Genomic DNA, 240,416 nt, shown 5'->3' with positions numbered 1-240,416 from the left:
ATTATGTATGGTGACAGTAACATACTAACTAGCTTACAGAATGAGTCAATAGGGAAGGTATATATCCAAACCTTATCAAAATGAGTCAATATATAGTGGGGTTGCCATCCAAATATTCCACACACCACTCAACCCTATCTTTGCCTCCCAGCTGAAAGAAGATCATGACTTCAATATTATCCTACTCACCCCCTACCAACTTTATCCAAAAGAGTACATCTGGCAGAATGTGTGACACTGTGCTTCATCACTCTCAAAAGCTTATTTTTATCCACAAGTCTAGCTAGATATACATTTCAAACCCTACTCGGATGAGAAATTGCAACCCAGTCCTTGTCTTCTTGACCTATATAAGCCCAGTCTTTAATTGCCATGACTTCAGCCTCCAAACTCTCATATCTAATCATTTGTTATATTAGAGCTAGCACTTGATCAAGCTTCTAACGGTTGTGATGGATAGGGTGATGAAGTTGGCATCCCAGCGGGCGGTGGTGATCTTTAGCACCAGCTCATGCTGCATGTGCCATACTACAAAGAGGCTCTTCTGTGAGCTTGGGGTGAATCCTACGGTGGTTGAGCTTGATGAGGATCCGAGAGGGTGGGAGATGGAGAAGGCACTGGCTAAGCTTCTCGGCCGCAGCCCGGCGGTGCCAGCGGTATTCGTCGGCGGCAAGCTGCTTGGGTCTACCGACAAGATCATGTCACTCCACCTCTGTGGCAATCTTGTGCCTCTGCTTCGAAATGCTGGCGCTCTTTGGCTTTAGAAGACTTGAATCTCGCCTCTGATGACATGTTAGAAATGATTACTTTCTATGTACCATGAATTAGAATCAGATGTAGTAAAGCAGGCCCTTTTTTTTTTAAAAAAAAAAGATCTTTGTTGTGAATGATATAGTGAGTGACCTTTTTGACATGGTAAGTTGCACCCATAAAATTTTGACTTCTTTTTCCTTAAATTTATTATTAAAAGTGAGATAAATAAAACATTCATCTATTTATATTAATTTTGCAACATAAAAAGACATTCAAGTATCTAATAATAACTATTAATTCAATTGGACAACTTACAAACATGCCCTCGCCTAGATCTGCTCTCCGGCACAAAAGTTCAAAATTAGACCGAGCCCGATATGAGACCAACTCGGTCGGGATATGGCTTAGGTCCAAACCCAAAGCCCAGAACCGAACTTAAAATCTGGAACGAAATCAAACTAGCAATCCGATAAATTAATAGTATAGGCTAGGGTGGCCCATACATTTCTTGGTTCCCAATTTTCAAAATAGGGTTTTTTTTTTCTACCATCACACTAATATTTTCCTTCGGAAGAAGATGATATTTTCTTTTCTTTTTCTCTTTAAAGCCATAGATGATAGAAGCCATGGTGGCCATCAGTAGGCAAAATCCTCTACTTAATATACGTGATAGCCTTTTATTTTTTTGTTCTTACTATCCACTATTACCACCAAGAACTATTCAATATATTATAGTACTCGGTATCTATTTTCTTTCAAGTAAAGCTCTAATTAAATCCAGCCTTTAAACTAAAATTCGACCCGATCTGGACTGTGGGAAGTTGGATGGCAGCAGCTTGTTTTATAAAACTGGAATAATATCTGGGCTTAAAAAAGAAATAGTAGTAACATTTCAGCATACAAATTCAAAGAATTTCAATAGAGCTTTACTTGCTGGATCCTTTATAGCAAGGAACTTTCGACATAAATTTTCCCCCTCCCCCTGCATCTCATAACATTGCAGAGATATATCTTCTCCAGATCATTGCCCATCTCATAGATTGGCATTCTCTCTGATTGTGCTTTAAGATAATAGAATGGAGATGGTAGTTTGTATACTTATTTATACGTAGTTGAGTAGACAGCAGAGTAATTGAGTTGTGAACCAAAGAGTACACCCGCATGCGTATCAGCACCTCCCTCGGCTTCGTGAACACCTGAGGCGCCGCCCGGCCGGTTCGTTCGGACGTCCAATAAGCTCGCCATCTTCTCCAGAACCGCCGTTCAACCCGTCGCAGTGCCTCATCATATGCTTCATGTCGTAGATGTTCTGCGCTCCGAGGAAGAAGTCGACGTGGTTCATTCATGAAACCTCCCACGTCGTCGGGGAAAGTACTGTTATTATCTGCAGGAGAGAAGAAGAAGAAGTTAGTCTCTCCTCCAGCCTTAGTTGACCTCTCTCCCTATTTGGTTCGTCTTCTCCGAGACTCGCGACATCTTGACTCGGTGTCTTGTACACACTCCAAGATCCTCAAATCGGGCTCCTCAGCTACTGTTTCCGTAGGCAACCACTTGATCACAGCCTATGTGCGATGCCAAACCATCGTAAACGCACGCAAGATGTTTGACGAAATGCCCGAAACAAATGTAGTCTCATGGACATCCCTGATGGCAGGCTATGTCGATGCTGGCCAACCAGAAAAGGCCATCCTGCTCTTTGGCGCAATGGGTCGTTTTGGAGTCGAGGCGAACTCTTACACATTTGCGACGGCTGTCAATGCTTGCTCGCACCTTGCCGACCTCAAGTTGGGCCGGAGAATCCATGCCAAGATAGAGCTTTTTGGCCTACGGCCGGACGTCGTGGTCTCTACTGCACTCATCGATATGTATGGCAAATCTGGCGCACTTACAGACGCGCGGAAGTTATTTGATGGTATGGTTGATAGGAACGTCGTGTCGTGGGGTTCGATGATCTCGGCCTACGCGCAAAATGCTTGCGGCAATGAGGCTCTCTCTCTTTTCGGAGAGTTTCTTCATAGGAGATCTTTGCCAGGCTTAAGTCCTAACCACTTCATGTTCTCGAGCATCGTGAATGCCTGCGCGATTGTCGGAAGGCTGGGAATGGGGAGATCGACTCATTGTGCCGTTATCAGGTATGGACATGATCGGAACGATGTGATCGCCGGTGCATTGATTGATATGTACTCTAAGTGCGGCTACATTGCTTATTCAAGAAAGGTGTTCGACCAGATCGAGCACCGTTCTCTCATTCCTTACACTTCCATGATTGCAGCGGCGGCGAAGTACGGTCTTGCAAGGCACTCCTTCGACCTGCTCGAACAGATGGTCGATGAAGGAGTGAGGCCCAATAGTGTGACCCTACTCGCCATCCTCCATGCTTGTAGCCACTCGGGCCTTGTAGACACCGGCCTTTGGCACCTTAAGTCCATGAGGACCAACCATGGAATTGAGCCATGTGTGAAGCACTACACCTGTGCGGTGGACATGCTCGGCCGTGCAGGTCGTCTCGACGAAGCATATGAGCTGTCTAAGGAAGTCCGAGCAGAAGGTGACGATGCCTTGATGTTATGGAGCGCATTGCTCTCCTCTAGTAGGACGCATGGGCGCCTCGACATAGCGGTTGAGGCTGGAAACAGAATTGCTGAGTACGATCGGGACGTGGCAGGGACCTATGTAGCAATGTCGAACACCTACGTTTCAGCCGGCCAATGGGATGGTGCGGCAAGTGTGTGGTCTGAGATGAGGCGGCGGGGAATTCGGAAGGAGCCCGGGTGCAGTTGGGTGGAGATAAAGGATATGGCCTATGTGTTCTATGCCGGGGAGGTCTCATCGGCCGGCAGGAGGGCAGGGGAGGTGATGGAGTTATTGGAGGAATTGGAAGAGAGAATGAGGGAGAGAGGTTATGTGAGTAGGGGAGGTCACTGGGTGTTTGATGGTGTGGGAGAAGGGGAAGAGGAGGGGAAAGGAGTGATGGTTGGAGTACATAGTGAGAAGCTGGCTCTGGGATTTGGGCTGATAAGCATTCCCAAAGGGGTGACCATCAGGGTGATGAAAAACTTGAGGATGTGCAAAGATTGCCATGAGGCATTCAAGCTGATCAGTGACATTGTAGGGAGGGAGATTGTGGTGAGGGACATGAACAGGTTTCATCACTTCAGGGTTGGCTCTTGCACTTGTGGGGATTATTGGTGATTCTGGCATATAATACCTTGCAGAGGACCATTTCGTACAAGAGATTGGTTAGCCTAGCCTACTGTCCAAGATTGCAGAAGAATGGCAGGTAAAAGTCAACTTTTGAAGTATGTTTATATGTTTTAGAAATTGAAGTGGATGAGTTTGTGGTTAAGATCTCAGAGGATAGATGTAACAATCACATAGATGCATTTAATTTGGACAATAAGATTATGGGAGTTATGCAAATTGCCGACCTGTTCAAATTGACCCAATTGCAATTTGGTTCCTCCCTTCTTCTACAAAAAGTGGGTTGTTTCTTCTCCCTGGTTCATTTGTGTCCAGGATAAAATTATGTTGTCAAGAGGACCAAATTAGAAAATGTTGAAATAAGCTACCTCATTATTTCTCTTCTTTGTGGTGATAACTGCCTACATGCCAATATCTTAAATTTTATCCTGATAGATACAAGAAGAGTCAGAAAAATCATATCAAATATAATTCTCTGCCAATTAGATCTTCAATCCTTCTCTTTATTGCTGTCAGAATCGAAATCAATTGTGTATTTAGCAAAATAATCTTACAGCATGAGATCTTTTTCCCTTTATTGTGTTTCACTACCTAATGTGTTCAGACAGAGACAAGGAGGAATACAGCGAAAGGAACAAATCAAACCAACTCTTTAACTAACTTCTTTTGCCATTGCATGTGTAATGTGGCTGAAAAGATTAACCCAAGAAATGCCTGCTTCTCTTAATATGCCATTTGCATCTCGAAAGACTTATTAGTTGCCACAGAGAATCAACTCAGAATTACCATCATATGTTACATTGGATGCTCACCTACATGCTTGCTATCTACATAAATAATTTTTACTGTATATAAGGTCTGGAATTCAACTCAAAAACTTCATTAAGAATCTTATATTTTGCACAAGAGAGTTAGCTTGCTCCACAATCTCAGTGGAAGTCAATCCAACTGAGACATTGAATAACAGCAGAACACAGGTGATCACCATGAAACCAATGAAGAAACTTGCAAGCTCTCTCCTGCATATTGCTTTCGATTTAAACAGAAAGACAAGTTTCCAGAGAGCTGTCAGAGTACAATCCTACCACCAGGGAAGCAACTGGCATCATAATGGGATAAAAATATAGTACTGAAGAAGAGATTTTAGTAAGCTCCAATTTTTTTTATTTAAAAAAAGGTCCTTGTTATTAATAAAACCAAGCAATTCTTATTAATGAGAAGGACCTTTTCAAATAAAAAAGAGAAAGAAAAAACTTTCCTATCTGCAAAGTTCAAAGTTTCATTGGGATGATAATGTCTGAAGCTGTGTATATAAGACATGTACTTGTCGGTGATGAATGGAACAAGGAATTTGCCCTTTCTGGTGTCTCCTCATTAAGTAGACACTAGAATGACCAGCAATACTCCTGTTGCGGAAAATCTCAAATGCCTCTTTGAGTCCCTACATTGTGTATGGCCAGACAAATAATTTAAATAACGAATAATAAGAATTCTTAATGCTAATGAGATAATCCTTGGATTATTAAAAGAGCTCATGTTATATGAGTGATCTCGAATTCGAATCTCAACGGCATCAATTTAACTAGAATTACAACTGTCAAAGAAGTTTGTCGACTCGTGAGCTCAACTCAAATTCTAAATAAGTTGAGTTGAGCGAGAGTTGTTCGCTCGAGCTCTGACTTATTATTATTATTATTATTATAAGTTTTATCTAGCAAGTTAGTTTGTTTTTTGCAACTCAGATTTGAATCCAAACATACTCCAATCAATTTTGCTATTTTTTCTAGAATTAAGCTTTAATCTGCAGTCCATATCAGAAAATTAGTAGTATTTTTATGCCCTGTAAGCATCGTTCCCTCTAATACATCAAATCAGCTTAAATGATTTAGACTAATAGCATCAGATTAACTTAAGTAAATTAATTTATAAGTTATTAGCTAATTTGGCTCAAGCTTTCAAGCTGAGCTCAAGCCTCGTCGAGTTGGAGACGAGTAGAGCCAGCTTTTCTAGTTTACACTCTAACACCGTTAGGTTTTCATGTATTACACTTTTCACCGTTAGTAATACACTCATCTTCTCTTTCATTTCTATAAAAATAAGTTCATCTTCTCATACGTTATATTGAGAAACTGTAAATAAAATATTTATCCCCTATTATTCATACCACTTAAATATTATTAATAATATATATTAAAAGACTAATATATCCCTTCCAGCTTCTACAAATGCCCCCTTTTTGGATAAAGATGCTCTTTTTTTTCACTCTTTATGTTAAAATTAGATTTAAAAAGAATCCGAGAAGATTAATTTAGAGTTTGATATTTTTATCCATCTATTAAATTAATTAAAATTGTTTCTATTAAAATTTCGAATACAATATTAATGGTGATGTATTTAAATAATTTAGGGGTGTATCTATTTATTTTTCTTTCACAAGGAGTGAAAGTGATATAGCGATAGTTAAGGGGTTCTATATGTAATTAATTCTGGTATTTCAGTATACGTGGATCCAAAATCCAATTCACAAGTTCAAATATTTGAACCATATTTATTGATGACATCCGGATTAAAGCTGCCACGAATCCATGTTATCTGTCTAAAACTCGGATAGATAGACTTGGGTGGAACAACGGAGCTCTCCATGGCGGCGGCGGCGGCGGCCAGAACCTTCCTCATCGTCCAACCGAAGCTTCTGGGACCTTCCAGAACCTTCTCCTCCGCCCTCTATCGGCACCAGCAGCGGAGGAATCTGCCCCTTCTGCTCTGCCGTAGCTCTTCCATTTCCTCTAGCTCCACCCTCGAATCCGAGAAGAAGACAGCAAACGTAGTTGAAATCCTACAGGAGCGAGGCCTAATTGAATCCATCACAAGCGAGAATCTCAGGTCTGCGTGCTCTGATCCTCGCGTTTCCCCTCTTAAAGTCTACTGTGGCTTCGACCCTACGGCCGAGAGCTTGCACTTGGGTAACCTTCTCGGTATCATTGTCCTCTCTTGGTTCCAGCGATGCGGGCACAAGCCCGTCGCTTTGATCGGCGGCGCCACCGGTCGAATCGGGGACCCCTCGGGCAAGAGCATGGAGCGGCCGGAACTCGACATCGAAAGCATCGAGAAGAACAGCGCTGGAATCAAGAATTTGATATCCAAGATCCTTTGGAGGAATGCAGTATGTGGGAAGGAGGGAAATTTGGATAGGAGCAGTGTAAAAGATGGCATTTTGGAGGTAGGCTTTCAGAAAGATGGGATGTTGGGCTCTGGTTTGGAAGGTGGTACTGATTCTTTTACTATTTTGAACAATTATGATTGGTGGAAAGACATTACCTTGTTGGATTTCCTTAGGGAAGTAGGGAGGTTTGCGAGAGTAGGTGTGATGATGGCAAAGGAGAGTGTTAAGAAGAGGTTGGCGTCGGAGGAAGGGATGAGTTATACTGAGTTTACCTATCAACTGTTGCAGGGTTATGATTTCCTCTATCTTTTTAAGAACATGGGTGTGAATGTTCAGATAGGTGGGAGTGATCAGTGGGGCAATATAACGGCAGGGACAGAGCTGATTCGGAAGATACTGCAGGTTGAGGGAGCCTATGGCTTGACATTTCCCCTTTTGCTCAAGAGTGATGGGACCAAGTTTGGGAAATCCGAGGGGGGAGCAATATGGTTGTCGCCGGTGATGCTATCGCCTTATAAATTTTATCAGTACTTCTTCTCCGTGCCAGATGTTGATGTTGTAAGGTTTTTGAAGATCTTAACATTCTTGAGTATGGAGGAGATTCAAGAGTTGGAGGAGGGGATGAAGAGGCCTGGCTACATTCCGAATACAGTTCAGCGGAAGCTTGCAGAAGAAGTGACCCGCTTTGTTCATGGTGAGGAAGGATTGAGCGAAGCTTTAAAGGCAACAGAAGCTTTAAGGCCTGGTGCAGAGACACAGTTAGATTCAAATGTATTTGAGGCAATAGCTGAGGACGTACCATCATGTACTTTGGCATATGGTCAGGTGTTAAACTCTTCATTGGTCGATCTTTCGGTTTCTATTGGTTTGCTAAGTAGTAAGTCAGCTGCAAGGCGTCTGATGAAGCAAGGTGGACTTTATATGAATAACAAAAGGGTTGACGTGGAGGATAGAATGGTTGAAGAAGGTGATATAGTTGAGGGGAAAGTACTGTTGTTATCTGCAGGAAAGAAGAACAAGATGGTCATCAGGATATCTGATTCTTCTTGATTAAATTTCAATGCTATTTTGGTTGACACCCTCGTCATATATTTAATGGTATTTATGAGGCAACATAAACTGCTTTCAAGTTGAGAAATTTAGGTACTGTACTTCATCTCTTGGGCAATTATTCACACATATATGCGTCACTTTTGGACTGAAAGTGTATCATTCTTTCTCCTATTTGTGATTTCTTTTTCTAGTAAAAGATCTTTTTCTAAAAAATCCATGCTATTTGTTGTATTTTGCAGTAATAAGCTTTTTTTCTTATCTAGTATCAGTTGTGTTGTAATTATATGTTTAGGCAGTAATCCCTTTGTCTTTTTTATAATTTTTTGTAGTCCTCTGAATGTGCTGCTCACTCAGCCAGGTATACCAATTTGTCTTATGATTTTAATTGTTATTGGTTATCTTATGGTCTGTTGTAATATCTTGCAAACATCCTTCAAGTCATATGTGCAATGCATTGTCTCTGGTCTACAAATTATGAAGATTATCAATTATTTGTTTGTCGCATGGTTTGAAGTTTTGGTTTTTTGGGTATTGCCTCCTTCAGCGAACGAAAGGTTTGTGCCGAAATGGATTGTTTTCAGCCAAGGGTGGCCAGAAAATGGGGAAGGACAACGGATGTACCAAGTAGTTTGAGAGAGGAAAATTGGGTGATATATAGAGAATAGAAAGAAAAAATTCCTAGGTTCAAAAGAAGATACAGGTCGAAAAAAAAAGAGAGGTGAGAGAATCTCAGTACTGTACGGAGCTAGAGAAGGGTGCCCACTCTTATTTCAGTGTGAGAAGCTGCAGTCAGTTCTTTCTTGAGACAACAGCAACCTCAATAGGATGAACTTTTCCAATCAACATTCCAATCTGGAGTTTTCTAAATTGACTCATAATCCTCGAAGGAGAAGTGTGCAATGCTGGGGAAATAAATGGGTCCAAAACTAGGTACATAGTTATAGTTGACTTGTAATCCTCAGAAGTAAGTTATGGACGAAGCAAATGGTGGTAGGAGGTAAAGCAGTAAATTCAGTTTCTGAAGGCTGTCTGATCAAAACTCTGTGGTACAGCACACTGATCGTGGGATATGATGCAATAAAGAATAAATAATGTGTGCTGGGATGGCATTTGAATTAGAGAACCCTTTAGTCCTTTATCAGTGTGTCAGTGTGTCAGCTGTGAAGATATATTTAAGAAGGCAGAAGTTCTGGTAAGCATGATCGTGCTATGTTTGATGGGGAGAAGCAAACAATGAGGACATGGGAAGAAGTCAATCCCCCAATATTGCGTAGGTTATATGATCCCAAATCTTGCAGAAATAAGTGTTGCTATTGAGATAACATATCAAATGCTCTTTTTAGAGAAGTTGGCATCTAATATAGGCATAGTTAGGGACTTAAGGTAACTAACTGATAACAATATTCAAACTTCTTTTGTTACCTCTACCCTAAGGGATCTTTGTTAGTTTTCTTAAGAGAAGGTTTCTGTAAGGACTAAAGAGGAACAAAGTGAAGAGAGCATTGCAGAGACCAGAACTTTTCACAACTCAACTTACAACTGCTGGTACGAATCCTGTTACTGAGATCCTACAGAAAATATAACAATCACCCTGCAGTGGCTTTAAGCTTTTAACATTACCATCTTAAGGTCTGATTATTACTCCTGAAGCAGATAGGCAGATGATTCATGAACTGCACCAGTATCCTCTAGCAAGCAAGGCAGAAAGGCCTTTGAAATGTCAAATTATGGGAGCCATGTGGACAGGAGATCAGAAGGCATGTTAATATTACTGCAAAGCTTGCACCATTTTTCCATTCCAGTCAAGTTTGTAGGGATGACAAACTGGCTAATATATTCTGAAAAATTGCAAAAGTTCCGATGGAATTTTACAACCTTGCTGATTCATTTATTGCACAATTTGACAATAAATCAATATTGCAGGGCATGTGCTCCTTTTCTTGGTGTGGATCTATTTGATATATACCATGGTAGTGCAGGATTGACTTGGAATTCATATGAAAAAGGATAACCGAAATCAAAGTTGACATACATCCATGACAATAAGTAATTTAATAGCTGCAGGGTATGTGGCACCATCACCATCTTTGAAGAAAACTTTGCATGTGTCAGACATGATTGTCCTCTATCTGTGGTAAATGAGATTCCCCTAAAACAGTGAGAAGGAAGATTTATTCGCAGATTTGCTTACAGATGTTAAAGAAGTATTACAATCTAGTTGGCAGGCATTGTGTGCTAATATGAAAAGTGCACTGTAAGGTTGTGTATTTGACTAGTTGAATCCACTGCTAGATCTTTGTCCTTCTATTATCACCAAAGACAAGTGGATGAACATTGGTAGACAGAAATATAGCAGATTTCCTTACTAGATCTAAAATATTTATCCGACAAAGATGTCCTCCAGACAATTGACTAATTTGCATCTTCCACACTCCCAACAGCATTTTAAATGTTCGGAAGAGAATTTAAGATGTTGATGTATTTATCCTTTCAGCACTCGAGGTTGGATAGTGTGTGTTGTCTAAAATTATTGTTAGTGAAAGACCTAAACAAAAATTCACAAGACTTGTATATTAGTTTGCAAGTGGTTGACTTTGTAAGGATATAGTGTGGCTTGTTTGAAATTTTCAACTTCAGAAGAATATATACCACAATTTGACTGGTGAAAAAAGGTAAAGTACATGGGTCTTATGTAATGTCAGAGTTGTGCAATCTTACTTTGAGGAGTGAAGACTTTGATAGATGCATCATCTTTTTGAATTCTATGCTTCCACAGGTGTATTCAATTTCAGACACACTGATGCTACCAATTTTCTGCCATTCATCTGTAGAACACTAGAATAGTGAGTAGTTCATTATATCAGCCATATTCGCTTTGAGATTATTACTTATCAGTCTTAATAATAGCTTACTCCTCCCACAATATAGCTGATTGAGCATGATGATAGGCTGGATGGAGAGCTGTACATTTCTGTATTCTGCTTTCTCACAGAATTCTTGGTCAAGTGGTAGAAGAATAACACTATAATATGAATCAAGCATTTTTGCTGGGAAAAGCTGCAATGCGAGGAATTTTCGGCTCCCCTCTTAATTAAAACAGAAGAGGGAGAGGGAGGTGTTTTCAGTTGCACATGCTCTGTTTTCTTTTCAGTTGTGTATGAAGATGTCTCACACACTGGCGAAAGGCTTTTACTGAAGAGATTTTGTAAGGAATTTGTGAAGAGGTTTTTAAGGTCTGTCTTTCTGGATTCATTGTTTCATTAGCATTGGACCTACTGAAGTTTCATCATTTTTTTTCCCATAATTGAGGGTACTTCAACACAAATGTTTCACATATTTACAGTTCTTATGCTGATCTTTTCAGTGGTTGGGCGAGATGATTCTGGCAGAACTGTCAATTAAGCTTAAAAATTGTGAAAATGTGCAACATTGACATTTTTCAAGAGTTCCAAATGCATATTTTCATTTGAAAAGTTTATTTTGTTGTATGATCTTGTTTCACACAGTCGTCCGAGATCTCTGAGTAGAATGAGAAGCTCTGCTGGATTAGTTGCTTAATTGCTACTTTTTGGCTTTAGAATGACTTCATTTTACCATTTCCTCCATCAAATTGATTCCAGGCAAAATAAAGGGAAATTTTCAAAGAAAAATCCTATACGTTATGGACCTTTTGCAGTTCGAAACCTACTAAATCGTGTTTTCTCAAAAATAAATAAATAAATAAATAATCCTATCTTTTATAATGAAAAGGTTATCATCACAGTACCCTAATTTTACCATATGAAGATTAAGTGATCATACTTCTAAAAATTATCAGAATAGTAAGGAAGAATCGATACAAAATGTACATGATCGTGAAGGTAAAAAAAACTATTTGATCTCATTACAAGCATTGACGAGCGTAATTTAGAAATTTTAAAAGTGTTATTTTGAATAATACCTTTTAGAACCAAAATAAACGGATAAGATAAGGGTTTCTTTTGCAAATTTCCACACAAAAAAAAAAAAGAATAAAAGAGAAATAAATAAGCGTGCGCATCCAGGGAATCGAACCCTGGTCAGTACCGTGGGAGGGTACTATGATACCACTACACCAGATGCGCTGTGTTGAAATAGTTATTTACATATTTCATTTAAATAATCATAAAAAGGTTAAAATATATTATATTATTTCTAAAGATATTAAATATCTAAAATGCCCCTCACCTCATTTGAACTTAAAAGACTGGTTCCATTTTTATTTTCACATCAACGATAGGAAATTAGTATTAAGGCTATCTTGCATAGAACGGAAGTCCAGATATTTGTGAAGCATTAAAACTAAAATGTAGAGGTTGAATGATAAATACCTACACAGTATAGTTTTAATGATAATAAAGGCATAGAAGATGAATGAGGTCTAATACTTGAGTTCAGCAAATTTTTCTCAAAAAAATGACAGTAAGGAAAAAATAAATAGAAAAAGGGGAGAGGAATACTATGCATATCCCATAAAGGTTTGAGAAATACTATGTTGTATCAAATGCTAACTTAATGACTTCTGGAAGGGCTCTTCCATCAATCATTGAACAGAAAAGAATGGGAAAATGATGAAAGAAAAATGGCAAGATTGCCAGTCTTTATAGTGCCTTTAAATTTACAGTTGGAAGGGCCCTTAAGCTTGATCTTATCCACAAGAAAGCAAGGGCTTTTATTTTGCTTCTTATTTACACAATTAGAACATGGGAGCAAAGTTAAATGAGGAACTGTTAACAGAAAGATCATTTCTCCTCTGGCAGCTTTTCTAGCAATTCCGGAATCACCTCAAACAGATCGGCAACGAGTCCATAATCCGCAACCTGCAAGCAGCGATATCACTAGTTTCAGGTATAGAAAAAGATAATTTACTCCAAAAAAAAAAGCTCCATAGTAGTTATATATTATGTGATTAGCAAAAAAGAAAGAAAAAAATGATGCAGCAAATGAGCAAGTTAGTATACATTTTCCATTACCCCAGAAAAGAGGATTCATAAAGATATAGTAGTGGTGCAAGCCACTGTCTGATACTACTGCACCTACAGATAAGATTAGCAAAACCAAAAGCAGTGCTATGTCATGCTTGGGTGTGCCACGTGCAAAGGTAGCTCAAGAGATGCCATCTAAAAGTTATAACTGTGATTGACCAAGCAACTTGGTGACAATTTTGACTACTAGTTACATGATTATTTCACTAGGGCCCCTGACTAAAATCATAAATATTCATAAAAGGCGGAGAGTCCTGCTGCCATTAAGATATTAATGGGAAAGCAATTAAAAGATCAGCAATCGATAGATGAGAGCAGAAATAGCATAATCCACCTAAATGTAATCAGGTTCTCCGTTACTAAGTTTCTTCTTTTCTTGGTGCAAACTCAAGTATACATAGAAAATTAGTGATAAACATATCTCAGTAATTTCTGATGATGCCAGACAGTGGCCAAAGCCTAGTCAGACAGAAATTATTCAGATCACAAGTTCTCTCATCACCTGAAATATGGGTGCATCTCCATCTTTGTTTACGGCAACGATGACCTTGGAATCTCTCATTCCTGCCAAGTGCTGTATGGCACCTGAAACCCCAAAAGCCATATATAATTCTGGAGCAACAATCTTTCCAGTTTGACCAACCTGACAGGAAATTCCTTTGTTATACAACGGGAGAAAAAACTAGCATCACTGTAAAAAGGGAAATGCTGAAATTAATGATTTCGAGATGGTAGAAAACTAGATATTACTCTATATTAGATAGATGAAGAGTGAATGTTAATGGCATCTGAGCAAGTTTGTTCCGCTTTAGTAGCTGTGCCCCTAGATTATACTACTATCTTTATGAACCTTAGGTCCTCCTACTGCAATAATTGATTGATGATATTGCATTAATAGGATAGTACTATAAATCTGATAATGGGGAGATGACATACTACTTTTGAAGGTTAGGAATGCATTACAAATCTAACTGTACAGATAGATAATGCTGGCACATGCCGTTAGATTCATAAAGGGAAGAAGAATTTATCTATAACAAGTGGTACAATAGGTTTAATAGAACTAGACTGCTATCCAGGTCAGACAAGTATACTACACTTGTTCTGCTTGGTTACAGTAGGTAAAAACTCCACATGGATGTTGACAGTGATTGAAAGAAAAGAGCTGCATAATCATACTGTATTTTCATTTCAGATGAGAAATCAATAAAGTTTTGAAAAAAAAAAATAGAATGGTATTATTCAGATTAAAATTATCCAACAAAAATCATACCTAAATAGATAATTACCAGGAATAGACAGATTTAACCAAGAAAATGCTAGCAGAGTTCACAGCACAAATGCCACACCAACATTAACACAATTGCTAAGTCCAATCTAGTCCATAACAAGATCACATAGAAAACTGAAGTCCTCTTTGAAATGATAATTCTCTGTTGTTGATTGGCAAATAAGGACCCATCATGAATGGCACAAGGAATGAATTTACAAAGGCATGGTTACTCATTTGTTTATGAAGAAAACAACACAAGTTGAAAACATGTGATCTCCTTCATGTTCCATTTTCTTCCCTCCATGTCTTCATAAGAAAAGAAAAACTTTGCCCTAAATTTGCGACCCACTCAACAAACCCTAATTATAATTCTTTTTTTCTATCAAGGGCATAGGATCATTAACCTGAACTATCTAATTTAAGAGGATCAATTTCTCATCTTTCTACTTGAAATCACTAAAACACTAATAATGATCAACAACGAGAAAAAGCTAAAAGGATCAACCTGAGAGACTTTGAAAAACAAGAGATAAGAGATCATTACAAACATGACACATCCATAGGAATGCTGGATATACAAATCAGGGTCTCCAAGTAACTACTAGTGCCTTGGTCAATTTCTGGTCTAAAGACTAAGACATTTCATTCCAAAAGAAGTAGGCTACTTTGAGCTCTCCTCACAAGATAATGCCAAATAAAAAGGTCTTTAATTTGGGAGCACTGCATGTACACCTTTTGATATAATGTATCAACACTTCTAAATGGCAAAACATTGGAAAATAGCAATTTTAATCGAACCATAATAACATAATTAATTTAACCAACATAATCCAAGTGATACCTGGAGGTCATTTGGCACAAATCCTGCATCAACAGCAGCCCGAGTCGCCCCAACTACAAAAATGAAAAGTAGCAGTCTGTAAATATAGAACAACATGAATAACACTAGGCACCAACATGAGTTATACATGAAATAATATGAGCCCCAAGAATAAAGTTTCAGCTAAACCATAATTCAATAAACATTTGTGAATACTTATAACACAGCTCAAAAAAGTGTAATGAACAAGATTTGATGAATATTTTTTGCCACTAAGGAAAACGCCATCCCTTTTTGCTTAGAAAGGATATAAACAAGTAACCTATTTAATCCGCCAAGGCAGATGGTTTTTCAATTTTAGGTGCCCTTTCATTTACGGAAAATGATGAATTCAGGTAAACCACAGTTTACGATAAACAGAGAGTTGTGGCCCTTTTGCAGTTAGAAACTTGAAGAACACATAACATGCCCAGAACCGTAGGTAGAGAGTCAAAATCAGAAAGAAAAGAATTTACCAAGTTCAATGACAATTTATTCAGAGAAGACATGAACGCATAAAAGAGACAACATAATATCCAGCACTCATTAGTACACTGCATCTTGCAAGTATTTGAGATCCTATCAGTGTGAAAAGCTGACTGTCTGATTTGCAGTCTAAGTTGGTTTTGATCTGGTGTCAGATGCACCATGCATCTATGGGGTGCCACTGGTAACATGAAATATTTACAAGGAAAAGGAAAGACACATCTGATTAAACTTTGCCAAAAGTAAGATCTAGCTTCCATCAAATTCAAAGACCAGAGAAAGCTGCCATAACTAAGAAAATAAAATCCAAATAAAGACATCAAATAACTTGTACTAACAAAATGCTTCGAACTAACTTATCCCTTAAATATCAAACTGATTGACACCCTCAATTCACATGTTATCTGATATGCGATATTTAATAATTGATTAATTACAAATAAAGTTACTTTTTTCTCAAGGCATGCATTTGTAATTTGTAAATTGTTAACATGACTTGGAAGTGATACCTGCTGCACCAAGTTTCTCGGCTAGCCTCTCCAACATTTTGAAGTTCTCTGTGCTTTTCAATGCTCGGCCCCCTGTGACTACGACACGTGCATTTCCTAGATCTGGCCGCTCTGTATCTTGAGATGCTAGCGTTAAATACCTCGATTTCCCCAAGGTTTCTGCATAATATATAATCAGAAAAATCAAACTGTATAAGTTTGAAATTTTTGAATTTTGTTACCCAACAATGTAATGACATAACACAGTAAGAGTTTAAAGACAACTTAAGAGGAAGAACTGATGCATAAATCAAGCCTTTGGCATGGTCAGCCAATTCTAGGCATGAGCATCTTACATTTCAAAATGCTTAAACCTCAAAGTAGAGGTATTAACATCAACTAGAATGTAGAATATGCTTCAGCAAATTAGTACCGATACTAAAAAATTAGAACCACATAAATGCGACATTATTGACAATAGGATGAATTTCCCATGTAGAGAGCAAAGTTTCTTTTAGGCTAGCAATTTATATTTATATTTTGTCATTTAAAAAAAAAAAGAATTCTTTGAATTTTAAAATAATTTTTATAATTTATGTAGTAAAAAATCTCTCCTGCTCACTCTCTCTACCAATTCCACACGCCACTCCCACTCCCACCCACTCCCGCTACCGTTTACTCTCTCTTCCACTCTATCTCTTCCCCCTCTCTCACTGTCAGTCGAAGGAGCTCCTACTTAGTCGTTCCCTCTCTCTTTCTTACTTTCGCTCTCACTCACCCACTATTCTTCCTTTCGTTCTCTATATTGCTGCAAAATAGAGAGAAAGAAAAGAAAACAAGAGAGCAAAGGGGAGTGAGAGAGAGGTGGGAATGTATGTTGGAGGAGATAGAGATAATGTCGGAGTGGATCACCAGAGAGAGAAATGGAAAATCCCTAAAAGAATCACAAATAAAGAAAAAGGAGGGAATCACAAGTGCAGTGTTAGGGGAGGAGCTCGTTGGACTTCTATTTTGAAAGATCGGCATCAGAGAACTTCGTCAGAGGAGGAGCTCGTTGAGAGATGAGATGCATCTCGTACTACTCTCTCTCTCTCTCTCTCTCTCTCTCTCTCTTAGTTTGTTTCGACCGAAACTCACTCGATTTGGATCGAGTATTGATCAATCTAGCCGATACCCCACTGAAACAATTTAATAAATTGGTTTCAGGATGGGATCGGGATCAATCAGAACTAGGAACTTTAATCACTATTTTTAAAGACGTCCTTCATGGCGGGGTGGCGAGCCAACCACCCCACCATGCGCTTAGGCGGCCTACAAATGGCGAGTAGGCTGCCATTCCTCCTTTCCTTCTTCTTCTTCTTCTTCATTTTGGCCTTAGGAACCCACTTCTCATTTTCTCTCTCTCTACCTTGGAAACCCACCACTTTTTATTTCAAAGCATTGTGGGTTCCTAATATAGAGAGGAGTTTCTTTCTATTTTAGGAACCCATTTCTCCTTTTCACTCTCTCTGCTTTAAGAATCCACCATTTATCTTTTCAAAGCATTATGGGTTCCCTATGTGGAGTGGAGAAATAATGAGATAAGTTGTCATACTCCATTATATATATATACACACACACACACATATATATATACATATAGTTAATTTGTAACTTTGTTATTATGGTTGTAATTACAATTAAAATTTTTATATATGTTCTATTAATATATATCATATATAATTTTTTTTATTTTTTATATATTAAAAATGTTAAACTGCTTTGACGCCCGCATTTTATCTAGGTGCTAGGCAGTGGAGTGACTGTCCACCACCCGCAATCGCCATTCAATACCCTGACCTTGATATAAATGCAAGTTCATTAGATTTAATGTAGATAAACAATACATAGAAAATTTGAATGTAGTGAACTCAAGAATATCCTCATGAGTCAAGGAGACACCATTTGCTCACAATCTCCTCAGAACTAGGTGCTAAACTGGGCAAGAGACCTAATAACAATCTTCTCACTCATTTTTTTTTTCCCATCATGGAGATAAGATTATCGGCAATATATAGTCATATTCTAGCTAGAATGCCGTTCACCCCCTTAAAGAAAACTAAAGGGCATCTGAATGCCCAAGGATTCTACAATTGCAGGATTTGGTAAAGAAAGATGGTACGTAGCCATAGCTTTAGTAAACAAGCCATCACACCAAGTAAGCCCTTGTAAAGAAAACTGATGTTGTAATGATGTTATTAGTAAGTTTTTCTAAAATCACTGACAAAAAAGAAAAGAATCAAAGTCACACCAATATTCTTCAGCATGATCAAAATTAGCAAATAAATTGAAAATGCAAGAAGGAATTTTAGTAATAGACATACTAATACTACTGCAATAACCCATGTTAATCTCTTAAAGAAAATACAGTGAAAAGGCAAAAGTATTAAACAAACCTTCACTGAAGAAAGAGAGATCAACCTGGGTGATAGGTGCAGATCTTGGTTCTGCATCAGTCAAGTTGATATGATAGGGGAAAGATGTCGATCTAACAGTCATGATACAAGGATCCTGACCAGTATATCGTACAGTACAAAGTGCATTTCCAGCATATATTGGTCTGAAAATTTCAAATAGACATGTTACTATGTTACATAATAATAAAAAATTCATCAATAACATCTATGATACATGACGAGAGTACAAGAAGGAATGCAAATGACAGCAATACAGAACTTCCAAGAAAATACCAAAAAAATTTAAATATTAAAGGGCCACTGAGAAAAATCTATGATGACCAAAATAATTCACAAAATGGAAAAGGAAGAATATTCAGATGCGCAAGCTCGAATTCTATGAAAGAATATCTGAACATAGTGCCTAACAAGCTGGACCACCATTTACATGCTAAATCACAACATCAAGTACAAAGATGAGCAGTACTGAACCTCACAAATACCCGTGGCTCAGCAATACTGATGACATCAGTAATAGGAGAAACATCAAGAAGAGCTGCAGCACGTGGAATCACATTCTTCCCAAATGAAGTTGAAGCAGATACTATATGAGAATAACCACCTTTCCGCTGAATGGAATGAACAAGTTCAGCCCAAGATTCAGCTAAAGGATGTTCCAATATATCTAAATCAGCAACAAGAACCTGTAGTAGAATCAGCCGATAATAAGTAGGCAATCCGTTAATCTAGAGAACAAAACCATGTTGCAACACTATTTAGAGACCTTTTACTTGTGTACCTCTGGTAACTGAAAGGATGTCATTTCTAATACAGTAAAGCAGGTAAATGATCTAAAGGATATAGGTCAGATCAGCTTAAATAGTATCTTTGTTAGGCCAGGCAGTGTAGCCTCGCTTATACGTCCTTGGTCAATGTGTATGATGAGAAGAGTGCAACTATGGTTGGTTGTGTCCAACAAAAATATCTTACAACGATTACAAATATATATAAGCTGAAGATGGGAGATGGAACAACAGAGAAAACAACTGATATTTATTGAGCCATAGAAGACAACTATAATGGTATGAGCATGCCATCCAAATGATTAGCTCTCGGCTTCTCATTGCCAAAAATTTGAAGATAATCCAGTGCCCAAAATATACAAAAATATTAGTTAGAGTACAAATTTGTTAAAACTTGGAAATAAGATTTAAAACGTTTGCAAATATTGATTGCATCTCAGGATTCTCAAAACCTCACCTTGATTGTCCATAAAACATATAGGTATAAGCATAAAGGCATGTGGAAGATGTCAAGGACCTAGTGCAGTCCCATTTTAGCTGAAGTCGAAGTGGATAATAAAGTAGAAGAAGGAATTACGTTGGACGTTTCCAAAGAGTTAAAAAGATATGTTCACCAAACAACAAAACACGTCAATTTAGTAGAGCATTAACTAATAGTAGCTTAATTACAATTGAACAAAATGGGAAATAGTGCTCCATAAAGAAATCTAATGGATCCAATGTGTTTAGTTTTTGTATGCTAATATGTTTGTTGTACAGTATTTGTGTGTTTGGACTCGGATCTGATCGAGTAGCATTGATAATTCAAATTCAATTATACCAGCAAAAAAACAAAAGACGGGTCAACCAAATTGAACATCTACATTGGTCACAATAATAGGAACATCCTAACAAGCAAAGACTGATACATATGAAAGATTACTTCTCTTTTTTCTTATAAGAAAAGTAAGAAATGATCTCAGTTAGATTAATATATGTTAAAAATCGGCAGAGAGAGAGAGAGAGAGAGAGAGAGAGAGAGAGAGAGAGAGAGAGAGAGAGAGAGAGAGAGAGAGAGAGAGAGAGAGAGGATAAATAACTTTTTTCCAGGATAATAGGCAACACGTTCCAGCTCAAAGCCAGATGTCTTTAGAGCCTTCTTGAAAATTCTGGCAATCCTGTTCTTCCAGATTTTTCACCAAGTCAGTGATATTAACATGTCCCAACTCTTTCTAAGTTTCTGTTTAAAATACGTATTTCTACAATCTGTCCAAAACTCTTTGACAGATGAAGGCCACTGATGTAAATGAAGGTCCGAGATAATATTAAGAATTAGTTTCTGAAATAAGTGCATGGGACAAATAAGTGATCAATGGTGTCTTCCTCTTCTAAACATAATAAACATATTGTAATTCATATTTCATACTACTCCTTTCGTCATAATATTCTTCCTGTGTAATTTATGAGAAGTTGTCAGCCATGAAACGATCCTGACATTCATGGGAGTAACGTTCTCCATATATTTCTTGCGCAAGGTGAAAAGAGACCACCAGATTTATTGCAGTAGCTTATTATTGCAAACAATGGGGAGAAGAGGAAGAGACTATCCAAAGGAAAAGCATTTGAATTTTGGACCAAATAAATATACTATAAGATACAAATCCACAAACCAACTCAAGAAGCTCAAATACCTTTTAAAACAATGCAGGTCTTGCCAAAAGCTTAGTAAGAAAAAAACATGGTCAAAAGTTCCCGCCGTAATCAATATGAAGCCCTTCTAGTTCATGGTTCTACCATAAATCCTTCCTCTTTAAGCTGAAAACTGATATAATTTTGCTCCAAACTCATTATTAAGAACCTACATTTCATAATTTCTTTGTTTTTCAGCTTATTTCATAGTTGGCATCAAAGGTATGAATCTATTGAAAAGGTTATCTTTCTCTGATTAAATTTCACAATAAATCCTCAATCCTCATTATCAACTTTCAAGTGCATGTTACTTATAGATTTATAAACAAAGAGGCCCCTGAATGCCTCAGTCTTAACACTCTGAACTCCACCGCTGATCCTTTGAGTATTAAATGCTCAACTACTGGTAAATTAGGCTGAATAACATATCGTGGAAGGGCACCATGGTGAAGGAACCGAAAAAATTATTTGCAACATATAGTCTTATATTATTCACCTTGGACAAAGGTTAGAAGCTACTAGTAAACCTTCTAATTCTTGGGTTACCCCAAAACATAGAAAATAATTTGGATAAACCAAGAGAATATAACTTAATAGTAAATATTTATCTTAAGAATGACTATAGATGAGGAATCAAATCAACAACATGATGTAAATAAGGAATAGTAAAATAGTTGGTACCTCAGAGATCAATGGATGACTCGATGCAGCATGTGAGGCAGCTTTTTGAAGGGTTGATCCTGATCCTCCCAACAGAACAGATACTGAATTTTCTTTTGTAATAGCCTCTGCGGCTGCTAATGCACTCAAAGATGATGGCTTCACAAATCCACCTTCATGTTCCGCTATGACCAATGTGCTTATCTAAATATATACATAATTAAACACAGCAAAATGTGGTTTCAGCTTAGTATTAGAAGAAAAAAAGAACTACTTGATAAGGGAATTGTGATAATAGACAAGGAACCAAGATACAACACAAGACATGAAGGGAGAAAAAAAAACATAGAATGACATCATAAAGTTTACTTATCATTAGAAAGGTAGGAAATTTCCACCCAAAACCTGCAAGCCCATGTAACCCCACGGAAGAAAATGCAGATAGTAGGGAGATTCTAATGTATATAAGCCGCCTTATCAATTTGCCATAGTAGATCCTACTATAATCGGGTCAGATGTGGCCTTCTCACCATCTATACATAAAAGTCACCTTGTAGCTCCCCTACGTAATTCATAATTGAAAAATCTGAAGAGAGAAAGTTATCAGAAAAAAAAAAGGCAAAAGAGAATATAAGCCGTCCTTAGTTGTCGAGTTATCTAGCGCAACCCTTCTGCTCCACCAAAGTTTAGGACTAGAAATTGGAAAATATGCATATATAACATTAACCATGCAGAGATGGACTTAGGAACTGTACTATGAATAATAAATAAATATATAAAATGAATGAAATAGCAAATGAACATCTCCAGAAAGTAACCTTCAGACAAAGAGTCAAAATTACAAGACGAAACACATGGATAAGTTCCAATATTATCCTTATTGCAAACCCCCTCATTCTGACATCTAAAACGCTCCTTTGCAGGTATATTCGCTACAACCCACCTCCGTGAATAAAGGTATCCTTCAAGCAGTTCTAAGTTGCAAACATGTCAACAAAAAAAAAAAAAAAATCGTTCAAGTTTTGCACTTCCTATACGAGAACAGAATCTAACAATCAAGCTTCAAAATTTAATATCCGATCCCGCACGAAATCGGAGATAATGCAAAACTCCTCAATGCGATCACCAACGAACACAAACAACTCGTATGCATCAAAAGCAACCCCGAATCTCGAATGATTTGGGAAGAAAACAGCATGAATCACTTACGAATCTGTTGACGGATCGGTGCGCAAAGGAAGAGATCGAGCGGTTTCGAAGAGCTCTCAGGGTCGCGACCACCGCCATCTCTCTTTGCCGTGTAGTGGCTTCTTGGTGTTGTTGGGTTCGTTCCTTCGCTATATATTATAATTTATAAGCGAACCTCCTCTGTTTATTTTAGGGATAAATACCAACTAATTAAATATAAGGATAATTCTACTTCTTACGTATATATATTTTTTAAAATATTTAAACTAAAAAAATATCCACGTGTACCTCTTAAATAAATAAATAAATAATTACTATACAAACTTATTACATCAGAAAAATTAATTAGTTCGGAGACTTCCTATGCTGTAAAAGAAAATTAGAAAATATATGTGGAAAATAATATTAGCTCAGAGGTCTGGAAAAGTATTTTCTAAATTACATTTTTGTTCAAAATATTTTCAAACAGCAATTTATATAAAATAATAATATTGTTTTCAACTTATTGGGATACCGATAAATTCACCGAGAGTCGGTCGTTGTTTCTTAGCCTTGTTCGCTTGAGTTTAGGAATTCTTAAATTGGTTCAGTAAATAAATTTTTATTTTATGTTTTTAATATCTAATTAAGTTTATTTTTAAAAAAATTAAGACTAACTAATCAAGTTCGGAACTTAGTCTCAAACTAAATAAGATTATAATTTTAGAAATAATTTAAATAGTACAAAAGTGTTGAATACTCGAAAGGCAACTATTCGAATGCCTTGTTGAACATGAACCGTGTTGTGCTCTCTTTCAAATGCAGACTCAAACTTTATAAGAAGTTTGTTACGTATGTATCATACTAACAGTTCTCAAATATCCAATATGGTATATAAGTAACAATATCACTTTTCTTTATTTTCCATTGCCATGAGACCTACTTTAGAGCCAATTTTCATTCACTTCTCTTCATAGATTTAACTAAGTAAATATATGACAATAAAGTACTCTTTGAGCTAAATTAATTCCACCATTAAACCATCATTAATAATGTGTGGGCCTCACTTAAAATTTAGCTCAAAGTTAATAAAAAAAATTCATGTCAAATACATAAAATTACCAATAATTTTGTAATTATTATCCCCTAATTTGATCAAAAACTCGTAAATTTAAAGAAAAAATAACACCAAGAGGTAAGGACACCTTAAATCTATTTAAATATTTTAAAATAATTTTTTTTTGTTAGCCTATCATTTACTTTTCCATCTAAAATTGACATGTGAATAGCACGCATATAATTTATACTTATTTTGAAGTACCCTCACCTCCCTCCCTCAACCTATGTACAAAATCCTGGTCAGTAGGATTCCAATTCGCAAAACCAGGATTTTTAATTTTATTTTTTTGTTAGGTTTTTAATTGTTGGTAATTATGTATAAAATATTCTAAGTGTATTTTTTACATGTATATGAGCTTTACACAAGTCTAGAAAATCTCTGGCTTGAAGAATTGCAAAATTATTGGAGCAAAATTGATGAGATCAAGTCATACCAACGAAGTTTAAAAATCTTGGACTTTTATAAATACGGATAAAACTTGGATTTGGCTCTATCTTGAAGATCATATATAAGGATTGTGATGCCCTATCTCTAGGGTGGTTGAAGAAGCATTATTGAAGGAGACTTCTTGAGGCTACATCGGTTCTTCAACGAACAAGGTTCTACTCATCTACAAGAATTTAATCTTTCGTCTTAAGGGTTATCTAAACGAAAGATCAATCTTGAGGGCTACTGAGGTTGGACTTCAATTATGAAAAGCAGTGAATCGTGGGTTCTAGCGAGGAAAACTGAGAGGAATAAAGTTGTTTGGATCGACGGGTTGTTTTGTAAGTCAGTCTTGTAACTGCTACTATCATAGTGATTGGTTTTAATCCGAGTTTGGATCCGTGGTTTTTTCCCATTTTGGGTTTTTCCACGTTAAAATCTTGGCATTCATCTCTACTTTCGTTTTTAATATTTCTTCCGACTTTTACTTAAGCGAGCGAACGATATCATTGCCTAAAGGTTAGATACATACGTGTGTCTAGGAGTTTTTTCATTTTTTGTTGTAGTTTATTCAATCAACTGTTTCATAATAGTTTTCATTTACATTTGGATCATTTAGATAGAAAAACTAACCATTTCATATCCAGGTGATATAAATCAGACATATGGGAATGTACTTTGATATTTTAGGTCTAACTAACCACAAGGTGTCAAATAAAATTTGCCCATATACATTTATCGACATTGTTTGTAGATTCTCAAAATTGGTCCATATAATTTTATTTATATATCAGTGGACTGTGGACATGAAGAAGAAAATATAAAACAGAAGTCTTTCTAAATAGACGAATTCCTGATAGCAATATACATGAGGTTTTTGACAACTATACCTTCAAAGAGAAATGGAGAATTTAAGATATATTAACTTTCAGGTAGGGAGAAAAAAAAGACACTCTACTTGAGTCCTTTAAAATATTTTCAGGTAATTGGGTAATTATTCCACTTGTAATTAAAGAAAACAAGATCAGAAGGTCCCTATTTCTTTTAAGCAGCTGCTTTGGTGGTAATGATAGCTTCCACACAAGTTAACAGTAAAAATTAGAACTGCTTAGTTTCTGTGTCACCATTGTATTAGATTTGTTTATACTTATGTAATTGTTAAATTATATTTTAAAACATAATTTATATTTATGTAATGTGTCTAGGTTTTATATATGAATATATGCATAAAGTATAAAATATTTTAAAAAAAATATTAAAATAAAAAAATTAATTTTGAAGTTAAAATATTTGAGCCGATTTTAGTATCATTATTGAAGTGCTTAAACGATGTTGTCACGATGATTGAAAGAGTATAAAAATTACCTAAAAGCACATGAACAGCTACTATACACTCAATTGATTAGTCTATGGTTTGAATATGACGTTTAAACGCACTCGTTTTAGATTTTAGTTTGGATCCGTAATTTTTATTCGATTTAATATTTTTCTATATAAATTTTTTTATATTTACGATTGTCTTTTTCACATTTTGTTTTCTATATTTTATTATAAACAGTATGTGATAAATCACTAACTCCTAGGGCATTTCTTACACTTTTCAATAGTTATTATAATATATTTAAGTATTCATGTAAGTATTAATTTTTTCAAGATGAAAAGAAGACATCTTGATTTAAGCAGTCAATAAACAAAGTATACAAATGAATGACCATTAACTCTATTATTGATCTCACGTTGGTTAGACAAGTTGGATTGAAAGATGTAGAAGAAACAACTCAACCCTCACAAACTACTAAGCCCCCAGGACTGATACTATTCCACCTTTGCAGTTGGAATGAAGCCATGAGATTCAAAACTTAATGCGCCGAAGAATAGGGCTTGAACTCACCAACAAGATCTCATTTGTGCAACACCCTTTAAAGCTGATGCATAGATTCCATTTATACTAGGCCACTGATTTTTCTTTTTTCAGTTTTCTTCCTTCGTGCAGTCCAATCCATGACAGACAGACATCCAAATAATGAAGACTAGAATCAAGAGAATTGAAAGAACTACCAGCTTGATTTTCATGTTCTGCAACCACATCTTTTTACGCACCTTTGTCCCCTGTTTCTTAAAATCTTGAGCCTAAACAGATGAAATAAAATCATTAGTTGACCATAAGATATTACAAATGGAAAGTAATTTATTTCATAGATTAAAAAAACACCTGACTACGTAAATCAGAAGCCTTATCTTCAAGATTACTCAGCTTCTCCCCACGGTCAACAGCCTAAAAGGCAAGACATATTTGCAGAAATCAATAAAATGTAAAGAAGAAGTGCAACAAGATGATATCGAAGTAGTTATGCAAAGTAGAATTTCCATGATAGTAAAACTTACATGTTATGTAAATCATATATTTGGAGTATATATTCATAACTACACCCTTATACTAAATGGTTGTTGATATGCACATACTATTTAAGAAAGGGATGGAAACTTGCCTTAATTACCTTCAAAATTATTTTGGCATTATATATATGTGTACACATGTATCAATAGAAACAAATTTGAAGTCGCAGATACTTTACAAAAAAACGATATATGACTCATCACATTAATCTATCAAAATGTTACAGAATTTATAGCTGCTATTTATATATTGCCAGATTCGTGTATGAATAAATGATCTTAGGGACAGCAACTTCATGCATCTTATCTTTGCCACAAATAAAGAGAGTCGTCAATCTGAAGTTCATTACGAGTTTGAGTCAGTACATTCATGGATCTGAGCTCAAGGGAGAACTGAATGCGTCAACCATGAGTCCCTTCAAAAAATTCCAAATGGTTCACAGAAAACAAAAGGAAACAAATGAAACCGTTGTTCAATTGATATAACAATCTCAAACAACAAAGTTTTGAGACCAAGCAACAAGTACTAAAAGTGACTCCATTTCTCACATGTAGCATCAGACCTTTAGTGACTTAGACTCCCATCCATTCTCAAATTGGTTGATTTTTTGTTATCACCATTCACCATTGTGCTCAGTATTTCCGACTTTAATCTTCCATTCAGTGCCTACAGACACATAATATCACCCTACTATTCTAATGAGCTCTCTGGATATAGCTCTTTGATTCAAAAACACTAAGCAACTAACAACCTAATAACACTCCTCAGGGTTCACATGAAAAGACACATTCAACCACCAGCTGATACCAACCTAGCTTTACCTGACTCTCATTAACTTGAAACAGTCCAGCAATTGACAACAGTTCAATACAAACTAATGATCAATATAACATGATATATTTCTGGAGTTCGCAACATCTAACATTAAGAATTGGATCATATTGTGTGAAAAAATAAAATCAGTAATAAGCTAAAGTTTGACGTCTAACCAACATGTGCAGCTATATGGCTTTCGTCGTTCCACCTTCATCTTACAAGACTCAAATCTAGAGAACAGAAATGATTGCAGTAATAGTCCTATTGTGGACCTCAAAATATTCATGAGGACATAGAATTTAAAAGAAGAAATTCTAATATAAGAGCAACAGTAGATATATAATTTCTAAATTGTCTTTTTCAAATCACCACCTGCATTAAACACTTCAAGTTGAAGTGTTTAGAAATTCACAACATTCCTAGTTATGGTTACAAAACCACCTCTGGTTAGTTACGATCAAGCTCAGTCAGTTCACAGGGAAGATTCACACCATATATCACCTCCTTACATATTAAGTTATTAACCAATATAGTGTCAAGTACTCTTCCCTTAAGCTTACTCCTTCCCCCAAATAAGGCTAATTCTGCTTTACCTTTTAAATCATGTCAATTTAAACTGGAGTTTACCAAGCTTTTTCAATAACCGAATGGATGGAAGAGGATAGGTGGTTTTTGCAACTACAGCTTAAAAGTGAGGATAAGTCAAGTGATAGATTGGCAAAACACCCAATTTTTAAATGCCAACTTGAGGAGAGTCCTTAGACCAAAAAAAGAACTATAGCAACACTGATGTTAAAAAATACATGTGATCATGTCAAATATTTGATGCAAAAGAAGATTTACTCTTGCAAATGCATGTGTAACCTCTTAAAATTGAAGAAATGTGAAATATATCTGTGACTACCTTCTCTATGTTGTCTAACATTATGCTTTTAACTTCTGAAACTTGCGCCTTCACTTTCAAAAGCTTCTCTATCTCATCTGCATGTTCAATAATATATTGCATATGCTCCTTTATGACTGGACTGCATCGGAAAATACAATATAAGCATAGAAACATAATTATAGGAGAAAGAAAAGAACAATTTCATTAATAAAGTAAACTATCATGACTTTTATACCCGAATTCTTTATTAAGACTTTTAGCAATTGCAGTATCAGCCTTTCCACCACCATATCTCTTTCTAAAGTCCGCCTTTAGCCGCTCTAGAAAGGCTAGGGAGACATGTTTTTGGGCAGATTCCTTTGCAACAACACAATATGCTGCAAAAGATCAAAGAAGAAGAGCTTCGTCAAGTATCAGACTGGCAACTGCAAATTATTACCAGGTCCCTACAATTCTAAAGATCAAGCAAGAGTACTAAGACCAAGTTTTTCAATAAATGCAGTAGAATTAGTGGCCTATCAACTATCTTATCTAAGGTGAATTAGAATACAAGTTTGTTATTCCGTAGCCAAAAAATAGCTACAGAAGTTCAAGAGGAAACTCCAAGAACCATCTTTGTTCTTTGCCCAAATAGCATTCACGGACAACACATATTGACACGTTAATCAGATGTAAATCTATCCACGTATAAATCCTACACTGGAATAAATGGAATTATAAAACTTACAAAACAAAAACACAGTATAGTATAGCAGGACACAGTGCATGATTTAGTGTCGCATGACTTCTAATTTTTAGGAGTACATCTTAAGCAAACAATTATTGTTAATTCCTAAATAATTGGCAGGTCTAACACTAACTATAGAAATTTGCAATTATCTACTCTTCTATGGTTGCCCCTAATGGCAAATCTATTCTTGAATACTCTTCTATCTCTACAATTTTACTCCTCTAAGAAAACTAGGCTACTTGATGAATAGTGTACACCTAGAGTTTCACCAAACCAACACGGTTCTATATGAATATACATAAGATTTTTGTATATATATATATGCATAAAAAAGTTTAGTTTTACAAATAGTTTACACTATGCCTTGCAGATCTCTTAAGTTACTTCATATCATTCTGATGCTTGGTTGAAGAACCAAGGTCAGAGAACCACTAATCGATGTCAATTACTCATCATCTATGTCAATTTGCTCATCCGTAACAACTACATCAATCCACCTCCTAACAATAAAAAGATATAGCCTTTGCATCTAAAGAAAGGAGATCTCAATCCACATTCACACACGGAAAACTAGTTTTAAGATCGATTCGCACCATATCCGTCGTGGACGAGGAAGTTGAAGGTGTGGTGATCGCACGCGTAGGTAAAGCGGTTGTTGGAGGACGGAAGCTTCTGGAGGCATCGCTCGGCGATCGCCGGGAAGTTTCCGGTGAACTCCGTGTACTCCGCGAGAACCATCGTCCCCCGAGCCACGAAGGCGTAGATGAACCATCCGCCCTCCTCCTCCTTCTCCTCCTTCCCCTCTCCTCCTCCGTTCATCTCTCCTCTCTCTCTTCTTGATTTGATTCAGATCTTTAGGTTAGAAGGAAGAATCGATCTCCTCTTCCCCCACTTCCCTCGCTTCGCTTGTTCTAGAATCAGATCTCTTCCTTCCTTCCTGAGAGAAGAAGAGTGGGGGTGTGGAAGAGAGAGTGGGAAAAGTATCGGAGATATGCTGCTACCGCAGCACAATATCGTACCCGGTGAATGTGTTTGCTTTCTTTACTGGGAAATTTGTAGATAACACCCTACATGTGTCTATTATTATACAATTTAATAGTTCAATATACGTCCAATAGTAACCTACAACGAGTCAGCACTAAATCTATTTATAAATTTTATTTCTATTATATTACTTTCTATGTTTTTGTCTTATTTTATATGATCGACTCTTTTAGATGTTTTGGAAAAAAAATGTAAATACTTTATAAAAATTGATTATTTCGTGTGGTTTTTATTTTAACAATAAGTCATTGGACTAATTCTACTAATTATATTATAATAATAGATTAATAGTGTGATATAAACTATTAATCTATTATTTAACAGCATAAGATTTTGGGTAAACAGATTATCCAATAAAATTAAATTTCAAGAACAGTAAAGGAGCTAGAATATAAAAATATTAACTATAATAATAATAAAATTAGGGCATTTGTACTTGAAAATATGGATGGCCGTGCCGACCGACTGGGAGCATGCCGGTCAGTACTTACTGTGTTGGTGGCATACCAGTACATGGCACGAGGAGTCTCGCATGGCACCCGTCCTAATAGTTTCGCCGCTCGCTGTCGATCTTGTCGTCGAGCTGTTTGTTGCCGATCACTGTCACTCAAGCTCACACCTGACGCGAGCTCGGGCGACGACAAAGGTGAGCGGCGATTGGCGACAGCAACGGTAAAGATGAGTATCTCTTTTTTTCTTTGATTCTCTTACAACAATCGGCAAGTGCCACGGCACGGTCTGTGTGTGTGACACGGCCATCGTTTTTTGAAAACTCTTTTTAAGTTTCAGCACTCGCATTATAGAAATACACACATCTTTTACATATACACTTAGTTTCCAAAAGTTTAATCTCAGCATTATCAAAACTTTAAGTTTTTTTTTCTTTACAAAAATAGGCCCAAATAAAATATAGGGACCAATTATGAAAAATCACAAATTTGGTGGAGTGATTTAGAATATTATCTACCAGACAATAAGTAGTTTCGTGGTACATTGCGGGGTATCCGATGGCCGAAGCTTAAACACTTTTTTGACTTGGAGTTTATAACTTTCGCCGACAAAGGTCTCCACGGGTACTAAGTGACTCCGGATTTCACTGCGGGCAAGCAACAGCAAACACTCTAACTGCGGCCTCCTGCATGGCACGTGTACTTTCATTAGCTTTCCACAATTTCTGTAGTAGATAAGTTATCAAAGAAAGTACAGTGGAATTTGCATATATAAGATCATGTCTTTTAACAAAATTATAGTTTATATTTCATATTTTTATTATTTATAAATCGACTCCTAAAATTTAATAAATATATGTTAAAAATATTCTATTATTAGATGAGTTGATTAAACTTAACTAAACCTCTCAGTTAAGTTAATTATACTAAAAAATTATAAAAATATTCTTAACTAAGTCATACTAAAAATATTTTAATTATTTTAGAAATAAAAATATTTAAAAATAAAATATCTATGTTTAACAAGTATTCTCACAGTATTAGTTTAAATTTAACTTACGATACTTTCTGTATATATTCACTAAATTATAAAACTCGATTTATAAATAGTAAAAATATAGATATAAACCGCAATTATATTAAAAAATCATAGTGATATATATAAATTTCTCAAAAAATAAAAAAATTTGTCACACCAGATATTAAACTACTCTAAAAATTTAATAATTGTTATGATTTATAACTCTATTTCTTCTGAGCAAATAGTACTAATGGTTGGAAAATAAGTGTTTGATCTGTGAGGTAAAATCCATATTCCACAAAAGTAAGTTTTATTATTTGGTAAATGGAAAGTTAACATTTTTTTTTGTTGATTGGGTGAGAAGCCCAAGATTAAAGGACTGGTTGATTGCTTTGATATTAAGATTATTATATATCTTGGAATCATTATATGTTATTATGAGTTAGTAGTGGGCAAGGACAATAATGGTGGAGTAGGTGGTGTTAGTCAACCAAGCTAGTGTTTTATTAATAATAAAAATAATATTAAAGGGAAAAAAGTATGCAAGACCCAGTGTGGGATATCCACTCTTCTTTGTTTGATTGATGGAGAGCTTGGTTTAAGCCTTTGTGTTTTGTTTTGTAGCTCACAGGAGAAAAGTCAAAAAAATTATCAAAAATATATTCTATTTTTACTGTCATTTTAACCATTATATTTTTATTTAAAATGTCTTTAAAAATATTCTACTATTAATTTTCTTAATAAAAAGTTATCGCATAGATGAGTTAAAATAACTACAGATGCAAAATAACCTTAATACTATTGAATAAGTTCATTTTAGATTAAGGTAAATATAAATTCAGTATTATATTTTAAAGTCAAATCAGCAGTGCTTTAGGCTTTTTTTTAATATTTAAAGTAAATATTATCTATTTTGTTACTTGTCCGTCGAGTAAATTTTGTTTAAAATATTTTTGAGACGTTAAAAGCAGATGTAGATTGCTCATTTACAACACTAATCTTCTTCCCAATTGATTGAAGAATGGCTCAATACCTCTTTGGCATCTTGTTTGATGGAGAAATTTGAGATGCATAGTTGATCAGAATAACAACCAGATGCATACTTATAAAGTAATCAATAGGTATGTTAATCCATCAATGAGACATTTTTTAATTCTAATCTGAACTGAAATATAAAGTCTTTTTTTTTATATCATTATAGGATTAGATGAGTCCAGTGATAGTCATTATCTTAGACCAACTTCAAGATATGAAGTATGATAGTCTTGACATCCATTGATAGGAAATTTATGATCTCCATAAACTTAAAAACTAATTTTTATATTACACTTTATATTTGTAGAAGCAAGTAAAAGAAAGTATCAAAACTGGACATTAACTTTTCGACTGCTCTAAAAATTTAAGCTATTCAATAAAGGTAGCGAAAAGAACCAAATGCGATTACTTTCATGCAATATTATTCTTACAGCTGTGTAGCTATGACCTACACAAATGATTTGGAAAAAGCAAGCTTACCTAATTGAGAGAGATTGCAATTATGCCACCAACTCTTAGATTAAAGCATGGTGTTAATTAACTTTCATTTCCTTTCTTAATTTTGAGGTTGGTCTTGAGAAAATGCAAACTTTGTAGAATAAAAGTTACATTCGATTGATATCTAGATATTTGATGCTAATAAAATGGCAGCTAGAAGTTGGAAATCATACATTCATGTCAAAGATAATCATAAATGTACTTGCCTTTTGTAATTTCTACTGGAAAATAGAGCCAAAATAATAATGTAAGGTGCCATGTGTTGTGTTCTTAATCCAAGAAAATGAAACAAAGACATGTCACATATTACAACAAAAAAATAATTACACCTAGGTTCTATAAATTGTTCCTCATTTTGACATTAATCACTCTTTCTTTTTCATGACATATTAATATGCCTTTAACTATAGAAAATCTTTGAATTCCAGTTACAGCCTAAGTCCAGCTTGAGCCCAACCCGTTATGTTTGTCTAATCCTATGATTTTTTAGCCTCACATTAGATATTTAATTTATTAGATATCACAATATAAGTATGTTCCTATAAAAATTAACTAAATATTTTCATAGAAAGCCCATTATAATATAATTAATTTCTTCTATAATCGGCCCATTACATCTAGTCCGAGCCTAATATCTCGTAAGTGGTACGAGCTATAAAATTCTAGTGTGACCCTAGGCTGATCACCTTTAAATGTTAGGCTCTCTAAAAAACAATTTAATCTTATTTTAGAGGAATATTTTTTTTAAAAAAGAGTTGATAGTAAGATGGTCATTTAATTTTCTTCTACTAATATCATCAGGGGCTAAGAGGTTTTATTCATAGTTTAGGGTATCCATGGGCGAAAAAAAAATGAGGAGGTGCATGTGAAAGTAGACTCTAAAAGAGTTTTAGTGTAATGATCCCTAAGAAATAATACATTCATACTCCTTTGTGACCATAGTTAAGGTTTAAGAGATTTCTTCTATGGACAAGCACTTGAATAACTACCTAATTGGTTCACCAGCCCAAAGTTCTATTCAGGGAACAAGACTAACTGCAATTGTGATTGAAGTGATTTACTATTACTATTACCCACTCCTATTTTTCTCCTTGATTTTGAATATTTATGTATACAAATTAAAAGGAATATGCATATAGTCTATTCTTGATCATCTTTATTTCATTTCACTTCACTATACAAGAGTATATGATAAGCTTATGCATTTTATTCCCTTGACTAGTCGCCAGGCTTATCAAAATTGACCCATAATATTCGAGTTTGACTGCTTTAGATCTGCACAAAAAAAAATAATGCATCCAATCAAGTGAGAGTTACAAATTTATTTACACTACTAATTTTGTTTTGGTCCATATAAATATCATGTAAGATAATATATATACACATCTACTTAAGATCACTATCTGAGTTAGCAATTTTTAATAATAAAGTTTTTTATCCAAATGGTTGATCAATTCCTATTGTGTTTCTTTAATTTACTAAGAATACCAAAGATTGATCATCGAGTTTGCGATTTTTATTGAATAAAATTGCTATACCTACAAAACGGTTCTACCGGTATCCACCTGAGCTAGAAGTCATCTACACAGGTAAATAAATTCGTAACTATTATCTAGATACAATATTTGGTACGAGACCTACATCAATCGACAACTCGATAAGGTCCCTTTTTTCGAGAAATATTTAGATTTTCCAAGATGCCCTTGCCAAATTTCTTAGGATGTGCTCTTATCAAGAACACCTCTTATTTCCTCTCCTATAGTTTTGTGAACATATACCCACACACCACCAATAACTCCCAACAATAAAGGTGAGGGAGCAAAAAGATTCTTAATTTGCAACTATGATTGGAGGGCATAAAGTGTAAGCAGCTCATCACAAAAATACTTCTATGCCATGCCATTGAGAAGTCTATAAAGTCCAGCTTGGTGATGGAGAAATGGATGCTAATTGACAAGGAATCAAAGAGCACTAGCACAAGCATCCAACTGAAGCTTAGGCCCACAACAGTGATGGGTGTTATCCTTCCACTGCTCTTATCCTGCACTGCAGACATATACATGATGGCCATCCAACCATGCATGCATGCATGCATGGCAAGCATCAACACATGGTAGGTCTAATGGATGCATCCACTTTCCTCTCCATCAATACATCATGATCTTATCCTATAAATAGCCCCTCCCTTCTCCATTGCTTCTGATCTCAATTGCAACCACTTGTTATCTTTGAAGTAGTGAATCAGGTGAACTTTCTTGGAGTAAATTATGAGACCACCACATAATCTACCAGGAGAAGGCTCATGGGCTCATGAGATGAAACAAGCTATTGGAGATAAGCTGAGGAAGGCATACAGTGCAGCTAAGGTTTCGCCGGCGGGGAGCGGGAGCGCGAGCGCTCCTCCCCGGAAAGAACAAGCGATGTCGAACTCCGGTGAGGCTTGTCGGCTTTCGAGCTTTGAAGATCCTATAAGAAGAGTTATGTTCTTGGGGCCATGGAGTCACACATAGATAGATCTGGAAATATTAAGCAGACAACCAGTTTGGTTGTAAAGAGTAAACTTGGTTGTATCACTCGCATAGAGTAGGATGGTAGCATCCACAAGTATGAGAAGATAGAGAGATGGATCCAGATCTTGTGTGCATAACTTTGGACCATGAGAACAGCTTGATCAAACCAAATCTTTCTTCTTCTTCTTCTTCTTCTTCTTCTTCTTGTATGTATCAGAATTAGAAGATAGAAATATAGATGGTTAAAACCAAGTCCAGATATCTTTTTACAGCTTCTTTATCTTTCAATACCTTCAAAGTTTTCAGGTAATAATTTCTTTGAATTCTTTTTTTTTTCTATCACCAAGATGTTTGCCACATCCAGTAGCAAAGTTACATCAAACTTAAACTAGATAATTGTAAAGAAGAAGCATCATAAAAACATAAACTAGATAATTGTTATAACTAGGAAAGGAATCTACTGAGGGCCTGAGGCTAATGGTACAAAGAAAAGGTGAGGAGATTCCTCTTTTGCAAAAGAGAGACAAGAGGAAAAGTATATCTTTTGGAATTGATTCTATATATCTTAGTTGGTTTGAGTTGGAAGGAAGAAAAAAGGGAGAAGTTCTTAGGGACTCCTAAATGCCAACCATTTGTTTGTTTATTTGTTTGTTCTCTTCCAAAGCATATATATATATGTGATCAGATTAATCAGTGAGCTAATGATGCAATTGGTTAATTAACTCTAGATTCGCATGACAAAAACTAAGGCTGCAAGGGAAAGATCTAATCTAATCCTGTTCATATGTTGCAACTATTTATAGTTTAACACCATAATTCGACCCTCTAATCATGTGCATCAAATGAGGAGTCATTGAGTTTGTCCAAGCTAGCCTAACTGTGATGAGTTATATCAGACTAAGATTGGATGAACTCAGCGTTTAACTAATCTTATGAAAACATAAGCATTAATCTCAACTTGGTACAGTTGAATCAATCTTAATGGGGAGTAAATAACCATGCCAATACTCTGTCATCTTGAATTAATCTAATCTGCAATCCTAAGCACCTCTTCTATGATCCACTCTCCTCTGCACAGTCGATCTCTGAACCTGAGAGACAGGCCTAAATGTTGTTCCAAAGGCCATTCAGAGAGGCCTTTGGCCGTAGCTCATCTCAAGAGGAAGTGATCTGCAGTGTTTCTTGACCAAACTCATTAGTATCTTATTTAGTGTTTTATCTAAAATAATTATATCCGTCAGCGTTTTTATATGAAATTCTTTAAATAAACCGTCGGTAAGTTTATCAATTTACATATATAAACTACGAATAATATTAGTATTTTATTCTACGAACTTATCGATATAAACACTGAATTTATTAGTATTTTACTTTTAGAACTTAAAAAATAGGGCTAGTTTTGTATAATCTGTAGATATTCTTCAACCAAACTGCTATTAGTTCTTGCAAGAACTTATTAGATAGCAGATTTGACGACTGCTCAACTCTTGGTTAAAAAAGAGACCTTGATGGGATAAATCAAGAATGACTGTGCAACCATAGTCATGAAAATTCACTGAATGTTTTTTGACAAACTAGTGCTGCACTATGGGTTTTAACCAAACTAACAAACTTATTCTAAAACTACTACTACTTTTGGCAGCTTACCAGCTTAGTGCCCAAGTAAAAAATAGTTGTCTGTTGTCTGTCACAACAATTTTTATGCTACCTTTCCTTTTCTTACACTTGAACTTTTTATTCTTATAAATATAACTGATTGTCTCCAAGAGCAATTTATTTATATATATATATATATATATAAATCGTGATTTAAGACAACGATTTATATTGTATATAAGCCGTTATCAATTTACTTTAGATAACAAATTATTATATGATATATAAAGATGATAGAAAGTGTAGTAGTTTTGCAGTAAGTTTGAATAGGATAGAAGCTTTTAATAAGATGATACAAAGCATATGGTGAAGATGTTTGTGAGGATTAAATGCAAGGTGTTTCAACAAGCTGCTCGTTAGAATGGTAAAAGGTATAACATATGAAAAGAGGGCGTATACGATGATCCCTATCTCCAAGTCCAAGCCAAAAAAAATGCCCACTTGTTGAGATTATTGCTCACCACCAACCCCTTTATAATTCCCTTCCATCCCTCCTCTCCGTATTAAATCCCCCACATTACATAGCACCTCTCTCTCTCTCTCTTTCTCTCTACTTGGTTTGGTGGGCGGCCACAAGGTAGTATGTATAGAGAGAGGGAGAGCCACAAATAAGCGCACAAGAAAGCTATTTATTTTTTCTCCCCTTTCTCTCCGCTGCGGAATAAAACCAAACACCTTGTCCGCAAAGATCCGAACCCACCACATGGCCAAACTCCCATTCTTCCTCCTCTTCCTACCTTTTCTCGCCGCAGTCGCTGCCGCCTCCGTGGCCGGCGACCACCTCCACCTTAGCTGGGTCCCACAGTCGTCTTGCGGTGGTACGGCAGCCGAGTGCCTCGCCGGCGAGGAGGAGTTCGGTCTCAGCTCGGAGGTGAGCCGCCGCATCCTCGCCACCTCCGGTTACATCAGCTACGGCGCTCTCCGCCGCGGTAGTGTTCCTTGTTCTCGACGCGGCGCCTCGTACTACAACTGCCGCCCTGGTGCCCAGGCTAATCCTTACTCCCGTGGTTGCTCCGCCATTACCCGATGCCGTGGCTGATGAATTCGTCTTGCTGGTATGTTTCCTTTCGTCTTGATTTGTTCGCTAGACGAAGAAAAAAAATCGGTCCTTTTCTCGTTTAGAGGTAGAAAGATTAATTGGGTATGTCACTTGTTGTCGTCGTTGTTGTCCCGGTCGTCGTGGTGATGTTCACTTACATTATAATAAAGAATTAATGCTGCCATTGTTGTTGCTATTGTTGATGATGATGTTGTTGTTGTATTGGGATTGTAAATTGAGGACTAATCAAGCTTGTTATGTAAAAAAAAACAACAAAAGGGGTCTAATTTTTATGTCCTTTTCTGTTGGAATTGTGACTTCGTATGTGTGAATTTGTTTCAAAAAGTTCCTTCTTTTCCTGGCATTATGAACCTTCTCTAGGAATGCTGTTTGATCGGTCGGATTGGATCCTTCTATTTTGGTTTGGATTCTTTGGGAAAAATTGACATTTATGGGTGTCGGCAGGGAGAATTATTGGAATTTAAGGTGTCTAATGAGCACAATTAGTTGTTCTTCATCATTAAAACGTAAGAAGAGGAAGACTTGAGTAGTTGGAAAAGGGAGGAGAGGGGGAGAGTAACATAGGAAAGAGGAAAGAAAGAAAAAGGGAAGCAAGGAAGGAATTGGGTGTCTTTGTGCAAAACCATTGGAGGCTTGGGGGGGCATCTCAATCCCACTTTGTGTACATTAGAGTCGAAGTAAGTAACCTTTATCTAATGGCTTTGGTCTTGTGGGGTTGAAATTTAATTTGAAAGTTAATCATTGCAACATGAGATGGGTTATAGGTGCTAAAGTTCTCTTTTTTATTTTCTTTTTCTTAACTAATACTAAAGCATCTTGTGCCATCTTATAGCACCAATGCTTTTCTACTGGATACTGGAGTAAGGCATTGGTGGTGACATGGGAGGTAAAATTGAGAGAGTGTATGCTTATGTTTGTGTTTCAAATTGGTAAATGTTAAAAGTTTGAAGTGGGTACTTTCCTACATAAAGATTGACTAGGTATCTCTCTCTTCCTCTTACCTAGGCCATTGGTGGCCACACAAATGTTGTCAGATGGTCCTGTATCTTGATGGTATCTAGTAGAAAAATCTCTTCTGCAGTTAGGAAGAATTTAATGAATGGTTGGGAAGACTGTGAGGGCTATAGATTTTACACCATACCTAAAGTTAGGACTGATGAAATATGTGGCATTTGATCACTTCTAATCATGTTAGCATTCCTTCCCATTTAAATTACTCAGATGAGTAGCTCTTCTAAGTTGCAATTTCTGCTCATAAAATTTAGTAGCAATTCTAAAGGAAGTGTTGTGATATGAAGATAGTTTTATATGCAAGGATTCACCTTTGCCAATGAAATATAAATTGTTGGGTTTTTTTTTTTTTAAATTTTCAAAATTGGAACAGGAAGAAGATTTCACTTTTCTTGACTGAGAATATTCTTTCAATATTTTATATCAGATGTAGTTTTGTATATATGCTTGAGATAAAAGTGGATTTTAAATGAATTATATTCCTTCAAACTTTATTTTTTTCTTTTCTTTTTTCAGGTTAGAATAAGTGTTTATTTTTTAAAAGATTATAAACTTATTTGTGTTTCAAATTTTGGTGAGTAATCTCTTCACGCGGTAACCAACTGTGGCCAGCTGGTTGTTGATAAGGATATTATTGTCTTTTTGGTATCCAACTTGTAACGTTTTGGATGCTTGTGATCAAACTTAAAAACGTATAAAAGATTACTCTTTGATTCTAAAGAATGCCAACATGGTATGGAGGCAAATATAAGTACTTAGGGTGAACTATATTTTACCCCGTGGTTAGATCTAAATCTAAATTCACTTCACTCCTCTATAGTTTTATCGGTGTTATTTTACTCTTTTATGATAGGTTCAAACTAAATATATTACATTTTTAAATTTAAAGATATTTATTATATAAAAAATTATATATGATTAAGTAAAATTTTCAATATATTTAAAATAATATAAATTAAATTTTAAATGATAAATATATTGAATATATTTATATTTTTATTATATCTTATCATCTGAAATTTGATTGGTATTATTTTAGATGCATTAAATAGTTTATTCAATTATCAATAACTTTGTCTCTAATAAATATCGTCAAATTTAATCTACAAATAAATCAAATATGATGAAAAAAATAGCAGTTTTAGTTTGAATATAACTATAAAATAAGTAAAATGATGCCGAAATATAATTTCCCCTAGTATTTTTTTTAATTAATTAATCTTAACAAAGACGTTATTTTTTCATATTTTTTTTTCTTTTTTTTTCTCACTATTTTGGGTATAATGAGAAATTTGAGTGTCTTATCGTATACATAAACAGCTATAATATGCAAAGTTAACGTATGAGTACAAATAATATATGGATTCTTCCCCTACGTTCTCAAAATAATAATAATAAATAAATAAATAAATAAATAAAAAGACTGTTCCTATGAACCTTAGATAAATTGTGTAGATCCCTATCCTCTCAAGACCTCACAATTACTGGAGTTTTTCTCATCAAAGGGGATTGATAAATTGCTCCTAATCATATGAGCAAAATCTGAAGCATTGACAACAACCATCTCCAAAGGCCAAAGCCAAAACCAACTTCAAAAGAGCATCATCGCAATTAAATTTAGAAGTCAAGACAATGATTGCAGTGTAATTAAATCAAAGACAACAATAAAATTACTTCTGGGAAAAAGAAAATTAAAGTCAAATTACTTCCATCACTCAAACTGCATCAAACCAAAACCTTTCGAACTGGTGACATAAAAATGATAAAGATTGAGACGCAGATTCAAGTCGTTTCTATGTAACGTCTCGCATAGCTCAAGTCGCTCCTAAAAGGCAGTAGATAATGAAGAACACTCCTATTAATAATCCATTTGAAGAGGATAAAACAACTAGCAATAAAAACTTTCCCCAGTCAATTTAATTCTAATAAAAGAGGCAACAAGATGAGAGTTTCCAAATGATCCACATTTTGTTCCATTAAGCACTTTAACAATCACAAAGCAACTATGAGAGATGGATGCTGTTTGAAAGAGAAGAGAGTAAAATATTAGTCAAAAGGTATCACACCTCGAACTGATTCAAGTTAAATGATCAATTACAGGCCACTGTAATCAGTATCCAGATGTGCTACTAGCATACAAGGCGTTAGCCGCCATGGAAGTGAGAAAAGATAGCATCCACATAATATATGAATCAATTTTTAACAACAGTAATGCTGCCCTGATGCCGACTCATATGCAGTTATGCATAGCTCTCTTCAGATCAAATGATGACCAAAAATAACTGCAACAACTGCAGGAACCTTAATCTGTAATCAGAACAGCATGTGAACAAAGACATGACTGATGACAGATTGTCGACCTTAAGAGCCTCGAGTAGCTTTTACTCTCATGATCTAATTAACAAGAAAAAGACCCACCAGATCGAATGCTATTGAATATCGACATAACAATTGGAAGGATACCCACTAGTGCAATCTGAAGTTGTTCAGAAGTGCTTGTCCTAACAGTGATTTGTCCACTCTGTTTATTATTCAATCCAATATGAACTGCCATCTTTGCACTCCTCCCAACAGAGAGCTGAGACTGCAAATTTGCCCCAAAAGCCAAGTCACTACGCCACCTCATTAAAGATAATCCCAGTGTCGAAAGGACTTCACCAATTGGATAATTCTTCTCATGAAGGCGCGCCTCCAAGTTGGCTCCAAATGCAGTATCACGCTGTGCTCGGACAGCACCAGTACTTGCAACCAGTGCCACCCTCTTCCCAACGGAAAGCTGGTCTTCAATCTTCATTCCAGTAGCCACAGTGTCCCCTAAGAAGGTCACAGAAATACCACCAGTGGTTTTATTCTTCTTGAAGTTCTTGAATTTGGTCTCACCTCGAAATACGTAAGCTAGCTGCTGCCCAATGGGTTGTACATCAAAACCAGCAAGTGTGGAGCCATTTTCCCCATGCTTGGCTGAGATTGATGAATCCAAGTGGATGCTGAATTCCTTCTTGTCCTTAGTGACTTGAACTGATACCACAGCAGGAAACCTGCCAGCGACAGCAAGGCTTTCTTCAAGGCTAACGCCGTCGTATCCACAATCATGATCCCATCCATATCTATCCATAACAGGCCGAGCCAGAAGTTGTGAGGTTGGCTCCAGAAACCGATATCGATATGTGGGACAATCACAGTCAAATGAAGGAGGCAATACCATATCTGGCAATGGAACTGGAACAGCTGAAGGAGCATTCTCTTGATCAAAATCTTCAGGCAGCTCACTGGATGTAAAACCATCCTGGTTACCTTTCCCTCTCTTCTTGATTTCCTTTAATCTTCGAAGCTCCTCCTTCCATTGTTTCTTCTGAAGAAGCTTGACACGGTAATCATACTCATCAAAGTAGGCTCTCCTTTGCTCCTTAGAAAGCTTGGCAATATGAGTTTTCTTCAGTGGTTTAAACGGTGGAAGCTGATCATACTCATCTTCTTCATCCTCTTGATCAGCATCTAAGTCATCCAGATCAATATCAGAGTCTCCATTTGCACCATCTTGTTCAGTGGAAAGCTTCGGGTGTGCTTTAGACTGCAAGAGAGAAGATAACAAGGAAGGAAGCGGTGGAGAACGGAAACGAAATCCATAGGGCTTTCCAGGAGAAGGATCTTGAAGTTTTATAAGGGAATCAGCTTCAGATAGCATCTTTGAAGAGTAGCACAACAACAGCATCTGAGGTCGCCAATTTACGCCATTGGGCAGCACCCTTTCCCCCTCCGCGTTCATCCTACATGAGGAATGATTCTCAACAAGACCCACAGGATTCATCAGACGCATATCCCCAGCTGCTTGTCGAAGCGCCTGCTGAACAAGATGAGACCTTTTAGCTACAAACATATCATAACTTAGTTGAGAACCACTGGGCCCATAAGGAGGAGGAGCAGCAGCATGTGTGAGAGCAATGATGGTCTTGAACCATATCGATGAGCCCAAAGTACTAGTAATGGATCTTAATAGAGGCAAATCATTAAAATCTCGAGTATGGGTATCCATGCGGTCCACATACAAAACAATATCTGGAGGACATCTCTTGGTATACTTCTTTACAGATAACAGTATCTTCCTATTCAATGCTTGGTCCATTCCAGAGGATTTAAGGCCTGGAGTATCGATAATGCGAATCTTAACACCATCTACAGTCCCAACAATCTCTCTCACAGAAGCAGTTGCTGGTCCGAAAGCATTGGTTTGAGATTTTTCTTCACCAAAGATAGAATTTATTGTTGCACTCTTGCCTACTCCAGTCGCTCCAAGAACTAATATGTTACAGCTAAAGTCCAAATCCTCTTTTCCCCTTCCCTCAAGCTCCACAGCCTTCTTTCTGGCCTCCGCAAGGCTGAAGGCATGATTGGTTTGCCTCCCACGTCGAATACCTTCAGCAAGGCTTAGCCGGTGAAGTACTTGCATGGCAACTGTGTCTTCAGGAGAACGGCCCAACCTGTGAATAAGCCGCAGGAACTTGACCCTTATCTGCTCAACCTTCTCATGTAACTTCTTCTCCTCATCGTTCACTTCAATTTCAGGTTCAGATGGGGCAAAATAATTTGGCCGGGCTGGGATGGGAGGAGTTGGCCTTAACTGTGGAGCTGAGCCCAAACCAGCACTGTCAACGGAAAAGATCCTTGAACTATCTTCAGAAGTCACAATGACACTCCCATCAGGTGAAGAACCAGTTACTGCCTTCAGAAGTGCAGCCAAGGCAGCAGAATCGAACACTTCCTTAGCGTCACCCTCCTCATAGTCATCCACCTCTTCATCTGAATCAGAAACAATCTGACCATCTACATTTTGTGAGCACTCTCTTGAGCTATCCATACCTGAATGAATGCTTGTGCTGGGAGAGCCTTCCTCCGACTCCTCCATGTGCTGCTCCACTGGTATAGAGCTTTCTCCATTCAGCTCAATGTCTCCATCAACAGCAGCTACAAAAGCACCATCACCAACATTTTCTACTTTGTCGTCCGAAAGAGAACCGGTCTCCTGGCATTCAGCAGTTTTCTCATAATCACATCTATCATTAGACAAATCTGACCTCCCCACAAGCTCCACTTCTGCTTCACTTAGGTTAGGCGAGGACACAACCTCAAGGACTGAAACCATATCACCACCATCTGCGATGATGTCAGGCTTGGACTCACCAAATCTTTCAGCAGAATAAATTCTTGTTATATCACCACTAGTTTCCCGATTCCGACTATTCACAGAATCAAGTTCAAGTCCATAACTTTCCTTGAAATTCTCAGACTTCCCAGAGCCATTAATAGCTCCTAGACTAGTCTCAGTACCAAGCTTCTCCGCAGCACCCACATCCTTAACAGAATACATAGAAAGAGTAGAAGATCTTCCATCAATACCAGAAACAGAGGCACTTACAGATTCAAGATTCGAGTTTGAGTCTACTCTATCATCAGCATAAGGGGCAGCACCTTCTTCCAATTCACCAACCAAGTTCTCATCTTGATCATCAGAGTTTCTTTCTTTCATGTCTCCTTCTGCGGATCCAACATTGAAACTCAAAGAATCAGCAGCCTCAGAAGGGAGATCGGTGATCAAATTCTCCAAATCAAAACCCAAAGCCTCATCTTCCAACTTCTCTTCCAGATTCTTGCCATCGGCCATATCATCTTTTGAGCTCTCCATCCCAATTCCACTATCCACAGCCACCAAAACCCGTGTTCCTAATGATGGGTCATCTCCCTCACCACCCAAAGAATTATCGGCTCCAGCAGCAACAGCAATAGCCTCACCGTTGATCAAATCCTCCTCTTCCACTCCCAAATTCTCATCCTTTGAGCTCTCCACCCCAATTCCACCATCCACATCTGCCAAAACCTGAGTGCGTAATGATGGGTCATCTCCCTCACCACCCAAAGAATCATCGACTCCATCAGCAACAGCAATAGCCTCATCCTTGATCAAATCCTCCTCTTCCACACCCAAATTATCGTCTTTTGAGCTCTCCGCCCCAATTCCACCATCCACAGCCGCCGAAACCTGAGTTCTTAATGATGGGTCATCTTCCTCACCACCCAAAGAATAATTGGCTCCAGCAGCAACAGCAATAGCCTCATCCTTTATCAAATCCTCCTCTTCCACACGCAAATTCTCGTCTTTCGAGCTCTGACCAAAATCACCTTTGGAGCTATCCACCGCACCTTCACGCTCCACAGACCCTGAAAGCCGATTTCCCAATGATGGGTCGTTTCCCTCACCTTCAAAACCCTCGCCTTTATCCGCCAAGATCGAAACTTGATCCCGCAAAGCAACTCTGGCCACCCCAGAGAAGCCATCTCCATCATCCAAATCCTCCTCCTCTTCCTCCTCGTCGAGTCCGGTGATCTGGGCTTTCGGCCTCGCGCCCATTTCCCCGTCCGACGCGGACGCGGACTCGTAGCTCTCGCCCTCGCTCCTGTCGGAAAAGAGAAGCGAGTCGTCCTCGTCCTGGGAGGACAGCGGGGCGCGTATGACGAATGAGGCCGAGGAGGCCATGGGCATCGATAAATGCACCGCCTTTATACTCCGGGGCAAAGCCACATGGCAAACAGTGGCGAGAGGTGGACCAAGATGGGATCTTTTTGGTTGCCTCTCCTTGCTGTTATCTTCTTCTATTAGATTCCCACTACTACCAGTGAGAACGAAGACCTCCAAGGACCTACCATGAATGACGAGAGACAAAGATAAGGGATGTGAGAAAGAGAGCGAAGATAAGGTAAGATAATAAAAGATGGAGCGTGATTAGGGTTTCTGCTATAAGTTGAGCAAGAGTCAAAGCGACCCAAAGACACCACCTTGAAATTGTATAAATAAATTAATATATATAATGGAAGGCAACAACCTTTGTGTGTGTAGTTGGAACTCGGAACTTTTTATAGAAACTAAATACTATTATATGACGGCAGTTGTGTATATAAAATCTATGCTTCGTGTGTTCAAGTATAAGATCACTTCAGAGATGACCAATGAGATGGATTTTCAGCATGGCAGAGTAAACGAGCGAGGGAAATTTACCTTTCACACCCTTTATTTTTTAATAAGTAATTTATAAGTTACACCACCTATGGGTGAAAACGGGTAGGAGTGCCCGACCCGCTATCTGATCCGACTCGGATCGGATTCGGATAAAAAATTGCTATTCGATTTCGGATACAGATAAAATTTTTGAAAAAAATTCGGATACGGATTCGGATATGGGTCGGATATATTTTTCGGATTCGAATACGGATATCGGATATCCGTTTACCCACATATTTTTTAAAATGATTTACAGTTTTTAGTTTGCTTATTTAAATAGTAAATATTAATATTATTACCAATAATACGTTATATATTATTTATAGAGATTAATTTCTCTAATTTTTATATATTTGACATACAAAAAAATTATTTGTTGTAAAACTCTTAATAATTTTGTGTTAATTATATTTAAATAAAATATTATAATTATTTTAAATTCAATCAATATCCATTTAAAATCCGATCCTTTATCCGAAAATTATCCGTATCCGTTTAGTTAGGATATGATTTTAAATTTTGCTATCCGTCCAATATCAGTATCCGAATTAAAAATACGGATCCGGATATAGATTGAGCACTATCCGATCTATATCGGATCCATTTTCACCCCTAGTTACACCCTATGTCTTTAGCATTTCCTAGGCTAAGTTTGGCTTTTATTCTCATGCACACCGTATTACATGAATATTTATTATTAGATTCCAATTTACTGTAAATTTTGGCTTTTTTACTAATAGTATTAAGATCATTTAATAAATAAGCCCAATTTTTGATAGACAAATATAATATAAATTAATCACCATATTAAGTTAATTATCTAACCAAATTAAACTTTCATAACATCTTGGTAGACAAACAAAAGCACAAATTTCTAACAAAGTATGATCAAATCAAAACTCCAAAAATACTTAGATCTCATCTCAATACTGTATCCCATAAGATTCAATATATTTCAAAACTACTGCTATCTAATCTAAAAAATTATATTAGGAGTGACATAAGAGCAATTTAGTAAATATAAATGTTTAAATATTTGATTTATTTTTATAATTTTATCATGGAATAAAGTTCTACTGGATTCTGGGTTACATGTGGAGTAGCTGTTGCTATGATCTATGTATACATTAAAAAAAAATTAAGTAGCCTTATTTAAGTCAACCTGTCCACAGTTAAGTAATAATATACTTGATAATTGTGTGGCTTTCCTTGTGAACTTTGCAGAGCTCAGTAGCTTATTTAATCTGCCACACTATTTGGAATCTTTTAAATGGTCCTTTTTTTTTAATTATCTTTTCCCCTTCTTTCATGAGTTTAAATAAGAGGATAGGAATCAAGTTGCACTAAAAACAACTCTATTTAACTAGTTATTTCTTATTGTGGATCATGCAATGAGGTCACTGAGCTAATTATTAACTCAACAAAACACTGGCCTGAATAACTGTACTACTTATTTCTCAAAACATGTCGCAAATAAGTCTAAATTATACACATATAGAATCAGGAGAACCGGCCCCAAAATTAACCAATTAATAATATAAAATATTGGTTAGATCATAAAAAATTTATATAGTAGTGTTTATCGATTTTAATTTAACTTCTTATAGTTTAAGGTTAAATATTTTACTCCCATGTATTCTTCGTTGGTTTGTAATTATTAGCCTTACTAAAAATATGAGAAAAAAACTTAATTACCTAAAAAGTTAGTATAATTTGAGGATGATACGAATAGTTTGATTATTTAGCAACTTACGGAAAATGTTAGCGTCAATAAACGTTGACCCACACTGACTCTAACATTTGCACCACTGAATTTGGATAAAAAATCTAATTATTTTAGGTTGATGTAGACCGTACATAGAGATAAATTAAAATCAAATCAAACCACAAGAAAATAAATTTTAATTCTTATTTATTTATTAGGGTTCTTGTTCTCACTCTCTCTTGTACCCTTATCTTTCTATAAACGAGAGATAGTGAAGGGGCCACCTATGTTCAATCAATCCCCATCAATGAAGCAAATTTAAGATCTTCTCTAAGAGTGCTTCAATGTCCAACTCTATAACCAAAGTCCAATTCGGGTTCATTTTGAGCTTAATTTTGCCCAATCCAAAGTCTACTGGATTATCTCAAATCAAGCCTCGTCCAAACCCAACACGCTCGGAACCCATAGCATTCGACCCATCTTTTTTTTTTTTTTTTTGATAAAGATCTAAAGATCTATTCATTCAGACGATGAAAGGTTACAATAGAAGTCACAAGGTGGGTTCAACCACACCTTGCTAATCCGATTTGCTAGGGCAAACCTAGCTAAACTATGGGCCACAAAGTTTTTTTTTTTTCTACTTGTATAGCATATTTAAATTGATGGGAACTCCTTCGTTCATCCGAGACATTCATTAATTAGCGGAGCCAATTCCTAGAGGATCAACTGATCTCCTTGTTTGTTGAGCAGGTTAACAGCACTTGGCTATCACTGAACACCCAGACGTTGCATGCAGACGCCTTAAGGTGGGCTTCTTCAATTAGTAGACGCATAGTTAACATCTCATCATGCAAATCGTTGTAGCAGTTACTAAGGAGAGAAGTTTTGCCCAAGTATATATCTACCGAAAACTCTAAAATAATCAGGCCTGCATTCAGCCCATCTATTAGAGCTCATATATAATGGCCCGTCCAATGAAACTTAGCTCGTCCATAAGTAATTTGCCCACCTATATTAGATTTAAATTTCTTAAATTCTCATTTCAATTCATTAAACTCCTCGGAACATTCCTTAATTAAAACACTCAATATGAAAAGCATGCAATAGTTTTAAAAAAACTAAATCCAAAAGTACCTAATATGTAAAGCATGCAACAATAAAAAAAGTTCAAATTTTGACTAAAAAAATGATTATATGAGAGGCATATTATGAAATTTTGGCTCCCTATATTTTAACCTAACTGTCCATTTGCAATCTATCATTCCTAATAATATGGCATAGGTTGAACATACTAGTCACTTATGATAAGTAATGTTATAACTCTTCAGTGTGACAATTTTTTGTTAGATATAATATATAATTGAGTTAGGTTATAAACGAATTTACTCGTCTAACATGATTAATTAGTAAACTTATCATATCCTTATTTATTACTCAACACATTAAAATTTATATGATCTAATAATTTGAGTATAATTGAATTATTTGTTCACTACTTAATTTAATCCATTTATAATCTTACTAACTCATCTAAACCTAAATAACTCGATCAACCTGTTTAAATTTAATTTATTAAACCTGTCTATTAAACAGGTTATAAGGGTGACGAATAATTGCTTCAAATCAAATATCGTCGATATTTGTTTTAAATCGTCGCGCTATTGAATTGGTCTTTCAAACTAACCGTACGATTGAACCATTAATCGAATTAAATTAAAATACTAAGATATCAAATAATTTTTCTTTAAAATTAGAGTCCAACCCATACTTTCTTGAATTGCGATGGAGATTGTTCTTAATACTTAACCCAAAGCTTCTCGCGTACACGTTGACTTTGAAATCATCCGACTCGGATCGGACACGAACCGAATGCCACCCTAGAACACCCTCTGGGTTTATCCATGGATTACAAACCCCTCTCTCGCTCTCTCCATCCATGGCTAATAAAAGAGCGGAAGCGGAAGAGTCCCTCACCCCACTTCACGATCTATCTCCTTCAATGCCATGGTGAAGCCATCATGGTCTCCTTATCTTCCAATCTCCGTCCCCTCTTCTCCCTCTCTCCCCTCTCTTCTCCCCCCTTCCGACGAACAACACAAAGAGGAAGAGGAAGTGTCCTCCATGCCTCGGCCTTTCCCTTCCTCAAACCCCGAACCAAGCGCCGCAACCACCTGCGCACCAAGCTCCCCAATACCCAGATAGCCAATCCCCCGAACCCATCTTCTCTCCCCCAAGAGACCCATCTCCCCTCTCCCCCAACCCACCTCGAGGAGTCCTCCGTTACCCGAGTCCTGGTCCTCGAGGAGGTGGAAGCAGTCGGAGAAGCGTTGAAAGAGGGAGATGGAGTCGACCCATTTCCCGTTGCCTCCGAGAGATTGTTCCCCGGTCCGGTGCTCGACCTCGCGTTGCGCTTTGCCGCACTTCTCGCGGTGCAAACCGTAGTCGCCGTTTGGTTCCTCGGCCGGAGGAGCGAGATTTTAGAGGAGGGAACGGTGGAGAAAAGAGTCGAGAAGAAGGAGGCGGAGGTGGAGGTGGAGGAGAAAGAGGTGCTGGAGTTGGAGAAGATGGTGGGGACGATCAGAGCAATGGCGAAGGAGGTCAGGGAGAAGGAAAGGGATGATCTTGCTGCTAATAAGTATGGAGCTAAGCAAGCAGTAGGTCAGGGGATAGGGAGGCCGAGGAAGAATGTTAGACAAGTAGTTTTGGATGGGAGTGCTTCTTCTTCTAATAGTAATTCTAAAAGTGTGGATAGACAGAAGAGTGGAAATGATTCAATTTCCAAGAAAAAAATTAGAGTATTTAGCTCCAATGCAAAGACTAGAAATGTTGCAAAGGGGTTTGGTAAGTCAAAGCCTAATGGTGATGCTGCAAATGGTATGAAAATTGTGCTTCCTTTTTATCAATATTCTGGCTCTGCTCTGTTGATTCAATTGATTGCAGGTTTCTTTGACTTTGTAGTGTTTGACCAATAGTGCATTATTTTGCATAGGTAGTCTATTTTATGGTATTTAATTGAGAGCTTTCTTTGGTATTAACTCATTGTTTTTAAAATTTCTCTATGGTTTAGTCTCATGATTCTATTTCATGGTTTTAAGCTGATTTATGGTTATTGTATGTTTTGTAGTTTCAATAAGAAGACAAGTGTTTGTCCAACTTCTAGTCACTGAAGTTAGTTTAGGAATACCACTTACAAAGTCACTTGATGTCACAACAAATCCATTATATAGTAAAGAATATTGTTCTTATATGGATATATGGTTATACTAGTATCTACATTCTACTACTAACGAGAGAGAAAATCTCGACTCTGCAAATGTGAAAGCTGGGGGACTGTAAGAATTTCTAGAACCACCAAAAGGTTGGAGTAGTAGTATACCTTCTCTGTACAGCATGTTGTCTTAAGTGATTTAATACTCTTCCATACTAACAACCTATAGTATCTAAAATGAGAGATCATAAATCTTTGAAAGTCTGAAACTGGAAGAAGAAAGAGTACGAGGGATGAAGCACAGAAATCCAGTTCAAATCGCCTAACTGATGTCTAGAAATGGCAAGAATTAGTTGTGAGGAGATTTATACTCTCTTTTCAAAACTCTCTTATGCATCAGGGTTATACTGGAGTTGATATTTCATTCAGTTCACTCGCTGATGAGTTATGTTTTCTCTTTTGTACACTATGATGTGTAACTGTATATAAAATATCTATATCTTTTCTCTTAATCTCAACTTTTTGCATAATATATGTGTAATAACTAACAAGCATCCCTGCTTTTGGCTGTATATTTCTATGTTTGAAGAAATGCCACCGTTGGATGCTTGATTTCCTTATATTGCAATATGATTTGTGCTGCTAGTTATATATTTTCTTTTCCTACTGTCTACCAAGTTTATTATATTTTGTTACAGTATTTTTCCTCCCAATTGTGCCTGTGCTTGATCAGTTGATTTACTATCTAGATAAACTGCATGATACTAGGAAAGTTGTCATTAATGATACAGTTGATTATCATATAAGATATTTATTTATTCATTTTAGGTGGTTATCAACAGATCAGTTATCAAAGTCCTGTTGAACGAAATAAGAAAAGAGAACCAAGACCTCCTCACGCTGAGATGACCAGAGAGATTGCCGATTTGGAGTATTTTACAGCTTCACCAAGTCAACAAGAAATTGGAGAAAATAAAAGTGATCACAGTGCTTCTGTCAGTACTGAAGGGAAAGTTCATAGCCATGTGGATGCTATTGATGGAAGGTCGCCGCCTTGTGAAAATCATTCCAACCATTTCATAAGAGAAGGTAATATTGACTACACGCCAAGAGAAGGTTCACCAGAAGCAAAACAAATTAGACAAAATACAAATGGAAATCGAGTAGACAACAATATCATGACTGGATATAAGCCATGGTGGTTGAAACTTCCATATGTGCTGGTAAGTAATTTTCATTTCATAAGATGTGCATTCTATCTCTTTAGGTTAGCTTATTATACAAAGTTTGTCTCTTCATTGATAATGTCTACTTAATAAATGCTTCCTCACTGAATTCTTGTATCTGATACTTTGTTTGTTTGTATGTTCCTTAATTTTCTGGATATTCATCTTCGGATGTGATAAATGACAGGGTATTTTTATACATCGAGGTATGGATCGTACTGGCCGGAGAGGACTATATTCCTTAAACATGAATTCATCTCCAGAAGATGAGGATTCATCATCCTATACTATTACCTTCCAAGATCGTGGTGATGCAACAAACTTCTGTTATTTACTTGAGTCATATTTTGAGGAATTGGGGGATGTCAGTGCTGATATTGTCCCTTTGACAATTCAAGTAAGATTAATTTTTTATTGTTGTGCGTCACATTTTCATCTCCGAGCAAATATCTTTCTATCTTATGATCTTATCGAAGCAGCCATCAGTGGAGCAAAGCATTAGAGATCTTGGCCATATGAAATTTAAATTAAAAAAAGGAACATTTAGTAGTATAACCCTTTTTTAATTGCAACCTTTCTGCATCACGTAGTGAGTCATCAAGTATTTGATGCTAGGCTATTGTCACCCTTTCTGTTTACTTTCTTTGTCAGGTTCTTTAGTTTCTTGTAGAATCGGTTATGGCAAACGAGAAGTTTCTAGTGGGTTGCCATGCAAAAGTTTCTTTTCCATTTGGATTTTTTATTTGTTGCTATAGATGTGGATGATGTGCATTTTGCAGGAACTCAAGAAGGCTGTGGAGTCAAGTGAATTTAAGGTAATCGTTGTACCAAAAGGAAAGCTACACCTATATGCCGGACAGCCTCTGGCAGAAGCTGAGACTGCATTGCTTTCTTTGTTACATTCAATTTAAAACAAAAGATATGCTGAAAATGACCAGAGGGAAGAAACACCTAGAAGGTTGTTCTATATTTCTGTCAACATAGAGAGTAGTTTTGCACCCTTTATTTCATCTATTGTGATTTATTGCATCCCTTATAGTGTTAAATTTTCCAATTCCTTTTAGGTGCATAAGTTTTTGAAATTATAATCTCATTAACTTGCACAAGGATTTTCTTTTTTATGAGTTTCTCTTTATTCTTCGAGGGTGTTCTTACAGAAGTCCAGTGCCTCTGTTAGATATTGGATACTTGTGCTAATTAAGAAGGTTCACAAATGTCGAAATCATTGTTCTAGTTAAGTGCCCTTATATTTCAGATACATAACAAACAAAAACCTGAATTATGTTTTCATTGAGGCAGAACTAAAGCAATTTGGCTGAAATGGAGGTGTATATAGTGTGCCCTTTTATGATTTTATGTCTCTTAGGCTGAACAGAAAATTTTAAAGGACTGCTATAAGACTAATAATACTTTATGGACTGAAATATCAGATCTAGAGAACAATAACTAAAACAACTGTCTCATGAAGATGAGGCTGCTAAGGCATATCAGTGGGGTTAGTAGGAATTATGTAATAATAGAATGATTATATTAAACATTAGCTGCAGTAGAAATACTATGTCTATCAACTAAGATAATTTAGATATATCCAAAAGAGACCATGTCATGCAATAGTTGGAGGAGCGATATCAGTTAAGTTGAACACTAAGACAGCATGATAACAATTTATCTGATATAGATCCTTATATAAAGGAAGGGGAATGGTAAAGAAGCATCCGTATAGCTAATAACAAGTTGTTGGGACTAATTGCTTGGTCATTACCATCATATGCAGTTATGCACATCATTTCGCAAATTATTTCTCACTGTACCATTATTGACTTTGAGGACATTCGTAGTCTGGTTTGAAACAAGAAACAGTTCATCTTTGACATGTTTTTTATTCACTTCTTGATGCCAACTTGTAAAAGGCTTTCCATGTCTATTATGTCCAGTTCACTATGGAATGATGTAATTTTTTTTGTTCTTACATATGCATATATGCTAAAAGTTTTTTTAGTTTTTTTGTAGAGCTTTCTGATCTCCAAGAAAGAATCGGGTATCATTAAATTAAATCAAATATAATATTAGAGGTTGATGTCATAATAATACAAATCTGAAAATGTGCATCTCCTCTTTTTCCAGAGATTATGGTGTACAATGATGCTTTACACTTTCTTTTTTCTTCCTCTAGATGCCCTACATTAATTATCCTGTTGAGAGAGATGAAAATGTTCATCCAAACAAGCTGACGATTGGCATTTTAATTCATCTCGTAGTCATCATCTAAATGTTCACTCTTGGTTCCTAGTAATGTCAAGTTTCATCTATGTTGATGCATCCTGAGGAAGAAGCATGGACCAAAAGATGAAATAGCAATGACTGGGAGATACTAAATAATAGCTTACTAAAAGTTTATGTCCTATTGCCTGCCAACTGGAAAGTTAGTTTCTTCTCATTCAACACTGAAACACATAGGATGCCTACCGTAAACTTGGTTCCTAAGGAATGTGATCCAATGAATGGAAGATACTAACTAATAGCTTACTGAAATTTTTATGTCCTAGTGCCAGAAAGTTAGCTTCACCTTATTTTGTGGAACATTGTTTCTGATGAACTAAGTTTAGGGTAAGTGTCCTATGTTTTTCAAGTTCCTAGAATGACTCTTTGGACATGATGATCTTTGATAAGTTCACAAAGTTGAGCTGAGTATTATTGAAGGGCCTAAACTACTTCAGAATGATTACTGTACTGATTGCAGGACCTTTTCTTCCATGTGTAATTAGCTTAAAGCTTCTGTGCTCACCAACAGTTGTCAGAAAAATTAATTGCAAGTAATAATTGACCTCTTTATTTCTCTAACCATGCCTTACTTTAAATTTCTGTACTTGATAAGCTAATTGAAGGAAAGTGAATCAAATATCTGATCAAGGCAATTCTTGATGAAGTCCTAAGATGTATGAGTGAGTATACTACCAAAAAATGTGAGATTTTATTGAATTGACCTACATCTCCTAGAGAAAAAGTTATCTTCATAACCTGTCTTGACTTTCTCTCGAGGTTTCCTTGATGGTACCTATTTATTTATTATCACTGTAGCTGAAATTGATCTACCTATACTTTGATTTCAATCAAGATCTATGCTGTCTAAGTGAATAATACACCTTGAAAATTATCTTATCTACCAGATAAATACTAGAGAGTATTTACTTTTTCTAAATTGGGGCAATAGAAAGAAAGAAAGTATGCAATATCTTTCATAATTATCTTTAAGAATGAATACTGGAAGAACTAACTCACATGCATCCCTGTCCATAGGTTCTACATGAACCAGACACAGGAACAGCTAGTAAATTGTATTCTTACGTTGTACACTTAAATGATTTTTAGTATTTCAGTAAACTTAAGGATCTTGAAAGATGTGTGTGCCTGCTCTCACAAGGTATCCTTATAATAGATTTTTTGGAGAAATCAATGGTGGGAGAGTTTGCTTGTTGATGAGTTTGACTTATTTGTAGTATGATAATCATATATGTTCGATTACTTGTTTCAAGGAGCTGATTTTCATATTTCCCACCTTTCATGCACTGGAATGATACATAATAACGTTTAAAGTTGCGTTATTATACATTTGTTAGAAGAAAGGTTGGTATTAGTTGATTGCTAATATACAACTGCTGATTGACAGGTACAGATCACGGACTTTGTGAGTTGAAGCAACAGATGGCTGCATTATTTGTTGTCCTTGCTGAAGAAGTACTAATTCTTATTTCCTAAATGTTCATTGCCATTAAATCTTGAATTCAGTGGAGCGAAAGGCAGAAGAGTTTGAGGTGTCCATCTGTTCCACCGTCTGAGCCATGAGAAGATTTGCTCTACTTGACAGATGTCTGACCAGAGTCCACAATACTGAAGAGGAAAGCGAGTCTTTTAGAATAAAATGAACTGTTTAATTTCTAAAAGTTTTGCTATTAAATGGAAGATTGCCGTCGGAGATTGCATTAACAGCGGAAACTGCCTCAACGAGCTCAAATTAGCAGGTCCATGAAGTTGGCTAAAGCTTCTCATAGATACATATAAGACATGCAAATTTATAAGCAATTCGAAAACCGATATTGCAGCTGGTATCAGGTTCTTTACTAATTGATTTTGATCAGTAGAAGGAATCGTGAAATTTTTCTCTGTACACAAATTTATGAACATTTTTAATTATACCATGTTTCTTACTAAATTTTATACTTGCACGAATTGTTGTTTGCCCTAAACCTCACATTTAGCGTGCCAAAATGTCTGATGTGAAACTTTTTTCTTTTTTTGGTTGTGAACAAAATGAGCAATTACAAAGTGGATCAACTGAAATGATAGGCATATTCCAGTAACTCCTGGCAAAATTTTTCATCAGAAAGGAAGTATCAGAAAAGTCAACTAACTATGCAAGGCAAAAATCATCAAAGGTATTTGGATAAAATGTTAAGTTTGTTTGGATGCACCATTGTAGTAGTTCTATGTAATCTGATCAGAAAACTTGGGCAATTGCAATCACCACATAAAGTAAAATGAAGGATTAGTTTCAAAATTTTCCCAACCTCGGCAAAATAGCAACAATGAGATTTGTTAATATAAGCAAGAACAAGTGCTTGAAGCAAATTGGGAACTAATCACATTTGTAGGAGAATCAACAATATGATATTTGTCATTAGCTAATAGAATTCAATCACTAGACTATAGAGCCTAGTGTCGATATATCTTCTTAGTGTGCAAGTGTAGAATCTTTACTTCCCCTCCTATGAGCAAGTAGGCAATAATAAAAATAATAGCTTGGATTGTCTAGCTTTTGCTCCTTAGTAATGAGATTTTTCTTATTTAATCTGAGTTTCTTCAAGCTAATAAGCGTGATACCTGCAACCAAAACATACAGCCGCGGTCAATAAATTCAAATAAAAGTGCCTTCAAATTTACTAATTTGACAACTCTTCATAATTATCACGCAAATTGATTCCCAGAAAGAACCCTAAATTAATCTTGACTAATGAAAGTGTATCAGCGAAAGAATATTCATTAGATTTTTTCGAAAATATCCTTAATCTCTCTCTCTCTCTCTCTCAAAATAACATAAGATGGGAGTATTTTTTTTAGAAAATCAAGTTTGGTTTTGACAGAATATTTCAATTTAAATTAACATGAGAGAATACTTGTTTGAGTCAATAAATCGTTTAAATTTGAAATGGTCACAGCATTTGGCGTCATACTTGGGATGACCAAAAGTCTTAAGCCAATCATACAAACTTTGTATTGATATGGAAAGAACTTAATTTATTATCCTACACATGTCATGGGGGGTCCCATGCTTGCCTAAATTATCCACAACCATTCAACCAAGCATCTATTCCTTATCCTCAAAAACAAAATGTGAAGCCTCTTCCAACTTGTACTTCACAAATTCCTTTTCGGCTGGAGTCCATGTCATTTGCCATCCTCTCTTTCACACATTGAGATCAACAAGGTCTTCTAGGGTCCACTACAATTCCAACTACCTACTCTACTAGCTAATAATTTTGATTGCCATTCCTTCACTCATTAGTTTGCAAGTGCTCCACTGCTCAATCTAGCAATCCCAAGTTGTAGAGTTTTTTTTTTTTTAATTTTTAATTTTTAATTTTTTTTTGAGAGAGAAAGTGTATAGACCGGTTAAACTTAGCCATCTGTTATAGTTTGAGGAATGGAGAAAGGGGATAGGGCTTCAGCTTTTAAAATAAGTCTTACATTTAGCTAAGACTAACCAACAAAAAAATGTAGTATCAAATACAATACTAATTACAAACACTCAAGCATAGAAAAAAAAAGATGACAACAGCCGTGGAAACCAAAGTTATAGGAAAAATTATGTATTTGAATATTAATATTTTATAAATTTTAAGCTAAATTTAAGCACGACCACACATTATTAATGATGGATTGATGGTGGTATTAAAAGTGCTCAAAAAATACTTTAATGTTATACATTCACTTATTCAAATTCATAAAGTGAAATAAATAAAAATTAGCTTTTAAGTGGCTATATATAACAAAAAATAAAGAGAAGTAAGTTTAGTATGTTATTTAAAAAGTATTTGTATAATATACAAATGTCAAACTATTCATGAGCTTTGGGTCTTAAAATGAGTACCTATTTTATAGATAAATAAATCTATGTAAATCAACTCATGCACATGCACGCATCAAACTTGGCTCGGTTCATGTGGAAGTCAAATCCAAAATTTATTTTTTACTTGATGTGTCTCTTCAAATGAAATAGTTAATCTTATTTAACCAGTTGTAATATGTGTATCTTTTTTATGCATCATTTCGTGACAAGATGCCTTTCATTCTAATTGAATTGGTTTATTCCATTCATAAGTTTTTCTCAAGTCTTCTACTTCTACATTTGAGAGAGAGTAACACACCATTTTAGAGGTGAGAGATGATAGCATTGTCTAAGGTGAAGGTTGTGAAATCTAAAATTGAGATAAATAGTTGAATTGCCGGAGCAAGATGTTGACTATTGCGACATAATTTGAGAGCCCTCATCGAGTGGGGATCAAGCACGAAGAGGCCAATGTCGATATCAAAGTGGACGACGAGCGACAAAAAGGAGGTTGAAGAGGGTGGCCTCAAAGGTTGGAAATGGAGGAAGTATGTACCTATAGAGAATATTAGAGATAAGAGGAAATGGGTGATAGAAAGCAGCAAAAAAAGAGATAAATGTATGATGATGGGAGAGAAGAAGAGAAGAGGAAAGAAAAAAAAAATTGGGGTAAGAGAAAAGAAAAGATAAAAAGGAGAGAAAGGGAAAGGCGAAAGGGGGAAGATGAGAAAAATCATTAGTATAGTTGATAATCTCAAGTAGAGTTATAACCCACTCGAGAGCGTGACGTGGAGATTAGTTGCGTAATAACATACCATTGAAAATGAAGAGATCTAAAAATAAAACAAAAGCAGAAAAAGGCATATGGCTTACCAAACCTTCCACCAGATCAAGTCTTACGCTTAAGAGGAAACAACAATATCACTACGTAAGGAACATGAATAATAATACACCCAATATGGAGAATGCATGAGTATGTATATAACTGATCATCATAATAGTAAAATGAATTATGCGTGTATTCAGTTAGCAAAGACTGTCCTGACTCCGACTAACCCTATCCACCCTATTCTTGTAGTGTGCAGCCTATCGACCACCAATCATACTCAACGAAAATAAATATTCCCAAGAGAAGGTAGATTTTAGTAATAGAATCGTCTAGTGAAGTCAATAGCATAATCTACGTAATCATATCCTTTGCTTTTCAACTTAAATGCCCTGAAGGGTTTAATTCTCATTAATCGACAATAATTTGTCCATTTTTCGGCGAAACAGTTGCATTATTTGAGATCTACACACTAAGACTTTAGACGTGGACACTACTATATAATAATATACATCCCTTGCTCCTAACCCTAGTTGGGATGATGTCTGGTACTATCAAGACGTAGAGATCACTACTTTTATAGCAATGCACGTCTAGTGGCATGATATTATACTACACGGGTAAACAAAATAAAATAGCGTGTGCTATTATGTCTAAGCATATTAATGTATAAAGATCAAATTAACAATAATTATGCTATGCAGCATGTTAAAACAAGTTTGCATCATTATGACATTCAAGCTATCATGTCATAGATAACTATTTAGATTCTAACACATCACATCAAACGATAGCAAAGATCGACGGTCTACTTTCCTAGATTATTACAATTTCTTAATGAAAGTGATTCTACTTTAATCGTGGCCTTATTTGAGGCGAGTGTTGGTCTTAGGGGGCTTTATAGCAAAATTACTAGTTCAACGCAGTCTTAACGAAAAAAAATAGTGAAAGAGAGAATAAATAAAAATGAGGAAAAGATAAGGGGAGAGAAATTCTCACAAAAATAGCAACCAACAAATAAACGTAGGGTTGGCAGGCTGGGCCATACCCAGCTCGCCTCGGGCGCACACTTGGGCTAGTACTAATCAGCCTAACTTGGTGTGCTCAGGCTGGAATTGACCAGCCCAACCCCGAGCATGCTTAGGCTAGCACCAACTTACCTGACCGGGCAGTCCCATTAGCTAGGGTATTACACTAGTAGGAAGGGGCTCCCTACCCCCGTTTGACACTACACCATAAGAGGAAGCCTATCGATGTCGAGACGCCACACGCTCGAAGCCATATAATATGAAACAAATTAGTGAGGGAGAGGAACTCATTGACGTCAACATGCATAACGTAAATTGGATGGTAAGGGAGGTGCGAAAAGGAGTGAAATGGGAGGAGTGAATTAAGAGAGAGCGGGAGGGGGTGAGAGAAAAAAAATAGAAAGAGGGAAAAGGGAGGGGAAGGGGGAAGGGGGAAGGGGGTAAGCTAAGCTTGCCCCTTCTTTATCTTGACTTGAAAAAAATCCCTTTGTCATGCCAGTGTGGGGAGGGGAGAGTGGCATGTACCCTATTCACTTTAACAAGCCATGTTATAAGAATCGAGTTAATAATCTTTTTTTTATTTCTTCTTGTTAAAAAAAATAGTGTAAGTTAAGTATGTCATAATTAACCGATAGCTGCCACCTAATAAATAGTAGTATATGAATTTTCAAATTTTTGCCAAAATATAACAACTTTTTATATTGGAAATGGTCTTTAATTCATTCAGAGTTAAATATTTGTTAATAAATTTAATATCTTACTTTGTTGTTAAAGCAAATAAAGGTAAGCTTTATTATGATAATATTAAGGAGATGAAAATCTCCAAATTTTGATAATATTAAGCTCCACGTACATAAATTATATTCAATAACGAGATCTTCTAGAGCAAAAGGTAAGTTTTATTATGACCATTTTTAAAATAATTGGACCCATTAGATTTAGAAACCTCCTAGTCAAGCAATTTTCAAAGTAGTCTATTCATTTTATGTTATGATTTGAACATGAGTGTTGAGTTGGCTAGTTTGAGTGTCATATAGTCTAGATAAATAATTTTATTTATTATTTTTAATTTTAAATTAAATGAGATAATTCACGAAGCCTAATATAAGAAATTGAATTCGACGAATCTATTATTATAAATATGAGTGATTATATGTTAATTATTATAAGTGAAATGAATATCAATTTAAGTTAATTTTATTATCTTATTTATATTTTTAATTATAATCATTTATTTTTTTATGAATTGATTTAATCTACATACTTTATCATTCCTCTAAACTCTAGTCACAATCTACTACCCTCAAGAGCTACATAGAAATATTTTTTCATACGAATTCCTATTAATGTTATTTTAGATACGTTTAGAAAGCTCATCAAAATTTAGAAATTTAGTACTAACTATATTTTTGCTCAAAGATTTTCAAATTAGAACGGACGGCCCAGATATCGAAAGTTGGAGATGATGATCAAAACGGGTGACGGATGCTGTCTGCATCGTTGATCCTTTGAGGTTGGTATTTGGATCCATAATTCCATCAAAACCTTACTATATTTTTGACACAGAGGTATATAATTTCACATAATCAGTGATAAATACAAGAAAAGCCAGGACACCAACTATTGGGTGACTTTTTTCTCTGTCCCGTTCTCTCTCGGCGCTCTGGAGAAAAATATCGGAGCCGAATCGAAGAAACCAAGGAGGAAGACATGGTAGAGACGAGGCGGAGCTCCGCATCCTCTAAGAGGCCCCTCTCATCTCCTTCTCCATCGCCATCTCCGTCCTCGAAGCGCCCCAAGGTGCGATCTTTCTTCCCTTCTCCCTTTCTCTTGATTTCGGCATCTTGCTATCGATTCGATTCTTGGGTTTTGCTCTCTCTTTTCTTGCTGAGATCTGACGGAATCCTTCAGGCTGAAGCGGCGCCGTTGTCCTCTCCTAAGGAGCATGTCGCTAACGAGAAGGAGGAGGTGAGGCAGTCGTCGGAGGACCCCCAGATCGCCGAGACGAGTGGAAAGTACGGGGATGAGGCTTCGAGACGGGAAGAGAGCAGGGAGGAGGATGCTGCGGGGCAAGCGGAATTCGTAAACCAAGGTGAGTTTTTTGGGTTAATTTTTGCCTTCTTGGCCCCTTTCTTTAATTGGATTTCTTCATTATTTATTATTAATTTTTTGTAGATCAATCGGCCAAGGCGGAAGCAGAGCAAGTGGAACTGCCACCGTTGGATCTCCTGAGGAAACGAGTTGAAAAGGAGCAGCCAAAGGTTCCTTGGGCCAAGCTTCTGTCGCAGACCTCAAAGGTAGGGAGATCTGTTCCTTATCTTTGTGATTCTAGAGAAATTGGGGATTTACTCACTCTGTTATCAGACCAAATTGCAACTAATGATGCTTACAGCGCCGCATGCCCCTCTTGCATTAGTTTGCTATTGTTCTGGAAGCTGCCTGACTGTTTTTAGAGCATGTCATGCTTGATAGTATCTTATATATATATAATCATTTAATAAATTCTTGCCTTGTACCTGTTCTCCATAGCTGGGCCATATATTGGAACGGATTTGAAAGCTGATGCCAATGCTATTATGATGAAGATAAATTAGTAGACACCTATCCTCTTGTTTCCGTCATTAGACCTTGGGCATGTATATGTAGATTGATGGTATGATTATGTTAGAGTGATACTGTAGTTGTTAAGCACTCTTTGAACATGATACGATGTAATGTTAGAAGAGCTGTTAGCTAGAGTTGTTTGACAAAGTGAGAAATGTAGAAAGGAAGGTTGTCAGTTGGAATTACATATCAAAGTACATGGCGTATTGTTTAATTTATTAGTAGCCAATTGGAGAATTATCTTCATCAAAGTTGATGATCCTACATCCAAACATCGTATATTATAACCATATGATAACATGAGTAAACAAGTAAATATTTCCAACATATATGATTAGTTGAAGACCACCGACAAAATATGAATCACCAAAAACTTATAAAGATAGACACATCAACAATACAACTTTTAGTTATCATATGCATATGCAGCATTTAGGTTATCCGTACATGGGCACATATACATATGCAGCCCATATGCAATCCAATTGTATATAAAGAAACATAGTGCTCATGCGGGAGGTTTACCCACTGCTAATGCCTATGCAATTGCTTTGTAAAAATGCTCAAACAATCAAAAGAAGCACCAACATTGAGCTTTACCCACTGCAGGGTTGGTGGTTCCATTTTATCCTAGACTATCAATGGAAACCATTGAATGTTAAGTTGGTCTAAACATAAGCAACTAGTGGGGTAAATTTCATTTCGAGGACCACATGGTTGAATAATGGACACAACAAAGAAAGATTGTCAAGTTAAAGTTCCTCCGGATTTCGCAAAAAAATGTTGGCAATATAGGGAGTCTACAAAGGATGCCGGAATTAATAATATCTTGTCATTCCTGCATTCTTCAGTCTAAATGATCTTTGAAGGAGTCTTGGTTCCTTCACTATGTCATACACTTACCCCAATATTGTTTAATATATAGTTATTGGAGTCCAAATCATGCTGAACCAGTTGAAGGAAATGGCAGGTTGGTATAATCTCATAATACTCTTGAGGGTCAGCCTTCAAAACACATACACTGATATACACATCTTGGAGGAAATTGACTAACAAATTCTACCATAATTAGGTATACCTAAAGCCTGTAACTTTAGTTAAGTTCTGTTTCTCAGTAGCAGGAGCAAGCAGGTACCATCTCGAGAGTCTGCATTGAGTTGGGACCCTAATAATTCTTGTTCATTAAGGTCCATTACTGTTGTGTTCGCTAGTTAAATAACATGAAAGGACTGTCAAGTTCATAATTCAGACTCTTCATATTTCATGGCTCCAGAACATTTACATATTCAAACAAGAATTGAAACATTTCAGAAACTTATCTCCTATGAATAAAGAGGCCAGCATATCAAATGCTTTTCAGTAATATCATGTTGTCTGGTGGGATGGTGACCAGCTATCAAAATCTCTGCTTCTCTAGAATTTTGTTGTATGCATGTTTATGTTATAACAAACTTGATGGTTGACAGGGTCACTAATTTAGTAACCAATGATGTAGATTTACCATGCGGTGCAACTTAGTAACATTTGGAAAATGGCTGTTTGCTAAGCAGATATTTATGGTTAATACTTAATACTATATGCGACATTGATTATGGTATACTTCTGTGGGTACTTGAGCGGTTAACTGGTTACTGTGGTAAAATTCTGCTCTAATACAGAGGAGCCTTGCTGTATTTTGTATCTGATAATTATATACATCTAGCAGGATGGATGATTTTCATCTTTTTGAGGTATAATTTATTGCATTTTGTCCTTAGCTGAATATTTTTGCTTGTCTCTTAGTATTGTCTGACTATACCTGTATTTTGCAGAACCCTCATCTTGTTATTACTGGTTCTCAATTCACTGTTGGCCAAAACAGAAACTGCAATCTAAGATTGAAGGACATACCTGCTAGCAAAACTCTTTGTAAGCTGAGGCACATTGAGGTACATCCTTTATTATTTTGTTTGTCTACTCTTGTGTATAAGATATCAGTTGATTAAATCTAAATTGAAGATACCATGTGGTGTCACTTGGCATACATAATGTGCCAATCGTACTTAAAAATTCTTATTTCAGCGTGGAGGTGCATCAGTTGCCTTGCTTGAAATAGTGGGTAAAAAAGGACTTGTCCAAGTAAATGGAAAGATCATTGATAGAAGTTCGAAAGTTATCCTTAAAGGAGGGGATGAGGTTGTTTTCAGCTCATCTGGAAAGCATGCCTATGTATCCTTTTGATGCCTTTCCTTCTTTTCTTCTTGTTTATTCTTTCTTTCCCTGTGTCTTCCTTTTCTGTACATGTAGCTGCGAGATGTCTATACTTCACTATAACTGTTATTGCATAGTCCTTTAATGCCAAGTATTTGGCATCAGAAATTGGTTATAATCATTTTATTCATCAGAAAAAAGTTCCTTGACCTGTTGGTAGATCTTTCAGCAACTTGCAAATGACAAAGTATCTAAACCAGCACCCTCTTCGCTTGGCATTCTAGAATCACCAATTGCCTCTGATAAGGAAATTCATTTGGAAACCAGATCAGGTGACCCTTCTGCTGTTGCTGGAGCATCAATATTGGCATCTTTATCTACTCATCTAAAAGACATTACAGATCCTCCCCCTGCATCAAGTGGAGGGGATGCTGAAGGGGTGGGACATCTTGTGCCGCCTTCTACTTGTGATAAATCAGAAGGCCATAATGCAGACCATGATAAGACTTGTGAAACTAGGAAAGATAATAATAATACTGTGGATAGTGGAAACACTGAAATTCCTCCTACTGATATGACTGCTACCATTTTACCTGCTGATATTGGCGCCAATGATACTAGTCAGAACAATGGTATTGGATCTGATGGCCATCTTGATGCAGAAAGCGGAAAGATGTATTGTAGAAATTATCATAGAAGGCAGCTTCTCAGTATGGTCGCAGGATCAGCTCCTCCTGGATTTGATTTGAGCAGTCATTTTTTTAAAGCATTCGAAGATCAGATGGATCTACTCAAAGATTTCAATTCTCCTGCAGCTTTACCTACAACCAGGTGCCAACTCTATAAGGATGGATTGAAACAAGGGATTCTTGGTTCAAGTGATATCCAAGTTTCTTTTGAAAATTTTCCTTACTATCTAAGGTGAGATATTTGTTCATCTACATCGTATTTTATTAGCCTACTTTCTGCATGCTTTCTCTCTCTCCTTTCTTTTCATCTATAGTTTGCTTTTCTGACTCTCCTTTTCTTCCTGGCTGTGATGAAGTGCAATCTGAGATCCCTCTTCCATAGATATTAAATAAATTGCTGCTATTTCACCATTTTTGCAGAACTAAAATCGTATTGGTAATGACCCATTAACCAGTGCAAAGCAGATGCTATCATGCCTTCCTAAATTTGTCTTTAGTGTCTATAGATGCATACCCTTCTTCAATGCAGGATATGTAAATCTTGGAATAGCAATATAGGACATATATTTTGCAGAGCCTCAATTGAGTATCTAGCCTCTAAAATCTAACCAAGATGGTGAATCGATGTTTCCGAGGGTGGTTGGTTTCTCTACTAGTAAGAATCCCTTATTCACAAGGTTCTTTAGACTTCTGAAGATTGACATGATTTTTGGTTCTTATGGAAAGCAATAATTTCTTTTGCTGTATGTTGGATAGTTGGATGCTACTTACTTACATGCTTATTACTAGGCACTAGTCCTAAATTTTGAGTTCGATTTTACAATTCTTATTTGAGTAAATATGTTGGATATTCGCTTGTATATATCAACAATAGGAGAAGAAAAATATTGGATAGGGGGGGAAAGAAAGCTGACCTATCAGAGAACCATCACAACTTGTGAACATGGTTTACATTATTTCAGCTGTTAATTTGGTTGTGGTGATGAGAAGTAACTTGTGAACATTGGTTTGCATGTTCCTTTTGAATATATTATTAGGTGTAGGATTCTAATACCTACAAGCTTTAACTCAAAGTTCTTGTAACCAACTAATGCTAATGTTGTGATTTAAACTTTTCTTGAAATGATGATATTGGAATTATGTATAGTTGTTTTACAGTGCCAAGTTGGAAAATTGCCTACATGCATGCTGCAATTAAGAACTAACATATTTCTACCTCAGAAGAGTATCAATAACTAGTGTCTATTAGGATTTAGAATCTTTTTGACAAGAAGAACTTCATAAAGGTTTGTTAGTTCTGTTGGATGTTTCATTGACCCTTTTTTTTTTCTTTTTAAATCTTTAGCTGCTTTCCTTTTCTTGAGAAATGGCTTAGATCAGATCGACAATGTTAGTAGTATCAGAAAATAGCTGTTTCATATGAAATGCATTGTTGTTCCGGACCTGCCTTATATTAGAGGAAGTTCAAACTGTTAACACTTTGAAGTACTTTAGCTTCACACAAGAAATGTCGATGCTTAAGTTAGGCCCTTTGGAAAGGACTCGAGGGGTAGGTGAATAAGTTAATGAAGCCCCTGAGAAGCATGTTGCATGTGTTTTGGTGGGTATCTAGTTGAATTGGGTGTATCACAAGCCTTTTATGCTCTTGTTGATCCAAATATTTGATACTAAAGTCATGAACAGTAAGTGTTGCAGTAGCATTGAGATCAGTTAGAACTTATATATATCATACTGGTGGTGGTGGATATTCATATAACTAATGTTGGCTACTGTTTTAACTTCTGTAAAGTTTAAGCTAATAGCAGTGTCATCACGTTCATGTAATGTTGATGGCACAAGAAATGGTAATTAGTTAACATGTCATTGAAGTGAGGTTATTCTACGACTGTCAATTTGCAATAAGCCAATAACCATAGAGGCATAGACTACTGATTGAAACTACAAGATCCATCTAGCTTGACATGGTCGTGTGTGTTCTAACTTTCCAAAGATAATGAAATGTTGCAATTCTACTGTCAATAGATTGATGACGGTCTTGAGGAAGGTTGATACTATAAGGATATCCTCATATTGGAGAATATCGGGGATCATGGAAAAAACCTTAAGTCCCTAACACTCAGACGGATCAAATTCTTCTCTTGTAGAGAAACTTATCTTGAATGTTATTTGTCCTTTCCCCTTTGCTTCTCTTGTGACAATCTTGATTCTTCCTCTTATGTAGAGAGCTCTATGTTTATTGTGTTAAAAGTTATTCTATAAAATTGCTATCCATTTGTTTCCAGTACCTTACTGGATTAATGTAGCTGCTGGATGTCATTTAGGCATGATCCAGTTGCCTATCTTCCAAGCATAGATAGTCTCATGATTGTACAAACTACTGAGGCTGCATTATCATTTTATTTTTGAAATATTTTTGTATTTTGCGGGCTACTCCAAAATCACTTTATTTTGAAGCAGAATGATCAAGGAAGATAAAATCACAAAGGGCCTATTTGGGTAGACTCAAATCCGTTGATATCCCGTTGGAATTTCAGAATCCTATGGGAAGTGGGGATGGAAGGCAGTCTCTTAAAATGGTGTTTGACAAGCATTTTAGAGGGAGTCTTTGTAGAAAAGGCTTCTTCCTTGGGGTTAGAAATCCACTATGACCTACTCTTCCCCCCGTATCCTCCAGTTCAGGCCCTTTCATCTGCCATGTTTGAAATGCTAATGCCTCTTTCCCTTTCATTCCTGACTCCTCTCTCTCTCTCTCTCTCTCTCTCCCCCCCCCCCCCTTTTGGATGGGGTTCCTATTGTCTTTCTCACCCTTGATAGTTTCTTATTAGTATCACCATGTAGTATCCAAACAACAAAATAGAGCCATTTGTAATGAAAACATCACTTTGGAATCCTACATTTGAAAAAAATGTGGTTTCTATTTGCTGAAATTCCTTTAATATGTGTTCCCACATAGGTACTTAACATGAAAACGAAGGTCTGACCTGTCCATCCTGGTGCTATGAGATTGAATCATAGAATCGCCTATTTAAGAAGGAACTACATAGATCTTACTTTTCAAGAACCCATTAACATAAGGTTTTATGCACTTAGATACTCTTTAGTGTCAGTTGAAATACTTTGGGTTTTTCTGTACAAGATTATGTGTCGGGTTAATTACACTCTGACTCCCTCAATTATATACCATTTTCACTTACACTCAATCTTTTTCCCTCTAAATTTGACCTCCTAAACTATTCAAAATAGTTAAACCCCTCAACAGCTTTAACTAAGATTGGGGAATGACTTTTTATAACTCTAAACATCCACTCCTTTGGCGAATTTGTTTATCTCATGGTGCTTAAAGATGGGTTCATATCAAAGGCTTTGTGGGGGCATTGAGGGGTTGTTGAACAATGATATTGGTGGTGGTGGTGATAATTGTGGTGGTAATGGTATTTATGTAGGAGGCCCTTGAAAGTGTTAGTAGTGGGTGGTGGTGTAGTGGTGGTAGTGAGGTTTATATTTAGAGTTTGGACTTGGGAGAAGAGGAGGGCGTAAGTTGAAGAAGAGGGCATTTTGGTATAATGGAGTCATATGCTAAACTTGTGATAAATTCTGTTAGAAACCCTAACAGTAGACTAGTGAAAGGACTTTTAAAGGTGTCAAGTTGGAGAGGAACTCAAGATTGAAAAAGTCAAACTGACCCCCAGGAATCTTACTTTTCCTTCTCAAGATAAGTTGTTCTTTGACTTTTGGACACTGGTGCATTTAGTAGCTAGCAAGGTGTTGTAAAAGTTTGTAGCCTACTTTCTATAGGTGTTTTGTTCTTTGGATACTGAGATGCATTTCGTAGCTAGCAAGGTGTTATAAAAGTTCATAGACTATTTTATGTATATGTGTATGTATACATGTATTACTTATATACGGGCTTTCTAGTGCATGAGGCTCCTGCCTATGCGGGGTTGTGGGATGGGAATGTTTTCATGTATGATTTATTCATTGTCAGTTGAGGTCTTTTTTTTTCTCTATATTTTCATTTTTTAACAACCCTTCATGTGGTTTATTTATGCTGAGCTTTTCTTTCCAAACGCAGTGAAATTACAAGGGATGTACTTCTTGCATGTGCTTATATTCACTTGGAATGCAAGGACTTCGTAAAGTACACCACAGATATTTCATCTATACACCAGAGAATTCTATTATCTGGCCCTTCAGGTATGTTATTGCTTAATATGCTTATGTGGAGGTTATCTGATCTTCTTGTTTCATACCTGCACTAACAATGTTTCTGCAAACCATTATCTAGGGTCTGAAATATATCAAGAGACTTTGGTAAAGGCCCTTGCTAAACATTTTGGTGCTAGACTACTCGTAGTAGATTCTCTTTTGCTACCTGGTGTAAGTTATCTTGCTGTTTCCATATACTGGACATATCAATTACTCCTCAATGACACCTGAACAAATTAGGTGTAGTAAGTGATACCACCTATAGTTGAGGGGTATTAATGTAATTATACCTAAAATCTAAGTTGACATTATTGCAATCAATCATAGATGAATTAAAAGAAATCATTCAGGTGCCTTTTCCGAAGGATTTGGAACCCCAAAAGGAATGCGGGAGGACCGATAAACCAGGCATCATATCCAAGCATCGCTCTGCATTGGCTGATGCTATATCGAGGAGACCAGCTTCAAGCGTGGAGGCTGACATTATAGGGGCATCTACATCAAATTCTCAATCTTTGCCAAAGCAAGAGTCCTCCACTGCGTCATCAAAGAATTATACATTTAAAGAAGGTATGTTTCTCTTTAATGTTTTATTTAAAGGAAAATTATTATGCTTATCTTGTAGGCTGTTTGCTGACTGAAGATTATGTTAAACAGGTGATAGGGTAAAATATATAGGTGCAGTTCCTCAATCAGGCTTTCCTCTTCAAGCACCCCAGAGGTATCTCTCTGGCTACAATCACTGAATATATTTAACTACCTATTGTTTCTGATATTTTCTTATCCCACTTTTCTGTTTGTTGATCATTATAGAGTTAGAACATTTCAACTACATGAAACTTGAAACTAGCCTTGTGAGGTGGGAACCACCACTTGTTACATATAATAAGGTGGTGACTACTAGATATTGAAAATTGAGTTTGGAGAATGTAACTTCAAAAACTATCATGACTTGTTGAGTCCTTAAATAGCACTTTGTAGTCGCAATTTCTGGCTCATTTTTGCAGCAAGAAATGTATCTCAGAATGTCCTAATGTTTCTTGCATTTTGATGAACTTCTTTCATCAGTTGTACCACTTTTTGCAAGGTGTACAGCGACTGTATTGCTAATCTCATTTTAACTTACCTCTCTATTAAATACCCTGAAGCATTTGAGTGTTTGAAAGAGTTATGTTGTCTTCAGGACAAACCAAGGCATCGTTCTCTTTTTCTTGTAACTTCACTTGCTGCAGTATACTATTTCTGATCCACCTCAGCAGCCATATATATATATATATATGTTATATTTTCTGTATGGAAGAAGATCTTTTGCCTAATTTCTTATTGATGTGTGTGGAACTTAGATTAAGTAATATATTCTAGATTGAATGAAGCAATCACAACCTTCTCAGTTAGCTCTGTTGATTTCTATAGTACGGAGCTCAACAATGGGCATTTTGTCTTCTTAGATGACATGCCCTTGTCTTTCGGTTTATAACTTTATGCATATTTGTAGGAAATGCTACCTTTTGAACTCGAAAAGTGGTATTGCCAAAATTTGGTTTGTAAATATGTTTATTTCATTGGAACAGGTTGCACAAGAATTTTTTTATGCAACTAGAAACTTGTGAAAATGATAACCATGTCTTTCTGAATGCACCTACTTACTGCATATGCACTATCTGTTCCCTCAGCGAACTGCTTAAATGTAGCCTCTTTTTAAATCATTGATTTGAGTAATTATCAAATGCAATAAATTGAGTAGAAATAGTAATAATGCTATATTGAACCTTGAGTCCTTGGCAACACTATAATCGTACTATATCTAATTATCTATTGGATAAGCTTTTCCTAAGAATTATAATTAAAGATACTAGTATTACCAGAAAACATTTGTCCTAGTAGAGAGGTCCATCTTAATATTGTATATCTTACTCGCTATATGTGACCCCCCAGACACATAACAAACTCTTTGATGCTGAAATTTTAATCAAGAAGGATCTGAGTCTTGACAATTCTAACTCTATTTTGTAAATTATAATTAAGCACTGTAAAACAGGACCTTTTATCGAGTAATGTGCTTCTACAGATGTGTTATTTTTTTCTTCAATAAAATCACTATCTATTCATATAGTGCTAGCACCTTTTATGATTGCTTCTTATGTTGATAATATGAACTTTTATTTTCCTTTCATTGTAATTGGATTGTTCATCTTTTTCATGAATCAATTGCTTAAATGATTTCCAAATCCAACAACCATGTTTGTGTCTTTGCAACCAAGGATCGTCATATTGTAATATAAGGGCATGCCATCTATGGACAATATGCCAAGTTTCATGTGCCTAGTTGATTGCATATTAGTGAGCTGCACCAACCTCTTTACCTTTCCCTCTCCCATTTCGATCCACCCTTCATGCTTCTTTGTTTGCATTCTTCCCCAACCTTTCTTTTGACCAAGACTTTTATAAAATACTTGATATCATGAAAGTAATTTGTAGTTTACTACTCTTCACTGAAGTTGCGAATTCTAATTTTTGAGTGCATCCTTCTTTATTTTTCTCTTCCTTGAATTGCTAGACAACAACCTTGAAGTTGGTGAGTTCCTTTTTCTTTCTTCTCCCTCTTCCCATATTTTCTCCCTCATTCTATCCCCTAACATGTACTAAACTATGCAGTAAGCTAGCCATCTTTGGCCCAAACTCCACATGGCTTGGCCCATGAGCATCCCAACTTCAATCTTCTCGTACAAAATTCCAAACCTCAGTTCTTGAGCTTCATTTTCCACTCAAGTTTCTCTCTCCTTGTTCAAGGTCCTTGCATTCCTCATGAAAAGCCAATCCTTGATGAGGGAAGATGAAAAGGAGAATTTGAGAAAGAGAAGAGAGATGGAAAGAAAGAGGGAGAGAGATGTTGTACCTAAGCGTCCTATGTCTAGTACAACCATGGAAGGGGGAAAGGGAGAGAGAAGGGGCAATGGTGGGAATACGAGGAAATGGAATATGTGGGCTTTCTAGGGTAGCCACCAAAGGTTTCCCTCCAAAATAAAATTGTGTTTTTTTATATAAAATTTGAAAAATGAGTCAAATAGACTTTGTGCACCTGACTTTATTTAAAAGAAGGGACACAAGACTAGCATGAGGTGTATTTGGATCTTGGTTAAAATTGAACTAGATATCATTTGTACACTCCAAATTAATTTTTATAGTGTAGAAAGAAAAGAAAAAAACCGTGTCCACTGATATGGCATGACACAAGGCTGTGTTAGCTTGGCACACACCTGTCCTACCAGCACGGCTTAACACACTCTGGCACGAGTCTATGCCCCGTGTTGAGTGCCGATACTCTATCAGCATGAGGCGTGCCAACCAACACAGCATCCTTGAGCTCTACATATACAAAGACAGAGAAATCTAGAAGCCTCCATGTCTAGGTGTAGTATAGTGACTTCAAGAATCCTCACATCAAGAACATCTAGTTTGCTTGGTTCATGTGACACAATGGCTCAAACATTTTGCACTTGTTATGCCACCGAAGATCCATTGAGCTTTTCTTTATTTTGGGTGATATCGTTAGAGAATTAGTAATGTACGTGGTGATTCACAAATCTGGTGGTGCAAGGGACTAGAAAAGTCTTAAGTTCTGAATAAATATGTTTGTAAGCTAGTGGATTGAATTACTCTGAATTTTTTTTGTCCATTTCATGACTGGTAGTAGTCTCATCATATGTGCAACACAAGAAGCTAGAAAGCAATTTCAAATTATCAAAAATTACAGCAAGTTAATTTTTAAAATATGCAACCATGACAGATGATTTCCTTCGAGAGTGAGAGTCAGAAGATGATTTATCTACAGTACATATTGCACTATGTAACTCTTGGAGTAGATGATGATCAATTGCCTGAAGGTGTAACTTGACCTTCCAAAGTTGTCTTAATGAGCTATCTTTTGTATGGATCCAAAACACATTCACATTCTCTTAAGGCCCAGAAAATTTGACCTTTCTAAGCATAGGCAAGATTATGGAAAAGAAGGCATTGGGGAGTAAAAACTAAAATGTATTTGCTCATTTATTGAACTATGGTTAAAAGAAACTATGAGGCTCATGTCTTTGTTCTAATGAGGTTCTGAACTTCTGATGGCCCTTGCTAAATAATCAACCAGTAGTATAGTTAATCAACTATGATCTCTTCGTCAAAACATTGTTCGTTCTCATGCTTTTTGGTTTTCTATTGTACTTCTGATGGCCCTTGCTAAATAGCAGCTAAGATCAACTTCTGAAGTGATCTCAGTTGGTTCTCTCTAAATCTATCAACTTCCAAATTGACTGTTATAATATATGACACAAATGATGTTTGCCAATGTGTGGCACATCTGTTAATAATGAATGTCCAAAAGCTGCATCTTTGGAAGATATGATGCTCAGTTTTAAGCATGTTGCTATCGTCAGATTTGCTGATAAGCTAGTTTTATCTTTCTGCATTTGCAAGCAAATTTCTAATAACTTTTGTGGAATAATAGCTTCTGCTTCTGCCAGGTTTTCTAATTGTTTCAACAATGTGCAGGGGTCCTAATTATGGTTATCGAGGGAAAGTGGTACTTGCATTTGAAGATAATGGTTCCTCTAAAGTTGGAGTCAGATTTGATAAACAAATCCCTGATGGAAATGATCTTGGGGGCCTATGCGAGGAAGATCACGGTTTCTTTTGCACTGGTAGTTCACAATGCACATCTTATTTTGTTGCCTTTCAAAATCTTTTTTCTTAATTTTGTGAGTTTCTGTTGATCATTTATGTACTTCACCTTTTCTCCTGTCAGCTGATTTACTTCGTCCAGACCCCTCTGGAAGTGAAGAAGTTGAAAGGCTGGCTGTCAGCGAACTTCTAGAGGTGCGTCTGTTAATGTTGTGATGTGCAACAATCTATATGTTTGCCTAATCATATGCATCTTTTTTTCCAGGTTGTCTCAGAAGAAAGTAAAAATGGTCCTTTAATTATATTACTTAAGGACATAGAGAAATCTGTGACTGGAAGCACAGATTCCTATGTAGCATTGAAGAGTAAACTTGAATTAGTACCCCCAGGTGTTCTTATAGTAGGTTCGCACACCCAAATTGACAGCCGCAAGGAGAAGGTAACATTTTAGAATTAGTCCTTTTTATCTATCTTGATTTAATTTTTTTTTTTTGGTAGTTTTTCCCACATTTCATGCTTAGTAAAATCTGTAGAAATCAGCAGTACAGGAGGATCCTTGTAGTTGACCTCTTAATATTATCACATTTCTTACTATCATTTTATTGGTAATTTTTCCCCATTTCTTACTACCATTTTATTGGTTACATCTTGCAGTCACATCCAGGAGGCCTTCTTTTTACGAAATTTACAAGCAGCCAGGCACTGCTGGACTTTGCTTTCCCGGTAATATTGCTTAAACCACTGCAGAATCCAGCATGCATACTGATTGTCTTGATTTTGATTTTATTCCTGATGGTTTACGGCTTACTGATTGTTTGGCCTATGCATTTCATTTGGTAGTGTCATCTCCACATTATGCGTAAGGCAGAATTTGTTTATGTAGTAATATAGCTTGTTTACATGTTCTACTACAATTAATGATAGAACATCTTTTGTTTGAGTTTCTTTGTTTTCTCGAGATATTTTTGTTTTGTTTTTGATTAATCGTATAAGGAGTCAGGAGATATTGATATCTGTAACCTTTAGGTACTGTAAAACAATTTCAGCTTACGTACTGTAGCAGCTAGATGCTTTGTGTTATCCTGCTTCTTCCGTGTATTGGTTAGTTTTCTGTTGGGTACAAAAATGTGAGAACTTTATGGTTTGTATTGTCAACCATTATGTCAAATATAATTTGCCTTCTAAAAGGATAGGTCTGAAGTAGAGTTTCAGATTATTTTTTCAGCAGAAAATGAGATTATCTTTTAAAACATTGCAATTGATCTAGAACTCCTTGAGTTGAGGAGTTCTGAATTTTGGAGTATTAGGAGATAAGTTTTGTTAGGAAAATTTTAATTTTGGTTCTTTTTAAGTTTTAAGTAATTTTTTTTTCTAGAGGAGCTCCAAACCAATTTAATTCTTCATTTGAGTGAGAAAGAATTAGACTAGTAATACTTGTTATTTTGTGTTATCTACTTGTCTCCTGAGTGAAAAAGAATTAGACTAGTAATACTTGTTATTTGGTGTTATCTAGTTGTCTCCTAAAAGGCCTGAGGAGAAATCAACTTTTTTGTGGGAGATTCTAATTTTAATACCTTTAGTGTCACTTCTCTTCTTTCCCTCTTCTTTCCTCCCATGCATTCTTATTTATCTATTGTGCTAATATGGACAAAATACTGAGGCAGAAAAAGAGATCTGGAGATACATTATCTTTTCTATGTCTGCATGGATTTGTACTCATCTTTCGTCATATCAGCATGGTTGTAATTTTTGACCTACATCGGAGTTTGTCTTAAATGTTCCATCCACCAACTCAAGGTGATTTTCTGGAGCCTATACCATTTTCTCATGGTTGGCTTCCCATTGTTGGGTTGCCCTTTTCACTTTCTTGTTTCATTGTTACTAGTTTTCAGAGGGAGGAAAGTGATCTTTACTGAACTCATAAAGACTACGATCATGTGCCAAGATTTGGGGGGATGAATATATAAGAAGATTACATAAACAAAAAAGAAAGAACTTGAGGAGAAAAGCATGGTGAACATTTGTTGCATAATGTGAAGTTGATTTTTGATATGATCTATGAGGGCCAATAGAACTCTCATAAGAAATTAGGAGAACTCAAATTTTGTAGAAGCGATGTATTTACCAAGAACGACAAGCATATGAAAATGATGTAATCTTTATTAGGCATGACTGGTGGTGTAGTTAAAAATGAACCTTGAATGTGCATGATAAGTCTAGATCGTCTCTTGTTTGCATGCTTTGGTTTATTAACATAAGATAATACTTGTATCTATAGATCATATGCAGCTAAACACTTCCAATAAATGGAGAGAATTGTGAATTAGTGTAATTCTTTATCTACTACTTAGAATCATTTGTGGCCTTTGTTAAAGCTATTCTAGACATGAAAACAATAAAATTCCATCTGGTCCATGGGTAAGGTCTTCCTTAGTTGCTGCAGCCAAAGAAGGCCATGCCAAAGCTATGTGTGGTGCTGAAACCTAGTTGACACAGGGTGCCATTGTGTGCTAGTGGCATGCCTCTAATATATCTTTTTAGGCTCGTTATACATAATTCTAGTTTGAATATATATATTAGAGCTCTATATTAGAGTCTTTTATCCTTAGGTAATGTTGTAAATGACCTATTTTATTAAAGATATATTAGTAGTTAAGTAGAAATATGATTCAACACATAATATGATTGAATACTTTAATTAATTAATAAATTAAAACCAAAATCTAGATGAACATAGTTAATCCAACATGTTCCTATATTAGTTTTGATCCAATTTGAATGAATTTGATATATTAATTTATATTTTTTAGAATTTCAAAAAAAAAATGGTGGAAATTTAATTATGCTAAAATTTTAGCTAAAAATTATAAATTTTGTGATCAGATCAATTTATACGGAGTTAATTTGATATGTTTATATACTAATTTTGACTCAATTTAAATGAATTTGACATATTAAATGTTTTGTTTTTATATCAAAAAATTCTTTTGATTCCTATATTGAAATAGTTTTTTTTATATAGATTTACACAAAAATGCTAAATCTACATAAAATGACTCACAAATAATAAATCTAATAAAATTAAGTTAGATCTATCATTTATACACTAAAAATTAGTTTTTAAAATACAAAATAAAAAAATAAAAATAAAAAACCCTATGTTGATTGTAGAGAAGATTGGTCCTGACCTGCCCAAATCCAGTCTGAACTCGCCCGGGGTAATCCTGGCCTGAGCTCGATTTTGGCATGGCTCGAGCCGAGCTTGAGATGGTAGTGGGCGGTATAGGCTAAGCCTTTGCCCACCCGGCCTTACCTGAAAGCCTGACCCACTACTCCTATCTATGGCCAACCCATAATGCATACTTATTCCTATAGTTAATTTAGTCCCACATCGTATATTTAGTAAATTATATATCAGTATATAAGTATGTTCATATAAAAGTTTAACTAAAATGTCATCATATGGACCCATTAAATTTGACCCAATGGGAAATAATATTTTTTATATTTAACCCATTATGTTGGACCCATTATGCTCAATTTAAGTTTAATATCTAATAGGCTAGTAGGTGGTAACGAATTAAAATATTCTAACTCGGCCTGAACCCGACCCAATCCAATCCAACCCGAGTGATTGGTGGGTTGGGCCGTGAACAAATATGTAAGCCTGGCTCGGCCCGCTTGATAATCACCTTTAGTTGATCGGCACGTGTCGATAGAAGGCTGTGCTGGGTCGGCATGCACTCGTATCGACCGACATAGTTGTGTGCCGGTACCGAGTGATGATACTCTATTGGCACAAGTCTCAGTCAGCACGGGGTGGGTCGACCGACATGGCTGTCCTTAGATTTACCTTGTTGACATGATAACAAGTTCTAGTGCATGAGATTCGACCTCTATGGGTTTTGGTGAGTAAGCGGTATGTAAACAATACACTTGTCAACAGAGATGATGCTTTTGTAACTTGAATATGCACCAACTATTGAGCATGGGCTAGTCATTTTTATACTCACACAAAGTGGCATCCTAAACATGACAACTCATTCAGTAATGCTAGTCTCATTCACTTTAGGATTAAGAACACTTCTATAATAGGTTTCTTATTTGTTATTCTCAAAATAAGGTCTTTATTTAGAAAAAAACTAATTTTATGCATTATCATTCAATATATATGCAATGCTTTAGAGGTCGCTAGTTGTGTAAGGCTTAATTGCTATCTGTGCAATGCTTGAGAAGTTGTTGCTACATGGCTAGTAGGATTGATCGATCCGAATCTGGATCAACCAACCCCGATCCCGATCCATCTGGCAGGATTGGCTTGGATCGTTCGATCCTAATTGACTAGGATTGGGTCTGGATCGGCTTGAATTGTTCAATCCCAATCCGGATCGGGATCAGTGGGTTTGGGTAAAGTAGTGCATGCATGAGCTAGGTTAATACTTAATAGAGTTCTAAAAGCATGGAAGATGGTGAGCATGAGCTAGTTGATTAGTTCAAATGTAATAAATAATCTCTTGTGCTGACTCAAGGATAACATAAATTAATAGTTATTCTCAAGGTTCCTAGTATCAGGATCGAGATCGATATCGGCGGTCTGAAAAAATAATACATATTGGCCGTTCATATCAGATCAGACTATTTTTTAATTATGTAAAATTCTAAATATTATTTAAAAATGTAGAATTTTTTAAAAAAATTTACAAAAAATGACAAGTTGTAATAAGATTTGTTTATGGTTTTTGGATATTTGGCTACCTTTGTTTATGTGAAAAAACAGTCTCTTTGGATTATTGATCATTAGAATTGGTTTTCATCTGGGCTTGAGCCATCTTCACCCTTCTTGGCGTCCAATTTGAATTCTTGTCTATGGTCGAGGTTAATTCTCTATCGTTTCTTTCTCCTCCCTCTAACAATCAGCCACACCTGAAAGTTCTCTTCTCCCACCTCATTTAGTTTTAAGCACTAATTCATCCACCATATCCATAATCATTTTTCATAATCCTGACCACATATTCCACGTCCATCCCGCTATCTCATAATCTTCAATTATTATTTCATACGTAATTTTCGATCTATTCATCCGATTGACGAGATTTTAGTGATGTTAGATTTCTAACCCCGAGAGGAACAACACATTTGAATTTTAGATTGATCCAACAGTTGGATCGAACCTAGTTACCTTCGCAAGTTCCATACTGAATTATGTTCAAATTATTAAATTGGATAGAAAATCATCTTCACCGAAAGCGACCATAACAACAAGGAAAAAAAAAAAAAAACTCACATGTGAGACATAAAAACTTAAAAAATATATTAACTTAATCAGAATTCAAAACAAAGCTAGGATGTTTTAGATATATAATGTTTCATCTGGTTTGTAGGTCTATGTATGCCATAAAGATGAACGAAGCTTTGTATAGTTGTATATTAAAGTCATATCTTTATTTAGTATCTAGGCTGTGTTTCTTGGCAGTGAATTTTGGAGAGTTGCTAGATTGCTCCCTTGTTGGGAACATCTTCTTTAGCTGCTCCATTGAGCCGGCATTGATGGCAGTTTAATGCACTTGAATGCCCTTTTGTTAACCATATTATAACCTTCTAATATCAAATTAATTGATGCCCATGGATGTAACTGATGACATCAAATGAAATTTGACCTTAGTTTTCTTCATGTTTCCCCTAACTCGTACATCTAACAATTTATGGAAATTATCTCTTGCTTTCCTCTTTCATCACTAATTACTGAGATAACAACTCCATACTACCTGAGAGATAGAAATTTCCTTTCCTGTTTGCTTATTTTTTATAATAAATTTATCTTCTGAAATGCTAGGATAACTTCAGTAGGCTGAATGAGAGAAGCAAAGAAATCCCCAAGGCAATGAAGCAGCTCACTAGACTTTTTCCTAATAAAATTTCCATTCAGATTCCACAGGTGCAATATTGGTTTTTCTTTTGTTTTTTTTTTTGGTTTGTTGTGACAGTTATGCTTGTACTTCTACAAAGCAGATTGTGATATCCTTGAATCTTTGGCAGGATGAGGCCCAACTTTTAGATTGGAAGCAACAATTAGATCGTGATGTTGAAACCCTTAAAGCCAAGTCCAATATTGTTAGCATTCGCTCTGTAAGTTTCAAATGATTTCTTGTTTGTACACTATAGATGCTTATCCTTACCATCAATTAGAATTGTACTCTGTTTATTCTGCTACTTCCCTGTGTCTCTTAGCTCTGTTTAGTTCTTCACGAGCTATTTCCTATTGTATTCTGTCCTCTTTAAGTTAGTGAATAATGTTACTTTCTTTGCTTAACTTGAAATATTTGTTTGTTTGCAAGTATTATTTTATCAACTTCTTTCATTTTTTTTCATCTGGAATAATCACGTAATGGATGACGTTGCTATTATTTATCAGCACTCCTAGATCTGTAGATTGTTGTTCAAATTAGAAAGATTGAATCAAATCAACTATTATTATTTGGATTTCCCGTGGGTGCTTTGAGACTACATAGTTATCTGATATAGTGCATAATCCCTATCTATTGACATACCTTGTCCTATCAAGGTGCCTGCCACAATAAATTTCTTTTGTTCATGGGAACTTTTAGCCTATTCTCACCTGCATATCTTTTATTCATTGAGCGAGAGCCCTTCGAACTACAAGATCAATAAAAGTTGCAAAATAAGCTAGATTGTTGAATTCTCCTTGGGCTGTAAGTATACAGTCTCAGGTTGACATGAGATGAAATGCAGACTAACTGTGATGAATGACTTCTATCACACATAGCCACATACCTTAAGTGATCTGGTCCTTTCTATGCTTAGTCACCTTTATGTTTTTCTTTTTGGTTGTCCTTTACTTTTCCCTCCAAAATCAATTTAAATTGAATTCACCATGTTAAGACCTTTCCTATGTTTGTGCTCTTTCCACCTTTTTCTTCCTAATTTAATATCACATAACTTTCTTTCATCACATTTATTTCCTTTGGATATTTCATCTTGTACAGTTTCTGAATCGCAATGCACTGGACTGTAATGATCTTGAACTGATATCCGTAAAGGACCAAACCTTGACAAACGAAAGTGAGTAAATTGTCATACTTGTTACTTTTACCGTGTATTAGGTAGCTAACTTGACCACCTTTTCACTTTTGATTTAATAGATGTGGACAGGATTGTTGGTTTTGCTCTTAGTCATCACCTGAAGGACAACAAAATTGAAGAATCTATGAAGGATGGTAAACTTGTACTTTCCAATGAAAGGTAATTATGTTTTTGACAGGCTCTATGCTATGTTCTAAGTTCTAACATTTTCTCTACTAGTTCTTTTGATAATTTAAGACCAATGGACATATACCCTTAACATGTGAAAGTAATCATCATGCATGACAGCATCAAGCATGGGCTTCATATGCTACAAAGCATGCAAAGTGATACAAAGAGCTCGAAAAAATCACTCAAGGTACTTATCCAAGAACTGTTTAAAACTCCGATAGTTATATACTAGACAAATTTGGGGCAATTATGCAAATGCATGACACACACCCACCCACCCACACACATACATATATATATATATATATATATATATATATATATATATATATGTACACATAAACATGCAGGTTGGCGGGCATGGGCACCCCTTGCATGTTTAAAAATACTTCAGCAGTGTTGTCAGCTTTTACATTTCAAAGTTCTGACTTGTGTACAATGGTTTTGTTTCAGTTTTAATTGGTTCTCCTAGTTATATTTCTATTTTTCGCCTTGATTATTTTCAGGATGTGGTCACCGAGAATGAATTTGAGAAACGACTTCTGGCTGATGTTATTCCTCCTAATGATATTGGGGTTACATTTGATGATATTGGAGCATTAGAAAATGTAAAGGAGACGTTGAAGGAACTGGTGATGCTTCCTCTGCAAAGACCTGAATTGTTCTGCAAAGGACAGTTGACAAAGGTACGCTTTTGACATCGACTTCTGGCATGTGCCTAATAATATGAGATTCTCCTCTTGGATGGATTTTGCTTTGAAATTTATTTTCTTGTTTAATGCCTTTGTACTTCTTTTGTTTGTTAGCAATTTCTTTAGAAGGCAAGAGAAGCTGAATGATTCATACATATTTCTAACTCTATTAATGCTGGCTCTTTTATCTTCAAAGACTTCCATTGTGTAGGAAATCTTTTCCAATGAGTGTTGTTTGACATCAAAACCTACAGTTTTTGCATTATTAAGGAAGTTGTGGGGTTATTTACCTAGGTTTGTGATAATAAGCTTACATTAGTTTTCTAAGCAAACAAGGCTTATCTTAACAATTTGTTTTCTGTAGTAAGATGGTTGGATCCTCACAGTTTTTTGTTACATAGCATAACATTCTCCATTCCATAGGTATTCCATCATCATTTTCAAAATATTGCCTCACTGATGGATCAAAGATGAAATCTTTATCCAGAATTTTCAAATTACAATCTAGTAGGCAATCACTAGTAGTCAAAAGATGTTTTTGATATTTGGAATATGGCCACAAAACATTGTGGACATATTTGCGCAATGGTTAGTGTTTGTGCAATGGTGGGCTTTCTTTTTGGGCCAAGCTCAACATTTTTATAATGCTAGTTGTTTATAGTGGAGAGTATTTGATCTACTCAATGATATGCAGGTGCCATGCACCTCAGCACGATGGAAATTGTAGATGTTATTTAAAAATTGAAACTTCATTTCATTAGGCTAACTAACAAATAAATCATGTTGAGACAAGCTATCGAAAATTAGAAATCCTGCAGAATCTCTATCATCAATTTATATCATTTTTTAATAGGAAAAGGAATTTGTGATGTTGCAGAAGATAATCTTATTCATTGATATTCCTTAATCTTTTGATCTCATCCCACCTATGTTGATTAGAGTTTGTCAGTCTGATATTGTTCCCTTTGACAAAAGAAATACAGTTCGGTCTGTCTGTATGAAGAATTTGGATAGTTTCTTGGTAGCTCGATTCTTAAATATTTTATCAACTTTGAGGTTGCGCTGATGCTGGAATGCCAGTTTTTGGACATTATTGAAGCATAATCTGTTTTATTCCTTTTTGAAACTTTAACTGTATCAGCTTTTCCTTTTACTTTGACAGCCCTGCAAGGGAATACTGCTCTTTGGTCCTCCTGGTACAGGAAAAACCATGCTTGCTAAAGCCGTTGCAACAGAAGCAGGGGCCAATTTTATCAACATATCAATGTCAAGCATCAGCTCAAAGGTAATTCTTGATGCAGGAACAATTTTAATTGATATTTGATACATGTTTTTTTCCTACTAAATCTAATGCAGAGTTCATTTACATTAGTGGTTTGGTGAAGGAGAGAAGTATGTCAAAGCAGTTTTCTCATTAGCAAGCAAAATTGCTCCTAGCGTGATTTTTGTCGATGAGGTTTGTGAGGAAACTGTTAGCGCCCTCCCTCTCCATGTCTTTCTTAATAACTGAAATTTTAGTAACTTGACCTTCATATTGTGTTGATTCTCTTAGTTGACTTGCTTTTCTTTATGCAGGTTGATAGTATGCTTGGAAGGAGAGAAAATCCAGGAGAGCATGAAGCCATGCGCAAGATGAAGAATGAATTTATGGTGAACTGGGATGGGCTGCGTACCAAAGATAATGAACGTGTATTGGTGCTGGCTGCCACAAACCGGCCTTTTGACCTTGATGAGGCAGTAATAAGGAGGCTTCCTCGGAGGTAAATGAAAGAATTCTGGAGTTATTCACAAGTATAATTTGCATACTCGTCACTGATGATAGATTGTTATTTTATTTGCTGAAATATTTCTTGCAGATTAATGGTAAACTTGCCAGATGCGTCAAACAGAGAAAAGATTATCAGAGTAATTTTAGCCAAAGAAGACTTGGCACCGGATGTTGATTTGGAAGTGATTGCCAATATGACTGCTGGATACTCAGGAAGCGACTTGAAGGTTGACTTGGAAATCAGGTTTTCCTATTTGATTTTTTTTTGTTGTAATTATGTAATCTGCATTTATATTTTCTTTTTCCATTTTCAGAATCTCTGTGTTACTGCAGCACATTGTCCCATTAGAGAAGTTCTGGAGAAGGAAAAGAAGGTTAGTACTGTACAACTACACTTATTTCTAAAAGTCGGTTTGCAATTGGAAATATTTTCTGCATTTTCTATTTCTTGCATTCTTGTCAATGATTGTAATTGTGTATTCTAGTATGACTAATTTAGCTATTCTTGCTTGCAACTTCAGTTTCATGATACAAGGCTGTATTATTCCAGTCTGTTCTTTTTCTTTAGTTGTCATATAAAGCATTCATCTTAATGTTTGGAATAGTGTCCCCTTCAGTATATGCCTTCTCTTCTGTTTAAATGTCATGATGTTGCTTGTTATGACTGTTAACGTTACCAATACTGTTTCCTCCACAGGAGAAAAGTTTGGCAGTAGCAGAAGGTAGACCTTTACCTGCATTGCATGGAAGTGACGATATTCGTCCTTTAAATATGGAAGACTTTAAATATTCACATGAACAGGTGAATTACTTCATTTTACCTTATTTGCTATTCCATTAACTTTCTAAGAATAGGAGAGAGAGAGAGAGAGCAGTTGAAATTTGTGCTGCCTAGGTTTCACCATGTGTAGGATTATGTGGAAGAAGGATTCCACTGGTCATATTTGGTTCTGGACAGGCTTGGAATTCGATATCCAAAACCCTTCAACATAAGTGTTTTATATTAAGGTGTTCTGGATTCTGGACCAATTAAGGACCAAAGTCAATCCTTGAAAATTTTTCTACTTCCTCCCTACCCTATCTAATATGAATTGAGAACCCCATGCCACATCGTTCACCTTTTCGCTCCCTCTCTCTCTCTTGCCCTTTCTTCCTCCCTCTCTTGTTCCCTATCTCTCCTCCCCCTTCGATACCTCACTGCCAACCTCATCCATCAGGAACACTAGTTTTTGGCCTCTCTCCCCTGATGGCATGATGCTAGTGCAAGGCGGCATGGCTCTGGCAACCTTGGGCATGACCCCATGCTGAGAATCATAGAAACTTACTTATGCCCACTGACATTTTAATCTTACCTTTTCTTTTATTGATATTTGCAAATTAACTTCTTTTTGGTATATTTGCAAAAACAACTTGGTACGGAATATCTCATTTGATAATGTTATTTTGATGAAAAATGCTCTTCTTCTTCTCCACTTGTCCTATATATGCAAGATGCACTTGAAGGGCATTGTAGTCAAAACAGTAAGACAGAATAATTTTGTGAATGAACTAAAGGCTGTTTATTTGCAAACTTGCCTTCAATCAGAGTCTATTTACAAATTTATCAAATAGGGGAGATTCTATGTAATGCAGTACAATTATTATTGACCTATAAAAGTGTCAAGCTAAGTACACTGGGCTTTTTAAAAATGTTACCAACCTTTTGATGTTTTTCCAGAAGAAACTTATTGCTGGATAGGAACACTGAAAATCTCTTCCTGCAGATTGTAGTTTTTGTTCATATTTGTCTGTTCAAGCAGATCTAATAAAATAATAATGGGTGCTCATGTAGGTATGTGCTAGTGTGTCATCGGAATCTGCAAACATGAGTGAGCTTCTCCAATGGAATGAGCTCTACGGTGAAGGTGGATCAAGGAAGAAGAAAGCACTTAGCTATTTCATGTAGGAGTCACCAAATGTACAGTCTACTATCCTTGCAAACATTCACAACCTCGGCAAAGTTCGTGGTTCTTTTTCTTGTCGAGCTCCCCGTGTAATTAATTTCCATATCAAGTCATTTATCGGTCGTTAAGTTATATCATAATTAAGTAATATTTGGTGTATCTCTCGTAGTGGTATAACCGTAGCCCTTTTTGTTCCTATTCTATCACTTCAGCAATAGAGGCCTCTCTATCTGTACATGCAATAGAATTTGCCGAATGGAATAAAATTTGCAACTCCAAATAATTTATTTACTTGCTTGATTTATTTATTGTCCTGGTTGTAAATATAGTTGAATAATATAAAGCAGCTATTCCTTTTCGCGTATCCTCATCCTCAGTCATGTTATCTAGTTAATTTGATAATCTGCATCTCTCAATTCTGCCATTTCCTTAGCAAAGGTCAATTTTCTTCTATTGCATACTTTGCATGGATTAAATACCCCCCCCCCCCCCCTCCAAAAAAAAAAAAAAAATTTGACTGCAGCAAATGTCTTTACTACTTGTACTTATTTTTGCTTATTGAAGCAGACAATGAAATATATAAATGATGTCAAACGAGCCCCAAAGCATGGTCAGATAAGTTTCCTGTCTCTTGGCTGATTTTTTCAGCATTGAAGGGAAACTGTTCTGATTTTTGCTCATTTCTTTTCAGTGTAATCCTAGTTTTTACTTGCTGTATTGGTTACTTGTATGTGACTATTCGATTTTTGTAGTCCATTACCCTTCTAATGGACCTGAAATTGACCTGGCCACAACTATGGATTGCAGTTCTCTTGTAATAGCTTGCTCATGTTTCTCAATGGTTTGGGCCATTTGTACTAAATAGCTTTTTAAGTTTTTGTGATAGTAAGATTGAACTCTTTAGCTATTTTTAAGTTTTTGTAATAATAAGATTGAGCTTGTAAAATTGAGTGCTCTCATTCTTTATAATAGATGCACAGATTTTATTATTATTATTATTATAAAGTGCACATAATTTATACAAGTGATTAGCATAAGAGTTTAATCTTACTTTTCTAAAAATTTAAGGGTGTTTATATGCAAATTCCAGTGGTTTAGGTTGCTAATCTAAGAGCTTCTTGAATATTTCAAAATTACCAGTTTAATGGAATTATTGCAGAACATCATTTCAAGTATCTACTTGCAAATAATTTGTTGTGCTCTTTTTCAGGTATTATTGTTATACTCTTTTCATGTATGATTGCTATACTCTGTTCATGAATATTTCTTGTATTTATTTTATCAACTATGTGTATGGAATTCTTGACTAAAACTGACCCTCTTGCATGGAGGATGAGGAGTTTTTGACTCCTAACTGACCTTTCAGTATTGTTCTTGATGACTGTTTTGGAAACGTCAATTGTCACCTAGTATTTAAAAAAAGAAAATCTAAGTTCTAGAGCATCAAAGAATTCATGAGAAACACTAATTGTTTATTTTATATTTATTACATTAATTAGATAAACAAGAGAAATAGTTTATTATATTTTAATCGAGTAAATTAGAAAAGAAAATATTAGATTCAGATTAAGATAAGATAAATACCCATTTTTGTACCCGTCAACATTATACAATTGGAATAAAAAAATAATGGAAAGACCTGGGAGTTGTTTGCAGCTGACATGTGAAAATGTGAATTAAGTTCTAAGGAGGCCTCCTTAGAGCTCTAAGGAAGCCTTGGGGTTTGATCACCATTTTCCGATACAAGTTTACTAATTTTTTAAATTTTATATCATAATAAATGTTGTTATATTGATATTAACTCCTTTTTATTATTAGTAGCAAGTGGCGCCCAGGCTTGACCTCAATCCTATTGTTTCGGGGAACAAAGAGAATTTATTCGGAGCAATGTCTCGGGCGTACTTAAAATTGGTTGAATCAAGAGTGCAGAGAGCTTTTTGGTGAAAAATAAAATATTGTTTGGGATTTTTATTTTTCTATTCGTTGTCGAATTGAATTTTTTCTATGTCTGTGGACTACGGCACCCCGCCCATCTGGAAACGAACGGGGTTGCACGATGATTTCGACCAGGGTTTAGGGTTTCGCCCTCCCTCTCTCGACTTCGTGAAAGAATCACCAATTTTTTTTCTACATAAATTCGCAAATTTGGACTCCAATTCCAGACCATCCCTCGTATTCCTGGGATTTCCCCACCTCCGCTGTTTCCGATTTCTAGTGCTTGATTGACTCCTTATGGCAATGGTGGCAAAGATCCGATACTTGTCCTCCGGCTCGAAAGCTCTAGCTTGCGTGTCTACTATCGGGCGCACGAGGTGGATTCCTTGTCCTCGGTTCCTTTGTCGCTCTACATGGGAGAGGAATCGCGTGATCGATCAAAAAGATGCGACCTTTGCGCAAATATGTAGGAATTTCTCCTCGGAAAGGCCTCCGGATCCGGTCGGAGACAATCATAGCGAGAGGATAGCAAAGGACGGCTTAAAAGCTAGTGTTGATGAAGTTTGCCGCATTATAGATTGCGGCGGCCCTTGGGGGCCAGAGATGGAAAGAGCTCTTTCTTTGCTCCAGCAAAAGCCCAGCTCGGAGATCGTTGTCGGCGTCTTGAGGCGACTTAAAGATCTGATTTTGGCTGTGAATTACTTCCGATGGGTAGAAAATATCAGAGGCGAGCCGCATACTCCTGAAGCATACAATTCTCTCCTTATGTTGATTGCTAGCTGTAGAAAGTATGAGATTTTGGAGAAGCTCTTGGAGGAGATGAGCCTCCTTGGACATGGGTTGTCGCCCAATGTGTGCATTGAATTAGTGGGAAGTTTTATCAAGTCTAGGAGATTGAAGGAAGCTGCTGATGTGATACAGATGATGCGGAAGTTTAAGTTCCGCCCGGCCTTCTCAGCATACACGACTTTGATCGGTGCCCTTGCGGATGCACATGAACCCGACTTAGCTCTAACCATGTTTCATCAGATGCAGGAGATTGGTTACGAAGTTAACGTTCATCTGTTCACGACACTGGTGCGGGTGTTTGCGAGAGAGGGAAGACTTGACGCGGCTCTCTCTTTGTTGGATGAGATGAAGAGCAACTCGTTCAATGCAGACATCGTGTTGTATAACGTCTGTATCGATTGTTTCGGCAAGGTGGGTAAGGTGGATATGGCCTGGAAGTTCTTTCACGAGTTAAAAGCTCAAGGCTTGAGGCCAGACGATGTGTCCTACACTAGCATGATTTGGGTTCTCTGCAGAGCAGAGAAATTGAGGGAAGCGGAGGAGCTGTTTAAGCAGATGGAGCAAGATAGGAGTGTTCCTTGTGCGTATGCTTATAATACGATGATTCTGGGGTATGGTTCTGCAGGACGATTTGGTGATGCTTACCAGCTACTGGAGAGGCTAAGAGAGAAGGGATGCATTCCATGTGTTGTTGCATATAATTCCATTCTCACTTGCCTTGGGAAGAAAGGGAGAGTGGATGAGGCTCTTAATGTGTTTGAGGATATGAAAAAGGATGCTGAGCCAAACCTCTCGACTTATAACATCATAATTGATATGCTTTGTATCACAGGGAGACTTGAGGAAGCTTACAAGATGCAAGATGACATGGAGAAAGCTGGCTTGTTTCCCAATCTGTTGACTGTTAACATTATGGTTGATAGGCTATGTAAGGCGAAGAAGCTTGATGAAGCCTACAAAATATTTGAAGGCATAAGTCAGAAAGGCTGCACACCGGATGCGGTGACATATTGTTCTCTTATTGATGGATTGGGCAAGAAGGGCAAGGTTGATGAGGCTTATAGTCTGTTCGAGAGGATGTTGGATGCAGGGCACAAATCTAATGCTGTTGTGTATACATCTCTGATCAGAAGCTTCTTCCTGCATGGAAGAAAAGAAGATGGACACAAAATCTTCAAAGAGATGAATCGTCGAGGGTGCGCCCCTGATCTCACACTTCTCAACACATACATGGATTGTGTTTTCAAGGCAGGTGAAATTGAGAAGGGCCGTGCCCTGTTTGAGGATATCAAATCTCGTGGGCTTTCCCCTGATATTCGAAGCTATTCCATACTGATCCATGGTCTGACAAAAGCTGGCCATGCTAGAGAAACCTACAAATTGTTTTACTCCATGAAAGAACAAGGTCTTGTACTTGATACCCGTGCTTACAACACTGTTATTGATGGGTTCTGCAAGTCAGGTAAGGTGGACAAAGCATATCAGCTTCTTGAGGAGATGAATACGAAGGGCCTGCCACCTACTGTCTCTACATATGGAACTGTCATTGATGGACTTGCAAAGATTGACAGGCTAGATGAGGCTTATATGCTATTTGAAGAAGCAAAATCAAAAGGAGTGGAAATAAATGTCGTTTTGTACAGCAGTCTTATCGATGGGTTTGGCAAGGTAGGCAGAATAGATGAAGCATATTTAGTTATGGAAGAGATGATGCAGAAGGGTTTAACTCCTAATGTATACACATGGAATAGCCTGATTGATGCTCTGATAAAAGCAGAAGAGATTAATGAAGCCCTTGTCTGTTTTCAATCGATGAAAGAAATGAAATGTGCTCCCAACACCTATACTTACAGCATCCTTATAAATGGTCTTTGTCGAGTGCAGAAATATAACAAAGCTTTTGTATTCTGGCAAGAAATGCAGAAACAGGGTTTGATTCCCAGTGTGGTCACATACACAACCATGATCCAAGGGCTTGCAAAGGTTGGGAATATAGCAGAGGCTAGCAGCCTTTTTGAGAAGTTCAAGGCAAGTGGTGGTTCCCCTGATGCGGTTAGCTTTAATGCTCTTATAGAAGGCATGAGCAATGCCAACAGAGCAATCGATGCATATAGGTTATTTGAGGAAACACGGCTAAGGGGGTGCAGAATCAATGCCAAAACTTGTATTATTCTTCTAGATGCTTTGCATAAAGCTGAATGTCTCGAGCAAGCTGCAATTGTTGGTGCTGTCCTGAGGGAGATGGCAAAGTCCCAACATGCTTCTAGATCTTTGTAGAATATAGAGAGTGGATCGTCTTTGTATATTTACATCGGGAGCTTTATCATTCATGGTCGATCTTGAGTTGATTTCAAGAGCTGTGCTTCCCCATTTGTTTTCCCTTTCAGACAATCTGACAGCCATGACAAGATTCAATGCTATTGTGAATGATTGTCAATGGCAGTTCGTCAGAAGGATGCGGCTCTTCTGTCATGAAAAGGGTACTTCACTGGATCAGTACATTATTGAATGTCTCCGAGCATTATATACCATAAAGTTCATTTCTTTGCTGCTAGCTTCAGTGGAGTTCCTGATTAATGATTGCATAACAAAGATGAACTACTGTTCAATGTTTTTTCTTTGTTATGAGAGAAGTGGAAACTTAACGGTGTCCCAGTTAAACTGAATGACCATTCAAGGTTTTATCGCAGAATCACATTTCTAAGATCAGAGTCTACAATTATTCCATTTAGGTATATGTCTATCTCTTCTTTTAGTTGAATAAACAACATAGTCCAAATAATTTTTCAAATGATTATTTAACTATGCTGGTTATCCAATGATTCCTGCAAATAACTTACTCATGGCAAGTTCTTTATCAAATAGTTGTTCCTAATTAAGATGTACAAGCAGTTTTACAGTTGATTATATATTATCGTCATTCTTTTCTGTGTTTCTGCATGTTATAGACAATGCCTAATTACTATATGCGGCATTTCGACTTTTAAGCATATGGTTTGCAAATATTATCATACACAGATTATCTGGATGAATTCCTCTATTCCTGTAATGAAGCATGTTGGTAACTTTTTTAGGAAATAGAAGTCCAGGCATCAGATGTTTGCATCTTATTTACCACTACCTCACAGTGACTATAAAGTCTGTAACTGGAAGACATCCATATAGCAGATAAAAGGCACCAGAAATTGAGCTAATAAGGTCAACTGTTTACAAAACAAATTCAGTGAATAAACCTTCTGGTTTTGCTTCTGGGAATCAAAATATGTTAGCAAATATACATGCATAAACAGGTTTCCAAACAAATATATAATTGTTCTATCTATTTTTTGCTTTGAAATTGATGAATATTAAGCACTATTGGCTTGACAGGATGAGGTGCTCTGTGAAGTTGATGCCAACCTACAGAACTAGATGATTGCTGAGAGGAAAAGAGGACATGCATCATCGTCAAAAACACAAGGCCTGTATTATGATTCATTTCCATCTCCGTCTTCACTCTCTTTTGTCTTTTTTTCTATGTGAATTGCACACATAGTTGTAATAGTAGCAGAACTGCAGGTTCGAGGAAAGATGTCATAGTTACATTTGTGCAGCTGGTGTCCAGATACATGCGCCCACCGCAACTAGGTTTGCCTGATGTTGGTGATGATGCAATCCAGCAGGGCCTCACCTAGTCTGTGTCCTCCCGCCTGAACTTAGCTCATGATGTTGCATACCGGCATGATTCTCATCAAGTTGATATATTGCATACATGCTTAATTCTCATAGATAGTCTGCATATTGCACACCGGCATGACAGTCTTTGATCAACTAATATCTTCAGTATACCTTTTCAGGAGTGTCACATCTTGAAATTTCTCATTCATTTGTTTTAGTACTCTAGTATTCAAGTTTTGGTGCTAGTTTTCTGTTATAATTCTGTGACATTTTCTCTCTTATGCTATTTGTCCTTGTCTCTGTCACATATTGTAGCAAATGCTTAAAACCCTCGATGAATGCAAGTTGAATGGCCCTTATCCAGTCAAAGCAATCTGAATGAAGCCTCAATTAAGGTACGGTTGTCTCTTTGCAGAACTCAAGTTTTCCATGATGAATTAACTGTCTGGTGTCTACTTCTTGGTCTTGCCACGATTTCTGGGAGAAGAATTAGTTATCTGTAACATATTTTTCGATGTTCACCGCTAAAGTATGCAATAAAAACTTTAGATAAAGAAGAAAGAGGCACTAATGGATATAAAAGCATGGTGTCAAATGTTTTCTAAAAGTTTAGCAGACTGGTTAAAAACTCTTTCATTTATTCATGGCTTGGCTTGTTGCTTCTGTTTGGATGGTTGGCTCTGCTGATTCCGATTAATAGCTTCTTAACAGGGCTTTGCTTTTAGTTGAAAGGTTTGGCTCAGCTTGAATTTAGCTTGCATGCAAACTCTCCCATATTTTGGGTCTCAAAGCTGAAGTTTAATACCCACTGACCAAGTCTCTTGTTTTATCTCCTCCATCCATGCAATCCCATGCAGCACCAATCTCTCTCCACCACATCCTCTCATTGTATCGCAACGTTAAACGTAGACCAAACAATCTTCCTATATAAACATGTACGTGAACTCCTCCCTATGCATACATCTAAAAGAGAATAACTCCCATCGAGATCTCTCACTTATTATATAACAAAGATGGCATATTTTCACCCTCTCCTCATCCTTTGCCTCTCCCTAGCCACCCAGTCCTTCGCCCACACTCCCCCGCCGGCCGTTCCCTGTCCGATCTCTTTGGCTGAGGCATGCAAATACACATCCTACGTCGACCACTGCGTCCAATCCCTCACGGGAAAGCCCGAGAGCCAGGGCGCCGACCTGCACGGCCTCGCCACCATGTCCTTTAAGGTGGCAGTGGAGGTCGGCACCGGCGTCGCCGCCCACATCTCACAAACCTTGAACACGGGCGTCAAAGACAAGGCCCTCTGGCAGTGTCTTAGCACCTGCTCCAATAGCTTCGAGAATGCCGTCGAGAAGCTCGACGTATCCATGGCGGGAATGGACATGAAGGCCATGACAGACACCATGGGCTGGGTGATGACGGTCGTCGCAGACACCGAGAAGTGCTACGGCGGCTGCAAGGATTTTGAAGGGGAGGTGAAAGAGCAGCTGATGGGGATGATGGGGAAATTTGGGAAGCAATGCAGTATTACATTGGATCTCGCCCAAGCCTTCGCTTGATTTTCGTCGAAAAGCAGTATGTTGTTGACTTTCTCCGGTTTGCCACCAAAGAATAAGACGTTACGTTTTTTTAATTTCTTTTTTGTTTAGGTACCGAGTTACCTAATATTGTAATAAAACCACAAAGTAATTTACAACTATTAATATATTTTGTTCACTTCACATCGATGCGTGTTTTTAGGGTTGCCTTTGGTGAAGTTCTCTATTTCTACGTTATATTTTCATTTTAGAATGTAAAAAATGACAAATATCACTTCATATAATTTTCATATATTTTATTACCAAAATCTTCTTTTATTATTCATCAATAGCAATACAAATGCTCTTTCTTTTCTAGAATAATTTTATCTAACAATCCTAGAAGATAGTTTCATAAAATATTATTATGTAACGCCAATGCAAATTATGCACAAAGACTTCAAAATATACTAGCCAAGGTATATATTGAAAATAGTAAATTATGTACAAAGATCTTATAAAAAGTATGTTTTATATATTAGACAAAAAACATATTAAAAAGTAATAAAAAATTATATATATCATTTATGTAAATTATGAGATATCAATAGACAAAACATAAGTTTTTATATTAGCTAAGACATGCATTAAAAGTAGTGAAAAAATTGTGTAATAATCCGATCCCGCCACATGCCTCCTAGAAGGGTTTTTCACCGTGAGTTGTGTGGGGATTAGGAGTTCAACAACATACCATAAAAAATTGAAGAAGACCCCAAAAAATAATAAAAGCAAAATGCAGCTTTCAAACTAGTAACCCAAGAAAAAAATTATAATATTGGGTTGCATGGCACAATATTGTACCATGCAAACCGTGACACTCAGTAGGAGTGCCACAGACCCTAGGCGACTAGCCCCATCTCTACCACTTCCCCTCCCCACCACCTCTCAAACTCTCTCATTCTCTCTCTCAAACTCTCTTATTCTCTCTCAAACTTTCTTGTTCTCACTCCCACACACTCTCTCTCTAGTATCACCACGAGCTATAGACCGCAGGGAAGAGTTGTCGCCGACTCTCCCTTGTTGGCAAACTTTCCTCCCTCTTCTTTTATATCTATTACTCTCTAACATTCTCGTTCTCCCTCATTATCAAACCAAGGGTCATTGAAGAACCGAGTTGCTTACAAGAGGCTGACTGCTGAGTGACCACCAATGGTCGTTCCGCTTCCCTGCAGCCCAACTCCCTCTCCCTCTTTTCTTTTAGAGTGATATTTTTTCCCTTGTTGTTACTATAGACATATGACTTTATACTTGATTTATTATGTATATACAACTATTATATATATGTAATTGTGAAACCGTAAGAGCATAAACCCTTTTATAAAAGTGCATGCTAAAAGTAAGATACAATAAGGAAATAATAAACTACAAAAAGAAGCACAAAAGAAAAGGGATTTTACACCCTACAAGATAAATTACTAGCAAGCATCTCACTATGATGTTAATCAATCTGTATTATATATCAACACGAAATGAGTTTAACACTCAACAAGTTGCACTATCACTAGTCTAGTATTATAGATAACAATACACTCAGCATGAAGAATGCATGCAAAACTATGCAACTAATCATCATGAATATAAAATAAAACATGTATGTCATGTATTTGGTTAGCATGATTCAACATGACTCCCTCTAACTCTATCCACCACTTATGTGTGGTGCACCTCCTACACAGACCCTCGGCCATCAACACCCATGCTCAACAATCATAAAGACATCTAAAGAAGGGTAGACCCTAGGGATAGAATTGTCTGCCTGTCACCGAGCAAACAACATGACTAGTCATTCGCCATCGCAGACTAGGGACCATAATCATAAGCCAAACACATGAGTCAGTATCAAATATCGACATTGCTCTCTAAGTTCTTGGCTCATTTGCTCCACCATACGACAAATTATGAGTTGTTGCTCAAGAATGCCCTCACCCTACATCATCGTATACCATTTGGTCTACATTATCCTATTCTTTTTTGCTATCTCTTAGATGATCTAAAACGTTGACTCTCATCGATCAAAGGAGAATCGCTCATCGCCCAGCGAAATGACTGCTTGATTGTTTAGGATCCGTAGACTAAGACCTCGGACATAAGCCCTACTATATAATAATATAAATAATTTTTGCCTCTAATTTTAGTTGTGGAGGTGTCTGGTACTATCGAACCGTAAAGATCACTCATTTTATGATTATGCTCGTGTGCTAGTGGCATGATAAGATAAAACACGACTAGCAAAATAAAATAGTAAGGGGTGTTATCATGTCTAAACATGCTAATGAAGCATAACAATCAAAATAATAATAGTGTGTCAGACAATATATTAAACAAACATGTGTCACTATGGTAAACAGACTATTATGTCAAAAGATTATTTAAATTATAATACATCACATCAAGCGATAACAACAAGGGTTGATAAACCATATGCCTGAATTTGCTAAAATTTCTTGATGATAAGTAATATCACACTAATCCCGACTTGCTTCGGGGCGAGCACTAATCCTAGAGAGCTCTCGACAAAATACTAGGTTGGCACTATTTTTCTATACTTAAAAGGCAGCGAAGAGAAAAAAAAAACAAAGACAAGAAGGAAATAAGAGAAGGAAAGGCCTACAAAGTATCGAATTATACTAGAGGAGATCAAGCTCGGGCTGGGCTAAACCCAATCAGACCTAAAAAGGATCAGGTTAGGTTAAGCCAAGCTCGAACCAAAGAGCTCGAGTTAGATGGCCCAGCCTGCCTTGTGGGAGCATGTGCCCTGTCCGCCGTCGCCCCCCCCCCCCCCCCACCCTCTCTATTTTCTTTATTTTCTTTTTTTCTTTTGGGTGGGAAGGGGGTGTTACAATCATGTGTGTTATCTATATAAATTATGCAGAAATACTATTAAAAAAAAGCATTATGATGTGTTTGGATGTCTATTCGGCCTCGAATTTCACTGCTCTTGCTCGATTTTCCACTTACTCACTTGAATTCTTTTTTTAGTAGCATTTGGATTTCCTTTTCTTATTTTTTGGTTTCAAAGTTCAATTTTATTATTTTCCTAAACCTAATGATATGGTTTAATATCTGTCATGGTATTGCAAGGAAGAAATTAATCGGCTTTTATTTTCCACGTGTTTGTGGTTTTTAGCAAAATACACATATATAAAAAAAAGTCTTTTTCACCACTATTTTTGTGATATATTAAATTAAATTATACTTGAATATTAATTAAGATATGATTCTTCATTTACATTCATCTCCACAAAGACTATTTAGATTCATATACGAATTCAAATATCAAAATGAACAGAAAAATCTCAATACACATCATATGAAACACAATTACGGACATATACACAAAGCATTTTCCATACCTACCCCGAAACACTAGAATTGTACCTACAAGCAAGCAGTCCACACCTCTCTATCAAGTCCAATCCGGTAAGAAGAGAGAGAGAGAGAGAGAGAGAGAGAGAGAGAGAGATGGATGCTCTGCTTGTGCTTGGGAGAGGCCCATGTCTCCTATCCAAACCCTCCACATCTCCGAGGAATACCGCCGCCTTTTCCCGCTGTTCCAAAGGTGTCGCCTTTGCTTCCCTCTCGCACCTCGCTGCGTTCCAATCATCTCCCTTCCTCTCGCTCCGCGGAGCTCAGCATCGTTCCAAGAGGACCAGGACAAGAACCAACATCTTCCTTCCCCACCTCGTCGCCGCCATGGTTGGTATCTAACTTCTACCCCCCCTGTTCCCTCCTCCTATTTGGAGGATAATGTGGAGAAAAAAAAAACCATTTGGGTAGATTCAAGATTGCACCTTTTCTTAGATGTTTTCTACCGGCCATATTTGTCTCATATGGGAATTTAGGGACTCATTAGTTTCATCCAGTTCTTCTTTGATTCTGTCCAGAATCTCTCCGTTCCCTTCCCTGTTTACGTCTTTGAGTTATTGGATAATGTAGAGAAGCCCATTTGGGTAGAATCAATATCTCAATTGTGCTTTAGTTTTAACCTTCATCTCGGAATTCCAGGATGCCTAACAAAGGAATGCCTAGTAAAGGAAGTCCATAAGTTTTCTCTTTATTAGAAATTTAAATTGCAAAGTAACAGAGTCTTTTCCGTTACTGGGCAGGAGGTTGAGGAGACTTACATCATGGTGAAACCCGACGGAGTCCAGCGTGGCTTGGTATTGCCTCCTTACACTTGTTTTCACTGGCTTTGGTTCCTTAAGCAAATGAATAAAGGGGTTTGGCAAGTGTAGTTACTTTGATATTTTCTAGTATTTGTAATTTGTTCTGTCTCTGTTTGGCTTGTAGGTTGGAGAGATTATTTCCCGCTTCGAGAAGAAGGGTTTTTTGCTGAAGGGTTTGAAGCTTTTTCATTGCCCCAAGGAATTGGCTGAGGTTTGTTTATTGAGCTACATCCGGATTCACAAAGTAAATGCAAAGGAGATAACTTTTCTCCTTTTCAAATGAAACTGCTTTAAAGTGTACAGAAAGATGACATTTCATGTTCAGCCTTAGACTTGGATTGTTCTACAAATATGCCATGTGAAGATAGTGTGGTGGTGCTCTATGTTTTCATTTTGATGAAGTAAATTGTTTATGAAAGATATTTCACACCCAATTAGCCATTAAAGACTTGGATAATAGTATACACTTGAAGTTGATAGTTAAACTCTGTTTAGCTGAACAATGTACATCTGGTCATAAAAATGTTCTTGTGTTTGAAATTTTGTTACTTTTACTGTTTATGGTATAAGTAATACGCTATAGCAGTTAATGATCCTACTTTAGGGTTTCTACAGAAATATAATGACAAATGTAAGGGTCACTCGCACTGTTTTGTGATTTGATGAAAAATGCAAGGTTCGATCTAAAAATATTGAAAAGACTGTAGAACCACAATGAGATGGAAAATTCCTTATTTGCAAATATTCTGCATTAGTGAATGAATTGGGTAATGGGAAAGCTTTTCATATTTTAATTTTCTGGCAGTAGTACTTTCTTACATAACTTTTGATGCACAGGAGCATTACAAGGATCTGAAGGAAAAATCTTTCTTTCCTAAGCTGATAGATTACATAACTTCTGGTCCAGTTGTTTGCATGGTAAGCATCTTGTATTACTGTATCTGTTAGTTAGCAGGAAGTTGTAAAGTGACGTCCACCAGTATGCACATTTACTGACTATTAAGTTCAATTTACCTTTTTCATTTTTACGGTGAATGACTTTTAACTGTCACCTGCAAGGCTTGGGAGGGTGTTGGTGTCGTTGCATCAGCTCGCAAGCTCATAGGAGCTACAAATCCACTTCAAGCTGAGCCGGGAACTATAAGAGGAGATCTAGCTGTTCAGACAGGAAGGTGAAACTTCTTTCTCCATATAATTGTGTCAACTGCTGTCACAATTTGTTTTTGGGTGCCATATGTTACAATAAAAGTAATTGTGCATTGACCTTCTCTGCAGAAATGTTGTTCATGGAAGCGATAGCCCTGAGAATGGTCAGCGCGAAATTGGTAAGTCATACAATATTTTAGTACTGGTGTGTGCAAAAACCGCATATACTTTATCAGTGCTGCTAACCCAGAAAACACTGTTTTTTCTCAAATTAACACTGTATTTCCAAAAAGCTTCTGCAGAAAACCATGCCACAAAGTTCTTATGCTCCTAAAATACTTATAGTGTTATTGTATCAGCAACTTTTAATTACTGTCAAAACCTAGTACTAGTTGACTAAGCTTGATCTACCTTGATTCTAGTACTTCATCAGTTCAGTATCTACATTTATGTAAGTTTGAGCTGTAATGCAAACTGAAATACTTCTCATTTTCAAAGTGCCCCTGTTGCTTAACTTCAATTGGAAATAGGTTATTTGGCTTCTAATCTTTTATTGTGAAGAACTATGAAAAGCTCACTTAATTATGGATGTATATTAGCATTCTGATAGCCAAGTGCTTCTCCATTATTTTTTGTGGAAGCATGTATGAGATTTAAATGAAGCTTTAATATCTCATCATTTATCTAATCATCACTGGGAGAGTTAACTTGTCTTATTTTATCTTAGTGTTAGAAACAAGTTACCACTTCCATGGAATATATTTATATTACAGCTCAAAAAGTTTGGTACTTGGCATGTTTAGGTTTGGAGTAAATTAAGATATAAATTTGTAGGGCCGAGTCAAATTGGCAAGTGGAACGCATCTCACCTAAGCACAGCCTGGATATTGACAGGCCTTTTATTTTCGGATTGACCGTGTAGAACTAACTGACCCAACCTTGTAAGAATTGGACTTCAGGCCACTTAACTTGGATATAAAAGATTGTGATGCTGCTGGTGCCACTGATAATGCTGCAGAGATTTTGAACATTTTGTTCACTAAGTTTAAATTTTAAAATGTTTATTTTGTTATTTTTCTTAAACTGAACAATATGTGGTCCTCATCCATATCATTTTCAATGATGTTTGACATCAACATGCTTGTTTTCAACAGCTCTGTGGTTCAAAGAAGGCGAAATATGTGAATGGGTATCTGCTCAAGCACCTTGGCTTAGAGAATAATGAATGGTTGTTTCAAGCAGCCATTTGTAAGGCTCGGTTGAGTTCTTTTAGCGCTATTTCTTGCAAAGTTCTCTTATTTTTGCTTCATGTGTTTTGGCACTGCATGATTCTTGAAGGGCTGGAACAGGCCCATGGAGCACAGAAGGGATACTGTAACTCTTTTTTCTTTTTTCCCCTTTTTCTCCCCAAGTGGGTTAATAACAATTGAGGTAATTAAATCTATGATTTTTCCGGCTGTGTTTGAAGGCATTGCAAAATTTGCAACATGTGTGGATTTTTTTTTTCCTTGCACTCTAGGATCTTCATGTTACTCATGTCTTGCTGTCTAATTCCACCTTTTTCTTCAGTACACAGTTACTTGTGTTCTCCCTAAATACTTGTGCAAGGTGTTTACATCGAAATTTCAGCTTTACTGTAGAGAAAGGAGTAAATGTTATGTGCTTCAATTTAACAAGCAATCTTGAGACCTTCAGCTTCTTTCTTCCTTTCTTTGTTGAACCTTGACTGGAAGTAGCAGCAAAATATTGATGTTTGCAACAACTGAAATATTCAAAATTCGACTCAGCCAATGTTAAATTTATTCATTATATTTCGGTTGTTCTTTGAGAAGATCTGAATCACTAGATGGTTGTATATGATCTTGATGATTTACTCATGGTGTAGATCCATATTAATGCGATGTGTACGGTGAACGTTACATTATTCTTGGGAATTTTTCTTTGGACTGGTAATATTCAACGCTAAGCCATTTGTTTAGGCACATACCTTTATTCCACACTACTTTCTAATAAAGTTCTATAGGGGGAATTATTTCCTTGCCAAAAGCCTCGATTATTTACTCCGGCTTTCCTTTATGCCTCCACTTTTATTCCTATTCCCCATCCCATCCGCACACCGCATCATAATATCATAATTTATAAACAAAGCTAAAAACTTTTCTCCTCAATTATTTATGAGCAGTTCGTTAGCGCAACAATTTAAAGTAAATTTTGATAGGGTTTAATTCAGAGTAATTATTCAGTGACACATATAACTTAAAATTTAGATCAGATAGTTTACTATATTAATTAAAATTTTATGAAGTCTAAATATCTCTATATTTAAAAATGGTTGACTTTTTATCCGATTTATATCTACCATTCGAGCTCATAAATAATTAAAAATAAAAAAAAATCACCTAATTGCAGGAGATTTGACTTCTATCATGATCAATCTAATTAAGTTGACCTCCTTATTCGGGCTTTTGAATTATTTTTTTTTAAAAAAGGGTTATATTCAGAAAACTAATCCTTCTTTTTAACAGGATTGCCATACTTAATATATGTACTACAAGATTTGACCGACGTCAGCTGTCAGATCTACAAGAATTCGAGTCTCATTTGGTCTCCCTGTAAGACACCCGGCGGAACATCGCACCGTGATCTTCGCGTATAAAGTGACTCCTTAGTCTATTACCCCCCACTCTCTCTCCCTCTCTCTCTCTCTCTCTCTCTCTCCCTCTCTCCCTCTCCTTGGAACTTTTTGGGCTAGGGTTTCCTTCGACGAGTCTTCATGATTGTCTACCAGGATGTTCTCACTGGTATGGTGCAGATATTTGTTCTTTATATATGTATATTTTCTGTTTAGTTGAATCTTGTTTTCCCTTTGATATTTGGTGTTCCAATGAATCCAATCATTAACAATCCGTATTTTTTTGGGTACAATTCGGTGGTTTTTGGTTGAGTAATTTTATATCTAGAGAGAAGTTCTGATCTCGGATGACTTAGAGATAGAATTAGTGGTCCTTCTATTTGTTTTTCTGTGGTTCTCTACTGCTGCTGGTTTGAATAGTTTATGATAGAGATTTTTTTTTCCTATCTGTGACGTAATTGGGAGTGCTCACTCTTCATTGATCCTCTTCTCTTTCAATGAGTAGTTGGATATGTTTGTGTTCAAGCTAGGCATTGACAAAATTATCACTAGATATTCCTGGGACGTGTTTGTTTCCCTCTGTTTGAAGACTCAGTAGCATAATTAAATCTCGTCTCGCCTGTTTTCTTGTAAAGCTTCATATCTTTCATCCACGCATACTTGTTTATAATTTGGAGATAAAAAGAAAAAAGAAAACTCTCGAGTGTAAGCTACTAAATTCATATAATAATAATAGTCTAACCCTTTCTTTTTGTTCATATGTTATTCAAACACAATTCCTGCAACAAAGAATGGCCTCTTTACATTAGGAGGCTTTGCTTGGTCTATGGCATGCAAGAACTCTCGAGTTGTCCTTGCTATTTGTATTCTTGATTATGAACTACATAACATCAGTTTATATTGATCTCTATCAAAAAAAGATTTATAATTCCATGTTTCTTCCATTTGACAGGTGATGAGCTTTTGTCGGACTCGTTTCCATACGAGGAACTTGAAAATGGGATGCTATGGGAAGTTGAGGGCAAGGTTGGTGCCTCTGTAATGATGTATTGCATTTTTTTTTAATCTTTGTTGCATTTGATATTGATGGTCATTTTTTTACCAAATGGCAGAATGTTTCATGTCATGCCCCATTAATTTGGTACTTGATAACTCTGAATTGAATATGATTTTTTTTTTTAAAGTCAGATAGCTAATATCACTAATCTGATGTGCAGTGGGTGGTTCAAGGAGCTGTTGACGTAGACATTGGTGCAAACCCTTCTGCAGAAGGTGCTGAAGAAGATGAGGGTGTCAATGATCAGGCACAAAAAGTAGTCGATATCATTGACACCTTCAGGCTTCAGGTTATTGCTTTTCTTTTGACCTGAAACGATTTCTCTTCTTTTCTATTTAATCTGGATCATGGGTACAATTGTTATATGTAATATGGGTCATGTAAAGCTTTCATACTTTTCTTTCTAATAGATGAACACCTTTTTTTTTCTCTCACAGGAACAACCTGCCTTTGACAAGAAGCAGTTTGTAACCTTCATGAAACGATACATAAAGAACTTGACTCCCAAACTTGACGAGGAGCAGCAGAATGTTTTCAAAAAGCATATAGAGGCAGCTACGAAGTTCTTGCTTTCAAAACTCAGTGATCTACAATTGTAAGTTCTGTTTATTTCCTCATGCAAAGGTTCTCTGGATGCCATATTTTGGATGCTGTTGATGATCTCGATGATGTAGTGCTCATGAAAACATAAAATTTAGAAAAAGAATCACTATTTCGACATGCAATATATCTGACTGGCTCGAATTCTTTTGTTGCAGTTTTGTGGGTGAGAGCATGCATGACGATGGAAGCTTAGTATTTGCATACTACAAGGAGGGAGCTACAGACCCCACATTTTTGTACTTCGCTTATGGATTGAAAGAGGTCAAGTGCTAAGGGGAATGCTTCTACTCCCTAAGTGGATGTTGTAGCTCTAATATATATAAAATACTTCGACTCTACCCCCCCCACCCAGCAAAGAGAACTTGTGATGTATGTTACTTTGCTTTTTTTATTTCCTTTTCTCAGTGTTTTAACCAAGTAAAAAATAAGTACTGGTTGAGTTTGGTTGAGTGTTCCAGTGGAGACCTATAATACAAATTTCTTGCATACAATCTTAGAATGCTAGATTTGCAACTTAGAATCACAGACAACATATGCTGAAACAGTTGTTATATATTACTCGTTCCTAGAGCAGCAAATCGAACTGCTGTATTCTGAATTTTTTTTTTTTTTGTTTGTTTTTTTCTTTTTGTTTACTTGGGTTGAACCAGTAAATCTAAAACAAAATGCAGCATGACCATGTTGCACTATATATATATCAGAAGACCTCATGGTGCACTCTTCAGCCTTCACCCACTGACACAAAAAATGGGCGTTTGATCAAGTTTGATGGTGGGTCGAATTCCTCTGCTATTCCTAGTTCCAGTAAAAGAGTATTGCACTTTTCATTGGCAATAAAATGAGGAAAGGAAAGGGAAGGGAAAAAACTGACCTGCATCTACCACCAAAGTGATCAGAGTATTGCAATGCTCATACTATTATGAGCTAAGAAGTTTTCTTGACAATCGTCTTAATTAAATCATCGTTTTGCCAACGTACTGAGGGAGTTGTTTCATCCATTAGCAAAGTTCGGCTACACTTCAATATAACACGACCTAAATGAAGAGTCTGGTATGTCCCATGCTCAATTCCTGAATTATTAACCACCACACAGACAAGAGTTAGACGAGAAACCCAACACTATAAGAAGATAAGACAACAAAACCAAAAGCATTCTTTTGTTTTGCTAATTGCAGTTATGTATGTGGTTTTACACATACATTACTTCTTCTATATACTTGAGGATAGATGGCAACATCAAGTACTGAGATTCATCATCTACTGTGCAAAGATTAAAGACACCCAATAAAAGCTATTAAAGTGAACATCTTGCTCATGTCAGACCCCTCGTTAGTGAGAGTTGCTCATGTCAGACCCCTCGTTAGTGAGAGCCTTGTGCACAAGGACACCCTTCCTCCTTCCAGCTTAATCCTAGTACACATGAAATAAAAGTTTGTAACCAAGACTGGGTCTCTTTCACAAAACCTTGTCAAGTACAAGAAATCAATCTTCCAGGAAAATTTAATAGTTAATGCAGAGTCAGTTGTGCATAACCTGACAAATATTGAAAGTAATAAGTTCCTCCCATAGTATTAATATGCACAAATATATGAAGATACTAGCTTTGAAAGATCCAAGAAGATTGCCTGAACAGCAGGAAAATATCTGGTCAGCAGGAAACCAATCTCACTTTTTATCATCAGAGATGCGAGCTTCCACTATAGGCTTCTCATCATGTGCTTAGCAAGAACTTCCACAGCAGAAATTTTCGCCAGAAGCACCAGTTGAAGATAAGAAACGTAAAGGAGCACATCAATGTCTGATTTGGCTAATTTGCATCATTCCAGAAGATGGGAAAATGATTGAAAAGTAATTCATTTTAATTTGAATATAACTAACATACGGTAGCGTGCTTGGGTGCGTGTGTGTGCATGCATGACATGCGTGCGTGTGACATGCCCAGATGCATGAACCTTTATGTTGAAATTCTGAGAAGAGTTTTACCGCTTCTCTAGCCATTAGCTGCTTATTGATATCCAGAAAAACTCATCCCAAGGATCCCTACGCACAACCAATGGCTATAGAAGTTCTACAATATTTCCTAAATTTAAACCTAAAGTTTACAGTACATGATTTACCGACAAAGGCTTAAAAACCCAAGGAAAAAGAACTAAGACATCATCTTCTTTTTTCATAAGAATGAAAATTAACGGTGTGAAGCAGATTTTTTTTTTTTCATGCGCACAGTAATGATTGTGCAGACCAAAAGGTTGGTAGAGAGTAATTTCTAGAAACACCACATAAACCACCTTCACATCCTCATTTTGATCAGCTATACTCAACCTTTGGTGAATATATTAGTCTCTAGCTGCCCAACACTCTGATCCATAAGAATTGCCGAACGTATAGTCATTCTATAAAACTCCCCTTTCAACTTGAGGAGTACGACAATCACACAACACAAATAGACGCACTTCTCCACTTTAACCATTCTGATTAATTATATTACAAGAATAAAAAGAAAGCCCAAACCACAGCTAGTGAGTATAAAAGTCAAGTGGGACACTCCAGATTCCAACAGAAAATATTATACAGGAGGACTTACTCCGAGCCAAACAAAGGTAGAACAAATTAAACTAGTAGAAAATATCAAAGAAGAAAAAACACTTACCAAACCCCTCTGTTCATTTGCCCAAGGAACCAAAACCAATAAAAACACTTACCAGGCTACGCTACAGTACACCATGATGTAAGTCTCCTCAACATCCTCTTGCCCAGTAATGGAAAAGACTTTGGTTTTTTGTAGTTGATATCTCGAAAGAAAAGAAAAAAGTTACGAACTTCCTTTACTAGAGATTCCATGGATAAAAGAAACTAACGAATCCCAAAACACCAAGATGAGGCTTCTCCACGTTATCCAATAACTCAAAGGTGTAAACAAGGAAGAGACTTAAAGAGACAGCCAATGGAACCAACGAGGTGTGGAAGGACGCTAACGAGCCCCTAGAATCCCACAAGAGACATATAATTGATGAAAAAAATAAACGAAAAAGTTGAGATTTTGATTCTACACTAATGGGTTTTCCTTCACCAAATCGAAGTTGCAACAAAAGGAAGAAATAAATTAAGAACATCAACAAAAAAAGGCACGATTTTGAAACTATCCTCCACATTCTCCTCCAAATCGGTGCAAAGATGGAAGTCAAAGAGACCAACCATGCCGGCGACAAGGTAGGAAAGAAAGATGTCGGTTCTCGCCCTCGTCCCCGACCTCTAAGCACGGCGCGGAGCTCCGCAGAGGGTGAAGAAGGGAGATGGTTGGAACCAAGCGAGGTGGGAGTTGGAAGGAAAGGCGACGCCTTTGGAACAGCGGGAGGAGGCGGCGGTATCTTCTCCGATATGGAAGGGTTTATATCAGGGTGTGTCACGGCCTCTTCAAAATTCGGCTAAACCTAAACTTTGTGCTCAACTAAGTTTAAAACCTAAACTTGTTGTTGTGACTAATCAAACAAGAGACACATAATTTAGAGAGACACCTCAAAAATAAAGAGTATGAGGTTCACACTGCACAGCACAGTAAAGCTAAGATTTGAGTGAATTGAGTGGTTTCTTTTTTTGGGACTTACTTGCAAGCTTTGTTGATGAAGAGACACTCAAATTTATGAGCAGAGTTGGCTGAGGACTGTTGCTGGACTGTGAGTGGACAGAGCCAAGTTATTGCAGCTATTATCAATTTTATGAGAGTTAAATTAGTCACTTGGTGCCTTTAAGGATAGATGACATGCCGCTGGAGTATTAGATCAATATGACAGAGTGTGTGTAGAATTTTTTTAATAGTAGATAGTCTTATTTTGAGCCCTTAATAACTCATTTCTATACTTAAATTTTTATCCCTTTAGCCTCTATATAAAATGTTAACTCCATCTACCTATAATTTATCTAATTTTAGTGTATTAAGTTATTCAACATAAGAAAAAAATCTTACAATTCTTTCCGCCCCTTTTCCTCTCTATTTTTTGTCCTTACACTCAAATTAATTTAAGATCGACTCTACGTTACGATATAGTAAATTATCTAGTCTAAATTTTAAGTTATATACGTTGCTGAACAATTATTATGAATTAAACACTGCCAAAATTTATTTCAAGCCAACTGCACGTACCATCAAGCTATCAATTGAGTCAAGCTGTTGAACCGAATTACCAAACTACTAAACAACCAAATAATTTTCTCTATAATAATTATTTAAAATTAGAGTCTATCCAATTACCTCATGTTAAAAGATGCCTACCAATCGGTACAACTTTTAAATTATCCAATTAACGAACTTTGAGTGTGGGATGATCAACTAGCAGATTGTATCAAGTTCAGACCGTATCTTGAGTTGAGCCTAGTCGAGTCCTTTTCCTCGTTCAGCAGCATGTCAGGCCTATTATGGCTCTGTTTGACACTAGTCGTATTGGAACAATATTTATTTTATTTTATTTTATTTGACAATAGTTGTTCATCTTTTTTATTCTTTAGTCGTATTGGAAGACAGAAGAGTGAGTAGTATGGAATGATGTGCCACCAGATATTGATGCTGCCATGATTTGAACCTGAGAAGTAACATACTGAGGCTATTTCGTTGGCAACACTAGTCATTCTTATCACTATGGATTATAATTAATTTTGTAAATCTACATTTAGATGTCTATCTCCTTGTCTTCATTAATTAATTTTTTAACATCACTAGCTCATGGGATAATCACATTCCCAAAATCGTATGATGTGAAACTTCTACTTCTACTCAAATTTAGCCCATTACCAAATCACCATTGAGAGTGTACCTAAGAATCCTAAATTTTATTCAAGAAAACATGTCAATATATAAATAAAAAATATCTCTTCATTTCCACATCATGCTATCTATATATATTACTACTCATGAGGTTAGCATCTTTTGATCAAGTTTGTGACCTCCCTTTCATCAACAAGAATTGACGAGAAAATGTCACACTAAGTTGAAATGAGAGCAAGATTCTTATTGAATTTGAACCAAATTGATTGAGTTAGCTTAGAAATAATCCTGCAGACAAAAGTCTCTTAACATTACGATATACCTTAAAATTATATTAATGAAAACATGCCGCGGAAGTGGAGAACTTCACCAAAGAACTTCACCAAAGAACTTCACCAAAGAACTTCACCAAAGATTACCCTAGAGATTGATATTGATGGGAGAAAACAACTAGGAAAGATATGCCATCTTTCCTCGTGTAGATTTTGTAGTTGATGTGTATTTATATAGGAGGTTACATTTGGTGTTATGTCCCAAAATATGAGATGGGTTTATTTGTATGGAATATACAGTGCCAAGACCTTTATCAATAGCTAAAGGGTATTAATCAATAGAACTCTGCATTAAATAAATATTTAATTCGATGTTTATGTGTTGCTTTTAATGTCCCAAAAATTCTGTTACTTTTAAAAATGTAAAAAAAAAAAAAAAAACTAACCAAAATACCGCTCACGAGCCACTGCATCATCCTTTTACATGACAAGAAAACTATAGTCTTTTAGTAAATAATTGAAAACTAAGTAAAATGGTAATATTTTTCCACTGTAACAATAGATTGGTCAAAACCTCCACAAGATATTTCACCATTATAGTGGCAACTGTATGACCACTGCTAGAAAACATCTCTCTCGCTATATATATATATATTCCTTTTCTTTCTGTATCTAGAGTTTGATTTCATTCTTTAGTGGTAAACATGGATAACTACTTTTACAAGTGACCAATTCTCCCCCAAAATATTTGGCACCAGACAAAGAAGTAGACACGAAATTTATCATGAAAAACTCGAGTTCTGCAAGGAGACAACCATACTCTAGAGGCTCCATTTAGATTGTTGACTGGCGAATGACCACTCAACTTGCATCCATCCAGGGTTTTAAGCATTTACTCGACCAAGACAAATGGAAATAAAGAACAAAACTTCACAGATTCATAAAAGGAAACTAACAAAAGACCTTGAATATACAACCTCAGGAGTACTAAAACAAATGAACAAGAAAGATCAAGATGAAAATTCGTGAACAAGTATACGCTGGAGTGCAATATGAAAGACTATCTATGAGAATCATGCTAGCACATAATATATAAAGCTAATGAGAATCACGCCGGTATGCAATATGAAGAGCTAAGAATAGGTGGGAGGACACAGACGAGGTGAGGACCTGCTGGATTGCAGCTAATGTTTGCATCACCAACATCAGGCAAACCAAGCTGTGGCGGGCGCACGTATCCGGACACCAGTGGCACACAGGTAACTGTGACCTCTATCCTCGAACCTGCAGTTCTGCTAATATTAGAACTGGGTGTGCATAGAATATCCACAAAGAGATATCGGAGATGAAGATGGAAATGAGTTATAATACAGGCCTTGTGTTTTTGACAATGATACATGTCCTCTTTTCCTGCCAGCAATCATCCAGTTCTGTGGGTTGGCATCAACTTCATACAGCACCTCAGCCTGTCAAGCAAATAGTGCTTAATATTCATCAATTCCAAAGCAAGAAACAGATAGAACAATTGCATCTTTGTTTGAAACCTGTTTATGCATGTACATATGCTAACATCTTTTGATTCCCAGAAGCAAAACCAGGAGGCCCATTCACTAAATTTGTTTTGGAACAGGCACCTAAATAGTTTCTTGCCTATCTGCTATGATAGTGGGCAAAGCATCCTCCTGGATGGTTCCAAAAATCATGTCCAAAAGGTTAAATGAGTCTTTTAAGTGCTTTGGTTACCATTAGGCTGACAATACCATCAGAGAGTTCTTTTCACCAAAAGAAGAGAAAGAAAAAAACACAAAAGAGGATTAAAGGGTGTACATTATTGATTAAAATACATCCAATTACTCTTAGTAAGTTAGTAGCCTACAACCAAATTCTAAACTTCATAGTTGAGCAGTTGATTTATTTATCAGAGAGTGCTAGATGCATTAAATTATCAAAGCAAACTATGATTCTACTTTGAGCATGAGATTTTAGAACCTTTATGTCAGTCTGGTTATTAGAGAACTCTACAAGAAGAAGAAGAAGAAGAAGAAGAAGACGAACAGAACTTTTAGTCCCAACTATTTGGGGTCAGATATATGGATCTTGCTTCTCCATTCTATTTAGTGCATTGGTTTGTGCCGACTCAAGCAATATCATATCTTCGTTACCTAATTTCCTAGTGGGTTTTCCTTTCCTTCTTAAGAACCTTCTATTTGAATGAAGACACTCCTTTTTATGGGTGCATTATGTGGGTCTTCCTTGGACATGTCCAAATTATCTTAATCTATTCTTGCATAATTTTTCTTACTACACCTAGCTTTTGTCCAATATAATCATTTCCCTGTTCCATCTTTTCTGGAAATGCCACATAACCACCTTCACACCCTCATCAAGATTGGGTATACCCAACCTATGATGAATATGTTGATTTCTAGTTGCCCAATATTCTAATCCATAAGAATTGTCAAGCCTATGGCTGTTCTATAAAAATCTACTTCCAACATAAGGGGCATACAATGATCACACAACACACTAGAATGAATTATCACACAACACACTAGAAGCACTTCTCCATTTTAATCATTCCAATTTAATTCTATTAAAAGAGAAAAGAAAATCCAAAACACAGCTAGGGAATATAGAAGTCTGAGTATTTCAAATTTCAAGAGAAAAATATTGTGCAGGACTTACTCGGTTTTCATCTATATTTTTCAATCTTTCAACTCTCCATCTCATATTGACCAGCTGTCCAACTCTCAAGCAATCACATGAAAATGGAAGAAAGCCAACTGCTACACATGGATCAAGTACAGGGCGTTGCAAAACAAGTGCACTCTTGAACAGAAGCTCTCCATGATTTCCAGGTTTAACTGACACCGCTGTATGCGCTCCAACAGTTCTGTCCCCAATAATTCCATATTTAATGTTTAGTAAGCTGTCTGTTTGTACTCCATCCTCCTGATCTGCATAATTTAACATTCTTTTTTAACTAATCTAACCAATTCATGTGAACAACCAAACAAGATGTTACGGAAAATAACCAGCAATGAAGGACATCAATTATGTGAATAGAGTCAACCGGAAGGAAAGAATACAAGACATCAAAAAATAATAGTAAGTTAGAGCCATATCAATAGTCTGAACCATCATGTCTAGAAAAGTAACAGAAAGCTATAGGAATACAAGCCAAAGCTATGCTCACAATTTTCCTTCTCTATTGGGTAAAAGGTACAATCACACTCTGTAGCTAATATTTCAGTCATTTTATTAGAATTGTTGTTACCTGTTAGAACAGCATAATCTTAAACTTAAAAGAGGACTGTTGTTTATTTATAAGAATCTGTATAGGATAAGGCAATAGATATGAATGAACTCTGTTTATAACCATCACTAATGTTTTTTACCAACAAGGATGCACCATAATTTAGTTCTTCAAGATGAGATCCAGCAGCCAATAATAACTGAATTATCAAAATCAGAAATAGCAGTAAGAAATATGTACACTAAATAGACAAAAGCACGACTGACATTTCTCATATAACCAATCCAAAAATAATTGAATCCTCTATCTGCTCCCATCCAATTAATGGACTCATCCAACAGCAACAGTTTTTTATGAACTTCCTCACAAGGACTATCAAGTTTCTTCTGAACCTCCTTTAAAATTCAAGAATCTAAGGATCAGCATTTCACTTTTCTTTTCTTGCCCACCATATCAGATTGATTTTTGCAACATCTACATTGTTCTAATATGATTGCTTGTCTAGATCAGACTAAAATTCATGACATACACAGTGTTCTTGTATGTTTGCTTGTCTACCCTCTCTATAACCAAAAATTCTGATCAATGCTACCATTCCAGTCTTGTCATCGACTTTTTTATAAATTTCCTTCACACCTCAAAGATGCACAAAGAGTGCACAGAAATTACAAGCATCTTGTCCACTTAAGAACTATAAAGTACCAGTACATGGTAGCATTAATGCACAACATATAGAAGGCATGGAAAAAGTTGTGCATATCAGTATGTCACAAAATCAAAAAGCCGAGCACCAATAGTGATAATCTCTTCTCATCCAGATCAACATTCTAATAGGCCTGTGGCATGTGGGCGGCAATGGCACCACATATATACACGTGAAGCCACATATAAAATTGTGTAGACTGGGCCGCATTTAGAAATTCCAGATTATGAAAACTTGAGTACAATATACTGGCTTAATTAGCAGTTCTTCCTTGGCAAAAGTCAATTGAAAAATTAGTTCATGTTTGTCTAACAGAGACCACTAGGGACCTTGTAGGTGGCAGTTTCTTTCTCATCTGCTGGAAGCATAATAGATTACTTTCTTATTTTTCAATGAACAAGAAAGCCAAGAAAATATTTTAATATCACAACTTTGATTCTTGATGAAAAAAAAAAAAAAAGAATCAGATTGAAGTTTATCTACAACAGGTTTTCATAATTATCGACAATTTAGTAATTTGGTAGGTAAAGTTTAAGTTACCAAAGAACGAAGTTACAATTTATCACTCATATTAAAGATAAGGTTATTTGACTATTTTAGGATATAGGGCTCGAATTATAAATAGTTGAAAGAAAAGGTTTGAACTGTGAAATTGAAATTTTCCTTTATTTTTTTTGAAAGGATATACACCTATTATAATGGATACAACTTAGAGCACAAAAGATGTATCATTATTTATATCAAGCAATAAATATGAATGACTTTGTCCCAGACAAACAATAATAAACTAAACTAAGCAAAGATTGGTAATATGAACCCATATTATACTAGTTCAGAATAACGGCATACTTTGTATCATGCATGATAACCTATACAAATGGCGTAATAAGTTGAAAGTGCAATGTGAATATTCCAGAAGTTACCCTTATAATAATCACTAACTTCGACAGCCAAACATATTCTCTAAGTTAAACGAATGTGAAAATTTTACCTCTGGTATTAGCTAAGCGTATAGTAAATAAGATTCCTGCTGTAGAAGATGGAGAGATAACAAGGGGGAAGAAACTTGAGGTTGGTCGTCCATCACCCTTGCCTATGTGGACAAATCCAGCTTGAAGATCTAGCCATGCATCGTATAAGTTCAGAGTAGCCTTCACTTGGGAGTGCAATATCACCTAGATATTCAGACAGATTGAAAAAGATCACCAAAATAAATTTCAATGAAGATCATTAATTCTTTCATACTTTTTGGAGAGGTTACAACATTGTGTACAATTGTACTAAATACTAATGCAAACCAGTAATCCACGTAAGAGAACTTTCTCCCCAAACTACTTCATGTACACAGCAAAAAAATTTCTTCATAAACAAACCTATTCGTCTCATTCTTTTCCTAGAAAGAAGGGTTGTGATTACCATTGATTTCTGTTCCTGATAGCTGGGGTCAAAACAGCTCAGCTCAAAACTAACGGCAGCAGGATAGTGCTCAGCTCAAGCTCGAATGAGCTGTGGATTATATGAAGCTCAAGGTTGGCTCGCCCTTAAAGGCTAAAGCAACCATGCTCAAGCTTGGTCTGCAAAACAAAATTCCAAGTATGGGTATAAACAAGGGGAGCTCGAGTGACCTCAACCTAGCTAAGCTTGGTCAAAATCTATTGGACACAGGTTCAAGCTTGAACTGATCAAGTGATCCAATGGCTCGTTGGCAATCTCTATACCAAGCTGGCTCAAATTTGACTCAATCGGCTTGGTTTCATGGTTTATTTTGGTTCAAACCTCAGCTTCTCACTTTTTCTTAAAATGTCTCTGCATTTTTAAAAACAAATACATTTGACACTCTGGGTTTAATAACTCACTTCACTTTAACATAAAAGTCAAAAGAGAAATATTCGATCATATTCAAGGGTGATATTTTAAAAAAATATTACCCTCATCAATGCTCATAGTGAGCTCATATGTAATGGTTTTACTTTCACAATTATATCATTTTTGTTTTAATTCTTCCAACTAACTTTTATATTTTCAATTTCAAATTATTCCTATGTCGATGGGTATTCAAACTGTTCCCTGAGCAAGGTATTTTAAAAATATTAAAAGTTTGGTTAATTAATTTTTGATTTGGTAAAATTTGGGTATTATGATGGTAATGGTAGGGTGTAAATTGGTCTTTTTTTTGGGGGGGGGGGGGGGGGGGGGGGGGGGTAAGAGATAAGGGCTTCTTTATAAAAAGTGATAAGGTAGAGTTCGAACCATAAAAATTCATAATGCAAGGGTTTTTTGAAATTTTCCCAAAATTTTATATCAGTTTGACACCCCTAATTCCAAGTCGACAAGTAGCACATTTAAATCTCTAGAACCAACATGTTCATGTGCTTCTGAATCACCATAACAGAGCTGATGTAAGGTGTTGTTGAGTGAACAAATGGCCAATGTTATCATGTGAACCTAAATAGTCTTTGTTGAAATATTATAGAAAAGCTAAAATCTTATAGCAAGTGCCAGCTTTGAACCCATGAATCATGCATTGTACATAGCTCACATCAACTATACTACCATAAAAAATGTTAAAACTTAAAACTTCATGGACAAATATGTATAACCTAGGAAACATCACTACTTATATACTTACTGTTCAAGCTATTTCGAGAACTCAAACTCAGCTCGTTTATTAAACGAGCGAGCTCAACCCGAGCCACAACAGAGTCAAGCTTGAGCAGTTCCAAGTTTATTAGCTCATTCGATACCCCTATTTGAAACCTCATGAATGTTGCAAGTTGTACGTATTGTCCTTCCTAATTGAACCACCACAATATATAAGATTAATTGAGATGACCAAGTTTAAAGTGTAAACATGGATGTTAGGTGTGTGAATCTTGTGTGTTGATTTTTGAAAATCTCACGGAATAAAAGCGCTTATGATATCTTTAGTTCTTAAAAGTAAAAAAAAAACAGAAAAAGAATAAGTTAGGTAAAAGAAAGTCAAACACTCAACAGCCATTGAAAAAATCAGAATTATAATAGCCAATAACCACAACTTTCAAGAAACTTCTACAATGTTGAGAATCCATACCTGCAAAAGTAAAATGCCATCACTGCATTTATCTGCAATGCGTGTGGTGACATTGAATGGGTCAGTAAAATTCACTGCAATTGTCCTGGAAACCAAGTATATGGTGTTAAGATTACTTTGAAGAACTTATATCTCATTAATTAATAAACCTGACTCACGGAAAAAGAATGAATGAAATCTGAAAAGGAATTTTACCTTTCAAATATTTGATTGTGGAAAGCTCCAAATTCGAGTTTCAGAGCAATCATTCTCATTCCATCTACAATATTCTGCTTTTGAGGAAAGACTGAAAATAAACTAAAGTCAGAAATCTGGAACCTTACTCTACCCATATGCATGTGATACATATATCTTTAGCTATAATGAACAAACCTGCTGATGCTCCCCTTGAAATCCTGTCATCAATAGCACGAACAGGAAACCACACAATAGTAGTTGTATCACTAGCCCAATCAGGCAACTCTATTTTACCACTTTGAAGCAACACCTGTTCGAAAACTCTGGCAGAAGTGGCAGAGCTTGTAATGTTGGAGTCACCAGCATAAGTTGCCCTCTCCACAGCCTTTGAATGATCCTCTATTTCAATCATATGAGACTCCTCGATTATTAGCCCTGGACCCGTGTCTATATGCAAAATTGCACCCTTCATAGAGTAGTTTATTGGCTTAATAATTATCCCAAACCATTGGAGCTCATTCATAAGCAATGCAGATGATACTGCAGCAGTAATGTCAACCAAAGGTCTAGGCTTGAGCACCTAAAGAGCAACACCAAACAGTTAAATGCATAAGATGAACATGAACACTTAAATGGACTAGAGAAAATACTCTTTTGTTTGACTCCTGGCTTACTTTGTATAATATCTAATAATACTGAAATTATCAACTTAGATATAATAATACTGAATTATCGATGTTTAGATCGACTATCTTAGCCCATTAATTTTGTAGGAGTTGCAAGTTTCTCAACAACAAAGTTAACAAGTTCAGAAAATTAAACACCGCAAAAGATTTCCATAAAGTAACACAATACAAGCAAGCTTTTGAGTGTAATACCTTGAGGACAGGTCTTGTTGGCTTCTCATAACTCATGAAATCATCACTATCTTCAGGACCACCTTTAGAGAAGCCATGAGATCTGAATCGTAGATGGCCAATCTGTCCAGTAAGAGCACCCAAGACATAGGAACCAGGCTTTTGTGGGGGGATGTCAAGAGTGATGACATTTCTACCTGGTTTAAGTATATGAGCATCGGAACTCTCAATTGCCTACAAAACGGCAAACTAATCATATCCCTATGTCATAAAATTAAAATTGCAACTTACCGAATAAGCCACCTGACATAAAAAGATACATAACCAACCATGCCATCCCCTTCCCTCATCCCCCGAATTAATAGATTGTTCAGTATATATATGAAACCCAGGAAGACTTTGTAAATATGCCATCAAGTTTTTGTAGAATCAAATAATTTATAAAAAAATGAAAAACAGAAAGCATACCTCGGCACCTTCATCCACATTATAAGAAGCTGACAGTGTCAAACTAAGAGATTCGAGTGTAATATCGTCTGGAAAGCCACTCCATATTGTTACTGACAGTGTACCTGGATCCCCATCACATAGCTCAAGTGGCAGACCAGGATTTCCAGAAAATGTTATTAGAGATGAGACATCAAGTGGTACTGGATGCTTCATTTCACTATGAGCAAGCCTGACAACCTCTGACTGGAAAGCTTGCCGCTCTTTCTTCAAGAATAAATCATTATCCAAAGACAATAATCTAACACAAGAGGAAAGGTAGCCAGCTTCATCATTAAGAATCTTCTGGCATTCTGCGAGATTCGGAAGTACATCAGCCAATAGGTCTTGCCAGCCTTCACCAGCATAAAGTGCGCAAACTTTCTCATATGATTTTGCAGCCAAATCAAAGTTTCCATGCTTAAAAAGTATAGCTGCAATCTCTCCATCCAGGACAACACCATGCCTTTTCCACCAAGAACGGTGGTAATTTTCAGCAGCTCCTTTTGTAAGCTCCATATATTTTTGCTGAAAACACATTATGTAAGTGAATACAAGTTAGTTTGCTTTAATGGGTTTACTAATCAATTAGCCTCTTCTAGAGGCTAATAGCATGGACGTTTGCAAACTTCTATGGCAATGAAATCAAATTTGTAACCAAAAGCATACAAATTAAACATGACAGAACATCCGAACTAGTTTATACACCTGAAGACAAATCCTGCAACGAGTGGTCTCTGGCTCTCTGTCATTTTTTGCTAACTAGAATTAAAGCTCGGAGCTACGGAATCTATTGAATTAGCTCCCAAATTTAAGGTGCATAAAGGGTTTATACTTCATAAATAGCTTGTATGTCTGTACATTTGAAGAACATTCCTCATATGTAATCTGTGGTGGTATAAAAAGTTAAACGAGCAGAGATTGAGATCAAATAAATAGTGTGCTGTCATCTCCATCAATGAAATCCAGATGTGCAGTTCATGGCAGCTGTACATTCCGAGTATGAAAAATGTAGATAAAGAAAATGCCACATTTGAAAAGAAGTTATAAAATCATATAATCTTCTATCACGAGGAAACAAATAAAAGACATCATCACTTATGTTTTTCCCCAGAAGTAGGGGAGGATAAAAGGTTCCACAAGAAGAAAAGATGGGCTTATTTGACCAGCTATGATAGATCAGATATCAGCCATCTAGGAGTTTGTATCAAATTAGGGAACAAAGTGAAATAATCTTCGTCTCTGATATCAAAGGGATAAACAAATTAGAAAAGATAAAAATGCTCAATTAGATCCGAAAAGAATGTTATTTAATTGAAGCTATTTTATTCAACCTACTGACAGAGGGGAAAACATGTAAATAGCTCAATATTAATGCAAAAATCTGTAGTACCTCATATTCCTGCAGTGATGATAGTGAACTCAATAAATCGAGATTAGATATCGTCCGTTTCAGTGCATGCTCTGCTGCAACATGGATCTCTGATAATCTCATAGGGCGATCAAGTGACAATGAGCCTTCAGAAGTTGCTGGTACAGAGTGTGTCCTTGACATAGTAGCACTTGCATTAGTTTTACTGGGAGAGAACCTTGAATTTCCATCCAGACCTGAGCTGCCCACACAATGCAACATAAATGGAACACAATTGAAGCTTGATATTTTTGAAGTTAAAGAAGAACATCTATGAGACAAAATCAAACCATATATTATCATGGTCTAAGCAATCATTACCCATCATTATGATGACTCTCAAGTAACTCAGACAAATTTCCAATGGACAGGGCAGCTCTACGACGATTAGCCTCCCGTAAAAGTAAAGAAGGTTCTAGTGGCAATGCTTTCCTGTGAATGTTGAAGTGCTTTACTCTATGATTTTCTTGAAGAAACATCTGCATTCAGAAGAAAGCACAACTTCAATATACTTAATGTGAATTAAGCTGCTGTCAGATGTCATTTTAGAGGATGGTACAAAATATAGCACTTCCTTCAACTTATCTTGATCTTTTAGTTGCAGTATGAAGAAGTTATCTACAGTACAAGAGATGTTCACACAATAGAAGTTGCTTGCTTTGGAAGTTAATTCAACCTTGCAATTAAAAACAGAAACTAAGCTTCCCTTCCCTGTCCATGAGCCATCAAGTGATTATCAAGTTTCTGTGGATTTATTGTCGTAGTGTACTGTGTGATCTCCAAACTAAAATCACTCATAGATGGCTGTATAACATACCGGAAGAGTGTAATACATAGCATCCTCAGGTTTTCTAGGCAATTGCATAGTCAATAAATAACCATGAAGTAAAATTTCTATAGTCAAGCTTGCTCATAATAAACTTCATAAAGGTGCTGAACTTAATTCTATCAGGCTTGCGAGTAAGCATGACCGATTTGCGTCCTTCCTTTCAATTGCTTGTGGATAGAGTCCAGGTGTTTTACTACTTATGTACTTAGTACATTGAGATTTCTAGAAAGAGTAGGTTTACCGGCAAAGATGGCATGTGCACAGGAGGTGCTGCATAATAGTAATACCCCTGAATGCACAAGTCTTCTACACAATATGCACCTCATATGGAACAAAATCCAACTACATTAAGTATGAAGCTAATAGCAGCTAAACATTTCGGTAGGCCCAAGGCATGGATTTGAATTAACAAGGTGGAGGTTTAATATTTAATAGACAGATAGGTCTGGTAGGATTTGAACTCCATATCTCTTGCTTTGTTACCAAGTTGACTCATCGAAGGTCAGGTTGAAAAAGTGGCATTAGTTGATTTGCTAAGGCATGGAGAGATTTGTTCTACTAAAAAATTAAGCTTCAAATTTAGTTTGACAATGCACTAATTCTCTATGATAAGGCCAATAGAGAAATTAATGTGAGGATTTTAGAGTGCACAGAGTGCTTGTAAGCCAAATTTAGTTGTCTGTGGAATGCACTAATGCAGTCCACAAACAACTTCTGCTTTGCAACTGCAAAAGCAGTGATAGTTCATGATCATACAATTAAATTCTCGTCAGCAGAATATTAACACAGGAAGGAACTTTATGATGTAAAAATAATGTACTTATAATAACAGAGTGTGCTTTTCAGCACAAAGGAGGACTTGCCTTCTCCTTTGAAAGAACTTCAGCCGAAGCATCAGGTGGAACTGAAGGCCATGTAGCTGGTTTGGGCCAGGGCAGCATGCTTAGAGAAGCACTGACAGAAGAAGATTGATGACAGAGATCCGTGTTAGATGACACCAGAAACAAAAGCTTCAGGCAGGCAAAGATCAAGCAGATCATAAAACAGTAGCAATATGAGAAACTGAAAATATTTAGGTTAGCCAAATCTATACCTGTTAATTGGACTCTTTTCCATTTCAACTCCATAGCCAATAAGATATGCAAGTCTCATAAACTGCAATATCCATCAAGATCATCTTATAAAACAACCGTGAATGCAGTAAATACTAAATACAAGTTCAAAACTTCAAAATATTGCCTATAACTAGAATAATGAATATTACTTGCTAAATTTCAACTAGTAAAAGATGCAAGTTGACATGTTCAGCTGTTTTAGCATCACAAAACACTAAAACAGCAAAACAATTTATAAGATCCATGGAAACAAAAGCAACACAAATTGTTTAATTGTTTGGGCTCATGATATCCTAGTTGTGACAATCAAATGTTTGGCTAGGCTGCTTAATTGAGAAAATACAAGAAGAATATGATTCTCACCTTAACTCGGGCAAGTGAATAAAGGTCACCCTGAAGACGATAGAACTCTTTCTCAGTATCAGGTGCAAGTCCACCATCATAATGGGAAGTTGTTGAATTTATTAAAGCCAAACAAGCAGTTATAACCCAAACTTCTTGAAAGCAAAATGATAGCAATTTCTGAGGGAAAAAACAGACAAAGGCTGGTATTACTCAGTAAGAGAAGTTTCTAATTCTGCAAACCAGTTCTTCCTGTAATATTCAGTTGATAGAAATACGAAGGATGACTAGAATAGGAACGAGGCAAAAGATATATTACTTCATGCATGGCTAGCGTCTTTGAATAGCTGATGATAAATGAGTAGCCCCTTGCAGCAACCTCAAGTGGACGATTCAATTTAAACAATAGCTGCAAAATAAGAAGACATCTCAATTTGAGTGAACATAAAAAAGGAACATAATTATGTTTAAAAAAAGATCGAAAATAGTTAGGCTTATAGATCGAAAACTGCAAGTCTAAAACATAAAGTACTATCATATCATAAGATAAGCACATAAAACTGCTGGAATTTCTATTGAAAACATCACAAAGCTAACTTTTGGATAAAATAAGCTGGTATTATTATATATGAATGTATGTCTGTATATGTCTTGCATAAATATGTGGACGGGTACATAGGTGCATAGACTGTAGATAGGAGAATTTAGAGTTTTACATATAGCTTAAAAGCAAGGATGGCTATGTCGATGGAGTATCGGCACACGGCACTGATGCATGCTGAACCGACATGACCTTGTGCTGACCTGTACCAATCCGGATGAGTTTTTTTTATTTTTAATTTTGTTTTAACACTTTAGAAACTAACTTGGGGTTTGCAAATAATAGATTAATTCAATTTAATAGATGTATTATTTATAAGGGTCTTTCTTTAGTGCTAGATCTATAAAAAAAAATACTCTTTGAAATGTAGGAATCAAAGGAAAATCATGATTTCCCCAAAAACTCCCCTAAATTTTAAAAAATCAGAATTAATATGTTAAATTCATTCAAATTGGTCAAAATTGGTTGGAAACCAAGGATGGCTACACTTATGGCACAACCTATGCTGCAAGAGTAGAGGCTCCACCCACCGTCAACCCCATGCAAGAGAGGGAGAGAAAAAGGAAAGGGAGAAGAAGGCTACTCGCTTCTCCCCTTTGGCCATTTGTCATTGCCCTCACCACCCGCCCTTGCCCTTCACATGCCCTAGCCCGACAAGGAAGAAAACGATGATGGAAGCAGGCCAAATAAAAACTATCCAATTTGCGGATATAACTTAAGTTGCAGATCGCCGCTATTTGGCGAGAGAAGGGGTAACATCCGGCACCCCCCCCATGCCACGTGTCGGTATGCCGGCAACACGACGATCCTTGATAGAAACATATTAGATTAACTCCACATGAGTCGATTAAAACCCAAATTTTATAATTTTAGGGTTAAAATTTCAGTATTGTTAAATTTCCCTCAAATTGTAGAAAAAAATCTGAAATTGATATGTCAAATTAATTAAAATTTATATAAGAACATGTTTGATTAACTACATTCAACTAGGTATTGGTTTTTATATTGAACTATTGTCAATTAATGAATATATTCAATCATATTATATATTAAATACTGTTTTTACTTGACTATTGTAATATCTTTAATAATAGGTCATTTATAAAAATAATATAACATTAAAAGAGTCTATCGTAAACTTTAATTACATTATGAAGTGTTAACTCATTAATATTAGTTTTACTAAACATATTCAATCATATTATGTGTTGAATAATATTTTTATTAGATTATTGATATATCTTTAAAAAAATAAGTCATTTACAAAAATAATTTAAAGGATAAAAGACTCTAATGTAGGTTTTAGTACATATATTCTAATCAAAAACTAAATATTGGTATGCTAAAGATCCAAAAATATCTTTAAATACACTAAAAATTTTATTAAAAATGTGCCAAATGCACACCAGTGGCACGCAGGGGCGTGCCGACTGGGAATCGGCACAGCACATGCCTTTGGCACAACCATCGTTTATTCAAAATAAAGACTAAGGATTATCATGCCGAAAACATTAAAAATATCTTTAATACACCCTAATAATTTATTAGAGGTTGTCAAAGGCATGTCGGGAGCATGCTGATGAGAGATTGGTGCCCATGTGCCTTCAGTACGACCATCTTGCTTAAAAGTGTTGATGTTGTAAATTCCAGATATAAACTATCGACTCTAACTAGAAGATCTGAATGCTTTACATCATATATAGAAAATTATTATAACAAGACTATTTTCTTAAAACTGTGATGCACAAGATACATATATACCCAGCTTTGGAAATGCAAAACTTTTGGGACTTACAGGAACTTTGATGCACATCATTGACCATATAAGTTTCCAAATATTTATAAACGTAATCTTTTGGACTTTGCAAGTCAGATCATATGATCAAGGCTGTGTTTACAAGATACGAACTATTATGTATATGAACATTACACACATAAATAACACATAAAAATATACCTATCACTAAGATTCTCAAATGAGAAAATGCAAATAGAATAGTTCCATGCTGCTTTAATCAGTGAACTATGGGGAAAAGGGAAATGATGAAATCCAGATTCCAGTTGAAGCAGTTAAAGTATCAACAAGTAAAATCATCAATGGTCATAGCTAGCTAAAAGCAACATAGGATAAAATTTTAGCGACTCTCCAATGAAGGTCAATCAATTGACCTATGATAGAGAGCTTTGAATGTGAAGCTTCATTGCAAAAGCTAACTCAGAAAAATCTTTCAGGGAGAAATATATTAAGATAAAGATGGAAAAGGACTGGCCAACATAATGTTAGTTCTATACAAGAAATACATAATGGACAATTGATCTAATTTTGCATGCTTCCTCAGAGTACCATTTAACTTTAAACTTTTCACGATAGCATTAATTATATTGAGCAAAGCAAGAGAATACTGCAGAATATAATAATGGGCACACCTTTGATTGGCATGCAAAAAGATATTGTCTAAATTCAAACTCTCTAAAAGAATCATCCTGAACGATTTGCGTTAATATTTTGAAACCAGGATTCAGCAGAGCAGCCTGGTCATCACCACTTTCCAACCCTCCAAAATCTCTGTGCTTCCCAGGAGCATTTACTGCATATGAGAAAAAGCATGAGTGAGGCTAATGATGAGGTAAAAACAGGTCAAGGAACTATGTTCATGACTATATGACAATAGCCCATTATCACACTAAGGAAATGTACTAGTTTCTCCACAATATTGGTAAAAGGTTTCATCCTTCTCAACCAAAATTCAGAGAATGGGAAAAGAGATGTGAAAAGGAAAGCTCAAAAAAAGAACATCTCAAAAGATAAGAAACAATAATTGCTTGATCTGATGAATCCACAAAATCAGTTGGTATATGAAGATTGTAGGTCAAGGTAAACATGTAGCATCAAATTTATCATACTGTCATTATTTATCCAAAAAAGGAAGGTAAAAAGGAAAAGAAAATCTAGAATTGAGGAGGTCCAATGTCAAATTCTATAGTTTGAAGAGCATCCATAGCTATCAAGCCTTGTCCAATTAATTAAATTTTAATTTATATCCACTGAGAGACGTACTGTAGAGCTATTTTGGTAGACTAACTTATAATTTTGATTTGAGAAGTTTTCAAACTTTCAACATTTCTAGTTCATAACAGATGAATCAATCTGGCCACTTTTGTGAAAGGACAGACAAAAACTTGTTATCTAATGTCAAATGACACAAATCCATGTATAAACGGAGAAGAACCGAACCATTATTCAATCAGCAATAATTATCTAACCACAAAAAAGTTATAGTGCAGCAGTGATATGCAGTTTGAAGCATATATATTGGTAGTCTATTGTGAACATCATATATTCACCTAGAAATAGATAAAAGTCAAATAATAACAACAATGAAGTGAACAAGAAAATAAATGTGCAGTAACCTGTTTCTAGATAACAAAGTTCCAGCTCATCATATTCACGTAATGAATCTTCATGAAGATGAGCCATCTCAAACATGAAAGCCAAGCTTTCCTGGAACAAAAGATATCAACTCCAAAGGCAAAGCTTAAAAAAAAGTTTCAGAGAAAATTGAAACAGACAACAGCTAACCCTTTCTTCACTTGAAATTGTTGACATCAAGTAAGTTTGGTCAACATACCTTCAAGATAAAGAAGTTGCAAAAGTTCCACACTGGCATAAAACGTTGTTCACTAAGCTTGCGAATTTCCTCTTCATAAAATTGAACACGTCTATCCAACGTACTCCTGATAGATTCCACAATTTTGGAATCCAAGTCTTCCCAAAAGCTTGCATCAGCTCCATGTAAGTCCAATTTGCAGCATCTGAATAAGACATGGGGAATTCAAAATTTGTTCAGCTACCTAGATTAACAAATTCAATCCTTTCATAAGAGAAAAGGACAGAAGAAAATATCAACAAAGTCAAACAAATTCAGCAAAACTGGCTCAGTTAAACAGATAAAAATGAAGTTGGTGTGCTTCCTGCTATTACAAGTTTACAACTGGTATGACTCAAATCAGATAGTAGCTGGGCCGAACTGTATTAAGAACTAAGGAAATGTGGAAAATTGAATTCAGCATGAGATCATTAAAATGTGGAAAGGAACACAAAGGGACAGAGGGCATCTTTAATGGAATAGGAATCATAGTTGAAAGAGATGATTCTGTGCCAACTTACAACTCTATCCATTATTAGAGTATATGATATTTTAAATATAAAAAGTAAATAATGATGTATTATACCTCTCCTTCTTTTTGGAGCTGAAATCAACTTCAAGTCTAGTATATACTTTTTTTGCCATTTTAGTTGCTTGGTCATTACTAGGATGAACCTTTGAGACGAATACAATGAACCACTCTCGATCATCATTTTGAACAATTAATTTGAGCCGTGGCTTAAGAATGGTCCTAAATTCATCAAGATCCTGCTCAAATAAAAGAGATAACCTGTAATTAACTCAAGAAAAGGGGTTATCAACTTATCATAACAATCAAGACACAGCAGCCTGCAGTAGGATCAATGTGAATGCCATGAATACCTCACAAGTAGCAAGAACAACAGTTGCATATGGTTCCCGGAACCAAAACACAGACTGCTCTTGTGGAAACCGACTACGCAGCCTTGCATCAGTAGTTAATATAAATTCAGCCGGTAATTTGTCCACATAAACAGGATTACGAGTCTTGTTATTTAGACAAGCCTTTGTTAATGGCAGACGTTGTTCAAAACTCTCTTTGACAGTAGGCCACAAGTCACTTACATCTTCAACTGGCACACAGAACAAGGATTACCACACATGAGCTGCAACCAAACTGATCATAAAAAGAACACTCCAAAAAAGAGAAAAAACAAATTCAGTCTGATGATATCAAGTAATACTGCTTGCTTCCATTTGGAAGATAAAAAGATCCACCTCAAATTGTGATGTGGATAACAACAAGAAGTAGGCCAGCATCATCTTATATGAATGTTATACACTGAGATATGCTGGCTTCAATTTATCTTGTACTATAAATAATGCAAAAGCCCCAAGGAATATCATGTGGCTTTGAGGTTTACAAAGTATAAAAAAAAAAAAAAGGAAGAAATACAATTTACACCCTTGTAATTAGGCTAAAAATTTAGAGTGTCTCCTGAATTTTATTTGTGTCACTTAACCCCCTTATAGTTCTAACATATATGCAATGCCTAACAAACATTAATTCTAATATAAAATGATAAAAATACCATTTTTTGTTACGTCAACTAATTATAAAAGTGCTTATTTTGCAAAAATTGTTTTTATCATATGCTTCATTCTTCTCAATCTGTCTTACTTTTATTCCACATTGTAAAAAAAATTAAAAAAGAGATAATGTAAGGCAAAATGGTCAAAAGTTTAATAATTTTAGTAGAAAATTACCATCACCATTAGTTTTGATAGAAAAACTAACAGTTTCACATTAACTAGGACTACAAAGGAATTAAGTGACACAAAGAAAAGTTAGTTAGAGATAAAATGTATTTTCTCCTAATAAATGAAAATAAAAAAAAATCTATACAACAATAATGTAGGTCCCACCACTAGAAAGCTCTTCATCTCAATTAAAAAGATAAAATGTATTTTCTCCTAGAAAAAATAAGAACTAAAAAAAAAATATCTATACAACAACAATGCAAGTCCCACCACTGGAAAGCTCTTCATCTCAACAATCTCAACACAACAAAGAGTAGGATGGAACGAAGGTGTCAAAGGGAACACTTTTGGACATGCTTTACACTTCCCTAGAAGGGTTACTACTTACTAGCATTTTGTTGTTTTGGGATAGCCACAATCTCAACACAACAAAGAGTAGGATGGAACGAAGGCATCAAAGGGAACACTTTTGGACATGCTTTTCACTTCCCTAGAAGAGTTACTAGCATTTTGTAGTTTTGGGATAGCCACTATCAAGTATGCCATGTACAAAGCAATTGTCAAATCTAATATGCATAAAACCAATGTTGAACAGGGCTAATTGTATATTGTTTTGTAGATGGGGAAATAATCATATATAATCAAATAATTCTAAACAAAGGTAATGATCATATAACACTAGTTATCATCAACCAGGCCTTTTACAACATTACATGGTTATCTAGAGCGGAGCTCAAAGATAAGAAGGATTTAAATTAATTGTCTACAACTAGCTCTCAACTCCATATCTTCCTCCTAGAAGTTGATGATAAAAATTCTGGCTATGGCAAAATTTGAAAAATGAAAATTTTGCCATCAGAGCTATATTAGTAGTTCAGTTCGTGCAACCTCAGAACAACATTTTCAAATGCCCTCTACACAAGGAAATAATCTAAACAAGTGGAAACAAGACAATATCTTTTCCAAATAGTTGCTTTTTACTCTTTGGCAACTCCATTTTGTGCCCTTGTGTTGTATCTTCTAACATTCAGTTTGAAGCTCATATGAAGGAGTGTTTAGCAAGGTAGCTTGACAAGCGTTTGAAGGCAATCGCCTTCATGCATAATTGCATATCTACTGCACAAATGCAAAGACGAGAAAGACTGGACACCATCGATTGGAGGATGTGATAGTGTATAATCAAGAAGTCTCACACCTTGAATAGGTCCTTAAGGAAAATGTAAACCTAGAGAAGGTACATTATTAACTTGAAAATTTTGATTTCCTAGCGGATTTGAATTAAAACGATGACTTACATAAAAACACAGAAATGCAGGCAATCAGTTAGCCGAAAGGAAAATTTAGAGCAATTTAAAGTATTAGTTATGAACTTTGCTAAACCGGAAAATAAAAAGATAAAACTAGGTCAGGTGGCTTGCAGATAAGAACTTAAAAGAGAAGTTCTAGACATGAACAACGTATAAGATAAAACACCAATAAAAGAACTTGTATAGGTGAAAAGGTAATAATTTTACCCCTTAGAGAGTGAATTTTGAGAAGATATAGATGGAGTAGATAGCAAAAAATTATACAAAGGAGCAAACTTGATAGTTGTATAGCAAAAGAAATTGGGGGCATAAGAAGCTCTTTTAACGAACGGAAAAGGCTGCAGCGCCCTAACAAGAAGAGCGAAACAGGAACTGGCAGATGGCTTCCGAGATCATGCGTCGGAACATCATCAGATCCACCAAGAAACAAGGACGCTACGGAAGAGAAAATAGGAGAGAGATCTAGGATTGCCTTACCGGCAATGACGAGGCGATCGCAGGAGCTCTTGATTGTCTGGAACTGCGCGAGGTAGTTAGCCATGGCGGATCACAGCGTCTGCATGGCCAATCCAAGCTCAGATCGAAGAATTTGGATCGGAGAAGTGAGAGGAGAAGTAAATCTGACGGTGTGCGGGAGAGTATTTGTTTCCAGTCGTTGGTAAGTAATCTTTGTTCAACACTATCGATCCGGGCGCAGTAGACGGGCGGCCGTCGGAGGATCAGAACTTGCAAATTTGACCCGAAACCCGATAACTAAGTTGGCGGATCCGGGTTGAGCAAAAATGGGTCTGCATGAGAACCTTCCAATTTCCAAACCAAAAACCAAGTGAAATAAAAAATTAAAAAAAAACTCCTAATCTAATATTTCTAGTTTAAAATTTGATTATTATATTTAGTAGTTTATTTGAATAGTGGTTATTTTCCGGAGACGTGATATTATAGGTTAGACTTTGGTTAATATGTCTAATGGTTTTATCTCACAATGAATATTATAGAATGAGGGTGGAATTGATATAACTTATTTTTAATACTAGAATAAGTTATTCTAATGTTTAGTTCAATATTAATATAAATAATAATTATTATATTTAATATGATATAAAGTTAATATTAAAATATTAAAGAATAATAAATTGTATTGGGTATTGGTGATGCTTTAAACCAAACAATGAAAATACCCATGAGTATATATTAAAGTAATAATAGTAAATAGTTTTTTTTAATAATATTATTTTTATTAAAAATATATACTTAAAATATTATATATATTCACACTATAAAGAAATGACTATGCACTACGAGATAATGTAGGATTATAAGTCTGTAGGAAAATAACCCCGCACTCTTTATATAAAATAATCGTGCACTAGATAAAGAAGCACTGCGGGGTAATGCGAGGTTACTAAAATAACAACGCACTAGAGGATATAAAGATGAACTACGTGATAATGCAGTTATAAGCCGCACTCTATGTAAAATAACCATGCACGTACTAAGAGAAAATCAAGAGACATTATAAGGCAATGTGTGGCTATAAACCCACACTCTATGTAAAATAACCAAGCACAATTATAAATAAATATACATTACAAGTTAATATAGTGTTATAAACCTGTACTACAGTGTAATGCGGAGTTATAAATCCTCGCTGCTGCAGTATAATGCAAGGTTATAAGCTCACAATCTATATAAAATAATCATACATTAGAAGAAACAAATATGCACTACGGGGTTACTACAGTATTATAAGCCCGCACTGCAGAGTATAATGTAAGATTATAAGCTCAGTACTGCAGCATAATGTAAGATTATAAGCTCAGTACTGCAGCATAATGTAAGATTATAAGCTCAGTACTGCAGCATAATATAAGATTATAAGCTCAGTACTGCAGCATAATGTAAGATTATAAGCTTGTACTTTGTATAAAATAATCATATACTAGAAAAAATAAATAGACACTACATGTTAATACAGGGTTATAAGCCTGCACTACAATATAATACGAGATTATAAATTTGCATTGCAGTGTAATGCACCCACCGTAAGAAACGTGTGCCGACTTAATATTTTTATTTTATTTTTACAGAATTTATTAGTTCAAAAAAATAAAATATAAATTGTATGTGAAATGACTAATATTTAAAATAGTAGATAGATGAGAAAGAAACTTAGATAGAAGAAATAGTGAAGAAAGAGAATATCAACCGCTGCTTAAATGTTGTTTAATCTATAAGTAAAATAGTAATCGTGAGTTATTATTACATTATTTTTTTAAATTATATACAATAAGATGAGATAAAATAATAAATTACTATATTAGAATAAGGTAAGATATTATTTAATTACTATCTCGAAATAAAGAGATTAATTTTAGAATAAATTTATTCTTATCACATAAGTGAAGGGAAACTAATATACTGGAAGATTCAGTTTGAAGAAGCTGCTACGTCAGATAGGTCATTCATATTCTCATCTACCTAAGGTGATGATCTTCTAGTGTGAATTCAATTCATCTAACAGAGGAGCTTATGTGTGTATAAGAATCAAGATGAAAATTGCAGTATAAAAAGTAGGTGGTAGAGAGTGAATTATAGGTAATCATGGACTTTAAGCATCTCTCTTTCTTCCTTCATATCAATGATAAATCTACAAGCCCAAGAAAGTTTATGCCAACTTATTTACCTTTCTGTGATAGGATTATTAATATATAGGGATATTATAACAATTTAAATATTATACTTAAGTTTGGATAGAAAAATAATAATAAATTTCATATTTATCTAAATCTCAGGAGACAAAGTAATATAAATAAATTCATAAAGTAGTTCAATTTTAAATATAAACAATAAAAATAATCTAATATCTATATGATATATAATAATAATCCAGGTCGAAATTTTGAAAATGTCTTCAAATCAACCAGAAGTGCTGCAAACCACTGGTTTAATATGACCAATATGATTAAGATGAGATGGTTAAGCGGATCAACACATTACTAATTTGAAAAACAAGCATAATAACTCTAATCGAACAAGAAAAGAGTACTAAAGCTCTCAGTATTTCAGACAACCATCTCATGGTTTGACAAAATTAAACAAACAAAAACCAAATGCTTCCAGTAGCTCTAAATCTTGGAACCTATCAAGCAACTAGATGAAAACTTTCGTCCCACCTGACTTTCACTTCTTAGTCTTTTTGGGCACCCTGCAACAAGAAAATATCCATAAATCAATTATCAAAGTGTTCTACAGCATATGCTAAAAGGAAGAAGAGCCTACTCTGGAGCTGAAACAGCAGGAGCTCGCTCTGCAGGACCCTGCTTGCACAAAAACATAGCTAGTTAGTTTGTCTTCAAGGAGATCCATTCTAACCCTATAAATAAAATTGTTCACAAATCCGCATTGCCAGAATATACCAAAAATTTGACAAGCAACTGCAGGTGCAACTAGAGTAGAGAAATAAGTTTTAAGCAAACTACATTTTGTTGCATGAGAATAACATCATTTAGCAGCTGCTAAATATGAAAATTTGCATTAGGACTCACACCTGCCCACCTTAGTATCAATAAATCAAGTTTTTACTAGTTTAAGTTCGGCCCTAACTGGTTTTGCACATCTAATTCATTTCGAAACTGAAATACAAGACTAGATGTATTTGAAAAACCACTGACCTAGTCAACAATTTTCAAATATAATTTGCTAACTGAGTCGACGACTTATATAAAAATTTTATATTCTACAAACAAATATTCCAAGATTTTAAATATACTATGCACATAAAATAAATATTTAGGAGAGCTAATTTGGTGAAAAACTCTCAATAAATCTACTGAAGTATTTGAAAAGTCATGCTATGACAATCAAGATCCAGTATGATTTTTATTTTAATCAATGATTGGTCCTAACAACCTATCACGTCATGAGGGACGAAGGGATAAAGTCCTTCTTGATGCAGGCCCAAGGAAGGACTGGAAGCTCTCTTGTTCAGACTTAACACCACTGCTAGCAAGTATACTATAATATTTCTAAAAATACGAGATTATATACTATCCTACAACTTCAGAAAACGAACTAAAGTACTACATTTTTCTTCCAATTCTACAGCTCAATTTGTTCTATTTATAATCTACTGATATGCGATAACTATTGAAGAAATATTTTATCAGTCTCTCAAGTCCCTCTCCAGCCTACAATGCAGAAATGATCCATCACCCCTCAAGATAATTTTATATCAGATATTCCAGGAAGCATACTATAGTGGTTTTTTGAGTTTAAAAACCCAAATTCTATTGAGCAATACAAGTATCCTTGCTTCCAGGTGAAATTAAAAATCATAACACATCACACTGTAAATGCTAATGTTTTTAAGAACCTAATGACTTCTTTTAAATAATTAAGTATATATCATACAGAAGAATAATCAAACAACTATCATCTTTTATTGCTTTGTCATTTACCACTATACTGTTCATTGAGTACATCAGGATCTACTAAATATCAACTTTCAACAAGAGGAAAAACACAAAGCATAATAGAACAGTCAACAATTCACAATAGGATAAGTTATCCATATGCAATGTGCATGAGGTGGAATCCTTGTGTGAAGATCAAACTCAAGCCTATATTTATGCAGTTGAGACAATAATTTCCAACAAATACTATCAAATACTATACAAATCACTATAAATAAATAAATATCATTTCACCTGAGCCAAACGTTCCTCTCTCCTAGCAATCTTTCTCTCTCTGCTTGCCTTGCTCTTGGCACGCTTAGCTTCGAACTGATCAGATAAAGTTTTCTCTCTTGCCTTCTCAGCCTTGGATTTATGAATGCTCTCCATCAGCACCCTCTTGTTCTTGAAGACATTACCCTTCACCTTCATATACATATCATGATACATGTGCTTGTCAATCTTCTTTGACTCCCGATACTTTCTCAGCAGACGCCTCAGAACACGCATCCTCCTCATCCAGAGGACCTTGGTTGGAAGCCTCGCCTCTCTTGTACCCCTGCGCTTACCTGCATAATTCAAAATCATTGTCAAGATAAAGAATTATTGGTCGTATAAACAAAAATCAATCTCCTAAAGGCAAGAAACATACCATATCCAGAATGACGCCCTTTCCTCTTTGCCTCCAGCGCTCGCCTTGCGCGAGATCTTGAGTGAATTTTCATCGGCTTCTTGATAATGAACCCATCCTTGACCAGCTTTCTGATATTCTGGCCTGCATTGAGTAAAACCATCCAAAACCATTAACAACTATATATATATATATAATAAAAAAAATTTAAAAAAAAAGAGGACAACACAGAAATCAGGAAATTTGAGTAAACTCCAATTAAGTTGAAAAAATAAGTTTACAAAGTCACATGCATGTGAAGAAATAAAAGCAATTTCTATTATAAGATCTACACATTCCAATATCCATAAGCGTATGATATGATTAAACGAACCATCCAAATCGACTGTAATGAATGTTAGAAGATCTACCCAACAACTAATAAGCAAGACAATTTCTCCAACGAAATCTGCTCATCTCAAACAGCCAACACGCAAAAGAGAGATGCTTCAAACATTCAGGTTAAACTGAAGTATGTACTACAACAAGCTCGGAACATCAAATGCATGAAAAAGACAAACTTTTATCTTAGAATAACATCTCCATCTCCCTATATCGTTATCTTATGGGCATCTTATGGAACACAAAGGAGCCTCGACAAAAGCATCTCCAAATCCAGCATTATATCTCCTGTTACCAGTCGCTCGAATTAAATCTATCAAAACAATAACGCACCAACTAGCAAATCCAACAATACATACTTTTATATAAACAAGCAATAAAAATTTGCTTTTTTAACAAACCAATGGTATCAGCCAAATTAGTAGAAACTACGGAGAACGCAAGTGATAAAACGATCTGAATCGTGTAAGAACTCAAAACAAAATCGAGAAAGAAGAATCTTACGAGAGTTGGCCATGGAGATCTCATTGACCTCATTGGGGTCGAGCCAGACCTTGCCGCGGCCGCAGGCGAGCACGCTCGCGGCGAGCCGCTTCTGGAGCTTGAGAGAAACCATAGTATTCTCTCTCTCTCTCTCCTGTCTCTCGCTCGTTGGTGGAAGAAGGAAGGAAGCCTGCGGCGCCGAAGGAGGCTTCTTATAAAAGCTAGGGCTCCTCTAGGGTTTTCGTCGGCGTCACTAGGCGGGCCGGGCCGGGCCGGGCCGAGCCTGATGCGGATCGGGCTGGAGAATAAGAAATTCGTTACTTCTCGGAAATCCACTACTAAATCGGGCCGGGCCGGGCGGATCGGGCCAGAAAATCTCCTTTTTAACTATATTATAAATAAATTATTCTTGCTTCATTATGCACAAATAGAGTCCTTTACTTGCTAAAATATATCTAGCCATATAAAGAATGAAAATGAGAGGAATGATACAAGAATTTTTTCTTTCTTTTACTTGGGGAGATCACGTAACACTTATAATAGATAACTAATGGAGATATATTTGTTAAAGCTTTTTTATAGTTCCTGGGATCGATGTCTCACAAAAAATAACTATATTTAAATGAGCAAGCCCCGTAACTATCCATTTTCCTTTTTACGTAAAAATTGGACTGAGTCGAGTATTAGGGCTCGACATTTAGACGGGTGGTAGGGCTAGAAAGGAGAATAAAGAGTTAACCCATATCACCCGTAGACGAGTCGAGTTTGAGCTAAGCTAGGCCAAATCGAGCTCACTTGAGCTTTGCCCCAATTTTTACAAGCAAACATGGGCCTCTCTATGTATCCCACTCTTGTAATTGTTTTAGGTCCTTCAAAGGATTTGTTTGGCTGATCAAGAGAGTATACATTTAAATAAAGCTAAAATAGATATAAATAAAAATAGATCTTAAGCAATAGGTATTATGTTGTTTCGCATCATTTATGTTTATATCTAGACCTCCTAAACAATTTTTTACCCTTGGCCCTCATTTATTTTTTCATAACACCTTTGTAAGCGTAATTTTTATAATGACAAATTTATGAATATAAAACACTTGTGAAACATATTCACAATCTAAAAATTTGTATGATCGAGTCACATTACTTATGAAAAAAAAAAATGATATGCAAGAGAAATTCTGCTCCATGCAAATCATGGCATGAAAAACAGTCTAGTTCACTTAAGGAATATAAATTCTGTGTGAACCGAGCTCGGATAAGTTTGAATGAGTGTGTATAGTAGCAAAAGAAAGTTCAAAAGGATATGAATTAAAGTAATTACTAATTTATTCTTAATATTTATCTCATCAATCTAATTTATATCAAATCAAAAGGTATTCATAGTAATTTTATAAAAAATAAAGCACATTTTTCTTATCTTTTCATTCACTTTATATCACATAAAAAATAATTATTAATACAAATAAACATAAAAATAATTATTCTTAGAATAAAATTTTTATTTTAAAAAAAAAAAAAAAAAGTCTATTCTAGGTTTGACCTCATTACTAAAGTAAACGACGCCAAGTCACCTTCAAAAATGACTTATGCTTATGCAAGACATCTAGCAGGGGGCCTCAACTAGGTTGTGCCCAGGTATAAAGAATGGTGCCCAGATAGTCTCTTTCCCTACCAGCCTAGCCCCAACTCTCTTACTCCTGGAATCAAAGACAGCATCCACCTTAATTTTAATTACACCTTCAAAGGATTAGCCAAACTTTAAACCACAGTTTAGTGAGCACCATATGACAGCAACAAAAAGAATTAAAAAAAAAAGGATATTGTGAGAGAATATTTTATCTTATATCGTTTCCTTATACTCTCGTTCACATCATTTACAGAGATATCTATCGTTTCCCAAAATTCTGACCGGTAAACCGGGAACCGAGGTTGGTCTGTCAGGCAGCACCGAAACCGGATCACCGGATCAGCACGTGGCAGGGAGTTAACGGTCATATCTTTTCAAAATCTACCCCCACAAATCTCGGCGCGAAAACTAAACTCTTAACCGTTCCATTCCTATCTAATCCTCTCCACACTGACCCCCACCACCATAAAAACTACACAATTTTTTCTGTCTACCTATTTACTATTGGATTCTATTCTACCATAGTGGAAGAGTGTGATCTCGGATAGGTAATGGCAAGAGAACTGGACTCCAAATCACTACTTGCAAGGGAAATTTGCTCGATCTCGAAAATATTCACGTCTTGTCCGCACCGCCACCGGTCACTAGAGAGACCTGTGTTCGTCGATTGGTACCTCTTTCTCAGAGTTGAGTCGTCGGTGCTCGATATCCGTTCTATTTTTGATCTTTCGGTCGAGATCTAGTATTAAGGGGCACTTTTCGTGTCTTTAGGTCGATGGAGGATCGGCGGCGGTACCGGAAATTGGGTATTGATCTTTTGATGGTGTTGTGTAAGTGCATTGTGATTTTTGATTTATGGATTAAGAGGTGGTGGTTTGTAGCTTTGCAGCTTCACCCAGACAAGAATAGTCACCCAAAAGCAGAAGTAGCATTTAAACTTGTCTTAGAGGTAGGTAGGAGATCTCTTTGGCAATTTTCCTATGTTCTATCACTATCTCATTAATTTTGATAGTAGTGTTTTAACTTGCATGACATTAGGCATATCTCTGTGTACCATCTGCTCCTCAAATTACCCAAATTTTATCCTCAATTATATCTCTCTTTTTATTTGACTGAAACTCCCCTAAAACAAAGTTCATTTTTACTTATTTAGTACCTTGGAACATACAATTTCAACAAGCTTCTTCTGTACTTAGTCACCTACTTCGCTACTTTCCACGATCTGGCACTCCTCTTTGATCCTTCATATGCTCATCTTTCCCACTCCTTGGTCCTGCTGTTTACCAACTTTACCCCAAATATCCCCACCACAGGAGTTGGGTGCACGAGAATCAACAGGAATTTTGGTTACAAAGATGTATGGGAAGAGGAAGTAAATGTGAATCACCTGTTTAACAGATAAGATCAACCAAAAGATCAAGCGATTGATACTGCATTTGTAATGGTAGTACTGATGAGCATTTTGTGCTCAAAATATTTTAGAGCTTGCAATCACCGTTACAAAGTATAAACTTATGTATCATGTACTTCTTTTAAGAACAAATCAGAAGAAATCTACTTCAAAAAGTTCTACTACTGCTTGAGATCAAAGTAATAGATATTCTGAGCTTAGGTGTCGAAAAATGCTTTATGCCATGGATTTGATGGAAATTCCTCCTTGGAATATTGCAGGGAGCCTCATGACACGATATGGCAGTGTTTAGAAACCCACAAATAGAGGTACTTTCTTCAACTTTCTTTCTCCATTGGCTTCTGCTCGGGGACTTTAAGAACGCCTCGATCTATCAAAGGCTGCAGGTCAGATTTTGCAAGCTCTCTAACTATGGGATCGGATGATTCCAGGAATGCAGCAATCACCTTGGAGCTGCGGTTACCAAGAAGTTCACATGAGTGGCATCTTAGATCAGAAATAAAATAAGGATTATGATCATAATGGTCGATAGAGAAATTAATGTGGCATACCTGTGTCCATGAGCCCACATCTCACACTTGCCTTCTAGAGCTGTTCTCCACAACGTGGAGGAGAATATTCCGCAGTCTACGACAAGTTTTCTGATGGTCCTGCTGGAGTGGAAGTTCTCAAATACATGCTCCTCGTCAGATTCATTTGTCTTTGGAAGAGCAGCTACAGAAGCTATTGCTTTATGCAAGTCATCTATCCTATTAGCTAGTGGTTGCAAAACGCCATCAGTTCCACCAACAGCCACCTGCAGATTTAGATACATAAACTAGTTTAAGTACCTCAACCATATTCTCCTAAAGCTCATGTTTTCAAAAAGGACACTTAACATGCAAAGTGTGAAAAGGAAATGATCAATTGCCTTGTTCTTCAATGAGGGAATGAGAAGATAAAGGAAGACATATGTAAAGTTCAAATAGAAAAGTACTCCTTCCAGATTTATCCAATTACGAAGTAAATGATTGAAGCAAAAGCAATTTTCTGAATAACAACTTGCTTTGTAACTAAACCTCAGTCTTTGTAAAAGATTTGTGCCATTCTATGCAACATCAGTCCATATAAAAACAAAATTAATGATCTTACTATGGCGACTATAGCAATCAAATGGAAGACTCCAATGGAAATGCAACACCAATTTAGAACAAAATAGCACTTCATTAACTATTCTCTGTATAATTTGAACATGCCAATATCTAAGCTAACTTTTCCTGAAATCACAATAACAGATTAACATGAAGAAACATGTATCTCAACTGAAATAAATCCTCATATCTTGAATAGATCAATAAATCATATATCAATAAGATGTCCTCCACTGCACTAGTATCATTGTGTGAATAGAATCCAATGTAATATCTCAAAGAGACCTTAGCCAAGTCCTTTCTCATAGCTTCCAGATTTGTTTTAAAGAGTAAAGAAATCACCTCATATATTACTTCTTTGCCAAAATTCGATCGAAGTAAATCTCCAGCATTCTCGATACATGTTCCGATGAGATTCTGCAGGACAATAAATGAAGACCGCTTATTATGTCTTTGGAGTGAAATATAGGAAGTATGTAAACCTGAATTCACATGCAAAACCATCTACAGTACAGTTACTTTCTTTGATTACAAAACAACAAGCTAAATGTCAGTTAGAGTACATTCACAACCTAAGAGTGCAGATATCCTAGACATAAGAAGCTTCAATCTTCCTTTCTGAATTCCCAAACAGTTCAACGCAAAAAAAGAAAGGAAACACCACAAATAAAGGATTAATACTTGTAAAATGATACTGTATTTCACGAACTGTTATTCATAACTGCATACAGCATAACCACGCAGAAAAGTAGTTCCACCTGAGCATAACTCTTAGGGAAATTTATCAAACACACCGTACATTTTGCTTTTATTACCATTCACACCATACTAATATAGATAATTATCATTAGACCTGCATTTTTTTCTTACAATGCCTCAAAAACACCCTAGCATTGATTTTTTAACCAACTTTTACCATATAGATGAGTTAATTAACTACAGATGTAAAATCACATTTATACCCCTAACTAAGCAATTCATCTAAGTCAAATGCCACATTACCTCCCACAAGCCACCTCATCATCTTCTTCCTCAACTCAACCTGACTTACTTTCTTCTTACCTCTTTTAGCAGACACTATCTCTCCTCCCTCATTACTCTCCCACCTGATCCACTTTTCCTTCCCTCTTTAAAAATTCTCATCTATTCACCCCCACCTCACTAGGGCTGTCAAAATAAACGAGCGGCTCGGGCTCGGCTCGACTGAAGCTCGAGTTCGGCTCAGCTCACTTAGAGATGAGACGAGCCCGAGTTGTCAAAATCGGCTCGAAATTAATTTCGAGCCGAGCCTGAGCTGGAGTTGGCTCGCTTAGGCTCGGCTCGTTAGGCTCGATAGGCTGTAGTAATTTTTTTTAGTGGTGTAGGGTGCTGACATTTCATCATTTCGTACTTATTTTAATAATTAATAGATGAGAGATTGAGAGGTGTCTCAATTGGTGGGGCCCGCTCATGTGAAAGCCATCTTTTCCTTTTGTCCTTTATCCATCACTTTTCAAAGGCGTTCCAGTCGAGGCTTTTAATTTTCAATGTCATACTTCAACTTGAATGCCTGATGCACGACCTCTAGTGGCCGGCCTTGAGCCAAGCCCTTGCCCTCCCTTACTCTACATCACTGAAATCAAGCCTCCCTCTTCCAACGGCCGGGACGAGCTCCATGAGATCGGGATCAAGCTAGCTGAGCTCGCGTGCTCCGTGCACATGCGCTTCGCCTTCCGGGGGTCGCGGTGACCCACCTCGACGACATGCGCCCATGGATGCTCCACGTCGGGTGGGGGGAGGCGGTCGCTGTCGACTCCATGCTCCAGCTCCGCCGCCTCTCCGTTAGCCCAAGACCACAGCAACACTAAATAACCCAGTTTGGGCTGTTGGGTCTCATTACATCGGTTGCAGCCTAACAAAACAAAATTTGCCAAGCTCCCCTCCCCCTCTAAGAAGACCAAGTACTCAAGCGAAGAGAAGAGCCCGGAAGACCGACTGCTGCTGCAGAACCCACTAGCTTACAATGGCCATCCGAGGCCTTCATTGCCCGACCTCCACCCTTCTCCCATGGGCACAGACTCCTCAAGCTGCCGCGGTGCTCGGCTTGGGGTCAATCTGGCTCGGTCCAGCTTGGCTTGAATGAGGCTCGACAATAGGCTCATTTCAGGCTCGAGCTCGGCTCGGGCTCGGCTCGAGTTTAGCTGAGCCGAGCCTGAGCGTAATTCTACGGCTCGAAATTCATTTCGAGCCGAGCCTGAGCCGAAGTCGGCTCGCTCAGGCTCGGCTCGTTTACACCCCTACACCTCACTTCAACTTGTAAGTTTTAAGAACATCACAGGAGAAGACCACGAGGTGAAGTTGAGGCTGCTCATCATCGGCCACAGGGTGGTGGTGCTCTCCAATGAAGTCCTCGGTGCCCACGAGTTGAGATAGGAGAGAGAAGGGATTGGAGATGTCAAAGAAAGAGAGGGAAAAGATGGGTTTAATAAGGGTAGGGGAGGAGGAGAGGAGATTAAGTAGAGTTAAGAAGAAGATAATGATGCAGCTTATAAAAGGCATTTTGGGTATTTTAGTTTTTTATTTTTAAAGTAATGAAATTTTTTAAACTTCATCCATTGATGTTGGATTAAATTTAACTCGAAAGTAAAAACAAAATATAGGGATTAAATGATAAATATTCATATGATAGGATGTAAATAAAAATAAAAGTAAAATGTAAGATGTTTTTGAACAATTTTTCTAGAAAAAGGATATACTTGAAGTTCTAAAGTTTTTTTTCCATCTATAAAGAAAGTTCATTGCCCGTGACTATCCAGCCCCTAAAACTCCAAATTCAAGATGTCCACACCAACAAGCAACATTTTCTTCCCAACCCAAAGGAACAAGAACAAATTCTTTGGCACAAAAAACCTATGTATGTTTATTAATGCTTGACCAACCTCTGCAACAAAACAGTGACACTATCTTCATAAGATTAAAGGACACCCTGTGTGATATCCAGAGCTTTAAAAGTTGGTATCTTCAATTGGGTATTGAATCCCAGTTCTGACTATTATAAAACACAGTTTCTACAACATATAGTACTTTTCTCTAAAAAGTATAATTTCCTTCATATGATGGATCACCAAAGAGGTTAATTAGGTGTATCCAAAGGATCCATGATTGAAATATTATTCACTAGCCTATTCAAGAAATAATGATTATAAATCAAATCTTACGAAGATATCCACCGAAAAGTTTGTGATGAGATCAAAATTGAGCAAGATTTGTACTCCAAGGAAAAACATGATTCTGATTAAAACTCATCAGTCATCACAACCAAAGGTTGTTATGACCCAAGATAGATTTCGATCAAATTCTATTTATTTTCGAGAAGTTTTGCATATATCTTTCAGTGTAGAACTCGAAATTAGATTCCATTTGTTCTAGTATGTTCAGGTCAAGTTAAAATAGGGTTCTGAGCATGGGTTGAAAGTTGAAACTTTTCACAAAAGGAAAGAGTGCCTTTTTGTCAGATTAGTGGTGAGTCTTCTGTCCGTCTATATTTAGTCATGTAGGCTTGTGGCTGAAAATTTAAGTTATTATTATCTTCTTTTATAGTTTGCTTGGAAAAGCACTTTGATCTCAAGTGTGTTTCTTCTTGTGATTGTTACTTGATCTGTATCTCTTTGTAATCTTCGTTGAGTAGTAAACAAGGAGTCATTCTATATCTCGCAGGTTCATTTGGAGTGGTGATCGAGTATCATGTCGCTATGTTGACAATAACTTTCTTTCCCTAGAATTTTTGGCATTAGTCAGTATCAGAGTTAGGGGTGAAAACGGGTCGGATTAACTCTGGCCCGACCCGCTATCCGACCCGATTTGGATCAGATTCGAATAAAAAATTTCTATCCGATCTGAATACGAATAGAATTTTTGAAAAATTCTCGGATACAGATTCGAATACGAGTCGAATATAATTTTTAGATTTGGATACGGATATCGAATATCTATTTACCCGCATATTTTTTTGAATGATTTACAGTTTCTAGTTTGCTTATTTAAATAGTGAATATTGATATTATTATTAGTGATGTGTTATATATTATTTGTAGAGATTAATTTCTCTAATTTTATATATATTTAACATACAAAAAAATTATTTTTTGTGAAACTCTTAATATTTTTATGTTAATTATGTCTAAATAAAATATCATAATTCGTTTAAAATCCGATTCTCAATCCAAAAAATTTCCATATCCGTTTAGTTAGGATATAATTTTAAATTTTATTATCCATCTAATATTCGTATCCGAATCCATATCCGAACTAAAAATATGAATCCGGAAGTACTATCCGATCCGTTTTCATTCCTAATCAGAGTACACGTGTTGTTCTATTTTTCCAACATCACCAAGCTTTTGTGTTTTGGTTGAAGCCGCAATTTGATGAGACTGATTAGGTTCGGTCAACAGAGGTCTAAATTCAGTCTTAAACATGTAAACCAATTAGTTTCAGACTTCTACAAATGAGGTATAGGCTTATAGCACAATTCCAAGCTATGGAACCTCATTTTGTTTCTCTAAAACAAGAGGACATGGCGTAATAAATTGAAACTCTGTAGCATTTAGTTATTGGTTGAATTCAACCCCACAGAACTCGAATCTGACTTGAATCAGAACTGGCTTTAATTATTTCTTTGCTTTATCTTTGATTCTCTATTCCAACCAAATCTAACTCCTACAGTCTTACTCCGTCCTTCCACATCCTAACCTAGCCCCAATTGAGCTTCACATCTGAATTTTAATCAGCTAAGGCAAAGCATGAGAGAAAAGCTGCTGCTACAAAGTATCTCTATCTTTTCCTTTTTTTCACATGACAGTTCAAATTAGAGAAAAGTTTCCCTAAAAACCTAAATAATGCAAAAAATCTGTTAAAAGCACACTATCACATTATTAAGTAACAACTGAGAGAGAATAATTAGAAAGAGCACAAAAACATCAATGTTTACATAACATTCATTGTTCATTTATTAAATTAATAGTTCTGATAGACAAGGATTATCATGTCGGCCCATGCCGACCAGCACGTGCTATGCCAATGGTGTGTCGGCACCTAGCACGAGAGAGCGCCATCTAAATAACTAGAAAAGAATAAAAACATATCGTTTTAAAAAAAAATTGTTCATTTAGTATTTTAATAGTTTTGATAGGCAAGCATTATCGTGTTGGCTCGTGTTAACCAGCACATGTTTGCCAATGGTGTGTCAAAACATAGCACAAGGTGTCCTGATGACACTACCCCATGCCGACATGTGTCGTAGCCTGTACCACCCGTATCGCTTGACACAGGTAGGGTATCGGGCAGCATATCAGGTGTGCCACTAATATATATTTAACTTACTCACAAAGACGTCTTTTTGAGGTCTCTTTGCTGAGAAGTTTATTCCCAAACCTAGAAAAACAAGAGAGAGAAAAGATCTAGGATAGGAGGGAAGAGACGATGGGCAAACTAAACTGAAATACACCAACAAATGGCAAATAAAACTTTGCAATTTGCATAATCTGCATGCAGAAGAAGCATATTAAAAGGACCAACTTGCAAAACCTCCATCAAATAAAATACTATGTATTTAAATGCACCATGTTATTCCAAGTTGTTAGATTATAAAATACAAAAATCATCGTTAGAAGGGTATGAGTGCATAGGTCCTAAGTTCAAATCCTACTAAACTTATCTATCACTTAAAATATAAAACATCCACCCTAAGCACGGATACAGATGGGATACAGATATGATACGGATAGGAGGATACAACTTACCTAAAGTCCCTATCCGGCCTATATTCGTAATAGATACTTACCCCATTTTGGTGTATCCATTCTTTAGAGCATCCACCCCTTTAAGTCAAGTCTATTTCTAAAACCTCTCAAAGTGTCTGAAATTCATAAGTGTGGGAGAATGTTAAAATATAAAAACTATTGTTCTTTAACAACTTAAGCTTTTTAAAGTATTTAGTAAGTTAACACAAATAAATTTTCTCTGAGGCCCCAATTTATATAGAACCGGATATGCTATCTAAAAGAAGATAATACTTCAACACACAACAACAAATGCAGATACAAAATGGACCAGATAACACCAAGATAAACTAACTTTTCAGTAGAAAATTTGACTCCATTAAAGCTTTATTTAATGTGACATATAACTAACAGCACAGTGCTAGTTTATGTTCACAGAAGCTTCGTTGACCCTCATATGAAATTACCAACATATAAATAATCAGGTCATAAAATAATATAGCATCAGCTTGAATCAAGTTAATTTACAATCATATATAATTGGTTATCTCTATGGATCCTAGTTTCAATCAATCCCAAGACGGATTGGTCTCATCCATAGCCAATTCCGATTCTAACCCGAAACCAATATTATGAGTGATTGCGATCTGGGATCAACCATATCAGCCAATCCATCTCGACCATATCTGCCAAAACTAGTTGAAATAGAATTTAAAGATTTAGTCGGATTTAAATAGATCTAAGTTGGGGAACATCAACAATAAATGTCGCCAACCACTTTCTTTTCAAGCCTTTAATTTTTACTCTCTATATCTTACAAACATTCTCCTCCCATCTCTCACACCTCACTAAGCTCATCCAGCGGCCAATACAAAAGGCACTTTCGGTAGCTCCACACTCTAGTGAACTTGAGTAAGTATTTCTTCTTTTGTTTTCTTTTTCCATTTTCTTCACTCTCAACTCTTTAACTCCCCATTTCTTATTGTTGCAGAATATCAATAAAGAAAGATAAGAGATTTATCTCTCTTCCTTTCACTTCTGCAATGGTAATTTAAGAGCATAAAAATTTATTGAACCAGCTCAAAATTCATTATAGTTTTGAATGAGTACTTTTCTCATTTTTATGCTTTGTAATGTGATTAAATAGATTTCTTTTTTTTTTGTTCACTTTTTCTAAATGTTTAGGAAAAAAATCAGTATTTTTAAATAACATTTAAAATTTTGCATAATAAAATCTAATACAAGCGATCAATATATATCATTTTTTTGGACAACCGATTCCAATCCCGATCTCAATTCCGAGTTCGAAACCTTAGTACTTATCTCAATAGACATCATCCTTGCATGTGATCATTCATCATACATGAAAAGTAGTACAATTGTGAAGGCACAAGGTCTAGCATATACTCGGAATAGGCATAAGCATAAGGGCATGTTGCATAGGTGAAAATCAAACTTAAATAGTTAAATATACGAATCAGCAAGCTGAAAGCAAGTAATCAGATCAAAGATATTACCTCAGCGAGCCCACTGTCAACTAATAATTCATATCTTCGTAAAGAATGATCTTTCTTGCCTCCAATTGCTAACTGCGCGCTCTTTCTAGAGACTTCACTACTTCCTTTATCAGTTTTAGTGGCATTCACCTCATTTTCCAAGCTTGTTTGCATAAGAGCCTCTGATCCTTCACCCTGAAATGAGAATGGAAAAATTGAGCATATTCCTGCCTTGTACTAGTTTGAATTACATAAAATTGCAGAACAAAAATTGCCTGTGCACTGAGAGAAGGAACATAATAGTTCAGACAAGCCAGATCATCAGGCCCAAGATAACGTGAGCATTGAGGATGGAGTAATTGCAACAGAATGCGTCTTCCGTTCTAATGTTTCACAATAGAAATGACAAGCATTACTGAATTATCTGAATATGATTAATTAACATATAAAAAAACAACGTGACAAAAAAAGCAAGTACACCTTACCTTATCAAATACTAGCTCCTTTAGCATTTTTTGCAGCTCATGAATTATAATCTGATTAAAGACATGAATACATATTTAGACAGTTGTTTCTAGATCAAATGAACTACATTTCTTATAAAAAAAATGCCAAGACACTGACCTTGGTAACAAGCTTTGTGTCATCAACTACTGAGAGGATGCAAATGAGGAGCTAGAAAAGAAAATAAAAAACACATCACATGGAAAGATTATACAAAGGAAAACTGCTGCTATACATGGGAAAACAACTGAGAATTTTCACTGAACAGCTGAAATAGTAAAGAAAATCTCTCCATCTAGTATAAGTGCTTTTCCCAAGACACGAGCAATAACACACACACACACACACATGTATATGTATAAGATAAAGTGAGTCCTAGGATATTCAGATTGACTTCCAGATCTCGTTCAGATTACATGACTAGAGCTTAATCAAAAGCATGTCAAATAAAATAACTTAAATTATGAAGAACATCAGGATTTCAAAATTATATAAAGTAGTATAGATGTAAGACATGGAGCATGATTGCATCTCTGATTGGAACATTAAATTATAAGAGGAACCCTGATAATGTAGAAATAGGGGCCAATCCAATCTGCTCATCAAATGATGTATTCAATACAAAACAACTGATAGCCGCCATTGTCACTAATAATTTATCAATGCAAGATTTACAGAAAATGTGCAAATGATAATAGCTAAATCTCAACAAAGGAAAACTAAAAATATTTGACTTTCAAAATAAAGGTGGAAAATATTTTCTGTGCAGTCTGTAATGAACTTCATTTTTTACGTGAAAGAAGAACACTTACAAGACTTCCATATTGATCAAAAGCTAGCTTCCTAATATGCCCCTTCATGCCTTTAACGATCTTCTTTCTCTCCTGAAGTTTGTCCCAAGTTAAGAAGTATCATCGGCAAAAACAAAGCAAGAACAGGAGAAGTGAAACAATTAAGTTGAACATGTGTACATAATATAGCATTGAAGACAAATCGCAAGATATCTTAAATTAAATTTATAGTTGAAAAAGTATATGCAGGAATATATTGTACAGAAAATGTAGCACATTTTAGGTTGATATCAACTATCAAAGATGCATCTATTGTCAATAAACCCAGGCTGGTAATCCATTGGTATGGCACATGCAACATGTTGAAAGATGGAAGTACATGTTCTTTCGTATTATTTTATCTTGACAATCATTCAAATGAAAAATTGTACTATAAGCTATATTAATGTTAAAACTTAAAAGAGTGATATGAACAACAACTTTCTAACCAGTCCGCACTTTCGTCTACAAATAAGTAAATAAATACCACTAGTAGTGCAAGAAGGGGTGGAGGTGATACATATAACCTAAGCAGTACAGATATCAAAGTCTACATTGTTTCATATCCAGAACTAAACAAATCGAATGCTGAATTAACGCATAAGTAAACATTTGCTAAATGCACTTTCAGACCTTTGCACTACCATGCTTGATGCAGAGGATGCCAATCTTCAATCCATCTCTTGAATGCATCATTCTAATAAGGAGTGGTTCTGACAACCTTCTCTTTTTATTTTTTGTTTTCTTTGGCAAATCTGGAGAAGGTAAAAGTTCACTTTCATCTGCAGCCGATGGCCCTTGAATCAGAAGGGGTGTCAACTGTTGAATCACATCTGTCACAGAGGACTTCAAATAAAATAATGTCAGGCAAGAATAGATAGAAACCACTGGCCCCAAAAGAAAGGCATTTTAGCTGTGGTGTTAAAGAGCCAGATATATGCTTAATATTACCTTGTCAGCTATTGTGAAATACTCTAGTAAGGTAGTGTGTACAATAGAATAGTCGACAATCCCTTTTTCCAAAAGTGGCTGAATAACAGAAGTCATGTGTTGTAGTACTGATGATCTCTGTAGTCCAAGTTTAGAAATAATATCTACCAACCTGCCATTGAAAAATCAGATGTAGGGAATGAAATCAAAGCAGTTTGATATAAAAGGGAAGGATAAAAGTAGGTTCAGCTCAAGGTAATTAAGAAAAAATTATAAGTTCATCATACATCACCACTTTCCTAAGGCTGACTTTTGGTATCCTTCTGAGCTTGTAGGAATATTTATATAGAAGTAAAACAAGCTTCTTTCAATTGTGACAATTATGAACTCAAGCACTAGTAAGGAAATACTTTGCTTTGGTTAATGCAAACTGTAATTTGTGCTAATTTTCGGTTTTCTACTGGTTCATCGTGAGCTTCAGATGGTACCTTTGCTGGCACTAGGCAAGAACCTAAACGTGTCAAGCCAAATATGGTACTGGTGACTCAATTGTGAGAAACACCGTCATAGGATTGGAGTACCCAAGGTACTATCCAGTCAGAGGTCCAGTGAAATGGATATAGCTTCTGCAGACCATATCTATTCAAATGGACTACTTTTCATTTTGGCATCCAAGGATCTAATATTATATATATATATATATGGTGTTACTACTAGGATACAATCAAAAAGTTCACAGTACGTGAGAAACTAAAGCATAGTGAGCTCAATATATTGATGTTGCATGCTTCACAACATCAAAGGCCTTTGTCATAAGCTTTGGACTCATATTCACTAGAAAATAAAAAGCCCAAACATCAACACTCAGCAAGACTATGTTCTTCAAGCATAAGGAGCAGGTATCCAAAACTAACAAAATTTTTTACAAATATACATTTTAGACATTATCAATGACACCTAATGTTTTACATCTTTCATGTTACAGAATCTAAAATTAAATTTTTCATGGCTCTCAATTTTACATCCTATGTGTATTATAATATTTATAAGATATAACTTATAACTATATAAATATATAGTTTCCATTCAGAGACCTTTTGGACCATGTAGATTAATTACAAAATGTTCAATTTTATTTTATGTCCTTACTTGAACACCCAGCTACCTGTAAATTCTCTAGATTACACCTCAAGTAATGAACACTATAATCATCATAAATAAATTGATCTTAACACGGTTTGTGTTGCTTGGCACAAGGGCATGGTATCCTGGTGTATCCTTGAGAAGAAGAAGAAGAGAGAGAGAGAGAGAGAGAAACACGGGGGTGGGGGGTGAGGGGGAGAGGGAATCAGAGAGGGTGAAAAAGGGGTAGATGCTGCCCAGATGCCACTTCTTTTCAGATCCTAACCCATTTTGCATCACATGACAACAGTCTCTTTTGCCTGGTCCAATCATCTCCCTCCCTCTCCTGTCCTTGGAGTTGGTCTCTCATCTCCAAGGACAACAGTGACACTGATGAAAGAAGGTGGAACATGATAGTGTCAAAAGAACCATCGTTGTTGGTATCAAGATGCAAGGGGTTGAGCCAAGATGTTCTAGACGGTAGGCATAGTTTCACCCAACACTTAAAACATTGCTATGCATATATAAATATCCATCTCAAATGAATGTTTTTCTTCAAATAAGGGATCATGATGTCTCTTTTATGAGATTGCAGGCTCTTATATAAATTTAACGGCCAATCTTTTGCAATTTCCACACAAAAAGGAGTCAATCTTCATCAAAAAAACTGAGAGTAGAAAAGAAATAGAGGAGACGCCCGGATGGTTGTTAAAAATGATCAGCCAACCGATAGGTGGATGAGAGTAAACCTACCAGCCTGGAGAGGAAGAGAAGGAAAATAGAGCAACTCGAAATGATGTGACTGATCATTTAGCATGCTACTTAATAAAAGTATATGAAATCCTTTCAACTTAAGGTGTTTTTGCAGTTATAAGTTATAGATGATGAATGCATGAGAAGACAGAAGATGTGATAATTAGATTGTAGATCCATTTACCTGCCTGAATTTGTCAGTGTCAGGTCCTTGAATAACTGAAGCTCTGTGGAGTACATTTCGGTCAACAGGCTTCTCTTCTGAGAGCTATTTGCTAGATGGAATGCATGTTCAACAACTACAGAGAAGAAAATTTCCAATATCTAGTAACTTGGATCTGACTAAATACAAACAAAGAATCATTGAAATCTATACAATCCACCCATGAGTAGGACTAGTTATCTTAACCTTGTAGACAAGCATATCCAGGCCTTTATATCTCAGAGCACTTTATCTGTAATCTTTTTCTTTAACACATGTCCAAGCCACTCTTATCCTAGTGTAAATTTAGAGAAAATGTATAATGATACCTTTGTCATCCTGCTTTTCACAATTTAACCATTCGAACCTAAATAGTTTTCATCAGATTAAGGATGGAGTCACATTTCAAATCATGTGCAAGCATTAGGTAAAATATCAATGAGAATATTCAAATTTAGCTTATTTTAAGAGCTTTTTCTACATCTGTCATTACAAAAGGTGCTCACTTTTTATTTTGATCTAACTGACATATAGTTGTGCGTAAATCCTTAAGATTCAAGAAGATCCTACAATGATGAATACTTATCAACTTACAGAAAAATTAAAAATTTACCCAAAGTTTTAGTTTAATGTATATACAGTAAAAATTAAATAATGAATCAATGTTGAAATATTCTATTAAATAATAACTGCTGTTAAGCATATCTGTACCTTTTAGATATGTACAATTGCAATTTGCCAATTTCTAATGGGTTTCCACATGCCAGCAAGTTACATTATTATGCAGATTCTAAACAACTCATTCCCACTTAACATAACCAGGAGATTAAAAAAAAGAAAAACCACTAGCATAATACAGCAGGAGAAGATAACTTTGTATACTGTCTTAGTGTCTCAACAGCCTATTCCACATAGTTTTACATACCTGCAGATCCCACTGTATGTCGAAGAAGAGAAGCAACATGACCGTGAAGAGAGGACACGAACCATTCCAATTGCTTTTTTGTAGCTGCAGGTCAAAAAAATGAAGTGATTCCACAAAAAGTAATCTTTTTGGAAATCATCACTACTTTATTATTTAATCGTCCATGGACAAAAGTGATGCATACCAGTATCTAAAAGTTTCTTTACAAGATGGACAGCATACTTCTTCCTTGAGAGAGTAAGAAAATGAGGGCGGAGAGCATCAAATATAGTATCTCTCTCTACTTGAGAGCAGTATTTGATGCATGTCTGACAAACAGAGAGTAATATATTAAAAAAAAAGAATATTACCTAGGATTAATCAAAACATCATTACAGGGAGTTCGTGTAAATCTCAGTGAACATCAAACTATTATAATTTTAACTCTTATTTCAATCATGAAGTATATCCACAAAAGACTTACATTATGATTTTATAAGAAACAGATAGCAAAGAAAGTAAGATATTGAACTTACTTGAAGAACCCGTGCAGAGACATGAGAACCTGCAATTTCCAGAAACTTCCCATTCATCTTCCGAAGAGCTTCACTTACCAACCTATGTAATTTTCAACTTTGTCAGATGAAACTAATAAGATGAGACAGACAACTGAAATGTTAAGTTCAATGCCTACTTTGATCTCTCTTCCTTGCTGGCATTGTTGCTTCTCATTTTTTCCCATAGCAAAGCCAGCTCCTGTGACATAATTTATGAGCTATAAGTCTTGTCAAACCTAAAGAGTGATTACCAAGCAGGATAACAAGAGTGACAGCATTCTTGCAATCAGTCTAAAGTAATAGGATTTGAAAATTAATAATTTGGTAAAAGACAATAGATTGGTACTGAGTAATGACAATGTGTGTTTTGTGGTAAGATGGAGACCACTAAGCACCTGTTTCTGAAATTGAAGTGGCAAAGAAGATATATTGTATATGCCTCCTACTTTTGGTAATAGCAAATCTCATAAATATATCCAGTCTGGGTGGAGAAAGGTAAAACTGTAAGAGTTATTGAAGAAGCAAGTGGGGAAAATCTCAATGATTGCTTTTTGTTGAGATGATTTGGTTAGAGAGGAAAGAAAGGATCTTTTGAGGAAATGGTTTCTTAACATTAAATTTAAATCCATGTATTTGTGTTGGGCAGTTAGCCATGTAGAGGAAGCTAAGAAGAGGTAAGAATGCTTCTCATGACTAGAGCAAGGATGACCCTGTGTCGGTGGATGATGATTGTCAATATTCAATAGTTTACTTGTTTTCCTTTGTAGGTTTTCTGAGGAAGTGATGTTTTGATATGATCATGTTCTGAAAGTTAAATCTGCGACAAATAATACTTCTTCGGTGTTTGCTACCTGAGGATGGCGGTGCATTTGTAATTAAACATTGCATAATGGGGCAGAACTTTGTTGCCTTTATGTCAAGAAAAAGACTCAAAAAAACTGTTCATCCATACAATTTCAAGAGGAAATGAGACACAACTTCACAAAGAACTTTAGTGATAGACTGTTGTCACTACTGGACAGCAATTCAAAGAAAAAGTTAAACAAAACTGGCACATATGTGCCATCAGTAGATACTTCTTTGCAACTGCTATAGATGAATGAACTAAAAATAATCAAGAGATTTCATAGAGTATGTGGTTTGTATCACATAGTTAGAACTGACAAATCCAAATGTTAAACAATAAGTTACAAGTAAAGAAGATATCTAGAATATGAAAATCTTAGAATAGATAGAGGCATCAGAGTGTTGGTGTGGTTGATAAGGACGTCATGCATGGAATTGAGTCAGGATAGACTGAGAAGGGCCTCGAGTATGATGTGTTCCAATAAGCTGAAGAAAAAATTAAAAGTAAAAAGGGCTATAAAATCAGCAAAAATGTGATTTAGAACGTTAAGCAGTTAAAAAAAAAAATCTATGTAAGCCGATCCCAATAGTTGGTGGTAAAGGGTTTGTGTTTCCTTTTTTTTTTTTTTTTTTTGCCTAGCTTCCAGTATGTGAGGTTGTAGAAATATTTAGCTATAAAGAGATGTTTGTTGATGCCTAAGAGTAATATGCAGGATACAGAAAGAAGTTAAAAGAGGTGCAGAAGCAAGCTATTTGGATTTGGATGATAGTATGCAAAAGTTTCCACTTTCTGCAAGGAAAAAAAAAAGCATTAGAACTTAAAACAACCTGGCTGGATTGAGGCTTACTTTCTCAAGATCATAATTCGGCTTTCTTTTCTTCTTCCTTGACTCCACCATTTCCTACAGCCAAGGCATCCAAAAACTATTAGAATATTATCCAAACAATGCCAGCATATTTAGATTAACTAAAACAAGTGGAAAACTGCATCAAGGCAGCATGTGGATAAAAAACTTAAGCGATAAAACCCCGAGCACTGCCTTTTGTTGCTCCAAAGAATTAAAATTTAAAATCCATTCTGACCAATTAGAATAACACAAAACAAAGGAACTAAAGCAAACAAATGTCACTCAGTAGTCCACATTCCCTCTGTACTCACAAAGCGAAAGATGTGAGGCTTTCTCTGCAAATAAAGTTGAAATAAACCAACTCCATAACCAAAATTGTTCCAACTGATCTAAAAACGCTCTCTTTCCATGAAAAAGTTTATTCCTACAGATCCCAGTTCAACCAAGTACCAAAACAGACTATAACCACTAGAACACAGAAAGCACTCAAAGTAAATAAAGGCAAATTCCAACAATGAGCTGCCAGCCTGAAAGTAGGTGCCGATAGAACTAAAGAAAAGACAAATTATCACAATGGCCTGCATTCCATCCAAAAACTATAGTCAAAGATGGAGAACTTCATTGTAAATAAACCAATGTTAGAGCAAAAATAGCACCAATGCTGCTCAAAATGCTGCCTTTCAAGAAATCCACTAAAATCAACAAATTTCCCTCGACATCATTCCCTCATGAATGCATAGGTAAAGATGGAGCAATATTCTAAAAGGCGGTCACCCCACCACTTAGCGTCTAGGCAGTATGCGGGAGTCAAGACGGGTGCCAAAACAATCCAATATTTTTAATATATAAAATTAAAAAATAATTATATTTGATATATAATATATACCATATAAAAATTAACAATAATTCCTCTAACACAATAGCAACTAATTCATAAACAGCAATCACAATTAGAAACAATAATCAACAAAATAGCAAACATGCATACTAGCAAATAGTTATCACAAACATCAATCCACAAGCACTAATTGCATACTTGCAGAAAACAAATACTAATTCACACATAGCAATCTCTCTCAAGCTCTCAGCGGCATAGCAATGAGCAAACATACATGCACAAAAAAAAAATTAAAAATAACACCTAATCTTCTGTGATATCGCTGAGAGAGAGAGAAAAAGGGCGGGAGGGAGAGGGGAAGGGAGGGTAGTAAACTGGCCGCCGGTGGGGTGAGAGCCAGTGGGAACTGACTGGTGAGAGTGAGAGTGAGAGTGAGAGATGAGAATTGCTTTTTTATATAACTATCAACCGACCCGCTAAGTCGGCCCCCGCCCGCCTTTGGGTGGCCGCCTTGTATGTTTGCGGGGCGGCCGATGTGCCGCCCGGCCTTGGTGGCTGCCTGAGATGGAGCCTTTCATTCCGAATTAACAAACTCACAGAACCAAGACAGCTCCAACGACCATCAAAATGCAATCTTTCAGTGACAACAAGGACTATCTCACAAAACCCAATTCAACCAAGCAGAGAAATCGTCAATCCAACCAAAGAAAAATGAAATCAGGACGAGAAACCTTAGCAGCCAAACGACGCTCCTTTGGGGTTCCGAGTTCCTTCTTCAGTGCAACGGAGGACGAATCGCCACCCTTCGCGGCCTTCGCGGCCTTCTCTTTAGGCCGCTTCGAAGGCGGCGGCTTTGGGGCTTTACGAGGGGCCTTCTTCCCCTGATACGTATCGCCCTTTTTTCCCTTCTTCGTCACAGAGGAGTCCCTCTTCCTCTTCTTCGATCCATTGAAATCTCCCCCTGCCGCCATTAGCAATCCAACCGAGAGCAACAGCTCAGCTTTCTTCGCGGCTTGTTCCCTCGCGTATCAGGCTTCTCTCAAGAAGAAAAGGGGAAGGGTTTTGATGTGGAGTAGCTTCCTTTCAAGGGTTTATATGTTTGGTGCTCATGGGCCGGGCTTGCCATATATGGATTGGGTGGAGACGGAGGTGGGCGGCCTCAAGAATAGCATAGAATCTAATTTTGTTTTCCCCCTCTTGTTAGGGTAAAACTCTATCCTTACATTTTACTTCTCGGAATCATATGCATTTTTCTATCTAATCACAGTTTTCTTGATTGTTAGCAAAAGAATCTCATCATTTCTCTAAGAAATAGTTAATTTATTTTCTTCAGCATGTATCTAAGTCAAGCAAATTGATCATCCTTAATATACCGGTCAGTACAATAAAACGGTCTTGGCTTCCTATTTATTTACTCACATATAATAATAATGCTATTATAAACTATATCCGTATTAGTAGATCAAGTAACAAGCCGATATAAATGATTAAGTTGCAATACACATCGCATTTCATAGCATATAGGATGGTTTTTAGTATAAAATGTCGAAAAAAATAAGTGATATCTCGATGTTCATAGGAAAATATCAAGAATTCAAGAATACAATGGTATTTAGGAAAGATACTGAGAATAAAGAAATAAAAATACGAGAATAATAAGAAAGATAACGATATTTATTAAAAGTATAGGATAAGTTTGAGAAATTGATACTTTTGTTTATCCTACTTTAAATTTGGGCAAAAATGATTTTAGATTTAATAATCTAAAAGAGAAGACAAATGATCAATTAGTGAATGATGTAAATTACGAACTGAATTCACGGTGCACTAAGTTTTCAAGTCATACAATAAAACGGTCATTGCTTCCTATTTATTGACTTGCATATAATAATAATGCTATTATAAACTATATTTGTATTGATAGATCAAGTAACAAGCCGATATAAATGATTAAGTTGCAATACACATCATATTTCATAGCATATAGGATGGTTTTTCGTATAAAATGTCGAAAAAAATAAGTGATATCTCGATGTTCATAGGAAAATATCAAGAATTCGAAAATACAATGGTATTTAGGAAAGATACCGAGAATAAAGAAATAACGACATTTATTAAAAGTACAAGATAAGTTTGAGAAATTAATACTTTTGTTTATCCTACTTTAAATTTGGGCAAAAATAATTTCAGATTTAATAATTTAAGAGAAGCGACAAATGAGGATGCAAACAAAATTTCATCAATCCGTGAATGATGCAAATCAAGAACTATATTCAAGGTGCGCTAAGTTTTCAAGTCGTATTTTTTCACATATTTGTAATTTACACTATGAATTTTACTAAACATTTATTGATCAATTCTTAGGTTAATTTAATACTAACACTCTTTTGACATATGGCATAAGAAGAGTATATTTTGGATTATTTCAGCCTATTTATTTACTCAAATACATAATATGTGTTTCTTCTTAGTCTTCTAAGGTACGATGATATTTCTTTGCCAAAATATCAAAACTATAATAGGAAGGAAATTTGAGGCTCTCAAAGTCTTTCTTCACCTCCACCACTTTCTTAATTGACCAGCTTTCCTCTCTTCTTTTTCTTTTATTTTTGCTAAAAAAATAGTTGCTTAGCTTTCATGCTTTAATAATAAGTGTTGCTAACATCAAGCCAAAAACAATATGACGTGTCTGAAAACTTCCTTTCCAAGTACATCCATATCTATATCAGTACCTAAATTTGCTAATCAATTTGCAAACTTTTTAGTTTTGTGGCGAACATATTTAATCTTAAGATATGAGTAAAATAACCTAAAAGATTATAATATTTTATAAGGTAATCACGAGTTCCCGATGCAAAGATGAATGCGTTTCAAGTATGTTAACCGAGAGTTTGGAGTAAATTTTTACTTTCGAATTTCAAATGGATGATGCCATGATGACGGAAAAAAGCCATAACTTCTTTGATAACGAAGGCCTCTATTGATAGTGTGGACGAAAAAATGTTGAAACAATTGCTTGGCTATAATAAGGGAACCGAATAATAGCATAGTATGGTGAGTATCTAAAAATACTCTATCCCATCGAATTCATTGGGACCTAATAATTAGTCATTATTGTTGAGCGTTAGAAACTTAAACAAGGAGGTGTCATAAGGCGACGCAGAGAAGGGTAAATAGTGGAGTTGGGCAAAATAATTTCATGATATTTATATGCAAGAGCATATGTCAATATATTTTCTAAATAATCTCATCACGTTTTCTAATGCCTTTGAAGTAGATGTTATTCGCTTCCAAATATACCGAAAGTGTAATCCAGCCATCTAGATAATAGAGAACTTGAGGGATCTTTGGTGAGAAAGAAATGTTGGCATCTTTCACTGAGCCAAAATCTCTCAATCCAAATAGGGTTGAGGATCTAATAGGTCAAATAGTGTTAATTGCATTTTATATATCTTTCAGAGTTTCAGTCCAATCCCAGCTAAGTAGCTAATATAAGGCAAGCTTATTCCAAGTTATATCCTATCTAAAATTCTTAAAAAATATATTTCAAAAATTTATTAAGTTAAATTAAATTAATTAATTAAATCTATGAGTCAGTTTTTAGTCTTGGAATCAAATTATTTGACATTTTATTAATTAATGATCGTTGTATTTCAAGTTCTAGAGGAGATGAATTTTTTGGTGTGAAGTGAGTTTAAGTTTGTTAGATTTTATTTATATTTATGTAATTGATAAATTGTATATTCATGTAATATGTTTAGATTTTATGTATGAGTATTTATACAAGTTATGACAAGTTATGAGATATTTGATGAAGAATATTAAAGTGGAATATTAGTTTTGAAATAAAAAAATATTATTGAATTATTTAAATGGTGCATGAAGTTTGGAGTAGTATACAAAAGAATACTCAATGGCACATAAACACCACTCTCTATATTCATTTGTTTAGTTTAATATTCAAACGCACCCGCAAACGTTCGAATGCACCATGCGAACGTTCAAACACAAATTTACACATATAGAAAACATCTTTTGGTCGTTTCAAATGCACCTGGAGGTCATTCGAATGCGTAAAATCTTATTTATCTCATCTCTGAAAGGTCACCCCGTCTTATCTCTAAAAGTTATATAAAATAGTTTATTCTAACCTATGTGCGGTAGTCAAATATTAATTTAGAAATCATTTTTAGAAAGTTGTCTATAATTATTTGAGATTATCTTTTAAATGCCACTGAACTATTTTCTACATCAGATCTGAAAAAACTACATCTCGAGGGTCACCAAGACAGAAAGATCAATCTCGAGGATTAATGAGGTTTGATACAAATTAAGTCGTTTAAAATCAGTCGGTGATCTATAAGCTTTTTGTTAATAGTTATAAGTTTTAACAATTAGTTTCGATTTAAGTTTAGATTTATAGTTTTTTATTCGATTTAGAATTTTTTTAAATAAAAAGTTGTGTTTGCGATTATCTTTTTCATACTTTTCTTTTCGTATATTATACAACCTATGACAAATCCTATCTCCTAGGGTGATTGTTATTTTTCCAAAGCCGGGTAAAGATATTTTGGTAATGTTTTAGTGTAATTAATTTAATAGAAGAGTTTGGTTAAATTTAGCATACGAATTGAATAGCATAGTGTATTTTAAAAATATTTGGTAAAATATTAGAGAGCCATTTGTAAAAGCGCATAGTGTAAGATGTAAATATATGAAATGAGAGAGTGTTAACTGCAAATTACTTTTTATCTTTTTTAATTCCAGCTGTCATCATGTTTCATCCAATAGGATAATACTAATACGGATGACTAATCACTTTAATTTATCCCATTAATTCTCACTTTCCAGGTGGTACGGCAACCAAAACATAGCTAGGGTTTTCCTCCGCTCTCTTCCAATCCTCGATTCGACTCTCTATAAAAACTAACCCCTTTCTCCCGTGTCTCCTTTCCTCTTCGACCTCACTCGCTCCCAGAGCTCGTCTCCTCGACCCCACGCCCCACCCTTACGTCTAGGGCTAGGGTTACGCCGCTCCCTCTTTCCCTCATCTCCCCCTTGATCTCTTCGTAATCGCCGGCGATGTCGCTGAGGCCAAGCGAGCGGGCGGAGAGCCGCCGGAGCAAGTACAAGGTGGCAGTGGATGCCGAGGAGGGTCGTCGGAGGAGAGAGGATAACATGGTGGAGATCCGGAAGAGCCGCCGCGAGGAAAGCCTTCAGAAGAAGCGCCGGGAAGGCATGCAGGCCCAGCCTGCCTCCTTCGCCCAAGCTATTCACGCCTCCGCACTCGAGAAGAAGGTATACCCGTTCCCCTTTCTGGATCTGATTGCTCTATGTTTCGATCGATGAGTTATAGGATTTCGTGTTGGAAAGTTTGCATTTTGACCTTCCTTCTTGTTTAATCGTAGTTGGAGAGCCTTCCGATGATGGTTTCTGGGGTTTATTCGGATGATAATACTCTGCAACTCGAGGCGACTACGCAATTTCGCAAGCTATTGTCCATCGGTACGAGATAAAAAGTGACAATTTTGGTTGTCTTTTGGCTATATTGACATAACAAGTGACAATTTTCCTTTTCTTTTGGCTATATTGATGATCGATTGATTGATTTTGATGACTACCATATGAATTTGTAAAATTAGAGCGAAGCCCTCCCATAGAGGAGGTTATTGGATCTGGCGTGGTGCCTCGCTTTGTTGAGTTTCTTACTAGGGAAGATTTCCCCCAACTTCAGGTCTTGATTGCTCACCCTAAGTTCACTGTAGAAGAAATTTTAGTACATTTATTTTTAAATCTCTATGGGTCGTTGTTTTGGCAGTTTGAAGCAGCATGGGCGCTTACCAACATTGCCTCTGGAACTTCAGAGAATACCAAGGTTGTGATAGATCATGGGGCTGTTCCCATCTTTGTAAAGCTGCTCAGTTCACCAAGTGATGATGTCCGTGAGCAGGTATATTGCTCAACTATATCCTATTTTGTTTTCTGGTTTATCTCAGTCAGTAACACAAGAAAAACTGTTTTTTATTCTATTTTTATATGTTGTCCCTGAGGTATATCGTTGACTAATATTTTGCTCGATTCTAGGCTGTGTGGGCCTTGGGAAATGTTGCCGGTGATTCCCCAAGATGCAGGGACCTTGTTCTTGGCAGTGGTGCGTTGATTCCACTGTTGATGCAACTGAATGGGCAGGCCAAGCTCTCCATGCTGAGGAATGCTACATGGACTCTGTCAAACTTTTGCAGGGGGAAGCCACAACCACCCTTTGAGCAGGTTTGACTGTCTTCTGTATTATTGGTTAATCAGCAGGCTATATTAGATTCATTTAGATATATCAAATGATCTTTTTGATTGTTTTTCTTTTTCATGATGAGCAGGTTAAGCCTGCTCTTCCAGCACTTGACAGCCTCATACGCTCAAATGACGAGGAAGTCCTTACTGATGCATGCTGGGCCCTCTCATATTTGTCGGATGGTACCAATGACAAAATACAAGCTGTAATAGAAGCTGGTGTCTGCCCTCGTCTTGTGGAGCTTCTTCTGTATGTAATACATGTCTGTGTTGCATTTCTCATGATTTTACCTTCTTGAGATTTTTATTTATCTTGTAACATTTATCTCTGTTAGACATCCTTCACCTTCGGTACTCATTCCAGCCCTTAGAACAGTTGGTAACATTGTTACTGGAGATGATATGCAGACACAGGTATGCTAAACTCTTCCTCTTCTTTGCCTTTATCTATCTTTTCTTGTGTGGTATACAGGGAATTCTTCTTGTTGTTCAATGAGGTTTAGTATTGTGATAGTGATGTTTATAGGTGAATTAACCAGTTAAGTAATTATGGTGAAGTCCTAGCTACATGATGAAAGAGAGTGATCCATGATGCTAATTTATGCCAAATATATAAAATAGTTATATGCATTATTCTGATGGCACTTCTTTTTGTACTTTGACTTTGCATATGATCCCATGGAAGTGTACGAGGATCATGATTCATTTGAACACATGTTGGTAAGGATTCTTATTAAAGGTGAGAGTATAGTGATAAGAATCCTCTTGTAGATTGGAAGTGGTTGGCATTTTGTGGAGTAAGATAACTAATAATCAGATTAGGTCTGAAAGGGGCTTGTTTTGGATTTTTATCCTTCTGGTGTATAATAGTTTTGATTTTATCTAGTCAAAAGTAGATGTGTGATTATTAATACTTGGATATTAGTTGGGGATTGTATTGTAGAATTGATGTTTTGCTGGATATGCAAAATGCCTTAAATGTTTGGTTCATGGATGTTCATTTTCACCGTTAACCATTAAGGATGTAGTTCTGAATATGCTTATTGTGATGGGCAATTTTGTAGTTTGAGCACTATTCGATTGAACTAGTGCTGATGCCTGGGAACTTGGCGTACCAATTGAGTATGTGGGCCTTGGGCACTAGTTGAATGAAGCCCTTCAATGTTGTACCAATAGCCTGCAAAGTTGTTCTTAACTTTTTAAATCCAATTCTTTATATCTTTTGAACTTCAAATGACAATGAATACTACAGTCAATTACCTGAACTTGAGAATATAATTATGATGTTCGTTTGCTATACATTAGATTCACAAAGTTCTATTCTAGGCTTCCAGCCTAATGGTTGTGTCAGGATTGTCGTGCCATCATAGTATTGGCAAGTGTCACGAGGGGTGCCGCACGGGAACCCTCCTCTCACCTCTTAGCATCGATCCGTCGCTATTAAGTGGTCGAAGGAGGTGAGTAACTCTGGAGGGTGTCGTTGTGTAGTTGTTGCTCTTCTTTTCTCATTGCCCTTGCTACCTTACTTTGTCTTTCTCTCTCACGTGCCCTAATTAAGATTGAAGACGACAGACTTTTAAAAGCCTTAACGGGTAGAGAATAAAAGAGCCCACTTTGTGGATTTAACTTGAAGTAGTTGATGAAGAGAGAGAGAGAGTGCAGCGATGACAAAACATTTGTTGGTGATGGAAGCAATCTCCCCCTTTCTCCTCTTCTCTCTCTCCCTTTCTCTTCTTTTCTCCTTCTCTTTTCTCTCCCTCTTGCATGGGGCGGTGACGGTGCTCTATTCTTTGTCAGTGGTGGGAGCTCTCCTCCCTTTCTGCTCTTCTCTCTCTCTCTCTCTCTCTCTCTCTCTCTCTCTCTCTCTCTCTCTCTCTCTCTCTCTGTGCGGTGATGAGCTTTATTCTTCCGGCATGGTAGGCAAGTACTGTGGTACATGACGTGCCGTGTGGGTGGCCAGCACGTGTGGTGCCACAGTCCTTGGATTATGCAACTAATTGTTGTCTTTGTAGTGTCTGCCATCTGTTGCATGGGTATATTGATATCTATATGTTTGCTATCTTCATAGTTGAATCTGATACAAATTAACCAACATATCTTGGCTGTAGTTAACATGTAATTTATCTATGCATTCAATTGGTTAGCGTTCCTTTACTCTGCTGAGATAAGTGTGAGCTAATTGATGAAAATAAATTTATTGTTGCCATGTGGGATCATTAACACATTTGTCCGATCTTCCTTTGCAGTACGTGATCAATCATAATGCACTTCCTTGTCTTCTGAACCTTTTGACGAATAATCATAAGAAAAGCATAAAGAAAGAAGCTTGTTGGACCATATCCAACATTACAGCTGGAAATAAGGATCAGATCCAGGTATGGAATGGAGCCAATCATTAAATTTGCCAAGACTTGAGTATTTTAGAACTTGTTTCTTCAGTAGTAATTCATCCAACCATGTGACAAAGTAGTTACCACTGTTTTTATTGCAAAACTAATTTTGTGACAAGTATTAGCTGAAGCTACGGAAAATTCATTTCATTCAATCACAGGCTGTTATTGCTGCTGGTATCATTAGTCCTCTCGTGCATCTGCTGCAAAGTGCTGAATTTGATATTAAGAAAGAAGCAGCATGGGCCATCTCGAATGCTACTTCTGGTGGCACACCTGATCAGATAAAGTAGGTACCTGCTCACCTTTTTCGTGTGTTCTTGCTGTATCAAAGTTATAAGGAATTTTACATTTGTTAATTGATATCTTCAAAGATAATTCTGATACAAGTTGGACTGGGGACAGGTATCTTGTTAGCCAGGGGTGCATCAAGCCTCTGTGTGATCTTCTTGTTTGCCCAGACCCAAGAATTGTCACAGTTTGCTTGGAAGGGCTGGAGAACATCTTGAAGGTTGGTGAAGCTGACAAGGACATGGGGGCCACTGGGGATGGGAATCCATATGCACAAATGATTGAGGATGCTGAGGGTTTGGAGAAGATTGAGAATCTTCAAAGCCATGACAACACAGAAATATATGAGAAGTCTGTGAAGCTTCTCGAGAAATACTGGTTGGATGACGAGGATGAAGCCATGCCTTCAGGTGATGCCGCTCAAACTGGGTTTCAGTTCGGGAGTGATCAAGTCTCAGTTCCTTCCGGTGGATTCAAGTTTGGCTGAAAGGTACATGATTGCTTTAGATATTTCTAATGGTTTCATGTGATCTTCTGAAAAAAAAATCAGCAAATTGGAGCTTTTTACATGGAAGATCCTGTGCCCATATTACAGGGGCTCTTTGGTGACACTGAAGCATAGTTGCCCCAGCTAAAGGTGATGTCGCTAGTCGTGTCAGTTGGGGCAGAGTCGCGTTATCCTGTCGTCGTCGGTTTTGGGTCCCGTCGGTCCAGTCTGGGGTGGTTGTCATGTTGAGTACCAATAAAGAACAGTGTCTTTGCCACACCATTTGATAAGGAACTTGTTCTATAAGGTCTTATGGTTATCTGGTATACGTCTGCAAATATCAGAGAGGTAGATGAAATGATTCAGCCCATTATATTTTGAGGGTATGTTGTTGCAGGTTTTCTAACAGGTTGTAGTCTTCTTGGCCTCCTGTATAGCTCGAGTTTCCTCTTTTCCTTCATGTTGGCCGTTGAGTAGATCTTTTTTGTGGTTATAAATTTTCAAGGGTGAAGTTTCCTCTCTGATAATGTATATGTAGCTATCATGAAGACCTAGCAGCTTAATGTATTGGAGAAAAGGAATGAGAGAATCTTTATTTGTGTTTGTTTTATTGGTTTAAGCTTCAGTGTACACAGTATCAGTTTATTATATTTTTGCGTTCTTGCTGGTAACTAATCCTTGGATTTCTGGCAATGTTTCAGTATTCTCTTTTAAGACTACCTAGGTTATTCATCGTATATGCCTAGGAAATCGGTGTGATCTAATCTTTTTGCTTGGACATCCTGAAGACGAAAGATAACTCCTTTTTCTCATTCTGTTTGTGTATAAGAGTTTTTTTTTAAAGGATAGTCAGTTAAATTTTTAGTTTTACTTATAATTTATTGTTTAGTTTTATGTAGAAATTTTTGTTTAGTTATTAAATTATTTTTTGATATTATATGTCTTCTATTCTTAGCCGCACCATGCTACTAATTTAGTTGCTAATTAACCAGGATGCTTATATCTTCTTGACTGAAATCTATCTGTGCATCGAACCATAAACCTATTTGATACTTGTCAACAGGATAGCTCTTATTAGATATTTAAAGAGGTTTATATTGTGCGAGTATTTTCGGATTTAAATTAGCAGTATTTATTTCCCTGGGATGCTTTTAAAATTTTTCCTTCTTTCTATAAAATGAACGCATATGTTAGATATTTTATAACAAATCTTTGTCAGTTTGGCTCTTTGATTCAAGAGCTGTCCTTCCTTCCCCTCACCGTCTGTCGTTTGATCAAGCAATAAATGCACTCCTTGCAAGGCAACAAACACAATTGATATCTAAGACTCATAATAACATAGTAATTGCCGTGTGTGGTAAGCAGGTGAACAGGTGAAGTAAATAAAATTAAAAAAATATAAGTTTCAATTATTGTGTCATTTCCGTTAGATTTTGACTCTCCTCATGGAGATTCATATAACCAATGAAAGTGAACAAAAGAATACAATATAGTATTTTCATTAGATTCAGTTGGTCTAAGTAGTAGATAAACCTTTCTTTCTTGGTTATCTATATATATAGATAAAAAAATTAGCATTTTGTAGTATGTAGATTAGATAACTAGACAAACATTTCTAAGAAACTGATTATATAAATTGAGCGTTTAAACTTTAAATTGATCATGAGTACCTCCAAGTATCAACTCTAATATTACATGGATCATGAATTGATAGGACTCCATTTTAGTTGCTACATCATTCTAAAACTGGGCCAATTCCAACCTTTTCAATTAAGAACATTCTCATACAGTTTGTTCATGCTCCACCCCCAGGGGACAGTTGTTCCCAAGGAAGGGAACCTTGGGAGGTGACACAGTTCATGAATACAACCAATGTTTTTAGGAAGGAAGCAACGTTGAACAGTTCAGAGAGGAGCAAAACGTTGACATGAGAGGAGGACAAGTTACTACTAATAATTGAAAGCAAACCCATCACCTTTGATATCTCAAAGGGTTTAATCTTTCTAGTACTTGTCACAACACAGGAAGTATCCTCTCTCTTTCTCTCCTTCTCTCTTCTTCAGTAGGAGACAAAGACAAAGGGAATGTAAGGAGAGAGCTGAGAGAAATACAACATTTGTCTTCTTCCTACCTTGTGATAACACCATGTCTTCTGAGGCTATTGTACTGAATTAATCACTTTTTTCCACAAAATTCCAATAAAACTTTTAAAGTGACATATGGACTCCTAACTATTCAAAATTTCACCCTCCTAAATAGTTTTGACTGAAAAAATAAAAACAAAAAATAAAATATCCATCTACCTATAATTGCATTGGATTATTTTTCTCTCCAAACTATAATAATAAATATATTATATAATTACTTATCTAACTTCTGCGTGATAGCTTATGGATGAAAAATAAATATAAAAGATATTATGTGTAATTATTCTAATTTTATGTGACACCTGATATTATGTGATAACTTATTGATGAAAATATATTTAATTCTAAAATATATTTAACCCAAAATTCTTCTTCCTAGAATTAGTGTATAGAGATGCATTGGATATTTGCTTTGCTGGGACAGCTGATCCTTTTTTACCCCTTTTTAGGTAATATATATCTTACCAAATTTATCCCAAAAAATCAGGATGTAAACAATAATAAACATAAAATGGAGGGTGTTGTTTATAAATTTTCCTTTTTTTTACTTATAGGAAAGTAACGTAATAATCATCTGCGAAGTACCTGAAAGTGATCAGCTGCAATCAGAGGTCAATTTCAGAAGGTAACAACAAGAGTCGCACTTTTCAAAAGTGGATAATAACTTCTAGGTTGGTTTAAACACGAGCTATTTATTGTCCGAGAATAACCTGCCAGATAAATCGTATCTTATATATTAAGTGGTTAGATATCTCTAAATTATATCTTATATATTAAATAATTTAAGTTGTAACTCTAAACCTCTCTTGAAACTTAAGACGTGGTGAATGATCTGATTAGCTAGTGTGAAAAAAAAGTCAAATTTAATTAGATTTTATCCAACCCGATCCGATTCTATGTATATGTTTTGTAGGTATATACTTAATTTTTTCTATCCATCTTGATATTCGAATTTGTATCTATACTGAATCAATAGGCACATAAATATTATAAAAATAGTAATAGAAATTTTTTTATTGTAACAACCCAGCGTGCCGACGCACGTGACAGGACGGATGAGGCTGTCACATAGAAATAGACATGTATTTATATAATCCATTCCAGAGGTAAATTATGATATGTTACAATACAAATAGACATATTAAAATATAAATATCTAAATTTAATGTAACACTACTAAACCACTATAAAATCTAGCATAACACATACAAATTATGATAAACTATCAAGTTATGACTAATATACGAGTAAATATAATCTAACATACATTATACAAATCACTGTATAATATAATAGAATATAAATATATATAATATTAGTAGAATTTTTTTTCTAAATAAGCTATCTTTTATACTATCTCACGTCTAGCTCATCTCATATCTGCTCTAAAATATCTCTTCATGATATCTCAAATTGCTATTATTTACCACATATTTGAAGTTTAGAAAAATAAAATAAATAGAGCTATGAGCTAAAGACTTAGTAAATATATCTTATCTAGAATTAGTGACACCAAATAGACATAACTATGTACTGAATAATGTGTTAGAAATGAACATCATATTATGAATGAGTATATAAATATATCTATAATAATATGTAAATAGATAATAAGTCTTATATCATAAATGAGTATGTATATATATATCCTCAACAATATATATAAATCTCTAATCATACAATCATACTATTACCTGCTTAAATATATCAACATATAATACATGTTGATCATGACTATGCTATGATAATTCTAAATACAACTACATATTGATTCATAACGGCCACTTGATAATTATAAATATTAACATATGAAAGAATCAATACATTTCACAATATCTTAATCATTAATGTCAACTATGAATGATATAATCATACTAGACCACTGTACACGACCATGCCTAGTACCCGGTTTCATCTTCCCACCGAAAGGCTTGAAACATAACTGTCATCCGCAAAGGGTATTAACATCCATCTAGATCAGGTACCGATTCAGTTAATAAAAATCACATGAGGATAATTTGCCACATATAGCATTGCGAGCGACATGTGTTTGAATGTTTATTACGCATACAAACTACTAACTTTGGAAGTGGGCCACAGGATCGCATTTCGAGTGATCAATATACCTCCATATACCCGATAACCCTAGCTCCCATTCGGATATCTTATGCTTTCTATCAACTATCGTATCAATGAGATTTCATATTTTTTTCTAAATGATAAATTATATGCATTTATCAAGTACTATAATAAATCATGCATCTTAGAAGCTTATGTGATAATGAAGTCAAAGAAAATATAATACAATACAGTCTCAAATTATATATATATTATATGTCTACTCATGCTAGTGATCCACTCAACATAAAATATAGATAATATATTTATCTCCAATCATTTCTATATACCATATGTATATTCTTGTCAAAGATCAATCTAATATATGAATAATAAAAATACAATCATATGTTATCATCTCTATATATGATCATATAATTATGCTAGAAGCCAAAATATAATGCTTATATATAATTATTATCATAATTTAAGAAAGCACTTCGTGGGATGATATTACTTACTATCTGATCTAAAAACATAAAAGATGTATATTCTTCGCGTCCATAAATTAAACATCAACTTACAAGGTCCATAGGATCTCAAATAAAAAGCTTGGGATCTGAAAATATTTAGATAGTATGAAGTTAGTTATTTATTAAATTAAAATTCATTCATATAAAATATAATAATTTATTAGGTTTTGTTAAATAATTATATTTATATTATATATGTAAATATGATAATATTAATATGCTATTACTTTAAATTATATTTACTACTTAATGACCCTAGTTTTCTAATTATATAATAATTAATTAATTTTGATATAAAACATAAAATGGCTAAATGCCAAATAATATAATTAAAAATATAAGTACATACAATATCTAATTACATTTTTATTATTTTATGATTACTACTCTTACTTAACTAATCACTAATTAAAAATAAGATATTCATTATCCGATCGTGTAAAAATAAATACCAAAGGTTATATTATATAATTATAAGGTGCTAGAAATACATTATATATATACGTAAATACTTATAATTATAATTAATCAATAATTACACTAATTATATTTAGTTAATAATCATATTAGTAAGTATATAATCTTACAATAATTAGCTGTCCAAATAATTTAATTTAAACTACCCAATAAAATAAAATGAATAATTAATAGAAACCAAATTGGAAACCCTGCTACAATGTTGGGACGAGATTAGGACTATTGCAACATAGAGGGAAAGGAGACCGAAGAGGAAGAAGAAAAGGAGAAGAAGAGAAGAGGAAAGCGAAGGAAAGGGAGGGGGAGTCAAGCTAGCAGGAGGGGACTAGCCCCTGCTGGCTAGCCAACGATTGGATTGGCATGTCACCGAAGGCTCAATTTCAGCAAAACTCATGCCCAAGGAAAAGAGGAGAAAGAAAGAGGAAAGAAGAGAGAAAAATGAAGAGGAGAGGAGAGCCTCATCGGTAGTTGCTCCGTGGTGGTGGGAGCAGCATCGAGGTTCTAAGAGAGTGGCATTGGGAATTCAAGGGAGGGAGAGAGAGTACGAGGAAAAGAAGAGAATGAGTGAGAAAAAAAATGAGTAAGAGAAAGAGAGAATAAATAGAGAGGGAGAGGCGCTTAGTGAGGGCGACTGGGCATGTTGCGGCCAACTAGCTCAACTCATGCCCGAGCAGCATAGGTACGAGGCCGGCCATGTTGTGCCCATTTATTTTTTTGGGCTATGTTGTTACATTTATATTTATGTATGAATCTTTAGTCTAATTTCCGTAGACTTTACTAATTGTCGGCAAATTTCATTAACTATATCATAAATTTTGTTATACACTCGAAAATAAATACAAATAGATCCGATATCTGATCTATATTTGTAGTTCTACCTAGCAAATATGGTAATTAAGTTCATAGTCTGTTTACTATCTATATCCAACAACAGATATAGGTATCTAAACCCTAGATTTAGCTTTTTTTTTTCTTTTCAAATAAGAGAGCATCATGAGGAGGAGATGAGGGCTCATAATAAATATTTAAAATCATGTGTAGTGGGTTCGTGCGGAGTGGAAAATCGTTATCTTAAATCTCGCGGTGCATTCAATTATTATAAAAATGTTGAAGGTTTTTAAGTATATATTATGGATCTGGATGAACGAACGAGTTGGCTTTCTTTGCTACCCCAGATCATGTGAGGTGCATGTGCTAGATCTGAATTTTTTTTTTCCTGAATCAAGATTCAATCTATTTCGGTGTGTAATCAGATCCTGATATCCATGAATAATGCATATTAAAAATAATATCTATTTATTAAATGAATTAGATATAGTTTGACCAGAGCTCCAATAAATATAAACACTTGCATATCAAATTTATACTTTAAAAGTTGGTATAAATCTAATATAATGCGAATACAAAATGATCCAACTCCTAACGGATCAGGTACTAAAGATGATTTTAGAGAGTAACGAGGAGGAAGAAAAGAAAGGAGGAACGGGTAGAGCATGAAGGGTAATACAAGTGTCTCAAAATCGATACCTGATTCTAGACCGGACTTAGACGTCCAATCTTATCTTAAACCTAGACTCGACTAGTCCCGATACAACAAATCCTATTCAGGCTAACGACGGAAATGGGTACCATAAAATGAAGAGACCAGAAGAAATACAATCCGAATACAGTAGTGATTTATTTTACAATCGCTACTCTCAGTAATAAATATCGATTCCCTAAAAAATGAAACGTGAAGAAACTGATCGGAACCTTCTCAGGAAAAAAAAAAAAAGAAAAAGAAAAGAGAGAAGAAATTGCCCGGTCCTGCTGAAGGAAATTTTATAATCTATAAGGTGGTAAACATAAAAAAAGAAGAAGAAAAATTCCCTCACACTCCTACCAAAAACCAAATGCTGTCTCTCTCGAACAAAACAAAACCCTCCATAGCACCCCACTTTCGGAGAACCGCGAGATAGCGAAAGCAAACAACGCTAACGATCCCACCGAAGCCCACGAGGAAGCCGCGGGGAGGAGGAGGAGGAGGAGGAGGAGGAAAAAGTTCGGAGCTTTAGGCATGCGGAGCACCGTACCGCCCCCGCCGGACGGCGGAGGAGGCGCCGGCGAGGAGTTCTGGTGGAGGCCGGTCGCGGAGTCCGGGCCGCCCACGGGCCCTCGCCACCGGGTGGTGAAGGAGATGGAGCGGCTCGCGCTTCTTGGGCATGAGCGCCTCGACGAGCTCCGGCATAAGCTCCTCGGCTACCGCGCCGGCGACCTCTGGTTCCCGGCTGGGGGAATACCGAAGCAGGACACGGACATACCTCCGGTGATTACCGTGCTCCTCGTCGGCTTCGCCGGGGTTGGGAAGAGCTCGTTGGTCGATCTCATGTACTCCGTTCTTGGTCGCGCTGGATTCGTTCCCTTTGCCCAGGCGTCATCCCCTGCCGGTACTTTTCGTGATCACGTTGTTTTTATTGGAAATGTTTGATTTTGAGTACTGGGTTCTTGTTATTTTTGGTAGATATGTTTGTTTCAAATGGGTTGTGATGGTGTGGCCTCTTTTGGTATCCTTTTGAAGGGTTCTGGTCGAATTTTCGAACTGGTTCATTTTATGTAGCTTCGTTATGGTCGAAAGCTTCGATTTTTTTAACTGGATTCGTGCTATTTTGCTAGATTGTGATCAAAAGTTTCAATCTTGAGAGTTTTTTACTGCTGTTTCTAAGGTGGGTAATAATGTAGGAAAGGATGGACGCACCCTGTGCTTGGAGGAGCACAACGTGCTACGTTCGATGCGGAATGGCTTCTGCGTCTTCGATTCCCGCGGCCTCGACTACGACCGCGTCGCCAATGGCATCGAGGAGGCCTCGGATTGGATCGAGAATGGCGTCCGCCACCGCCAGCTCTGCCGCGGCGCCGAGTCTTTCTCCGCCGCCGCCACATCCACCACCTCCTCCTCCTCCCCCTCTGTCCCTGTCTCCGTCTCGCCGTCCGCCGCCACCAAGCGGTTCGTCCGGCGGCGAGTCAATTGCGCCATCGTCGTCGCTAGCCTCTCAGAGCTCTATCAGTCCCTCGTCTCCGGCGACGTCCGACGCCTCAATGCCACCCGGGATCTCTTCCATTGCCCTTCCATCAAGGCTAGTTGCAGTAAGTCTTACTCGCCCTCTCGCTTACCTTCTCTCTTCCTTCTTTAACGCATTTCGTCGAACGGTGCTTAAAATCAAAATTCTCTGCAGACGAGAACCCAATTCTGGTGCTGACGCATGGAGACGAGCTCACCGCAGAGGAGAGGATCAACGGCCGTATTCGTATATGCGAGTTCTTGGGGATCTCCGACACGGGAGGTGTATATGACGTGCCATGCATCAATGAGCACGGGGCACTCGTAGATGAGATGGATCCGGTGACGGCATACGCCGTCTCTGAGGCCATCTACCGCGCGCTCCTGGTGGCCGACCGCGGCCACCCACCGAAGCCCAGTGTCAAGGACTGGGTGTTGTTGGCCCTCACTTGGTCGATGTACACACTCTCAGCCTTGTTTGCCTTCCTCTCTTGTTGCTGCTCTAAGGCTGCAAAGGCTAGTAGAGATCAGAAGCTCAGGCGACAATGAATGGTCTGAAGCAGGATTTGTTCATAGGGGGTGGGGGTAAAAGTGCACTAACATTGTTTGATTACTAACTTTGTACTTTAGTTCTTCCTCAAAATTAAGAGCCTATTTGATTCCCTGTATCTGATGGAATGGGAAAGAATTGGGCGGCGACTGGCGATGACATTCGGACTATGAATTCTTTCGGAATCGTGGTCGCCGTTTGACGTGCTACTCTTCAATGATCAACCATAGATTGGATCATCTGATATTGCTTATCCAGAGATGGAGCTGCATTGCCTGGATGAACAGTGGCAAGAAACCCCTTGAGATATACAAAGCTCTTGAGAGGAATGTGTGATGTATTTTATTTACTTGTTTCTTATGATTGGTTTGTGGGATTCATTGTTACTGGTTACACAGATTGTATGTTCTTCCTTGCCTATTGGGCATGTATCTGTTCTTTTAATTTGGAGTGATAGCTTGTGTAAATTTCAATGTGATTGTTTTTTGTGGTTTAAAAGATGGTAGCTTCTTCCTTGCCATATCTTTTGTTCTTTGATGCACATCAGATGGATGATCAGAGCAATGTGCAATTTATTTACTTCTATATTTTTCTTGGTTTCAAAGATTCTTGGTCCTTCCCTTCCTATTAGGCATATTTGTTTGTTGGATTTGAAGTGAGGGCATGTTAAAAAAAAACTTATATCTGATAGTTTTTAATTATCTTTTTTTTTTTAATTTTAGAATTTTCTTTTTTTGTGCATATATATATATATATATATATATATTCTTTAGAAGTTTCTTATTTATCTGTATGCCTCTTTAAATTATCTTTAAATAATTTAAAGATAAAAAGATAAAAATAATTTTATTCTAATTTCATAGATTTCTCATAGTTAAAGATATTTTTTATTTTTTGTTAAATTATTAAATTTTAATTTGTGAAATAACCAGAAAGTTATCTATACAAATAATATATATATTAAGAGTTATTTATATAAATATCAACTACGGACATACAAGCCAAAAATATCATAATAATTATTAGTGATTATTACGCATGATCCAGTATACTAATTTGTATGACATCCTAATGGTGTTTCTTTTGTTTTTTTTTTTTAATAACATGAAGATGCTGTTTTCTATTTAGTTTCTTAGTCGAGTAGGAAGAAAAATGAATTGGTTTCTCTCCTGTTTTCTTTCTCTATTCTTTAATTTCTAATTAGAAGGTAAAATGGTAGTTTAGTAAATGAATAATATACCTCTCTTTAAATATATGATTACTAAAAAAATTTAATCATCTTAAAAATATGGGTATAAAGATTCATATTTATTTAAACAATTAGCTTATTAATACCTTAGGAAATTGTAACCAATACAGTGCGATAAAAAAATAATTTAAATGCGGAAGTTCATAATGCTTATGATAAAGATTAATCTATACTTGTTCTTAGATTAACTAATTATTTACAGTGTTGTTACATTCAATCAAATTTTACATGCTTGATACACAAACGAAAAATCTCCATATTTTAAAAAGCCATATACCAGCATTGTAAGGAAAACAAGCATCAAGCCCTAAGGGCAAATAGATTCAGAATGATGAACACTGAAATTATCGAAATTTTACAGGCTAGCATTAGTTTGTTCCTAATTAAGAAAGTATCATGAAGCATTGTAGCTATAACTTGCAGAATCTAAAACCCTAACAAAGATATCACACAATGGTATGGGATAGGCCTAACCAAAACCTAAACCGTGCAGCACCAAACAACCTAACCATGGCGAAGGCTAAGACTCGGGCCAACACAAAAACACCAACCAAGCACCACTAGGATCCGGAGGGGCTTGACGAGGTGCCAATTAGAGAGGACTTGACTGGAGCAACGACAAAAGGAACAACTTGACACCAAAGAAATCTTGCAAGGACGACGACGACGATGGGGAAGGCAATAGTACCACCAGAGCTAGGTCCCCTAGCGACGCGAGCGACTATAGAACGACAAGAAAAGAGAGGAAAAGAGGACAGTGTGCTTGTGGGAGAAAAGGATGGTGAACTATGAAGGCAAATGTGGGGGGAGGTAAGATTGAAGGGAAGAAACAGAGGTTATGGGCTATGTCGGTGCGAAAAGGAGAGTGGCTAGAGAGGAAGACAACAAACGATGAGAAAGAGCAGCAACGATGAGGATAAAAAAAAAGTAAAAAAGGGAAAAGAAGAGAGAAAGAAGAAAAGATGAGAGAAAAAGATGAAAAAGGGGAGAGGATGAAAGTTCACAGAGAGAAAAATCCCTTCTCAAGAAAGGGAAGAAAGTTGCCATGCCAAACCCCAGCAGAGCTAGTGCTGATGTAGAAGGAGAATTATAAGAGAGTTCAATTATGAATCTCTGATAGCAAAATATTAACTAAGATTATTAGATTAGAAAAGATATAAGAGGTTGAAAGCACGTCTTGTTTTAAATTTAAAGAATATGATAAAATGAGTAAATTTAATTGAATAAAAACAACAATTCTAATATTATAATATTTACTATGGTGAGAAATAAGTTATTTTTATTTTTTCTGTAAAAATTAGAAGTTTTACACTACTCTAAATCAGATGGTATAAAGTGGTCTAAATAAAATTTCAGAAATAATTTGATTTTAGGGCATAATTACTGAGGGTAATTTGTATTTTATCCAACAGAATAAAAAGATGTTCCATTTATCTGTCTCTCTCTCTCCCCTTTTCATATGTGCATCCTTTTGTCATCCTTCCCCCCCTCCAGCTTTTCCTGTTTCCCTCCACTGCTCTCAAGAGGATCTACTCCCTTTGCATCCCTCCAATTTCTTCCTCTTCCTCTCTCTCCCCATCTCTGCTCTCATATACACACTCTCATCTCTCCTCCTCTATCTCTCTTCTCAGATCCTCTCCTCTCTTTCTTCTTCTGTCGAACCAGATCAAAGATCTCGCTAAGTGAAGGAGATTTCTGATGTTCTCGATCTCTGCCAGTAGATCTTTCATCAGATCTTATCGTAATTGATCCCTTCTCTATGCCCAGAAGGAAGCAAAGCAGATTAATAGCAACCGGGTGATCGTTCAATTGACCACTTTGTTGGATCGGAAAGGTGAGATTTTGAAGCGAGGAATGAATCGATCTTGCGAGAAGGTGAGTTGGGTCGATCTTACTTTCCCGTATCGATCTCAATCTTGGTCGTTCCCTAATGGGCTTATCTCTCTTATCGCTTCGATTCGATACCAGGATTCCAATCCGGAGGAGCGCAGGAGCTGCGCCGATTGCCAGACGAAGAAGACTCCTCTGTGGAGAGCCGGCCCATCTGGTCCCAAGGTAAGCATAGATTGATCTAGAGAAAGATTTGGCGAGTTGGGTTTTGCTTACTTCGATCTGATCTGATTGTGTTCGCGCTCGCAGTCGCTTTGTAATGCTTGTGGGATTCGCTACCGGAAGAAGGGAGGAGAGAAGAAGGAGAAGAGGGAAGAGATGGGCGTTTCCTTCGAGATTAGGATGCTGGGGTTGGGGAATGAGATCGTACTGAAGCAGAGATCTGTGATCCATAAGAGGATGAGGAGGAGAAGGATGAGGAGGATGGGAGAGGACGAGAAGGCTGCCGTCCTTCTGATGGCTCTCTCTTCTGGATACCTCCATGCATGACGAATTTATCAAGGATAGCTCCTTAGAATGATGTAAAAAAAATAGTTGCAAGTTTTGGATTCGTTGATCTGTTATTGGTTAGAATGGTATTTGTATGAAGATTCTTTTTGACTCTTTTGCCGCATGTTCGATGCTGTCTTATAAGCTATTTGATTGTAACGTCGCAAGTTTCAAGGGAGTAGCTTTAGATCATACCATTAATAGTTGATGAATTCTTATGGATATCTAACATGTAAGTTGTTAATTTTGTCATAACATACATATAATCTTTATTAGCACACAAACGATCTTATATGCTTGTATAGCTATATATACAAGGGAGCAACATCAAATATTTGTATTATTTGATCCATTTAATAAGTAGATATCATTTACCTTTGAGATCCACATCAGATTTGCACTAATCGGATCTTGAATCAAATGCCAGATCCGATAAGATCCCAACGTACTACAAGAGCACACCCAAGCAGAGGAGCCCGCCCAAGAACAGGGCAAGGAGCGACTTCTCCCCGAGGAAGGGCCCGGGCTTGAATCCCGAGGAGAATTCAGGAGTATTGTAGTAAAACGGGAAGTACGGCACCATGGAGCTCGGCGGCGCCAAAGTATCGCAGTCGATAGTCGACGGCGGAGGAGGGGAATAGTAGTCGGAGGCGGCCGTGGGAGGAGGAGGAGGGGAGTAGTAGTAGAAGGTTTCGACGGGTGGAAGAGGAGGGGGCGGGGGAGGAGGAAGTGGGCAAGGGTAGTTCGGGCAAGAGGAGCAGAGAGTGCATGATGGGTCGCCGTCTTTGACCACCGCCGTCGCGGAGGTGAGCATCGGCGGCGGGGATGGAGTTAAGGAGAGGAGGAGGAGAAGGAGGAGAAGGAGGGGAGAAGAGGGTAGCGTTGGCATTGTGATTTGGAACGGAAGAGGGAGGAGTGGAGTCAGATCCATGGCTTCCTTTTTAGAGAGGGAGTGAGAGAGAGTAGCGTGGGGTGGTGCATTGGGGTTCGGGTTTTGCTTCTAAATGAATCCATGAAGACTCCTTTTATCAATGTAACTTGTAGTTATTCAAGAGATCAATTTACATTTTTCTCGAGGTTTCGTCCAAAATTAAAGTTTTCCTGTAGAAGAGTTGAGGAAAAAATTGCTTTCTATACTCTCTCAAATATTCATTTGGGCCTTAAAATCATTTGTCTAAATTGTAGGCTCACAGATGAATCCATTTCCCATCCGTGTTATCATTTATATAATCGATTCTGGATCTCGTCCATATGAAATGGCTTCCTTTTGTTATGGGCATCCTCGAGGACAGCCATTCTTTCCTCAGGTCTCTGGTTGAGGTCACTATTGGATGATCTAAGAAAGGAGGAAAGAAGCTCCAGTTCACTGGCATTAAGGAAGACTTAAAAGGTTTGCAACAAAACTTACTTTAACCATACATCTCTTATGAATACTTTTGAACAGCTTTATACCAAGCGACAAAACCTCAATTCTACTAATCTTTTGAACAAATTGGGACTCTCTTCCAGTTGAGTGTATCAAAGTCCACACTGAAGTCAATAGAAAGAATTGGCAGTAGATTAAATGTAGATAGATATAAGTTATAGAATCGTAATGTTAAAATGGGGAAAGATAAACAGAGTTTAGAAGTGAAGTTGAGATTGAATATGAGCATTTCGGTCTGTCATTCTTTAGAGATTCATCTTATGAATGAATAAAGTGTAACGAAAAATTAGATCAGGTCAGTGAAAACTGACAATAGTTCGTAATTAACTCTCCATAATAACACAAACTCCTTGTGATGTACATAAAATCGTAGTTATAAAACACTGAAGATGAGGCTATTAATTACTTCCATTTGGCTTGCAAACGTTTGATTAATTCTTAAATCCTAGGTTGCCTTGGATTGAAGGGAATTCGTGAATGAATGAATAAAGATTCGATATTTACCTTTTTATTTATCACTCAACCACGATGCCATATAAAAAGGACGACCATGCTTGATGACACTCTAATTTGTCTCGAGATCTACAAATGGAGTCATGAAACACGAGAGGCGTAGCCAGTTGGTAGTGTCTACCAACAAGGGAGCACCAAAATTTCCATGGGATTTAGTCGTCTGGTGGAGGTCACTTCCATACTGGCTTGGCCATACATCAACGACCTAATTAGGCATTTACAGTATTAACCTCGAATTAACAAAATATTCATTTCTTAGGTCGAGCCCAAATCCCGAGTCATAGGGATTAATTCCAATGCCCATTATTTATGTTTTTCTTATACGAGGAAATTCTTAGAAATTTGTGTTGTTTAAAGTTTTTTTTTTTTCAAAAGAGAGCTCGTAGGTAGGTTAATTTATTAACTTATAAGACTTTCATCAATATATCGTGATACACACAGAAAAGAGAAAATAGAGCGACAACCTTTTTGATATAAGTCTTACACTTGGTCTACAATAGGTAGTTCAACAATTTAAAATAGAGCATCAAGCTTAGGGTACTAGAAATTTTCATAAGCGAAGAGCTTTGATTTAGCTTGCAAGTTCCGTCAATCTAGTAATCCAAGAAATGGGCATGAGAATTCTCAAAGGCAGGAGGATTGAAGATTACTTATCAAGAATAATAAGTTAAAGAAAAATACATACAACATCTTAAATCAGCAGCAAGGCATGAGAATTCTTAAAGTCAAGAGTAGTGACTTGCTGAGAGGGAAAGACGCCTCAAGCTTTTCAGAAAGGGAGAGGAAGAAGAGGAAGAAGGGGAGGGGGGAAGAGAGAAAGGAGGGTTCACTCCTCCCCTCGCCCGTCGGCTAGGGGAGGGGAGTGAATAAACCTCACCGGTGAAAAAAGAAATCCCTTCAAGAGAGAAGGAAGACCCGCGCCAAATGCACTACATGATTTTAAAGCCTATTCATTGCACCCTAAAGAGAGTGGGTAAAAATAGAAAAAAAAGAGATTATTTTTTATAGTATAATTGAGATTTTTAAAGGAGATAAATATAAATATTAATTTTAGAGGGGTATAAATAATATATTTGAGAAGGGTATTCTGTATACATGTAGGAAAAAAAACTTGTGGTATGTAAGAATGAGAAGTCGTGTTGGAAGTTGGAAAGTGGATTAATCTTCTTGGACTTCTCCGTCATTTAGTGGTACTTCGGGGTTAAATCAGAATTGGTGTCAGATCAAACACGTGTCGAAAAAGAAATCAAAGCGAATATTCTTTTATCGATCATTTCTACGTGGACACCCATAGAAAGTAGTATGCGAAACATCTATCAATCGTCTGATTAAACCATGGAACTGAACTGGACGAAGGATATAGAGAGCAAGACTCCAGCGTCCGCTTAAATATTGTCTATGCGAGGATTGGCGTTCGCTAAGGCGGAAGGTAATAGTTACCGAACGTGACGGGAAGCAGAGGAGGAGAAGGTGGTTGGAACCATGGATTTCCGAACTGAGGGAAACATTGTACTTTACACCCTATGTTTCGTGGTATTTGTAGATGCGAGTCGTGCATTTTGCTTTTTAATTACCTAAAAAGATATACCTACGTTACGTAAGACTTAAGAAGAGGAGTGCAAAGTGTGAAATATAATAAACAAAAACTATAGGGTGTTAAATGCACTTTGTTCTACAAAATTACAAAGAATGGGAGGCGGAGAACCACAGTCGTCTTCTCAAATCTCACCTCGTCTGTCCTCTCTCGGATCTAAAACCCCAACCCCCTCTTCACACACTCCATCTCTACCCCTCCAAAACCCTAATTCGGATCGCCAATAGCGTCTTGAAATCGAGTTCTTTAAGTCAGAAAAGCTCTCCTATCTCTTCTCCTCATTCCAGCATCCAATGGTCAGCTCAGGCGTCGCATCGTCGTCTTCCCGAAGCTTCGGCGTCGATCGCTTCTACAGCCCTCCCGCCATTAGAAAGCAACTCGAGCAGCAGCAGCAGCAAAAGCTCCAGAAGCAGCAATTGAAGCCGAATCCCGAGAGCCGGATCGATTCGGATGATGCCACCTCCAATCCCTCGGTGTCGTCGTCCTCGTCCTCTTCCTCTCTCTCCAATCTCGATCGGTTTCTTGAGTCCACCACTCCCACGGTGCCCGCCCAGTACTTCCCTAAGGTTCGTGGGGTGCGATATTGGAAGAAAGGAGCGAGCTTTCTCACCTTTCTTGCAGTCTTTTCTCGTTGTTGTTTGTTCTTGTTTGATTTCATTTTCCGGAATTTGTGATTGCCTCAGACGAGCGCGAGAGGATGGAGGAGCTGCGATGTAGTGGATTCTCATCCATACTTTTGCCTTGGAGATCTATGGGAGGCGTTCAATGAGTGGAGTGCGTATGGAGCTGGGGTGCCCCTGGTGTTGAATGGAAGTGATTCTGTGGTTCAATACTACGTGCCTTACCTCTCGGCCATCCAGATTTATGCTGACCCATCCAGGACCGTCTTGAGATTGAGGTAGGATATTTTTCCGATGAAAACTACGATATTCACTCATTTGTACGTATCGATCTGTTTTTCGCGGTTATAATTACATGCTATGTTAGGATTTGCAATTTAACCATAATAGCAAATCAATCCCGGAATGGTGTAGAAGCACATCTTGATGTTAACCATATTCCTGAATTCTAGACACAATGTCCTTATCAATCTCTTATTCTTGTTGAGCTATAGGTCCTAAGGTGATGCAAGTACTTCAATTTGATGCTTTTTGCAATTATTGTAGTTATATTAGGAATGACCTGACAGGAATCTGTCTTCATGTCAATTGATTCATTATCAACAACACACTTTTCAGATGATGTACTAGCATTGCTTCAATGATGCTCTCTCCAATTCTCCTGAAAGGTCCACAAACTGTGAGCAAACATATTAATGACGAGAATGCATTTTCTCTATGCCACTAATAATACTTGTCCTTGTTCTTCTATTCTGCCCAAGCCTTGCTGAGATAGATTAGAGAAGAAAAACACAAATTTGCTGATTTTGTCCCTTGTCAGTAAAAGAAGAAACTGAAAGTTGTGTGGCCTCCAATACAATGATGGCCTTCTAGGAGGAACTATTTAGGATTTATCTAACATCAATCCTCCAGGAAGAGGTGCCAAAATCCTTATAAAATAGAAGTTGAACGAGAGGAATAAGTCCGCTTGACCTTGAATTATGTACCACGTAATTGATATTTTGGCCTATAAAACAAGAGCAATGCATAATATGAAGGAGAAAGATCATATTTTTTATGTCAGATGTTGTCAAAGAGCTAAGTGGAGGGTAGTACCAATATCAATCAAATTATGTGAAAAGGCTGCTTGTCTGGAAATTTTTTTACTGAAAGCCATTCTAGGAAGTCTCATTTCATAAAGTTGGATGAAGACATATCCTCAGCTCTATAACAGGCATCTGCAAATCGTGTCACCTGACCATATCATGATTTGCAGTTTCATTTTTGCTGCTTATCTAACTTGTAACACCTAGTCTACACCTGCCATCCCATTGTCATTGCTTGAAGCATGATACATGCAACATGGAATATAAGTGCATGTCTCTAATCTTGACTTTGTGGGTTGTAACTTGCACTTAGAAAGAGAAAGAAAGTTTGTTGGTTTACTTCTTGACAGCTATGGTAACTAGCAGAGACATTCTATCGAAATTATTATTGAAGTTGGAACAAATGGTTTCTAGGAACATATATTTCCATATTTTATAAGTGTCTACATAGAATACTGGACCTCATAGGATACTATTTGGCGATTTTATGAATATCTGTCATATACTTCCTTTGAGTATGTATTATGATAAAATATAGATTCATCTATGACATTTTTAGTCTCTTCTTGGATACTTTTGAGAGAGGGATTTCTGATATTGATCAATGACAAGAGTTGTAATGAAGTCAAACTGAGGATGCTATTATATTTCATTTACCATCTACAACAAGAGTCCTTGTATATGCACTAGGCTTGCTTGAACATGTGCATGCCATTGCTTGTTATTACTTTAAACAATGAACCGAGTTCCCTAATTACCAATCTTGCCATTTTGACTCCATTTGCCTCAACATCCAACTATGATTATTGGCAAGATCACGGCACGAGGGATTGCACAACTATCAAATCCAATGGTTTTGAGAGAGGAAAAAGGTGCACATTTGAGAATGTCTTAGCATCTATGTACCCATATCGCAAATTTGTGTCCATACTTCACAAGGTTGTACCGAATGGTGACTTACGGGAGAAATCACAAAAGCTCTCCTCTCCACTGGGAACATCAAGCAATGCAGTGAAAATGACCCAGGATTAGAAACATTACAATATTATCTAGTCCAAGTAGTATCCTGTTGGACCACATCCACCTTAGAATTCTTCCAATATATATCATACCAAAGGAGCTCCTCTTCTTTTGGATGAAAGCAAATACTTAATGTTTTGTAGAGGTTGCTAAGTTTGCTGTTTTGTTTTCTGAGAATGGGAGTGGAGTTATATTTAGACAACCAAAAAATTTAAAGATTTTGTCTGTCCATAAAACAAGCATCAGCTATTTAATAATTATCTGAACTTAAAATTCACAGATTCTGCGAAAAGATTTTATATGGTAAGTGTAGCTTTGTTTAACCAAAAGCAAAGAGAAACATCAAGACATCATCTAGTATTATGTGATTATTAGAAGATATATATATACACATTTTTTTTGAGAGACTGAATGCTGAATGCTGATATAAGCCGAAGTAAAGATCCTTCACTCATTTTAAAGTAATGATGTTGTAGATGAGTTAGTATTGGCAAATATGTGACTTCTATGAGGACAAGAAATGACTTGTTCTCTTTTGATTTTCCTAGTGTCAAAATAATAGAATTGAAAGTAGAAGGTTTCATATGATTGTTGTCAACTTTATATTGTTGTCAATTCACTCTATTCCTTATTTAAGGCGACCTGGAGAGGAAAGTGATGGAGAACCTTACCTGGATACTAGCAGTGAAAGCAGTAATGGGAGTGAAGCTGATCAAGCGAGGGAAAGAGATGCATCTTTGGGGACAACCTGCCACGTGAGTCAAGGAGGCTTCCACAATGATGATGGTGAAGCTTGTGCTTCGATGAGCCTTCCAATATTTGAGTATCTAGAGCGGGATTCACCATATGGTAGAGAACCTTTGGCTGACAAGGCAAGTTTCTCTTCCACCTTTAAGAAATCAAGCTGTAAAGATGATCTATATGGTAATGCTCATTGTGCACATGCGCTCCAGATTTCAGTTTTGGCTAGTAAATTTCCAGATCTGAAGACCTACAGGAGCTGTGATCTACTGCCATCCAGTTGGTTCTCTGTTGCATGGTACACTTTACTCTTAAATAACATTATCTTCTTTCTGATTACCTAACTCTACAACTGCATTCTTTCGGGGATGGTTTACTACTCTTTGTACTTGCGATATTTACAAATTATGCATTATTTCTCAATGCATTTTCGTGCTTTTGTTTCAGGTACCCAATATATAGGATACCCACAGGACCAACATTGAGGGATCTAGACGCCTGTTTCTTGACATATCATTCGCTGGCCACACCTTCTAAAAGTAAGTATTTTATGTCACTTCCAGTGGTTAGAAAAATATCCATATGCCTTAGTTTTGTCTCTCACAAATGACATTATAATCAAAGTCCTTATATATATCCATAACGAACAAAAATGCGATCAAAGAAAAGAAAACAGAATGCCAACTGCCAAGTATCATGGATTGTACTTTATGGAGATAAAATGGTTTCATAGATGCATTCCTTTTCTCTCAGATGAACTTAATAGCCTACTCATCTTGATAGTTTGTATCAAAGAGAAACATATCACTTCTTACATAATGGGAGTGCCTATTGTGTGGTCCATGTTTTCGAAGTTTGAAGAAAAATTGTTCTCCACATCATTGAAATTACAGATATGGTGGAATTGTTGCTGGAATGCTGGGCTTACCCTAGAAGAAACTCAATTAAAATGCACCTATTGCTTTGTTTCAATTTGTCCATCGTGCAGGTTTGCACAAAGATAGCTAAGCCTTTAGTCCCAACTATTCAGAGCCTGCAATGTTACAAGATTTTCAAAATTCTCTTGAAAGATATATTTTGGAAATTAAAAAACTGGTTTCTACTGTATGAGTAATGCTGTCGATGGCCATCCCTTAACAAAATATGTTTTGATTTCTCTCAGCAGATATCGGCGATGTACATTCAGAGATTGCCAGCTCCCGCAGAGTTAGCGACATGACTGGCTGCATCAACATGTCCTCGAAATTGTCACTCCCTATATTTGGATTGGCTGCATATAAGTTGAGGGGTTCAATTTGGATTTCTGATGAACAATATGAGCGGCAGCTAGCCAGCTCCCTACTGCAAGCTGCGGACAAGTGGATTCGCCTTCTACAAGTTGATCATCCAGATTATCGGTTCTTCATCTCACACTGCAACAAATTAAAGAGGTGAATGCTACTCAGTTTTGTAAATGCCTCCAGTGAAATAATATATCCGTAAATCACCAAATTTCTTCTATCAGACATAAGATAGTATAATACTACCGAAATATCCACTATGCAATGTCCTGTATGCTTGTATGACCTTAGGTTTTCCTTCAGAAAACATCACTGGATGCGTACATAACTTATCTTTTGTAAGTATCTCTAGTTTAGAAGAGAATAGAACAAGTGTTTGACATGTACCATGTTTTTCTACAAACTATTTCTCTGGATTACTTCTGTCGTCCTAGTAATGAAATATTCCCGTTTTTGTTAGATAAATCTTTTATCGTTCTTGTTAAATCATCCTGGATAAAGTATGGGTCTATATATTCTCATGTATAGCCATTTTAATTGCTATAATTTCTGGATAGATTCTTAGTTAAATATGCAATACTTTACAGCTTTTCTCAGAACCTTGTTTGAAATTGTACTGAACCAATCATACAATTTTGCCTCTTAGTTTAATTTCAGGACAAAAGAACGAAAGTGAATCACAACTAGGCTTTGTTTTGTACAAATTACACATTGAATTAACCAAACAGTTCCACTGGAAAACAATAAATGTTGCTTTAAATGATTACCTAAAACTTCCTCAATACTAAGTTGGTCAAATCAAATTCTTGGATCTTTCTAAATTTTAGATATGTTGTCGCTCTTAGAAAGAGCTTTCCAACGAATTCAAGATCACAAGGTTTGGATAGTTAGATTTTGATATATCGACCAACCAATGACCGAAGGTCAAATAAATCTTAACTTGTTAACCCTCCAATAGCTAAATAAGTGCTAGGTTAACTTCTTAGTATGAAAGAAGAGAAGTTGTTGTAGAAGAGGGGGATTAGGAGTTAGAGGAGGCCAACGAAAGATTTTGGCAGTAGAAGAATGGAGGTGGAAAAGAGGGCTAGACAGTTGAGAAGGAGATAAATACATAATGCCAATTTCAATTATTAGATTCTTTAACTCCAATTACGGTTTCCTCCCCATATTTATAGAGGCTAACCCTAAGGGTTCAAATAACTAAGTTAAAACCCTAACAAACCAACTAAACCAGTCTTCCTTATTTTCTCGGATTAATCCTTCATTTTGCCACTTATCTTCTCAGATTAACCCTTCATTTTGTCACAGATAGATTCTGAATCTAGAGAAGTTGTAAATACCAAAGTTGTAGATCTAGAGGTTGGCGATCTTATCCAATTGGTTTGATATTATTTGAATATCTATAGAATATTCTGCGAATATTTTTTCGAAACTACGCAAAGTTGGATTTAGCTAAGTTAATAAAATTATAATCTACTAAGGTTCTAACTAAATTAAATAACCAAATAAAATAATTAGACTCAATCCATTTAGTTTAATCTCTATTTGATGTGATCTGATCTGGTTTGCATTTGTTCCGTACGAGAATCTTGGAGGTTTTTTTTTCAATCTTGAAGTTTTTGACCAAATTAATATTTACTAAAGTACTATACTAGTTAAATTTATTCTAAAACTACTATAATTTTGTCAACTTAGGGCAAGTTGAAAATCGATGTCTTGCCAGATAGCAGTTCTTCTAGCTATATATATAAGGTTATGGAGGTGGGCAGAACTCCAGTAAAGCTCCCACCTTTGCCAAGTTTTCAGGCAACAAAAAAGATTAAGAGGCAGAGGAGGTTGTGGAAGTGGGTACTATAAAACAGGGCTAGATAAGAAAAAAAAGAAATTAAGGCCAAGTTAAAACGCTCTCTCTCAGAGCAATTTAGCTTTCAATTATTTTATTTTTTGGGGATAATCCTATTAAGAATCAGACAGTAATTTTCTACTCTGGCAAAAATTATAGTAGTGTTTAAATAAGTTTAAACAAAGTAGTAATTTAATAAATGTCGTATTAGTTTAGTGAAAAACTCGACGAATCTCCTCCACTCTCTCGTGGTACTGACACACAAGGGCCTACCAATTTATTTCATTATATATATATATTTTATTTCTATTTTGCCCATGAGGTGCAATAGATGTAATTTATTAAGTATTTGTTTTGAGACTTAAAAAACTCAACTCAATTGATAGACATCCAAACTTATCTCTACAAAGAGAAGCACAAGTATGAAGCCTCAAGAGCACAAGACATCTAAAACATCTTCTAAACAAGGTATTGAAACTTTTCCCTTTGACTCCATTCAAGATCTACATAATGATAATCTTAAGCCAGAGAAATAACATCAACTACCAACCAAAGAAAAAAGGAAAAAGAAAAAGAAAAACTGACGATCATAATAAATCTTTCAAGGAAGCTTCCTCCCTCCTCCTTTTGATGTTATTGCCATCCATTGGGACATTCCGATATCCGAAGCTATTAACACCGACTTTATTATGGTGGTGGTCCAAACTGGATCGATCATTCGCCACTTTTCATCTTTAAAGATCGGCAAGGAATGATTCAATCCGTTAGCATTCAAAGTGAAAGCAAGGCATTGCGCCTTTCTTATCTTGACGCCGAATCCAAAGAATATAGGATTAGATCCTCTGCAGCCGCGGCTGCACAGAAACCCTTACGACCTGTTGCTTTGGCCGGTCAAATGGCCTTTCCATGTACCCAAAATGCTAGGAGAAGATTTATACACCCGGGGGCTGCAGCCGATCACCAAGCCCAGGAACTTTCGGCACATTATATCTTTCTCTCTTTTCCAGCCGTCAAAGAAATCTGGATTCCTTTTAACTCCTTTTGAACTGGTACTATAAAAGCAATCGGATATCGTTTCTTCGTACCCAGAAGAAGCCCATAAGATAACTTCTCGGTAACATGAATGACACGATGGAGGCCTCCGATGCATACCAGAGTGGCCCAGCGGCGGCGGTCGGCTCCTGGGCCACGGAGGGCGGCGGTAAGGGAGCGCAGCACCCGTACTCCGGAGCCGTGGCTCAGAGAGTTCTGTTCGGGTCCGGGAAGCGCCGAACCGGCGGCCGGAGGGTGATCGGCAAGGATGGGAAGTCGGCGCCGAGTAGGTTAAGCAAGGTGTCCGGCGCCGATAATGCAGGTGGTTAATTCTAGCTAGTAATGTGTATAATGTGTTAGTTTTTAGTAGCAGACAAAGCAAGGCCTCCTCTGTACGGTCATTTTGTACGGAGTTCATTTCTCCATAGCTAGTAAAATGGAGCAAATTCTTGAAAATTTAGCTCTCTTTTTTTTTTTTTATGGTTTATTTATGGGGATGATGGCTTCCAAGTTCCAGACTCGGTGTTGGTGGAAATATCAGCATATTTAAGTTGGATGAATTAATTATGCGACAAAGACTTGGCTTTGTCTTCATGCAATCCATACGTACGTAGCGTGACGAGCACGATGAAAGTAAAGGACGGCATGATCCCATGTAGCAAGGTCTGGAAAACGAGTCGTCCAATAGTATTACCACCATACGAAGGGATTGGTCGGTTTGCAGCCTGAACCGCACGAATTTCCTACATCTTAATACTTGGCAGATATCAATTGGCTCCGAGTTAAGAGTTTTCGTCGCACACCTTGCTTTATGTGTTTTTTTTTTCAGTTTAAGCCGTATATTTGTTTTTTTCTCCACTATCTTTGATGTGATCCTTTAAAAGTTACTTGTTTTTAGTCCAGAATTGTATCAGAATAGATGCTAATAACTTTTTAGAGGGAATAAGCAATAATTACTTGGGTGGCCCTAGCTTTGGTAGGGTTTATCATAAATCTTACTCCAAAAAGTTTTGTTTACTTGTGTTGACGAGCTTCTCATTTTCCTCTCCTAGCCAGAGTGTCTAGAGAAGGTGACAGGTCTTCTCCACTCTTCCTCTCTCTCCCCACTAAAGCCTCTTCTTTATCTTCAACTATCGTCGATCAATTCCTATCGATTGTTGCCTCTCTTTTTCTCTCTCTTCTAAATACTGTGCTTTAGGGGCTCCTAACTCTGGTCTTTTAATTTGCCTTATTTGTTGGGTTTAGAATGTTATAGGATTTTCTTTTAATTTCTGTTGTCCTAGTGGGTGATCTCTAATCTTTCTGTCTTTGTGGATTCTTAGAATCGTACCTTGTACTGCTGATATGCAAGCTGACTCAAGGCTCTTTGATCAGTAAAATTATTAGAATTGTTCTTCATTTTGATTCTTTTTTGTGCCATCGAATTTGATACCTTATTTGAATTATAGTATTGTCTATTGTAAACCAAGTGTGAAAGTTGTATTAAAGAGACATAGTTCTGTCCCATTTTCACTATGTGTTAAATGAATTATTGTAACTTTTTGGATATTAATGAATTGATTTAACTAACAGCTCTATTCAAAAAACTTTTAGAGAAGAAAGCATAAATAACCACTTAATTTGTATGACCTTATTGTACTCCTCCTAGCTGATGTATTAGATAAGATTTAATACTAATAATAGACACAATTGTTATGAACTTGTACCATAAGGGAGTTGAATAGAGAGAGATGGATAACACTGAGAAGCCAACCCAATGTGTTTTTGGTATCTTAGTAGAAAATTAACGAGTCGAATTAGAAATAGTAAAAAGACACGGGGTAAGCTGCAATAGACACAACACAAAATAGACAACGTAGTAAATTCCTGCACACGGGGCTGCAGGACATCCGTAACAAATGCAAGTATTTCAGTTTCTCTTGCCTGCTAATCCGACAGCTGCCCAGCTCGTCTGTTAATGGCCACCTCCTTTGTCTCGTCTCTCTCCCCTCTATTTATAACCCTAACCCTAAAAATCCCTACAACCAACCACGCCTCTTCTATCTCCCACAATGCGCGATCTAGAGGAGTATCGGAGGTCGCCGCCGCCCGCGATGTCGTCGTCGTCTTCTTCGTCGGGGAACGTGGTGGTGTCCTCGTCGTCGTCGGGGTCGTGGTCCTGGTGGTCGGGCGACCCGGAGGCGAAGCGGCGGAGGAGGGTGGCGGCGTACAAGGCCTACGCCGCCGAGGGGAAGGTGAAGGCTTCGCTCCGGCGTGGGATCAACTGGGTCAAGATCCGCTGCTCCGGCCTCGTCCGTGGTTGGTGATGCCCCTCTTTTGCTCATTTCTTTTTTTCCTTCCGGGGGGGGGGGAAGGGGAGGCTATTTGACCGAAATGCCCTCGTTTTCGGGAGTAATTTACGTGGAAGAGGATATGAATCGTTGTTGTATATGCGATGCGAGGAATAGTTATTCCTTTCTTCTCTCTCTCTCTCTCTCTCTCTCTCTCTCTCTCTCTTTTTTAAAATGATTTTCTTTTTCTTTGATTTTATTTAAAAAAGGTGTTTGTATGCATCATAGGTTCAAGGAATCAACCGATCCATTTGATTCTAAAATTTTTAAGATCTTTGTGTAATCGGATTGTTTTGCATTCTTGTAGACATTCGAACTTTTTTAAACTTTCTTTCCTCTTTCTCTATAGAAATTATGAACTAAACGCTTGCTTCCGGATGCAATGATCATGGAGAGACTTTTAAGCCAGCTGTTGCCTACCATAATCTCTACTGTGATCTAGCCCAAACTTTTAAGCCAGCTGTGGGCTACTAGAATCTCTACTAGCATAGCATTGCAACGCAAATTAAGAAGAAAACGTAGAATCAGGTGATCATCCGACAAGGCGTGCCCTAATCGCCTTTTTTTTTTAAAAAAAAAGAAGAAGAAGAAAATATATAATTAAGTCTAGAGAGACATTCGTTCTTTCTTTCTTTCTTTTTATATTATTACTATTATTATTATTCCTTTCTGGAGCTTCGACGAGTAGTAGCGAGACCTAGCATATTTCACACGACACACAAACCTCACGAGGTGACACGTGACTGGCCGAGGCGACCGATAGTGACTGGATTCTTAACCATGGCCAACAATCAGGAGATAGGACTCCTGGCCGCAGCTATGGGTGACCGAAGGATGCTATCGAGGGCTTCATTGTGAGGAGACAAAAGTTTCCAGTTGAGCGATTAGGGAAAACACCGACGGAATTAACTAGAAGAAGACTTGAAAGCCAACAAGGAGAGGCTACCAAGTATAGCCTCAACCGAGGGAAAAAAACTACTCATTACAGATACCATCGGCAAGGGGACAATAAGGGGATGCTATCAAGTTCATGGACCGACCAATTTTTTGATGGGACCAAAACATAAGAAAGAAAAGGGAAACAATTAATTAGGTCATTAAACTAAAATTAATTTAAAGAAGAGATAGATGACCGGAGATGCAGGTCATAGGATCGAAGTTACAATTTGAATACTGTTCAATTAGAAGTTATCGAGACACATAAAAAAGATAACAATATATATATATATATATATATGTCCTCTTGTGGACAAATTTTTTTCTTTCTTTCTGTGAAATATGTATTTTATTTTATCAAATTTGATGTCCTAGGTCATTCAATAATTGAGAAGGCCTAACAACATAGTAGTAAAAGTTAGAACTATCTTTTATGTAATAGTCACAAAGATGAAAGTAACGGGATGACAAATGTAACTAATAATAATTAAATAAAAACTTTAATTTGCATCTTTTCCTTTCAAAAAAAGCTTTAATGTGTATAAAAATAAAGTTGAAATAATCCACTGTGATTAGATACTTCTGATTGTTTTCGATGCTCGTATAGTTGTACCGATAATCTAATAGATTTTTAAAAATCATTATCTTCCTGAAAAATACTTATATATTTTAAATTATTTCATATCAGAAGATCAATAAGCGGGGATAGCTCAGTTGGGAGAGCGTCAGACTGAAGATCTGAAGGTCGCGTGTTCGATCCACGCTCACCGCAATTTATTTTGTTTTTGTTCTCATCATATTATTCAAATCTATTTAAACATAATAAATAACTCTTCTCTATTTCCTATCCTCTAATTAGACTAATTAGAAGGTTATTTTTGTCCCTACGGCTCGAGTAGAGTCCCAACGAGCCCTAGCTTTTCCTCTTCCCCTCATCCTCGCTGTCTCCGGCATTCCCTAATCGCCTACGGCTCGTGCTCTCCTCGCCGTTCTCGTCTAGGTCGGTTCATGTTAATTACCTTGGTGGATTTACCGATTATAGCTATATAGCCATTTTAATCTTGCGGCCGCACTAATTTGATGATTGTGCAACACTGTCCTACTTCGTGTGATTTCTCATTGTCCTCGCTCTCGATACATTTTTACACACTAATCTTTCATAAAGATGCAATTTTTTATGAAAATTTTTTCCCGTGACGGATTGCATGAAGCAAAGTTAGTGCAGTACATGTTATTTGTGAAATTAGAATGTAATGAAAGGTTTATCGCGATAGATCTTTCTTCGGAGCCTATTTGAGTGTAAGGCGTAATTTTCTTCTATAGTGGAGAGGATTTTGATAGATCTGAGTTCTTGACCAGACAAAGGTCAAATACTTGATGCTTTCTAGCTTGTGATGTCCTCCTCCTAGGTAGAAAACTCGTTCGGAAGTACGATGTATCTTTCTTTTTTCTTTTTACTGTGATATGATTTGCACGAAGTTAGGTGGCATTTTTTTTTCCCTTCAAATAACCCTTATAGGAAGATCTAGAACAAGGTTGATCTACTGCTATGGCAGATTGGATCAGTTTACTTTCAAGGACTCGTCAAGTTCATTGGATGACTAATAGTTTATCTGTTTTGAATTGGTTTTTGTTCCAATGCTTAGCAAGTCTCCGTTGTTATGTCTTCCTGACAATTTGCTATGCCTACTCTTAGTCTTCAACTTGGTATTCCTCAGATGGTTTCTTGACATGCCAGCGATTTGAATTTGCACTCGTGCCAAGCTTGCTAATTGCTATATCTTAAAGAGCTGCTAGACCATGCATGAACCTATCATTGCAGGTTGTACCCTGGATCTTATTGCTTAATATTTATCGTATGTGTACTATCCAGAAACTTGCAATCTTTTTGGCTTTTGCCTTTGCATTGTCTTAGCTTTCCTGAAGGTTAATCCACTGGATCCTACAAATTAAGAACAAGAAGCTTTGAGGATAACCCACTTTTCTAATTGGATTCAGCATATTATAAGTTGTGACTCCTTGTCACCTTGAGAATGATCTATAACCGAGTGCTGCCAAGAGTCATTTCTTTAGCAAGTACTATAGTGTTATGAGTTACCAAAGTGTTATTCAATATTCTACGTCCTTGTGTATAGGTCTTGATTTCTGTTCGTTTTTAAGTCCATTCCTTCACTATGGTTCTTTGCTTTTCAGGAGTTTCTACTTGCTTTAGCATGATCTTTGTTCCTTTTCATTAAGGAAAAAATTCATATAATATGTCAGTTCAGGAGAGTCGTAAAAGCTAAGAAATTCAAGTACAGACCTTTAATATGTCCTTAGACTAACCCCTTAACAAGAGTTACCATTACTCCATGGCAAGAAAAATCTTTGCAAATGGTTGACTGAAGGGCGCCCGGTTATTGTCACTGGTGTTTGTATCTTTCTTTACAACAATATATTTTCCTCCCCTGATGTCCTTGATACTATAGACATTTTGTCTTGATCTCCCAATCATTTATTGACAACATTTTTGGTTAAGTTACTTTCTAAAGGGATTTGTGTAGGTGACCTTATGTTGTGGTATGAGATAAATTCGATTTGTGAGAATTTATTTGTTACATAAAATGTATTTATTTATAGGGAGAATGTAGGCATGCATTTTTAGTGGGATATGAGAAGCGAGTTTTTGAGTTGGGTTGTTTGAGTTATGTATTCATTAAAGAAGTGTGAGAGATGCTAGTTATGTATTCATTAAAGAAGTGTGAGAGATGCAGCAGATGGGCAGTCAAGGTTGCTTCCAATGCTGTAACATTTTTTTGGAGATTGTTTTAATAATCGAACTTTTCTTTGTTGGTCAGTTATCGATTGCCACGGTTGCAGTTCCTTACGACTATTTCCAAATGGAAGGGGTAAATTATCTCATAGTTTCTCCATCTCTTGTAGAAATGGAGTTAACATGGTTTTACTATTTCCTCGTGAAGGGAGTTTGTGAATTGTATTCTGATTTATCTCTACCTTGAGAGAGATAAGGGGACTATAATAAGTACACTTATGCAGTGTTTATCTTTGAAGTTGTTTCACCTGTCACTTGCTTCATTCCATTAATAGAGCATCAACCTGCAAAATCTGAGAAAGCAATTTGTATTTGCATTCGGTGCATTTTTAACTTTTTAGAGGTTCTCAGTTGTAATTTGGATTTATTTCAATCTTCTGAATAGCCAGGACTATGGCAAACAAAGAAAGCGATGACAATAGGGGACCTGTGAATGAGCAAGTCATTGCAAATATGTATGCTTCAATGCGCTCTGAAATGAATCAATTCTACTCTAAGATCACAGAGCTAGAAATGGAAGTTAGTGAGCACTCCCTTGTCATTGGTGCAATACAACCGCTTGATCCCTCTAGGCGGTGCTACAGGATGGTGGGCGGTGTGTTGGTTGAGAGGACAATCAAGGAAGTCCTGCCTGCAGTGCAGCGTAATAAAGAGGGCCTCGAAGAGGTCATTGCTAGGCTCAATGAGGCATTGGAGAAGAAGAAGAAAGAGATTGCCGAGTTTGAGTTGAAGTACAAGATCAGGATAAGGAGAGGAGAGGATGATGCTAAGGATGATGGTAACAAGAAAGAAGGTTCTGCACAGGGGGTTCTTGTAGGTCCTGCTAATGAGCAAGCCTAATAACTGAAGCCTTTTTGGTTGCTGAGAGATTAAAGACTTGTGTGCCTCGGCATGCTTTTATAGGTATCATCAATGATCTGATATACTTGGACCTTGTTTTGTCCATTGGGTGTTATTTATATCTTGAGATTTTGTACTTCTATCATGAATGATGAGTTTTATTGGAGAGTAGGATTGTTATTCACTTTACAGATATATTTGGTTGTGTAGAATTTCAAAAAGCCTTTCACTGAATCGAAAAACCCATATATTTCAGTGTTTACATGTCTTAGAAGTATGATTTGAAGCGTTTTAACCCTTGTAAATGCATTCGGCACATCCATACAGTTGTACTAGATCTGTAACTAAATCCACGGATGTTGATCATATCCTGGGTGCGGCAGCCTGAGGGCGAGGGAGAGGCGGATACAAATGGTGGTGAGGGTGCAGAAGAAAGAGAAGGGAAGCTTAGACTGAAAGGGGGAAGCGAGGAGAGGAGAAAAGGGATGACTCTCCCTTTTCTTAGCTACTTGGGCTAGAAGAGAAGAGGGAAGAGATCACCCTTGGGGGCGAGGGTAACTGGTGCAGGTGGAAGTTCAATTTCACTCTAATGCTTTTCATTTGTCCTCTTTTTTTCTTTTATGATCCTACAGTTGAGATTCTTTAGATGCAAACATTATATATATATATATATGTTTTCTTTTGTACTTTTTAAGAGAAGTGAAAATTTTATGGTACCTAATTAAATTGTGATTCGAACCAACTCTTACACAACAGGAATCCTTTAAACAATTGTAGCACTATCTGATTGGCAACATTAGATATGAACGTTGTAAAATCTCTATATGAAATTAAGTTTTTGCAAAGATCGGTTCAAGGAAAAAATTATGATCCTTACATTTTTTTAAGGAAAAAAAAAACAAAATTCTTATTCTTCCTTGCTTGTATAATCTCTACATGGAATTGACTTTATTGCAAAAATAGGTTGGGGGAAAAAATGTAATCTCTATTGAATCGATCCTCTCTACAATCCTTTCATCAATAGTAGTTGATATAAAATAAAGTTCATGCTGTAATAGAAGATAAAACCACCTCAACCGAATACCTTAACATTTGTGCAATTAATCCTTGAATACCACCCTTTTAGGATTAGTCATAGAGGACTCATAAATTATGTATACTATTCGATCATCATCATGTTGTTACGTTTGGATGACTCCAAGCGTTGTAGTTTCATCTCTTTATAGAACTTTGCTATGAATTCCTCAGCTTGCATATCAATCGCATTTGGTGTGCCACCTTCATGGGCAATAGTAACTTTATCATTGTCGATGCCCTCCTTCTCATGTAGTGCTTGCAAATCCTCAACCGAAGCATATTGACTCATCCAGCCAGACGAGTTGGCTGGCGATGGTGGTGCTAGGGCAACATCATGGTACAATGAGTTGGCTGGTGATGGCGGTGCGAGGGCAACATCATGGTATGATGAGCTGGCTGGTGATGGCGGTGCTAGAGCAACATCATGGTACGATGAGTTGGTCGGTGATGGCGGTGCTAGAGCAATATTGTGGAACAGCTCATGCCCTACTGGTGAAGGTGGGGGCAGAGGTTGTTGGGTAGGGTAGGACTCGAGTTGTTGGAGGTGGAGAGGGCGTATCCCACCGACAAGGCTCTTCCATACGGACTCGGTGTCGCTAGAGTCCACGGTATCAATTTTGGCCGATAATTTCTTATTAGAAGTGCGGCGACGATGGCGAACCGCAAAGATGGCTGCCCAGAGGAGGCTTAAGGAACTGCGTTTCTTGCTGAACGACGAGCAGACGTTAGGATTAGAGATAGAAAGTGTGGTCATGATAGTGTTGTCTTTCTCTTCTTTCTCCATAGAGGAGAAAGAAGAGAAGGAATTAGGGCTCCTTTTCCTTGAGTGGCTTAGGGTCTCATTTAGGTTGAAAATCTGTCAAAGGAAGTATTTATATATAGCTAGATTCGGAGAAACAACATGCATGGACGGAGAATTTAGATGGGATAGACGTAAATTTTGTAAGAAATATGGAGCATAATTCTAGTTTTAGGGATGTCAAATGACAAAATTACCCCCCAGATGGTATGTTTATGGAGGGCTAATTAGGAGGAATGGAAGTGGGAGGAGGGCTCAAGGGAGGGGTAGATGTGTGATTTTCATTGGAGGTCCTCTTGATTCTCTATTTAGTAAGGGGGAGGAGAAATAGGTGGTGTGTGGTTGTAGTCGGAAGCGAGATCCTTGGAATAGTGTTGCGTTTCAGCGTTTGAATAATTCTCGACCTGTCTCTCTCTCTGTCTCTCTCTCGCTCTCTCTGTCTCTAACCATTGATTTAGCTCATTATGAAGTGCTCAATGTATATAAGTATATTTTTGGATGCCTACACTAAAAATAGAACACTAGTAGGTATGAAGGTACTTTTATAGACCAAATCAATAGAGCACTATCGTGTATATTATTTATTGGGAATCAATACAATAACAAAGCCCCCAAGATGTAATGACATGAGACCAAATCAATAAACATGCTGACCTTTACCCAATGTTAAAAAAAAAAAAATTCAATCATCTAGTCTTAAAGTCAACAACTCTGTCACCTCATGGACTTCCCGATTGGTGGTTCATTAGTAAAAAAAAATTCCTCTCTGATGATACACATTTTATAGTGAAAAGGGATTTGAAATATCAATAGTAGTGCAAAATAATTGAAGAAATAATCTTCCAAAGAACATTAAGTTGACAGGGTGTTTGTTCATCAACGAAAAGAAAAGAAAGGAGATAGTAAGCAATTTAGTTCTCTACCAAAAATCTGTGTTGAAGCACTGCCTTCATTGTTCTGTTAAGGAAATATTCAAACAACCACCAAATGCATCACAAAAAGACGATAAGAATGGCCGCAAAGCAAAATTGATTCTGGAAGTAGAACATGCTGAAGTCCTGCTAATGCAGCAACCAGATTTGATGTCCTGACAGAAACAAACATGAAGCACTTGAATTCATGCAAGAGCTCCAACAAGAAATTATCTAGAAAGATATGAGAAAGAAAAGGTCAACTAAGGGAAGAAATATAATAGATACTTCTTTCTCTAACCAAGGTTACGGATCCTTCACCCCAAATGAGAGTGCCTTTGGTCATTGAGGGGCTTCTGACTTTGTATCAGAAAGACTGCTCAGATATCCTTCTAACTGACCTGTCCCAGCTAATATTAGGCCTGCATTGAAAGATTGAAATAGCATCTCAGAGACCAGATAATTCAGTCAGAAAACATGCATAGGTGCATAACATCTAGTTTGGCTTTGAAACAGTTATAGATTGTGAATAAAAAATCTGTTCCATCATATGCTATAAGATGACTCCTAAAATGGCCCATACACAGAAAATTCACAATCAGGTGGCTGTCACATACTAGTCACATAATTTTTGAAATTATAGAAAAATAGAATTTTTGTGCAAATGAACGTAATTAACATGGCAATAGCATGTTCAGTATGAAATATCTTCCAGAGGCCAGTGTTTACATGACAATTTTACCTAAGAACAAAGCAGAAGGTTTTCTAGGTCTTGACTTGAATTCTGGATGGAACTGGACACCTATGTAATATGGATGATTTGGTAGCTCTATGACCTGCTCAAGATGACAAAACGGGTTAGATATAGTACAATTTTTGAAAATATGAATCATGGACTGAATTTCCAGCAATGTACCTCCATTCTTTTTCCACTTTCATCACTTCCTACAAATTGAATGCCTGAAGTTTCCAGCTTCTCCACATAAGCAGGATCCACCTATTGGAAATGAAGCAAAAATACTAATCAATATTATCCTATCACACAATATTTTTGACGAGTGCCTTTGTAGAATAATTCACGCTGAAATAAGTACTACATCCAAGCTTTGACATATAGCTGTCGCAACTCCCAACTATAAAAGATGGGATCTGCATAATTTACCAAATGTTCTGATGGCATCTTTTGCAATGACTAATAACATAACTGAGAACAAATGAACTGCATTCCAGTACATATTTATGCCAGCTATACAAAGAAGTAATTACTTTTCTTTAATCATATTAGGCTAGTTGAAAGAGGAATATACACCTACATCAACTCTACAGGCCCTTAAAAACCAAGGAATGTGTCACTAGGAAACAGGCTTTCTGATGTAAGGTGTTATTGTAATTTTACTATTTTAGTGGGCATCCAACAAGTTTTATGCAGTGATGTAACTGAATTATTATAGAGCATACAACTGTATGTGAAAGAGGAAATTCACCCAACAACACAAGAGATGACATAGCTGTTTTATCAAGGACCATTAAAACGAATAAAGCAGTTTGGTAAGTGGTTACTAAAAAGAAAAAAATTACATGGAAAAGTTGCTTTTTGTGTGAAGTATATATATCACTGTTCCTTTTACTAGGAACTAGCTCGATGGGTCCACTGGCCCAGTAAAGAGAATGAAAAAGTTCCACATAACTGAGCAACCTACTGAAGTAAATTTATAACTCTGAGTCTCCAGCAAATCTCAAAAAGTGTCATAATCCATCAAAGTAGTAAACCCTTGCACCAGCTATGACAAAACTCAATTTGCTACCTACCTCATACCTATGACGGTGGCGCTCATCCACATATGCAGCATTTCCATATCTAGCATTTTTCAGAAATTCTTTAAATTAGAGAGAGCCAGCATAAAATATAAACCCAATTACCAGGACAGGAAATTTAAATATCCAAAGTTCCGAATTAAATTCTTTAGGTGAATAAAGTAGAGTCTCAACTACATACAGCTTTGAAGTAAGACAACCAGGATGTTGAAAGAACGTTCTCCGAGAACCTAATCTCATTGTGCTTCCCATGTGTGTTTTTGATACCTGAAAGTAAAGTCAATCTATGTGACTGGAGTTTCTATGTTTTGTTTAATCACACCAAAAGTCTTGAACAACCAAGTACCTCAGGCATGTACATAATGACACGTTGAGATGTTTCTAAGTCAAACTCCTCACTATTTGCTCTTTCCATACCCAAAATCTGTCAAGTTCCAAGAGTGTCAGAGAGAAATATTTGAGTCGGTATTACAATTCAAGTAGAGTATGAGCTACAAAGGAAGCATACATACAGATCTGGCTATTTCAATCACAGATATCTGCATTCCCAAGCAAATGCCAAGATATGGAACCTTATTTTCTCTAGCATATTTAGCAGCCAATATCATTCCTTGCACCCCACGATCGCCAAAGCCACCAGGTATCAAAATGCATGAGGAACTCTGAAAAATCATAAATAATTTGATCATATAGGTACATGCTCATGGGTCTAAATAGATTCAAGACCTTTAATCAAAGTTTTGCAACCAAAAATGGAATAACAATAGTAGCTTCCTACCTTCAGAGTTTCCCATGCTACAGCATATGCCTCTGGTGTCTGTGTGAAAACAAATGTACCAGGACAACAGGTAGTAAGTTATAAGAAATTCCTAATGAAGATGGCTTAATTAGTTTACCATTCTTTCACTTTCATCTTCAAGGTCTGAAGCTGCAATCCACTGGATAGATGGCCTAAATGAGCAGGCAACACAGGCATGTAGAAGGGCCTGAAAGGAAGTATAGCATACCACGTGAAATCAAAGAGCAATAATTAAAGTCTCAAGTGTAAGATAATCTTAAAAAAAGTGCTACCATCATGACAAAGCAAAGTGTATTTAGCAGCTATATTTTTCCAAGATATTATCTTTATGGACTTCAACAGCTAATAAAATGGCAGACCTTCATTATTCCAGTCTTCCACACCCACTGATGTTTAAGGTGAATATTAGCAACTATGAGAGATTTTGCATGAGGCATAGTAATTAACTAATTATAAAGCTCAAAGGTCCTTCAAGTAATGTGAAGTGCAAACAATTCCTAAATAATTATGTTACTCCTCAGATTTGTTAATTTCTTATATGCAAATTTCCTAGTCTAATTTTCTGAAACAAGCTCCTAACAAAACAATTCAGTGTTATATATTATATCCCTTTAGCGTGCCAGTACTATTATGAAAAGAGAAACGAATTGACAGGGGAATGAGAGATCAAGAATCTCCCAACTTTATAATAAGATCATGCGTGTAACATCAGCATATTAGTTAATTGTGCACTTCATCTGAAATATGCATGTATTAAAATCTTGAATGGAGGACCATGTTGTTAAATTGGATTTAAATTTCCCAGATTTTATCAACAGGATGCATCAACTTCATGAATCAGTACTCTACTGTTTATATGGAAAAGGGAATTTTCTTTCCACCTCACCTTGCTTTTTGTAGCGATTACAGTTTACCACCTGTTTTCAGTATTTAATTTTCTCCCTGCATTTTTTATTAAGTTATCACTTATCAGATACACTCCTAGTCAAGGTGTTTTTGGGAAATATAATAGCAAGTTTACGGGTCATTTTGTGTATCTTCTGTGATCGAATGAAAATTGCAAGGGCCAAGTTGAAAATAATGAAAAGATGGGTCAAGCTGCAAAATTTAAAAAAGAACAATGAAAAAGAAAGAGGTTCTGCGCTTGATTTTGAAATGAAATAAAAGGGAGAAGAAGCAAGACAGAACAAAGGAAACTGGTGAAATAAGACTAGTAAATAGATACAACCAATGTAAGAATTAATGAAATAGCTTTTTATTCATGTCAACGTAAACTACTACAGTAAACCCCCGGGTCACCATATTTCTAAGGTGATGCAAGCCAATTTTGTTCCAACCTATGTATATAACATGAGACCTTCAGTAATTCTTGAATGTGCTGACATTACTACCAGTTCACCATCACAATTACTATGACAGCTTCACATCCTTTTTCAGGAATTTAACAGGGCATTCTACAAAAACAGGGCATACATCTCCAGGGTACTAGAATAAAAGGTGCTGACAAAACTGTTCGGCAAGAAAATAAGACAAATCATGAACTCAGATAGCAAGGATTAACCTTCACTACGGATAAGTAAGAATCTGACAGATCAGTGTACTTTCCGACCAATGCAATTTTAACCTGCAATTGTAAATACTTTCATTAGTCACACTAATCACAACAAAGGGAGGTCAGCAAACAGCCTGGGATAGGGTTGGAGACAAACAGAGGTCATGAGGCTATCATATGACTCTGCCATCTGTGTCCATCCTTGTAACTCAGGTGGAGTGGAATTGCTGAAAAATAAAAAATGTTAAATTAAATCCTAAATGTCTATATATTGCCTAAGAAAACATATAAATAATAGAAGCATGTATAATAAGTTTGTTATCTTGCCTGACAAGACCCAACTGCTTCAAGATAACCTCGTGGGCATTCTGGTTCTGGAAAAATGGAAGTAAATAAGAAACTTAAGCAAAAGTTCAAAAAGACAAACAAAGAAAAAACAGTTTCAGGTTAACCATGAGGTTTTCCCACCATAACCACCTATTATTCCATCAGAAACATAAATTTAGTGAAGTCGAACCAAAGAAATTAAACTTACTCGGAGTAGAAGTGGAACATGCCAAATGTTTGGAACATCATGTATGTTGAGAATATTTGCAACCTACAAGAGACATGAAGGATCATAATAGGGAAAAACAAACTACAGAGTAACATAGGACTTCTATGAATGAAAGCTTACAGGGACATGGCAAAATTGTGAAAGTTTTTCCTTAGTATTTCCCATTAAAGGCTGAAAAGTTATAAAAAGTAGAATTAAGATTGTGAAATTTTCCAAGTCAATTAAGAAAATAACATTAGACGGGTAACCAAAAAATAAGAGAAATGCAATATTTAGAATCTTCATGCATTCAAATAAACAAAAAGTGAAATCAAATTAAATTAACATGAGCTTATTGCTGTCAATAGTTATGTCCTTAGAAAATTAGCATCAGCAGAAAGTTAAAGACCCATCAAAAATTTAAAACAACACAGGAGGGCAACATGTAAACTATGAAAGGAAGCAGACGTATCTAATACATTAAAAGCAACAAACATAGCTAGCTCACACTATGACTAGCACTGAAAAGATTACTTGAGCATGCAATGAAATAATTAGAAAAATACAATATAGAAATTCATCAATGCTGAGAAGGTATAAGCCATACCATCATAACGTGTCATCATGTCTATCTGTACATCACTGATAGTACAAATTGGATGGTGGCACAACAACATGCATCAAAAGGTATGGTAATATTTCCCATTATAGCAAAAGATCATGGTAAGCCAATAACTTCTGAGCTGAACTTGCAAGCAAAAGATGCAAAAGGAAATCTAGTTTCCAGATTAAAGGAATAGATCAACATTGATTACTTCTAAACATTAGGCCATTCATCCAAGTAGGAACTAATTAAGAAGAGCTTCAGGAGACTGAAGAAGAGGAACTGGCATCCTCATATAATGTGCAATCTGAAAGTTCTGTATGATAACTTCCTCTAGTAGATATACTTCTACAAGTATGGGTATAGGCCATATATTGTGAAGTTAGTAAAAAACTAGAAAATAATTATTAAATATTAAACTCCTTGCTAGCTTACAGTTACACATAATCAACATGACCTTATCCAGATATTAAGGAGTGAAGAGAGGTCAGCCATCCAACTGTCAAGATAATGAGATATATTGATAAGTCAAGCTGAATATTGCTTACCTGAGCTGAGCGGCACGCAAGTAAATCAGGAGTCAAACCTAATGCCCTCAATTCTCGTACACTATGTTGGGTTGGCTTTGTTTTCTAAAAAGAGTATCAAAATGTTTTGGCATTAGTTATTATGTTTAAAAAGACAAAAGTACTGGTTATTAATCATGATGCTAATACCAAGTATTAGATCAGACTTTATTAGGAAGTGAATTCCAAATTATACAGCATCTCCTTTCCATCATATTAGCACAAGTTTGTTACATAGTCATCTTCAATTATGTATTAACAGACCAAAGTCGTGGAGGAATATATACTTGCTCACCAACTACACCAAGCACTGGGACAAGGCTGACATGTATGAGGCAGAAGTTCTCTTTATCTAATAAGGAATTAAAAGCACTCATTAGAAGATAAACAAGCATCACATTATGTACACTAGGATTCATTTTTCAATATGTAACTGCTAACAGTTTTTGCACAAAAACATGGGTTTTAGCTATAGACAAGTAAAAATAAAAACAAAGAAAATGAAAACCACCATAGATAGAATCACGCCATTTAGAGACATCTTTGTTTAATTCCCTGAACTTCACTAATGCCTTGTGAGAACATCAGAAACACCTAATTTAGCAGGTAATAGCAATGTTACAAAAGCATTTGGCAGCTAGTAGCACCTATGGTGCTCAATGGATGGCAGGCACCATGGCAGGTGCCTTGAGCATAAAGCAACTTTCAGAATATAGAAGTTAAATTGTGAAAAAAGAAAATTCACTGTCAAACTCCTAAAGAACTAATCTGGATGCTCTCATCAGTGTTCTGGTCTGGGAATCTATTCTGAAAATCATATCTGGAAATTCCGTTCTGAAAATTCATATCTAAAAGCTTGGTGTGAAATCTGTTCTGAAAAACTAATCTGAAATAATATCTTAAATTTATATTTGAAGATCTACTCTGAAATTTGATCAGGAAATCAGATCTAGAAAACTGAGGTAGAATTCTAGAAAGAAGCAGAGAAGAGCAACAAATATCGGCATCAACGATTTAGATGAGAGAAAGATTGTACTAAAACTCCAGGCTTCACATTTTACCATTCCAATTTTCAAACAGCAAGGAACTCTTCACAAAACCCAGGGAGAAAGCCTCAAAGCAATCTTCATCCATCATAAATCCAACCCAATTACAGTCAAATCATTATTATAGCACACATAATAGGCCCGCGGTATATATATATATATATATATATAATTATTATTATTATTTATTTATTTTCTTTGAGAGAAAAGCCCGCAGACCCTGTTTCACTATGAAACATAATTACACCCCTCTCCCGTCTACCCTCAACGGGCGAAAAGCAGGTGACCAGAAAAAAAAGAACCAGTTAACAATCCGGACCCTGGATCAAAACAAAATACAAGACTACAACAATCTTAAAACAATAAAACACAAACTACTCCAGACTGAAGCCTGCTTCATTCATCAGCAACATGGACAGGGTCTTCCATGCTTGAACCATGAATCATCATCCATCCCTCCTTTCGAGCCTCCTCCCTTTCAATACAGTCCAGATGTAAGCAGTCAACTACATTCTCCACCAGACTATATATTCTTAAAAAATACCACTATTTCTCCAGACGACCAAAGATTCTTGATGGTCTTTGGATTATTGCAACAGTCCTAGTGAGACCTGGCCCAACTAAATATACATGAAGTCACCTTACATTTCAAGAACAGATAAGCTACTGAGTACCTCTCTTCCTTATCACTGTATAGACACTAGCTTCACCAGTCCATTTCCTACTTAACAAGTTATTCTTTATAAGAAATCTATAATCACCCACCAGTCATAAAAACCCGTAATAGGAATTTCATCTTCCACAAGCTTGAAATAAATTTTGTAGTACTCTCCCTCCATTTGTGAGGAGCTTGTATAGGGAGTTCCTGCATAAATTCCTTTACTATCAACTCCATTTTAGTCTACCTACTTCATTTAACATAAACACACCAGCTTATTTCATGTAATTTGAATAATGATATTCTTCCTGACTTAAAGAGTTGTTCAGATTTCTTCTATATGCCAATCTCCACTTTTATCCATCCATGAATCAACAACATACACTTCCTCATCAGTATACCATGGTTTAACTGGACCAAAATAAGTAAGAAATTAGAACATACCAAACAGATACTGGACATGAAAATCAGCTGCTGAAAATACTCAGAAAAGACCAAAAACCAATTAACCAATTAACCAATCCTGACTAAGACCATAAGACACATGCATTGCCAACCTAAAGCAGCATTAATCATGCAGTGCATCTCCGCCACATGTAGACCTGAAAACCTGTCTGATCTCCCCATCAACTAGTGCCATAGCAACATCCTCTATTTTAGATAACCATATCTCATTTAGCTTATGATAATTCTACTGTGCAGACCATAAACCAAGAAATGTTAAGTCCAGCCAAACTTGATAGTCTATTTAACTGTGAACTTGAAGTTTATATTGCAATAAACTGCACAAATCAAGGGAAAAGTGTTCCATTACGATGGCTTCAGTTAATCCAAAAACTTTTGACAAAACAATATCAATCCAATAATTTGACTTCAACAAGACCACAACCAACAAAAAACTGAAAATATCCATCTATGGTGATGCAATCATTCACCTCAAATATTCCCACAAGCTCAAGTGTAAGATGTATACATTAGGAAGCACTCAAGAAAAGCGGATATTGAAAATCAAGAAGAACATTAATTTGGATGTGCTCCAAACTTACCGACAGAAAATGACAATTGACGCAAAGCTTCAATGAATGGCATTGATTCAATATCACCTGTAACAAGATGGGAATAGAATTACTGCTGTGTCGCACTTTTTTAACAATTAAATACTTTTCTAGATTAAATAGAAGTAAAATAACAAATTTAGCAAATCCTACCTACAGTTCCCCCCAACTCTATTACACACACATCAGCAGGGCCTGATTTTCCATCTACTGGAATAGAGGCTACTGACTCAATCCAATTCTTTATGGCATCAGTTATGTGAGGAACAACCTGAAAACATGCATCGCTAGTAAAATGATCTTACAAGCAACTAAGTGAGCTAGATGCACATAGAACTGAAGAAGGCCTAAAGCTTGATATGACCTGCACAGTCTTTCCAAGATAATCGCCCCTCCTCTCCTTTTCAATGACTGACTGGAAAATGTAGGTAAATCCCAAGTCAGAAGTCTGATATAACAGAGAAATCATCATAGGGATGAAAATACCTGGTATATCTTTCCAGTGGTAATATTGTTGTCTCTGGTAAGTCTGACATCTAAGAAGCGCTCATAGTTTCCAAGATCCAAGTCAACCTATGAAAGAAAGATGTATACCCATCACAAGACATACCACAGCATCAGTTGACATTACAAACAAGAAGAGAAATGAAAATGGAAATAGCAGTTACAAAATGGAGAACATAACAGTGAAGGCAACTACAACCTTGAAGGTTAACTATTGACACAATAATGCGCACATGGCTAAAGCAAATTGTAATCAGAGAATAATACAAGCAAGAACCTAATATAACAAGGTTCCATGCATCTAATCTGATGAATCAGAAAATCTTGTACAACATAAAATTAATGAGTAATTTCTCCCCTCCCCCTCTTTGAGGCCTCAACACATAAGTTATAGATCACCAAGTATATCAAGAGAATAGCAAGTCACAAATTCTTCATAGTGGGCTCCTATACGAGTACATGCTTTAGGCCTTTCAGGTTGCAATTTATCACAGAACTAGTTCAAAATGAATGAAAAAAGGAGAGCGTGGAAGCAAACTGAAGCTGGTTTGTGTGATAAAAGATGCTATAAAGAAAGAGTGAGAACAGCCAGACAGCCAACACAAGGGCATGAAGAAAACATCGCAACTTTATCTAGTCTAGAGATTCTGCACATGTTAGGCAGTAAGTCTGTAACATTGTTAACCACACTTTAACAAAGATAAATGCAGTTAAACAACGTTAACCACAGTTAAGCTTGCAATGCCAACAAAAGTACAAGTCGTGGCACTAATACACTACACAGGCATTTGTCAGTGTCCCTATTTATTTTTTAATGATGGAACAAGGAAGGCCAGTGCCTAGGGTAGGAAGGAGAGGCATCTAGGTTTTAGATCACGGAGAGAAGAAGAACATAACTGATCAGATTAAGGAGGAGAGGAAGTGAATATCAAGATTCCTTCTTTCTTCGTTCGTGAGAATTTAAAAAACTTTTGAATTATTACTCATAATGATGAGAAGCACAGTCTATAAATTCTAGGTCGAAGCTTATACCATGAACCAAACAATAGGAAACAAGATATTTAATACTGCTATTACTAAGTCAGTAAGTCCATTCATATGAAATTTAAAATGGAAGATCCAGATTGACAAGAATGCAATTAGTGTCACCAGATATAGCTCATTTGAGCAGGAAACAGGTATGGTCATACTTCTTTGATATCAAAAGTCAACTGATAACTTGCAGCCGTCCTCTTCAAAATAATCTATTCCTTACCATTGGATGATTTCTGTCTACAATCTCGTAACACATAGAAGAGAGTTAAATCCACTAAAACATCTCACCCAGATCCAACAATTACAGGTTAACTGAAAGTGCACTCAATCAGGAGATCCAGGATATTCTGATTGAGGATATTCTAATCCAAGAAACTGCAAAGGAACAACTTTATTACCTACATAAGTAATATGTTTAAGAATAAATCCCTGTACAAGAAAAAGGTATAAAATTCTAGTATTTATGATGCGAATCTCTTATTTGAAATCAGTTTAGCCATAGACCAGTTAGCATAGCTATTCAACTTCAGAATATACAGAGATAATACTGTGAAGTGTGAGCTGACAGTCAAGACAAATTTACCATACTACAAATGCTAGTACATCATAAATCAAGTCGCCTGGGGCCATCAACAGAAAAAGGTGAATATTCTGCACACTTATTGAGTGCTTTCAAAGCCAGTAAATCAAGCAAATGCCTTCTAAGCTCTAAGGACTTGTGACTAGCATCAATCTTTACTTGCACCCAGACTGGAGAGTGCAGCAAGACTACACAAAGTCACAAACACTAACAAATATATATATCATGATGCCCCCTGGGATCTCCTTCAAGAATAAAATATGTTAGAACACTAGAATTGACATCTTACTCCAGTTATTCACTTGCTACATCTAAAACAGCAAATTTCTTGAAAGCCGAAGCACCAGACACTTTACAAATTACATTTTACGAGTAGCATTGCTTGACTGAATGAAAAAAGATGAGCAAATATGCAACCTAGTCAAGCCCCTCTGGCAGAATTATTTCTCAGAGGAAACCAGGGAAGATCAAATTTTAAAATTTTGAAACGAGGAAAGTAGAAAAGGTTTATTCCCTGAAATCTGAATACATTAAATTATGAGAAGGTAGATATGACTAACCACAACATAATGAACAAATCCATCACACACAACATATATACACAATGTTTAGTAGGAGAGACCATTAGTAGTGCAATAATTCCAGTGCTAAGGAATGTTAAGAAGAAGCTAACCTCTCCACCATCATCAAGAACAAAAACCTCTCCGTGCTCAAATGGAGACATTGTTCCTGCATCCGTGTTCAAATATGGATCTGCAATAATAGGTAAGGACATCATGCTCCCACCAAAATTGCACGGCAAAATTATGGAACAAAATTATGGGCTGAGTCATACAGCACACGGAAAACATGCAATTCAGACATTCCAATAGAATGAAATCTTCTAAACAAGGATAGGGCATTGCCCTTCAAGTCCCCACCACTACCCAAGAGCCTAGAAACAAGGAAAGCCAGAAACCACATGCAAAAGCACCAAAATAATCACTTTAACGACAGATCAAAAAGAGGAATCGACCGAAAGATCGAGAAAAGGGGCAAATACAATCAGAGACAAGCCAAAGAAGCTACTTTGAAAGGACCCAAAATGAGAAAAGCGTAGGGACCAGACGACTAGATATAACTCCAATATTCCAAACAGGAACGGATTATATCTTGACTACAAAACCTGCAACACGCATACAGAATGACAATATGCTCTTTCGCAGAAATAAGCAACAGAGAAAAGCTATTTGAAAATAACCCATCAAACAAAACAGTCAAAAAGAGCATTCAGAACGGAAAACCGAGCACATTAACTAGTAACTGCCCAGGAATGAAAAAGAGAAAAAAAAAAAACAGGAAAAGAAATCTACTAAAGAAGCAAGATTAGATACCACAAAGAAACAGTAAGAGCAACAGCAAAATAGACATAACCCAATCAACATAAAATTAGAAAACAAGCGATAAGTCCGAAGCAACCAAACTCATCCGTTTGGAGAAAACCCAAGAAGTGCAACCCACTCACAAGTAATCAAATCCGCTTGCAACTCCAACCAAAACCCTAAATCCTAATCCGTGAAGAGAGGAAGGAACCCATAAATGGTTACCGATTTTGATGGAGGTGACGCGAAGGCCGCAGGCTTTGAGCACGACGCCGATGCTACTGGCTGTGACGCCCTTTCCGAGCCCGCTCACGACACCGCCGGTGACCAGAACGTACTTCATCTTCTTCTCCCTCTTCCCTTTTGCTTATTATCTTTATACTTTCACGGGGCGGCGACCCGATTCTTCTCTCTTTTTCTCTCGCGCGCTTAAAAGCAATAGAAGCGAGGAGGAGACGAGAATCATATACTACACCTCTCAAGAAACTTAATTATATTAATTAATACACCGTGAGAAGATTAGGATATCTGTTCATTTGTTTTGGGTTAATTATAGATATCCTCTATCGCCTCTCTTATCGTTTTTATCCCTGAGGATAAAAAGTTATCCCAAGAATTATCTAACGAGATCACTTAGCATTCTATAGAAATAGTCTTGCTACTTTGACTAACTAAATAGATAGAAAAATAAAGGCTTTAATTTCTCTGGGCCCCAGATTGCGAGCGTTAAAATTCCATCAGCACCAATCTTTTCTACTAAATAAATAATAAGATAACTAAATTATCTCTCCATCTATAAAACAAACTATATTTTTATAAGAGTAATACTTTTTGTATTCTAATTAAGGGTGGACTAATAATTATAATTTGAATTGGATACTTAAGTTTGAAGTGCATATGATAGATTTAAATTTGGGTTCAAAAAAAAAAAAAGAGCTAGAGGATATATGTATATATATATGTATGTGTATATATGTATATATATATATATATATATATATATATATATATATATATATATATATATATATATATTGAGAAATAAGATGATTGAGAAAGTAGTTAATTCCCAGTTTGTACTGTGACTGTCATTAACCATGCTCACATAGTTCTCTGTTTCAACAGATATCAATAGTATCATGGCACAAACAATCTCCAACATAAAATCACAAAACTGGGCAACATTTTAGCCGCCCAAACATAAAAACTCTTCATAAATAAAATGATGTCCACATAACTCATACATACTCAACTCCCTTGCCAAGTTGTGCATTAGCAACTCAACAGTATGATTATTTTTCCTTGCAATATCGGTAATATTATGTTACAACAAGTTCCGGCACAAAATTATGAAGTTGGCAAATTTGGCCCCTCAAGCATCTAACTCATAAATAACTGATAATGTAAACCTCATCTCATACATACTCAACTCCCTCGCCGAATTTGACCTCACCAATCTGATATGCAGTATCAGATCCCTCTGAGAGTATTCTACCAGCTGCGTCAGTGTTAACAACGAGAACCATCCCAATGCCCATGTTAAAAGTTCGACTCATCTCGGCATCCTCGATTCGACCCGCCTGTAAGTCATACCAGGATTTAAGTGATCAAACATACTAGTCCGAGAAATATAATAAACATACCTAAATTTATATACTTATTTACATATGAGTATGTGACCATGTATACAGTTCTAATAAGATGATCAAATAAACCTTCAGAGCTTACTATTTATAGCCAACAAAGCTAACATTAGAGACCAGTATGCTGACTTGATAGGGAATAAATAAAATATGTCCTTACAGGTCACAGAAATAAACCAAAAAATTTCCTACCTCTTGTATCCATTTGAAGACAGGTGGGATCTCCCAAGAACCTGTAAAGATTTTAGCTCCAAGGCCTGGAGGAAATACTCTAGGAATGTTGTCTGTAAAGCCACCACCAGTAATATGCGCTATTCCTTTCACACCGCCTTTGCTGATAATGTTGAGAACCTACATATATTTTTTTTTCAATAAAGTCAAAGCACAAAAATATGATAGCAGAGATACATCCATCACCAGAGCAAAAAGAACAAGAAACAAGCACGCACACAAGATTACCTGCTTAACATAGATAACTGTTGGAGCCATTAAAGCTTCACCGATTGTTGTCGGTTTCCCGTTGTTTCCAGGAAGCTGATCACTCAAAGAAAGACCACTTTGTGCCAAAACTCTGTAAAGGCAACTTATTGATAATAAACTTCAAGAGCAAGATAATGATCAACTATATAAAGAAATATGCCCACAAGATAATTTACGTCTACATGTCTGGAAATTTGTTGGATCCTAGAATGATGAAAGTAGGAGACAAAAGAAGTAACAACCTTCTCACAAGAGAAAACCCATTAGAATGGACACCACTGGATGAGAGGCCAATGAGAATGTCTCCTGCCTCAATATTTTTTCCATCAATGACTGAATCCTTTTTGACAGCACCAACAGCAAAACCGCTAAGGTCATATTCACCCTTTGCATAGAAATCAGGCATTTCTGCCGTCTGCAGAAAGACAATTGTTTCATCTATTAGTAAAATGTTCTTATAGAAACGAAAATTTTCTTGTCTTGTTAAGATAGTTCACACCACAAAAAGGATTTTGACAACAATTTTATCATCATAATAACATGTTAAGACTATTTATTTGCTGAAAAATGTAATTTGTATAGAAACATTTCCTCTATTCCCTCATTCAACTTCTTGACAAAGGGTACATTTGTTCAGGACATATAAAGATAGGATTGGATTAATTATCATGTGGGCCCCACATATCCTATGTTTGGTATGAAAATAATGGATGAGTAGAAGTAGGACCAGATGTCATATCTCCCAGAAGAGAGACCAAATGCATCCAAAGGGAATCTCCTCTTTTTAGAAAAAACAAAGAAGATAACTTCTGAATGATTGAAGTTTGACGACAAGCATCCATCTGCACTAATTCAGAATCATCTTAGATATGCAAAGATAAGCATAAATCTAGTGAATTTTAAGCCAGAACAACTATGGTCTCACATAAAATTATGTTAACAAACATGCTGACAGCTATAGTAGAACAGTTCCATAATTACAAGTGGAGTTTATTAGGACAGTGAACAATTGAGCTGTTGTCCATGAGAGGTAACTAGATTTGGGTTCTAGCAGTTGATCAAGGGAGGAAAAAAAATTGCCAAAGGTAAGTAGATCTTTTGTCTAATGTAAATGCTGGCAATTAGCAATAGCGACTTGTCTGAAAAATATTAGTGCATCGAATTATGACAAGGGTCCAGTAAGGTGGAGGAGGGAGTACAGGGATGGACAAGGATGTGGTCCAGACACCGAAGATACACGTGTATAAATTATTCAGGGGGCTGAGTTCAAGATGTATATGAAAGCCAGGTCAACAACGTGAGCTGCAGGTTTAAAGGTCAATGCAGATATCAGACATAAACAACTGCTTCAGATGGGTTATGCAGAAAGTAACAAGCAAGAATACCCAGATGTGTACACACACGCACATGGACACGCATGTACACACGCATGCGTGCGCATGCACAGAGATGACCACTATGACCAGACAAGAAGTCAACCAACTCAAAGCACACAATTCTTCTGAAACAATTAAGGGCGTGAATCATAATCATCATAAACCATTGCAAAATAACATGTGAGAATTGTGGAGAAAAGCTGAAAGTACTACCTCGCCTCCTAGTAGAACACAATCAGACTGTTGGCATCCATCAACAATCCCCTTTAAAACCTATATGATTATAATAGGAGTTATCAGATGAATGTTGACTTCTCACAAGATCTAAGAGAAAAAAACAATTAGTGCTCATAATGTGAATGAAGAAACCAAATTACATCAGCTATACCTTCTCAGCAAGATCAACATCAAGACGACTTGTAGCAAAATAATCAAGGAAGAATAATGGTTTTGCTCCAGATGTAACAATATCATTCACACTCATAGCGACCTGCCAAGAAGCATAACAAAATACTTGACCATTCCAAAAGATATAGCAAATGCATAGAGCTGACAAAGGCCCGATTCATACCAGATCAATTCCAATGGTCTCATGGATACCAGTTTCAAATGCAAGCTTTAATTTTGTGCCTACACCATCAGTGCCAGCAACAAGGTAGTCATCTCCTGTTTAAGGATGAGCGGAGGCTGACTGAGACTTAGTCAAATATTAATGATATTACATACTTCATTTTTTGTATGCTAGCATATGAAGAATGCACATCAAATAGAGTAGCAAATTCTTTTGGACAAATATAAAATTTTGATGATATGAGAGGGCCACTTGGTGTGATGGTAAGACTTGTCACTTTCCAAAAGTCCATGGTTTAAGTCTTGGGACAGACTTTAGAAATGAGGGTTGTTAATATAGAAGTACTAAAAACTAAAAACAGATTTTGACAAAAGAAGCTGGAAATGAAAAGGTTAGAGAACAGCCAATTGCATAATCATTCCATCTCAACATTTCTGGCTAAACAGCAACCATCTTATTAGAAATGCAAGGAAAAAAGAATCAGGAATCACAGTACCACTCTGTTCTTAACCTGCATGAACCATAAAATTAGAAAAGTAAAAGAAATAGAAGAGGATTTCTATGTTGATTTGTTCTCACTGCATCAACAAAGAAAAGGAGATGAGGAAAAAAATTAGTGGCCAGCGCAAATTTAAGGCAACAAAATCTGATCATGTTGATAATGTCACTCTGCAGGATCAAATCAGACAACAATCAGAATTAAGGGAAACAAGTTGACTTATATCCCAGGCCTCCTTAGCATGAAGAAACAATTACCTCAACACAAAGGAATTCATTGCTCCTACTAAATTGGCTGCATGCACTTCAGATATTGGTGTTGCAAGTGTTATTTTTTATTTTTTTTTAATGAGAGAGAAGTAGAGGTGGCCAATGAAAAAGGAAGGAACAGGATGAACTGTATGCAATATAGCTGGGAATGAGTGGAGAAAGAACTTGCCATCAAAACAAGGATACTGGGTATTTTGGATGAATAATTAGCAGACTAACTTTACAGAGATCCTTGTTTGAGCAAATATAGATTAACATGCGAATCATATAAAAGAATAAAGGATACAAAAATATACATGAAATATCCACTAACTTGATTATTAGCATGTGCTGACTATGACTAAATAATTAATTGTACCATTACCTAGAACAATATATCAACAAATAAGATTTAAATTGTTGATAAAATATTGCAGTCACCAACTTATCTGCAAAATACATCTGGCACGACATACTTAGATACTTCAGCAGTCACAAAGTTAAGTTCAAGGGAAGCTCTTAAATAGCAATAGACATTAGATTTTGTCCATGTGGAAACAAAAGTTTATAATTCTTTCATAGGTTTAATTATTTCATGTACATAAAATAGAGTAATTTTTCCATAAGTTAGTTCATGTATGATAAAATAAAAGTTCAATAAGTAGGAGCAGAACTCTAAATTAGTAAAACTTATCCATGTTTTAAAGGTATAATTTTTAGAGAAGATATTTAATATCCACCAGTTCTTAGTGAACCATAATGTTCCAGATGAAATGAAATACTGTTTTCAAGTAGAACTTCAAATAATGCTGAACAAAAAGCCAAACATAATTTGCTAGCAAAATCTACATGTAATTCTTATGTAAACTGCCAAAAGTGTGGCCGATTATATAAAGATTTTTAGTGCATTCGTTATGTTTATATTAAACAAAGGACAGGCAAGAGATACTATATTTCAACTTAGCAATCCTTCATAATTTGTGATACTTTCAAAGATCTATTGTAAAAGACCTTTTTGACGAAGAAGGTTTAATTGTTTCTAACAAAGACATAAATGATGAAGTATATAAAACAGATGAGCACGAATAGCAATAGATGGGCTGATATGAATTAACATGGGTACCATCAAAAGTAAGTGTAAGTAAGCAATGCAGACTCCGAAAACCAGTATTTGACTGATATCAGGAAATCAATTGTCAGAACAAAGCATCAAGACAGGAACTGCTTAAGAGGCAAATATAATTGTCTACTTCTATGTAGCGCAGAAAAGAAATTAATTAGTACCATTGGAGTAATAAAACCTTTACTTTTTGAAGAAACAATTTCAGACACATCAACCAAAGACGAAGAGAGTGAAAAGAAAAATCTTCTTTCGTCTTAATCCCTATGGAAACCATTTAAAAATCTTAACGTTATGGAACAATTCGAGAAATTGGTAGAGAAAGACATACCCCACGGATAAAGACCACCGAAACCTCCAATCCCAGGGGCCATCTTAGCGATCCTTCGTACCAACTCGGCGCCAGCATCGATGTCAACCCCGGCTTCCTTATAAGTCAGCCCCTTGCCTTCATCTCCGCCCTTCGAGCAAGCGATCTCCGAAACCATAATTCTTCTCTTACCATTCTTGTCCGCAGCCCCCGCCGCCGCCGGAACTCGGAGTGATAGCTGCCGCGTTGAACAGATGCTCGACACCCTCCGTTTCAAGGGTCTCGGTGGCGCCGCCGCAGCGGCTGCCCAGTAGAGGAGGCGATCTGCCGTCGCTGCTGCGTTCATGGGTAATGGGGTAGAGAGAGGGTTTAGGGTTTTGGAGGGAGAGACAGAGGTTAACAGAATATTTTTTTGATAAAAGTTGTTTTCTTTTCTAATTTGCAACCGTATATATAGGATTGGGTTGGAAACGAGTCTATCTTATAGCTATCTTGATGAATTAAAAAAAAAAAGTATTTATTAATATTTAGATAAAGTTATCTCGATAAAGTTTCACTTTTTTTATCTACTCAAATTTTAGATAAAATTCAAACTTTAAATAAAATTCAAACTTTGGATAAAATACAAGTAATAAATTTATGCTCTTCTATAAGAAAAATTGAGCAGATATTAATAGAAAGACATTCTATTCTTAATTTTATGTTTTCTAAACAAAATAAAATACTACACAAATATAATTTGATCAAATCTAGCATCTTTTTATATTTTATTTATCCAAATAAATCATACCCTAGGGGTGAAAACGAATCGGATACGGATTTATTTTTAGTTCGGATACGGATTCGAATATTGATATTAGATGGATAGCAAAATTTAAAACCATATACCGATAATTTTCGGATAAAGGATCCGATCTTAAATATTGATTAAATTTAAAATAATTATAATATTTTATTTAAATATAATTAACACAAAATTATTAAAAGTTTTACAACAAATAATTTTTTGTATGTCAAATATATAAAATTAGAGAAATTAATCTCTATAAATAATATATAACGTATTATTAGTAATAATATTAATACTTACTATTTAAATAAATAAACTAAAAATTGTAAATCATTTAAAAAAATATGCGAGTAAACGGATATTCGATATCCCTATCCGAATCCGAAAAATATATCCGACCCGTATCCGAATTTTTTTCAAAAATTCTATCCGTATCTGAATCCGAATCCGAATGGGATAGAAATTTTTTATCCGAATCCTATCCGAGTAGGTCGGATAGCAGGTCGGGTCGGAGTTAATCCGACATATTTTCACCCCTATACCCCACACCTATTACTAGAATTTTTTGTTTAAATCTCAAATAAAATGTTAACTTTTAAATGAGTCAAGACTAATAATATCAATGTTAACTTTTAAATGATAGTTATAATTCTTTTTTGTAGTTAATATATAGAATACGTCGATGTAAAAAATAGAATATGTCAATACAAAAAAAATTATATTTAATAAATTTCTCTGGTACAAAATGATTGACACTAAATAATGATTAATTTGGTGTAAGATATAATTCATGAGATTCACACTGAGATGGTAATTAATGAATTATTTCAAATGGGGTAGAGAGATGGTTTAGGGTTTTAAAGGGAGAGACAGAGTTCTCGTTAATTCTGTTTAACAGGATTATTTTTTTAGTGCCAAAAGTTGTTTTCTTTTTCCAATTTGCAACAGTATATTTATAGGATTGAATTGGAAACTGGTCGGATGAAGTTACTCAATACACGAGATTTGTCGAATTTATTAGATTTTTCGTATCCTAATATCATTTGAAAAATATGCTAACCATTTAATGTTATTTTTATTATTTTGACTAGTCTACGCTGCATTCTAACTTCTTCGCAAATAAAATAAACATCTAATTAAATAAAAAAAGAAGAAAGCCTTTATTAATATTTAGATAAAATTATCTTGATAAAGATATTGTTCAATACTAGATTCGACCTATATATATTTTAAATTCTATAATATATAAATTTATTTAATTTTATTTTTTTTACTGAATTGAATATTTTCTGACTTTTGGAATTGGACTGGCAAAAATCTTAAAACCTTTTGGCTTTTAATCTGATTCGCATCACAGTTCTTTTTCTGCGATCAAATTTTTTTATATTATATGGCTAAAATTTGAAAAAAAACTATGAAAATTCTAAGTCTTGACTATTCTCTACAATAAACTATAATTATAAATGAATAAGATAACAAAAATAAAGCAAATTAGCAAACTATAAAGCCACAATTAAAAATTTCTTTGAATAAATGTACCAAGAGACAGATTATATTAGCATGGTAATTGATCTACAGTGATAACAATTTTAATATGACTTGTAGATAGTTAATGTGAAATTAGAATATTTTAGTAACAAATAAGTACATCGAGTATATATGCAAATTGACCAATAATATTTTAAGATATCTTAAACTTTAACGTGTTAGTTTCCACCGTTCTAGTATCAAATTTGTCAATGAAACTCATAGTCTACTCTTCTAAGTATATTTCTAATTCAAATTTCAGAGGTTAAATTACATTTGTTGATTCAAAAAAAAATTATTCTCTGCTTGACCCTCTAATTCTTTAGCAGTACCAATCAAATCACCACTCTTATAAAGTTAGTATACATCATTCATTTTATTTATTGCACTTGATGTATTTTCAAGTTCATATGAATCAAAAATAGTATACAACACTCTGTAGGCCTTTTAGATATTTTTTTGGGCTTATGAAATATAATATATTTTTTGAAAAATAAAATTAACAAGCTTCATTTTCAATCGATGATCTAATATGGCAGCCATTGCAAATAACATATCGCATTCTTCTCAATACTTATCAAACTTATTCTCATTTTTATATCTATATTCTTCAAAAAGTAGAATTCACTTTTTGATCCTTTATTTAAAACTTCTTTTACTTTCCATAAATCAATCAAAAAATTCCACGAGATAACTCGAGTAACATTATAAAATTTCTTCAGAAATTCACAAACTTTTACAGCTTTAAATGAATCATTTTCTAAACGTAGTCATTTGTAATTTGCATATCTCGTTGTATATTGTTTAAAAATATTTTTATATACAAAAGCATACTCTAATATAATATATGTAGAATTTCAATGAGTTACAACATTTAAAGCTAAACCCTTAGAAATAAGGACAAATACTTGTCTTGCAATTTCATCAAAATTATACATACGCGAAGAACTTTTTTTTAAGTAAATAACACTGTATATAACACTTTCAATGACATTTTGAATAACATGGATTTTATCTTGAACAACTAAATTTAAAATATGAGCACAACATCTAACATAAAAAATAAACTGATTGAAACATAACTTTCCTCTAACTTAAAAGTTATTCATAATAATCTTAGCATCAACACTATTAGTAGAGGTATTGTCTAAGGTAATAGTTAATACTTTATCCTCTATCCCACAAATAATTAAATAATCAATAATAGCATTTGAAATAGCAACTTTAGTGTGTGAAGGTTTTAATTGACAGAAATTGATAATGTGTTTTTGCAAAGTCTAGTTAAAATCAACAAAGTGAGCAGTCAAAGATATATATACCTAATATTTTAATTTGAGGTCCATAAATTTGAACTCAAACTAATTTTATTAGTTCATTTCAAAAACAATTTTACTTCTTCTTTTTCAGATTCATAAAAACATCACTCTTCAATTGTGTTTTTTGATATCTGTTCATAACGTGGATTAAGAAACTTCAAAATAATATTGAACCATGTATGCTCAATCATATTAAAATGATACTTATGTAACATCACCATTTTTGCTATTATTTCTCTCGCTATAGTTTGGTTGTATCCTAATAAAACAGTTTTGAAATAAATTTTCTTCCATAATTGAAGCCCTTATAACACCAGATGGAAAAGCAAAATGAATTATTTTTTATCTTTTGCCTAATAAATTAGTGCAAAATTTTATATATTTTTATGTGTGAAGTGGTGCATTGCTTAAGAATATTAAATATTGATGGACAAATGTTACACCGATACTTTTCTACTTCTTTTTTATTTTCTTTTACTTTAATCCTCTTGACATACAGCCACACATCCAAAATTCTTCTGCTCTGTTTTTTTTACTATTACTTTCTTTTTTCTTATTGGTTTCATTACATTCCATCAAGATCAATTTTAATTGGTTCATTTCACTAACACATCATATGATTGAAAAAGATTTTTAGTTACTAACTTTGACATCTACATAAAAAAAATAAAAACATAAGTACTACTTAAATTCTTGTAATATTTAATTAGTACAAAATAAAAATAGATGCTAATAGGCTAAGTATATAGTAGAAGTAGGATGAATAACTATCTGAAATTATCGGATTTATCAAGCAAGTAAATATATTTATCAAGTCAGAACCACAAAGTCTTCTGTTTTACATGCAACAATAAAGAAAAAAAGTACCAATCAAGTAAAATATAATCATCTTTAACACAATTTAACACAATTGAAACTGTAATAGACCCTCACTTGAATATCTTAATATTAAAATAAATAATTATTGACATCTTTAGACTAAAATAATAGTTTATTGAACATATTTAGACTAAGATAAATGATTAGCTAAATAATGATCTAATTTGTAAATCAGTGAGCACATTAAGATATAAATAATATTATTAATTAATACTTAAGAATACCTCTTGCCGCGATGGAGGAGGAGGACGGATTCACTGTCACTGTTATCCGCCCGCATCCGACCCGATAACATCTCTACTTGTGACCTTGGCAAGCCACAACGTTTAACGTCTCTCTGAGACTCCGACGATCGCGATCCTGATCTCGTTGAGAGCTCCGATTTCTCAAATTAGGGCTTCTTTCCGGGTTCCGGCATTAATTGCGGTATGCTTTGATTTCTATCACCTACGAGTCTTTTCCCCTCTGGTTACTTTCTCGATCTTATACCTGTTTGTAGCGTTTGAGCAAATGATTGTGGACAACAAGAGTGTATTCTACTAAGCCCTAGAAAGTTCGGTTTTACGAAATTAAACTATAATTTTGAAGAAATAAGAAGCAATTTTCTTTCATCTCATTTAGGGATTTAGGTTTTCTTTAATACGCTTATTTGAAACGCAACCATGGCGGTGTGTTTGATCTCAAAAGATACTATTTTGCAGCTAATTTGGTCGTGTACTGATTTAGGAACGGAGTGGGTAGCCGACCAAGGAAGAAAAAATGGCTCATTCTGGGAGTAATGTAAGTATTTTGGTTTGAATCAGTTTTTTTTCTTGATTGCATATTGATGTATTTAGTTAGCCTCACATGCTGCTTCTTTGTTTATGTGTTTAGGCAGGTGGTGTTGATAACACCTTTAGAAGGAAATGGAACAAAGAAGAGTTCTTGGAACGAGCCCGAGAGCGAGAGAAGGAAGAGAAGGTAAATTCACATTCCAGAGTTGAATGCTTTTTTGTTCTTCTGGTTACTTTTTTAACTGACTTTTGTTGTGTGGTTTTGTAGGATGAGGGCCGATTCAAATCTAAGGGTATGGTGATGAATGTCCCAATTCTCTTGACATATTTTTTGTTTTGTGATTAGAAGGCCATATCGATTTCCTTTTTCATGCTTCTTTTGTTGGTGTTGGTGTTGATAGATAAAACTTCTCCTGTCCAACGGAAGCCCTTGAAGCACCGGGACTATGAAGTCGACCTTGAGTCACGACTAGGCAAGACTCAGGTTTGTTGGAATATATAGCTGTTTCTTTAAGATTTTTATCTTTTAAGTCCAATTTGGTATTGCTCAAGTAGTTCCTCTGGAACATGTCTGGTTATTTCTATGTGTTCATTTTGTATTTACTGTTATCTACTTATCTGCAATTCTGCTAACAGAGGATCTAGGAGAACTTGCATCGTCAAAGCTTCAACACTTATTGCAATATAAAAGTATTTCTTCACTGATGTAGAATAGTGAATAACTTTGATCTTGCTCATTAATGTACATTCTAGATTCTTATATTTCTTTATTTTGTGTTGCAGGTGGTCACCCCAATTGCTCCACTTAGCCAGCAGGTTTGTACCTTTGATCATTGTTAAGGAGGAGTTCTACTATGGTCGTATGGTTTTGAATTATCATTAGATGAATACAACTAGATTTCCATATTTCTTATCAAATGAAGTAGATCCCTACCTTCCTTCTTATGCTTTAGCTAGATTTTAACTTGCACAACTGGTGATTTTCACAAATGTCAAATCTCTTTATCACCAGATATCTCAGAACTTTTTTTTCTAGAACATGGTATAAAGTTGAGGAAAAAGTTGTGAGAAAGTGTAATTATGCTATCCTGCCTGCCTTTCGTTCTTCGTGGGCATTTAGGTATCATTTAGGGACATGATTTAAGTCACATTCCCAGCAGACTAGCAATACAGTTATACTGATGAGCGATGACAGCTAGTAGGTGGTGCTACTAAGAAGTTTGAACAAGTGTAATTCTGGGCTTTCATAGTCTTTCACATGCAAAAAAGTGAGCATATCCCCATATATATGTGTGTCGAAGTTTGAGGTGAACTGTTCTGATGGAGATCATATTTTCATATCCCTCCTGTAGGTAATAGGCTGACATGTATGCGAGGGTCCATGGTTTACTGGGAAAAAACAGGGATAAACTGTTATTCTGTGATTTTCAATATAATAAGATTCTATTACCAATAATGCCTAAGAGTCATGATCCTCCTACTGTCTGCATTTTCCTTACTTTGCTTGTTCTATTTAGATTCAAGTTACTTTGTGGTACCTAGACTAAAACAACCAGCTGGAAATTACCACTTCTAACCTCTAGGCCTTCACTACTAGAAATTTTGACCATTGGCTGACATGGCAAAGGAAGTCATCCTTTTTCTTGAGTACTTTGTGTACTCTTTCCAAGCGCTAGGTCCTTGGAGATATATGGTGTGATGTCTTTAAAAAATTCATATTCTTGCTTCTCCGAGTATATGCTTTTTAAACAGAAATTGAGGAGTAATGCAAGACAATTATTATAATTTGTGGTGACATTTTTGTCTTTGCAGGCTGGATACTACTGTTCAGTTTGCGAGTGTGTGGTCAAAGATTCAGCTAATTATCTTGACCACATAAATGGAAAGAAACGTAAGTGTTCCCACAATTGTAGTTTTATTATTTTGAGCATAGCATTATTTAAAATTAAACTAATGCTTTGTTTATTTGGATGACACACAGATCAGCGAGCTTTGGGTATGTCTATGCGGGTGGAGAGGGCATCTCTTGAACAGGTATTATTGCCAACTGATCTTAACCAGAAAACTTCCTTGTGCATCGACTTGCTTAACTTTCTAATAATAGTGGTTTTGTGTAACATACCAAATACTGCATTATTACATTTTACTAGCACAAAAGGGGTAACAAGCTGTATGGGAGAAGAATTTTATTTTGACATATATTTATATATTTATCTATTGACTTATTGAGTGATCTACAAGCCATTTGCACTTTGAACATCCCAATATGTTACTTGTTACAACCCAAGCCGGAATCCATCTCAAACTCATTTATGTGATAATATTGCTGGAATTCACTATATATTGTGGTGTTCTTCACCATGCTTGAAATAAAATCACTCTTTTCTGCTTTTAGAAAATATGGACCTTGCTAAGTACAGTATTTCATAGGCAAAAAGTGATGTTCTTAATTTCTCGTATGATTTTGCAGAAATAATAGGTACATTAGTAACTTGATATTTTTGGCTTTCGTAAAGTTCCACTTTATGGCACATCATACATTATATAGTAATATTATTGTTAAAATAATCTTCCTCTGCAGGTTCAACAAAGGTTCGAAGTGCTTAAGAAGCGGAAAGTTCCAGGTAGCTTCACTGAGCAAGGTAAGGAAATTTATGACCTCTTAAAATCTCAGCATGATATAATAATTGTTAGTTAAAAACATTTACCATGTTATTTGGCCTGATATAACATCACTGTAATCTTCAAAACAAGAAGAGTATGTTTATGCTCTCATATGACATAAGGATATGTTCTTACTGCTTCAGATTTAGATGAGAGGATACTGAAACAACAGCAAGAGGAGGAAGAGCGAAAGCGTCAACGCCGAGAGAGAAAGAAGGAGAAGAAGGTGAGTACGGTTGCCACTGCTTTTTTTTGTAGATGGCATAACTTGGCGCTACAGAGTGGTATGGGCCAATTGGATCCAATAAATTCTGATAATAATCTACCATCACACTATACACACAACCAAGATTACTTTTAGGCTTGAAGAACTCTGTACTGTAATGTCTCACAATGCAAAGCAGGAGCACAATCTCTGTTGCTTTAATATTACCAAAATTTTTTATCATACCATTGAAACTTTCTAAGATAAATTGTGTATATAGTTTGTGACTTTTGTCTGCAAGACGTAAGTGGATTTGCCATTACTTGCCGATGTTGTATTGGGATTAATTCTGTAGCTTAGATTGTGAAGTTTTGTCTCACCAGTTCCATGCCTCAATTAAATGTTGCTTGCAATACTTTATTATTCAATACATGAATTGGACTCTGCAAAAATACACTTCCTTGCTGCTTTATGTCTACCATCATTTCTTCCTAATCTTGGTCTTTTTTCCCTCTTGTTTGCAATTAATTACTTAATAGTATAATCTTGGTCACTAACAACGTGGAGATTTTGGCTCAGAAAGAGAAGGCTGCAGAAGATGAACCAGAGGATGTCGATCCTGACGTTGCTGCCATGATGGGATTTGGAGGTTTCCGGTCATCAAAGAAATGACTACTGGCTAGTTTCTTTCTTTTCCTGGCTGTAGCAATCATTGCTTTAAATCTTATGAGAATTCATGTAGAGAAGGGTAATATATTTAGCAGTGGTTAAAGTTGTAGGTAAAATGAATTTTTTGACCATGCAGAGCTGAAGGCTTGCTCATTTAGGCTTTCAGAGTTGAAGTTTGACCCTGTAATATGTGATTTGAATTTTCTTATGATAATCCTTGAGCAATCAATCAATTATCATATTTCAGAGCAGTAACGTGGCTCAACTTGATAACCCAAATTAAATCACTGCTCAACTTGATAACAACTCAAATTAAATCACTGATTTATACTGAAGGTGAAACCTCTTGCTGGATAAAATGAACTCGACCGATCTCTCTTGAAGGAAGAAGGGGTTTAGCAAGTGATTGTGGGTGACTGGGGTAATGTCATTGTAATAAGCATATTTCCACCAAGTTTGTGGTATCATGTCAGACCAGTCGAATAGACGAGTTTCAACCTTCAAATAAAGAGCAAAATATTCCTAAAAATTTCCAGATACTAGTTTATTTTTGTACTTCTAAATCTATGAACATTGGTAGGGAGACGGATTTGTTAATCTTTAATGTTCATTGTTCGTTACTTTTTTTGAATTACCTCACACCTTTTGATTTTAATCTGTTTCCTCCACTGAAAGCTGTGGTGGTAGAGAAGGTATGGATACAACTGACGAAAAAATTCCACGTAGGAGAAAAGGTATCAAAATATAGGAAAAAAATATTTAAAGATGTAAAGAATATGTGCCAATTTGCCTAAAAAAACTTGTAACAGCGACAACCTTATCCCTACAAATCTTGTATGGATCTTTTTATGGCATCTTATTCAAAATCCAATATCCAAAGCTTCATTGCGAGCAAGGATACTGTGCAGGTCCAATTGAACCAAGAAAAGGAAAAGTATTACAGTATGATCACATTTCAAGAAGAGATATTCATTCTGCAGTAAACAAAATGGGGACACTTTTCTTGAGGAGGATATCTTTTGTATACAAGAACATAACCTTTAATTTCACAAGCTGAACACAAAACTGGGTCACTATACTATTTCAGAGGTATCGCCTTAGTCAGCGTTTGCCAGATTCTCTTCGTTTACATCAAAAGCTTTCCTTGCCTGCTTAAGCTCTTCGTTCATGGATAGCAATTCAGTGCAACGGCGGAGCTTTGGTTTATCCTACTCAACAAAACACATATACAAGAAATAATCTTGAGTGGAAGTATGTAAAACATCTGAAAATAATTTTGAGTCGGCGAAAGATATTCTAGAATAAAAAAACTGCTATGTAATATGAGAGTACAAGTATTTAGCACAATATTTTTCTTGATACCACTGATGAAAGCTAAATAAAAATATGCCATTCAAGTAACCTTACAGCTGATTTATACATGTATATGACTATATTGATATTTTTAAAGGGCATTCTAAATATGATATGGATAACCTCCCATAATCCTATTGGTATATAATGATAACTGCCCCAAGTATTTATCTACAATATATTATTGCAATACTAGAAACCATAGTATTTATAGAAGGTTTATGATCATGAATTTTAGTGGGCTCTGTTCCCTTGGTACAGTAGGCGATATGTTGCAGATGGTGCTTTGGCAAAATAACTTGAGAAGACAAAAGGAACCTCCTTATCATCTATGGAATATTCACTTGATAGCTTGAAAAATGTTTATACGATTTCTTTGGACATTTCTATCAAGAAGAAAAAAAAGTAGATCTTAGGCCATCACTAATTTCTACCTAGCCTTAGTGGGTATGCATGCTCTACTAATAAAGGATATCTTATGCTGCGTGTTGCTTAGGTGGCACCAATATATGAAGTTCAAAAGTTCAGAACCATATCATAAGAACAATGAGCAAGTCAATATATGCAGAATCTTATAAAGTATATCTTGCTAGCATAAAGTTTGAGATAATTTTTATGGCATGGTCCAAATGGTAAATAAACTAAAATCTGATATGCATTATCATGATAAGATGATGAGAATCATGTTCAAAGATGAAAGTAAAGTATTCCATGAGTGACCCGCTGAAGGACATATTGATCAAGCATTTAATAGAAAATAGAAACATCAATGTGCTATATACCTTACGAATTAGATACAAGAAATCTTCAGTCAAGAGTTTCCCCCTCTTTGATGCAACATTTTGAGCTTTATGCACCTGCCAGAAGTTCAAACATTCAAAAGAGATAAATCACAAGCATAATTCACTAGAGTTAGAAACTATTACTATTATTAACACATAAAAAGAGGAGTACAATAAGAAAAATGTTAATGAATGTGCATAAAAAAGGGTGATGGGTGTGTTTAGTTTGACCTAGTCAACAATTTGCTAATATTAGAAATAGCAGTGTCACTTATCTAGCTAAAACCACATGTTTTCTGTGATACTGAGTTAAATTAGGTAATTTAGCCTATCTTTTATTTAGAATGTCAGATGTAACTTTTCATTTTCAAGGTAATTAAAGTTAGATGAACCACACTTACCATATCAGTGATATATTCAACAGCAATGTCCTCCACTAGTGCAACAGTCTCCGGAAGTGGCTACAAAATCAACAACAGTGGTTAAGTCACTATTAATTTCAGAAGCCGATCTGATGATCATTTCAAAAGTTGAGACATATATTTATAATAGGGTGTAATCAAGCCGAGCTTGATCTAGCTTAGCTCTGATCAAGATTGAATTGAAAATAATTTTGAGCATAAATTTGTGATCAAGCTTGAGTTAAAATTATTTTAATTCGAGCCAATTTCGAGCTCGAGTCAAACTTGAGCCTAAACAAGCCGATCAATAAGCAATTTCAAGTGTTAATCATTGAATCTAGCTTTATATAAAGCCTAATTGAACTATAAAAATATAAACATTACAAAAATATAAAGTAATATAAATATTTATGTATTTGGAAAAGATATGATATGAATAGAATTCAGAACTAAACTTTACAAGATCAGAATACATAACAATATATTAAAGCAAGTTTTAAAACATAACAAAAGTATAATTTAGTATAGAAATATAACTCATAAGATTTGAGCTCGACTCGATAGCTCGTGGGCTAAATGGGTGAAGAGGATTTCGGTGAGTGGTGACCAGTGAAGAATCGAACCCCATGGTGAATCTAACTCTTCAATCAAAATTCTCTCCTTGATCAAAACCCTCACCTCAAAAGAGACCGATTTGACCCTGGAAAAGCATACCAAAAGGATACTTGAAAAGATGAAATTTTAACTCATTTAGAAGATTCTGACAATTAGCTGGAAGGATATTCATATACTTAGAGGCCATAAGAAACCCCATAAAACACATTGTGAACACCATAGCAATAAGTAGGATACCATAATTTAGTGTGGCCAAGATGGAGTCTCCTCCACCTCCTTGTCCCTCTATTATGACAGACAATAGAGACTTCTCCATTATCATCATCATAACCCCAAAGACAAACAATAAAATTCTGCACTATAACCCGCTCCAATAAGGTTAATAGAGATAAGCAGGAAATTGAGAACTAAGACTAATAAAATATAAGGGAAAAAAAAATTCTCCAAATCCAAGCCCCAGAAAAACCAAAGGAGAGCACTAGAATTGAACTCATCGATCTCATGACGGAGGAAGACACCACCAATTCAGCCTTCATTGACCAAGATCGCCATGGCGACAAAGGGCCACCATTGGATGAGATCCCAATCTCAGCAAGGGAGGTGATGACATGGGTTTCGAAGGAAGAGGAGGAGGGCGAGGGAAAGGAGCAAATGAGTTTCAAAGGAAGACGAGCATGGGAGGTGATGGCATGGGTTTCACCGTTTTGTTTTTCGATGGTAAACAGTGGTGAAGAGGGTTTGGCCAATGGGAACTTTGGGAAATGAAGGTGCAGGCTAGGGTTTTATTTACTTATACACATCATACTAACCGTTGGATCTAACATCCAACAATTCTAAACATGTTATATATATATTATATGAGCCTAATCGAACCGAGCTTGAGTGAGATAGTGCTGGTTCAACTCAGCTCGATAGTATTTTCGAGCCTAATATATCAACTTGGCTCATTTAGAGCTCAAGCCGAGCCCACGGGATTTTTTGATAGCCTTACTTCCAAGGAGCCCTCAAGACCCTATAGTTCTTGCTTCTCTTGAGCTATACTTAGGTTGCTTGTTATATGTTAAGGTTGTCAAAGGTGAGCAGCCTAGGTTGATGCGGACATCACTGATAGGACGCGATAGCGTGTGTACCAGCGCAGGAGGCGCCGACAGTTGATGATCCCTCCTATAGGGATCTGGTTCTGATTTTTATTTATTTAGGGTGTCTTTTGTTTATTTCCTATGTAGGGTGTTTTTTGCTTAATTCCATTGTAGGTCTATATATAGACCCGTTGTATTTCCTTTGGAACAAAAAAATGAAAGTTTGTGTGATTTGTTCTCTAGAGAATTTTGGTGTGAAATCTTTTTCTTAGGGTGGAGGTGTGAAACCCCATTCCTTTCCTTCTTATTTCCCTACTTCATTTTTTCCCCACTACGTTTTGCATCATTTTGGTATCAGAGCGAAGGATCCTAGTTTATGGACGCCCCTCCTCCCGGGTTCTACGCCGCTCCACATTTGTTCTTCGCACGACCAATCGCTCCACGAACATCGAAACGTCAAGAAATCCGGCGTACAACGAGCAAAGAAATTACCATCGACGAGGAACAACAAAAATCTGTTGTCATAGAGGAATCGCTACCGTGTAAGATTCCAAATTCTTAAAAAATTTGATTGTTGTTGCATTATCTAGTTTCCATCGTTATTTTTATTTGTTTTTAGAAAAAAAAAAAGAAAAAAAAAGAAACAGCACGTATCTTTTGCTGTGAAAAAAAAAAAAAAAAAAAGAAACAGCACGTATCTTTTGCTGTAAAAAAAATAAAAAAAAAAATCAGTGTTTCAAATTTTCGAAAATTTCATTTTTGCTTTTAATTTTATTAAATCCCAACCAATTCCTTCTTCCCCTAAACCTCCTACCAAATTTCCTATTTCTTCTCTAACATCCCAACAAATCCTATCTATCCTAATTTTCATCCCTCCAATATTTCCAATTTTCAAATTCCCTCCCTAACTTAAAACCAACCCAACCCCATTAAACCCATCAAACCCAAACCCAAAACCCATTAGCCCAAAACCCAAACTTTATTAGACTAAACCCACAACCCCTTAATCATTTCCTCCCAACCCGTTACCCAACTTCATCCCTAACCTTCCCCTCACCTCACACCAAAATCCTAACCCGACGCCGTCGCTGCTGCCCCAACGCCGCCCCCGGCTCTGCCTCGCCCCGACGACGCCGCCCCGGTTCTGCCCCGCCCCGACGACGCCACCCGACGCCGTCGCTCCATCCGACGACGCCGCCCCGGCGCTGCCCCAACGCCACCCTGATTTAGCGCAGCTCCGACGACGCCACCCGACGCCGTCGCTCCACCCGACGACGCTGCCCTGACTCTGCCTCGCCCCGACGACGCCGTCACTCCACCCGACGACGCCACCTGACGCCGTCACTCCACCTGACGACGCCATTCCTTTGACGTCTGCAGCCATCGCTGACGACGCCGACGCCCGCGCCGTGATCTCCCGTGCCTCGTTCCCTGCCGTAGTCAACGGCGACCACCACTGTCCCGGACTTTGCCGCCGACGTCGCCGATACTGTTGCTGACCACTCCCTCCCGGACATGAACAGGGACACGTTGTGAGAGGAGGAAGAAAAGGGTGAAGACAAATTAGTTAATTTCAATTCTTTTTGTTTTCAGATGGTCAGGTATGTGATCTTTTCAATGTATTAAATATTTTTGGGTCATTCTTTTTTAGTATCATCTCTAAACTGTTATCAATTCCTGTTGTCCACATATAGTGAGGGAGAGACTACATAGAAACCTTATCTGCTTTAGTCCTGATATTAAGAGATGAACAGTGCCAAATAGAATATTAGCATTATCTTAATTTTTGGAAAGAAATTTAAAGGGTTTGGCATTTATTAATGTGACTTTTGTTTAAAAACCATTTAGTCTTGACATTAGTCTTTGAACCTCCTGAACAGAAAATCTAAATTCAATTAAGTATTCATTTTAAAATTTTCCTGATTGCATAGCATATCATCTCATATCATTTAGATTAAGACATTTGTATTTGGATTAAATATAGGAGACGTCTGCATTCCATTAGGTTAGAACATTATTTAAATTAGCAAGCATAAATTTAAAAAGATTAAAAAAAAGGGATATATATATATAAATAAAATATATAAAGCAATACATAACTCATTCATTGTATATTAGTGTATGCCAACTCGTAGAGGTAAGGCTTACCTTCTTAGTGATTCTAGTGAGTCCAGCAGTAGCAGTATGGATCCCGAACTTAGTAAGAAGCTCGACGACATTATGGGACAACTAGGTACCTTAGCTCAACAAGTCAGGGATACTCAAGATACTCTGCTTGGGTATCAACGGGTGACCGACGAACGACTATATAGGGTAGAAAGACCCCGTGAGCACACCGCTCCTCAAAATAATCACCGCCCTGACCTTGAACGTGGTGAATCTCCCACTCCTTTACCTCGTCAACATTTTCAAGGGAATGAGCGAGATCCTGATGAACGGTACCTTCGAAGCATCAAAATTGATGCTCCGATGTTTGATGGTCGTCTAGATCCGCAACACTTCTTGGACTGGATCAAAGACATGGACCGTTACTTTAAATGGTATGATATGTCGGAAATCCGTAAAGTCAGGTTTGCTGCCATGAAATTGACTGGGAAAGCAAATCAATACTGGACCAACGTTGAGACTCTTCGTGAGATTAGGGGTGAGCTTCCAATTGAAATTTGGGTTGACATGAAAAATGAACTAAAACGTAAATACCTCCCGTCTTCCTATTACCCTAAGCTTCTAGATAGATGGAACCGACTTACCCAAGGGAGTAAGTCCGCTAAGGATTACGTTGCGGCCTTTGATGAATTGCTTGTTCGGTGTAGCGTGATCGAATCAGAAACCCCTATGCAAATTTTGTCCAGATTTAGGGCTGGCCTACGTGAAGAATTGAGAAGTGAACTTTTTGCTCGTAATGTTGATACGTTGGAAAAGGCTTACAGCTTAGTTCAAGACTTAGAGGAGTCTAGACCTAACCACATCCCAAGAAATTATGAAACAAGAACTCAAATTCATAAATCCTCCACAGGTCCTCATCAAGCCAAATCTATTAGTCAATCTTTTAATCGATCTACCCCTAGCCCTTCACAACCCAAGGTAGAATACAAAGGTAAAAACATTGAGAAAGACTTTTCTAAGATTAATCCTCGGGTCAAATGCTATAAGTGTTAAGGCTATGGACATGTTGCTGCAAATTGTGCGAGCCCGTATAAAATAAGTTTAATTGAGGAACCCTTCGAAGAAGACCCCGAGCAAGACTTTGATGGATATGTTCACCATGTAGACGGTGAAGAAGGAGATTTTGAAGATGAAGAGGAAGAAAATACCCTAGGGTGCCTGAGGCACATAGACTCCACAAGGTTAAATGTTGTTCGATGTGCCCTCTCTCAACCTAAAGTCAATGATGATTGGAGGCGCAACTCCATTTTCCACACATTCACGAAAATTGGAGGTAAAAATTGTAAAGTAATTGTGGATAGTGGCAGCTGTATAAATGTCGTGTCCTCCACCATTATTTCAAAACTAAATCTGAGAGCGGTTTCCCATCCTAATCCTTACAAGGTTTCGTGGATTAATTCAACCACGCTGGAAATAAAAGAGCGCTGTTTGGTTCCAATTGAATTCACGACTTATAAGGATAAAATCTGGTGCGATGTATTGACCATGGATGTGGGTCAAATTATCCTTGGAAGGCCTTGGCTATTTGATAATGATGTGCATATTTATGGCCGTTCAAATATCTGCATGTTTGAACATGAGGGTAAGAAAATCAAGATTCTTCCATCACAGCCTAGAGGTGGTAAGATGGAAAAGAACTCGGATCCCATCCACTCCGACAATAAAGTCAGCTTGATTAGTGCGAGAGGTATTGAACGTGAGATGAGTAAAGGAGCTCCTATTCTGATTCTTGTGGCTCGAGAAACTCTAAATGAGCCTAGTGAATCGATTCCTTTTGAAGCCACTGCTATGATTGAGGAATTCTCGGATGTCTTTCCAGAGGATCTCCCGGATGAATTGCCACCAATGAGAGATATTCAACATGCTATCGATTTCGTCCCGGGTGCATCTCTTCCTAACTTGCCTCATTATAGACTTAACCCAACTGAACACGCTGAACTAAAACGACAAGTTGACGAGTTATTGAGAAAAGGCTTCCTGAAGGAAAGCCTAAGCCCTTGCGCAGTTCCCGCTTTGTTAACGCCAAAGAAAGATGGAACCTGGCGTATGTGCGTCGACAGCCGCGCTATTAATCGAATAACGGTAAAATACCGTTTCCCCATTCCTCGTCTGGATGACATGCTGGACATGATGGCAGGGGCCACGATCTTTTCAAAGATAGATTTAAAAAGTGGCTATCACCAAATTCGTATAGGCCCTGGCGATGAATGGAAGACTGCGTTTAAAACAAAAGATGGGTTATATGAATGGACAGTTATGCCTTTTGGCTTGACTAATGCTCCGAGTACTTTCATGAGAGTGATGACTCAAATATTACGACCTTTTATGGGACAATTTTTAGTTGTATACTTTGATGACATCCTTATCTATAGTCGATCTCGGGAGCAACATATAGATCATCTTCGTCAAGTCTGCGCTGTCTTAAGGAGAGAGCAATTGTATGCAAACCCTAAGAAATGTACGTTTTTGACAAACAAAGTTGTTTTCTTGGGTTTCATTGTCTCATCTGAAGGAGTGTCTGCTGACCCTGATAAGGTCAAAGCTATTAAAGAGTGGCCTGAACCCCGTACCATAAGAGACGTGAGAAGTTTTCATGGACTCGCTACCTTCTATCGTCGGTTCATCAAAGGGTTTAGTACCATTATGGCTCCAATAACAGAATGCCTCAAGAAAGGTGAATTTAAGTGGTCAGCGAGTGCTACTAAAGCTTTCACTGAAATCAAAAGGAAAATGGTGGAAGCCCCTGTTATGCGACTCCCCGATTTTACTAAAGTTTTTGAGGTCACCTGTGACGCTTTGGGAGTTGGTATAGGGGGAATCCTGAGCCAAGAGGGTCATCCGATTGCCTACTTTAGTGAAAAGCTGAATGAAACTAGACAACGATATACCACTTACGATAAGGAATTTTATGCTGTGGTTCAATCTCTTCGCCACTGGAGGCATTATTTGCTTCCTCAAGAATTCGTAATCTTCTCTGATCATGAAGCTCTTCGCTACCTTAATTCCCAGAAAAAGCTTAATGCCAGACACGGTAGGTGGGTCGAATTTCTCCAGGACTACACGTACACCTTGCGACACAAGTCCGGAGCCGATAACAAAGCGGCCGATGCACTGAGTCGTCGCATGATTCTTCTTTCAAAGATGAACGCAGAAGTAATAGGATTTGATAAAATCAAAACTGAATATGAATCATGTCCGGATTTTCATGAAGTTTACAATTTATTAAGCAATGGAGAGACTCGAGAAATAGATGGTTTCATCTTGCAGGATGGCTATCTATTTAAGACCCGAAGGTTATGCATTCCTAGCACCTCGTTAAGGGAATTTTTAATTTGGGAATTGCATGCTGGGGGTTTAGCAGGACATTTTGGGCATGCAAAAACTATCGAAGTTACGGAACATCGATTTTTCTGGCCAAGCTTAAAGAGAGATGTTATGAGACTTGTTAGTCGATGTCATACATGTCAACTTGCTAAGCAGCGAAAGCAAAATACAGGATTGTACACGCCTTTACCGGTTCCTAATTGCCCTTGGCAAGATGTTACTATGGACTTCGTGCTTGGACTTCCAAAGACTACCCGAAAGCATGATTCTGTTCTTGTGGTGGTGGATCGATTTTCTAAGATGGCCCACTTTATACCCTGTTCCCGAACTTTTGACGCCTCTCGAGTTGCTAAAATCTATTTTGACGAAATCGTTAAGTTGCACGGGCTACCAAAAACTATTGTATCAGACAGGGATGTAAAATTCACTAGTTATTTTTGGAAAACCCTATGGCATAAGATGGGAACTAAGCTTCAGTATTCAACTGCTTTCCACCCACAAACTGACGGGCAAACTGAAGTAGTCAATAGGAGCTTAGGTAACCTACTGAGAACTCTTGTCAGCGAGAATCTAAGAGACTGGGATCAAAAACTGCCAACTGCTGAATTTGCATACAATAATTCTGTTAATAGATCCATAGGTCTGAGTCCAACTGAGGTAGTATATGGTTATAAACCTAGACAACCTATAGACCTCATTCCTATGTCCCATTATCATAGGTTGTCTGAGTCTGCATCTGCATTTGCATCACATATTCATGACTTGCATAAAGAAATCAGTAACAGAATTGCTCAAAATAATACTAATTATAAAATGCGAGCTGATCTAAGAAGGAGATTCAAAGAATTTAATGTTGGAGACTTTGTGATGGTCCGGATACGTCCGGAACGGTTTCCACCTGGAACTGTCAAAAAGTTGCATGCACGAAGTGCCGGACCTTTTAAAATTCTCAAGAAAATTAATGATAATGCTTATGTTCTAGATCTCCCTAGTGATTTTGGCATCAGTTCTACTTTTAATATTGAGGATCTAGTAGCTTATAAAGGTCCAAATTTTACTCCAGATAACCCACTAGATACTGAGCCTACCTATGAGCCTGTTTATGAGAGACCCTCTTTACCTCCACTTCCCAATATTCCGCCTAACACAGCAGACGAAATTGATAAAATTTTAGATGATGAAATTATTTCAACTAGAGAAGGTGGATCCCAACGGTATCTAGTACGTTGGAAAGGACGACCTACATCTGATGACACGTGGCTTGATCGTCACGATTTGGAGGTGCATCACCCTGATACCTTAGAGCAGTATGAGAGCAGCAGAGCAGCACACTCGACGGAGTCGACTTCTCTCCCACCCGGGGAGAATGATGCGGACATCACTGATAGGACGCGATGGCGTGTGTACCAGCGCAGGAGGCGCCGACAGTTGATGATCCCTCCTATAGGGATCTGGTTCTGATTTTTATTTATTTAGGGTGTCTTTTGTTTATTTCCTATGTAGGGTGTTTTTTGCTTAATTCCATTGTAGGTCTATATATAGACCCGTTGTATTTCCTTTGGAACAAAAAAATGAAAGTTTGTGTGATTTGTTCTCTAGAGAATTTTGGTGTGAAATCTTTTTCTTAGGGTGGAGGTGTGAAACCCCATTCCTTTCCTTCTTATTTCCCTACTTCATTTTTTCCCCACTACGTTTTGCATCATAGGTCCCTCGTGATTCCCGGGGCATTTGGATAGTTTTGTCCCTAAAAACTAGTGTTTTGTATGTATCTATTCATGGCAGCTATCACCTTCTTGGATGTTCAACTAAGCACCAAGGCCTCTTTTCACGCAGGCAGCTACTTGTCTTTTAGTATATAAACCATGGAATCATGGACCGTATATATGTGATTATGACAATATTTCCATGGATTTGTGAAGCAGTATATTTAGTACACAGAGATCATCTAAAGACTGACCAATTAACCTTTTCTCCTTTGACCTATAGGGATTATAAGATGATAAAAGTAATTGTTCAGAGTTTGGACTTCAGATGCAGCATTAACATTTATTGGCACTCTTTGGTATAAATGTTACCATCACTTTAGTTGTGTTATTGGCTTTCTGAGTCATTGACATTCCTCTATATAACTATTCATTCGCTATTCAAATCATAAGCTTGCCAATCCTAGGGTTACTCGTGATTATTTTCCTTTCATGTACTTTAGACACATACATGACTGACTTGGCACGCCACCTAGGGCTTGAAGAAGTTCACCACCTTGAGCTGGTTGACAACCTTGATCTACAGCTTCTTACCTTCCCTCATATATATATATATATAAACACATACAAACAGATGGACCAACCTTTCCCTGTCATCTCAATGTCTCTCCCTCCACTTCCCACTCCCCCTCCCTCTCCCTGTCTATCAATTTGTCTGTCTGTCCCTTCCTCCTCTCTCTTCTTGCTCTTGTGCTCACATGCGTGTGCACACACAAAAACAAAGCTTGCCACTGACAATTAAAATAATGGAAAAATGGGTAGTTCTCACACAAGGTTATTCAAAGTATCAAACAACACACACGCACACACATACACACACACACTTTTACATGCTATAATTCATTCAAAATTTGACAAGAAACAAGATGTTTGAAATGGACAATCCTCTCGTCAAGTAAAAGATGATAAAAGGTGCTAAGAACAGATAATAAACGATTAATATCCCTAGTTTAAAAAAAGAGAGATTTTATTCCTATTCACAAAGTACTCTCAACCAGCATAGGAATTACATGCCTGTATTTATGCAGCATACCGACTGGATGAAAACCATCTTTATTTAAACAAAGAAACATGTAACAATGGGCAGTAATGAACAATATATTTATTAGGCAGAAGTGACTCTGCTTTACAGAATCTGTTTGTCTGAAAAAGGCTTGTGCACAAAGGAAGGGTGATAATAAGACATTAATCTATGAACGTTTTTATCATTTTCATTGAACTTGTTTCCAAATTGATAAACCAAAAGAGAAGTAGCAGCTCTAACAATTCAAACAACCTCTAAAAATGTTTATCATGATCGTGCTTGTTAGTCCAACAAAATTGAAGGCAACTAGATTCAGTCAGCAAACAGAAAAGGGAGAAGTATCACTCCCCCATATATCATAATTCTACGAGTAATATAATGGAGAAGGTACTTCCAGAACCAAACCCTGAATTCTCCTAATTTCTGAACACTGAATTCCTTGTATATTTCTATCTGGTAATAAATGACGATAATTAACCTAGAGGTTCAAACTGGAAAAATCTTTTCTTTATATAACAGGAAATTTGGAAACTTGTGTAACACTGTTAAACGAAGAGAAATTAGGTAGAAAAGTAGTTGATGAGATGCAACAATTAAAAACTTACATTCGGATCATCCCCAAAGCCATACATCATATGTTGCACTGCAGCAAATAAAGAGGGCGATTAGTAAAAATGTTAAGGACCACACAAATATTTCATATGTTGCAACATGAATGTAAAGCTTGTATTATATAATCCACCGAACCATACCCTACAATCCCTTAACAAACCGACCCAAAAAGAAAAGGGGAAAGCAATATATAAGGAGGAAGACTAAATTGAAAAGAAGAAAGAAGTTAATGAGAAAGCATAATTTAGCATTAATACAGCTATATTTAAATGTACTGTTTAGTTTCTCGATGCTAATATAATTCTGAGATAAAAATAAATAAATATAATATATATCCATAGCAAATAAAATCAGAAGAAAAATGCTATCAAATTTAACATCTCCTCTAAAAAGAACCGATGACACGATGTCAAGAAAAATAAACTTACGATCTTTCTGGAAGACACCGCGCTTGCGCTTAAAAGAAGAAGAATCGTTGGGCTGCGACAATCCTACCTTCGTCTTCCCCGATGCACCCGAAGATGAATTATGCATTGCCTAATTTCCAGAAAGAAACATTTTTTTCAAACAAAGCATGTATTACATCATTACATCTACTTCTTGGAGAAATAGTTGCATCAAGTATGTTAAATGCTAGGTTTTGGCAGGAAATAGGATCTAGGGTTTTGATCAAAATAGGATGAGATTTTAGGAAGGGAGGAGTGAGCTCTTACGTTCCTTTGCTAATGGTGCTCCAGAGGTATCGAGTCGAGCGGTGAAATTCCCTTTCTTGTTTTATTTCGGAAATTTGATATAGCAAACAGTACGTTTCATCTTATTTGGGTTCGAATTTTTTACTCTCTTTTTTAAATGAAAAGTTATTGATAACGCATAGTAAAACCCTAGACTTGGGAGTGAAAAATAGTGCTCTAACTCACGATCCATATTTTTAATTTAAATACAAATTCAAATATAAATATTTGATGGATATAAAAATTTAAAATTATATCTAAATTAAATGGACGTGGATAATTTTTGGATATGAATCATTTCTTAAACCTTCGTTATTTCCTTTTTCTCATTCTTTTATATTTTTTATTATTTTATTGTAGTCTTTGGATGGAAAAAATAAGAGAGAATTTTTTTTGAGCCTCTTTATTGATTTTTAATAACCAATTAAACTTTGTTTTAGTACACAATGACCTCCTAAACTATTAGAAATATTATAAGTAACCTCTTCTTTAGGATTTCGTTACCCATTTTCGCTTATAAGTTGCCATGTAATAATCGCGTCACAAATATATGACAGTTTTACCCTTATAAGCATGTGCAAGTCACATACAAGCTAAAAGAAAATTTTAGGTGGATTAAAATACCCTCCTCTTTCTCAACAAATTTTGACCCCTTACATGGCACCCATTGCTGCCCTCATCCTCCTTGTCGCCTTCCTTTCTAAGCCCGATGTCACCGTCACCTTTTTCTCCGTGCTCTTTGTCTCTCCAAATGCCTCATGCCCATTGTCGCTCTCGTCCTCCTCCCCATCGCTCTTCTCTCTGAGCCCAACGTCCCCATCACTCTCTTCTCTGAGCCCGACGTTATCATCGCCCTCCCATTGTCCCTCTTTCTCTCCAAATGCCTTAGGAAACCCATCTTTACCACCTCCAAGAGATCATTTTTCTCTCCGAGACCTCCTAACCCAACCCTAGCTTTGACCAACCCTCTTTTCATCAGTCATCAGCCCAACCATAGCCTCCGAGACTTCCTGTCATTGTTGATGAAACAGCCACCCAAGGCTTCATCTCGATCCTCTTCGTTTAGAGCCGCAAAGTCATCAAGCCCATAAAGCTCTTGGTAACGAGAAGAGTGGCAATGGATGGGCGACCAGTAAAGAGTGCTCGGAGCTAGCAGAACATAGAGGTTGTGGCACCAAATGTTGGCAAGGACTTGGCAGTTGTCAAGCTCGAGATGGAGGGCCTCGTGCCTAGAGAGGGAGATGGCAGCATGGATGGATGAGAGGGAGGAAGCGACGGTGGAGCGGATGGAGGTTATCAGTGGTTGTTTATAGGGTTTGGGTAAGAAGGCGACGAGAGGGAGGAAAATAGGAGAAATGATTTGCGGGTTGGGAGAAAGGGGTTAGGGACAATGAAGGTACTTTAGAAAAAGTATTTAATATTAACTAAGTCACTTAATTATTATAAGTAGAGGGGTAATTTAGTTAATTCATAGATTTTGTCATCAAAGGAGTGAGGTATTTCTGATAGTTCAAAAGATCAACGTATACTAAAAGAAAAAGAAATGAGTGATAAATCAATGAGTGAAAAAGGAATTATCTAAAAATAATAATATAATCTACTTTCTCTTATTTTATTTTTCTACTCTAAAAAAACCAAGAGACTCTTCACCTTAATAAATATATTAATATATTATCATTAATTTATAATAATTTCTACTTCTACCAAACATTTCCAACATTTATCACTTTATTAGATAATAAGTTTGCTAGAAATTTCGATCACTTTATTACCTCCCCTTATCATCAACCAAACAAATAATAAGAGAGATTAAATACGTGGGCATTCCGGAGCTACAAATCATAATAAAGGGATTGGTGTAATGGGGAATAATCGGAGACTGGCATAACATTTCCATAATTATCCCAAAAAGAAAACTCCCAGATTAGAAGTAGAAGATGCAATGAATGCAGT

General features: G+C 36.4%; 25 protein-coding genes, 1 long non-coding RNA gene and 3 other non-coding genes across 51 annotated transcripts; 17 read left to right on the top strand and 12 right to left on the bottom strand.

The window, feature by feature from the left end:
• Positions 1 to 367: 367 nt before the first annotated feature.
• Positions 368 to 920, top strand: LOC140770912 (glutaredoxin-C1). The gene has a single exon (XM_073112240.1). It carries the CDS (start codon positions 453 to 455, stop codon positions 762 to 764), a length of 312 nt encoding a protein of 103 aa, XP_072968341.1. The 5' UTR covers positions 368 to 452; the 3' UTR covers positions 765 to 920.
• Positions 921 to 1,608: 688 nt separating this feature from the next.
• On the top strand, positions 1,609 to 4,319 carry LOC140770533 (pentatricopeptide repeat-containing protein At4g15720). Its single transcript, XM_073111759.1, has one exon. It carries the CDS (start codon positions 2,098 to 2,100, stop codon positions 3,943 to 3,945), a length of 1,848 nt encoding a protein of 615 aa, XP_072967860.1. The 5' UTR covers positions 1,609 to 2,097; the 3' UTR covers positions 3,946 to 4,319.
• A 2,198-nt stretch (positions 4,320 to 6,517) lies between these two features.
• On the top strand, positions 6,518 to 11,590 carry LOC140770288 (tyrosine--tRNA ligase, chloroplastic/mitochondrial). 6 transcript variants are annotated; one of them, XM_073111390.1, is made up of 4 exons: positions 6,518 to 8,260; positions 8,715 to 10,842; positions 10,947 to 11,013; positions 11,099 to 11,590. In XM_073111390.1, the coding sequence occupies exon 1, from the start codon at positions 6,596 to 6,598 to the stop codon at positions 8,165 to 8,167; it is 1,572 nt and encodes a 523-aa protein (XP_072967491.1). In that variant the 5' UTR covers positions 6,518 to 6,595; the 3' UTR covers positions 8,168 to 8,260; positions 8,715 to 10,842; positions 10,947 to 11,013; positions 11,099 to 11,590. The 6 variants fall into 6 exon arrangements, with proteins under 6 accessions (XP_072967491.1, XP_072967490.1, XP_072967492.1 ...); XM_073111389.1 differs by having other exon boundaries at positions 8,715 to 11,013; XM_073111391.1 differs by lacking the exon at positions 8,715 to 10,842 and having other exon boundaries at positions 11,099 to 11,576.
• Positions 11,591 to 12,202: 612 nt separating this feature from the next.
• TRNAG-CCC (transfer RNA glycine (anticodon CCC)) lies at positions 12,203 to 12,273 on the bottom strand. The gene has a single exon. It is a non-coding gene; the product is annotated as a tRNA-Gly (tRNA).
• A 487-nt stretch (positions 12,274 to 12,760) lies between these two features.
• On the bottom strand, positions 12,761 to 23,179 carry LOC140771359 (electron transfer flavoprotein subunit alpha, mitochondrial). The gene is made up of 8 exons (XM_073112867.1): positions 23,055 to 23,179; positions 21,867 to 22,049; positions 19,207 to 19,418; positions 18,715 to 18,878; positions 16,301 to 16,459; positions 15,288 to 15,340; positions 13,676 to 13,816; positions 12,761 to 13,008 (listed from the first exon to the last, which is right to left on the bottom strand). Exons 1-8 carry the CDS (start codon positions 23,130 to 23,132, stop codon positions 12,931 to 12,933), a joined length of 1,068 nt encoding a protein of 355 aa, XP_072968968.1. The 5' UTR covers positions 23,133 to 23,179; the 3' UTR covers positions 12,761 to 12,930.
• Positions 23,180 to 26,256: 3,077 nt separating this feature from the next.
• LOC140771210 (vesicle-associated membrane protein 724) lies at positions 26,257 to 30,390 on the bottom strand. Its single transcript, XM_073112656.1, has 5 exons — positions 29,982 to 30,390; positions 28,894 to 29,035; positions 28,677 to 28,797; positions 26,771 to 26,833; positions 26,257 to 26,688 (listed from the first exon to the last, which is right to left on the bottom strand). The coding sequence occupies exons 1-5, from the start codon at positions 30,205 to 30,207 to the stop codon at positions 26,530 to 26,532; spliced, it is 711 nt and encodes a 236-aa protein (XP_072968757.1). The 5' UTR covers positions 30,208 to 30,390; the 3' UTR covers positions 26,257 to 26,529.
• A 7,718-nt stretch (positions 30,391 to 38,108) lies between these two features.
• LOC140770256 (protein RALF-like 33) lies at positions 38,109 to 38,951 on the top strand. The gene has a single exon (XM_073111350.1). The coding sequence runs from the start codon at positions 38,305 to 38,307 to the stop codon at positions 38,638 to 38,640; it is 336 nt and encodes a 111-aa protein (XP_072967451.1). The 5' UTR covers positions 38,109 to 38,304; the 3' UTR covers positions 38,641 to 38,951.
• A 2,767-nt stretch (positions 38,952 to 41,718) lies between these two features.
• Positions 41,719 to 46,473, bottom strand: LOC140769610 (translocase of chloroplast 101, chloroplastic-like). Its single transcript, XM_073110374.1, has one exon. It carries the CDS (start codon positions 46,205 to 46,207, stop codon positions 42,071 to 42,073), a length of 4,137 nt encoding a protein of 1,378 aa, XP_072966475.1. The 5' UTR covers positions 46,208 to 46,473; the 3' UTR covers positions 41,719 to 42,070.
• Positions 46,474 to 50,333: 3,860 nt separating this feature from the next.
• On the top strand, positions 50,334 to 57,110 carry LOC140770716 (uncharacterized). Its single transcript, XM_073111976.1, has 5 exons — positions 50,334 to 51,302; positions 52,465 to 52,859; positions 53,050 to 53,259; positions 53,642 to 53,820; positions 56,530 to 57,110. Exons 1-4 carry the CDS (start codon positions 50,447 to 50,449, stop codon positions 53,771 to 53,773), a joined length of 1,593 nt encoding a protein of 530 aa, XP_072968077.1. The 5' UTR covers positions 50,334 to 50,446; the 3' UTR covers positions 53,774 to 53,820; positions 56,530 to 57,110.
• Positions 57,111 to 62,416: 5,306 nt separating this feature from the next.
• LOC140769672 (uncharacterized) lies at positions 62,417 to 87,218 on the top strand. Its single transcript, XM_073110477.1, has 27 exons — positions 62,417 to 62,619; positions 62,731 to 62,911; positions 62,995 to 63,116; positions 65,235 to 65,351; positions 65,485 to 65,631; positions 65,834 to 66,534; positions 70,375 to 70,496; positions 70,588 to 70,679; positions 70,859 to 71,078; positions 71,166 to 71,229; positions 75,051 to 75,199; positions 75,304 to 75,374; positions 75,445 to 75,618; positions 75,834 to 75,902; positions 81,013 to 81,114; positions 81,216 to 81,305; positions 82,184 to 82,259; positions 82,340 to 82,439; positions 82,569 to 82,638; positions 82,958 to 83,137; positions 84,306 to 84,428; positions 84,516 to 84,599; positions 84,719 to 84,903; positions 85,000 to 85,138; positions 85,226 to 85,285; positions 85,609 to 85,713; positions 86,743 to 87,218. Exons 1-27 carry the CDS (start codon positions 62,530 to 62,532, stop codon positions 86,854 to 86,856), a joined length of 3,747 nt encoding a protein of 1,248 aa, XP_072966578.1. The 5' UTR covers positions 62,417 to 62,529; the 3' UTR covers positions 86,857 to 87,218.
• Positions 87,219 to 88,755: 1,537 nt separating this feature from the next.
• LOC140770177 (uncharacterized) lies at positions 88,756 to 94,953 on the top strand. 5 transcript variants are annotated; one of them, XM_073111228.1, is made up of 3 exons: positions 88,756 to 92,310; positions 92,948 to 93,038; positions 93,137 to 94,953. In XM_073111228.1, the coding sequence occupies exon 1, from the start codon at positions 89,087 to 89,089 to the stop codon at positions 91,853 to 91,855; it is 2,769 nt and encodes a 922-aa protein (XP_072967329.1). In that variant the 5' UTR covers positions 88,756 to 89,086; the 3' UTR covers positions 91,856 to 92,310; positions 92,948 to 93,038; positions 93,137 to 94,953. The 5 variants fall into 5 exon arrangements, with proteins under 5 accessions (XP_072967329.1, XP_072967325.1, XP_072967327.1 ...); XM_073111224.1 differs by having other exon boundaries at positions 92,948 to 93,630; positions 93,947 to 94,953; XM_073111226.1 differs by having other exon boundaries at positions 92,948 to 93,630; positions 93,936 to 94,953.
• On the top strand, positions 94,249 to 94,791 carry LOC140769858 (cell wall / vacuolar inhibitor of fructosidase 2-like). Its single transcript, XM_073110743.1, has one exon. The coding sequence runs from the start codon at positions 94,249 to 94,251 to the stop codon at positions 94,789 to 94,791; it is 543 nt and encodes a 180-aa protein (XP_072966844.1).
• A 3,236-nt stretch (positions 94,954 to 98,189) lies between the features above and the next one.
• LOC140770277 (nucleoside diphosphate kinase 2, chloroplastic) lies at positions 98,190 to 101,627 on the top strand. The gene is made up of 7 exons (XM_073111375.1): positions 98,190 to 98,505; positions 98,916 to 98,969; positions 99,100 to 99,186; positions 99,813 to 99,893; positions 100,035 to 100,147; positions 100,251 to 100,300; positions 101,276 to 101,627. The coding sequence occupies exons 1-7, from the start codon at positions 98,272 to 98,274 to the stop codon at positions 101,341 to 101,343; spliced, it is 687 nt and encodes a 228-aa protein (XP_072967476.1). The 5' UTR covers positions 98,190 to 98,271; the 3' UTR covers positions 101,344 to 101,627.
• A 1,138-nt stretch (positions 101,628 to 102,765) lies between these two features.
• LOC140770098 (translationally-controlled tumor protein homolog) lies at positions 102,766 to 104,869 on the top strand. Its single transcript, XM_073111094.1, has 5 exons — positions 102,766 to 102,922; positions 103,706 to 103,779; positions 103,971 to 104,099; positions 104,248 to 104,405; positions 104,569 to 104,869. The coding sequence occupies exons 1-5, from the start codon at positions 102,895 to 102,897 to the stop codon at positions 104,684 to 104,686; spliced, it is 507 nt and encodes a 168-aa protein (XP_072967195.1). The 5' UTR covers positions 102,766 to 102,894; the 3' UTR covers positions 104,687 to 104,869.
• On the bottom strand, positions 104,716 to 107,999 carry LOC140770099 (uncharacterized). 6 transcript variants are annotated; one of them, XR_012106005.1, is made up of 3 exons: positions 105,947 to 107,960; positions 105,285 to 105,823; positions 104,716 to 105,208 (listed from the first exon to the last, which is right to left on the bottom strand). It is a non-coding gene; the product is annotated as an uncharacterized lncRNA (long non-coding RNA). The 6 variants fall into 6 exon arrangements; XR_012106001.1 differs by having other exon boundaries at positions 105,285 to 105,483; positions 105,613 to 107,959; XR_012106000.1 differs by having other exon boundaries at positions 105,285 to 107,999.
• Positions 106,057 to 106,239, bottom strand: LOC140771537 (small nucleolar RNA snoR127). The gene has a single exon (XR_012106191.1). It is a non-coding gene; the product is annotated as a small nucleolar RNA snoR127 (small nucleolar RNA).
• Positions 108,000 to 110,211: 2,212 nt separating the features above from the next.
• On the bottom strand, positions 110,212 to 129,639 carry LOC140770122 (trafficking protein particle complex II-specific subunit 130 homolog). The gene is made up of 21 exons (XM_073111131.1): positions 129,463 to 129,639; positions 126,821 to 127,050; positions 126,525 to 126,706; positions 125,921 to 126,104; positions 125,703 to 125,793; positions 124,719 to 124,879; positions 122,010 to 122,099; positions 121,712 to 121,870; positions 121,327 to 121,388; positions 121,097 to 121,187; positions 119,726 to 119,883; positions 119,387 to 119,606; positions 117,976 to 118,521; positions 117,529 to 117,741; positions 116,846 to 117,230; positions 116,669 to 116,759; positions 116,474 to 116,558; positions 114,395 to 114,578; positions 112,130 to 112,401; positions 110,820 to 110,910; positions 110,212 to 110,728 (listed from the first exon to the last, which is right to left on the bottom strand). Exons 1-21 carry the CDS (start codon positions 129,524 to 129,526, stop codon positions 110,553 to 110,555), a joined length of 3,735 nt encoding a protein of 1,244 aa, XP_072967232.1. The 5' UTR covers positions 129,527 to 129,639; the 3' UTR covers positions 110,212 to 110,552.
• Positions 129,640 to 131,961: 2,322 nt separating this feature from the next.
• On the bottom strand, positions 131,962 to 135,119 carry LOC140771159 (large ribosomal subunit protein eL19y-like). Its single transcript, XM_073112590.1, has 5 exons — positions 134,953 to 135,119; positions 134,089 to 134,211; positions 133,692 to 134,005; positions 132,265 to 132,302; positions 131,962 to 132,190 (listed from the first exon to the last, which is right to left on the bottom strand). The coding sequence occupies exons 1-5, from the start codon at positions 135,062 to 135,064 to the stop codon at positions 132,166 to 132,168; spliced, it is 612 nt and encodes a 203-aa protein (XP_072968691.1). The 5' UTR covers positions 135,065 to 135,119; the 3' UTR covers positions 131,962 to 132,165.
• A 2,887-nt stretch (positions 135,120 to 138,006) lies between these two features.
• On the bottom strand, positions 138,007 to 155,747 carry LOC140770713 (pumilio homolog 24). 2 transcript variants are annotated; one of them, XM_073111972.1, is made up of 17 exons: positions 155,420 to 155,747; positions 153,851 to 153,904; positions 152,294 to 152,355; positions 152,136 to 152,217; positions 151,805 to 151,928; positions 151,621 to 151,704; positions 150,678 to 150,792; positions 148,640 to 148,790; positions 148,322 to 148,534; positions 147,671 to 147,742; positions 146,979 to 147,029; positions 146,840 to 146,890; positions 146,630 to 146,737; positions 146,376 to 146,549; positions 139,442 to 139,516; positions 138,521 to 138,765; positions 138,007 to 138,422 (listed from the first exon to the last, which is right to left on the bottom strand). In XM_073111972.1, exons 1-17 carry the CDS (start codon positions 155,657 to 155,659, stop codon positions 138,287 to 138,289), a joined length of 2,037 nt encoding a protein of 678 aa, XP_072968073.1. In that variant the 5' UTR covers positions 155,660 to 155,747; the 3' UTR covers positions 138,007 to 138,286. The 2 variants fall into 2 exon arrangements, with proteins under 2 accessions (XP_072968073.1, XP_072968074.1); XM_073111973.1 differs by having other exon boundaries at positions 153,831 to 153,904; positions 155,420 to 155,464.
• Positions 155,748 to 159,588: 3,841 nt separating this feature from the next.
• On the top strand, positions 159,589 to 164,754 carry LOC140770030 (importin subunit alpha-1b-like). Its single transcript, XM_073110983.1, has 11 exons — positions 159,589 to 159,986; positions 160,097 to 160,193; positions 160,331 to 160,422; positions 160,507 to 160,638; positions 160,773 to 160,958; positions 161,063 to 161,226; positions 161,312 to 161,390; positions 163,223 to 163,351; positions 163,528 to 163,655; positions 163,772 to 164,147; positions 164,253 to 164,754. The coding sequence occupies exons 1-10, from the start codon at positions 159,771 to 159,773 to the stop codon at positions 164,142 to 164,144; spliced, it is 1,596 nt and encodes a 531-aa protein (XP_072967084.1). The 5' UTR covers positions 159,589 to 159,770; the 3' UTR covers positions 164,145 to 164,147; positions 164,253 to 164,754.
• A 6,493-nt stretch (positions 164,755 to 171,247) lies between these two features.
• On the top strand, positions 171,248 to 173,451 carry LOC140770833 (uncharacterized). The gene is made up of 3 exons (XM_073112125.1): positions 171,248 to 171,785; positions 172,078 to 172,482; positions 172,572 to 173,451. The coding sequence occupies exons 1-3, from the start codon at positions 171,416 to 171,418 to the stop codon at positions 172,943 to 172,945; spliced, it is 1,149 nt and encodes a 382-aa protein (XP_072968226.1). The 5' UTR covers positions 171,248 to 171,415; the 3' UTR covers positions 172,946 to 173,451.
• A 2,218-nt stretch (positions 173,452 to 175,669) lies between these two features.
• Positions 175,670 to 177,649, top strand: LOC140770897 (GATA transcription factor 15-like). Of its 2 annotated transcripts, none has more exons than XR_012106071.1 (4): positions 175,670 to 176,070; positions 176,164 to 176,250; positions 176,335 to 176,806; positions 177,002 to 177,649. XR_012106071.1 is itself a non-coding variant. In XM_073112223.1 (4 exons), exons 1-3 carry the CDS (start codon positions 176,050 to 176,052, stop codon positions 176,572 to 176,574), a joined length of 348 nt encoding a protein of 115 aa, XP_072968324.1. In that variant the 5' UTR covers positions 175,670 to 176,049; the 3' UTR covers positions 176,575 to 176,606; positions 177,002 to 177,648. The 2 variants fall into 2 exon arrangements, 1 of the variants encoding a protein (XP_072968324.1); XM_073112223.1 differs by having other exon boundaries at positions 176,335 to 176,606; positions 177,002 to 177,648.
• Positions 177,650 to 180,228: 2,579 nt separating this feature from the next.
• On the top strand, positions 180,229 to 185,272 carry LOC140770251 (uncharacterized). Of its 3 annotated transcripts, none has more exons than XM_073111344.1 (6): positions 180,229 to 180,673; positions 180,791 to 181,005; positions 183,518 to 183,704; positions 183,786 to 183,871; positions 184,021 to 184,112; positions 184,736 to 185,272. In XM_073111344.1, exons 1-6 carry the CDS (start codon positions 180,401 to 180,403, stop codon positions 185,005 to 185,007), a joined length of 1,125 nt encoding a protein of 374 aa, XP_072967445.1. In that variant the 5' UTR covers positions 180,229 to 180,400; the 3' UTR covers positions 185,008 to 185,272. The 3 variants fall into 3 exon arrangements, with proteins under 3 accessions (XP_072967445.1, XP_072967444.1, XP_072967443.1); XM_073111343.1 differs by having other exon boundaries at positions 183,470 to 183,704; positions 184,739 to 185,272; XM_073111342.1 differs by having other exon boundaries at positions 183,470 to 183,704.
• A 6,421-nt stretch (positions 185,273 to 191,693) lies between these two features.
• Positions 191,694 to 191,766, top strand: TRNAF-GAA (transfer RNA phenylalanine (anticodon GAA)). Its single transcript has one exon. It is a non-coding gene; the product is annotated as a tRNA-Phe (tRNA).
• A 68-nt stretch (positions 191,767 to 191,834) lies between these two features.
• On the top strand, positions 191,835 to 194,923 carry LOC140771255 (prefoldin subunit 2). Of its 4 annotated transcripts, none has more exons than XM_073112714.1 (3): positions 191,847 to 191,994; positions 192,713 to 192,816; positions 194,192 to 194,923. In XM_073112714.1, the coding sequence occupies exons 2-3, from the start codon at positions 192,795 to 192,797 to the stop codon at positions 194,644 to 194,646; spliced, it is 477 nt and encodes a 158-aa protein (XP_072968815.1). In that variant the 5' UTR covers positions 191,847 to 191,994; positions 192,713 to 192,794; the 3' UTR covers positions 194,647 to 194,923. The 4 variants fall into 4 exon arrangements, with proteins under 4 accessions (XP_072968816.1, XP_072968818.1, XP_072968815.1 ...); XM_073112718.1 differs by having other exon boundaries at positions 191,867 to 191,994; positions 194,196 to 194,923; XM_073112715.1 differs by lacking the exon at positions 192,713 to 192,816 and having other exon boundaries at positions 191,835 to 191,994.
• A 2,530-nt stretch (positions 194,924 to 197,453) lies between these two features.
• On the bottom strand, positions 197,454 to 210,022 carry LOC140769919 (uncharacterized). The gene is made up of 23 exons (XM_073110823.1): positions 209,769 to 210,022; positions 208,856 to 208,935; positions 206,550 to 206,636; positions 206,428 to 206,478; positions 206,217 to 206,334; positions 206,055 to 206,111; positions 203,592 to 203,656; positions 203,287 to 203,370; positions 202,276 to 202,326; positions 202,135 to 202,197; positions 201,927 to 201,973; positions 201,757 to 201,826; positions 201,609 to 201,671; positions 200,145 to 200,234; positions 200,027 to 200,065; positions 199,761 to 199,910; positions 199,595 to 199,672; positions 199,430 to 199,515; positions 199,243 to 199,291; positions 198,350 to 198,430; positions 198,176 to 198,269; positions 197,722 to 197,855; positions 197,454 to 197,609 (listed from the first exon to the last, which is right to left on the bottom strand). Exons 1-22 carry the CDS (start codon positions 209,884 to 209,886, stop codon positions 197,776 to 197,778), a joined length of 1,701 nt encoding a protein of 566 aa, XP_072966924.1. The 5' UTR covers positions 209,887 to 210,022; the 3' UTR covers positions 197,454 to 197,609; positions 197,722 to 197,775.
• Positions 210,023 to 210,704: 682 nt separating this feature from the next.
• Positions 210,705 to 216,220, bottom strand: LOC140771395 (phosphoribosylformylglycinamidine cyclo-ligase, chloroplastic/mitochondrial). The gene is made up of 8 exons (XM_073112917.1): positions 215,812 to 216,220; positions 213,614 to 213,708; positions 213,431 to 213,532; positions 213,256 to 213,315; positions 211,909 to 212,081; positions 211,646 to 211,757; positions 211,379 to 211,537; positions 210,705 to 211,123 (listed from the first exon to the last, which is right to left on the bottom strand). The coding sequence occupies exons 1-8, from the start codon at positions 216,134 to 216,136 to the stop codon at positions 210,959 to 210,961; spliced, it is 1,191 nt and encodes a 396-aa protein (XP_072969018.1). The 5' UTR covers positions 216,137 to 216,220; the 3' UTR covers positions 210,705 to 210,958.
• Positions 216,221 to 220,632: 4,412 nt separating this feature from the next.
• On the top strand, positions 220,633 to 224,846 carry LOC140770255 (uncharacterized). 2 transcript variants are annotated; one of them, XM_073111349.1, is made up of 11 exons: positions 220,633 to 220,728; positions 221,029 to 221,082; positions 221,176 to 221,262; positions 221,344 to 221,368; positions 221,477 to 221,559; positions 221,859 to 221,891; positions 222,888 to 222,966; positions 223,057 to 223,109; positions 223,657 to 223,717; positions 223,883 to 223,965; positions 224,524 to 224,846. In XM_073111349.1, the coding sequence occupies exons 2-11, from the start codon at positions 221,062 to 221,064 to the stop codon at positions 224,614 to 224,616; spliced, it is 618 nt and encodes a 205-aa protein (XP_072967450.1). In that variant the 5' UTR covers positions 220,633 to 220,728; positions 221,029 to 221,061; the 3' UTR covers positions 224,617 to 224,846. The 2 variants fall into 2 exon arrangements, with proteins under 2 accessions (XP_072967450.1, XP_072967449.1); XM_073111348.1 differs by having other exon boundaries at positions 220,636 to 220,728; positions 221,004 to 221,082.
• A 570-nt stretch (positions 224,847 to 225,416) lies between these two features.
• On the bottom strand, positions 225,417 to 238,567 carry LOC140770458 (transcription initiation factor TFIID subunit 13). Its single transcript, XM_073111664.1, has 6 exons — positions 238,446 to 238,567; positions 238,161 to 238,269; positions 237,726 to 237,763; positions 227,150 to 227,209; positions 226,749 to 226,823; positions 225,417 to 225,821 (listed from the first exon to the last, which is right to left on the bottom strand). Exons 2-6 carry the CDS (start codon positions 238,264 to 238,266, stop codon positions 225,711 to 225,713), a joined length of 390 nt encoding a protein of 129 aa, XP_072967765.1. The 5' UTR covers positions 238,267 to 238,269; positions 238,446 to 238,567; the 3' UTR covers positions 225,417 to 225,710.
• Between the last annotated feature and the right edge of the window lie 1,849 nt (positions 238,568 to 240,416).

The sequence above is a fragment of the Typha angustifolia genome, chromosome 11 (assembly GCF_048772165.1).
Source record: "Typha angustifolia cultivar Huaian chromosome 11, ASM4877216v1, whole genome shotgun sequence".
NCBI classification, from domain to species: domain Eukaryota; kingdom Viridiplantae; phylum Streptophyta; class Magnoliopsida; order Poales; family Typhaceae; genus Typha; species Typha angustifolia.
This window is presented reverse-complemented; position numbering and strand designations above follow the sequence as displayed.

Bases quoted from the DNA above. Each gene is read 5' to 3' on its own strand.
- LOC140770912 (XM_073112240.1), top strand. From the start codon at position 453: ATGGATAGGGTGATGAAGTTGGCATCCCAGCGGGCGGTGGTGATCTTT.
- LOC140770897 (XM_073112223.1), top strand. From the start codon at position 176,050: ATGAATCGATCTTGCGAGAAG. The intron at 176,071-176,163 runs GTGAGTTGGGTC...ATTCGATACCAG, and splicing joins TGAATCGATCTTGCGAGAAG to GATTCCAATCCGGAGGAGCG. The intron at 176,251-176,334 runs GTAAGCATAGAT...TCGCGCTCGCAG, and splicing joins CCGGCCCATCTGGTCCCAAG to TCGCTTTGTAATGCTTGTGG.
- LOC140770458 (XM_073111664.1), bottom strand. From the start codon at position 238,266: ATGCATAATTCATCTTCGGGTGCATCGGGGAAGACGAAGGTAGGATTG. The intron at 226,824-227,149 runs GTAAGTGTGGTT...AACTTCTGGCAG, and splicing joins TTGAATATATCACTGATATG to GTGCATAAAGCTCAAAATGT. The intron at 225,822-226,748 runs GTATATAGCACA...TTTGTTGAGTAG, and splicing joins TCTTGTATCTAATTCGTAAG to GATAAACCAAAGCTCCGCCG.
- LOC140770833 (XM_073112125.1), top strand. From the start codon at position 171,416: ATGCGGAGCACCGTACCGCCCCCGCCGGACGGCGGAGGAGGCGCCGGC. The intron at 171,786-172,077 runs GTACTTTTCGTG...GTAATAATGTAG, and splicing joins CCAGGCGTCATCCCCTGCCG to GAAAGGATGGACGCACCCTG. The intron at 172,483-172,571 runs GTAAGTCTTACT...AATTCTCTGCAG, and splicing joins TTCCATCAAGGCTAGTTGCA to ACGAGAACCCAATTCTGGTG.
- LOC140770251 (XM_073111342.1), top strand. From the start codon at position 180,401: ATGGTCAGCTCAGGCGTCGCATCGTCGTCTTCCCGAAGCTTCGGCGTC. The intron at 181,006-183,469 runs GTAGGATATTTT...TCCTTATTTAAG, and splicing joins AGGACCGTCTTGAGATTGAG to GCGACCTGGAGAGGAAAGTG. The intron at 183,705-183,785 runs GCAAGTTTCTCT...CATGCGCTCCAG, and splicing joins GAGAACCTTTGGCTGACAAG to ATTTCAGTTTTGGCTAGTAA.
- LOC140770288 (XM_073111390.1), top strand. From the start codon at position 6,596: ATGGCGGCGGCGGCGGCGGCCAGAACCTTCCTCATCGTCCAACCGAAG.
- LOC140770122 (XM_073111131.1), bottom strand. From the start codon at position 129,526: ATGGCTAACTACCTCGCGCAGTTCCAGACAATCAAGAGCTCCTGCGAT. The intron at 117,231-117,528 runs GTATTACACTCA...GTTGCTCTTTAG, and splicing joins CAACAAGACCTGTCCTCAAG to GTGCTCAAGCCTAGACCTTT. The intron at 116,559-116,668 runs GTAAAATTCCTT...CTTGGTTTCCAG, and splicing joins CACAATCAAATATTTGAAAG to GACAATTGCAGTGAATTTTA.
- LOC140770277 (XM_073111375.1), top strand. From the start codon at position 98,272: ATGGATGCTCTGCTTGTGCTTGGGAGAGGCCCATGTCTCCTATCCAAA. The intron at 99,187-99,812 runs GTTTGTTTATTG...TTTGATGCACAG, and splicing joins GCCCCAAGGAATTGGCTGAG to GAGCATTACAAGGATCTGAA. The intron at 100,301-101,275 runs GTAAGTCATACA...TGTTTTCAACAG, and splicing joins GAATGGTCAGCGCGAAATTG to CTCTGTGGTTCAAAGAAGGC.
- LOC140770098 (XM_073111094.1), top strand. From the start codon at position 102,895: ATGATTGTCTACCAGGATGTTCTCACTG. The intron at 102,923-103,705 runs GTATGGTGCAGA...TCCATTTGACAG, and splicing joins CTACCAGGATGTTCTCACTG to GTGATGAGCTTTTGTCGGAC. The intron at 103,780-103,970 runs GTTGGTGCCTCT...TCTGATGTGCAG, and splicing joins TATGGGAAGTTGAGGGCAAG to TGGGTGGTTCAAGGAGCTGT.
- LOC140771159 (XM_073112590.1), bottom strand. From the start codon at position 135,064: ATGGTTTCTCTCAAGCTCCAGAAGCGGCTCGCCGCGAGCGTGCTCGCC. The intron at 134,212-134,952 runs GTAAGATTCTTC...TACTCAATGCAG, and splicing joins GATCTCCATGGCCAACTCTC to GCCAGAATATCAGAAAGCTG. The intron at 132,191-132,264 runs GTAGGCTCTTCT...TTCTTGTTGCAG, and splicing joins CCTGCTGTTTCAGCTCCAGA to GGTGCCCAAAAAGACTAAGA.
- LOC140770255 (XM_073111349.1), top strand. From the start codon at position 221,062: ATGGCTCATTCTGGGAGTAAT. The intron at 221,369-221,476 runs GTATGGTGATGA...TGGTGTTGATAG, and splicing joins GGGCCGATTCAAATCTAAGG to ATAAAACTTCTCCTGTCCAA. The intron at 223,718-223,882 runs GTAAGGAAATTT...TTACTGCTTCAG, and splicing joins AGGTAGCTTCACTGAGCAAG to ATTTAGATGAGAGGATACTG.
- LOC140770533 (XM_073111759.1), top strand. From the start codon at position 2,098: ATGAAACCTCCCACGTCGTCGGGGAAAGTACTGTTATTATCTGCAGGA.
- LOC140771210 (XM_073112656.1), bottom strand. From the start codon at position 30,207: ATGAACGGAGGAGGAGAGGGGAAGGAGGAGAAGGAGGAGGAGGGCGGA. The intron at 28,798-28,893 runs GTATAAAAGTCA...TTTCCGATGCAG, and splicing joins AGTCTTAATAAAGAATTCGG to TCCAGTCATAAAGGAGCATA. The intron at 26,834-28,676 runs GTAGTCACAGAT...CTTGCCTTTTAG, and splicing joins TGTTAGACAACATAGAGAAG to GCTGTTGACCGTGGGGAGAA.
- LOC140769672 (XM_073110477.1), top strand. From the start codon at position 62,530: ATGGTAGAGACGAGGCGGAGCTCCGCATCCTCTAAGAGGCCCCTCTCA. The intron at 62,620-62,730 runs GTGCGATCTTTC...GGAATCCTTCAG, and splicing joins CGTCCTCGAAGCGCCCCAAG to GCTGAAGCGGCGCCGTTGTC. The intron at 71,230-75,050 runs GTATCTCTCTGG...AACAATGTGCAG, and splicing joins CCTCTTCAAGCACCCCAGAG to GGGTCCTAATTATGGTTATC.
- LOC140769610 (XM_073110374.1), bottom strand. From the start codon at position 46,207: ATGCCCATGGCCTCCTCGGCCTCATTCGTCATACGCGCCCCGCTGTCC.
- LOC140769919 (XM_073110823.1), bottom strand. From the start codon at position 209,886: ATGAAGTACGTTCTGGTCACCGGCGGTGTCGTGAGCGGGCTCGGAAAG. The intron at 203,657-206,054 runs GTAAGTTTGGAG...ATTCCTTATTAG, and splicing joins TCAATTGTCATTTTCTGTCG to ATAAAGAGAACTTCTGCCTC. The intron at 201,827-201,926 runs GCAAGATAACAA...TTTATTTTTCAG, and splicing joins AAGCAGTTGGGTCTTGTCAG to CAATTCCACTCCACCTGAGT.
- LOC140770256 (XM_073111350.1), top strand. From the start codon at position 38,305: ATGGCCAAACTCCCATTCTTCCTCCTCTTCCTACCTTTTCTCGCCGCA.
- LOC140770177 (XM_073111228.1), top strand. From the start codon at position 89,087: ATGGCAATGGTGGCAAAGATCCGATACTTGTCCTCCGGCTCGAAAGCT.
- LOC140771359 (XM_073112867.1), bottom strand. From the start codon at position 23,132: ATGGCGGTGGTCGCGACCCTGAGAGCTCTTCGAAACCGCTCGATCTCT. The intron at 18,879-19,206 runs GTTCAGTACTGC...TGAAATTTTCAG, and splicing joins GAGCCACGGGTATTTGTGAG to ACCAATATATGCTGGAAATG. The intron at 13,009-13,675 runs GTGATGAGAGAA...CGCTGCTTGCAG, and splicing joins GAGATGCACCCATATTTCAG to GTTGCGGATTATGGACTCGT.
- LOC140770713 (XM_073111972.1), bottom strand. From the start codon at position 155,659: ATGGCGGCAGGGGGAGATTTCAATGGATCGAAGAAGAGGAAGAGGGAC. The intron at 151,929-152,135 runs GTAAGTTCAATA...TCTGTTTGTCAG, and splicing joins TCTCTGCACGGGTTCTTCAA to ACATGCATCAAATACTGCTC. The intron at 146,550-146,629 runs GCAATTTTTGTT...TTCTCATTTCAG, and splicing joins TTCCTTCTCTCAGTGCACAG to GGTGAAGGATCAGAGGCTCT.
- LOC140771395 (XM_073112917.1), bottom strand. From the start codon at position 216,136: ATGAACGCAGCAGCGACGGCAGATCGCCTCCTCTACTGGGCAGCCGCT. The intron at 213,533-213,613 runs GTATGAATCGGG...GCTTCTTGGCAG, and splicing joins AGACCATTGGAATTGATCTG to GTCGCTATGAGTGTGAATGA. The intron at 211,538-211,645 runs GTAATCTTGTGT...AAATATATGTAG, and splicing joins CAGTTATCTATGTTAAGCAG to GTTCTCAACATTATCAGCAA.
- LOC140770030 (XM_073110983.1), top strand. From the start codon at position 159,771: ATGTCGCTGAGGCCAAGCGAGCGGGCGGAGAGCCGCCGGAGCAAGTAC. The intron at 159,987-160,096 runs GTATACCCGTTC...GTTTAATCGTAG, and splicing joins CCTCCGCACTCGAGAAGAAG to TTGGAGAGCCTTCCGATGAT. The intron at 163,656-163,771 runs GTAGGTACCTGC...GACTGGGGACAG, and splicing joins GGCACACCTGATCAGATAAA to GTATCTTGTTAGCCAGGGGT.
- LOC140769858 (XM_073110743.1), top strand. From the start codon at position 94,249: ATGGCATATTTTCACCCTCTCCTCATCCTTTGCCTCTCCCTAGCCACC.
- LOC140770716 (XM_073111976.1), top strand. From the start codon at position 50,447: ATGGTCTCCTTATCTTCCAATCTCCGTCCCCTCTTCTCCCTCTCTCCC. The intron at 51,303-52,464 runs GTATGAAAATTG...TATTCATTTTAG, and splicing joins TAATGGTGATGCTGCAAATG to GTGGTTATCAACAGATCAGT. The intron at 52,860-53,049 runs GTAAGTAATTTT...GATAAATGACAG, and splicing joins TGAAACTTCCATATGTGCTG to GGTATTTTTATACATCGAGG.
- LOC140771255 (XM_073112714.1), top strand. From the start codon at position 192,795: ATGCATGAACCTATCATTGCAG. The intron at 192,817-194,191 runs GTTGTACCCTGG...TCTTCTGAATAG, and splicing joins GCATGAACCTATCATTGCAG to CCAGGACTATGGCAAACAAA.